At 39.1% G+C, this 288,358-nt stretch overlaps 2 protein-coding genes across 2 annotated transcripts; both read left to right on the forward strand.

Annotated features, from left to right (window-relative positions):
- The first annotated feature begins 37,089 nt into the window (after positions 1–37,089).
- LOC149212613 (uncharacterized) lies at positions 37,090–162,931 on the forward strand. Its single transcript, XM_089388751.1, has 5 exons — positions 37,090–37,264; positions 37,868–38,081; positions 143,519–146,342; positions 162,427–162,576; positions 162,875–162,931. The coding sequence occupies exons 1-5, from the start codon at positions 37,090–37,092 to the stop codon at positions 162,929–162,931; spliced, it is 3,420 nt and encodes a 1,139-aa protein (XP_089244877.1).
- LOC149212614 (filament-like plant protein 4) lies at positions 162,850–167,050 on the forward strand. The gene is made up of 3 exons (XM_089391883.1): positions 162,850–165,377; positions 165,620–165,683; positions 165,887–167,050. The coding sequence occupies exons 1-3, from the start codon at positions 162,994–162,996 to the stop codon at positions 166,541–166,543; spliced, it is 3,105 nt and encodes a 1,034-aa protein (XP_089248009.1). The 5' UTR covers positions 162,850–162,993; the 3' UTR covers positions 166,544–167,050.
- The last annotated feature ends 121,308 nt before the right edge of the window (positions 167,051–288,358 follow it).

The following is a 288,358-nucleotide window of genomic DNA, read 5'->3' on the forward strand; positions in this document are numbered from 1 at the left end:
ATGCAATAGCCTTTGAGCAACTAGATCACTATCATGTTGACCACTTCTATTTGGCCATCTGTTTGTGGATGAAAAGGTGTGCTCTTCTTTAGTCTGGTGTCCATCAATTCCCACAAACTCGACCATAATTTCCCAACAAATCAGGAGTCTCGACCAGATATAATGGAAGTGGGTAATCCAAAATGAACCCATACAAGCTGAAAGAACGACTTTGCAGTTTGTTTAGCTGTAATATGTTTGTTACAAGGTATTAAGATACACATTTTGCTGAACCTATCCACAACAACATATAAATAGTCATTACCTTTTCTAGATTTAGGCAGTCCTCCAACAAACGCCATGGAAACACTTTCCCAAGGATGAGAAGGAATTGGTAATGGAGTGTACAAGCCTAGTTTTCTATTTCCGAGCTTGCTTTTAGCACACATGATACATTATCTTACATATCTAGAAACGGTTTCATTCATTTTTGGCCAATAACAAAATCTTTGCAGCTATGCTACTGTTTTACTTACCCTAAAGTGACCTGATATTAAAGAAGTGTGTGCTTCTCGAATTATCTTTACTCTTTCAGTTTGTGGAATGCATAACTTTCCAAAATGATACAAGAGTTGGTCCTTGACATGATAATCCAATTCTTCTACTTGTTTTCCATGACTTAAAGTTGCATATACATCTTTAAAATCTATATCTTGAGCATACTGTTCAATGTAGCTTTCATGCAATACTGAATTATGCTTAAGTATAGTAGATGCATTTATGATTGGTCTGGACAATATATCTACAACTTTATTGTGTATGCCCTTTTTATATCTGATGACAAGATGAAACTGTTGTAGAAAACCCATCCACCTATAGTGTCTTGATTGTTGCAACTTAGTTTGTGAGTGCAAATATTGAAGTGGTTGATGATCAGTATGTATAACTGTCTCTTTTCCCATTAGATTCTTTATCATATGTGGGATAATTAACTACTGCAGAATTAAATGTCTCAGAATGATAACATATGGGTTTACCGTGTTGCATCAACACTACTCCAATGGCATAGTCACTGGCATCCGTTTCAATCTCAAATGGTCTTTGAAGATCGAGGTGTCAAAGGATTTCTATTGTTTACCTCCCCACTAAAACACCTTGTTTAATCTTGTTAAAGCATGTAAGGGAGCTGCAATCAAGGAAAAGATAGAAATAAACTTTCTCGAATATTGTGCTACTCCTAGGAAGATTCTAACTTCGGTAGTAGATTTGGGTTTAGGCCAATTTACAATGACTGCAACCTTAGAGGGATCTATCTTCAATTCACCACCCCCTACAATATGACCCAAATAATTCAAATATGTTTTGCCAAATTCACATTTTGAGAGCTTAACATAAATATTTTCTCTTTTCAAAACATCTAGAGTCTACTTTACATGCTTCAAATGTTCTTCCCATGTTTTACTAAATATAAGAATGTCATCTAAATATACAATGACACAATCATCAATAAAAGGTCTGAGTACATCATTCATTACCCTCATGAAAGTAGCAGGAGCATTACTTAAGCCAAAAGGCATAACAAACCACTCATACAATCCCTGCTTTGTTTTGAAAGCAGTCTTCCATGCATCTTGCTCTACAACTCTAACCTGATGATAACCACTATGCAAGTCCAACTTGGAAAAATAAACAGCTTCTTTCAACTAATCTAATAGATCATCGATGCAAGGAAGGGGATAACGATTTTTTATCGTTATCTTATTCAGTGCTCGTAATCAATGCACATTCTCCATGAGCCATATTTATTTCTCACCAAGACAATTGGAGACCCACATGGCAATGTGCTAGGTCTTATGAACCCTTTCTCGAGCAGCTCCTGTACTCGCTTCTTGATTTCTGCATTCTCTAAAGCGGACAACCTGTACATGCCAATGTTAGGAAATGGAGCATCTTGCTGCAAATTAATATCATGTACTATTTCCTTTTTAGGTGGTAGACCTTTAGGTTCTTGAAATAGTATATCATATTCTGAAACAACTTTTTCTAAATCAGCTTGTTTTTTAGCATTACAACCCTCAAATAAATTGGTTTTATTAGGTTTCTTTTCCTTTACAACCATCATTAAAAAAAAATGCATGAATTTACGATTCTTTTCATCTACCCTAAGTTTATGAGAGTATAAATATTATTGAGTTTATGAGCTCTTACAAAATATTTGATTCCATATTTAACGAGTTGATACATGTTCTCAACTCTATATAAAATGGCTTTACTATCATACAAGCAAGGATTTCCTGAAACAATTCAACATATATCCAAAGGAACTATATCTAACTCAACCTCATCTACAAATGTTGACCCAAAAGAAAACTTAAGTTTACATTGTCTAGTCACTTGTAGCTTTGCTTCATCACATAACCAACCTAATGGATATGGTTTCTTGTGAGGTGTGGTTAGTAATCACAACTTCTTTACAATTGCTTCAGAAATTAAATTTACTTGTGAGCCATTATCAAACAATGTATCAATCTTTTGATGCTTGGAAATAACTAGAATATGAAAAAACTCATGTCTTCTCCTCTAATTTTCTTCATTATCAGTAGATTGTGTAGAATTACTAGTAGATGCTTCAGAATTTTTACCTTCTAAACCTATGGCTGCGGTTGTTGTTTCATCCCTTGAGTCTAACCCCAAATATTTTTGAATAGCTGCCGCAGTCTTTTTTTCCATCGTACTTCTTGGGTTTTAGCTCCAGATGCAGAATTTAGCAGTTTTCATCATCATGCCCATCCTTCTTACAGTGAGTGCATGAAGATTTGGTCTCTTATACAGTATTTTTCCTCCTCACTTTCCATTTCTGTTTTCTGTTTTCCTTATTCTTGCTTGCAGTGGGTTTTGATGATCCCCCAACTTCCGGGTTCACATTCTTACCTCTAGCCTCTAGATGTGTACCCTGAACAGATACCCCATCTATGCTAGTGGGATTAAACAGAGAATGGTGTGCTTTAAATAGCTGTGTAGACCACCTATATACTTCAGTAGAGTTTCAGGTGAGTCTAAAGAAATTCCTAGAATCAAAGCTCTTTTCCTAAATTCTTGGGTGTAGCCTTGAACACTTTTCCCTTTTAATTGGCGAAGAGTTTTCGTGGCTTGCTGCATATAGGCTAGTGGATATAATTGTTTTTTAATTGCAAAAACAAATTCACTCTAGACAGAAAGAATTTTACCATGCTTCTTCATGTCAGCTTGTGTCATACCTTCCCACCATACCAAGGTAGTGCCTCCAAGGCGTAGGCTGGCTAGCTGAATCTTACTTTTGTCTGAATCAATGCTCTACACTCTGCAATAAATATCAATCTATCTAATCCAATTATCTATCTTCTCTGCATTCAACTCTCCATCATATAGCGGCAAATCAAATTTAACATCTAATTTAATCAAAGATGTCCTCTTTTTATTTTTAGGGCTATTAGGAGGTGTGGGAAGTTTTCCTTCTTTCCCTTTGCCTTTAGAGTGGTCATGGAGGAGAGATTCTTCTACTCCTTTATCTTGCTTAGAGTTTGACGAATATTTATCTCTACCTTTATTAAATTCTCTGCACATTTCTTCTACCATGGATTTCATGGTCATAAAACTATCCATGAACTGGGAGTTTGATTCCAAGGGACTTTCTTTTGACATTTTCCTCTTAGGATAGACTCTTCCAATTTCTGGGTTAGCTTCAACCAACTCTCCTTCTCCTAATTTAAGCTTTGATCTAGTTAGCATTCAACAACAAAATCCAGCAGAAGCTTGTCTAACCTTAGTAACCTAGAGCTTTGATACCACTTGATCTGAAATTGATCCAAGACAAATAATTTAAGGTATTACAGACTTATGTGCATGGATGTGCCTATGTTACTTTATGCAACCGATCAATAAGATTTCTAAATACACAGACACTGAAGGAGTTAGAGAAAACATAACAGGCAAACATATATATACAATAAGTTTAATAAGGAGTTCACCCAACACTCTTGGGCTATGTCTCCTGGTCCAGCCTTCAGTGGTGGCCTATCTATTATGTTTTCAAAGCAGAGCTTTTACAACAGTGAGCTCAATTTGAGTTTCACTCAATAGATATAAATCAGCAAGACTGTACTTGGATTCCCCAAGTCTCTAGAGTACACAGACTCTCCTTACTGAATCTCGACCTCTACCGGTCATAGTAGTATGAGCCTAATCTGAGACTCATACACAACAGGCATGTACAGAGGAGTTCGCTTGAACCTCTCAAGCCTTCTCTAGAGTACACAAACTCTCTGACTCTCTTTGGCTCTATCTCGATGCTACCTTTGCTTCTACAGGTGAACTCAACTTCTTCTCTCTGTTCTCTGCTCTTAGCTTTTGTAACTTGCTTTTCTCACTGCTTGCTTTGTCTCTGTTAGTTCATGGCTTTAAAGCCAGTATGATTTTTGACTATTCATTTCCACTTCCAGCTTCCTAGTTCTCTTGCCTCTGTCTGTTTGAATTCCTCTGTTCTGCGTCATCATCACTGTGTAATGCCTCACAGGGAGGTGGCCACCTATTTCGTAATTAACTGAGTGTCAGTTCTCTTGGAAATGTTTGAACGATCGTTATTTTCGTTTGCTTCTAGATTTCCCATAAAACACAAATCTTTGCCAACTCATCGTCCATGCCGGACTTCAAACCTTATACAACTCAGCCTGTTTACCCCGTTGAATCCAGTCATCCATTGGGTCGCATTTCCGTCATTGATCTGGGGCCTCCAGGTCCTACGGTCTTCGTTCATATTAGGCATGTAAGTAGCATGACGTTTACCCATCCGATGTGAGTGGTTTTCTCTCTTCCGCCGAACGCGTGGCACCCAGTGTGTGGCATCGGGCGGGACTTGGTTGAAACCGCTTACCGCTCGAAGCCCTTCCAACCCTGCCTCTCACGGAATCAATGTGATATTCGTATGTTTTATAACTTCCAGGGTCTGGGTCGCTCATGGATTTTCATTCTTTGAGGGGTTTTTCCGGCGATATGCGATTAGCGACTTGTCGCTAATCGCATATCAAAAACTACCCCCGTTTCTCAAAAAGACTCCGCGTTTTTCCAATTCGTGACAGTGTGCATTACCATGGGCCAACAGTTTGCGCGCTTGACCGAGGGTCCTCGTTGCTCCGAGCTGTTCACAAATTACAACTGTTTCGAGGATATTTTTGATAAGCTCAATCTTTATAAGACTTTGAAACTTTGGCATGAATTTTACAGAGTTATGAAAACTTAGAGAGTGTTTTAGGATACAATTCGGATCAAATTACCTGCCCCAGCATTAAGTCAGACAATTGTCCAATGACATTAATGGTAGGGGCATCTCTTTTTCGCCTCCCTGGATGCTTGAAGCACTTCTCATTAATCAACTTGTTGTAACTAGGTACATCCTTGATAGCTTGGAGAAGTGGAATTTTGACACATAGGTTTTTCAATTCTCCTAGAAGTTGAGTCTCTTCTTGGGTAGGTTGGGGTGGTGGATTTACTTTAAGCATGCTTTCCCCTCTTTCTTCTTCAACCTCCCTGGGTGGAGGTAGAGTTTGGTTGTCTGGGAGTACTCTACCAGATCTCAGGTTCATTTCCTAAATCTCCACAACATAAGATATATATGATGTCTCTCCACTGTATACTTATTGTGCCTGTCTATTGTTCGGGTTCAGATTTGGCTGGGCAGGCATCTAGGGTGGTTTAGGTGGAGCAGAGTGTAAAAGTTGTGGTTGGGCAGAACCTGAAGGAAATAAATATGAGACATTTTTTTATTGAGGCCTCCACCCCTAGGGCGGTGCATTCCACTCAGGTTGTGGTGGAGCATATAGTTGAAATGACTGGCTAGCTGGTTGGGAATGATACTGAGGTGCAAAGGACTAAGGAGGAGGTGTAGACCAAGAAGGCTAAGTAGGGGGTTCCCAAGAAGGTATGGATGTGGTCTGGTTGGGGTTTTAATATGCATGGTATGACCCTTTCATGCCCTACTGGTATGGCCTAGGCCCATGAGGTCTCCTTTGGTTTATGTATCAGAGATGCTCAATGACCCCTTCAGCTCTTTGATATACAACTTTGTCTTAGGTCCCTATAATACTAGTGATTACCCCATTACTATTGTCATTGTATCCCTTATTATTATTGTTGTGCCCCTATTGTCCCCATATTGTTATTATTATGCCCTGTATAATCCCACTATTGTTATTTTTGTGCCTTTATATTATTATTGTTTGGTCGGCTTTGGTTATATTGTGACCCCTTAGACTCCTATATATAGAAAGGAGGTTTTGTTATTTGAATCATCAAGGAATCGTTCATTTGTGTAATGTAAAGGAGGTTTCCCACTTGAAGAGGCTGAATTATAAGGCATTTATCTCTCTTTTCTATCTTTTTGTGAGCTGGTTTCATAACATTTGGTATCAGAGCTTTGGATTCTAGCATTTCATTGCTCCAAACAGGTCATCGTGGGCTTTTTGCTACAACATTTTTTCTGCAATGTTTCAGAAGCTACAAAAAATCCATTTGAGAATAAATCTCACTAAACCTCGGGTTTGAATTTCAGATCTTGTCATGCTATATTTTTAGAGATATGATCTAAGGAAGGTAGGGTTTTTGCAAGCTCCAAAATTTCATCTAAAACAGGTCATCGTGGAATTCTCGCTATAACTTTTTTGCTACTAAGTTTCAAAAGATAAAAAAAAAACCATTTGAGACGAAATAGGTCTGAACCTCAGGTCTGAATTTCAGGTCTTGTCTCGCTATAGTTTCGTAGATAAAATCTGAGGAAGTTAGGGTTTTTTGCAGACCCACGAATTACATTCCAAATAGGTGAACTTGGGAAAATCATCATAACTTTCGATATGAGCATCAGATTGAATTTGCGTAAGAAGTTACAGAAAGTGGACGAACTATGGTTTTTTGAGTATTCTTTTTAGGACCTAAGGTTGAAACAGTGACCCGCAGCACGTCATACGAGTTCTCTCTACTGAACCAGTCTATACTCAGGTCATCGTGGGATATTTGGCATAACTCTTCATTGGAATATCCAATCTTGATCAGACTTGCGGGGTTAGAGAGATTACTCAGATGGTTATTGTAGGAAGAAATTTCAGACCTTGGAGATCCAAAATTACAGAGATAAATCATATTCAATATCGAGCTCCTACAAAGTGAAGAAAGGTGTGTAGTTTTTTTTTAAATTTTTGCATAAGCTTGGTTTGAAAAATTAGTTTGAAGGAATTCAAAGGGCATAGTGAAGCATTATTATCGGTAATTGATGCCCCGAAGAAATAAAATGGAAACAACTAGTAAGAAACCTGAAAGATCTAGCATGACTCATGAAGAAGAGGAAGTAATGCAACATGAAATATCAAAATTACGAGACCAAGTGCAACAAATTTCACTTGCACAAAAAAGTAACAGAAGCTAATATGTATGGTTTAAAGAAAGAAGTAGAAGCTAAGATGGATGGTTTAAAGAAAGGTGTAGAAGCTAATATGGATGGTGTGGAAGCTAAGATGGATGGTGTGGAAGCTAAGATGGATGACATGGAAGCTAAGATGGATGGTGTGGAAGCCAGGATGGATGATTTAAAGAAAGGCATAAAAGATTTGAAGACAGATTTGACAAAGTTTCTACAAGAATGCTTACTAATGGTGAAAGGGTAGTAAAGGAAACTCATGATGAGAACAAAATAATTGTTAATCATGATTTCATAGACTCTAACGTTGGATCAAAGAACCACCATGTTTCAAAGATCGATATGAGGAAGTTTGATGGCAAGGATCCCAAAACATGGATACTACAGATGGAGCAATTTTTCAATCTCCATAATGTGCAAAACACACAAAAGGTACGCATTGCAACTTTATATTTGGAACAAAATCAGTTTGTATGGTATCGATGGCTTTTCTCTCATAAACAAATTGTCACTTGGGCTATTTTTACATATGAAATGATAACACATTATGAGGATACAAAAAGAAACACTTTTTTTAGCCAATTGATAAATCTCATACAAAAGGGTTTAATGATGGAGCACATTCAGGACTTCCAAAAATTGAATATAAGGGTAAAATATATTCCAGAGGATCATAGGATTGATGTGTTCATACGAACTTTAAAAGATAACATCCAACATGAGGTTCACCTTTGGGAACCAGATCCATTGGAGAAGGCATTCATGTTGGCAAGAAAAATGGAAAGAAAAATTATGGCAACAAGGAATCCTACCACTCACAATCATAAAGATGGAAGTGTTGCTTCCCCTAGCCATCCACAACCTACAAGGTTGACACCACAAAATTGGAAGAAAAAAGAGCAAAAGGGCTTTGTTACAATTGTGATAGTAAATACACTAAAGGTCGTAAGTGTGTCGAGAAGAGATTATTTTACATAGATTGTGAAGAGGAGGAAGAAAAGGAACAAGAAACGTCAAAAGAAGAGGATATACACTAGGAACAAACCCTAGAAAAAGAAGAAATGAATCCGACCATATCTTGTACTGCATTGGCTGGAATTACCACTCCTCAAACTATCAAGATAGAAGGGCATATCAAGAAGAAAAAGGTAATAGTGTTGATTGATTCGGTAAGTACCCATAATTTTATTCATCGTAAGATAGCCAAGGAATTGAATTTCTTCCTATATCCAACACCAGAGTGTCAAGTAATGGTTGTAAGTGGAGGAACCATAAATTGCTCAAGAAAGTGCCATAATATCAAGATATCCATGGGAGAATATGTATTTAATAGCCCAATTCTTTCCATTCCAATGGGTGGTGCTGATGTTGTACTAGGAGTCCAATGGCTACAATCCTTGGGTACAATAGATTTTAATTTTCAAGAACTTTTCCTAAAATTCTCTTCAGAAGGAAAGGAATTTGAACTAAGGGGTATCGCAGGGAAACCAAGAAAGATAATTAGCTCTAACGGAATGACATAGCTTCTAAAGAAAGAACAAGGAGGCATAATTGCACAATTATGTTCACTAGAGGTTCCCACATCGAAATCATCCATTTCTCCAGATCTCCAAAAAGTCTTGGACAATCATTCCAAGGTATTTTAGACTCCCAAAGGTCTCCCACCTATTCCTAATCATGATCATGCTATTAATTTCATTCCAGGAAGTGTTCCTCCAAACATCAGGCCTTATAGATATCCCTATGTCCAAAAGAGTGAAATTGAACATATGGTTGTAGAAATGCTATAGGTTGGTATAATTCAACCTAGTCAAAGTTCTTTCTCTGATCCAGTAGTATTGGTTCACAATAAGGATGAATCATGGTGCATGTGTCCAGATTATAGGGAGCTCAACAAGCTCACTATTAAAGATAAATTTCCCATTCCTCTCATTGATGAGTTATTGGATGAATTGCATTGATCAATTTACTTCACCAAGTTGGATCTTCATTCAGGATATCATCAAATCATAATGACGACTGAAGAGATTCCAAAAACAACATTTAGAACTCATGAGGGTCATTATGAATTTTTGGTCATGCCTTTTGGCCTTACTAATGCACCTTCTACATTTCAAGGTTTGATGGATTCCATTTTCAAACCCTTCCTTAGAAAATTTGTGTTAGTACTTTTTGATTATATACTAATCTACAACAAGTCTTGGAAGGATCATGTCCAACTTGTTGACATGGTGCTCAAACTATTGGAGGAGAAACAAGTATATGCAAAAATATCCAAATGTTTCTTTGGAGCACAAGAGGCAGAATATCTAGGTCATATTGCATCTCATGAAGCATCTACGAGGATTTCTCGGGTTGACAGGATATTATCGCAAGTTTGTTAAGAATTATGGGAGAATAGCATCACCTATAACAACATTATTGAAGAAAGATGCACTTTCATGGACTCCAGAAGCAATAAAGGCCTTTGAACATCTTAAAGAGGTAATGTGCCAAGCACTAGTCTTAGCCACATCGGACTTCACAAAAAACTTTATTGTGGAATGTGATGCCTCAGAAAATGGAGTTGGCGCTATTTTAATGCAAGAAGAAAGACCCATTGCTTTCAAAAGCCATCCCATCAAAGAAAAGTATTTACACAAAGCTATTTATGAGAAGGAAATGTTAGCAATACTACATGCACTTAAGAAATGGCCACCCTACCTAATGGGAAGCCATTTCAAGGTAAAAACAGATCATGATAGTCTTAAATACTTTTTAGAACAAAGATTATCTTCAGAAGAGAAGCAAAAATGGGTCACAAATATGTTGGGTTATGACTTTGAAATAATCTACAAAAAAGGGAAGAAAAATGTTGTGGTAGATGCACTCTCAAGAAAGGATGAGGATGTGGAAGCATTTCTTTGCACCATTTCTATGATCCAACCAAATTGGATAAATTAAACAAGGGATGAATGGAAGAATGATGAGGAAGTGTGGGAACTCATTTAAAAGATACAAAAAGATCCCAATACGTCTGATACATTTAGCTAGAAAAATGATTCATTATGGTACAAGGATCAGTTATACCTCTGTAACAATTCCCAAATCAAACAAAATATTCTTAGGGAATTGTACACCTCTCCATTAAGAGGGCACTCGAGATTTCTAGAAACCTACCACAGGGTTAAGAAAGATTTTTTGGGGATGGCATTAAATCAGATATTCAAATGTTTGTGCGGAATGTTTGGTTTGCCAACAAAATAAAGTTGAAACAATTAAGACCTGAGGACTATTATAACCTTTATCCATTCCAAGCCAACATTGGGAGAAGGTTTCAATGGATTTTATGACAGGTTTACCCAAGTCCGAAGGAAAGAGTGTTATCATGGTGGTAGTTGATAGACTTAACAAGTATGCACACTTTTGTGCATTATCTCATCCATTTAAAGTGAGTACAATTTCTACTGCATTTATGGAAACAATTCAAAATCTTCATGGAAACCCAAAGATTATTGTAAGCGACAGAGATTCCATTTTCATTGGAATTTTTTGGATAGAATTATTTTCTTCTCTTGGTACTCAATTAGCTCATAGCTCATCTTATCATCCTCAATATCATGGGAAAACTGAGAATCATAGTAAACAAATGTTTGGAAGGATATCTTCATTACACAATGGTTGTCTCTAGCTGAATGGTGCTATAACACTTCCTTCCATACTGCAACAAAAATGAATCCATTTATGGCACTTTATGGATATCATCCACCATCCATCACATCATATTTAAGAGAAAATTCTAAGGTTAAAGTAGTGGAAGATCACATTAAGCATCAGCAACAAGTTCTCCATCTCTTAAAAGATAAACTCACCTTGGTGCATAATAGAATGAAACAACAGAAAGATCAACATCACAGTGAAAGAAGTTTTGATGTAGGCGATTGGATATTCCTACGGCTACAACCATATAAACAAATTTCCCTCAAGCAAGCTAAGAAGGATAATAAATTATCACCAAATAATTATGGTTTGTACAAGGTGTCACAAAAGATAGGTATTATGGCATACAAATTGGAGCTTCCTGCAGCTTCCCGAGTGCACCCAGTTTTCCATGTTTCATGCTTAAAGAAGGTTATAGGTGACAAGCTTCCAATTCAAATAATATTGCTATAACTTGATGAGGAAGGAAAAATCATATTGGAACCTGAAGCAGTCAAAGAAACAAGAACTCGAGACCTACGAAATCGCTCAATTTCAAAGTATCTCATCAAATGGAAGAACTTAGCCGTTGAAGATTCCACATGGGAGGATGAGAATTTTATACATAAGCATCCAGAACTACTCAAGCATTGAGGAAAACACTTTTTTGAAGGAGAGGGGCATGTTAGGTCCCTATAATACTAGTGATTCCCCCATTACTCTTGTTGTTATATCTCTTGTTGTTATTTTTGTGCACCTATTGTCCCCATATTGTTATTATTGTTAGAAAATTATATATCACAGAGCAATGAAACACATAAAATATTGCAGAAATATAAACATAGAAAACGCATAAAAGAAGAGAGACACAGATATACATGGTTCACCCAGTTTGGGATACATCCACGAAGAAACAGCCAGTCCTTATTTTTATATTATCCAGCAAACTGAAGAGATACAACCTATAGTAGATCCGTTGTAACTCCCCCTTCACTCTCAATCTCCTCTCTCTTCCTCACTCAGAATATAGATCTACATAGAGGCAATACAATTCCCTCATATATAGCAAGGGGTTGCCTTCTAGGGAAAAAAAACCCTAAATTAAACATAACTTCTACTGTCAGATCTCTACTTAATGAACGACCCAGATTGACTATGAAATTACAACATTTTACAAGACAATTTTACGTTTATTCTTAGTCGCGCCCCCCTGGACCCCCCTTGCAGCAAATATTTTACGGGCGGCGTTGCTACCCCATTACGAAGTGGAGTCCAATGTGGTGATACCTTCGAATACAAAAGATAATCAGGCTCCACACCCAACAATTATTGTGCCCCATAAAATCCCACTATTGTTATTTTTGTGCCTTTATATTATTATTGTTATGCCGGATTCGGTTATATTGTGACCCCTTAGACTCCTATATATATAAAGGATGTTTTGTCATTTGAAACATCCAAGAATTGTTCATTTGTGTAATGTAAAAGAGGTTTCCCCCTTGAAGAGGTTGAATTCTAAGGTATTTATCTCTCTTTTCTATCTTTCTGTGAGCTGGCTTCATAACACTTTGAGTCCAGGTAAAGAGGGGCACTTATCTGTGGAGTGGTTTTCTTCATAGACTAAGAAAATTTCAATAGAATTCAATGGACATTCATTCCTAGGATGTCTCTTGGTGCATCTAGGACAAAAAATGGCCAAGGCTCTCTTTGCTTCCTCCAGCTTTCTCTTAATGTGCATAGTGTCCATCAGCAGGGAAAGGGTTTGCAACATCTCAGTTTTGAAATCATCCAACATATTTCCAATTTCATCCTTGATGGATGAATTGGAAGAGGATGGACTAACCATAGGTTGACTACCCCAACCCTTTTTTCTGGCTACCCTAGAATGGTTTCTAAAGACAATCTTGATATCCTAATAAGGTAATTGGTAAATATCCCCTCTTATTAACAAGTGTAGGGTATCCAGAAGGTCTTCCCTTACTCCTTTAAGAAATACCATCTTTAGTGACTCAGGGTTAAGTGTGCACCTGGCCCTTTTATAGCTAAGGTGTAATATTTCTTCGTAATCTTCTAGGGATTCATCATTGCCTAAGGTCATATTAAAAATTTCCTCTTTAGTGTCTTTACACCTACAATAGTCTCGATACTTGTTGTTGAAGGCTTGTTGCATCTGAGCCCAAGTTTTAATTCTATCTCCAGGTAAACCTATGAACCAACGCAAAGCTTCATCCTTGATAGTGGATGGAAATAGTTTCAACTTCTGCTCATCATTTGTATAGTCATATGTTTGGCATATGAAAATACACTCAAATAATAAAGTGTCTGGGTATTCTGTGGTCATGCCATGGAAATGAGGAAGGGCAAGATGGCTTATATTTTTCATCTTAGTATCCCCATTTGTCTCCCTAATGGGGTAGGCACCCTCAACTCTTTCTCTATTTTCCCTGTCATTTCTATTTTAGGCCATAGGTTCAGTAGGAATGGGTTCTCCTTATTCTTATTCCCCTGTAGGTTCTTCAAATATGTTTGGTTGCTCACCTAAGGGTTCCTCCAATTCACAGCCACTGAAGAAGAGGGAAGGTTGGTTGTTGGAAGCAGTGGGGGTATTTGGAAAAAAATTCCCTAAGTTATCCCTATTCCTACGAGGCATGAAAAGAAATGTTCTTGTTTGGTTTTGTGATTTTTTCAAACTTTGAAAGTGATTGCAGAATTGAAATTTCAGACTGAATGAAAACTATTGACTAAATGAAAAGATTAACTACTTGATTGAAATCTAACTTGCAGAATGGAAAGGAAAGAAAAGAATGCTGAATGAAAAGGAAGAAAACTAAATTACTTTTGCAGAAATGAAACTAAGAGAAAAATATTAGAAACAAGAAATAGAAGAAAGAAAGCAATAATCACATAGTACTCAGACACCTGCTCGGAAACAAGTATTGCAACAAGAATGTTGCAACTCCTGGAGCTACCAACTTTACTTCATCAACGCAGGGCTCGTACAAATTTGGAGGTGACAGTGTTGTATACACAAGTACAAGTGATGGTTCTGCCTTTTGCCACTATTCACTTGGCAAGAGACCACTAGGGTTTTCAATCCAGTCTTCTATGGATTCAGAAGAATCTTTATTGCTGATGAAAGAAAGAGATATCTACTCTAGGAGAAATCTTATCTACTGCAAATAAGGAAAATGATGGAAATCCTATGCTAAAAGCACACCCTTCTCTAACTAACTGTTGAGAAACTATGCTTTACAAAAATGCCAAACCAACATGTATGAAATGCTATTGTCTAAAGCATGGAAGTTCAAGGCATCAAATATCACTATTGTGCATGTAATGGGCATAAATAAATATGTTTTGTTCTTTTTATTCTTTTTCTAGAAAGTCAAGTGTAAACCCTAATCTCTTTTGGTGATGTGGTAGGTGGTTTAGCGATGATGGTGGATGGTTGGGAGGTTTAGGAGATGATTGGAAGGTTTGGAAGACCCTTGGGTGACCTGGCGTGGCTTCCTAGAGGTTTTCCCTCAATTCGACCTCAAAACAAGGCACTATAGGAAAACCTACAGGATGTACTAGAAACCTATAGGGTTCCCTGTATTTCTACACAATACATCCGAGAGAAAAACGATGGTTGCTAGAGGTGATGGAAGGCTTAGGGAAGGTGGTGGATGGGTGGAATGGAGTGAGAAAATGCCTAGGATCACTCAGAACTCAATACCAAGGTTAGGAGATGGTTGGATTCACTCAACATGCCTAAAGGAATTTCTATGTAAAATGATGAGATTGGTGAAGATCTTGGTGTTGGAAATAATACTTGGGGGGGGGGGGGGGGGGGGGGGGGGGGTGAATCAATATTTTTTTTTTCTCAGTAAAAAGACTAATCTATTAAATATGTACAGAGTTCAAAATTACATCAGGTGAAACCAGTATGCTCTTGCCCTCGCAGGGGCACCAGACAGAGACCAAGACTGAGACTGACAGAAACCAAGACAGAGTCCAACACTGCAAGCCCGCGCAGGGGCAGTAATCTGAAATACCAAGGCTGGCCATAGACGTAGGCCCACGCAGGGGCATTAGACAAAAAGGTGCCTACCAATTCCTCCCGCGCAGGGGAAACAACTCTTGCCCACATCAATAACACAAAATACATAACAGCAATAACAACCCAGAAGACGCCAACTGGACACATAACAAAACAGAAAACGATAACTGAACCTTGAGCGACCTGGTGAAGCTTGAGCGCTGGCGCCGTCATTCGTCTGGTTGCTCTTCCACAATTGGGCACCACCCATAGTAATCCCGCTCAGCTTCAGTTGGAGAGGTCGCTGCCTCTTCCCCAATTTCCGCCTTTGGAGCAATCTGGGTATGCTTGGCTTTTTCCGGGACCTTTGCTTCCTGCTCCATCTCAGCTGTCGGAGCCTGCTCTGCTTCCTCTGGGTTGTCTTGCATCCTTTGCTCCTGAGCATCCATGGGGTCGTCATCATCTGGAGGATTCTCAATAAACAGAATAGAAACATGCGCGCTGATTCTTGGGTTATTCGTTGAGCTGGTGAAATTGAAGATGGTGGAACCAAAAGCTGGCAAGGAGGCCGAGCCTGAAGCCCCTGCATCCATGAATTGACCGGAGTGTAGGGGGGTGGCTCCAAAGGAGCTGGCAAGATTGCAGTGGCAACAATGACCAGCACTGTCCCCTTCAGGTCTGCGCGAGCCCCCTCCTCTGGATGAGCCTCGACGGCTGAGCATACGCTGTCGAGGTCTCACCATTGTGGGATGAGAATTCCAGCAAACTACCAGATGAACCAGACTATCAGCAGCCTGAGCCAACCGCGCGATGGACCCGTCCGTCTGAGAAGGGACCGCAACAACAACAGAGAGGCTAACCGACTGCATAACAACCAACATTCCCTGCTCAATCCCTGTTTTATTCTTAGCTTCCTCACCTACCCTGCTCGGGATCCCATCCGCCATTACTGCTGCCTTACGCTGGGTCGAATACACTCTCCGGGCATTAACTGTCCCAGGTCCCCTCGTCTTAAATCTTTCATGTCCTTTCCAGCTGCTCGCTTGGGGTGCCACGTGATGGCTGAGGGGCGGCATGTGTCCAGCCCCCGACTCCCGTCCCATCTCCCTAATCACCCACATCCGGGGGAGTTGCCTCCTTTTGGACCAGTCGAGAACATTCTTGGGCTTCCTCATGCGGTAATATAGCATTCAGCTGTCCTGTGATGAGAGAGTGATTACTTCCCACTCCAACATTGGCCATGAAGTCCGCTATCTTGTTGCCCTCCCGCCTTGTGTGTGTGAAGGTGATAGCTCTGTTGCTGTGAAGCTTCTGTTCTATTGCCTCCAGTCGTGCTTCTAACCTCCAGCTGGTGGCTATTTTTTTAGCCTGAGATCCATTTAGGATTTTTTTGGCCATATTGATAAGGATTTGGGAGTCTCCTTCAACCTCCAGAGGGTGGAGGTTGAGCTCCCCAGCAAGTTGGAGACCCTGCCATAGCCCTTCCAATTCCGCTGAGTTGTTGGTGTCCCAGCCAATGTTTCCATAGTAGAGTGTCATGGGAGCCCCTTCATGATTCCTAATTATTCCACCAAAGCCGGCTAACCCAGGATTCCCCTTTGAGGCTCCATCAAAGTTGAGTTTGAATGTGTGCTTTGGCGGAGGCTTCCATTCGACTTGTTTTTCAGTGCTGGCTGCAGGGGGATTCTGCTGGTGCATGCTTTTGGTGCAGCTGATCTGCCAATTGTCCATGATAGTTTTCTCATTGGCTAGGGAAGGCCAATCCTCCTCCTTCCAGGGTCTTAGCATCACAGTTTCTTGAATATTTTCGCAAAGCATATGCCAAATGTTGTCCATCGAAGAGCGTTGGTTTTTGAAGATGTGCTTATTTCGCTCCTTACATATACTCCATAGGATTAGCCCGGGAATCAATCGCCAAAGATGATTGAGGATGTTGCTCTTGTACGGGTCCTTTTGCCACTGTCGTATGGAATTCGTAATTTCATTTTCAAGTCTGCATCTTCTTTGACATCGAAAGTTTGCCTTCTCCCATAGCTGGTTGGCTAGGGGGCAAGAGTCCAACAAATGTTGGAGCATTTCCTCATGGGCATAGCAGTTGAAACAGATGGAGGGACCATGGAAATTTCTTCTTTGGAGCTTGTCCCAATTTAGGATTCTCTGATGCCCTACCAACCAGAGAAAGTGATAGATTTTGGGCCAGCAGCCAGAGTTCCATATTTGGCCCCAAATCGGATCCTGAGGAGCAGAGTCATCGCAAATTATCCTGTATGCTTCTGACATAGTGAACGTTCCTTTTGGTAGATAACCCCACCTTAGGATATCTTCCCTTTCATCACACTTGATTTTTCTTTTGTTGAGCTCCGGTTCCAAAGCTATGGAAGTCTAGCGATTTTCATTTGTGAGGATTTGGTTACCTGGTTTCCAGATTCGATAGCCTTTCTCCACTTCCTGGGTCCAATATTGCCTGGTTTTGACTTGCTGTGTTTCCTCCTCCATATCGTTTAGAGGCTGGTTCAGAACATTGCTGAGGGTAGGCATTTGATTCCATGCGTCTGTCCAGAATCTAGTAGTATTGCCATTTCTTATTTCCCAGAAACTATGCTACTGGATCATCTTATAGTGTTCCTTGGCAGCATTCCAAATTAACGATCCTTTGTTACTGGGCTCCAATCTGATCAGCTCTTCCTGGGGTCGCTGATTGGCATACTTTGTTGTCCATAAAGTAACCCATGGCTTGCCTGCATTGGTGAGCCATTGCCACCAGATCTTGGCTCCCATGATGGCATTGTTGTGCTCCGGATCTCTTAGACCAATTCCTCCTTTTTCCTTCGGTTTGCATACTGTGCTCCATTTTACCAGAGCCCATTTGCGATTGGTTGCATTGCTTCCCCAAAGGAAATCTCTCTGAATTTTCCTTAGTCTTTTTAGGACCCATTTTGGCGCTGCCAGGATGGAGAAAAGGTACAGCGGCATTGCTTGAAGAATGGCTTTAATAAGTACCGCCCGGCTGACTAGGTTCAAAGTTCTGTGAGTCCATTGATTGAGACGAGATTCAAGTTTTTCAATTAAATTGCGCCAAGAGGAGTGATTGATGGCTGAGGCAGTGAGGGGAGCACCAAGATACTTAGAGGGGAGGGTGGCCATGGGGAATCCCAGAATGCGGACTATGGCCGACTTGACTACCGGGGGGGTGTTGAAGAAGAAGATCTGCGATTTGGAGCAGTTGATGCTGGTTCCTGAGGCTTCGGTAAAATCATTTAGCACTGCTTTAAATATGGAGGCTTCTTGAACAGATGGGTACCCGAACAGCATCGTGTCATCAACAAATTGCTGATGGGAAGTAGCTGGCAGGTGGTGAATGGAGATACCCTTAAGCTGGTGCGTGTGGAGGGCATTCTTAATGTGACGTCCCAAGCCCTCAGCCATCAAAACAAAGAGGAAGGGGGAGAGGGGGTCACCTTGCCTGATACCCCGGGAGGGGGAGAAAGGGCGAGAGGGGATCCCATTTACTAGGATGGAGAAGCTAGTGGAGGAGATAAGGCTCATGACCCATCGAATCCAAGTGGGGCTGAATCCAAAAGCAGATAACATTTGCTGAATATAATTCCAACTGAGTTTGTCAAAAGCCTTGGAAAGATCAAGTTTAAGGAGCATACCTGCCTGCTTTGAATGCTTGAGAGTGTGGGTGATCTCATGCGTGTGGATGATTCCGTCCAAAATCTGTCTTCCTTCCACATAACCTGATTGTTCCGGGGAGATGAGCATGGGCAGGAGGGGCTTTAGCCTGTTTGCAATGACTTTAGAGATGACTTTGTATATAACATTGCATAGTGCTATTGGCCGGAATTTGTCCGGTTTGAGCGCGTCCTCTTCTTTTGGAATCAGGGCTATGAAGGTGGTGTTGAGCGAGGGAAGCAGCCAATGAGAAACTCTCGACTCCTCCACCACCTCCCAGACTTCCGGCTTTATTAAATCCCAGAACTTGTGAAAGAAAGTAGTGGTAAATCCATCCGGGCCGGGAGCTTTTCCATCTTTAAGCTGAGTCATTGCATTGTCCACTTCCTGCATTTGAATAGGGCTAAGGAGGAGTTCATTATGCTCTGCTGTGATTAATTTTGGTATATTGCGGGTGATTCTTTCAATTGTCGGATGTCTGTTGATGTTAGATTCTTGGTGGACCTGCTTAAAGTGGTCGAGGAGTACCTTCTCAATTTCCTCATGTTGCTCCACCTTTTCTCCTCCTGATTTTTGAATGTAAGGGATATTGTTGCCTATTCTGCGCTGCACTATTGTTCTGTGGAAGAATTTGGTATTTCTTTCTCCCTCTTTTAGCCATATGATTCTTGATTTCTGTTTCCAGTATATCTCCTCCTGCTTTCTTCTTTCTTCAAGCTGATTGTGGATGCTCTGCTCCTGTTCGAGGGTTCTCTCTGTGTGTCCGCATGTACTTATTTCTCTTTGCAGTTCCTCCAAGGTTTTTTGAAGATCATTTTGCGCCTTGAATATGTTTCCAAAGGTCTCTCTGTTCCATCTCTTGAGGCAGAGCTTTAGATGTTTGAGTTTCTGTTGAAACTGAAACATCTTGGATCCTTCTGGAGGGCTGAAGGATGTCCATGTGGAGTTAACGAAGTCTCTGAGAGAGGGATGAGTGAACCAAAACTCCTCAAAGCGAAAAGGTCTTCGAGTGTTATTGCCTGGACGTTGCCATTGAAGGGCTACCGGCCAATGATCAGAGCCAGAGTGTGGTAGAATGGCCGCCGAGAAATCCCCCCCCAAGTGGATCGAGTTATCTGATATGAGAAAGCGATCCAGCTTGGAGGCTATTTGATGTAGGCCTGCTCTGCGATTACTCCACGTAAAAGTGCCATTGCAGAACTGTAAGTCTATCAAGGATGCATTCTGAATAAAGTTTTTGAAGTAGGTGTTTTCCTGTTCCAACTTGTTTCTGCCTCCAATCTTCTCCTCTAATTTTGTGATCATGTTGTAATCCCCTCCAGCTATCCATAGTGGGTGCCTGCGATTGGCGTTAAGGGCTTCTAAGGTATGGAGGAGAGCAATCTTTTCCTTTGCTTCCTGAGGGAAGTATACATTCGAGAGATTCCCATGAATATTTGTGCCAACTATGTGGAAGGTAGCCTGTATTAGATTGTGTGAGGCATGAAAGTCTGACAGAGTGAGTGCTTGAGAGTTCCATGCAATGGCTAATCCTCCTGAAGCACCAGATGCATCTACAACAACTGATTGACATCCTGACCAAGCTTTAGAGAGGATTCTTTCTAGAGTTGTACTATTACATTTTGTTTCTTGGAAAAAACATATTTGTGGCTTTTCCATTTTTACCATATTTTTAAGCATTCTGAGTTTTCCTGGGCCGTTGAGCCCCCTAAGGTTCCATGAAATGAGCTTCATGAGTCACTATTGGTGGAGGGCTTGTAGTACTTCGTAAGCTTAGCATACCTACCGGAGTCTACCAGAATCTTCCCGAGCGCTATTGTTCTTTGGAGGTCTGTTCTTCTTCCCCTTTTTTTGGAATCTTTTGGGGTTTGGCTTAAATCCCAGTGACTTCCTGGCTGGATGCCAAGCTGATTTTGATAATAGGCCCTGGAAATGACCATTTCCAGTTTGTCCAGCTGTAGTTCTGGGATGCTTTCATATGCTTTCCTCTTGCATGCTGCTTCTAGTTCGAGTATGTCTAATCCATGTAGATCTATACTTTCCGGCTCTTCCTCCATTTGTTGCACCTGATTGTCTTCTTCCGTGGGAATATCTGGAGCCTGGACGGGGCCTGAGGATCCATCAACCTCCATTTCATTATCTTTGTCCCGCTGCTTCTCTTTGCTCTCCAAGTTGTGGGCTGGGGGATCTTTAGAGGGAGGGGTTTTGGATGGAGGGGCCTCGGGAGGTGGCTGTGAAGAGGAAGAGGGGTGGTCAGCACTTGGAGGAGAGGAAGTGGTATGCTCGTCCGAGATATGAGCCAGGATTCCAAAGCTGTTCCTGACTGCATGGTCAGAGGCCGTATTCTGTTTGGGTTTCTTCCCTGTGGGTGGTTTTTTATGCGCTCGCTTGCGGGTGGGGGCTTTGGTGAAGCCATCATTGGACTGAGAATCAGAGGGGGAGGGGGCTTTAGCTTGAGCATTCAGGGGGAAATCTCTAAATAGATGCCCTATGGCATGGCATTTACGGCAGCGAAACGGAACATGTTCATAGTCTAAAGGCTGGATCCACTCATAGTCACGGTGAGAGAGACTTACCGATTCCGGCAGGGCTTTGTCTAGGCGCATGAAGACGCATATGCGGGCGTAGGATGTATATCTTCGTAGTTTCGTTTCTTCAGCAGTCCTTATGTATTCCCCCAAACCATTTCCAATGTTTTTCAGAATGTCCTCATCCCAGTATTCATCTGGTAATGAGTAAAGTCTTATCCAGACTGGTGCCCATGTGAGATCCTCCTGATCCGGGTTGAATCTGGGAGCCCAATCCCGCAAGTATAGGCCGACTGAGTTGAAGAAATAAGGACCCTCAACCAGGATTCTGTATTTGTCTTCCAGACAAAAAAAGATTGCTGTGAAGAATCCTTTTGGGCCTAACTGCAGAGTCACATCTCCCTTAGGTTTCCATTTCGCTGCAATCCAACTGTAGAGGGCTTTTTTCGTCGGCCAAAACCCTATGAACTTCCCAATGAGTGCATGATCCATCATGCATTGGATTCTTGCTTCTATTTTTTCCCCAGAAGTTCGATTCTGGGTCGATTTGTAGCTATTGGTTTGCAGGTGGTTGAAGAGACCCTCTGGGTACCCTCTGTTTGGGTTGGCTTCACATTCTCTCCATTTACCTTAGCTTCCAGATTTTCTTTTCCTTTGCGCTCATTCTGGCACAGGATTTCTTGATTGATGACGTTCTCATGGATCGATCCAAACCGTATTGTTCTCTCGTTGTGGTGCTGTACTTCGTGTACGCTGGGGGAGGTTGCCGAGCCCCCCCCTGGGGGTCGCCCATGTGCCCTGCGCCCTCTTACACCTCTGTTTTGAAAAGCCTGCTCGGATAGTCAGGTCCTTGTTGGTTGTCTGCGCAGATCAGTCTGCGCCATCTGAGCACGATGCAGAACCCTAGCCGTGATCTCCAGAGCTCCCGTCGCCCTCTTTCCTTAATTCTCAGAGGGGGTGAATCAATATTTACAAATCAATAACTTTTTCATTTACATAATCAGATTTATATACACTACTTTAGTGAAGGGAACTCGCGTGTGCACATAATTGTTCTTAAGGCAACCAGCACATATCCAGTGAACTTATGATTCAATTAATTCATCATATGTTGATATTTAATCAATAATTTATTAAACATTAAACAATAACCATGTGCAGTAATAACAGAATAAACCATCACACATAAGCAACACACATGAACACCAATATTTAATGTTGAAACCCAATGTGGGTGAAAACCACATTCTGTTGTTGTCTCTGTCTTCTTTTAATAATAAGAAAATATGTTTACAATCTTGTACTGGTGCAGAATCATACTAGTACGAAGGCACCCACTTGTAGAAGGCTACAACCTTCTCTCATTCTCCAGCTTCTACTGGAAGGGAGTTACCACCCCCTAATTCTTGTACTAGCCGATATGTTTACTAGTACGTAGGCTCCAACCTACAGAAGGCTACAACCTTCACTCATTCTCCAGCTGCTACTGGAAGGGAGCTCCAACCCCATGATCAAATCACCAACCACTACTGGGAGGAAGCTTCAACTTCCTCATTGAAGGCTCCAACCCTCAGCATCCTCCAAGGACCATGTTTCATAAATTTTCAGACTGGACACTCCTAGTACACAACACTACAATATGAAGGCCACGTTTCATCAAATTTTCACACTGGATCCATTAGAAACATTGAACCTCAAAATAAATCACCATAGCAATATAACCATCAAATACATCTGCGTCAACTAATCACTGAAACCCAATCATCAATCTCTGATATAATTTAAACAATCAAACATTGAAACAATGAAACACTGAAACCTCTGAACCTCTGACACAAATGAATCAAAAAATCACTGAACCTATGACACAATTGAATCAAATAATCATTGAACCTATGACACAACCGAATCAACCGTTCATTTAAACTTAATCAAATTCAACCAATCAACTGGAACAGATAGATCACTATAACTAGTACACAGATCTGAACCTAGAACACTGCATCAAAAACCAGAACCAACTATAACCTCAAAAATCATGTGTTAGAATGTATACGCTCCTTCAATGAAGCCAACCTGCGTTTATATGCAACTTCCTTTAGCCCAACCTGTGTATTCCTCTAAAGATACTGAATCATAAAACCTATGAACCACAAACTATACCAATTAGTGAAATTATGAAGATCTACTGTCAACTTGCAAAGTTATAAAAGGATAACAACAATGATCACCCTTCTTAATCAATCAATCAATCAATCAGACACAAACTCTTTATGCATTCTGTTTTACTTTCAAATCTAAGAAGACTTCATTAACAGATAATAGTGAAACAGTAGCACTGATCTGATAGATCAGTCATCCCTAAACATCAAGCTTTTATTTTTCATACGCTACTTGGAAGAGACGAACCAACATGTATACACACCTTCACCAAATCGAACCAACATATAGATCTGAAAATACTTACTTATAACTTGACTACAATTCCAAACTTTAGACATATCCATATCATCACTTATAAATTTTAAAACGTGCATTACGAATCATATCTAGCCTATCCATTATCAAATCTCATAATGATAAGTCATTATGATCCTGATCCATCATTAGATCTCATCCATCATCAAACACTTAGGTGCATACTTAGTTCAGATCAAGAAAAGCATCACAAAAACATAACATGCATATTTTCTTTTGATCCAACACTTCATAAGATATTCATTATTTGCGCAATTAGCCCTTTGATCTTCTCCTCCTTGTATATTTAGATCCTTTGCCAATACCTTGGACCAAAACCACTTAGGACCAATACCTTGGACCAAATACCTAGGGTCAAATACTTTGGACCAAAATACCTTGGACCAAATACCTCAGACCAAAACCTTGGTTTTCCATCATGCACATGATTTTCCTCCTATGGGAGTGTGTGTATATGTATACGCTCTTTTTGTTCCGTGGACCAGCGTGTATACATTGTTTTTAATAAGTGGACCTACGTATACTTCTTAAACATCTTTACGTCATCCTTTTCCTTTACCTTCCTTATTCTGATCAATAGACCTTAGTTCCATCTTCCTGTTCTTCTGTACCAATGCCCTATTACCTTTGAATAGACTTGTTGTTGGCTGATAAAAGGTGTCTTTTAAAACTCCTAATTATCCCACATTAATCATCAACTCGAGCAAGTCCTTTTATTCCAAGAGTGTACACAACATGTGCATGCTATGAATCTAGAGAACAATGTTTCTTAAAATGAAGTATAAACCTTTGATACAAGAGTAAACGGATGCATTTATAAAACTCAAATTGAAATTATTAAAGGAAATATGACATCTAAGCTTCAAGACTCAATCCTCTACTGAAATTGTAATCAAATCTCACACAAGCAATTCAATTAACAATAGCATCAGCCGAGAGCATAGTAGCAATAACCAATCTCTTCTTAGCTGATTCAATCTAAATCACACTCAATCTCTACGAAGCAATCCAAATGGAAATGATGTCAATATGAGAGTTCAATAGCGATAACCAAACTCTTACAGCTGATTAAATCAATATGATTCACTATCTAAATAATTTAATCTGGAATAAGCGTAAATTGAATCAGATAACAGTGTTGTAAAATATGTAAAGAAAATGTACTGCTTCAATATAGGAAAGCGGTAAATAGTGAATAATATAAACTCACAGAAAATGGGAAAATTATCAAACCAATCAAACTTGCGAGAATCAGAAATATATAACACAAGGAAGCAGTTTAATCCACCAGAGGTCGGGCCCTTAGCCACCAGCGAACACTGCTGAGCTACTTCAAAGAATATGAATGAACAACAATGTCAATTATATATTAATTATTGAACTTAAGTAGCATTACAATACGGTCGTGTTCTCCAACAACACAAGTCTATAAATTAAAATTTCAATTTGAAATAACAGAGATCAATCCCTTTTCCTCCTACAATCCTTTGCTTTTATAGTCAGAAAGAGGTAAAAGATAAATGCGATCCCTTAGGATCTCCCGATCCTGAGGGATTCGCAACTGGATGCTATCTTCTGACACCCTTCATATTTGGCATTGATCCTCTTAATTCATCCTCCAACCTGACCGCAACCAATATGATCCATTCTTCCTTTGTTGGTTTATGTTGTTCTGTCACTAGGGAACAACAACTGTTCCTTTCATCATTTTTCTACATAAAGAGGAGTAAAAGTTAGTTACGATGGCTGAATCTTAACTGAGGGTAGTTCATCTGTTTCTTATCATAATCCATCAATATGTTAGCATATCAAGATATGAAAGAGATAAGAAAATAGGAAAAAGGTGATGGAATTACGAGTAAATACACCCATTTCATAACTCAACGTACTCCCCTGCTTACCCTGTTTCATGTCCTCATGAAAAGTAAGTAGTTCTTATGTAGTGTAGTTAAAGAGTAGGCTAGAGAGGGAGCGTCAAACATTGGTCTAAAACCATGATGTTGAGCAAGGAGCACAAAGGCGGGCCCTTACTTTCCTTCAGGAAATTCATAGAAAGCCCAATAACCTTCAGGGGAATACTAGATAATACGGCTCCAAAACTGACATCCTAACCAATAAGGTCCTTCTCTCAAAATAAGATTGCTATAAGTGACCAAACAAGCCGCAACTACCTTAAAATTTCTGTAATTAAATGGTTCCCTATTTCGCACACTACTAGTGGAGATCGTCCACCTGAGCTTATATGCAGCCAGATATCTATCTTGAATGGAGAGGAAATATGATACTCCTTTCTATACAATCTCCTTATGAATGGGCCCTAAAGTTTTAATCACCCCTTCTCATGTCATGAGACTCGTATGGTTGGCAAACATTTGTAAGGGGTGCTTAGGTTCACTTCTTACCCAAAGATCCAATCCATGTTCCTATCTTTGAAATGCATTATAAGCTTTAAACCATTTGAGTTGGTTAACTACAAATGAAATAAAGGCCTAGAATTAAACATCTCCTACAAAAGGGTTAGGGTTCTTTTCCACCTCGTTCTCTAATATAAAATTGTGTAGGTAAAACTCACAAAGAAGCCTTTGGACCTTTACACCGTGTTGCTTGCAACAATTTATAAAATCTTCAATTGGTCTTAATTCAATTGGCTTATCAGCACTCACGGATTTAATTTTCAACAACAGGTACCATTCTAACAAAAACAAGGCATAATTGGTGGTAGGAGACCTACATTCCAGGACATCCGTATACAGTGAGCAGATGATATTTGGATGACTTATGACTATGTCTAGTTTGAGCTTGATCTTCTCCATTTTTATTTCTTCCTTTCTACATTTGTCGAAAGTCTCGCTCTCTGTTGTATTAATTTACCGAAGCTATTTCTGCAGCTCTTGACATTTATGCAGGGAAACGGTTTCTTGTTCAAGTTGTTCCAACGCGAGCCGAGCTTGTGCCAATTCTTCCTGAAGATTCAGTATAATGGGGTCATGGTGTGTCACGATGTCTTTGGCTTGTATACCCGTCTAAGTGCTTATGCTATGAAAAAGAATATCTTCTGTCCGTATTTCTTTATTGCGGGAGGTCCAAACCTCCATCTAGGTTCCCATGTTATAAGAGGGTATATCTTTTGTCTCTACTTCTTTGTTGTTGGAGGTCAAAACCTCCGTCTGAGTAGCTACATCTACTAAATTTGCATGTTGTTCCTCTTGAGTGATGACTATTTGAGTAGGTATGGGCTCAGTTTGAGTTCTTGTAGCCCTATCTTCATATAATTCTATTTGCATAACCTCATTTACTACCTCAGGGGTATTGTTCGAAACCTTTCCCATTGTGATTTCTTTTATTTTTCTTCGGAGCCTCTTGACCGTCTTGCAAAGCTTCTGGTGTTCTTTTCTTAGCTTCTTCAATTTGGCTCTATACCTTTTCGGAGGAGTAACTGGTCTGCTGATAGTCTCGTTAATAGCTTCTGTCTCTAAAGAGCCTGGTTGTTCACCCTAGATTTGTTCCAATAAGACCATGTCTCCAGATTGATTATCAGATTCCCAAATAATCTCTGTCTTTGCTTCCTCTTCTTGGACTATGTTTTCTGTGTTTAGACCTTCATGGTTGTATTCCACTGGGAGTGTGTCACCAGATTAGTTCTCTAATTCCTGAATGGCCTTTGTATCTATTTCTCCTTCGCAACTTGTATCTTTTGAGGGAGATAGAATTCTGGTATAGCCAGAATTACCATGAGATTGGGTTTCTCCTAAGTTAAGATTGAGAAGTCTTTTGGGCTGCATGTAGACATTCATGTTGGCCAGGAATTGGGCCATCCTTGTCTCAAAATCGTGCAACATATCATCTTGAGAACTCATATTTGGTCTTGGGGGAGGTCCCAATTCATTTCTTCATTCATCGTCAGAATGCCCTGCTCCTTCCTCAGGTTCTGTTTCAGGGTTATCTTGTCCTCCTAACTCTAGTTGCAAGTCTTGTTCATTTACTGGGCTGGATAATTCTATGGGTTGACTAGCACTACCTTGAGGATTTTCAGACACTCCCTGTTTTGACTTCAACCTTGTGGATTGTCTGTGTTTGTGAGGTATGCTTCCTGAAAGGGCTATCCTCTTTCTTTTTGGGACAGGGTTACGTGCTGGCAGGTCTTCACCTCTTTCGAGGGCCAATATTAGATCATCCCAGGTTGATTGTTGTTGGGCAAGGTTATGACTAACTATTAACCTGATCAGACAATGGTGGCTAACTACTGTTTCTGTGTGTTGAGATCGTCTTATCCTCTCGGCAGTGTCATTTAGTAATGAATTCAACAGTGCAGGAAAATTAACAGAGCATTTTTGTTTTAAAATTGCTAGAAGTTTAAGTTGTCGCGGTCTTACCCCGTCTTTATTCCCATCGCAGTTAATATAGTTTTGGAAAATTTGTGCCAATTCTCCCCATGGCTCTCTAAGAGAAGATGGCTGAATGCCTTTTCCCTTCTTGATTAGCTCTTGTCCTTCATCCCTAAAAGCCTCCATAGCATCATGCAGCTTTAATCACTTGCCAGCCCATACTAGTCCTTCTTCCAGCAACCCAGACATTCTGCTACCACAACATCTGTTACAGTGATTTGTTTACCTCTTACCAAGGGTTGTCCTTTCTGTAGATGTCGTAAAAATTTGATGGCGATTTCCTCATTGGGTGGTTGAAATCTTGTAAAATATGCTATCCATCCTACGCGAGCTAGAATTTCCATGGCTTCATCAAAGACAGCCAGTGTTAAAGGTTCTCAGTGCATTATTCTTCCTCCCATGATGTTTGAATTCTACAAATGATTATGGTAGTGGGGAAAGCACAACAATGAACAGAGCCGAGAGATGGAACAACAAATGGTTATAATGGTTCTATCAAGGGATACTTTATAAACATAAATACCGTTATCGAGGACTGTTATAATGCCACACGCTCTGTGATCATGGGATGTCGTATTGTTCTACAAAATAAAATGTAAAGATGACAGTTCATGCATAAGTATACTGGAGGTCCTCGCCCCCTCTCAAAATGGTAGGTCACCTACGACTGAATGAATGAAAGGATAATGCGTTGGCGGCGAAATACAGGGGTGATGGATTATGTAATGAAAGTGGCAAGGTACGTATATTAATGAAAGGATCATAAAGGATATTGGAGTAATGAAAAAATGCATGTAACGAGAATTATCAATAAGCAATAAGATGTCGTGAGGTGATGCGATAAAGAAAAAGGACAACATATAGAGGAAATAATACTTTACCACCGTTATTCCACTTAAAACTATTGTGATTGATTTTAAAAGATTAACTCATGCATAAAGGTTCAAGGTAAGTTAGGTACAAAATCTCTCCATAGAAAAGATAGAACCATAAGAAGAGGGCATTATAATAATTATTGATGTAGAAAATAAAACTTCAATACCATAAGCGGAGCTTCTGTTACCTGCAGGAATCCATAGCCTCGAAAGAGTTGCTTTCTAACCCTTGGGAACCATGGTCCTCTATGTATAAATGGGGAAGTGGATTATGATATCCATAGTAGAGACCAATGTGTTAGCATGTAACTAGATGAACACATTGCCATTCACTGGGAAGTAGCGAAAGTGGTCAGGCCAGCTCGTGATGAGACCTCCTATTCCAAGGACTTTGTTTCTTGATGCATCCATTGGATCATATCCTTGGTGTAGTGGCCATAGTGGGAATGCCACTTCACTGCTTCCTTATGATCATGCTAAGTTGGCTCGTGATGAGACCCCCTATCCTCCATTTATGGAAAACAATCATAAAATTGTTAGTGAATATATATATATATATATATATATATATATATATATATATATATATATATATATATATATATATATATATATATATATATTTATTATTATTATTATTATTATTTATTTTTTTATTTTTTTAAACAGTCCCCATTTTATATATAGAGGGTGGCTCAGTACTCCTTAAGAGTAGGGATGGCAAAAGAATTTTGAACATATCAATAGAAAAAAATATACCCATAATCTTATTAATAATGAACAGAGAGAGTTATACGGGACAGGGGAGAACCAACATGGTACAGATAATCAATCAGTTTGATTTATAGTGGAAATGATATAGATAATTGTGTCCTTTCTTTTTCGATCATCACAAAGAAATCTTGTTAAAGTTGATAATTTTCAAGATATTTTCCTGTTCCATTAGACTCCATACTTGTTGTCCTTAAATATGTATTGTACTTTTATGCCATAAATAGGATCATAAAGAGTGAACTGGGATGGTCTAGGGATGATCATGCAAGGGGGAGAAAGGGTGTTCTAAAAAATACTTACAAGGCATTGTTCCTCGAAGGGATCAACAAAATAAAACGCACAAAAAAAGTTATGTTCCCTATAGGGAACAACATCTATTCCCTGTAGAGAACAACAAAGAAAAACATGCAAAAAAAGTGTTGTTCCTTATAGGGAACAAGAATTTTTTTCTGTAGGGAACAACAAAGAAAAAATACATGCAAAAAGTGTTGTTCCCTTTAGGGAACAACAACTATTCTCTGTAGGGAACAACAAAGGAAAATACACACGAAATTTGTTGTTCCCTATAGGGAACAACAAAGAAAATACACACGAAAATTGGGAACAGTAGTTGTTCCCTGTAGGGAACAATAGTTGTTCCCTATAGGGAACAATAGTTGTTCCCTGTAGGGAACAACAGCTGTTCCCCGTAGGGAACAATAGTTGTTCCCTGTAGGGAACAACAGCTGTTCCCCGTAGGGAACAACAAAGAAAAATGCATGCGAAAAGTGTTGTTCCCTATAGGGAGCAATAGCTATTCCCTGTAGGGAACAACTATTGTTCCCTGTAGGGAACAACAAAGAAAAATACACACGAAAAGTGCTATTCCCTATAGGGAATAGCAGCTGTTCCCTGCAGGGAAAAGCAAAGAAAAATGCACACGAAAAGTGTTGTTCCCTAGAGGGAACAACAACTGTTCCCTGTATGGAAGAACAAAGGAAAATAGGAAAAAAAACCAATAAACAATCATCTCTACTATTCTAAGCAAATCCAATCAAAATAGAAAGAAAACAGAAAAGCAATTTTATGTACAAGTTTCAAAGAATAAATTATTCACTGAACAGGTGTTGTCAAAGAGTTGCCCTCTTCAGCGAAAATGTGTGTCCTAGAATCTTCACGTATCTGCTAGCAAAAGGATTCCCTTGTAATCGGTTTGTGGTAGAGGCATACTCGATGTCCATTTGCTTTAAAAGAGTAGCCAGACCCATCAATGGTGGCTAATGTAAGGGTGCCATTATCGTGCACCTCTTGTATCTTGTAGGGACCTAACCATCTAGTCTGGAGTTTGCCTGGGAAATCTTGGAACCTAGAATCGTACAGAAGTGCCCAGTCACCTTCATGGAATATCTTTTTCTTGATGAGGGCATCATGCCATTTTTCTCTTTGTTGTTGAATCAGTGTAGTATGTTGAAGAGTTGATAGCTGGATTTCATCCAATTCATTGATTTGATGTTGTTTGTTAACCCATGCTTCATTCAAATCCATCCCTGCTTCTTGGGCTATTCTCAATGTATGAATTTCAAAATGTATGGAGAAGATAGGTTCTTTGCCAAACACTAGCTGATATGGGGAGTATCCTATGGTATTCCTCCTGTTAGAGTCGGTCTGGTCAGCCCTCCGTCAGAGATCAAAGCTCTTTTTGCATTTCAATTTTAGGTGTCCCGCTTCATTCACTCAGTTGCATTTCGCTAGGGACATGTCATGATCTGACGGAGAAAGTCATGCTGCTCATTTTCCCTCATGCCTAGCCTCTGCTGGTTCAGGTCTTGGTCCAAAATCAATCAAATTCATGATAGTCAAGGTCTGGTCCTGTTACAGGACAAAGTCATTTTTATGGTTTGGATCTAGAAATTCATCAGTTTGGTCCCTGAAAAACATGTCCAGAAACAAGCCACGCAGGCCAGAGGTAGATCTTATACACCTACAGTGCAGAAAGCTTCATCATCACCGCAAGAGACATCGACTCTTCTTCAAAACTCTGTTTTGAAGAAAAGTCAAACAAGGTCAACTATGACAAAATTTTCCAAAAATCGACAATTGACATTTTCAGATGCAGTCAAGGATTTCAAACCCAGATGCTCCGTCATACAGTTCTTGTAAAGATGTTCCAAAGATTTCGTCATTTGAGCCAAAATTTCAAGGAAAAAAGTGAAAATCAGTGTGTTTAAAGGTCAATAAAAAAGTGCGAAACAAAAACATTATAAAGTGGGTTTTCATAGAAGAAAAACTCAAACCAGTTTCTCTCAAGCCTATAAATACATATTGTGGCCCAAAGCAAAGCCATTGTGCCATTGAAGGCTTGGGAAGACATTGCAGAAGGTGGGAAAGTGAGATTGGTGAGCGTTTGAGTGAGTTGGGAGGCGATTTGGTAAGCGCTGCGCATACACCAGGTTGCACGGAGCACACATAGCGTGCGACGCACTGGCAGCCAACCCACAGTGTAAAATCACCACAGGCACAGCGCATACAAGGTGCACGGTGCACTGGGAAGAGTGCGCGGCACACACAGTCCAGAAAACATAAAAACATTGCAAACCGCTTCAAATCTTGGGGAAGGATAGCAGAACAAGAGGTAGGCTTTATGACACCTCTTCTCCATCAATTTGGTCTATGTTTAGCTATTTGTGAAGAGGTTGAATGATATCCAAGGCGCATTGGCCATCCATGAAAACAATCACCAAGGAAAACAATGAATGTGGTTGCAAGTTTGCAATGATGCCACCAAGGTTTTGTTTCCTCTCCCCCTTGTCCCCTCACTCCTCGTCATAGTCACCTCTATTCCACCTTGTCTTCCAAAGAGAACCACCCTAAAACCACCCTAAACCCTCTTCCCTGTTTCTCAAGCAAATTTGGGTGACTTCGACAGTGCGCGGCGCACACACATGGTGGCGCGACGCACTCATTGTGCGCGGCGCACTAGGAGCCGTTTCGCAGTTTAAATTTTCCACTGGCACGACACACTCATAGCGCACGGCGCACAGACCTACAAGACCGAAAATGTAACAATTTGCCTCAAATTGTGTGAATGCCTATCAAACATAAGAGGTAGACCAGACTACCTTCACTCTTGGCATAAATCTTGAGAAGAATACCATGATTTGGAGGCTGTGAACCGAATGCAATTTTTTTTTTTGAAAATAAACAAAGGGAGACACAAAGAAAATCAAGAAAATAGGGTTTTGCTATAGTAGCTAGTGTTGCCAAAGTATCTTTCTACCACACCCCTATCATCTAATTCCCCTGTAGCATTTCCCCTAATCATCACCCTAACATCACCATAATCATATTCCTTTCTCCCCCTGCATTCCTATGGCTCAGAAATCAAACCCTACCCCATCAACCCTATACCCAAAATACTCCTAAATTCCTGATAAATTTCTCCTCTAAATCCCTATCCCTATTTCATCATTCCCCTCCTGATACTCCCTATTTTATTTTCCCCTTGGTGACATATTTGAAGGGTATCTATCAGTTTAGTGGATTCAGAAGGCAGCAAAGAAATTCAGGGTGCAAACAGCAGTAATGGCATCAAAAATTTCATCAGATTATGAGGGGGAAACTCACAGTGATACAGCTTCACTAGAACAGGCTCCCCGGAGACCTAGGAGTGGCAGACATGTCAGGGATGAACCAAATGCACTCACTGAGTTGTAGGCATGCCCTCTCGCTATGTCTTGTTTCCATCACTTGGCATGTTTCGAATTTTGTCAGAGGGTGGAAAATGTCAGAATTCATCATGAGTTGGCCCGTCTTTTTTCTCTTCACCTACATGGAGGACAGTCTATCTTGGCAGGGGTCACTTTCACATTGACACCCGAAACAATATCAGTGGCAACATGCATACCGAATGTTGGAGAACAGTGGCACAAGAAGATGAAGGTGGAGAGGGAAATTTATGAGCCTTACATTAAGGCCAGTTGTTTGAGTCAGCTCACTAGAGTTTTCCCATTCAGATTTCTGAGAGATGATTATGCTCCGCTCATGAGATTGATCATGAAATACTTCAGTTGTGAGGGGAGGTTTTCTCGCCTTTATGCATATCACATTAGGTTGCTCATGCACTTTACCAGGGTACGTATGATGAACTTCCCATTTTTCATTTGCGGGAACATAGAAAGGATGAGAAAGTTCATGCAGCACAAGACACCTCGGTAGTAGCTCAGTAGCGTATATCACTTTGCTCTTATCCAGATTTTGGTGGACCATCAGCTGGGATTGCAGGGCATTTCTTGGGAGGACTTCATCTCCCGTGACTTCTTTAGTGCCCCACAGGTAGTATCAGAGGCAAAACATGAGACAGGTGGTCCTTCTCATCAGCATGAGCACCATGGGACCACTGTGGTGCCATTTTCCATCACATACCAGAGAGGCTATCCGAAAGGCACCAGGCCTTTGTTTGCAGCAACAAAGCGAGTGTTATCTCCACCCAGGGTGGAAGGGGCCTCGCTTCGTACATCGGCAATACAGGTACGGGACAAGGGAAAGAAGCCCAAGCGTGAGGAGGGGCCTTCAGGTGCGCCACCAGGTGAATGAAAGACCGAACTCATTCTCCTTCATGATGATGATGATACAGATACACGTCCACAAAATGCACAACTGAAAGAGATCTTCCAGGAGCAAGAGACAGAGATTCAATCCTTGACACTCAAGTTGGAGATGGCCAAATGGAACATCAGGTATTTAGAGTAGAGGAACAAATAGCTGGAAGACCAGCATGTGATCATGGAGCTGCAGAACATCCGTGAGGATCGCCTAACTGCCCAGCAGAGGAGGATTGAATTCACTTCATTAGAGCAACAGGTTATGGATGATCAGGAGTTTGTTCTCGAGAGAGTCAACATGCACCTAGACAACATGTTGAACAAGGCCGACGAAGACAACACACTGCTGCCACACATGGCTCGTCATTACAGGGCACAGAACTTGAGTTTGAGAGCTCGAATAACGAGTTTGAAGGAGAAATTGAGGAAAGCCACAAAAAAGGCAAAAAGGGCAAAAGAGAAAGATAGGCTCAGAATATTGGCTGAGGCTTCCTTGGCTCAGCAAGGCACCCCATAGAGAACTTCCAGCCCAAATCTCAAAACATTTGGGCAAATTTTCGTCACAGGAAAATTTTTGGGCAAAAAACAGGGATTTTCTCCCTGGGTGCGCGGCGCTAAAATTATAGAACTCAGATCGAGGAAAGGCTTGCATTTTTGGATTCATCATCGAAAAATACGTCTACTGGTGTTCGGGCTAGAAATTTTGATAAGTTTTGGGTCTCCTAAAGGTCAAAAAACACCCAAAAATGGCCCCTTTGCCACTTTTTGGACACATAGAAAGCAGTCTTGGGAGAATGAATATTTGGAGGGGAAAATGAGCTTCAAATTTAGAAATTTCAGTGGGTTAGAAAGTAGATAGGACACGATTTCCAACAAGCCCACTTGGGCACATTTTGGACACCTGCAAGTGCCCAAAAACAGACCCCAAAGTTGCACGACGCACAGAGAAAAGCGCACAACGCGCAGAAAATTTTTTGCCCAATTTGCTCCCGTTTCACGAAATTTCGGGTCGCGACTTCTCCAAGTGGGCCCGGTCATCGACTCTTTGCTTTTTTGGCACCAAAGGCGGCTTTTGAAGAGTTTCCTCCCCAGTTGGGAATCTATCCAAGTGGCAAAGAATGCAAAGGGTCACCACACGCCAAATGTCATGCTTGAGAACGCTGCACTTGTAGCTGATGGTTGGCTCTCCATTTCCATTTCGAAATGATTTTAGTAACTTCCCAACCCCTTGGCATTCCACCTCTTCTCCACACATTCTATATAATGTAATAATTTTATTTGCAAATGGTTGGCTGGCTTGTAACTTCTGGGAGACTGTGGGAAAGAAACTTTGTTTCTGCATTGTATATTTTTACAGAGAATTAATGAAAGGCAACGGCTCTGTTTCATGAGATTCCTGTGGTTGTGAGTGTAGCAAGTGTGTCTCTTACGTTTCATATGTATCTTGTTATGTTCCATATTTCATTTCATATTCATTTCTGGTGAAATTTTTTGAATGAGATTAGGTAGAATTAAATTTTATTGCTCTACCTGTGGGAAAATTTCATGTACAATGTTCATTCTTCTGTTGAAAAGGATTCATGTTGTCCATGCCCTTTTCACCTTCTTAATCAATCTCTCCATTCCGCCATATCTTAAAACTAAAATTGCTATGCTTTCCGCCTACCTTGCCTCACGAAATAATCTGTGCCTTTATGTTAAGTTCTCAGTTCATTGACGTCCAGTGGTCCCATAACATCCCAGAAACACAGTCATTCATAAAAATCCCTCCTTATGTTCATTTTCACTTACTAGCCTAAGATAAATTATTCGTTGGAAAGTCATCTCGGTCCTTTTCGTTCATCTATTTACCGAGTGTGACTCGAAGAGAGCCCTCTCCTATTCTGGTAGGGCTAGCTACCAGACTGAGCGTGGTTTGTGGTTACCCTGAATTTTGCCTTCTTTCAGCCTGAGGCAGATTTAGGTGCTAACATAGTGGTGACTCCACTGGGGAGCATCAAGTTGAAAATCAAATCCCCTTGTTTCATAATAATTCTAGGCTCCTGGATGATGGGCTTAGGATTGGAAAGGCTGAGTAAGTTGGGTGTGTCTCGTAATTCTTCTCAATAGCACGCTGGCTTCGAGACGATATACCATAGCGAATCCGGATCCGGATCCTCCTCACATTTATGAAAATCCCAATTTGATCCCAAAAATCCTTCATCAAGAAAGCACCTTCACTCCCGTATTCAAATCCCCTTCATGTCCCGACATTTTTGAATACCTTGAAGAGTTTGAGTTTGACGAATGATTTGAGATATCTTTGTTTGAATCTAAATTCTAAAGGGTTGTTGATTACACCATCCCCGACCCTAAAATTCTTGTAGACCTTGAGACAGAAAGAGATAATAGATTAATTGATAATTACATTGCCACACAGCCCCAAACTCCAAGTGCAAGCCCCTTGCAGACTGGGCACACTCCTCCAAACACCTCCAAGGCCAAATCCACCCAGAATGATGGTTGCCCATTTCGCTCCTCTTGTTCTCCCCCAAGTCCTAGATGACATGCCAAATGATTATCAAAGTAAGATTCTGTTTTTTGATGGCACTCCTAACGGTGTTACAGCTCAACAACATGTAGACAAAATGGCATACTTCTATGAACTTCATGAGATCGATGCGGAGAACGTGGCAATGCGGCTCTTGGTACAAACATTTGTAGGTGATGTGAGGAAATGGTTCAGAGGTTTGACAGCTGCAAGTATCACCAACTTAGCTGAGCTACAAATACAATTCTTGAACAGGTGGGAAGTGAAAAAGAATCCCCTTCAAATTCTGGCCGAGTATGATCAAATCAAAAGGAATGCAGGTGAGTCGGTCCAAGAAAACTGTGTTAGATTTAATGCAGTCTACGACGACATCCCAGATCATCTAAAGTCACATATGGGACTAGCAATGATGAAGTTTCTGGATGGTTTTGATGCTGACATGGTGTACCAATTGAGAGAGAGAGAACCGACTACAATGGAAGATATGCAGAAAATTGCAGTCAACGTTGAGGCTAACCTGCTGTTCAAAAGAGCAAGGGCGAAAGCAGAGAAGAAAACCACGGTGAAAGAAGAATCTTCTTCAATGGATTAGCTGCTCAAAAAGGTGGAGCAGATGCTTGAAAGAGTGAAAATTGACAAGCCTGAGCCACAAGTTAGGAATCCTAACTTTCGTGGCTAGCAGCAGCAACCATAATATAGGATAAGACAAAGAGATCAGCGAAACCAAGAGCAGGCAGCGCAGCAGCCCATACAGACACCCTTGCAGCAGAATTTTGTACATGGACTGGAATCAAATGAGGAAGGGAACATAATAGGTGAAGAGAACCATCTTTTTACTCCAAATGAGCTGCCCACTTACATTACCGAAGAAGAAGAATGTGCAGTGAATTCAGCTGCACACCAAGACACTGATTTTATTCTAGCTAGTGACACTGTTTTGGAGGAGGAATCAGATGAGTACCAAAGAGGCTATATGAATGCTCTATCCGCCCAACAGCAACGATATTCACTGAGGAATAGAGATGTGCCGATCAAAACAATTCAGAAAAAGAAGGATGGTGAGACATCAAAGAATGATTCAACAGTTGCACAAAGGAAAGGGAAGGAGACGGTTGATCCGGAGAGCAGCAAATCAAAGTCAGCAGAACAATCACAGCAGCAAGCTACATCAAAAGAAAAGGAAAAGAAAGAGACTCCAGTCAAAGAGGTAGAAAGGACACCCACTTTTAGCTTAGAGAATGAGATTTCTAAGTTAAAAATATCCATCCCTTTGACTGAAATCATGAAAAACAGCAGCTATAGAGGACAGATTTCCAAAATGTTGAACTTGGACCCAACGTCCGACATGGTAAATGTGGAAGATGATCAGCCTAAAATTATTTTTGGGCCAGCAACAAATGGTGAGTCTCCCGAGAGAGAGGTTCCACCCTTCTACATCAGTTTATGATTACATGACTTTGTGCTACACAACGCCATGTTTGATTCGGGAGCCTCTCACAATCTCATGCCCAAGTCTATCATGTATAAGCTTGGTCTGGACATCACCCAGCAATATCACGATCTCTATTCATTCGACTCCAGCAGAGTAAGGTGCATAGGGCTTATCAAAGACTTAGTTGTGAGTTTGGATCAGCTTCCTATGAAAAATGTCCTGATGGATGTAGTGGTAGCAGACATTCCTCCAAGGTTTGGCATGCTTCTTTCCAAGTCTTGGGTGGCGAAATTAAAGGGGAAACTACAGCTGGATTTCTCCTATGCGACAATCCCAGTGTTAAATGAGGAAACTATATCGGGAACAAAAGATGAAATACATGATCACAAGCAAGGAGAAACCAATCAATCATCCTGTAAAATATGTACATACAGATTTAGAGTCTTTTGTTTTGTTTTCATATAGTTTAAATGAAATAGATAGTCAGATAGTAGAAGCAGATGACATTCCATAGATAACAGAAAATTTTAGAGAGATTTTGAAAAAAGAAAGACAAGAAAAGCAACAAAAGATTGGGCAATCAGTTGAGAACAATGGACAACAAACAAACAATGGGAAGCAAAAGGATTTTCAGCACTTGCAAGAAGAAGAAGAAGGCTTATGGACCATGGATTTTGATGGAGTGGTAGGGAATGATGGAGCTAGTATTGGTATTTGGGTACGCGGTCCTTTCTCCGCCCCAAACAAAGTACCTAGCAGCGTGAGAGTTTGCTCCTACAAGCTAGCCTTCGAATGTTCCAATAATGAGGCTGAATATGAAGCTCTGATTGTTGACCTGAAAATTCTTAGAAAGCTAAATGCAAAGAGGATTTCAATATATGGCGACTCCTAGTTAGTAATAAAACAGGTTAGAGGTGAATATCAAGAAAAACATCCTAGGATGTGGGCCTATCGAAATGCAGTTTTGGACATCTTGAAGCTGTTTTCCGAATACACTTTGACATGTGTGCCAAGAATCCGAAATAGTATTGCTGATGCTCTTTCCAAGGCAGCGAGCAGCTTGAAGATCCCCATGAACTCCAGCAACAAATTTGAAATCCATGTCAAGCACCGTCCAACCATTTCTGACAATCAACGACATTGGCAAGTATTCCAAGATGATGAAGAGATTAAGGACTTTCTGTTCAACCAAGGCAAGTTCAAAAAAACCTTAATCGATGTGGAAAACGATGAGAACAAAGGGGATGGTACAGAAGAGGTGCAGATCAATCAAATGGACATATTACAGCTGAAGAATAACATCATTCCTAAAGGCTTGATACCCCTTTAAGAACTTTTCGATCAGGATGATGTTGCCCGCAAGCCAACTTTGCAGCCCACGGAGAAAGGTGTAGAAGAAGTCAACATTGGTACAGTCGCAAATCCAAAATTGGTGAAATTGTCCAAAGCATTACCGCCAAAAATCAAGGACAAATATATCAGTTTTATGGCTTCATTTGTAGATGTATTTGCTTGGGATTATTCTGATTTGAAGACCTATGATACAAATATCATTCATCACACCATACCTATCAAGCCGAATCAAAAACCATTTAGACAAAAGCTGAGAAGGATCAATCCAAAGTTGTTGCCATCCATTGAAAAAGAGGTAAATAGGTTGTGTTAACACCCAGGTTGTTCCCTTTGACTCTAAGGGAATACGGCCGGGGTAACCACTAACCAATCTTTGGATTACAGTGCCTAGCCACACTGTAATCAGAGAGGGCTCTCTCTTTATAATTTGTCTTTGTTCTGTGGAGATTTTAGGCTAGCTATGAAATGAGGGTGCTTAGTTTTATACTTTGGTTGAAGGATATCTTTCTATACTTGAAGTGTGTAATCTGCAGATGAGTTTATTTCATTGGGCAATGGAGTCTGTGGCTACAAGTGTTTAGAAATCTTGAGGTGATTTACTGAAATTACAGGGCCATTTAAATACTTCATATAACAAAGTTAGATTATGATGGTGATATGTGAACAACCAGTGAAAAGCATTCAAGAATTTTCCACTGAGCTGGGGTGTGGGAAAGAGATAGATGCCTCAGGAGCAAACTTGAATTCCTGAAAATATTTATCACAGTGAAAGATATAGCTTGAAAGTGTAGCAATTAAGAATTACACCTTATTTACTCTATCTGGAAGAAAACATTTATAACAGCTTAGATTGAGTTCAGGGTAATCTATGATTAAATCCTGGAACTATTCTTTTACTTTGCCATTAAGTGTAAAACTCACAACATGAAAGAAAATGAAAGACTAGAAAACATTTAACGCAGAGGTTTAAAGAAGACTTATTGTGCTATGAAACATGCAGGAATCCTGTAACATTCAGCTAGCCACCATAGTGCATCAAAGAACACAGAGCTTTGGAAATTCCATCCACCTTTTGTATTATTTCTCTGAGAGTTGTACAGCAACAGAAATATAGAAATGAAATCAACAACAACCCCTTGCAAAACATGCGAAGGGGACTTTATAGAAATGTTTATACAAAATATCTCAGGCATTGAGTCATCTGAGAGAGAAATATCTCCATTACTTCGTACAGAAAAGTAGAAAAGAAGTTATTACAACTTTGAATGCAAAATAACTGCTCTTTAAGTCTGTCAGAGGATATTTTGACCTTTGGAGGTCACTGAGTCGGTTGGAACGCTTTGCTTTAATGCTGGAAAATGTGCCTTTACGTTTGCTGCGCTGTATCTTCTCGGCCTTGCCACCTGTGACTGTGCTTGCTGCTGTGGTGACCGAATAGCCCTGCTGAGTTGGCTCAGCCTTTCATCTTTCCTTTGTATGCTGATCTACCAAAATTTTCCCTGTGTATGATCACTTATAAATTTGCAAAAACTTGACATTTACAGGTTCTGGCTTGATAATATTAGCTGTGTCAATTTATTCCAGACTTCTTGTGTGGGCAATTGGTGCTTCACAATTGCCTCTATGGTTTCATCTGCTTCTGTATATTTATAGAAATTTGGAGGCACATCAAACAGATGATTGATCTCGTTCATGATGAAGAACAAGTTTTCCACCCTATTGTAGAGAGTCTGCCCTGATGCTGGCCCTGATTCTGCTGAAGTGCTGGGCTGTCCTGCAATTTGACTTGCAGCAAAGGCATTGACCCTTTTGGCATAATTTTCATGGGTAAGCAGTCTTCCCACACTGCTTAGTATGTTGGGGAGGCCTCTGTTTTGTAATACCTGAAACCTGTCCATGAACCTGTTGATTTCGGTCTGCATATCTTGGGTTCTCCTTTCTAATGTTCCAACCAGGTTTCTTAATGTCAGGACCCTTTTAACCATTGAGATTGTCTCAGTCCTGTGAGCAATTCCCATGGTGGTCAGTTGAGAGCTTGTCCTGTTATTCAATATGTTGATCATCCTATTGGCAGCATCAGGCATGTTGCCAAGGCTTGCTCTTGCTCTGTGTATCTCCCTGTTTGCCTTTATAATGAGCGCTGACTGCTCATCTATGGTCTCAATGAATTGCCACTGATTAGTAATGGACTGGCCAATATTGGCCCATAGGACTGTCTTGAGCTCTGCTGTCACCTTATCTAGTGTGAGCTCTTTCTCAAGCTCAGTTATTCTCTTTTTGAGAGCTTTTATATCTCTTTCCTTCTCAACCACATTCTGTTTGCTCTTATCATACCTTTCATTTACTTTAGCCAAAGATTCTGTGGCTTGATTAAGCTCTAACATTTGAGCTTCCAGGACTTGAATCTCGTTTTGAAGCTTCTGCATATCCAGACTATGAGTCTGCTCTGTTGTTGGTGCAGTTGTCGATGTAGTTGGTGCTGTTGGTTTTGTTTGTTGAGGAGGAGGAGCAGTAGTTGGAGCAGCTTCCTCAAGGTTGATTACTTCAGGAGGATGATGTGAGGTTTGACCTTCTTCTCTTTGTTTCAAGGCTGCCTGTAATGCTGCCTTTGCAGCCTCCGATTCTCCCAGCTTTTCTTGAGTTTGGATTAGCTGCTTGTACAGAGATATCAACAAGGTTGTGGCCTCTTGATCATGTCTTTGCTGGGCAACATCATCTGTTTGAGGGTGAATTGTGGCTGGGAGTTTGATCTTTCTCCTCAAAGCTACCATGTCTGCATCCCTCAACTTTAATATCTCTTGTATACCCTTGATATCTTTGGGATCATGCCCAATCTCTATGATGATGTCTTCCAAGGACCTAATTCTGTTGTCCTTTGCTTGAGAGGATGCTTTCTCCAACTCAAGCTGAGCAGCTGTGCTTTTAAGGCTATTTTGTAGCCTGTAATTATCCAATGTTTGGTCTGCCAGGGAAGCATATACCATCTCACCTGTTTGCTTATGCAGTTCTATTTTGTCCATTGGGTGGATATCCTTGGCAAAGACCTCCAGGTTGGTCCTCAAGTAGTCAGAGGCAGATTGGGGTTGCACTGCTATTGGCATAAAATGACTCATGATCATTTTGCCTTCCTGCACATCATATGCAGACATGAGTCTTTGTTGATTGGTGGGAGCCATGTTTAATAGATGGTTATACAACTGTATTTTGATGGGCTCATTCCTCCTGTTAATGTCGATGAACTGTTGTTTAATGCTGAGTCCACCTTCCCTTTGCTGATTTGAGGAACTCACTTCTCCCCCCATTGCTCTATCCTGTTCCTGTTGAAAGGAACTTGCTGATGCTTCCCTGCTGGGTGGGACCATACCAAAAGACTGTCCTATTGGCATTTGTTCCTCTGAGAAGGGATTGATTCTCTGTCTTTTCTCCCCATGAGTTGTTGATGTTGTAAGGGGAGTCTCTCTGTCCCTTTTCCTGCTTGTATCCTCCTTTTGTGGAGTTTGGAGGATTGATGCCTCAGCTGAAGTTTCTTGCCTTGGAGGCACAGTTTGTTCAGTGGATCTAGGGGCTTCCACTGTTTGCTCTTGCTGGACAGGCTGCTCATGTCTTTGTTCCTCTTGCTGTTGGTGTTTTGTTTGTTGTTGCACTTCCTGCTGCATCATTTCTTCTTGTTGTTGGACCAGTGTTTCCATTTGCTCTTCAGTCATAGGAGGTGGTTGTTCCATCTGCTTTTCTTTGCCTTTGTTGGATGTATGTGGAGTATTCATGGCAGCTTGCTGATGTGTTGTTGAGGATGAGGCAGCTGCTCCAAGTTGTCTTTGATATGAGAGGGGGACCTGTCCACAAGTTTCCAAGTCAGCTTCTTTTTTAATATTTCTAGCCTCTCTTTCTAGCAGCTCTTCACTAGTAATTTCCTCTTCTAGGGTTCCCTCTTTCCAGCTCAATGCATTGGCATACTGCTCAATCTCAGGCAGCCTCATATGTGAATAGGTACCCAATTTGTATTTTATCCTCCTGAGGGAAACAAAATGATTGGGGTCATAGGGTATCCACTCAAAACTAGTTTGCAGTTTGAGGGCCTCTAGGATACTATTTGCCTCTTTCCATCCCTCCTCTCTTTTGTTATATAGGAAAGGGCCCAGCTGGCTCCTTACCTTCAACTGTGCCTTCTTGTTCTTACTTTGGAAGTGGAGGTAGTCGGCATTCCCAAATTGCCTGAAGTATTCTAGGGAAAAAAGTCTCATAGGGACATACCTTGGCACCCTATAAGGCTTCAACTCACAGCCATATACTCTGAACACTGTGTGGTGTTGGTAAAAGTACCAATTACCATTGCTGTAGGTTTTGGAGAGATGGAGAATTCTCCTCATGTCATCAGTTAACCTTGGAGGAGAAACACCATACAATAATGTCATAGTTGGATGTATGAACAATTCTATGAACTCACAATATGTGTATGGTGATACAGAGGTGCAATGAAAAACAGAGGTCCAAAACACAACTGACCTTGGATTCCCCTGGGCATTAACTTGCTTCAGGGGAATGAGGAAGCTTCCTGGTTGATAAAACAAGAATAGATGGTAAATGTATGAAGTGTATCTGAACAGTCTTTCCCTTTGCAGATTCATTAGCTGGTCATGGATCCTATCTGCAACATATGTGGCATAGTCATAATGTACAACTGGAGGCTTTCCAGGAGAGAATATAGACAGCATTTTCATTATGCTATCATCCACGTCCTCCACTCCCCTGAACCCTAGGACATAGCTGATCAAATCCACTAGAATTTTGCCCAATTCATTTAAGTATGCATATCCAATAGGAGGAGTTCTGATGGCTTCAGAGCCTGGTTGTATGAACAGCTGATTGATTTTGATGATCTGGTCATTTGACAACTTAGTCCCCTTCTTTATCAAGTTCTGCATGTAGAGTGGGGTCAATGGTTTTGCAGTGTGGAAATGCAGCATCTCATTTATGCTCTCTGGGGTGATATGGAACAGAATTGAGCCTGTGGGGCTGAGAACAGCTCTTTGGCATGGATCATAGCACTCCTGGCATCTGTGGATCAATTCTGGCATAGGATTTACCTGGGGGAGGTTGTAGATGGGCAAGTTTGAGTCCCAAATCCCTAGGATATCAGCTCCACTAAGGTGTTGGGCTTTCAACTCATTTAGCAACTGAATATTGTATTTAGAGCCTAATGGAAAATAGTCTAACATCTAATAATCCATATCTCCCAGAGATTTCCATTCTAACTCCCTGTGAGGGGTATTGAGAGGCTTGATGTTCAGTGCAATTGGAGTTTCCATGGTCTATTAAGATTCTGACTTGCAGGTGAACTGGTTGAAATAAGCAGAACAACACAGAGGTAATTCCTTACAATGAAAGTGTGAATTTTAGGGACCAGAGGGTGAGTTGAGCACACAACAATTGAAATACTGTTTAACAGATTGATAAAAACAAATAGCAGGGCCGACCAGAACTTTTCTATGGTGAATTTAGCCAGCAGAGGTTTCTAGCTCACGATTGCGCGAGCTACCTATGAATTCAAGTTGTTTCAGTCCAATGCAGGTTTCGTAAACTGTTTGTTGCCTTGCCAGAGGGAAATAGGCACAGGTTACTGGATACTAGACGGTGAATTCAGTGTTTTAACACTCCCTTAACAGTGTGTTTGCAGAAATTTGGATAGAAACCAGGTGCAGAGAATAATTTCGAGAAATACCTTGCGGATTGCTACTGACAGTTGCAAATGCAGGTACGACGGAGGCACCCGCAGTTTGGAGTCGAACAGTGTAGGTTGGCGTTGGTCGGGTCGTTAAATTCATGCAGGAACAACAACAGTCTCTTTCGGCAAAAGTAGAAAAAACACAAAATTTTGGCCTAAAAATAGATTTTTGGCAATATTGGCGCGTTTTTGGGATGACGTCAGCATGATGTCATCGGGTGGGGTCGGAGTCGGATGACGTCAGCATGACGTCACCGGGTGATGTGGCAGGTCCTGGTTGGTCCATGGATATGCTGAAGTGGCGGACATGTCAGCGAAGGGACGGACGAATGAGGTGATGCGACGGCGGGGTGGCGGCGACGTGGCTCTGACGTGGGCATGACATGGGACCAGCAAAACCGGGCAGTAAGTGAAACAGTGGTAACGGTTTTCTCGGACCGCTTACAATATGGCCCCGGTTTTGTCAGAGGCCGCTCCGAGAGATTGAGAAGGTGACGCGTGGCCGAGGACTGACGTAACCCTTCGTCAGTTTCTCGGGCGCTAACTGTCGGGCGTGGGGACCAACCCGATATGCATAAGGGCCGTCCGATCAGAGGCGCTCGATCGGACGGCTGACGGGTTGATGAAGTGCTCGAGCGATACGGAAGGGGGAAGGATTTTAAAAATGTATTTTTTGGGATGCGCGCTTAGCGGAAGACATTAGGATATGGGTTTTTGTAAGGTTTTTTCAATGTATTTTGACAAATCAAACATATGCGCCGGAACTTTGGATAAGCGGCAAAAGGTGGGTTTTTGGGTTATTTCACAATTTGAAAGGGGTTTATGGGTAGGAGGGGGGTTTTATAAGGTTTTTTCTTTACAAACGAAGGTTTAATGGGTGGAGTAACTTTAAAGAAGGGAGAGGGGTGAGGTTTAGGTTCATCAAAGTGACCAGATGCCAATTTGATCCCTGACAGAGGATTTATTGGCTATAATGCCAAGGGGAGGGATATTTATACAAAATTTGGGGTTTATACACCATGGTGTTAATAATAGTAGGGGAAGGGTGACATAGGGGAATTTACATAGTAGAGTTAGAGTTAATATGGGGGAAAATGTGAATGAGGGGGAAATCACTAAGTTTATTTGAAACTTACTTAGTTTAGGGAGTAGATCAAAATGAAAAGAATTTTAGACAAGAAATGTGGCTTCTAAAAAGATTAAGAACCACCATGAAACCATAATCTCTTCCATGAATCTCAACTGATGAGGGAGTGTTAGTAATGAAATGGAAAAGGGGGAAGAAGGGAGGTTAGACATGTTTCTTGCTTGCTGCAACTTGATGAAGAATAACACCTTCTTAATTCATTGATTTTGCTTTGGTAAACAAAGTTAGCACACATGCAACTTATAAGAAATGACCTTTCTGCAACCCCAACTGCCTACCCATCTATTTTGCCTAGCATTTTTTGTTTCTTCTTGGAGGGTGCACTTAGGCTTGCAGACCCTTACTTGCCTTTTCTTTTCTTTGGCTTTTTCTTTTGTTTTTCTATCTACTTCTACCCTTATTTCTTCCAGGGTCCCAGATTAAGCTGTTGGGAGCCTTTTCTTCTCTACCTGAACTACTTGTCTGCCAAGATTAAACAGTTTGGACAGACTCCTTTCTCTATTCTACAACTGAAAATTTAAAACATGACATGATCCAGTTTAGACTGTTGGACCATCCACCAAAATTTGGGTCCCCATCAAGCTATAAGCACAGATTGTATTCTTATGGAAATATGTGATCTTTGCATCATCAAAGCAGAGCATATTTGGACCTTTTCATTGCCAATCATGAAATATGAAACCTATTGGTATAGGTAGCTAACAGGTTGTACAAGTCAAGTATCATTGTGCCCATCAGATTTTCATATTGGATTTCTAATTTGGTACCCGTAAGAAAGAAGACCGGTGAGATCCGCCTATGCATCGATTTTAGAAATCTAAACAAGGTCTAATTGAAGGACAACTATCCGCTGCCCAAGATGGACCATATACTTCAGTGAGTAGTGGGGGCATCTCATATGTCGCTACTTGATGGTTATTCCGGATATAACCAAATTTCTGTCCATGAAGATGATAGAGATAAGACAGCGTTCACAACTCCATGGGGAACATGTCAATATGCCAAAATGCCATTCAGTTTGAAAAATGCAGGTGCCACATTTCAACGTGCAATGGACTTGGCGTTTGCAAATGAGAAGGATGTTTTTTTGGTGGTGTACTTGGATGACTTGACGGTGTTTTCAAAATCAGATGAAGAGCACATGCATCACCTAAAATTTTTCTTTCAAAAATGCAGGAAATATGGTTTATCGCTGAAACCTAAGAAGATCTTGTTCACCATGGAGGAAGGAAAATTACTTGGGCATATCATTTCAAAAGATGGCATCCACATAGATCCAGCACGTGTCCAAGCAATTCAGCAAATCGATCTGCCTAGGAACAAAAAGGAGATACAATCATTCAATGGTAAGATGAATTTTTTGCGTCGCTTTGTACCCAATCTTGCGGAACACTTGAAAGAAATGACCAACATGCTTAAGAAGGACAGCCAAGTGAAATGGATGGATGAGGCTGTAAAATCTTTCAACTTGGTCAAATTGACCCTTTCTTCAGCTCCAGTTCTAGTCAGCTCGGATTACACTCAAGATTTCATCTTGTTTTCATTCGCCTCTGAACACACTATGGCAGCAGTATTATTGCATAAAAGGGATGATCATGAAAGACCCATTTCATTCTTCAGCAGAGCTATAAGGGATGCAACATTAAAGTACAACATCATTGAGAAGCAAGCTCTAGCATTGGTGAAAGCATTGAAGGATTTCCGGGTATACATTCTACACTCTCACATTCTGGCCTATGTTCCTAATACCGCTATAAAAGATGTTTTGATGCAGACTGATCTGGAAGGGAGAAGAGGCAAATGGATTGCAGCCTTTCTAGAATACGATGTGGAGATAAAGCCTACAAAGCTGGTCAAAGGACAGGGCTTGGCGAAACTAATGTCTGAATCAAACTTGCACGCATTAGACATAAATCTGATCGTTGCCATGTCCGATGAGAATGAGGAAGGAACTTTAGTTCAAGTATCTGAAATATTTGCTTTGTCCCCATGGTATTCTGATATAATATATGTGCTAAAAAATCTATCGCCACCACCCGGCATGGCTAGAAACAAAGCGAGAACACTTAAATTGAAAGCTGCCAAGTTTTGTATTTTGAATTCTGCATTGTATTAGAAAGATCCCGGAGGCATTTTGTTAAACTATCTGGTGGAAGAGGAGGCAAAGTAATCCATGGAAGATTTCCATGGGGGAGAGTGTGGTGGTCATCTTTTTTGGAAATCAACGGCTAAAAAATTTTGAGAGCAGGGTACTACTGGCCTACTTTGTTTGATGATGTGCATAAGATGGTAAAGTGTTGTCATAAGTGTCAAATTTTCGAGGGGAAACAGAAATTACAGCCTTTTCCACTCAAGCCTATCGAAGTGAGTGCTCCTTTTCAGCAGCGGGGGTTGGATTTCATTGGGGAAATTCATCCCACATCTTCCGGACAGCATAGATGGATCCTTACAGCCACGGACTCCTTCAAAAAATGGATTGAGGTAGCACCTACCAGACAAGCAACGGACACGGTAATCATCTCATTTCTCGAAAATAACATCTTGTCTCGCTTTGGTTGTCCAAACAAAATAATCACCGATAATGCAGCAGCTTTCAAATCGAAAAGGATGGTAGAATTTTGTCACAAATATCACATCATTTTGGGTCATTCAACTGCCTATCATCCACAAGGCAATGGATTGGCTGAATCTTCGAATAAATCTTTGGTCAAAATCATCAAGAAGCTGCTGGAAATTAATAAGAAGAGTTGGAACAAGAGGCTGGTTCATGCACTTTGGGTAGATCGAATCAGTCAGAAAAGGTCTATTGGTATGTCACCGTTTGAGCTAGTTTATGGAGTAGACACAGTATTCCCAGCCACCCTTGCTGCCCCGGTGTTTAGACTTCTTCAGGAGGCAGGTAGTGAGGAAGATCCCATGCAGAGAAGGCTGAATCAAATGATCCACTTGCAACAAACAAGAGAGGAAGTTTTCCAAAACATATCCAAGTTGCAGGAGAAGATAAAGAAAATCTATGACAGAAAAGCTAAACCAGACAAATTTCAGTTGGATGATGTGGTGCTGAAGTGGGATGCAAGGAATGAAGAGAAAGAAGCACGGAAAGTTCGAAAATCTGTGGAAGGGTCCTTTCAAAATTGCAGCATATAGCGGCCAAAATGCCTTTCTTCTGAAGGAAATGAACGGGGAAGACTGTCCTGGAGGGCCGATCAATGATCGGCTGCTCAAGCGATATCATTGTTGATATATCAACGCTGCTTCCACTGTCATTGTAAATACCGTCTTTATTTTCAGTTTGGTTTGAGTATGTACAGTCAGTTTTTGAGTTATTCCAATTGTCAAGTTTGAGTCAATTTCTTGGTTACTTCAGTTTTGTAAATAAGTCGGAGTCTTGTGTTGTTTATCAAATGATGACTCCATAGCCCAATGGACCAAGAGGCACTCTCTAGCTCCTCCAGAGATCTGCTGTTCTTGGCACCTCCAAGGAGTTATCATCCCCCATTGGAGCCAATGTTAGAGTCGGTGTCGTTAGCCCTCCGTCAGAGATCAAAGCTCTTTGTGCATTTCAATTTTAGGTGTCCCGCTTCATTCACTCAGTTGCATTTCGCTAGGGACATGTCATGATCTAACAGAGAAAGTCATGCTGCTCATTTTCCCTCATGCCTAGCCTCTGCTAGTTTAGGTCTTGGTCCAAAATCAATCAAATTCAGGATAGTCAAGGTCTGGTCCTGTTACAGGACAGAGTCATTTTTATGGTTTGGATCTAGAAATTCATTAGTTTGGTCCCTGAAAAACATGTCCAAAAACAAGCCACACAGGCCAGAGGTAGATCTTATACACCTACAGTGCAGAAAGCTTCATCATCACCGCAAGAGACATCGAATCTTCTTCAAAACTCTATTTTTAAGTAAAGTCAAACAAGGTCAACCATGACAAAATTTTCCAAAAATCGACAATTGAGATTTTCAGATGCAGTCAAGGATTTCAAAGCCAGATGCTCCGTCATATAGTCCTTGCAAAGATGTGCCAAAGATTTCGTCATTTGAGCCAAAATTTCAAGGAAAAAGTGAAAATCAGTGTGTTTAAAGGTCAATAAAAAAGTGTAAAACAAAAACATTATAAAGTGGGTTTTCATAGAAAAAAAATCAAACCAATTTCTCTCAAGCCTACAAATACATATTGTGGCCCAAAGCAAAGCAATTGTGCCATTGAAGACTTGGGAAAACATTGCAGAAGGTGGGAAAGTGAGATTGGTGAGCGTTTTAGTGATTTGGGAGGTGATTTGGTAAGCGTTGCGCATACACCAGGTCGTGTGGCGCACACACAGCGCGCGGCGCACTGGAAGCCAACCACAGTTTAAAATCACCACAGGCGCGGCGCATACAAGGCGTGCGGCACACTGGGAAGAGCGCGCAGCGCACACAGTCCAAAAAACATAAAAAACATTGCAAACCGCTTCAAATCTAGGGGAAGGCTAGCAGAACAAGAGGTAGGCTTTATGACACCTCTTCTCCATCAATTTGGTCTATGTTTAGCTATTTGTGAAGAGGTTGAATGATATCCAAGGTGCATTGGCCATCCATGAAAACAATCACCAAGAAAAACAATGAATGTGGTTGCAAGTTTGCAATGATGCCACCAAGGTTTTGTTTCCCCTCCCCCTTGTCCCCTCACTCCTCGTCATAGTCACCTCTATTCCACCTTGTCTCCCAAAGAGAACCACCCTAAACCCTCTTCCCTATTTCTCAAGCAAATTTGGGTGACTTTGATAGTGCGCGGTGCACACACATGGTGGCGCGGCGCACTGGGAGCCATTTTGCAGTGTAAATTTTCCACTAGCATGGCGCACAAACCTACAAGACCGAAAATGTAAAAATTTGCCTCAAATTGTATGAATTCCTATCAAACTTTAGAGGTAGACCAAAATACCTTCACTCTTGGCATAAATCTTGAGAAGAATACCATGATTTGGAGGCTGTGAACCGAATGCAAAAAAAAAATTGAAAATAAACAAAGGGAGACACAAAGAAAATCAAGAAAATAGGGTTTTGCTACAGTAGCCAGTGTTGCCAAAGTATCTTTCTACCACACCCCTATCATCTAATTACCCTGTAGCATTTTCCCCTAATCATCACCCTAACATCACCATAATCATATTCCTTTTATCCCCTGCATTCATATGGCTCAGAAATCAAACCCTACCCCATCAACCATATACCCAAAATATTCCTAAATCCCTGATAACTTTCTCCTCTAAATCCCTATCCCTATTTCATCATTCCCCTCCTGATACTCCCTATTTTATTGTCCCCTTGGTGACAGATTTGCAGGGCATCTATCAGTTCAGTGGATTCAGAGGGCAGCGAAGAAATTCAGGGTGCAAACAGCAGTAATGGCATCGGAAATTTCATCAGATTATGAGGGGGAAACTCACAGTGATACAGCTTCAGGAGAATAGGCTCCCCGAAGACCTAGGAGTGGCAGACATGTCAGGCATGAACCAAATACCCTCACTGAGTTGCAGGCATGCCCTCTAGCTATGTCTTGTTTCCAGCACTTGGCATGTTTCGAATTTTGTCAGAGGGTGGCAAATGTCAGAATTCATCATGAGTTGGCCCGTCTTTTTGCTCTTCACCTACATGGATGACAATCTATCTTGGCAGGGGTCACTTTCACATTGACACCCGAAACCATATCAGTGGCAACAAGCATACCGAATGTTGGAGAATAGTGGCACAAGAAGATGAAGGTGGAGAGGGAACTTTATGAGCCTTACATTAAGGCCAGTTGTTTGAGTCAGCTCACTAGAGTTTTCCCATTCAGATTTCTGAGAGATGATTATGCTCCGCTCATGAGATTGATCATGAAATACTTCAATTGTGAGGGGAGGTTTTCTCGCCTTTATGCATATCACATCAGGTTTCTCATGCACTTTACCAGGGTGCGTATGATGAACCTCCCATTTTTCATTTGTGGGAACATAGAAAGGATGAGAAAGTTCATGCAGCACAAGACCCCTCGGCAGCAGCTCAACAGCGTATATCACTTTGCTCTTATCCAGATTTTGGTGGACCATCAGCTAGGATTGCAGGGCATTGCTTGGGAGGACTTCATCTCCCGTGACTTCTTCAGCGCCCCACAGGTAGTATCAGAGGCAAAACATGAGACAGGTGGTCCTTCTCATCAGCATGAGCGCCATGAGACCACTGTGGTGCCATTTTCCATCACATATCAGAGAGGCTATCCGAAAGGCACCAGGCCTTTGTTTGCAGCAGCAAAGCGAGTGTTATCTCCACCCGGGGTGGAAGGGGCCTCACTTCCTACATCGGCAATACAGGTACGGGACAAGGGCAAGAAGCCCAAGCATGAGGAGGGGCCTTCAGGTGCACCACCAGGTGAATGAAAGACCGGACTCATTCTCCTTCGTGATGATGATGATACAGATACACGTCCACAAAATGCACAGCTGAAAGAGATCTTCCAGGAGCAAGAGACAGAGATTCAATCCTTGACACTCAAGTTGGAGATGACCAAATGGAACATCAGGTATTTAGAGTAGAGGAACAAACAGCTGGAAGACCAGCTTGTGATCATGGAGCTGCAGAACATCCGTGAGGATCGCCTAACTGCCCAGCAGAGGAGGATTGAATTCGCTTCATTGGAGCAACATGTTATAGATGATCGTGAGTCTTTTCTCGAGAGAGTCAACATGCACCTGGACAACATGTTGAACAAGGCCGACGAAGACAACACACTGCTGCGACACATGGCTCGTCATTACAGGGCACAGAACTTGAGTTTGAGAGCTCGAATAAGGAGTTTGAAGGAGAAATTTAGGAAAGCCACAAAAAGGGAAAAAAGGGAAAAAGAGAAATATAGACTCAGAATCTTGGCTGAGGCTTCCTTGGCTCAGCAAGGCACCCCATAGAGAACTTCTAGCCCAAATCTTAAAAAATTTGGGCAAATTTTGGTCACAGGAAAATTTTTGGAAGAAAAACAGGGATTTTCTCCCCTAAAATTATAAAACTCAGATCGAGGAAAGGCTTGCATTTTTGGATTCAACATCAAAAAATACGTCTACTGGTGTTCGAGCTAGAAATTTTGATAAGTTTTGGGTCTCCTAAAGGTCAAAAAACACCCAAAAATGGCCCCTCTGCCACTTTTTGGACACACAGAAAGCAGTCTTGGGAGAATGAAGATTTGGAGGGGAAAATGAGCTTCAAATTTAGAAATACCAATGGGGTTAGAAATTAGACAGGCCAAGCTTTCCAGCAAGCCCACTTGGGCACATTTTGGACACCTGAAAGTTCCCCAAAGTAGCACACAGAGAAAAGCGCGCGACGCACAGAGAAAATTTTGCCAAGTTTGCTCCCGTTTCACGAAATTTCAGGTCGCGACTTCTCCAAGTGGGCCCGGTCATCCACTCTTTGGTTTTCTGGCACCAAAGGCGGCTTTTGAAGAGTTTCCTCCCCAGGTGGGCATATATCTAAGTGGCAAAGAATGCAAAGGGTCACCGCACGCCAAATGTCATGCTTGAGAACGTTGCACCTGTAGCTGATGGTTGGCTCTCCATTTCCATTTCAAAATGATTTGAGTAACTTCCCAACCCCTGGGCGTTCCACCTCTTCTCCACACATTCTACATATTGTAAGCATTTTATTTGCGAATGGTTGGCTGGCTTCTAACTTCTGGGAGACTGTGGGAAAGAAACTTTGTTTCTGCATTCTATATTTTTACAGAGAATTAATGAAAGGCAGCGGCTCTGTTTCATGAGATTCCTGTGGTTGTGAGTGTAGAAAGTGTGTCTCTTATGTTTCATATGTATCTTGTTATGTTCCATATTTCATTTCATATTCATTTCTGGTGAAATTTTTCTAATGAGATTAGGTAGAATTCAATTTTATTGCCCTACCTGTGGGAAAATTTCATGTACAGTGTTCATATTTCTGTTGAAAAGGATTCATGTTGTCCATGCCCTTTTCACCTTCTTAATCAATCTATCCATTCCGCCATATCTTAAAACTAAAATTACTATTCTTTCCGCCTACCTTGCCTCACGAAATAATTTGTGCCTTTATGTTAAGTTCTTTGTTCATTGAGGTCCAGTGGTCCCATAACATCCCAGAAACACAGTCATTCACAAAAATCCCTCCTTATGTTCATTTTCACTTACTAGCCTAAGATAAATTGTTCGTTGGAAAGTCATATTGGTCCTTTTCGTTCATCTATTTACTGAGTGTGACTCGGAGAGAGCCCTCTCCTGTTCTGGTAGGGCTAGCTACCACACTGAGCATGGTTTGTGGTTACCCTAAATTTTGCCTTCTTTCGGCCTGAGGCGGATTTAGGTGCTAACACCTCCAAGTCGTGCGATATGCCCATAGGGCTTTTGGCAATTGGGTAGCCCAGTCACATCTATGCGAGGCGACTATCTTTGTTAGAATGGCCTCGATTACTTTGTTGGTACTTTCTACCTGGCCGTTTGCCTGCGGGTGGTATGGAGATGTGATTCTGTGCAAAATGTGATGATTTTTTAGTGTAGCAGCAATCTTATGGCCTACAAATTGTGGCCCTCCATCCGTAATTATTTCTCTGGGCAAGCCATACTGCACGAAAATTTGGAAAAGAAAGTGGATTACTGTGTCCTCTGTTGCCCTTGGTAATGCTTCTGCCTCCACCCATTTAGTCACATATTCCATTGCAACTAGTATATATGTATTTTGATTAGATGATGGGTTTATTGGGCCAATGAAATATAATGCCCAATGTTCAAAAGGTTCGATGACTAACTGTGGATGTAGGGGCATCTCGTCAGACTAGCCAGGGCGGCCCATTCTTTGGCAGCTATCACATGCCTAGAAAAATTTCTTGGCGTCCTTAAAAATGGTGGGCCAATAATAGCCCATCTGTAAGAATTTAGGTCTAGTCCTATGGTCTGCAAAGTGTCCACTGCAAGGTCATTGTGGCAGGCTTTTAGGATATCATAGATTTTTTCTTCCCTGACAAACCTGCGGATATGCATATTGGCTCCCATGTGAAATAGGTATCCTCCGATCTAGGAGAACCGAGTGTTGCGTTGCACTATTAATTTTCTTTCTCTGGGTGTCAAGTGCTTGGGTGATTTTCCCACTGCTACGTAATTCACAACATCTGCTTACCATAGTGTTTTCACAGTCACAACAAATGGGTGCTCATCGGGGAACTGGTCTTCTACTGCCACTACATCGTCTATTCTTGGCACACGTGAGAGGAAGTCTACCACTAGATTTTCCTTTCCTAGTCAATCCTTGATTGTTTCGTCAAATTCCTGTAAAAGGATTAACCATCACGTCACTCTTCCATTCGTAATAGGTTTATTAGCTAAATATTTAATAGCAGAGTGATCAGTATACAAAACCACACTGTATCCTTTCATATAGCGTCTGAATTTGTTAATAGCATAGATTACAGCTAGAAACTCTTTCTTAGTCACGGTGTAATTCAACTCAGCAAGAGTTAATTTTTTGCTGATGTATTATATCACATAGGGTTTCTTGTCTTCCTCTTGGCTGAGAACTGATCCAATGGTTGTATCTGATGCATCGGATGAAATCTGGAATGGTAAATCCCAGTTCGGGCCTCGTAATATTAGGGCTGTTAATACTAGCCATTTTAATTCTTCAAAGGCAATGTCACATTTATCAGTCCATATAAAATCAATATTTCATGTCAAAGCATATAATGGTGCAACAATTTGGGAGAAGCTTTTTATAAATATTTGATAATACCCAGAAAATCCAAAAAACTATGTACGTCAGTTTGAGTGCAGGGGATAGGTAGTAAGAGGATTACCTGAATTTTTGTTGGATCTACCTAAATTCCAGCTGTTGATATGTAATGACCCAGGATCAGGCCTTTGGTCATCATCATGTGGCATTTCTCGTGGCTTAAGAAGAGCCTAGTAGCAATGCATATTTCCAGGACTTTCTCAAGTGTCTGTAATGTCGGCTCGAAGTCATCTCCATATGGTGTAAAATCGTCCATGTACACCTCTAATCCCTCTTTTATCAAGTTTGAAAAAATGTTGAGTATGGCTCTCTGGAATGTGGTAGGTGCATTGCACAATCTGAAAGGTAATACCCTATAAGAAAATCTCTCCCAGGGGCAGGTGAAGGTAGTCTTATCTTGGTCTTCAGGGGAAATTTGGATTTGTTTGTAGCCACTGAAGCTGTCCAGGAAAGAGAAGAATTTTTTACCTGCCAATGTGTCTAGAACCTAATTGATGAACGGAAGGGGAAAATGATCTTTTTGTGTTGCTTTATTAAGCTCTCTTTAATCGACACATATATGCCACTTCCTATTCTTTTTAGGAACCACAACTAATGGAGAAACCCATTTGCATCAGATATAGGATAGGTGAAATTTACATCTAACGGTTTCTGTAGTTTGTGTTTAACAACATCCTTTAGGAGAGGGTTTAATCTTCATTGAGGTTGTCGAATGGGTCTCGCATCTTTCTCAGTGTGGATGTGGTGCATACATAATTTGGGGTCAATCCCTTTCATATTTGGGTAATCCCAAGCGAAAGCCCCTTTATATTTTCTGAGTTGGATAAGCCTCTATTGCTAGTCATCAGTCAAGTTTTTGTTAATGTTTAGGACTTTTCCTGGCTCAATTTCAATGGGTTTGCTGTTATAAATAGTTGTTGTTGGTATTGTTTGGTCATTGATATCTTTTAAAGGATCTTCTTCCATTTCGTTATCCAAGGCTGCTTCAATCATGCAACATTTTAGATTAGATACGGTAGTTGGGTGGTTAATGTAAGTGTTAATAATGTCATCTTCTGTTTGATTCTTAAATTCAAGAGCATATGCTACTATTAGTGGTGGTCGAATATTTTTGGTTAAATATGTTATAGGTTGCTTCCTAATTTTTATTATAGTTAGGCTTGTCTTTGCTGGAGGATATAGAGCTAGGTTCTTCACATTATTTCCTCTTACTATAGTCATACTACTTGTCCAACAGCTTATATAAGCATCTGCGGTAGCTAGCCAAGGTCTTCCTAATATTAGAGGATGTCCATCTAGCCAGTTTCTAGGATTAATAATCAAGAAATTTGTTGGGTATTCCCAAGAATCTACAGACACCATTACATCATGTAATGTCCCTTCTGGTTTTACAACTGATCCGTCAGCAAGTTTGAGCAAGGTTGTGGTTAGATCTAAGGCTGTGATGCCAAGTCTCTGACAGGTTGTTGTTGTAAGAATATTAATGGTTGCCCCTAGATCGACTAACACATTGGGAAAGGAACATCCATTTATTTGTACTGTGACTATAGGGTTTCCTGGGTCCTCATACTTCACCAATATATCTTTGCCTAATAATAAATCAGACAAAGTTCCGATTACGTGGACAGTTGATGTTACTTTTATTTTCCTCATAAGCTTTTTGGTACACAATTCCTTAATGGTTTTTGCATAGATTGGAATGTCCTGAATAGCCTGGAGGAGGGGTATTTTTACACAAAGATTTTTTAATTCTCCCAGGAGATCGAAATTGGGATATTCGATTGGGTGAGGTATAATCAATCTTTCTAGGAATGGTGGAGAAGAGGTAATAGTTTTTTCATGGCTTTTCTGTTTGACTGTATTCTCCCTTTGAGGTGTTTGTTCTACAGGTTGTGGTTCTTCCAATTGTATATTTTTATCATCCTATGAATCGATTATTCTTCTAGACCTCAATTTGAGTTCATTACACTCTTTCAACTCAGTTTCCGAATCTAGACCTTCAATAATTTGTACTAGCTGGACTGGTCTGTTGTTGTGATTTGGGTTGGGCTGGGCTGGGAGCTGTGGTTGTAGATTGGGTTGAGGATTATGCTGCAACGTCTAAGGTGCCGGTAGCGTAGGTTGAGGCAGGGGGATTATTCCTGTTGGCTGGTTCGTATGTCTTTGCCAGCTTGATTGCCAATTTTGGTTTTGTGAAGTGGAGGGGGACCATTGAGATGGATATGGATTGTTCTACCATAATGGTGGAAAATAGGAGGAATTTTGCCAACTATTGTTCGGATTTGACTAATTGGACCAAGGTGGCATAGAAAATGCTTGTGGTGATCAATTAGGAAAAGGTGGCAAGTTCTACATGTAGCTCCTGTGTATTACTGAGAATTATATTGTGGAGGCTAAAAGAATGAATATGGGTCGGTAAGCATACCTGTTTGTCATGCTTTCCATTGGTGACACTAATTTAACAGGTAGACTGGTTCCACTTCCTCATCTACCTCTATGAAGACCGCTTTTAATCCTGGGAGCGACGGGCAATTTTCTATGGCATGTTCTTTAGTGCATATGGTACACAGACCATATATAGTGGGCATTATTTATGACTATGTTTTTTCCTGCTTCGAGGACAAAAAATAACCAGGTTCTGTTCTACTTCAGTCTGCTTCTGCTTGGCTTGCATGATGTCTAATTTTGTTGTCAAGGTTTCCAGGGTATCCGTTTTGAAATCTTCCAACAAGTTTCTAATTTCAGTACGAGTAATGCTTATGCTAGAGATGTCGTTGTCCCTGGTGATCATATCACTTTCAGCAGGTTTCAGTCTTGTACTACCCCTCGAGCACCTGATACACAAATCAATAATGTTAGCATAGTATTATTGATATATATCACCTTTACCCATAATATTTAATGTCTCTATCCACTGGTCTTTCATCCCCTTAATCATCATGGTTTTTAGCACATTATCAAGCAGATTTGTGTAGGGAGACCTTTGGAGGTTATATTGGAAACGCTCCACATACTCTTCCAAAGTTTCACTAGGCCTTGCTACCATTTGGAATATCTCATATTTTAGTTCTCTAGATCTGTAATAATCCTGATATTTTTTAAGGAAAGCAGTTTTCATTTGGTCCCAATCATTTATGGTGCCCCCACCCAGTCCCATAAACCAATGCAGGGCTGCTCCCTTTAAAGTGGAGGGAAACAACTTCAATTTCTGGGGATCAGTGGTGTAATCATAGCCCCGGCATAGGACATTGAATTCAAATAGGAACACATTCGGATCTTCTAAAGGGAGTCCATTAAAGGTGGGAATATTTTGTAGAGGGATAGCTTTCATGGGGGCATTGACAGTTGCGTCAACAATAGGATACTATAATTTAGAGGTCTGGGGTGTTTGTGGATTATTCGCCATTTGATCAAAGATATGCTAGTACCCTTTTGGGATCTCTGGAGCTAGAGATTTGTCCCTAGGATGTCTAGAGAAGGTGAGAATGATCCTAACAACACTTCCTTGATTTCGAACACTAAGTGTCCTCTGCTCAATTACTACCTCAGGGAATCTTGGTTCCTTGAATTCCCCTGTTTCTCCTTCTCCTTCATGGATGTTGCAAGAATTCACTTCTTATGAGGGAATTGGTCATGAATTTTCAATATCTTGAAAACTCTGCTCAGTCCCTTCAGTTTTACTATGGACCTCAGCGTAGGCTACAGATGGTGAGCCTATGGCCCGAAGGGAGACAATAGGTTGTTTGGAAGCAACAGTTCAGGGACCTATTGATGGCTGAGATTCAGCTTTTCTTAAGATGTTGTTGATAAAAGTTGATCGTCCAAGGGTCACCGGTCCCTTATATTTTTCAGGTTTGGGATGTGGAATTGTATTGTTTTCTGGTATTTTCTTCTTAGTCATTCATGCAAAAATTCAAATTTTTATTTCTACCTTAAATTCCTAGCAACTCTGCTAGAAAGAGGGCAGGGGAGTAGGAATTTTACTTGCTTCATACTCAGGTTCTTACCTTCCGTTTTTAATACCCAGTTCTATCTCAACAGACAAACATCAAACACCTACTTCACTTTTCTATAATTGTGTTGAAAAGTGGGTGAAGGAGCAAGCACTTTAATTGCTCATTACGTAGGTTCTTACCTTCCGTTTTCAATGCCCAATTATTTCCCAACAGCAATTATCATATATAAATCACTCTTTGTAAAATGGTGACACTCTCCACGAAAATGGCGCCAAAATGTTGGCTAATAAAAGGTTTCTTTTAAAACTCCTAATTACCCCACATTAATCATCAACAAGGGCAAGTCCTTTTATTCCAAGAGTGTACACAATATGTGCATTCTATGAATCTAGAGAGTAATGTTTCTTAAAATGAAGTATAAACCTTTGATACAAGAGTAAACTGATGCATTTATAAAACGAAAATTGCAATTATTAAAGGAAATATGACATCTAAGCTTCAAGACTCAATCCTCTGCTGAAATCGTAATCAAATCTCACACAAGCAATTCAATTAACAATAGCATCAGCTGAGAGCATAGTAGCAATAACCAATCTCTTCTTAGTTGATTCAATATAAATCACACTCAATCTCTACGAAGCAATCCAAATGGAAATGATGTCAATCTGAGAGTTCAATAGCAATAACCAAACTCTTACAGCTGATTAAATCAATACGATTCACTGTCTAAATAATTTAATCTGTAATAAGTGTAAATTGAATCAAATGATAGTGTTGTAAAACATGTAAAGAAAATGTACTACTTCAATATAGGAAAGCGGTAAATAGTGAATAAGATAAACTCACAGAAAATGGGAAAATTATCAAACCAATCAAACTTGTGAGAATCAAAAATATATAACACAAGGAAGCAGTTTAATCCACTAGAGGCCAGGCCCTTAGCCTCCAATGAACACTGCTGAGCTATTTTAGAGAATACGAATGAACAACAACGTCAATTAGATATTAATTATTGAATTTAAGTAACATTACAATATGGTTGTGTTCTCCAACAACACGAGTCTATAAATTAAAATTACAATTTGAAATAACCAAGATCGATCCCCTTTCCCCCTACAACCCTTTTCTTTTATAGTCAGAAAGAGGTAAAAGATAAATGTGATCCCTTAGGATCTCTAGATCTTGAGGGATTCACAACTAGATGCTATCTTCTAACACCCTTCATATTTGGCGTTGATCCTCCTAATTCGTCCTCCAGCCTGACCGCAACTGATACGCTCCATTCTTCCTTTGTTGGTTTATGTTGTTCCGTCACTAGGGAACAACAATTGTTCCTTTCGTCGTTTTTCTACATAAAGAGGAGTAAAAGTTAGTTACGATGGTTGAATCTTAACTAAGAGTAGTTCATCCATTTCTTATCATAATCCATCAATATGTTAGTGTATCAAGGTATGAAAGAGACAAGAAAAGAGGAAAAAGGTGATGGAATTAAGAGTAAATACATACCCATTTCGTAACTCAACACCTGTTACACTGTAATTTTCCATATTACTTCTGAATGATTCCTTTGAACTGCAATGCATTCTGTCACATCTGATATCTCTCCTATAGATTCATCTAGTTACCGTATACAAGTGAGTTGTTCTTCTACAAGTGGGTTGCCATCAAGTACAACACACTTGTCATAATGTCAACAATCTCTCCATTTGGACTTGATGGCAACCATGTTGGTGTTGATTACTACAAGATGTAGAAACTGTTAGAGATAACAAGAAACACAAAAATACTCTCCCCCTTTGACTTCAAGGGCAAAGGGTGGACCAAGATATTCTCCCCCTTTGATATCAAGGGCAAAGGGCTGACCAAAATGAAGACTTTCATATCTAAACAACTGAATATAAACATTGATCATGCTCCCCCTAGGCACATGCTGAATTCTCTGATTAAACTCCCCCTTTGTACATGTTGTGATGCACTAAACCATCCATGCTCCCCCTGAGCACATGCAGAGTCTGCAAAAATATTTTCCAAAAGAATAACATGACTTTATAACTCAACTATGTGAGTTTGACCTTTCTATCACTAATGACTCATACATACATGAATCTCCCAACCAAGTGGGGATATACCAAATTTGACTCATCCACCCAACCAAGTGGGGATATACCAATTGTTTATACATGACTGAAATATAGCAATTATTACATCATCCTTCCCATGCATAGTGGGGGTACAAATTACATCATAGGACCAAAAAGGAATCATTAAAAGACTATGATAGATAGAGAAATATTATTACATCATGGGTCTTTATATGACCTTTACATCGAATGATATACATGACATTTATAATAGAGACCAAAGATCTGAACAAGACCATGATAGTCATCAGCAACTATCATACACCATGTATGATCTGCACCATAAACATTTGTCAACAACATCCAGACTAGCAACCTGTATATGTCCATCATTAGTTCCCAAGATATGAGAGTGTAATTATCATCAACCTATGACAAAGTATGTTGCATATAGATATCAACTCATCCTCTTAAACTCATCAAGATCAACTTTCTCCGTTTCTTTAGTAGAAAGAGCCTTATCATAACCTTCCATGAATCAACTAAGCATATGTCATATCTCCAATCATTCACATCATATAAAATGTATGTGAAAACACCATAGTCATTATCTATGATTATAACATTGTCAACAAGACTTGCATGATCTTTCCGCAAGAACACTCAATTCATCAACCATGTATCATCACTAGGAAACATCTCACATCTGATAAGCATCAACCACGATAATCAACATATGTGAGTATCAACCTATCGTCATAAGATAAGAAGTCATAATCATTATGTGACTAAGTAAGCCATGTCTCCAAATATCCATGTCTTAAAATAGCTATGTCTTCATGAGACCTACAATAACACCATTCTCTTGGCCAACCAACGATATTTGTCAATATGAAACTTAAGTACTCATCCATGTATCCAATGTAATGTGTATCCATCAACTATGTATCTAACAAACCATGATCTCATGGTCATTTGTCAAGCTTTCTTGATACCATCAACAACAACAATCCTCAACCACGTGAGAGCTAAGAACTATAGGAATCCTACATCATAACTGCACCATATTAATTTTTTGCATCTTTGAAGGCATGATGACACCAACATAAAAGAAATGAGTGGCTGATCATCAAATAATGAAGTTGTGTACACAAGATTTGTATTTCTCCTTTTCATTATGAATATCACCATGTAAGCAACATATATGTACTGTATGCATCATCAAAAAGTCATCCACAATCATCCAAAAATCTGATCTGAATAACTACTATGTAACCCCAAGAAATACAAGTATCATCTGAGATTTCATCATGGGAAATTCATAACCGTAACATAGCATGATGTATCATTTAAAAACTTTAGCCACATAAGCATCATCACCATTGATGAGAATCATTAGGTACCAAATACTTCAAAACATAATGCCAACAATGCATTATTAGAAGCATAGCATATTCTCCCCCTGAACCTGTGCCACTTGTTCACTATCAGATATGATCATTGCATATATCAGTAAGAAATATCAAGCCATCATCATGAATCAGATATACATCAAGTCATAAACAACTTATGAGGATCAAAAGCACTTCTAAATAACATCCACATACTATAGTCATCAATCATCAAGACAGAAAAGATAATTGGTAATTGTCTGAACCATATCAAATCATTTTTCTGAGTCTGTCCCACTGCTTCTTCATCAAACCAACATATACGCAATTGTGCAGCTTCTAACTCGCATATATACATGACTTGTCTTCATGATAACTGCGTATGAGAATTAGGACACTGAAATTTCATACTTTCAGTTCCTTCTGAGTCTGTTATGTCTATATACTGAGCTATGCCACATCTTTCTGTCTGTAATTCCTTCTTCTTCCATACCTTGGAGTGTGATGATGTTTGTTCCTTTTGGTATGTTGGCCAAAATTTTCTCCTGCATTATTTTTCTATATGCCCAAACTTGTTACAATCATAACATATTATATGTTTCATATTCCTTCTAAAGAAATCAATGGCTTTGTGACCAAACATATTGCAAGAAAAACAATATCCCTTAAAATACCTGGAAGTTGATGATCTTTTTGTGTGACATCTATTAGCTTGAACCATTCTACTTCTGCATCTTGTTGCAACATGTCCAAAATTATGACATACAAAAGATTCAACATTATTCATCGAAGGAAAGAACTGATTATCACTTCCATAGTTAGGAGTAAATGATTTTCTTTGAAGTCTTTCTTTCCTTGGTTGTTGATGGGGTTGATCTCTTATCTCCTTGTTGAGCATTTCAATTTTTTTATTAAAGTTCCCTGCCTCATCTTGTGAACTAGATTCACCTTCAACAGTTTCATGAAAACCAAGACCATATTTGATGATAGGAGTCCTTTGACTACTAAGAATATTATCCAAAATCTTAGTACTATCTTGAAATCGTAAAGTTTATCCTTTTCTTCTAATTTACCTTTTAGGATATTTACCTCAACCTGATATTGCTCTTCCTTTTCAAGATATTGCTTCTTCATGATTTCTTTAGATTTTCTTCCTTCTTCCACTTGTTGCCTTAATTCGAGAACACCATTTCCTTGTTATTCAAATGATTGGAGTATTTCTTCATTCTGCTTATTTGGATTTTTGAGATATTTTTTTAGATAAATGACCACAATTTGAAGACCTTCACAATAGCTGGTTCTTTCTATAAGTTCCTTGGTTGTTGTGTCCTTTTCATTCACTTCATTTCTCAATGATGTCACTTCATCTTGCAGCCTTTGACATTGATCTTCCTTTTCCTTGTACTGATTCCTTACTTTGTTTCCTCCCTCCAACTGAGATTTTAATCTGGTAACTTCTTCTTTGTAGGAACATTCCCTTTTATCAATTAGATCTTTTTGATCTCTAATTGTGTCTGTGAGCTTTTTAAATTCTGCCTCTATTTGATTTCTTTCTCTTTCACCCATAAGAGCAAATTCAGTTGTTTCGCTATCACTTTCATTATCTTCAAATGAACAGAGAAATGTATCACTAGAGGACAACAAATTCATACCTGGTAGTTATTTTTCTTGTTCATCTTCATTCTAAGGTGTTTCTAAATTTGAAGAGTTGCTTCCACATAAAGGCCAATCGTCTCTCCCACTATCACAGTTCCTTTGAGTTGTCTTCTTCTTTTGAGGTGCTTTCTTCTTTAGCTTCTTTCCCATCGTTACTACAAATATGCTTCAAGCGATCAAGCTTCTGCCAAAGGACCTTCTCTGATACCAATTTTTGGAAATAATAGTGAGAGCGGGGGCTGAATTAGTATTTACAAATCAATAACCTTTTCATTTCCATAACCAGATTTATATATGCTACTTCAGTGAAGGGAACTCACGTGTGCATGCAACTGTTATTAAGGGAACCAACATATATCCAGTGAACTTATGATTTAGTTAATTCATCATATGTTGATCTTTAATCAGTACTTTATTAAAAATTAAACAGTAACCATGTGCATTAATAATAGAATAAACTATCACACATAAGAAACACACATGAACACCAAGATTTAAGGTGGAAATCTAATGTGGGTGAAAACCACCTGCTGTTGTCATCTCTATCTTCTTTTAATAATAAGAAAATCTGTTTAAAATATTGTACTAGTGCAGACTCATACCAGTATGCAGGCACCCACCTACAGAAGGCTACAACCTTCTCTCGTTCTCCAGCTTCTATTGGAAGGGTGCTATAACCCCCTAATTCTTTTACTAGCCGATATGTTTACTAGTACGTAGGATCCAACATATAGAAGGATACAACCTTCACTCATTCTTCAGCTACTACTGGAAGGAAGCTCCAACACCCTGATGAAATCACCAGCCACTACTGGTAGGAATCTTTGACTTCCTCATTGAAGGCTCCAACCCTCAGCATCCTTTAGGGACAATGTTTCATAAATTTTCAGACTGGATACTCCTGGTACACAACACTACAATATGAAGGCCATGTTTCATCAAATTTTCACATTGGACCCATTAGTAACATTGAAGCTCAAAATAAATCACCACTGCAATATAACCATCAAATACATCTGCATCAACCAATCATTGAAACCCAATCATCAATCTCTGATATAACTGAAACAATCAAACACTGAAACCTCTGAACCTCTAACACAACTGAATCAAACAATCACTGAACCTTTGACACAACTGAATCAACCATTCATTCAAATTTAATCAAATTCAACCAATCAACTGGAACAGATAGATCATTGTAACTAGTACATAGATCTGAACCCAGAACACTGCATCAAAAACCAGAACCAACTATAACCTCAAAAATCATGTGTCAGACTATATACACTCCTTCAATGAAGCCAACCTATGTTTAAACGCAACTTCCTTTAGCCCAACCCGCATATTCCTCTAAAGATACTGAGTCATAAAACCTTTGAACCACAAACTATACCAATCAATGACATTCTAAAGATCTACTATCAACTTACAGAGTTCTAAACATATAACAGCAATGGTCACCCTTCTTACTCAATCAATCAATCAATCAGACACAAACTGTTTATGCATTCAATTTTACTTTCAAATCTAAAAAGACTTCATTGAGAGAGAACAGTAAAACAGTAGCACTGATCTAATAGATCAGTTATCCCTGAACATCAAGATTTTATTTTGCATACGCTAGTTGTAAGAGCTGAATCATCATGTATACACACCTTCACCAAAGCGAACCAATGTATACATCTGCAAATAATTACTTATAACTTCGTTGCAATGCCAAACTTCCGACATACCTAGATAATCACTTATAAAGGACAAAATGTGCATTAGCAATTAGATCTAGCCTATCCATTATCAGATCTCATAATGATAAGTCATTATGATCCTGATCCATCATTAGATCTCATCCATCATCAAACACTTAGGTGCATACTTAGTTTAGATGAAGCAAAGCATAAAAAACCCATAACACACATATTTTCTTTTCATGTAATAGTTCATAAGATATTCATTACTTGTGCATTTAGCCCTTTGATCTTCTCCTACTTATATACTTAGATCCTTTGTCAGTACCTCGGACCAAAGCCACTTAGGACCAATACATTGGACCAAATACATACGGTCAAATACCTTGGAGAAAAATACTTTGCACCAAATACCTCGGACCAAAACCTTGGTTTTTCCAACATGTACGCGTTTTTTCTCCCATGGAAGTGTGTGTATATGTATACACTCTTTTTGTTCTGTGGACCTACATGCATATGATGTTTTTACTAAGTTGACCTGCATATGCTTCTTAAATTTTTTTACATCAACCTTTTCCGTTACCTTCTTTATTCTGATCAGTAAACCTTAGTTCCATCTTCCTGTTCTTGTGTACCAATGCCATGTTACCTCTGGATAGACATGTTACACTGTAATTTGCCATATTACTTCTGAAATGATTCCTTTGAACTTCCATGCGTCCTACCACATCTAATATCTCTCCTGTAGATTCATCTAGTTACATAGATTCATCTATTTACCATATACAAGTGAGTTGTTCTGCTACAAGTGGGTTGCCATCAAGTACAACACATGCATCATAATGCCAACACTTGGTGAAAGCAAGGGATGATTATGAATGGATGAAGTTGGGAGGTGGTTTCCTGATATGAGATCCCTTTAGATTTCTGAAGCACATACTTGCATCAAACATTTATAATTGCCACAAAGTCATGTAAACAAGAAGAATTCTAACAAGCTAGAAAAACATAATTTAATGAACTAGCTGTCTACTTCATGCATAAAGAAAATTGTTGAACAAAATGGAATCATGGATGAGATCTATTGAAAGACTAAAGATGGAAGAGATGTCAGCTAAATCCTACACTTGCAAAAATGATCAAATATTAGTTTAAGTAAAATAAACTCTAAACCTTATGAAGAAATGAAAATTTGTCTTTTTGGGGCTGCTTAAGGGTCTTTTCCTCAAATCATGATCCCTGAGGGAAGAGGTGAGTCAAATATACCCACTGACAACTTTGTGGTGCTCCTTTTATCTCTTCTACCCTGCTACTGAAGTAAAGCACAAATGGAAGCAAACTATTAAACAACTAATCAAATCCACATTACTTGCAATGAAATACTTCTAGTGACAATTTAACCATGAATCTATGAAACTATGCTAAGCATACAGATACGAGAAGAGGAGCCTTTGCTGCAAGGGTTGGGCCCTAACCCAAGATATTCTGCCCTTTGAGACAAATCAGTGCTGGATCAATAAAAAACTCATTTTCACTATCAAAATAGAAAATTACATCAATATCTTCCATAAGTCTGGAGCTCGAATATTACTAGTGTTTTTGCAACAAAAATTGAAATCGTAATGAGGCTCTAAGCCTCTCTACTAATACCACTCAAGTCCTTAACAACTTCCTTAAATCTAGGGAGGCTCGACTCCCAAAGTCGAGACGAACTAACTCTTTGTCTATAACTTGCTCGACTACCTATTGATCTTCATGACTTGTCTGCTTGCACTCCGAGTTGGTGTGATTAATGGAGGAATTTTAGAGTGGGGGAGGAGTAAATGAGGAGCATTTATATCTTACAATTTCTCTCCCTTGTCCCATTCAAGTTTCAAACCTTAGTCTTTCCAAAATTACTTGAATTTCTCTTCCAAAATTGCATTCAATGCATATGAGTCCACTAGGAATAATATATGACTTTAGCTCATCTCATTAAACAAAATATAATCAAAACATGTAATAAGTTGTGAGATGAGTTGATTTGACTAAGCTAGGAGGTGAGTTAAGGCCCATATAATTACCCAATGATGAGGCTCATCAACCACCGTGAAAGAGTGGAAGCTTTTCTTATTTTTCCACAAAGTCTACTAATTCTTCAAGAGTGGAAAGAAAGGCGTCTTCAAGAGTAGAAAATACTATCCTGGTGGGGGTGGTCTTATTCTTCTTTGGGGAATATGGAAGACTAATTACTCTCAGGATCAACCCAACAACTTTTTCAAATTGACGGGTTATAGGGTGGATGGCTTGAACCTGATCATATGGGACTTCACATTCAAGTTTGGGTTGAGAAGAGTCACCATCTTCAAAAGCATGAGTAGTGGAGGTGAAATGAACGTTGTTGTCTTGACCATAAGATGGTATTATGGGGTCGGTGAGTTTATTAGCCATAAAATACTGGTTTCCCTCCTTGTAGCGCCAAAAATGTTAACACTGCTAGACCCACCAACATTCAGGGGATATCTCTGATATGAATTCCCAATTAGACCTCACACTATTTGGTGTAGGAGTCTCATCCGGTATAAAGGCCCAAGTATCAAATCCTTAAATATTTTCCTTAGTTATAGTTATCATCACGAGAGAGGGATGCAATGGTGTCTTCGAAAAGCAATGGTGGTGTGCCTAGTAATTTTTGAGTTTCAATTGTGTCGAGGTTCTACTGCTGATAGGGGAGAAAAGTGAGCCTCTAAGTGAGAGGTAATAGTACCACCCAAGAAGAGACACACATGAACCAGAAATCTTTGTCTAACATCTAGCAGAATAGTCCACAACGAATGCGACGGTTGCTACAACCAAGAAATAGAGAAAGATTTGTCTAATATCCCATGGAATAGTCCACAATGATGGGATAGCAATAAAAACCATTACAAAACATTATAAATAACATAAATACTAAAATAACAAAAATAGTTCAACTATCTTAGCACATGTGAAAGAAAATATGAAATACAAACATCTGCATCATAGCCTTACAAACATTCATAGTCCATGCATGAAGAACGTGTTGGCCATAAGGGCTTCCGTTATTAAGTAAAAATTCCAAGACACATGTTTACAATGTACATCATTAGCCCCAATAAGGGGACATTAGAGCCACTCCTTGCTCCTCAAAGAACTAGTGGATCTCTCCAATGCCTTACAGGAGGAGCCAAGGTGAAAATTCCTTTTCTCATACAATGAGGGAGTATATATAACGAATGGTGACTCTTTGACTACCCTCATGACTTTTTGACTTCTTTGAATTTCCAACTTAAATGATTTTGTACATGAATCCATGTGTCTTCTAGACTTTCACTTTATAATACATTTGAATACAATATACATGGTCCACAATAGTGATGTGGCATATGCCCACTCATGACATGACATGACATGACACTGCTGACATGGACTACTTGATGATGTGGCAATGTCAAGTCATTGTTGCTTCTAAGTGCTAGATGTCTTCTTGAATATGCTTGCTTTTCACCTCTGCATGGCTTGGTGATGAAGAATATTTAATGGTCTTTAGTCTTGGATGGTGTTCGCAAACTTGTGTCCCTTTGCTTTCTCGCGATTTATCAAATTGTGAGTTCAGTTACAAGAGAGTATTTAGGCATGATTCCCTACTTCTTCTCGTTGTCCATCATCTTGCCATGACATGGTAGCATAATTGTTACTACAATTCACTCATGACAAGATGACATCAATCCGAAACACCCTAGTCTAAGATGTGTAGAAAATCATATAGATTCACAAGCTCATGCAATTTACCAGTGCACAGGACAAGAATCTACTTCTACTTTCAACCAACGGAAGCCAATAAATTGATGAAAACAATATGAACAAGAAGAAGACAAATCAATGGCACATAACACAAGATGTATCTGGGGAAAACCACTACTCAAAACCTCGGTATCTGTATTGCATATATAAGAAATATGAGTGAATATACAAAGTGTTGTGGCTAAATCTAGCACCCTGTGACACAATTGTTGCAGGGGAGATAGAAAGCCTCCTAGAGACAACCTCTTGGTTGATTGTAGACAAGTTCCTAGGACATCTTAAATAGACGAGTGCTTAAGAGATTATCTGTGAGGGGTTATAAACACTCAAATTGTCACATAAAAAGGTAATAGGAGGGGCTTGGTTCAATAAGCCTTCACTGAGGTAGATTCAAGCCAAATCATGGATCCAAATGCTGGGGGTATAATGGGGTAATATCAAAGAGAAATGGCTTCTTCTTCTAGTGGCCAACACACAAAAATGAGACAACTTAATACTGAAGTCGTAGTAGTGATGGAGAGGAGGAAAGGAAGGAGGGAAAAATATTTATAGGGTTGTAACAAACATAATCATAAGCAACAATGTTCCAGCAGAAAGTGAAATTTGATGGATAAGGCTGTAAACAACACAAAATCCTAAACCATGGTTTTTCGATGGACTGATAGAAATAGAGGCGTGTGAAAAAAGGTTTCATATAAAACACGACATGGGTATCATTCTCTGCCAAATCTTACATCGATCTGGGCTAATACAAGTCCTACAGGTTAATCAAATACACAAGTAAATCTATAATTTTACAGGTACTGGAATGCTAGTGAATAACACATGTAGGTCTATGATAAGTACATGTACTGTCTTCTATGAGAATATAAGATAAATCCATAGATTTAAGAGGAACCAACTGCATTCATTATACTATTTCAAAGGAGGAAAAACAAAAATGAAATGAGATTACCGAGAGGAACATGCTGCATATTAATCATGCTTGGAATCAACAGTGAAATGCCATTTATCTCAAAGGGTCCAAACAACCAGTCCATACATTCTACACAATATCAGTGAAGCCCCCATTAGTAAACAAATTAGAACCAAATTGGCATCTTAGAGTTCAGACCCAGTGGGTGAGAAATTCCAGCCCTGTTCTTATGAATTTGATCCCCCTATTTATAAGAAGAGGGGGAGAGCTTGAGTTACAATAAAAAATATCTCTCAGCTAGAGCTCGAGCTGTCTGCTAGACTAGCTATCTCAGCCCTTGTAAGTTTCTGCTACCTAAATATTACAATCGGGATCGAATCCCTTCTTGGAAATAGAAAACAACAAAAAGTAAAAAATAAACAAGAGGAAGAATGGAGGAAAGAGTCCTTTGTTGTCCCGATGAAAAATTTAGATCAGGACGTGTCTCTATCACAGTGTGCTTCCCATGCTGCTTGGCTTGTTTACTGTCTATTCTCCTTTAAATTCTTTCGACATCAACTCTAGAGGCATGTTACAGAATAGTTTTCTCATGAATGCACCCACACCCGGTTTGAGTGCACCATCCCCCATGATTTACTGTCAAAGCTGTTATCGGGACCGACTCTGTCATTTCAACCTTAAACATCCTGTTGAACGAAATCGGTGCCCTAAACTGCCCGAGGTTCCATATTACAGTGTAACAAAGAATACTCTCGGTTGCAAGATTTTAACACTACATTAATACAAAAACAGGCGAGTTTCAACTTCCCTTTAGCCCCCATGCTTTCAACCCTTTTCTTTTTATTCATATCACCTAAACATGGGCTGTGACCGAGTGCTTAGCCCTTCGGGTGCTAAGGCTCTCAACTGCTATCTGGGGGGCCTTTTCCTTTATAACTTGAATCACCTTCAATTTCCCCTTACACCGCACTGGTTGATATCCCAGACATGAAATCTTTATGAAATAGACCACAATAACTTATAGTGTCTGAGGGCTTTCTCCTTATAGCAATCACAGCTTGGGAGGAGTATCAATAGAGGAATAAGATTTTACTTAGTGTGATCACCAATTACCGATCTGCGGGATAATGTCATCACTGCCACATGTCACCCTATGAGTGGTTACACGTGTCACCTAGAAATGGCCCCATTTCAACCCTGAAAACGTTGAAATTGAGTGACATATATCATGTGCTAGGTCAGCATTTGTACTACCATGTGTCCTCCGTACTGCCAGAACATTGATGACGTCAACTTCCATGGCATCTCTGAGGACCAATCATATGCCACCACATTGCCCCCTGGAGGAGAGAGAAAAAGGCCTGCCTGACCTTGTTTCCGCATGCGTTTCCCTTGTAAATAAATTTCGACCCTCCTTAGTGATGTAACACTAAATTGTAAGATCGACGGTTTACAATGTTTTAGAGTGGTGACCCCCACAAATTGTCGATAGTCGATAACCCAAAGCTGTCGATCGTTGTACCACCACATGGAGGAGAGAGAAGGGGGAGGCCCAACCTTTGTTTTTTCATGCTTTTCCTTTGTAAACAATTTTTAGGCCTCCTCGGTGATGCAACGCTATATCGAAAATCAATGATAACGCAACATTTTGGAGTGTGTGGGACTACTATGTTGCGGGATGTGATATCGCGAGACTACGACATAGCGATATTGCAAGACTGCAGGATGTGGGATTTCGATTTGCCCCAGGCCTCCGATTGCGATTTTCCTTGCTTCTTTGGTGTTTTCTCTTTGTTTTCTAGCTTTCCCAAGCGTAACTTCAACATGCTCAAATTCTGCTCCAGGAGTCCATTTTTGGACTTCCATATACCGTTGGAAAGATCTTTCTGAGCACTAGGAAATGTAGAAGGTATGATTAAGCTCTGATAGATTATGCGGCTCAAAAGCTAGCATCAAAATTCATTGATATTTGGCACTTGAAGCAAATGATGACTGATAAAGCAGTGAGTGGCAACACAAAGCTTGTTCTCACTAGAGAAATTCTGCATAAGTATGCTCAACTCTCTCAGTTCACAAGCTAGATCTTGGATAATACTTAATGAATTCTGCATCTCTCCAAGCTCCTAATCTCTTGCGTAATTCCTAGGATGAATAGCCCGTATTTAAAGGGAATTCATGCTTCCAAAACTATGGAATTCAAACATAGGATCAATCTATGATGCATGCATGATATTTACACTCTAGTAAATAATACCACTGATAGTACATTGTCCCTGCACTCTAGTCTCAACTGGGTATTTCTATGAACTGACATGCATGAGTTTCTCATGAGGGAATCTTCAATTAACTAGAGTAGCACTAGTGGATGCACTAGTGCACCAACTAACTGTTAGTCCTCTATTAGTTCCTCAAATAGTTTGGAACTAATTTAACTTAACTTAACTCAGTAAACTGAGTGATCTTATTTCCAACTCAATTTAAACTCATATTGGACCCCTAAAACTTAGGGAGAACATATATATGACTTCAGAAAGACTTCCAACTTGAAATTCCTAGGATAAGTAAGTTAATTAAACTTAATTAACTATATACAAGTTTCTATGAGATTAGAATTTGATTTTAATACTCAGTTTAATTCAAGGACAAATTAAGCTGGAATTTCTTGTTTCCATTTCTCAACAAGATGATGCATTCTGATCCATGAACTAAGTCGAGCATGAGTGACAAGATCGGGAGAGGGACTCAGTGACTACGCAGTTTGCAGTTCTAGTAATCAAGGGGAAGAGCTTGAGCTTTAAGACCGTGCAGTGCACAACTTAGGGAGGCTTAAAGGAAAAGACTGCATAGTTTGTGTAGACAGTGGGGTTAGGTTGAGGGAATGGACACTGGGAATCCAACTACACAGTTTTGGATGTCAAGTGAGGCTAAGATTGTGCGCATTGTGTAGTTCCAGTAGCCAGGGGAAGAAATTGAGGCACGAGTATGTGAAGTGCGCAGTTCAAGCCAGGCTGTGGGGACATAACTGCACAATTCTGGGGGTCAAGGTCAAGACTTGGGCACAAGAATTATGCAGTGTAGTGGCCCTGGGGGATAGGGACTATGCATTGTGCAGTATCAAGTAGAAAGGTCAGAGCTTAGAGGGCTAAGACTGCACAGTGCGTAGTTTAGCTGGGGCCCAGTGAAGCTAAGTTTCTCAGTTGGGAAGATTTTCTGAAAATGACTGTGTGGGATAGGTGATGAACTGTGATGAACCTTGACTATGATCACACACTTAGAATAATTTGATGACACGACAACATAGATCATATGAACACATGAACAAATAATTTTCCTCTATGTGACTGCCTTATGACAAGAAACGACAAGTGTGACACTTAAGATAGACTTTAGGAAGGTTGTGGCGACACTTGTGCCACAATACTCAAGGCTTTGTGTATGGGTGCGATAGATGTTTACATAGTTAGAACAAATCATATAAAAAAAAACCTTAGAAACCATCTGAATAGGCTTGCAAACATTGCACAACAAGCAAACATGCCAAAAGATGACAATTAACCCAACATGCAAAAGGGACCAAAGAACTTCAAGAAAGCTCATGAAATGAGCTCTAGTGTTTGCAGCAACAATGTAAAAGACCAAGGAAGGCTCCAACATTAAGTGTAAGCCAAAATTTTGGAGGGTATTGCAACAACTACAACATGTCCCTAAGTGTTTTTTGGTCTCTCAATAGACTTCACTTAGTTTTCTTTTGGTTTTTATAGCCTTTGATGAGAATTTGTTTGGATGTTTCTTTATTCTTGTCAATTAGGTCATTAGCAAACTGATTGCTTGAAAGAATAGTTATTACAGTCGTAATTCTGTATTGTTTCTTTTCTCATTAATTACGCAAACATCTTAGTTTTCATTTTATTTGAAAATTAAGTGGAATTGAAAATAAAAATCTATTTGCATTGCATATAGGGATTTGGTTTTGATTGGAATAGTGAAGTTGAGGAGATCAATTGTTGCATCACTTGTTTGTTTCATTTTTTATTGATTTCTTCTTCCCCTACTTAGTTAGGCCTTTCATTATTAAAATGAAAATGAAAACAATTATTTTTGTCATATTAGTTGCATGATAGGTGTGTTTAGGTGATATCAAGTTTTGAGCCTTGAAATCGAAACATAATTCAACATAAACTCTAAAATTTATTTAATTAACGTAAGGAGGATTTGAAACGTAACAACACACATAGAGTTTTAGGCTAGAAACATGTTCTAGTGCCTTTAAATGTAGGATTTGTTGCTCTTTTCTAGTGTGGCATTCCGAGGGTGGTATCCCATTCCACGTACATAAGTGTATCAGATCGTTGTCCATGAACCTTCGGGTATATCAGATGGTGCTCCAAGAATGATAATTATATGGGGAGACTCTCATTGTAAGATTATGCATTAGAAAACACTACCATGCACTGCTCTTCCACGTGCAATCAAGTATATTTTGGAAGTCCACCATAGGTTGTTGTGCTCACCTTAGGTAACCAAGTCGACTGCCTTGTACATTGTGATACACCAAACACATCATTTAGGGAAATTGCTTGCCCACACATAAATCCTTAGTTCCTTGAGGTGGTATATTGTAATTCATTGTTTCTTGGTAAATCCTTTTTCCTAGTTACCCATTTGTTTTATTTGGTGTATTTAATTTCTAACATCAATTAATTGACCACATAATAACATCCTCCTCATGGATCAACTCCCTAGTAGATCTTAGGTTCACACTAATGGCAATAGTTCCTGAGTCTAATAATCAAGGAGACCCCTCTGATGGGAATCCTAGTCATTTTCCTTCTTTTGGAAATATCTATGACGCTTAAATGGAAACATCATCCCTTCTTGGATTAACCATTTGTTTACCAGTTTGGTTATTTTCGACCCCTATGGTTCCGAATGTCCAAACTGATCCTCAACCAAGTTCTCCTCCACCTGAACAACATCCACCTCAAGATGATCCTAAATTTGACCCTTTTCCTTCTTCACCTATTGTTTCTTCACCCCTTTCTTCCTCCTTGCCTAGGTAAATTCTTGATTCTAGTAACTAGGAAGCTAAGAAGAAGAATAAAGGGAAGAAGAAGAAGAAGAAATAGAATAAGCAGGGGGGCAACCTAGCAAACATTGTTATCAATGAAACCAGTTTGGAGGAACCTTCCAATCAACCCCGCAAAGTTAAACTCCATTGCCAGTTATGTAAGGGTGATCACCTTCTTAGAGATTGTCCTGGTATTCCCAAGGTGTTAGAAGTGTGGTCCACAGGCTCACATTAGTCTTTGTTGTCAGCTTCTATAGATCATGTTGGTGAGAAACCATTGACTAGTAATCATAAGGTTCAAGGAAATAAGGGTAAAGTTAAGTTCCCCTGAAGTTTATGTGAAGGGTATCATCCTATTCAATTTTTTCCTTATATGGATGAAGCCCCAAAAGTGTTGGAAAAACTTACAACTTTTCAGCCTCATCTTGTGGCTAGTTATCAAAATATTTCTCCCAATATTCCACTAGTTGCTGAAGTAAATGATTGAAATTTGACTCCAATCAATCCCACTCTCTCTGAACGTGAATCCCATGAGTCTATTCCCAACCAACCATTGGTTGAGAAAATGGTTCACTAGATTCCACCTTCAGTTGATCGTACATTTTCCATAAAGAGTGAACTTCATACCGCTCAAGTTCTTCTCGTTTCTTCATATTCCAATGAACTAGGGGGAATCCTCTCGTTCCAACGACATAAAGGGAAAATCCTCTCATTCCCACAACATAGGGGGGAAATCCTCCCATTCCCACAGCACAGGGGAGTAGTTCTCCCATTCCCATAACACAAGGGGGCAGTTCTCCTATTCCCATGACACCCCCTCCAAGTAGTATAGTAACTTCCTTTGATTGTAGTTGACTGTCAAGATATCGTATTCCTCCTTACGTGCCCTTCCGGATCATAACACAAGATTATAATGTGCCTATACCAGTCACAGTCATAGATGAAGGCACATATGTTAGTGTTTTATCCTCAACTACTTGGAAAGCTTTCAGTTCTTCGCAGCTTGTGCCTGTTACCCATAATTATTTGGCCTTTAATAGAGGAACTGGTCAACTGTTAGGGATCCTTCCTCAGTTACCTATTAATTTGGGAGGAAAGATTTTCTATATCAATGTGATGGTAGTCCAAGGCCCTTTGGATTTTAATTTACTCCTTGGGCATGATTATGTTTATGTCATGGGAGCTCTTGTCTTTTCACTCTTTCATGTGATGTGTTTCCCGCATGAAGGAAGAATTGTGACCCTTGACCAAATTTCGTTCATTGGTCCTTATTTGACTCGAAATCAACCATCATCCCTAAATGGTCCTTATATGCAAGTGGTATCTCCCCCGCCACAGATTAATTATGTGGCAACTTGTTTCATGCCCATGTCTACTAATGATCTAGTAGGTGATGTAGTGCATCATTTACTGGGGGAATTGGAGTTTGATATTTTCATTGGATCCTTTGATGCCCTCCATAGAGTTTTTCTCCCATATAATGAGAACCTATTGGAAGATGTGGCCTTATGCAGTTCATGATCAAGATCCCTGAGCAAAGTTCCTTTTTTTGGGTCAATCTCATTAAAAAATGAAACAAGGTCCTTGAGGAGAGTTCTTTTTTGTCAAGATCGTTCAAAAATGAAAGAAATTCCCTTGAGCATAGTTATTTTCCTATGTCAATCTCATTAAAAGATGAAACAAATCCCCTTCCAATTCGATTTTTTTATTACATCTTGCAAATTCCCTGTTGAGTCTTCACATAATCTCGTAAATGAACCTTCATTCGATTCACCCATTAGTAAAAAATAGTATAATTAGGTGAATAAAATGAATCTTGGGGGTCATGTACCTTGAATTGAGTCACTATGTTGGGGGCATGCAAACTTATTTCAAGCATAGTTTTTATCTCTTTCAAGCTTGTTTAAACATGGAAATGATTTGAAGCATAGTTTCCCATGTTTCAAGCTTGTGTAAAAATGAAACCATTTTCATCCTATCCTTTGTGATTGCTATTTTTATTAGCCTGTTTATACCAGAAAAATCGTGGTTTTCTCTTTTCATCGTCAACATCTTCTTGGCTGATTATACGCTTTCACTTGGTTGTTTTACCCTTTCTTGAGGAACTTCTACGATGAGTGGTCTTATTAGCCATCGTCTTGGCCTCTATGTGTTTTTATCAGTTCCATCATGACCAGAACCAGTTGCTACCCTTTATACTACTTGTTCCTCTAGGAGGAGTCCTCTTTTAATTCTTTTCAGACTCCCAAAATATGAAAATATTATCGAGCACTTGCCTTTTCAAACTCGTTAAAGTAAATGAAAATACTTCTACTTAGTATAAGTTTAACCCTTTTCCGGACTAAGCTAGACTATCTATGAAAAGGAAATATGTTAGTCGAACATGGATAAGAGGTTCTCCTGAGTATTTTTTCTACATTTTTGAACTCAAGAGACTATCTACGAAAAGGAACCTTTGGAGTTTTCCTTTTTGCCTCTTTTTCAAACTCTCTAAACATGAAAAGGAGCCAAGTTAGACCTTTGCTGGAATCATAAAAACATAAAACAATGATGGACTCATCGAACATGATGAGACCGAACCACTCCTTCTCAGGTTTGTTTAAACATATGTGGAGGAATTCATCCAAAGGATGAACTTACAGATCAAGAATATGTTATCCTCCTCAAGCTTGTTAAAAAATAAAGAGGTACTGACTAGCAATGGTTGGGGAAATTGGGAAAATGGGATATTCTACCTATTATTGTAGTGAGTCAATCTTGAACATGACAATCTTCCACCTCATCTCCATGGCTATTGGGTTAGGAAATATGCTTGTATTTTGGTTCATCAAACCATTTCAGAGCCTCCGTTTTCCGTTTTGGGTCAATGTTGCCAACTCCATTAAGTGTAATCAATGTGTTCAAGACAAGTCATTTAGTTAATATCTTCTATGTTACACTTAATCCTTAATTCCATGTTTGTTGTTCCTAAACCAATTCCTATTGACATGAACTCATTATCCAGGAAGTTAACTTAGAAACTATTATTTCACTACCTTGGAACTTGTATACATCAATGGAAAGTTTCCTTTCTCTCTGCGACAGGTTTTCATCATTGGTCTTCAATCGAGAGATTCTGTGTGGTGTTCGACTTCAACTTATTCATTCGCACCATATAGATTGTATTGTTGTACCTTGAGAGCCATTAAGATTATCGATTTTTTCTTTTGTGTTTGTTAACGACTTATATCATTGGCCAACAATTGGATGGTGTCTTCCATGTTCGACTCTATCTCCTTTATTCACATGGTTAGACTTGTACATTGGATGATCGAGTGAATGAGATAGAAGACCCTAGATCTAGTTCCATCCATCTGGGTTACGATATTAGGATTAATGCAAGATTATAAAGCATGATGGTTGTTATCATACAAACAATCATCTGATCATGTTTCCAGCCTTTTTCATCAGTGGACGTGTCTTCTTGATCATTTTACATGTAATGTTAGCTTATTTGCTGAGCATGGTTGTGCCTCCCTCAACAAATATTTTGTGATGAAATTGTATTGTAATAGATGATGATTTGAATAGTTTTTCTTGATCTGAACCTATCACAAGGTAAAGCGCTTCAATCATTTTTTCCCATTTATGACTTTGAGCTCTATGGGGCAATCTCTTATAGGTCATTTTGTCACATCTGGTCAATAGGCCTACAAATAGGATCAATCAACATCCATGAACACCTTGTCATCGTTCTTACATAAATCCCTAAGCATGACTCTTCCAAATCCTTGAGTTTTTGGGTCTAACTCCCTCATTTAAGTGCTTTTAAGGCCCATTGCACCCTGTCCCTTTAGGGACCTGCTTTCAGTAGAAGGTTTCTCCCTTTTACACCTTCTCTAATCAATAGAAGGTTGTCCCTTGTTTGGGGTGTGCTGATTCTAGAAATTTGGGAAAAATAAAAAGAATTTTAACCTTCCTCTTCAAGAAGATTACAAGAGTTGTTGTAATCATTTACCTTGGATAAGAAATTTGAATCCTATATGATCCTACCTTGGGGATTTCACATCTTATCCCTTGAGCTAATCCTCCCATCAAGAGTATATCTCAAGCCCATATTAGTAAATGGATAATAATTCCTAAACTACCACACTCTCTTATAAATCTACAACCATTTACAACATCGGGGTTTGATTTTAGAAATTAATCATACCCTCATGTTGTTTCTTTGATCCTAAGAGGGTTATCATTTCCATGCATTAGGGTGACCTTGAGGTGTGCATTGTGACAAGGAAGAAAAAGTCAACTTGGGGAGATCTCTATAAGACCAACTTCCACTTTTGGTTGTAAACTCTCTCCCTTTCATATTAATAAAAAGAGTATAACATTTTCCTATATGTGTTATGTTATGTTTACATTCATATATTTCAATGCTATGTTGATCCATTGAATAGAGTGATTGGATAATTCTACATAGATGTCGTAGATCTTTGGCTTGTGTTGTTTATATGTGCGGGTTCTAATTATAGAAATCAGATCTACAGTTTGATCTTACAAGCTAAGAGGAGAGAAGAGCTTGTGACAGATCATGAATAAGCATATTTCCATTCTCTAATTTCTCTAAGGATAACTTTATAGTCTTCGCTTTCTATTGTTCTAGACCAGAATACTAGGTCTAGGGAAGTTACTTCTACCCATAGTCATAGATTTTGTATAACAACTTGCTTAACACATTAAAGCATATAATATTTTCATTTGAAAGATAGTCTAGAAAAAGGATTATGCAAGTGTGTATTGTTCGTAATCATTAAAAATACGTGCAAGAGTTCATGGAGTGTTACAATGTCACAAAACATGTTAAGGACCAAAGACATCTAAACATTCCAAAGACCGAATGGGAACGCATTGTATTTGGGTCTGAGCTAGGAATGGAGGAGTAAACTAAGTTGATCAAAATGAATAAAGAAATATTGGTAGTGAGGGGAATCCAAATATGGATTTGATAGTCAGGGACCACTTGGATGACAAGATGGTAGAGAAGATAGTTTATTTACTAAGGGAATATCAAGATTTGTTCCCCAATACTTCTGCTGAGATAAAAGGCATCACGGGCCATTTTGGGTAGATGTGTATTCCTCTTAAGCTAGATATGAGACTCGGTAAATAGATACCATATAAGTGTTATAGCTCCAAATATCACTCTTGATGTTTGTGATGCTGCACTCATGGCCTAGGGCAACCCCTCCTTCTAGACCTGGTCAAAATATTCAAAAAACAGTGTTTTATTCCCTATACACGACATTTCCCTGAGCTAAACACGTGTATACGCGGGTCTGTGTATACCCAACCCACGTATATGTATAAAAAAACTTTAAAAAATATAAAACTCCTTAATTTTGGGTGGATATCGCGGGTTTTACCTGCTGATCACCTGTTAGTGCCCGTGGCCCAACTATTCCCAACGAATTCCCAACTAAACAACTACCTTAGGAGAAGTATAAAAGGCTTCCATGGGAAGGCCTAAAAGAGGAGAGAATAGAGAGAAAGATCACGCTGTTGAGATCATCCTTGTACCAGGTCAGAGGTCCCTTGTGCTTCCAGCACTTCCCCCATTTGCAGGAAACCCTTGTTTCCTTGTGTGTTGATGTCTATCTACCATTTGAGATATCATGGAGTAAGTCATGGAAGGAATTTGTTAAAGGCTTGAGACTGGACGAATCCGGAGATCGGTTCCGCTTGGAGCCTGCGAAAGGACGAATCAGGTGAAATTATTCCTTTCTATACCTTAGTTATTTATAATAAAAGAAACACTTGTCTTTGTTCCTGATATAAGTCTTCTTCATGTTTATGACATCAACGTTGTGAATCACATGTGAATGGTTGTTTTTAATTACATAACTAACTACCTTTCTATATGCAATGAAGATGATTTATTTATGATGCTTTGTCCATATACTGTTGTACTTTCTGGAATTGGTGGTTTTGCAGGTCAAAGGACTCAAAGGAACTCAAAGAGGGTTTGAACCGTATTTGGATCTTCTCAAACGAAGGACCTAAGGTGCACCCCTTCTTCCTTTAGTTTGTTTTATTAGCATCATGGCTGTGTGGAATGTGTGTTTCTTTGCTTAAATAACCCTCGATCTACTAGGGTACCAGCCCAAGACCCTAGGGGAAGATTTCCCTTAACAGAATTGGTGACTCCACTGGGGACAACATTGTTTTTGTTCCTAGTTTGGGTGTATTCAAGCCAAACAGGGCTCAGTTGTTTATTTGCTTGTTGTCATTAAGTAGTTTGTTCCTGTCGAAACCTGCACTAAAAGTTTGATCAGTTTCTTTAGACTGTTTTTTTTTTTGTTTTCTTGAAGTCTGTTCTATACACTTTTTTCCTTGTTTACAGAGGTGTACATACACATGTTTCCTTAAGTGAACCCGCGTATACGCAGGTTTCCTTAGGCACAGTCGCGTATACACGCATCTGTACATAAGTACAGTCGCGTATATCTTAAATTTTCAAGATTTTTCAAATCTTTTTGTTTCTGAAGGTCTGTCTGCTGGTCTGTTTCAATCCTGAACAATTACTTTTCTGTGTCAATCTTTATTTTTACAGCAAGTGTCTGATTTCAAATTCTCTCTGATTGTGAGAAGTGTTGGTCTTGTTTTTGTTTTTGCAAGCGTCATCGTTTTTGTTTAAGCACGCAAGATTTCTTGTTAGGAATCTTGGCTGCTCTGATCCTTCAGGGTAGGAAGATTGATCTCAATCTTTGTGTTAAATCTTGTTTTGGTGACCTTTTTGTTTGCTTGACAAAACTACCTTTTTGTGACCATCTACTTTTCTTGTTTCTTGAAAGTTGTTGGTTGACACTTTCTTGAAAATTGTCTCTTTGATTTCTTGGTCTTTGTTGCCAAAGCTTTCATTGCTGCTTTTGATTGTTAAGAGCATCTTTAAACACATTTATTTTTGTTGAGTTTTCATCCCTTTTGTGTTGTCAACTTGCAAAAGTGTTTGTTGCCTATTCTTCAATCATAAAGTTTCAGTTTTGTTGAGAGCATTTTTGAAAAGACGTTTTTGTTTCTTTTTTGCTTTTGAAGAAAACTTCTTGAAAAACTTGGTTTTTCTTTCTTGAACTTTGTTTTGATTTTAGTTTCTTTTAGTGAATGAAAGTGCATTGTCTTGTTTGTCTTGAAAATTGATTTTAGTGTAGAGACGAAAATGAGCATTTGCAACTCATATTCCATCTAAACATTTTAAGTGGCAAATTAAAAATTGATAAGCAAGTAACTTTCATTTCTTCTTTTAAAGAGTTTTTTGAGTTTTGCATCAGCATGTATTTGCTGCATTAGAATAAATTTGCATACCCTTTTAGGAATTCATAGTTTTGTTAAATTTTGTGAGTGTGAATTTTGAATTAAAGAAAAGAAAAGAAAATTTTGTTGCTTTCTTTAAAGTTCCTTTGAACCCAAGTAGAAATTTCTTTCATTGAAAAATGAAAACAAGTGCATCTGCATGTAGTTAAATTTTTATTAATTTCTTTTTTCCGTCAAAACACCATAAGTTTCATTTCCACAAAACCCTTGACTTAAAGAACAGCCTATTTTAAAATCAAGCGCTAATTAAAATTCACTAAAACTTTTTTATTATCAAGTCAGATACACCTACAAGTTTTAGGATTTTAGGGCCTTGGATTAGGTGTGTGGAGAGAAAACTCTCCAAGGCCATTTAAATTGTCAAACGTAGGAGTCTGAATAGTGAGTGAAAATCCAATAGCGTTAGGAAGACCAGGAAAGCTCCGGATCTGGGAGTTAAGCACGAGGGTTCTTGAAGACAGGGAAGAGAGATACCCCCTCTCCTACTTGTCGGATTTAACCTCACGACTGTTCCACCTGGATTTTGATACAAGTTGGTAATCATAGTTGCTACTCCTAGGGATCTACATAGGTGGCTGCAGAGGGGAATCCTGTGGCACCTGAGGTTGACGTTGCATCACTCTCAACGGTACTACCAGAGGGCACCCTTGTGAAGCTTGGGGGCTTGCACTGGCACAGGCTATTGTTAGGAGGTCAGCATAACTTCCTCTGTTACCTTCGCTGGTAGGACTGGGCCGTCATTATCCCAGACTATCTTCGGAAGGCCCCTTTATTCCACTTTATTGTATTTTGGTGTCCGGTCCTAATCACCCGGAGCTGAAATACTGGAAATTTGTTTGACTGGCTGACATCTTTAGGGACTTTTTAGAGTGTGCTCTGTGCTCTTAGTTGGCCTAGCTTTCAATTTTTTGAGTCTTTAGCTAGATCTTAATAAAAAATTCAAAGTGGCTCACCGGTCTCCTAGACAGTCTCGAAGACTTCGTGGTCTTTCACCACCAAGTTTAGAGCCTTCTCCTAGAAGGCGCAAAGGTAATACTGTCGATGGGTTTCAACCCGGGGCAGTTGACGCATCGGGGATTGATCTTCCTCATAGAGACATTAGTGTTCAAGATAGGCCTGGGACTTCCGTAGAACAAGACAGGAACACTCCAGTTCTTTCTCGAGTTCTCTTTCAATCGGAAGATAACATCGAGGTAGAAGAATTTTCAGAGTCGTTAGCAGCTCCGAATTCTCCCCTACCTTCTAGTCATCCAGAAGTATTACAATACGTTGGATCTCCGACGCATAGACCGTTGAGTCTAGGTCATACTACGCACTTGCCATCGATGGCTACTACTGGAAGCATGGCTTCTACCACTAGTGCTATGACTATGCAGACTCCAACATCTGTACAAGGGGGAGGAACTATTTCCATCCCCTCTGCATCTATATTTGGGTCTTTTGCCAGCACATCTTTAGTTGGGTCTACCTCCATTCCTTCTACGAGTGGAAATTCCTAAGCCAATGCTTTTAGTACTGGATTCTTCCCTTTTGGCACCCAGTCACAGGGTATTCCATCAGTTCCATTTAGTGCTGCCACATCCATGATGGGTGGGTTGGCTTGATTCCAGGGTTTTCCTTTTGGAAGTGGTCATATACCACATTCCAACCCAACAATAGGATCTATGCCTTTTTCCTCCACAGGACAAAGCAGTAATCCCTTTCAAGGTTGGACTAACCCTGCGGTTAGTGGCATAGGAACTGGGAATCCATTTTTAGGCCAACAAGGGAATAGGCTGTACTCCACGGTTAGCGCATTTCGAAGTATTCCTCCCCTAGCTGCTGCTTGGAATCCTTATCAGGGGTTATCAACTCCTTATAATCCTTTAGGAGGAAGCTTCGCCGGTTATGGAGGTTTTTCAGCCGGAGTTGGTCAAACTCCGAGTTATGCTGGATCACAAGGTCTGCCTTTTGGTTCAGCCGGTTCTGCGGGTTACTTCGGGCAGCCTGGTGCCTTCCAAAATCCAGGCCAATCTTTTCAGGGCTTTGAGAACTCCGCCCAGTCTGGGTGGAATTCCCAAGGTCCTCCTAGGCTTCCTTTTCTGGCAACATTGAACTTGCCAGATCTCACGAAATTAACAAACGATCCAATCAAATACAATCCGGCCTGGCCTCCGGTCCCAACCAAACTCCCTTCGGACATTCCAAAGTTCGAAGGAAAGGGCAGTGAAGACCCGGGCGACCACGTGACCACATTCCATTTGTGGTGCTCATCAAACTCCCTTATCGATGACTCGATTAGGTTGAGACTATTTCAACGCACCTTGACTGGTAATGCGGCCAAGTGGTATATAGAGTTTCCTGGGGGCAGCTTTACATCTTTTGCTGACTTAGCTACTATTTTCTTAAATCATTTCCAGTTGCCTATCCGTTATGATGCCGGAACTGAACTTCTGGCCACCTTTCGTCAGGATAAGGCAACTCACATTTCTGACCATATTCAGGAATGGAGACGGAGAAAAAGGCTCATTAAAGCCGAAATCCCCTCCGGAATACCATCTGCATGGTTTTTGAAATCTTTACAACCTGAGATCTCTAAGGATGTCTCCATGTCTAGATTCTATTCTGAGGAGCAAGCTATTCTTAGGGCCCAGCAATTAGAATTGATTTATTCTCAGTCTAGGATCCTACAAAAAATCTTGCCAGATGCTCCTGGATCCAAGGTTGATCTATCCAAGTCGACGCCAGGTTCCCATGCGGATGCTATCGTTGGATCGATAGACACAAATGCAGTGAACTTGTTGAGTCAATTGCAACAGTTGTCTTTACAAACTGCTTCTAACAACGAGGTCACATCGTCTAACACTTCGTCTTCCCAACCCTCTTCGGTTAATTCCGTCCAATCTACCAACCCCAAAGGAAATCAAAATTCCAATGGGAAGAAGAAAGGACGAGGTAGGAAACAGGGTCAGGATGAAAAGACTGATGCAAATAAATCTGGAAATAATGTTGGTGGTGGTAGAAATGAGTCAAAAAAGAAAGTCAAGTTTCCATGCAAGCTATGCAGTGGAGACCATTTAACTCATCTCTGCCCAAAGACTCAAGAAGCTCAGCGCTTGTTAGGGTAGCAAGGGGCTTCTAGTTCTCAAGCTGTGTTAACCAACCCTTTTCCCCAAGGGTAGCAACTTCTTACTGGCGCGAGTTCAAACCCTGGTACCTCCACAGGGGGCAACCAGGAAGGGGAGAAATCGTCAAATGTTTTCATGATGGGTTCCAATGTCCATGTGGCCACTCGGTCACGTGATTACGGTGAGGCTGAAACTTCCAAGGACAAATCTGTTCTCGGAAATACCGACCTTCATATTGAGCGACTGTCTGTCGAGACTATGCCACGGATGCCGAAAGGTTCCACTAAACGCGCGACTATTAATCCTAATGCTAGGGCCGCCCAAAATTACTCCATTGTTGAGGATCTAGACCAAATTCCATGCACCATGTCTGCTTTAGAGGTTCTCCAGTCGTGTCCAGCTCAACGAAGTGCTTTGCTTTCGGCGATTGGGGCAGTTGATCCAACCAACTCTTTGGTGCTCACTTTCGACATGTTAAATGTCAAAAAGAGACTCCCTCATCATATGGCTTTTCAAATAAAGTCTACATACCAGAAAATTAACATTTTTCGTACCGTCATTGATGAAGGAGCTTCCACTTGCATCATGTCAATGTCATGCTGGAAGGCTATTGGATCACTTTCGGTTGTTCCTTCACCTACCCTCTTGACTGCATTCGATGGTCATTCTCATAAGCCGCATGGGATTATCCCGGCCCTTCCCATATGTGTTGGGGGAAAGGTCATTAACATTGAGGTAGAAGTCGTAGATGCTAACCTAGATTACAATCTCCTCTTAGGAAGGAACTGGGTATATGAAATGGACGTCGTTGTTTCGACTCTGTTTCGTGTCATTTCCTTTCCTCAGGAGGGGAAATTGTTAAGTTTTATCAATTGGACTATTCTCCAGCTGACCCTCGAGCAACTTCAGACTCTACCGTTCCATTAGTGGATAACCCTTGTCTGCCTACTGAGAATCTGGGAGTTGGGATGTATTCGTCATTGATGGGTACCTTTGATCTTCCCTCTCCCATCGCTAGAATCAATGTCATTTCATCATCTAAGGAGTCTCCTCAAGAGGAGTTCTTTCAAACTCATTATTTTTCAGACCCTTGGACCTTGCCTTCACCTACGACCACATTAGCTGAAGGACAAGTTGGTGGAATGGCATTCCCGATGTCTGCAACTGAGCTTAGATATCAATCTACCGTTAACTCTACAGATGACCACTCTACTCCTTTGACTGAGGAGGAGCTAGATGGTTATGTGGCCCTGGCCTGGACCTTTGATTCTACCTCTGCTTTGGATTGCTTAGATACGGTTTTACCTTCGGAAGAAGCAATCCTAGAAGTAATGATGGGTATAGATCGACCTTGGGAAGACTTACACCATCGTTCATATTTTCTTCCTCCATTGCAGGAAGTAGAATCTAAGTTCTCCGAGCTTTCTACTAGTGATGTTTGTACAATGTTGAACCCTTTGGCTCCAACACACTTTCGTGTCGAAGGTAACATTTCGATGATTTCAAAAACGATATCTATAAACATCTCTAGGAACCCTAGTGTGGTTGACAATCTCTTCATCGGAGCTGAGTGTTCCCCTGAGGAAATTCAAATTCATACCGACCTATTCAAAGAATTTCGAGATGTCTTTGCTTGGTCTTATGAAGAAATGCCTAGCATTGATCCATCCATAGTTCAACATGAGATCAAGACATACAAAAATGCCAAGCCAGTTCGGCAAAGGCTTCAACTGGTTAATCCTAGGAAAGCAGCAACCATTAAAGCTGAAGTTGAAAAGCTACTCAAGGCGAGGTTTATATGCCCTATTCCTCTTACCGATTGGGTTTCGAATCCAGTCCTTGTAGATAAAAAGCAAGGAAAAATCCGAGTATGCATCGATTTTAGGGACCTAAATAAGGCTTGTCCCAAAGACAATTACCCCATGCCATTTATTGATCAGATTATTGATGAGTGTGCGGGTAATGAGATTTTCTCCTTCATGGACGGTTTCTCCGATTATAATCAGATCTCTATCCGTCCTGAAGATCAACATAAGACAACTTTTATATGTCCTTGGGGTACCTTTGCATACAGAAAGATGCCTTTTGGTCTCAAAAATGCTGGAGCCACTTTCCAGCGGGCCATGTCATATGCTTTCCACGACATTAAACATATCATCGAGGCATACTTGGACGATCTAGCTGCTCGTTCTCGAAAGAGAATTGATCATCCTAGTCATCTTCGATTAGTTTTTGAGCTATGTCGTTTTTACAAGATCCGGTTGAATCCCAACAAATGCATTTTTGCGGTTACATCTGGTGGGTTACTAGGGTTCATAGTGACAAATGAAGGGATTCGTGTTGACTCCTTCAAGGTTGAGGCAATAGTTCAGTTGCCTCCCCCGTCCACAATTCGACAACTTCAGAGTCTTCAAGGGAAAGCTAATTTCTTAAGAAGGTTTATAGTGAACTATGTCGAGATCACTAAAGGATTCATGCGTTTGCTACGTAAAGGAGTTCCATTTGTATGGGATGACTTTGCACAGCGGTTGTTCGATGCTTTGAAAAAATAATTAGTCTCTGCCCCGCTTTTGAGTCCACCGGATTATGGTAGGGACTTCCTTTTATATCTCGCTGCAGCAGAATCAACCATTGGGATGGTTCTCGTTCAGGAAGACGATGCTCTCACGGAGCATGTAATTTATTATTTGAGCCGAGGCTTGATAGGTCCTGAACTTCACTATTTTCCTGTTGAGAAGTTTGCTTTAGCAGCTGTTCATGCTGTCCAGCGGCTCCATCATTATATCTTGCTACGTAAAACTTTTCTCATAGCGGCGGTCAATCCATTTCAATTTGTCCTCAGTAGGCAAGTGATTGGGGGCAAATATAATCGATGGATAGTCATTTTACAAGAATTTGATCTCGAGTTCTTGTCTGCCAAGTCTAAGAAATCCATGGTTTTCGCCGAGCTTATTTCCGAGCTGCCTTGTGGAGAGGATACTATTTATGAGGAAATTTTTCCCAACGAACATTTATTCCTCATCTCTTCACTCGACCCTTGGTACGGAGATATCATTGTCTATCTCCAGACATCGAAGTTTCCCTCTACTTTTTCTAAGGATGAACGCCGGAAATTACGTCACCTAGCCAAGAATTATGTTATCATTGGTGATACATTGTATCGTCAAGGGGTTGATTCAATCCTTCGACGTTGTTTAACCTTAGAGGAATCAGAGTCAGTGCTCAATGATTGCCACAGTGGATCTTGTGGTGGTCATCTATCAGGGCTTGCTACAGCCCAACGTATCTTGCGTGCCGGATATTTTTGGTCGTCGCTCTTCAAGGATTGTGTTGAAGCGGTCAAACGCTATCACCCGTGTCAAATTCATACTCGGAAGATGCGTGCACATCCAGCTCCTCTCTTCCCCGTTGTCACTGTCGGTCCTTTTACTAAGTTGGGTATTGATTATACAACTTGTAATCCGCCTTCAGCGGCGAGTCAAAAGTATATGATCGTGGTTGTAGACTACTTTACGAAGTGGGCCGAGGCCATGCCTACTTATAAAAACGATAGTGAAACAGCGGCATTGTTCCTTTTTAATCAGATTATCTCAAGATTCGGTATCCCGAGAGAGATTGTCACTAACCATGGCAGTCATTTCCATAATTAACTTATGTCTAAATTGGCTCTTAAACTGGGTTTCCGATAGGAACATCCGTCTCCTTATTATCCCCAGGCCAATGGACAGGTCGAGGCAGTCAACAAAACTCTTAAGACGATCCTGAAAAGAACAATAGATAAAAGGTGATCCAATTGGCATCTTATGTTGTATCTAGCTCTTTGGGCATACCGAACCTCCGTAAAGACTGCTACTGGTTTTACACCTTTTGAGTTAGTCTATGGGATGGAATCTACTTTCTAGTTGAATGTGAAATTCCATCTCTTAAATTAGCTGTTGAGCTCCTTCCCGATACTTCTAGTCTCAAAGAGCACCTCCTTCATTTGGAACATCTCGATGAGTAGCGTCCAGATGCCGCCACAATCAACGAGGCTCATAAGAAAAGGGTTAAAATGCAGTATGATAAATCTGTCTGTCCTCGAGTCTTTTCTGAAGGCGACCTCGTCCTCGTCTACGACCAAGACAAGGATACCTTGGGGGTAGGCAAGTTTAAGCCTATGTGGTACGTTCCTTTCATTATTAAACGAGTTTTAGAAAAAGGGGTGTATGAGTTAATCAATTTTGAAGGAAACAAGTTGGCAGAGCCCCGAAACGAGCTCTACCTTAAGAAGTATTTTGCTTAGTAATTAGGCAATGGCTTCTTTGTACATTTTGTATATTTGTACATATTTCATCGAGAGTTTGTTGATATCGACACTTTTGGTCTGTTGTGGCAGGTGTTGATGGATGACTTGGTCTATTTTGGATTTGCCGATGGTGCTAGTCGACACACTCAGAACCTCGCTTCCGCAGCTTGGGTACTCTATTATCCAACTGGTCAATTGATGGTATCAAGGGGAGTATGCATTGGTCCTGCTTCAAACAATATGGCTGAGTATAATGTCGTCATTAGTTTACTATCCGAGGCAATTTCTCACGGAATCGACTTGTTGGTAGTTTATCTTGATTCTCAATTGATAGTGTCACAATTAAATAACATTTATCGGGTAAGGGATCCATGTTTATATCGCCAGTATTTAAGGGTGAGGTTGTTGCAAATATCATTTACTTATATTAATTATTTGCATATTCCAAGATCTCATAATTGGTTAGCTGATTCTATCAATAATCAAGCATTAGACTCACACATCAATCATTCATCACAATAAAATCAAAAATCAAAAAGTCGAATTGTATATATATATATATATATCTATATATATATATATATATCATAAAGCATCTCGAGTGCACATAAGTTTGTCCAAAAATAATATACAAAATTGGGACTCAAATGCCCATAATCATGTCCGGCATATCTAATGCCCCAGCTCAAGATGAGCGGCTAAGAAGGTAGCTATAGAATTGGTTACACGCCTAAAAGTGTGAACCCAGTCACACAGCATGCCAACCACATGGCGCTGCATATCCTCAGGGAGGTCCTCTACAGCTGCCATCAGTACGCGGTGACTCAGTCTCACTAAGTGTTGTTGAACTGTATGTAGAATTCGCTCTGTATCAATAGTCGCCTCTTCGGCTCCTCGGCCGCGCCGTCCATGTCGCGGGAACCCATCTGGTCGTACCGGCCCAATATCTAGAACATGATCATCATATTAATCATTTGAATCCTATCAAAAACATTTTTTCAAAATTCATTTTTATATTTGAAAAATCACAAAAAAAATCATAAAATCAAAAATCACTTACCTATGTCGCCCCATGCTGCGATCGGTGGTAATACTAGTTCGGGATATCCTCGAAAATCCAACCCAGCATAAGGGTAGTCATCTATGGCGATGATCTGCTGCTCCCAACAGGAGAAGAAGTCATCGTCAAATGCAGTCCGTGGGACGTCCCCACCTCCTAGGCATTTCATTAGGTCAGCCCACCTGCCCATCCGTGGATCGCGTGGGGTGATGATTGAAACTGGCACTCTAGGACGAAGTGTTGGGACTCTCTCAAAGAAGAAAGAGCACAAGATGGTCCCATATCCAAAGTTCTTGGTCTGCCCTCTCTTGATGGAAGCAAGATGGCTTTTCAAGCTAGCCAGTAGAGGAGTACACCAGTCAAATATGGTAGTGAGACAATCTACTATCAGGCTCATGGTTGGTCGTGATGCCTGGTGCAGAGATGCTGATCCATTCACTCTGGCTATGGTGAACAGGATTATCCTCAGTGATAAACTCACCGTATGTTTGATTGGGATCTGACTCCCAACCTTTTCCGGATGTCCCGGGCAGTATATATGAACATAATCCTCGATCGAGAGATTGCTTCGTGTCTTACGCCTGGAATGCACTATCTCTCCCCTCCGAGAAAGGCTTGTGATGAAATAAACGTCTTCCACTTCCATCCTGAGTGGCATCTAGTCAACCATAAATGCATCATCTTCGATACTCCAATAGTGAAGGAGCATCTCGAGCAACCATGTGTTTGCTTTCATATTTGGCAATTTGAAGAATTTTAGAAAACCACATCCCCACAAGGAATCCAAAGCATTTGGATCGTTCATGGCCTCATTATCCACTAAGGTATGCTCTCTTTCTCGCCATGTGACTGGCATCCTGAGGAAAAAATGATTTTCAACCGTTAGTTTTTTTGTTTGAAATGCTCACGGCATATACGCGGGTCCCTTTACACACAGTCGCGTGTAGGGCCCGCGTGTACGCGGGTTTCATATACTCAACCCGCGTATACGCCGCGGAGAAATTTTGGCAAAAAATCCAACGGTAAAACCTAATTTAAAAATTCTAAAACTAGTCACAAATGAATGCAAGTCAAGTATAGAGCTTACCTGGTGATTTTCAAAGGATCTGAACAGTTGAATTTGGCGTATGGAAAGTTTGCTTCTTTTGCTCCAAACTTTTGCTCTCAAACTCAAATGGTGAAAATGGTGAGTCCAAAAATTGTTTTATAGGCTTTGAAAATGCAAAATTTTTTCAAAACTTGATTTTGTTTGGTCTCATGTAACTTTTAACTTGGGAGCTTGGAATGTCGAGAATGGTTTGATTTTCAGGTCATTTTGGATGCTTTTTCGACAGTTTCGAGACGTTTCCATGACTGCTGACCCGTCATGGCAGGTATCGTTTTCTCACTAGCATATAGGTTAGGGGCACCATTTTTCCGCTGCATTATGCATACTAGCCTCCATTTTTCGATACATTTGCCATAGGGTCAATCACATCGTGTTATGGTCAGTAAACCATCTTCACTCGCTGATTTTTTAATCATGACACGATGGTAGAGCCATCCTTTTCATGGGCATCCTAGTTAGCACCTCACTAACATTTGTTGCCCATGCTGCTTCGATTTGAGTAGGCTCATGAGTCCTCTGTAGTTCTGCCATGACTTATGTGATGAAGACTCATTCCTATTTGCTTCTTCGCTTCGTTCTGGCCTTATACCCTAGAGGTTCCTTTGTGTTGAGTTGTACTACTGCATTGCATTTTGACCATCTGCACCTATTGGCCTTGAGCCGACTTCACTTGGACTCGTGTTTAAGCCAACTTTTGACCATGACTACTGCGAAATCAACTTGCATGCCTTAGCCTTCTGTAGCTTGACACACCTTAACCTGTGGAAGGAACACACCTTTGAGTGCCTTTGACCAGTTTTGCCTCCCTGCATTGAGCATAGGAATGTTCCAATCCCAAGAACTAGATCATTTGTTTCACCGACACTCGTTCTTTCCACTGTACTATAACATTATTTTATTCTTTTTCCAGCTTAAAGAAAAGACAAAAAAATTATATATTCAAAAAAGAGCGGGAATGGGACAAGTATTTCCATTTATTGTTAGTAGCTAGAGTCAGTCGTGTCACCCTTGAACAAAGCACTCAAAACAAAGTCTCCTCCATTTGGGTGGGATTTAGTTTGACTTCGGTACGCCTTAACCTTGTTATTGAGTCAGTTCTCCCCCGATTGGTTATCTCTTCCAATCATATGGAGGGTTCGTTTGTGCCTCCTGCACGACGAGCTTATGCAAAGTCATCATATGCTACCACATAGTCACATTGAGTTGTGCTTTTGTTCAAGGGAAGTTAGCCTAAGTCGGCCTCTCTGCGATGTCTCTTGACTCATTTTTTAGTCGGCCATCCCTGGTTTTCAGTGTCTTGTCTATCATCACATCAGTTATATTGGTCCTTTACTCGTGCCAGTTTGAGAAGGTCCCCATTGACTTCTTGCTGGCGGGTCTTGTCCTTATCGACGACGACATCTTGCTCTGAGGGTGGGCCTAGAGCCGCACCTTGGCCCTATTTACATTATTGATAGGTCACCTTGTGCTCAGCATCGATCAGTATCATGGGTCTTTGACTGAGTGGTTTCCCTTGTGTTCAACATCAGCTTACATTATCACACATTGGGATTCGTGCAGTACCTTGGTTTCCATTTGAACCTATTGGTGGATACCTCGCCTCTGTGTCAGCTTTCATTATTGGTTGGTTTAGAGGGTTTCTGTCGTGCACTAGCCACATTTTGTGTATGCCAGAAACGTGCTTCGGTCAGGTTACTATAGCTTTTTTCATCCGATTCCTTCCACATTATTGGCCTATGGGTTACACTCGCGCTAGATTGATGAAGGATGCCTTAATGCCTTCCTTCTAGCGGATCTTTCCCCATCGACTACGACTCATTGCTCTGGGGCAAAGGTCTAGAGTCCATTTGGCAGTACCTTGGGGTTTGCAGTCATTAGTGGCAGATCCTTCACTATCGACAGTGGGAAACCATCATTGTCTCCTGATTGATAGATTCTTACAGGTGTTCGACTCCAGCTCATTTATTCGCACTTGTTAGATTGTACTGGGTACCTTGATGCTCATTATCATTATCGGTGAGTAGTCTCGCGTTTGTTAACGGTATACATCAATGACTGGTATTCAAATGATTTCTCACATGGTCGACTTCAGATCATTTATTCCCATGGTGTATAAATGTACCACGGCGGTTGGTGAAGACCTCAGGTTGCATTAGCATTCATTGGTTCACTTGACAGTTGCTCCTGTTGCTGCTAGTTGATACCACTCCACCTTATATTTTGCAGTCATTCATGGCGACATTATATATGCTGGCACCTGAGTTTGTAGTGTAGTACCATCTTACTCCATCATGTTCATTTGGTACCTTATGGGATCAATGTTTGATATTAGTGATCCGTTGCATCTTTCAGCATCATTGACAGTCTTATATGTGATATTCAGACATGTACTTGTTCGATTATGATCAGATGATCCATTATGTATTTTCCAGTTCTTTGTACTTGTATACTTAGTGGATCCGTTTGTACTTGATATGCGGACATGCTTTACTTTCTCTGAGCATGGGTATGCCTGCCTCAGACAGTGTTTCTTTCTGATCTCCTTTTGTGGCTTAGCAGGCTGAAATCTGGTGAAGTCCTTCTCAGTTTTTGCAGATTTCCTTTCCATGTACTTGCTTAATACATTTTAGCCATCATGTACCCCTTCTGACCTCATATATTAGGGGGCATCTGTTATAGCTCCAAATCTCACTCTTGATGTTTATGATGCTGCACTCATGGCCTAGGGCAACCCCTCCTTCAGACCTGGTCAAAATATTCAAAAACAAGTGTTTTTTTCCTTATACGCCACATTGCCCTGAGCTAAACGTGTGTATACGTGGGTCTGTGTATACCCAACCCGCGCATATGTATAAAAACACTTAAAAATATAAAACTCCTTAATTTCGGGCGAAGATCGCGAGTTTTACCTGCTGATCACCTGTTAGTGCCCGTGGCCCAACTATTCCCAATGAATTCCCAACTAAACAACTACGTTGGGAGAAGTATTAAGGCTTCCATGGGAAGACCTAAAGGAGGAGAGAATAGAGAGAAATATCACGCTGCTAAGATCATCCCTGTACCAGGTCTGAAGTCCCTTGTGCTTCCAACACTTCCCCCATTTGCAGGAAACCCTTGTTTCCTTGTGTGTTGATGTCTATCTACCATTTAAGATATCATGGAGTAAGTCATGGAAGGAATTTGTTAAAGGCTTGAGACTGGACGAATCCGGAGATCAGTTCCGCTTGGAGCCTGTGAAAGGACGAATTAGGTGAAATTATTCTTTTCTGTACTTTAGTTATTTATAATAAAAGAAACACTTGTCTTTGTTCCTGATATAAGTCTTTTTCATGTTTATGACATCAATGTTATGAATCACATGTGAATGTTTGTTTTTAATTACGTAACTAACTACCTTTCTATATGCAATGAAGATGATTTATTTATGATGCTTTGTCCATATACTGTTGTACTTTCTGGAATTGGTGGTTTTGCAGGTCAAAGGACTCAAAGGAACTCAAAGAGGGTCTGAACCCTATTTGGATCTTCTCAAATGAAGGACCTAAGGTGCACCCCTTCTTGCTTTAGTTTGTTTTATTAGCATCATGGTTGTGTGGAATGTGTGTTTCTTTGCTTAAATAACCCCCGATCTGCTAGAGTACCAACCCAAGACCCTAGGGGAAGATTTCCTTTAACAATAAGCATATTATGTTATATAAGAAGAAATTAAATAAGAAACTTGACATATTTATTAAATTTAGGATTAATGAGCTGGTGGATGAGTCAGAATGCATAAGCCCCCTAGTTATTGAGAACAAGAAAAATGGAGAGATCAAAATCTATGTCAACTTAAGAAAACTCAATGATGCCTATATGCATGAGTCATTTCCCATCCAATTTATAGATAAGTCTTGGATACTATTGGGGGGTCAAGAAACCCACTCTTTTATTGATGGGTTCTCATGGTGTCATCATATCCAAATTATTAAAGAAGACTGGAAAAATACTACATTTAAGACATAATGGAGTTGCTTCCAGTACATCGTACTACCATATGGCTTGAAGAAAACACCTGTCATTGCTTTTAGAATTATTTTTGTAGCATTTAAGGAGTTTATTCATAAGTTTCTAGACATCTACCTAGATGAGTGGATAGTGTTCAACATATTCTAGAACCGCATAGAGGTATTGTGATTGATGCTAGGTAGGTGTCGGTAGTTGTATACTACCTTTAATATCAAATGCATTTTTTGTTCCCCGTTTGGTATCTTGTTGGGCCACATTATATGAAATAAAGGATTATTGATGGGCCCCACCAAGATCGCAATTATAGCAGATCTACCACTACCTACTTCAAATTGACAACTATGGGTTATTTTTGGTCATACTCACTACTATTGGAAGTTATTAAAGGGCTATGCTCAAATAAATTCCACCATGGAGTGCCCGATGAAGAAAGAGGTAACTTTTAAATGGATAGAGGAATGTTAGTATTCCCTAGATATATTAAAGGAGAATATGGTTAGTGTACCTATTTGGATCTTACCTAACTAGAGAAATGAGTTTCATGAGCACACAGATGCTTTGTTTCTCGCTCTAGGAGTTGTGTCAGCACAACTAGAGGATGGATATTTCGACCACTTGATTCCATATGCAAGTAGAAAGCTATCCATAGTCGAGAAGAATTACACCACTACTAATCACAAAGGATTTATCATGGTCTATGATTTGTAAAAGTGCCAACATTACCTCTTGGAAAATAAATTTAAATGGTACATGAATCATTTAGTGTTACAATGCCTAGTGGACAAGCCTTTGTTGGGAGGATGCATATGTATATGGTTGTTGTTATTCCAAGAGTTTTATTTTGCAGTGGTTGTCAAATATGGGGGGTTGAATGGAGGCCTGGACCATATATCTAGAATTGGTACAAGAGAAGAGGCTTAGAGTTTTGAATAAAAATTACCATATGCACAATTGTACAATGTTACAATGGCTGACAACTACTTTGCATAGTTTTGTCAATGGAATATAGTGTCACATAGAAGAAATAATTAGTTTTCAATGATGCAAACTATCCACTGATTGTTGGATGGTTATTCAAATTAGGGGTTGAGAGAGGTGTGTACTACAACATGAGAACTCGATGATCCTTACTGAGGTGCATGGAGCAGTCATGGGAGGATACTATGCAAGGCAAGCTACAACAAAAAATAATTTGTGCACATGTCTATAGTCGTTGATGTTACATATAGATGCATAGGAGTTTCACAGGAGCTATGAAATTTATCAGTGGGTCGAAAAACCATCAACGAGGGATGAAATTCCTTTACATCCTCAAATTATGTTAAACATTTTGAAAAATTAGCCATAGAATTTATCGGTCCCATCAACCCACCTACTAAAATATCAGGCGCAAGATATATCATCACTACTATGGATTATTTCACTAGATGGGTTGTAGTAGTGCATGTGAAGGATTGTAGTGCTAAAATTGTCGTGCAATTTCCATTTGAGAATGTTGTCATTGGATTTGGGTGTCTTAGAATCCTAATGAGTGACTATGGGACACATTTTCTAAATAGGACTATTGAAGCATTAACATAGGAATTTAAAAACTACCACTGGAAGAGTATGTCTTAACATCCTTAGCCCAATAGTACAATAGAAGCTTTCAACAAGATTCTAGAGAATGCACTCACTAAGGTATACAATGCAAATGAAGATGATTGGTAACTCTAAAATTGAAATTTTCATAAAACTATAAAGGGATAGACCAAAAATACAATTAAAATATATATATATATATATATATATATATATATATTAAAAAAATATAATATTATTTTATAATTTTAAAAAATAAAAAATAAAATAAAATAAATAAATACTTATGAGAAACATTTTTTGAAGTATGTTGAATCTTAATCATTATAATTCTTGAAGCATAATTAAAATTTCATCTAACTTTCATCATTATAGAAATACCGTCTCTATAGTATTTGATATAATATGAATTATTCTTAATCCATTTTTTCATTTATATAAATTTATTGATTAGCTTTTATTGCTAAATATTTTTAATGTAAATTTTTAGATATGTATGGAAAAAAATGTTAATTGATGTTGAATGATTTTATATTTATATATATATATATATATATATATATATATATATATATATATAAAATTTAGTAAATAAATATTTGTTTTAATAAAAAAGCGATAAATAAATTATTGTGTTTAACACATTTATTTTATGTTATTTCTATAATGTATGGTTGATTAAGATGTAATCAAATTTTTAAATATGTTTTGTATATTACATGGTAATGATTCTATTATTGAATTTGTTTGAGGAAGAAATATATTTTTATGGTTGAAATATTTGACTATAAAGAATAAATTTAAATACAATTTTGTGTGCATGATTTGAGTGTATTTTGTTATTACTTCTCTTAGTATTATTTATTCTTAACAACCACCATCCAAAACATGGTTATGAGTTGATGTAAGAATTGAATATGAAAATGTTATTTCATATAGATCGAAACTTAGGAATTTAGGTTGATAATGCATTTCAATCTTAAAATATGGATCTAGCACAGGTTGTTAATGCTTAGATAGTGGAGGGAGATGAAGGGAGTGCCCTAGATATTTAAATTTGAAAATTTATGGCCCAATGGAGGAAGAGGGAGAGTGCTCTTGTGGATATGTACAATAGCTTGGACATCTTAGAGGCAACATGCAATGTGTTTGAGGTGATGTATCATGGATTGTTATGATTGCAAGGTATTCACACTATAATCGGTCAAGTAGTAGGGAGAAAAATGATTGCAAAATAATGATTGGACATGGTAAGTGCATTCCCATGGACCCCTAAAAGTAATACAAAAAAAAAAAGAGAAGAAATATTAGAAAAAGAGAAGAAAAATTTTGTAATTGAATTGATTTCTTTTTTAAACAAAAGTAAATGGGTCTCGTTTTAATAGGATTGATTTATTTCTTAAACACATGTACATAGGTATATTAGTGTAATGTTTGGTTAGGCATGTGTTATATAAAGTTTACATGTAGATGTAGGTAATTAGGGGATGTCCTAGGTTATCCCAAAAAGTTTAAGAGGAAAATGTTACCTTAACCGTAAGTCTGTAAAGGAATCATTGTGTTTAACTTGTGAAATGTTAAGTTAATATGTTAATGTTGACTCATTAAATAAGTTAGTGTGTTTACATAAGTAATGAGAGGATGTAAGAAGGCAATGTTACTTTAACCTTAACTATGAATCATTGTTTTTACTTTGTGAAATGTTAGGTGAGTATATTAACCTTCACTCTCTAAATAAGTTATTACCTTTACCTAAAGTGTTATGGTTTTATGAACAGTTAAAGGAATCATTACATCAGTAACTTTGTAAATAAGTTATTATACTTACATGAGTTTTATGGTTTTAGACCTTAACACATGGTTTTGTGCTTATAGTTTTGATGTAAAAAATCCTTTAAATAAATTTTAAAAAAAATATATTGTAATATATTTGAAGGGTCATTTTGAAAAGTTAGCCAAATTTAATAAAAGAGATAAAAATTTCATAACATAAAATTTTATATATACACAATTTACCTATATTTTATTATACTTAGCAACTATTTTTCAAATGCTAATACTAATTGAATATATAGATATATAATTAATATTCATGTTAATTATATTAAAAATAATTATTAAATCAGTAGTAGAAAATTTTCTTAGTAATATTTTTGACTGATATTTATATAATCAAATCTACATCTATTGTAAATTTAAAAGTAAATTCTACCTTCATATAGAAATAAAAAAAATCGCGAGAACCCTACTTCCTCATTGAAAATTTCACTTTTCTTTCATTTGCCTTATCCATAAGAAATTCATAAGCATTTTCTTTTTCTTCAGATACTAGGAAACATTTTCCTTTTTCTTTAATCAAACATTATGAAACTATACGAGATGTTTATTGGAAGTCATCAAAGCATTCTATGAAACCCTTTAGAAAATAATCACAAGAAAGAACACGAATCCGATGGAAGCAATTATAGGAAAACCTGAAACAACTATAGCAAAGGAAGCGATTGGTACAAATAACCATCCTGTGTTATAAATAAACTCTAGAATGGGACCTGCTCAATGAGAACTTTCCATATTTGGTCCTTTATCTCCTTCTTAGAAATGGAAAATCCATCTCTGTATTAGAAGAAGAATTGCATGGCTATTGCAAGATCGAAACTGAACTTCTTACAACAAAGCCGCAGAACGTCATGCTTTAAAAATTCCCAATTCAATTCCTTAAAGGAATGTTCAAGGATTCCATTGATATTGTTTAAAGCATCTTCAGTAGTCGATCCAGGATGGTCTTTCACATAACACTCTATACCCGACTCTTTTTTCTCATGTTTCTTCTCGTCGTTCAGAGTGGAAAATGAAAAATAATTTAGAGCAGGTTGGGGAGAAATGTGTCGTATTTTAAAGTTGTAAAGATAATTTATAAAATAAATCTCAATTTCAAGTACAAATACTGGGAAATATCTGGCGTCATCGGTGAGTCTGTCTGTCAATTCCAGTAGATCGTGGATCTGGGATGGAGAGTATATTTACTCTAGAATATCGTCGGGAAGGAGTTTACCCATCAACAGAAGCGGATACAAATTTAGGACACACATCCCTGGGATTGCTTGGTAATCCTTTCACCTGTGTGTAATTTTATCTTCCAAGATCGATATATTTTGATTCTCGACCGACTTATTCACATAGATGCAACAACTTTGGCATCCACATATTTCTGGTTTCCGCGATAATCGAAAGATTTGGTTCAACTCTGGAGAAAGCTGTTCAAGATTGGTAACTATCCGCTTGTTTTTCTAGTTCTTTTTTCCAAAAAAAATTGTAGATGCAATATTTGAATCATGTTTTTGTAGATTTGAATCATCAAAAATTTTTATAACGCCTAAAATTATAAAATTTGATAGTTTTTATTTGGAAGTACAAAAATCCCCATAAAACTTTTTCAAAATATAACTGGAATTTTCATAATTTTCAAGAGAAAAACATAATAGAATACGACATTGTTTTCATTTCATAAAAATTTTGAATGCTAAGTTTGAATTTCATTTTCTAAATCTGCGCGCGCGACTGAGTTTGAATGCCGGAAAATTCCGAAGAATCCATGGTATGTATGAACACATAGGCTTTTTAATATAATTGTACGATAATATTTGCCAGAAATATCAGGGATGTAGAGGTACGGGGTGATTTATTAAAGGATGAACAGCATTGGAAATATTGGTTGTCACCAACCAAGTTTAGTGGATCGGTGATGGATTGAGTTGAGATCACATATTTCAAAAGTGAATTCTTTTTTCTCTATTATGGAGAACAAGTGTCATGGATTGAAATAAAGATGACCATTAATTTTTTTTGGTTAAGTATTGGATTGACATAAAGACGACCCTTAATTTTTTATTCAGTATTTTGATGTGACACTTACTTGTAGAATGAGATTTAAATGTTTTGGTTTCTTTAAATGTTAAAATTTTAATTTAAAAAAAAATTAATTAATTTATTAATATGACTAGTAATTATTTGAAATTTAAAATATAATATTTGTAATAAATATTTTTATTTTTTTAATATGAAAAGTATAGGATTAATAGGAAAAATATAAGAGTAAAAATATTTAGTTATAAATTATTAACAAATTATTTCAAATAATATAGTTTTTTTAAATAATTATTTTTACAATCTATTATATTTATAATAGATAAAGTAGTATTTCTACTCAAATAATTATATTATTAAGTAAATTTATCTTAAGTATTAAATCACTAGCATGTAAATGGATAGTTACAAATTACGGTAAACATACTTTCTCATTAGTGATGTTTCTTTAAATGATTAGGTTAAAACCATATTAACTTCAAAATTTTAATGTTTAATTTTATAAATCATCTTATTTAAGATATTTCATGCTTTAAACTAACAATAGTCACATGGTGGTATGTTATTGTTTTTAGCATAAATGAATATTGTGCATGTAGGGTTTAGTTTGTTTAGTTGGAATGATATGTTTACTTGTTTAACAAAAAACAAAAAAACATCTCATAATACCATAAACAAAGAATACAATAAAGTTGCAAAATATTAACCACATTAAGAAAAACATCCCTATAAATAGTTAACAATACAAACACTAAAAATAGAAAAGAGTGATTGCATATGTCATACAAGATATTATGCATAGTCAAGCTTTTCAAGATCAATTCAATGAGTTTTGAAAAAAATAATCAAAGCTTAAATTCACCAAGAAACATAAATATATTTATTTAACTTTAAAACTAATGTTATGCAAGACACTTATCGTCACCACGATGTTGCGCTGAGATTGAGTTGAGATCTCACCTCATGTTGGTAATAGTTTTTCACTACATACAGTTAGAATTTACTTACGCTGGATTCTTTGTACAATATGTTCCAAAAATCCTAATTACCCCCTGTAAGGAGAATTTTGTAAACAATTATTTTAATGTGTGGCATGTATCGTATGGTTGTTTGGCCAAGGATAGGTGTCAAGTGATAACAATAGATGCATAGAAAATGTGAGTTGTTTTGCAAGAAGCAAAGAAATTGAATTGTGAAATTCTTTTCACTAAAATTGTAATATGTATTTAGGTTAATTTGAGTAAAAGTGTTTATACTAAAATGATTATCTAAATTGCAAGCTAAATCACTTTTTGTATTATAAAAATATTTTTATTTGTAAAGTTTGTTTTAATGGTGATTAGCTGTATTTAGAAAAAATAAAAAATAAAACTCCTCTTCGTAGAAAGATTGGAAATAAAAAGGCCCAATCAAAGTAGATGTTTAAAAAAATTATTGATTTTACAAATTTTCTAATGGTTAATTGTATAATTATTTATTACAAATACATATCATAAAAAAATAATTAAAATTGAAGATGCATGAGAAACAATAATGAAAATTAGAAAAAATATGTACCATGTTAGATATTCAAAATAAAATGAATGAAATATTTATTGAACAAGAAGTCATTCAGTAAGAAGTCTTGCCCCAGTGCAACTCTATTATCTTATTCCAGTTTTTTTCTGGATGCTCTAGAATTGAAGAATTCAAACAAATTTTTTCTCATCGAACAATTGTTTTCACCTGCTCAATAGATGGAATCCATGTACTTATGAGAAAGGACAATGTAGTTTCATTTTTTAATTCCACCCAAAAACTAAGCTATAAATTTATACAAAAATTATTCAATATAGCTAAGCAATTTTGATTTTGATTTAAAAGCTTTAGAAATATGCCAGAAGCAAACAAAATAATGCTTAAGCTTATATTGATAAACAATTTTATGAACCATTTCCATTCTAACAAGCAATTTTCACTGCTGTACACATTTCTCAATAAGAAAAGTACAAATTGTTTTCAATAAAATGAGGCAATTTTTTATTTCAATTAGAAAATTGTAAAATATGCAAAGAGGCAAAATAGTGCTATTGAATAAACCAAAAATATAAAATGATATTTATATTGATAAAAAAAATTTAACCTTTCTTCCATTGTAAATAAGCAAATCCATAATCAATAAGAAAATGACTTCAAATAGACATGATGAACTATTCTTAGAAACCATAAAATAAAATTTGACACAAAATGAATATAAACTATACTAGTTATTATTTCCACCATGAAAATGTTCTACCAATGATCAAGATGAAAGGGAAACTATTAGAAAACATCACCAAAAGTAATTAGAGATAAGAAACATAAAAGAGTGATATCAAAATATAAATTGCCATTAACATTTCTAAGTAATACTATGATTTCACCCAACCACATAGTCGTCTAGTTAACCAAATAGGCCGTGTGAACCATTTGATTTCAGAAAGTAGTATGGAAAATAATACTATGGTTCCAAGTTGCAACACCCAGTAATTCATAAAATAGATAATTGCGGTCCTCATTAGAGTATGAACAATAATACATCGATAACTAGTAAAGACGAGCAAAAGTTGTTTAACACTTACCTTCTCGGATCAGTAGCTCGTTGCAGGGTTGGAATTTCAAAAAAACCAACCCGTCAAATTTGACCTGTTAAAGAATTTCCAACCTGTTTTCATAATTTCAAAGCAGATTTTTGACAATTTTGTAATTTTTTAACGTGTATTGGAAAGACAAATCACCCATCATGAGGAATTTGCCCGTCAAATTCGAACCTTGCTTCCGTGTAACATGCAAAAACCATGTCATCATCATGCATTCTCTCTCCGCCGACAAAACTGTTAAAATACTTTTCTGACCACTCAGAACTCATATGCTAAATAATAATAGCAATAAGAAATAGTTGACTGATAGAAAAAAAGGCAACTTAATACTTTTCTGACAACTAAACAAAGTAGTGATAACATATACATCGAGCATTAATGTTAACTGTAACTGTATACGAGGATTAAACATCATGAATGACAAAGATAAAATAAGAAGAATGCAAGATACAGCACCAATATGTTGACAACAAAGGAACATGTTCAATAGACAACATTTGTTCCATGCTATGAATTCAACGTAAGATAACTAGAGAACACTTTGCACAATTATGAAACAAAAACAAAAAACACAATAATGTAATTAGAGTGCGCATAATCCAGAAAAAAGAAACTAGACTCCTAATACTTACAATTGGAGGTTGCTCAAGTTAGAAACAAACCATTTGGTAGTGGCTTCCACGTTTTTATTAAATTCAGGCTGGCGTTCCTTTAGCAATTTGATGGCAAGATTCTTGTTGTATCGTTAATAAATTCCAGAAAGATATCAGAAACCTATACACAAACATAACACATACCCACAAACTGTCCCTACAAGTTGTTTAGTAAGAATTTCCTACTACAATGAATCCAATATTGCAGAAGAATACAGTAAGATTGTAAATGATTAGCTTAGTTGAAATAAATTGAAAAACTAAATTCCTTACTAAGATTGAATACTAGAAATATGACGTCGCTTCAGATATCTATCAGTTTTCTCAAATTCATCTTCGAGTGAGATTTCTGGTTTCTAATTAAAATTCAGGCTCAAAACAAATATAAATATTAAATAACTTTTCTTGGCTTGCAGAGGGATTTCTACCGTTAAGACCAGAGCACAATCAAATCTTCTATGAATATTGCATATAGATTTGAGTAATATCAAGCCAGAAATTGAGAAAAATAAGCACTCCATGTTGGATTCAGGAATACCCTTATCCATTTGCAAGATTAGAATTCAGGAATACCCTTATCCATTTGCAATTTTGCACCGTTCATAATTGTTGAGATTAGAACTATCAATTTCAACCCCATTGATACAAAGGATTGGAACAGAAATTACATTTTTTTTTATTGCCAATTTTTCATTGAACATAGTTTTAAGTGTCACTCATTGACCTAAAATCGACAAATTTTTTGTTCTTTGTTTCACTTGCTAGTCAAGCTACTCAAAATTGACATATTGTAGCCCATTGATACAAAGGATTGGAACAGCAATTACATCTTTTTTTTATTGCCAATTTTTCATTGAACATAGTTTTAAGTGTCACTCATTGACCTAAAATCGACAAATTTTTTGTTCTTTGTTTCACTTGCTAGTCAAGCTACTCAAAATTGACATATTGTAGAGTATATTTACGGTCCGAGAAAAATAGGCTAACGACAAATTTACTAAAGAAATTGATTAAAAACTAAAAGAAGTGAAGCATGTTTTATGATGATGCAAACATGAACATGAACATAGTGAATGAAATCAAGTTATTCTAAACTAACAACATGAATTTTCTTTCTTTTATCCCAAAATAATAACAATGGTTAGTGTTACAAATGACAGTTGATAACATGGAAAGTAACATCATTTATTTGGTAGATAGTAATTAAGGGATGTTTTAGAAGCTATGAATTATGCTAACTCAATGAAGTGAAGTTATGAAATATATCTTTAATTCACTGTTTTCACTGCCTAGTGAAGGTAATCACGGTTTAGTCAAGGTAATCAGAATAGATAGAGGACACTTACAGATCCTGAAAGTATGCTAGGAACAAATTAACCCAAGCAAGTCATTGAAAACTAGAAAAATATCAAGCATGGTGCATGATGATGGAGTCATTCTCATGAAAACACCAACAAGAACATATTGAACGACATTAAACTAGCGCCAACTACCAGTATGAATTTCAGTATTTTGGCCTAACATGATAACAATGGTTAATGTTTCAAAGAAAAGTTGATGGAATTATAAGTAATATCATTAACCTGGCAGACAATGATTAAGGAATGTTTTATACATCCACTCTTGAAACCTAGCCACACAAGACACCTGGAGATCTATCCCAAGGAGGAGTTAAACTGGTACTCTAACAAATCCAGGAGCATGGAAACCAAAAATAACAGATCTCTGAAATAGAGAAGAGGCATTCGAAAGCATAAGATTCAGGAAGGAGGCTTACCAATGTGCAGGTCCTGGTAGCCGATCATTTTGATAAACTTGGTGATACAATTCCTTGCCTCTAGTGCCAAATAAAAACACTCAGATCTTCTCCTGTCCCAAATTGCACGAAGTTACCAAGAGGGAGACCTTTCTTGGTCTCAATATCCCCTTTTATACTTGATGATTCGATGAACAATCTTAATCGTATTCCTCGCTCACAAACTCTAAATCCAAACTTCAACCCGGACACTACAACATTAACATGAATAAAATATTTTAACATATCATGCCAAAAAGTTTTAGAATACAACGATGTTTCTATTAAAGGCTATAGTAAACCCAATATTTGCAGCTAGAACAAGAAAGAGTCTAAATGGGCTAGTATTTTTGAAAAATAGACGTTTTTTAACTTCTCTTCGTTGCAAGGTTTTTTTGTTCATGCAAACAAGTATAATGGTGGTGAACCTACGTTACATAAAGCACTATAAATGCAAACAAGTATAATGGTGGTGAACCTACGTTACATAAAGCACTATAAATGATAGTAAATAACCACAAAGAAACAATGTCATATTGTCATTTGTTGTTACACCCAAAGTATAGAGCTTGAAATGGCGACTAATATGAGAAAGAAGAATTTAAAAGCCACAACAAAAAAGATTTAAACCATTACGAATCTTATCTATCGTAAGAAATAATCTTACTTATTGCAAGAAAGAATCTGAACAACAGAACAATAAGTTTGAAGTACATATGGTGCTTCAGTTCTTTCTTTTGCAAGTTTCCTTTTATGTCTAGACAAATCATCAACCATGCAAACGAGTAAGGCATTTCTACTCTATTGACAAACCAAGAAATATAAATCATTGCAAGTGAAACTAGAGTGTTACTAAGAGATAATGATAGGTTGTTGGCTATTGTTACAACCAAAGCATAGATCTTGAAGTGACGTGAGAAATTAAAAATAAGCATGCATGTTATCAATGACTCACAGATCATCTCATGACAAACCCTTGAATGACTTTCCTACAATATATCTGCAGTAGTAAATTGTAGATGTTAAATAATCAATACTCAAAATAGCTAAGAGAATATCGATAGAAAAAATGTTATTCTAGAGAGAGTAAAATGCACCATAACATCTAAGTAACAACGATTATATAGGTTTATCAAATATTTATCGTAACAGGTAAAAGTTCAAACGAGCAATTATATTTATCATTCATAACAATGGCATTGTTTTATAAAAATTGAGTAGTTTACTCCAAACACTACGCATATCCTTCATCATCATCTTCCATTAAAAATTGATCATCATATTCCAAAGTTTGAAAACAACTAACATATCCTAGCATTCAAAAAAATGGAAATGCATGCAAAGAAAGGACAAGTGATGTAGAAATTATGCACATTCTCTATCATTCATAACAATGGCATTGTTATATAAAAATTGAGTAGTTTACTCCAAACACTACGCATATCCTTCATCATCATCTTCCATTAAAGATTGATCATCATATTGCAAAGTTTGAAAAGAACTAACATATCCTAGCATTCAAAAGAATGGAAATGCATGCAAAGAAAGGACAAGTGATGTTGTTTTATAAAAATTGAGTAGTTTACTCCAAACACTATGCATATCCTTCATCATCATCTTCCATTAAAGATTGATCATCATATTCCAAAGTTTGAAAACAACTAACATATCCTAGCATTCAAAAGAATGGAAATGCATGCAAAGAAAGGACAAGTGATGTAGAAATTATGCAAATTCTCTATCATTCATGACTCGGAAACAACAGGCAAAAAATTATTAGGTACCATAATCGAAGTAATTAACATGATGAATTTGTTATTCTTGTGAATTGAAATGAATTATAAGAGGAAACAAAAAATTAGAAAAGAGAATTACATCCAAACCTTGTTAATTCATTATATCATAAATTTTCAATTGTATATGTTTGCAATGGGACATCATGTAGCTTAAAAAAGTAAAACGCATGTACAAGAAAGCTCATCAACGAAGGAATACAACATTAACAACACTTGTGTACAGGGAAAATAACTTTTTAGGAGGATTTGATATATAGGAAGAAAACGAGAACACAAATATCTCAATTCTCCTATAGAGGCCTTTTTCAACAACATTTGATTGAACATATACAAAAATTAAGAAATTGACACACATCTAGTTCTCTCTCTTTTTTTAGACAACACAACTTTAGAGCTTGCAGTAAATGAAAATTCAAGTTAATATTGCAACAGAGGAAAACAAAAGATGGGCATATGTATAATATGGTATAATAAGTTTCTTGGAGTTACATTATGTTGTTGTGAAACTAATATATTATGATCTGATTAAAAAAATGATGCCATAGCATGGCAAAGTTGATGTATATGAATTTTCATATTGCATAGTGTGCATATGGTTCTCTGATTTCACTTACAAAAGGAAAAAATGTTTGATTCAAAAGTTCCAAAAAAAAGAGAGCAAGAACTAATTATCAGGGAAAAATGGTCTTTGATTGTAGATATTGCAGCAAACATTAACACTACAGTGAAAAAAATGTTCTTGTATGTTGCAATTATGGTCATGAAGCAAAAATTAAAAGGGAGCTGATAGTTCCCCATAATCCTTGGCAAAATGGTGTAGCCGAGAGAAAAAATAAATCGATTGAAGAATCCTCCACAACCCTACTTCATGACCAAGACCTCCCCTTTTCTTATGGGGCTAAATAATCATGACTGTTGTTTACATTCAAAATACAAGTCCACATCGAGTGATAGATCATATGGCTCCAAAAGAAGCCTTCTCTGGTCAAAAGTTTTAAGTGGAACACTTGAGAATCTTTGGTTGTCCTATTTACATCCATATTAATAAGGATAACAGGAATAAGTTGGACCCCTCAAGGAAGAAGGGAATCCTAGTTGGCTACATTGAAACCTCAAAGGCCTATGGGATCTACATCATAGAGAAAACAAAGATTGAGCTGAGATGAAATGTCACTTTTGATGAAAGTGTTGCATTCAAAAGGTCATATGAAGTTCCTATGGATACTAATGAAGAGGAAGAACCTGTGGCTCCTTAGGAAGAAGTCCCAGAATCTCTTGATAAACCCTTGGAAGCACCTGATGGAACCGTTGAACTTGTGGATCTTATAATGTTGCATAAATTAAAATTAAAGATACCATCTTGGTTGAGAACTACATTGAAGGAAGTTAAAGGACATGTAATAGCCCAAAATAAATATCTAATTAACTTATTAACATGAAACTTAAATTAGAGTGGCCTTTACCTAGCCAAATAAACATGTGATTAATTAACTAAATTCAAACTATGAATAGTGCTTACCTGTGCTTACGTATGGTAAAAGTAGGCTTACCGCAACAAGGTTTTGGGGACGACTCTCCACCCAACTGTAGGCTCAATTGTGCAAGGATTTGCTACAACTGGCCACCCCCGAGCCCTCAATCAACGTACTACTGCCAGTGACTCCTAATTCTTAGAACACCATTCTTCCAAGAGAATGAAAGATAGAATCTTGGAATGATGGAATGCATGAATGCCTCTCATCTTCCTCACCATCTATTAAATAGAACAACATTGGAAGGAGAACCACATGCACACACTTCATGTGTCTACAGGCAACTTTCTTTTGATTTTTGGCTTTCTTGTTTTATTTCTTTAATTTTCTTTTGATTTTTAGCTTTCTTGTTTTATTTCCTTCTTTTTGATAGTTTTCTTGTTTTATTTCTATTTATTCTTATTTAGAGTTTTAGTATGGTTATTACTATTTTTATTTATTTTCTTTGTATATATTTTTAATATCATTTATTATTTAACATTTATGATTTATTATTTTCATTATTTATTATTAAGTGATTTATTTATTAATATTAGTTATTATTTTTGTATTATTTATTATTTTATTATTTATTATTATTTATTATTTTTATTATTTATTATTTATTGTTAAGGGGAGGGATATTACAGGACATGCAACTCCTCATGGCACATTTAGAGAACCAAGAGCCCTAAAAGATACTTTGGGTATGTAGAATTTATGATGAAGCTTCAAATTATGAAGAGCCATCAACCCAATAGGTTTGGAAGAATGCTATTATGGAATAATATCAATCAACCATGAAAAATGATGTAAGGGAAATCATCCGAAGCTCGTAGAAGAAATTTATGGTTGCTCCAAAATGGATCTGCAAAATTAAACATGTCACATATGGAAGCATTGACAAATATAAGGCAAAATTTGTGGCTAGAGGTTTCTCTCAGATAGAGGAACAAGACAATGATGAGACTTTTTCTCCAACTACCAGGTATACAACCATCAGGGTTCTTGTCTCACTTGTAGCTTCTATGGGTTGGAATATTGATCAAATGGACATAAAGATTGCCTTCATTAATTGTGTGATTGAGAAATATGTTTACATAGAACAACCTCAAGGATTTTAGGTTCATGGGAAAGAGTCTCATGTCTACAGGTTGAAGAAAACTTTGTATGGACTAAAGCAAGCTCCTAGGGCTTGGTACTCCTGCATGGATTCCCACTTGTTAAGACTTGGTTTTATGAAGAATCAAGCTGATCTGAATCTTTATGTCAAAGTGGTGAAGAATGAACATGTGATATTACTTCTTTATGTAGATGACTTGAATTTGACAGGTGTGGATCATATCACTCTTAAAATTAAGAGGGATTTGACTGTAGAATTTGATATGAAGGAGTCTATTTTATATCTCTCATTGAGGTCTAATTCATCTTGAACAAATTCTATGACATCAAACTAAGTTCTTTTGTGGCTTGAACGAATTTTGTGGCACATATACAAATTATTTTATGGCTTGAATGAAGTTTGTGGCACACATCTGAGTTCTTCTATGGCTTGATAAAAGTTTGTGGCACATATCCGAGTTCATTTATGGCTTGAACGGAGTTTGTGGCACATATCTGAGTTCTTCTATGACTTGAGAAAAGTTTGTGGCACATATCTAAGTTCATTTGTGGCTTGATCCATGTTCATTGGTGTCTATACCAAAGTTTTGTGGTTTGATCTAGATTGGTGGCATATATATCAAAGACAAGTGGAGACTAGATCAAATTCCTATGGAGCTTGATCAAAGTTTGTAGCATAGATATGAATTTGTGATCTTGTTCTAAGCCTGTGATATTGATTCAAGATTTATATCATTTGTCCAAGGTATGTCAAGAAGGTATGAAACCTATATTTATTTGTGATCTAAATTTCTATCATCATATTATTCCAAGATATATTCTTTGTTTGAAGACAATGCTCAAGAAAAGGTATATTCAATATTGTCTCCTTGTTGTATGATGAGAGGATCAACCTCTCTTTCCTGATCTTTGTTGGTCATTCCTTTTGTTGAGACTTAACACTTGTTGAAGACTTATTGGTTCAATATAGTCCTTGTCTTGATGTATTGTTGAAGAATCAATTCAAATTCTTAAATAACAATGTACTCAGTTTTAAAATTTGCATATTCATGATCTATTTTTGTATAAGAAATTGTGTAACCACAAAAAACACAACTAGATCATTCTTTGGCAGCACCTTCACATGGAAATGATCCCAAACACACAACCTTCATGTAACTTAAATAGTTACATATTCCATGTTAACTAGATAAAAATGTCATGATCATTCAGAAATTTCCCTCACCAAGTTTCTCGCAAGAGAAACCCACCTTGCCTTTGTAGCCATTTTTGAACCTGATGCCACCTTCAGTACCTAACATTTTGCACTACAATGCCCATACACTTTGCTACGAACCCAAACTCTAATAACCTCTATTCTAATGCCACGGGTCTGCTAAATTGAGACTTTATTTTCTTATTTAATCTAGAAAAGTCTAAAAAATAAATTGTTTATTAAATTTCCGAAATATATATATTATTTTGGACAAGAATTAATGATGAAAAATATTTTTTCTTTTGCAAAATAATGTTAAGATGATAATCATGTGATTAACTATTCTTGGGAAATGCATCAAGAACTATTAGGGTGAAACTTGACTCAAACTCACAGGGAAATAATTAGGGAAGTTAGTTGTAGCAAAAAAGGGTTACAAGCAAAAAAAACAAAAGTGTTGCTGGAGAAAGATGCCACAACTCTGAGTGAATACTATGGAAACAAACAGTAATTCCTAGCTAGAAATTCTGATGGGAGAGAAAGACCATGAATTCTAGTTGAAACAAGTAGGAGATAAATATTGGTTTTGAACCTCGTGAATGAGGAGGATGCTGCTCAAGGGTTATGTGGGTGATAAAACATAACACCTCTAATAAAAACTCCCTCAAATTATGTAGCTTGTGAATGAGAGAAAAAGCTTAGGGTTAGTCAGTAACGAGGTTGACTTACAATTGGGTGGACCGTAATAGTTATTTATGCATTCCGAGTGAAGACAAATAAGTATTTTGTTAACTCTTTTGAAGATGAAAGTAATTATTGATGCAGTATTAAAAAAGAAGAGTTGTTCTTTATTAAAAAAGCTAACTAGTTTTGCTAGAAAAATGTTATTACAGGGATCAGAGAAGAAATTTGGTGAGACATTTCAAATTTAAATAAATTTTAGTCTATATTATATAGTGGGAGGAAAGAGATTTAGTGATAATAGAATGACTAAGTAGTATATATGTGAGTTTGCATTTTATGTACTTGTTTTGGTGAAGTTTGGAAGAAACTAAAAGACCTTAGTGTAGATACATCATCACATTATGAATAAATTTGAAAAAAAAAATTAGGTTAGATTTGCAATTGGCACGAGTCTCTAAACTACAATATTCAGACAAGGAAAAAACCCATGACGAGTCTTGTCATGTCCACATCCTAAATGTGATACAATGGTATAAGATTTTCTTTTAACTAAAAAAATGAATATAATAACAAAAAATACTTTCAGTTAAGGAGGTAAATTCCTCTTAGTAGTAAATGTAATGTTGAAAGATGCTACTGTAGGAAAATTAGGTTGTTATTTCCTTCTCTTCTTCATTGATATACTAATGGAAAACAATATTTTTCCTTTAAAGGTTTAAAAGTGTATAACCATAGTAGTGACATTAATTTAAATTGTAGCAAAGAAAAACATTTCATTTATGTAAACCAATTGGTAGACAACATCCTCTTCTAATGTCCATAGAAGGGTTTGAAGGAGGAGAACCAAAATAACAAAAAACTATAAAAATAATATTATTAATAGAACCAAAGAAAATAATAACTAGAAAATTTGAGTAACTCAATTCATATTGCACAAAAATTATCGTATCGGATTATTACCTCGTTATAGGGTTCCATAATATTCATATCAAGCAAGAAAAGAGGTTTTAAAATCTATCTGGTATACTAGGAGAAAAATAAATACAAAATACCAAAACTATAAACTATAAATTATGACATATAATCGTATTCCACGAGACTAAAATATTTGCAGGATGAAAGTTGATGGAGAATATCCTCTGGGCGCGCGCACACACACATAAATACACACTATTAATCGAGGACAATATTTTCCTCAAAAGGAGGATGAATTGAACTTTATCTTAACATACACTACCTATTATTCGTAAAAACCTAAAAAACCCTTGTTCGATAGGAAATAGCTAAACCAAGAGTTCGGAAAGAGAAACCTGAAAGGGAATGAAGATTAGTGCGAGACATGGTTTTTCCAGCGAAATACCAGCGTAAGGGAAACTTGAGAAAAACCCTTTACAATACCAAGGAGTCCCTCACCTGCAAATCTTGATTCTTGTAGAAGTCAAGTAAAAAAATAGGGTAAAATATTCAGGACAAACGTTTAATAGAAGAAGGAAGGCTTATGCCCTCTATTATGAAAACCCAAGTAAAATAAACAAAAATATATGGTAATTTACCTTAAGCGCATTTGGGTACACGACTTGAAGGAAGTTGTAAGTAAACACGAGAAACTAGGAAACCCTTAATTTGATGCTGGAGAAGAATTAAAAGCATTAAAAATCAACCGTATCTTGGAATGGAAAATTTTACGACCAAGTTAGAAAATTTCAAAGAGATGGTGAATTTGATACCTCAATCCTCGCAAGTTAAAACATTGCAAAGAATGTGAGGAAGAAACAAGGTTATTAAGGATTATACCTGTAAAAGACAAGATAAGAAACCAAATCTCAATCCAAAAGTCAAAGAGCGAGTAAGAGACAAACAAGACACCAAAAAAAACAAACTCTAAGTTAGTCCACAGGTCCATTGGACGACATTAATAGGAAAGCTATATGTGAACTTTTGAAGGTCGCTCGAACTCTTACCTTGCAAGAGTAACATACCCTAAATAACATCCTAGATAGTAAGAACGTTCACATGGAACCAGTTACTAGTTGCAAGAACCATAGATACGAAATAATCAAACCAGGGGTTCAAAGCTCTCCATTCGCATAGAGGGAAGACTGAACGAGCCAATTGATGACAGGAGGGACGAGGAGTGTTTACCCAAAACTACCCTAGTTAATTCCTAGTTGTCCATTTTTTTTCCAAAAACAAAGTTTTTAGACGTTGTATCACCTCCTTCAAGGGAGTGAGCCAAATGTTGTGTATGGAAACTCCTATTTCCATCTCTATAGCATTATAAATGCTATCTAACATGTGAGGGGAATAGCCATGGAGTGTCCTCTCCATGCTCACTTTCTCTCTCCACGTGCTGCCATGCTCACCTTTCCACCTCTATAGCATTATAAATGCTATCTAACATGCGAGGGAAATAGCCATGAAGTGCCCTCTCCACGGTCACTTTCTCTCTCCACGTGCTGCTACGTTCACCTTCTCTTTCCACGTGCTGTCACTCAGAAAAGCCGTTGTGTACATATTCAGTGTCCGTAGAAGACAAAGAAGTCATACAAATCATTCAATGGAGAAATGACGTGCATATCTCGAAGATCTCAAAAAATAAACATGTTTGGACATACACTTAAGATGAATGGAGAGCAGACGTCATTCCTCGACCATTGGAGCCGGGTATGCGGCAGTCGGTTGAGGAAATCTTAAAAAATTATTCACATAACTAATGTTAACTATGTAAAAATTAGAAAATTTTGAGTACAGGCCTAAGCTAATGCAAATGAACCGATCCTATATGTCATTGTGAACAATGACATAATAATAATAATAAATTATTTGAATGATGGGAAAACAATATCGTTGCCCTCCAGATTTGTATCATAGATGATGTTTTATCTCTCTCTTCATATATAAACAATTATTTTTAAAATTAATTATTTTTTAAATATATTTTATTGGTTAAAGATTATAAATTTTTGGATTAGATTGTTTTATAACATGATAAACCATTATTTTTTAAAATTAGCTATTTTATTGGCTTAAGATTATAAATTTTTGGATTAGATTTTTTTATAAGATGATAATAAAGATTTAAATATTTAATTAATGACTACAATAGATGGTTAGAAATGTGTGAATTCTTTTTTATGGAAGAAAACTAATTTTAGGAGGTACTTTTCCAAACATATTTCATTTGGAGAGGATTGATTATAAATTTTTGGATTGGGTTTTGTGATAAAATAATAGTAAAATATTTTATTAATGTACACTTACCAATTTATGTTAGAAATAGGTAAAGAAAACCAATTTTAAAGTGTTAAACACTTTCCCTCACACAAACATAGTAGTTCTTGATAAAAATGGCAATTTTTGTATTAAAAGTATAAAACCCACTGGTCAGCTCTACGAAAGAGAGTCTGAACCAGGAGAGTCTGGCTCTGCAGAACGCTCTACATTGTTCATCAACATTACACATTAAATAGAATACATGGTTTTAGGGAAGTTAGAACCGCATCCTAAGAAATAGAAACTAATTCCTATCCTGAGGCTACGTGAACCAACTCTACCTATTCTAGGATATTCTCCATTATCTTCAACACTCCCCCTTAATGAAGAATGGGTTCACATATATGCTTACCATCTCCCTAAACACTTGAAACTTAAATTTTCCAAGAGGCTTAGTGAAAATGTCTGCAACATTATCACATGTATTACAATATTGCAGATGAATTTCTTTAGATTGCACTTTCTCCCTGACAAAATGGAATTGAGTATAAATATGTTTAGTGTTTTTGTGAAACACTGGATTGTTGGCCAGCTTGATTGAACTTTTATTATCACATCTGATTGTTGTTGCGACTGTTTGTTCTTCGCCAACATCCTGGAGAAGTATCTGCAACCAAACTGCCTCACACGTTGCTGCACACATGGCTTGATACTCTGCTTTTGCTGAGGACAAGGAGATTGTGTTCTGCTTCTTACTGCTCCATGTGATCACCACGGATCCAAGACTGAATGCATAACCTGTTATAGATCTACAATCATCTACATTTCTTGCCCAATCTGAATCTGCAAATCCTGCCAATCTAACATCAGAAGAGTCAGTGTAATAAATTCCATAATCTACAGTACCTTGTAGATACCTTAAAACATTATTTGCTGCATTCCAATGGCTTTCAAGTGGCTTAGACATAAATTGACTTAGCACACTAACTGCAGAAGCCAAATCAGGTCTAGTGGTGGTTAAGTAGATTAAACTCCCAACTAGCTGTCTATAAAGTGTTGCATCCGCCACTTTTGAGCCATCCTCACACTGCAATTTGATGTTCTGCTGCAATGGTACCGGTGCAAGCCTACACTGATCCATTCTAAACTATTCTAATAGGCCTTTGACATACTTTGCTTGAGACAGAAATGTTTGACCTGAATCTCTCTAGATCTCGAGACCTAAACAATATTTGAGTTCACCGAGATGCTTCATCTCAAACATCTGTGACATCTGTTGCTTGATTTCACCAATTAGATATATAACATCTCCTGTAATTATCAAATCATCTACATATAACGAAATCAGCACTACATACCCTTGTTCATCTTTCATGGTGTAAATATTAGGGTCATTCTTACTTCTATTGTAGCCAGCTTGTAGAAAAAATGAATCAATTTTCTCATACCATGACCTGGGAGATTGTTTTAGTCCATAGAGTGCTTTCTTCAACCTACATACTAAATGTTCTTTTCCTTTCTGGACAAACCCTTCTGGTTGCTCTAGATAAACCTCTTCTTTTATTTCTCCATTCAAAAATGCAGACTTTACATCTAGTTGGTGCATCATCCAATGTTTCTCAGTAGCTAAAGCTATTAACATTCTGATGGTGTTCAATTTAGCTACAGGGGCGAAGGTTCTTCATAATCTATCCCTTCTTTTTGTGTGTACCCCTTTGCAACCAACCTAGCTTTCAGTTTTTCTATAGTTCCATTTGCATTAATTTTCAGTTTATATAACCATTTGCAACCTATGAATTGTTTTCCTCTAGGAAGTTCTACCAATTCCCAAGTGTTAATTCTGATTATTGAATCATATTTAGGTTCCATGGTTGTTTTCCATTCATTACTTTCATTTGCTTCTTTATAACTAGACGGTTCAACAACATTCATCATACTAGTTATAAATGCATTTTCCCTATATCTTGCAGGCATTTGAGCTTTCCTCCCTGATAAGTGGTGGAGTGGTGGTTTCAAACCTTATTTGATCATCATTTACTTTTTCTTCCTATTGCTGCTATTGTTGTTGCTGTTGCTGCTATTGTTTTTGCTGCTGTTGCTATTGTTGTTGTTGTTCATCCTTTGCCTTTGTTTGTTGTTGACCCTGATTGTTCTCCACTTCTTCTTCCTCAAAGTATGGAATGTCCCATCCATCATATTGCTCATCACGTTCTTCATTATCCTGCTCATGGAATTTAACATCTCTACTAACAAATATCTTGTGAGTAGAGGGACTAAATAATCTGTGTGCTTTATATGACGAACAATACCCTATAAAAGTACATCTGATGGCTTTTGAGTCTAATTTTTTTCTATCTTCCTTTGGTATGTGGGCAAATGCTTTACATCCAAATATCCTTAAGTGTTTTACTGCAAGCTTATATCCATATAAAGCTCCAAAAGGAGTTTTAGACTCAAGACTTCTTGTAGGACTCCTATTTTTCAAATAAACCGCAGTATTCACTACTTCAGCCCAAAAACCATTTGAAAGATTCTTACCTTTAAGCATACTTCTAGCACATTCCACCAGAGTTTTGTTTTTCCTTTCTGTTACTCCATTCTGCTATGGAGTATAGGGTACTGTAAACTGCTGCAAAATTCCATGGTCTTCACAATATCTTATAAGATCATCTTTTATGTATTCTCCCCCTTGATTAGAACGAAGAATTTTTATCTGTTTCCCTGTTTGTCTTTTAATCATATTTTTAAATTTCTTAAAGTATTCGAATGTATGACTCTTCTTACTTAAGAAATACACCCAAGAAAACTTCGTACAGTCATCAATAAACAGTAGGAAATACAATGCACCTCCTAATGATTTTGTCTGCATAGGACCACATAGGTCTGTGTGCACTAACTCCAGTATATCCCTCTATTTCTTTTCTACTCTAACATGGAATTCTTCTCTATGCATTTTTCCTAAAGTACATTCATCACAATCATTATGTACTTGTTTTAGCATAGGAAGATCTCTTACCATTTCTTTCCTTTGTAGTAACAGCAAATCATTGTAGTTGATGTGGCTGAATCTCTAGTGCCAAAGCTCTTATGTAGTCAAGCTCGCTGCTATCAATGCTCAAATTGGTGTAGGTCTCACATCCAACTTGTACAGTCCTCCTGTTCGGATTCCTGTAGCAATTGTCTTCATGTTGTCTAGCAGATCTTTAATGTAGTAGTTAGATTTTAAAAATTCAACTTTCAAATCTTGATCTGTAATCATAGATACAAAAATCAAGTTCTTTGTTATGCCAGGCACATACATTACATTATAAATTTGTTTGATATTACCATCAGGTAGAATGACAAAAACTTTCCCACATCCTTTGATTTGATGACTTTTGTCATCACCTAGGTAAATCTGTGCGCCTTCGTTGATCTCTTTAAAATCCTCCAGCCAGTGCTTGTTCCCTATCATGTGTGTTGACGCTCCTAAATCTACATACCAGATGTCTGCATCAACATTTTCATCACAATCTGCCATGAACAGTCTTAAATTCTGCACCTGATCACTATTCGCGAGATGACCTGCATGTCTCTTTGGCTTCTGCTATTCTTCATGATATTTCTTTTTCCTACACTCTCTGGCAATATGACCCAATTTTCCGCAATAAAAACATTTAGTTTTAGAGTAGTTTTTATTCGGATGCATACCTTGGGTCAGATTTGGCTGTTTCTGTGAACTTGCTCCATTTTTTTGTTGTGGACCTCCTTTCACTTTGTAGAAGTTTTTCCTTGCCATCAAAGCAAGATCAGCACTCTAGGGCTTCAGATTATATCTCCGCTCTTCTTCCTACATCAGTATACCTGTCAGCTCTTCAAAATGCGAGATCTTCTCTCTGGCATTAATCCCAGTGATGAACATCTGATAATCATTAGTGACACCATTCATTGTAATGGTTGCAAGATCTGTATCGTCCATTGTATGACCAATATCTAATAATTTGGTTTTCAGATCCTTGATCCTTGCTACGAATGAAGCAATTGTTTCATTCTCCTCCATCTTCACGGACATAATCTTACTCTTGAGGAACAAAAGACGATTTGAATTCCTGATCTCGTACAATTCCTTCAGAATTCCCCAGATCTCGTTAGCTAACTTACCTTCTCTGATGTGCGATATAATGCAGTCTTTCATTGACATCTTTAACATTGTCCTTGCTCTGCTTTCTCGTTTCTACCAATCTAGGATCGATGTTGATCCAGCCGCGAGCCTCGGCTCATCCCCATTCACAATCATCCAAGCACTCTGTGCTTCTAGCAGAGTCTACATCTTAAACTTCCAATTTGCATAATTGGAACCATCGAGCTTGTTATGCTCGTTCATGCATGCTTCAAAAATATTGTTATTCATCTTGGCGATTTAGGAAAAAAAAATTGACAAGTAAAAGATGTTAAATTTACCCCAGATCTGTGACAAAGACAGATCACTGTTATTTGATCTCGCAACACATGCGCAGATCATCATGGCTTCCTTCTCAGCCTCCAGACAACCTCCTGTTGTCAGCTACAACCTTGTTATTGGCTTCTCCACGCAGCTTCTCTAACAGCTACAACCTTGTTCTTGGCTTCCTCACACAACCACAACCTTGTTATTGGCTTTCCTTGATCGTCGCAGAAGTCCTTGTCTGTTCTACGACGTCGTCACAGAGGTACACATCTTTCATGTGACGAACTACGACGAGAAATTTGTGCGAAGTGCTAGCTACACACCTTTCCAACAACAATTTCGGAATCATCGCAGTTATCTGCCTCAGAATTACGATGATCTCAGTTCAAAGAACCACCCATTTGCCAGCGTACAGCTTCCTCAGCCCTGACACTCTGATACCATGATAAAAATGGAAATGTTTGTATTAAAAGTATAAAACCCACTGGTCATCTCTACAAAAGAGAATCTGAACCAAGAGAGTTTGGCTCTGCAGAACGCTCTACATTGTTCATCAACATTACACATTAAATATAATACATAGTTTTAGGGAAGTTAGAACAGCATCCTAAGAAATAGAAACTAATTCCTATCCTGAGGCTATAAGAACCAACTCTACCTATTCTAGGATATTCTCCATTATCTTCAACAGTTCTATAAAAATTAAATGAATTAATAAAAAAAAAAACCATATTAAAATTCAACGAGTTTAAAACTATCTTAGAAAATAAACATCGTAAAATTTGAAAAATCAACATTTTAATTAACATCTTTTTTTAATAAAAAGTATACTTAATTTACTTTTTATTTTGGTACACATTACTTGTCGTTAGGTCTACACGAACCTTTTTTTGGTAGACAAGATATCATAGATGACCATTGATCAGGGATCAGTATTTTAGCTAACAAATGAAAGTTTTCAGAATTTCTTTAGACCTGAATGACCACATAGAGTTCGTCACTAGGATTCCAACACCATGAACGGTTTAAAAAAACGACGACGTATGGAAAAGTTAGAGCTTCTGAAAATTTGGTTTAAAAAAAAAAAGTCAAAGTCAAAGTTTGAATAGGGTTCACTGGATGCCCAGTCAGCATGTAGAGAATATTCCCTAGTTTTAGCGAGTGACACTATGACAAGTGTCATCTTCAAATTAGTCAATTTGGCTCAGAGAAGGTGAAATTGCCTAGTTGGCTCCAAGGTGGAATTTGATTTTTTTTATTTAATTATATATTATTACATATATTTTATATATATAATTTTTATGTTATATTATATAATTTTTAAATTATATATTATAATATAATTAATATATATATGTATATATATTATATTTTAAATATTATTCAACTCCACATTGCACATTGGTTAAATTTGAATGGCATATAAATCCAAAGTCAATGTATATATTTCAAATGGCGTTGGCATATAATATGTATATTATATGTTAAAAAATGTGATGGGAAAAGGTGGGTTTTGAACCCGTGACTTCCCCCTCATAACTCTTATGCACAACCGTTAAGCCAAGAAACATGCATTTGAAAGGAGGGCCGCAACATCATATTTAAATGTGTACAACAATTCGTCGGCGGGAGAGGAGGGACCCAGCCCCGTGGGGCCAACCCCCTCTCCATGCGACCATAAGAGTGTGACCAAGGGCCAACGCTACCATTAAGTGGGATTAGCACCATAAAAAGGATTAACATTAATTAAGCAGCAGTTTAACTAGAGTTTAGTCTGGCGGTAGTTTCAGCGGCGCCTCCAACTATGGCAGAATTCTTATTTTTGGAAATTCAACTCGCAGTTCTTCCGAAATTGGTGGAGGAAATGTAGGAAAATTTGGTTTTGTCATAACTGAGGCAATTCTCAGCCAAATTTCAAAAATGAATAGTCATGTTTGGCTAATTGGCATGCTAGGAACTCATTGGAGCAGGTTGCAAAGGCAGAAGAGGTCATCTACAAATGTTTTTGGTCACTTGAAGGTTTTTGAAGCCTAGGGCCACCAGGTGTTGGAGGCCATTCCAAGAGCAGATGGTAACCAAATTGAGTAAAAAGATAGTCATTTATGATAGATTTGAATGTTTTTAACTCATTGGAATAGGTTCCAATAAAATTGGATGCATGTAACAACAATTTGAGTACTATTGAAGCTAATACAAAGGCCCACACTATGAAGTTGGACCAAGGAGATGTAGCCTAGGAGGGGTGAAATCCTTCAACAAAAATGTGTGTATTGAGCTTTGTTATTTCTGCTTGTTGTGTTTTTATATGTTGTTTTTCAACCTTTTAAATTCATGCTTTTAAGTTTATGCAAAACACTAAATTTCACCAAGTTAGATGAATTGACAATCACATGCTCATGGATAAACTCTTTATGGATAAGCAAACCAAAGCAAAGAAATTTTATATATGGAAATGATACTAGTGCAACATTAACTAGCAATCAATTTCAGATCAAGAGTATCAGAGCACAAGGTTGCTTGCTTGATTTTCTTGAAGGGTTTAATAGTTGCAATTGTTGTTATAATTACAAGGTTAAAGTTGCAAAGAGGAGAAGGTAAGTCATTGATAGCTAGTCCTGAGATTAGGACAAGAAGGAAGAAGGTTGAGAAAGCATCATCCTCTCCCAAAGGACCACTCAAGGAATCACCTGAATCACCTCAAGTTCCATCTCCATTAGTTGAGATAGAAGAGGCACAATTTGCACAAGAGGCTGAAGTGATTGAAGAGGTATAATCAATACGAATTTCTGAGCCTGAATCCATAGCCATTATGTCTGGAGAAAGAGAGCATGTAGGTCCCTCTTAAGAAGAGGAAGAATCCAAGAAATCTTTCTATACTTTGACTGACATGGTTAAAGTCCTCTATGAAGAGAGGAACACTAGAATGGTTGGAGAGAGTTCTAAACCTCCACATGGAGAAGGAACCTCAAAGGACAAAAAAGATGAGAAGAAGGATTCCAAAGGGAATGGTGGAAAGCGACCTCCATCTCCACCATCCTCATCATCTTCCTCATCATCTTCACCATCTCACACAACATCATCTTCCACTACCACCACTGCCCATACTCATTCCAAAACCCCAAAAGGAAAAACTCCATTACTAAAATTGGACATAAAATTCGAACTTCCCATGTACAATGGAGAAGTGAATGCAGAAAAATTTGACAATTGGATTCGACAGTTGGAGGTATATTGCAGAATTCAAAACCTTCAAGAAGACAACATAAAGGTCCAGTTGGCTTCACTAAAGTGGTCACACAAGGGCTATGAAACCGGATTTGTCCCCCAGGCCCTACGTCTCTCGAATCCGGCGAATCAGACACGATTCAGGTGGATTTGTGTTCGAAAATTGGGACACGTCGTGTCCGATCAGGACACGTTCGAATCCGGAACTTGTCCCGATTTTCGGACACGAATCCGGAAATCAGGAACCCGGGCAACGTTATAAAGGCGTATTTCCCCATTCTATTTTCACATTCAGTTGTTTAGTTTGTTGTGGGTTTGCTGTGGGTGTTTGGGAGCAAGGAGAAAAGGGTGTGGGAGCATTTTCAAGGAGATTCAAGGATGATGACTATGAGGATCGATGAGTCATGAGTCATGAGCTACCTACTGCCTTGAGGCTTGTATACTTGTAGTTGTTTTGTATTTGTTATTTCTATTTGCCATTGGCATTGCACTACCTATGTAACACATTTTGATTTTGATGACTTAATGAGCAAACTACAATATCTTTATCTTACTATCTTGTCTTTCTCCTATTGGATCATTGATGAATTGAATATGTATTATGATTTATCATTTATGACACAATCGTATTTGTATGCATAATGTTACTTTGTAAAACTTACATCTAGATGAAGATCTATGTTTGAAATATATATATATATATAACGTATCTGAACGGGGGGTCAACATGTCCGTATCCAACACTCGAATCCCTGTATCGTCGAATCCCGAATCCCCGTGTCAGGTGACTTAGCACAAGGGTGTTATAGCCTATTGAATTTTGATCTATTATAAATCTATATTAATGATGAGGGCGAGAGTTCTTTGAACAGTGCTAGCTTTTTATTTTTGAACTGATCATTGTTTTTGGAGGAATGGTGACTACGTTTGACATTCTCTCTTTTCATGCCCTTTCTTCCTTAGGACAATGATATTTCTTTGTGATAAGTCACTAGTTCGAGATAATTTGAAAGAAGTGGTGATGTTTCTCAGTCATTTTTTCGTTGCAAATAACAAGTCACATTCAATGCATCCTTCAACTAGTTTTCCTTAATAATGATCTTGTTCTTCTTCCATGTCCTCCAATGCCAATAGTAACAACAAAATAGTGTTCCACATGCTTGAATTGGAATTTATCCTAGGGAGTCCACTATTAGAACAAATGGTCACATTTTCTTTCTTTTGCAAGGCTGGATGATCTCCAACTTTGGTCTACAATCCCCCTTAAGCATAAATTGTCCCTTAATATCTTAAAATTGCTAAAATCTCTAACAACCTATAAGTTTTCTAGAGCACGCTTGAGAGAGATAGAAGAGATAATTGTCATTCAAATAACCCAATTTCATATTGCATATGAACACATATTTATAGTACAATATTTCTTTTGTAAGAATATACCTACCAATAAAAATAACTAATCATAGATTAGGCAAATCCTAATTGTCTGTCTTATCTTAGAAGTTAAACCTACTATCCTTGGTAGAGTAGTGTGCCCAACTAAAATGGTCATAATATACTTCAACGAATTTTGCACATGGTCATGTTTGAAGCAATGACATGGATATGGAAAAGGCCTATACGTATGTTTTTGGATCCATCCTTGTTAAGTTATGGTATGTTCTATGCTTATAACAGTTTACTTCTTTTTCTTATTATATTCCATAGATTAGAAATCACATGTACATAAAGTAAAGTGCAGATAGAACATTAAATGATCGACAAAAAACAAGCCAAGACAAGAGACACAAGATGTGGCACCTAGCCAGGGACAAAACCCACAATGTGTGGGGAAACCCTTTGATCAAATATTTTTTTATCTTCAATAATTCAGCAAAGAGAAATAGTACAATAAATCTGATTTATATCAGCAGTAGCAAACCCTAGATCAGCAACATCAGCATTAGCAGCTTCATCATCAAAGTAGGGCAAATGATATCTCTCAAACCGACCATCGGATCGGCTTGATTCCACCACCAAAAGTTGCGGCTTCCAGAGGAGGTTCAGACAAACCTACAGCGCAGTTTAGATGAGGAGATCTTTTGGTACACGCAGGTCAAACTTCACTTCTGTAGTTGCAGCTTCAGTTTCAACAGCTTCCTTCAAACTAAGGTAGTCGATATCTTGCGAACCATCCGTCGGATTGACTTGATTCCACCACCAAAAGTTGCGGCTTTCAAGGGAGGTTCAGATGAACCTACAATGTAGTTCAGATGAGGAAATCTTCTGGTCCATGCAGGTCAAACTTCACTTCTGCAGTTGCAGCAGCTTCCTTCAAACTAGGGCAGTTGATATCTTGCAAACCGTCCGTCGGGTTGACTTGATTCCACCACCAAAAGTTGTGGCTTTCAGAGGAGGTTCAGATGAACCTACAACGTAGTTCATATGAGGAGATCTTCTAGTCCATGAAGGTCAAACTTTACTTCTACAGTTGCAGCTTCTGTTTCAGCAGCTTCCGGCTTCACGTGTGAGAGAGAGACCCTTTTCTGCGCAATAGAGAAGAGACTCTTTTCTGTGTAGTAGAGAGAGAGGTGATGAGATTATTGAGTCCAAATGAGGAAAATTCCTCCTGTATTTATACACAATTTTGGTCTTTGAATCATTGTTTTAAGATCTGGCTAGCTCGGAACCAACTTGGCCAAGTTGGTCCGAGCGGGAAAACAAAAATTTCAACGCGGCAGAAAATTCAATTCAGTCGGCCGAGTTATGACTAAGCTGGCTGAGTCATAGCATGACTCGGCCGAGTCAGTCATAACTTGGCCGACTCGGCTGGATCCGTAACTACTCAGCCGGGTAACTGACAGTGGCCAGTGAACCATAAAAACACGCCTTTTATTTATTTATTTTTTTAATTTTTATAAGTGTGGGGGACTCCAAAGGGGTTTATGAATTAGTTTGCTAGTTTTTGGGATCCATTCCCCTCTCCCAAACCCTAGTATTTGATCATATTTCCCTACTAAGGCTATGCTATTCATGGTAATCTTAAATTCTTAAAGTAAAAGTGACATTCTCCTTAATCTTCATTTTCATCCTTTTACTTAAATTGTTAACATTACCATGAAATGATTCAGGATGTTTGAGAGTGGTTCCGGCCTCATTGGATTTCATATGGAGAAAGTAGAATTTTAGATTTCGTTCAAAATCCAGCAGACTTATCGGTTTTTTAGGATTTCACGATTGGGGGATTGCAATGTTTCCATTGAATTTTGTCATGTATTAGGGTATGGAACTCGTATTTATTCAAGAGCACCAATCCATCTATGTACCTTGATGTTAGTGACATTGGTTGTCGAACTCCTCCGGGATTCGCTCCCAAACTAGGAGCTTCCGAAAATGTCGCTCCCGCTCCCGCTCCCAAATAACACTGAGCCAGATGATGTTGGTAACTCTAGCAGTAGCCAGTAGTACTGGTCACAGACTTTTGTTGTAGAGGAAATTTCTAGCCTCCTTGGCTATGTGTTTTTGTTTTGATCCCTATATCATCATCGTGTATGTATTGGACAGTGCACTGGGTGCCATTTTAATGTAATGGATATATTCATGAGACTACTTTGATCATATGTTGTCTTCTATCTATATTCTAATGCTGTGTGTTTGGAAACATGAATTAAAATCTTTAAAATTATTTGTTTTTATAAAAAATAAATATTTAATGTATTTTTTATAACGATCGAGTCGATACTGAGTTGGAGTTGGAGTCGGAATCGACCCTCGGCTGAGTCGGAGTCCCAGTCAGAGTTTTAAAACATTGGTTTGAATAGATGTGACTGTTGGGCTTCTGAGCCTACATGAGTTGTAGGTCGGCTTGATAATAATTCCATATTCAAAATAAATTCATATCTCCATGAATACTTATCGGAATCGAATGATTTTTATATCAATCCTACACCTCTCGATGAGAGGAATCTAATAAAAATATTATCATCCATGAATAAGATGACCCACATGAAGTTTGGCCCTAATTTCCAATTTTAACACTCCCTCTCAACTAGGGAGAACTTCATCTGCAATCTGTCTGTTAGTCGCTACTATTCATCCATCAAATGCACTACCCTGTATAGCCTGGCCCTTTCCCTGCTCTGCTCTATTTTGCCTGTTCTCCTTTGTCTTGTTCTGCCCTATACTGATCTTATGGCTCTGCTCTGTTATGCTCTGCTTTTGTCTGAATTATGAAGAAGAAGAAATGATCGAGGATGTATCATAATGACTCAAAGTCAGTCTCAGAGTATGTACCACTGGTCCCAGACTAGTCTCAATCAACCCGAAGTCAATGTCATAGTGAGTACAACTCCTACCACTGGTCCCAAACCAGTAACATCCTCCACTGACTCAAAGCCAGTCTCAGAGTGCGTACCACTGGTCCCAGACCAGTCTCAACCAACCCGAAGTCAGTGTCATAGAATGTACCACTCCTACCACTAGTCCCAGACCAATATCATTGATCCCAGATCAATGGAGGTCATCCTAACGTAGGGAGTACAATAGATACAACGATGCATCCATCAGTACTACTATGGTCCCTAACTTCATTTCCTTGCTCATTGATCAGATGAGAGGTACTTCCCATGAGTCCTAGATTGCATGGGTAGGATGCCTCGATAGGAGAACTAATCAATCCTGTCCTCACAGGAGAACACATCAATCCTGCTACAATCGCCATGGAGAACACATCAATCCAGGCCGCCATGGAGAACACATCAATCCAGGTCTCATAGGAGAACACATCAATCGTGCTACAATCGCCATGGAGAACACATCAATCCAGGCCTCACAAGAGAACACATCAATCCTGCTACAATGGCCATGGAGAACACATCAATCCAGGCCTCACTGGAGAACACATCAATCCTACTACAATCACCATGGAGAACACATCAATCCAGGCCTCACAGGAGAACTAATCATCCCGCTACACAGGAGAGAGAATCATCCTATTCCACAAGAGAGTGAATCATCTTGTCCCACAAGAGAGTGAATCATCTTGTTCCAATGCGCACCACCAGGGGAGGGTGAGTCACCCTGTGGTCGTATGTTGCTCCAGTAAGAACCACAAGCCATCAGAGCTCCAAGAGCTCAATGTATGCAACATGCAGGACCCTTGTACAAGGGTTTCTTGACGACTGCAAGTCATTTGGGAAAATCATAGAATATATCTTTCCTTGGGGCTTTGACTAGGTGTATTGACCTGTACATCATCTTAATGCGATGGAGCCTCCTTGCTCATCAACTTACCATATCCCAGATGATGCCTATCTGCTGGAGAAATCGACGAATACAGGATTCCTCAATAATTGAATCCCACCTCTGGTTGTTACAGAGAATCACAGTGGTATGTGTTCAAACAGCTCACTGAAGAGCTTCCCCAACCAGGTAGCTTCATACAAGATCATACTTGTAGATATGTATCTGGTCTCGGCGGTGCTTATGGCAATCGACTTCTGCTTCCTACTCAACCATTATATCGAAGCAGAATCCAAAGAGAAACAACACTAAAAAGTGCTCCAGTGATCCTCCACACTACCTGTCTAATCAGCATTCGAATAATCATGTAGTTTCATATTTATGACAGTGTATCTCAATCCATGAGAGATTGTGTCCTGAAGGCATCTCAGAAGATTCTTGGCACCAATCTAGTGAGGCTCAACCAAATATGATCTCACAATGCTAACTGCAAAACATATGTTCGGACGGAGGTTCACCAAGAACATCAACACGAATGAGTTTTTGAAACTCAAAGGCATTTACCAAATATAGTCCGACATCACTACCATATAAGTTCTGAAAGTTTAGCTCCCCGAGGTAGTCATAGGCTTGCAGTCCACCATACCAAATCTTTTCAGAATCTTCACCACATATTTTCCTTGAGATAGGAAAATTTCCCTTGGCTTCTGCCACACTTCAAGTCTTTGGTTCTTCATTTCAAATTCAGAAGCCAAGTCCCTCTTACATTTGTGAATGAGAGGGTATGCACCTGTTAGAAAGAGGTCATCCACATACAACACCAGTATGAGAGGCTTGTCATCTTCAACCTTAAAGTAAAGGTTAGGATCGGCTTCACTCCTAGTGAATCCCAACTTCATCAAGTAGCTATCGATCCTCTCATACCATGCTCAGGGTGCTTGCTTCAGCCCATAAAGAGCCTTCTTCAACTTGCATACATGAGATTTTCAATCATAAATCTCAAATCCTTCGGGTTTCTCCACATAGACCTCTTCTTTGATCAAACCATGCAAGAATGCGTTCTTGACATCCATTTGGTGTAGGTTCCATCCTTGTGAAGCCACAAGGGCTATGATCAAGCGGATGGTCGTATATCTGGCAACAGGTGCAAATATCACATCATAGTCTATACCTTCCTTCTGGGAGAAACCACGAGCAACAAAACGAGCCTTATACTATTCCATACTTCCATTTGCTGCAACTTTATCTTGTAAAGCCATTTTGAAGTAACAATTGTCTTGTCCTGGGGTTTGGGAACTACTTCCCAAACATCATTCTCCATAATGGTCATAGCATCCTTCCATACTAGATGCTTGACGACATCTGAGAATGATGAAGGCTCATTTTGTATGACTGTGCTCGTATTGGTCACGTATCCCTGATACCTGTTGGGTTTCTTACTTTCGTGGAAGGTTCCTTGGGGTGCAGCATTTCCTTCAGCATCATCAAGTAGCCCCCTAAGCCATGAAGGCCTCTTCCTGGAAGAGGAAGGCTCAGGTGGATAAACAGGATCCATCGGTTCTTCCACATCAAGCATTGTTACATCGACAGCTTCGACAATCGTACAGTGCCACACCATTCTGCTCTAGAGTATGTGGTGTAGTAGTCTCCCTCTTAATGCCAACCTTAGGTATGCCTGAGTGAACCAACTGTAATATATCAGAGGTCTTGGTTAGGCTTGAGGGGAATGGTCCCATTTTGAGCTTTCCTTCGGCACATCTTGGACATGCACCTTCTTCTCTACTCGGAATTCGAGCATCCCTGTCACCATTCCTCTTACACCGAGTAGAGCTTTATAATGAAGGGGGGCAAACCTCCAATGCCAAAGTTCAGACTGAGGAGATGTGTCATAAGACATGACACCTAGCGGACTTCCATCGACCTGATATAATGAATCAACATGAAACCCAAGTGTAAAGGCATCTTTAACATTATTTTTCCATATACGTACCTTTCCATCGCTGAAGGTTACTTTGTAGCCTTTTTCTTCCATTACCGAGATGGACACCAGGTTATTTTTGAGGTTAGGTGCATTTAATACATCCTAGAATTTCTAGCCTTCTTGAATGGTTGTCCTCTTCCTTGATTCCCAACTCTCCTCTTACCTTTGCTATTGAATTTGTCATTCCTTTGATTGCCATCAGAGGGATTTTGATCATCGTCCCGGTGTGAGTCCTTTTTATCAGGGCACTCCTTACATAGTAACATGCTTTATCGCAGATGTTACATCGTCCTTTTCTTCCACCCTTAGGTCCAGTCTTTCCTTTTGATTTAGTCCCAGAATTATTTCTTTTCTTAGCATGAGAAGAAAACGCAGCAGGAGGACCTTTAGGCAAGGGCATTTCTTGCTCTTCTTCCCTTTTTTCTTCTTGAATGCATCTAGCCATTAATTCCTCGAAACCAGGAATTACATTATGGTTCAGAAGAGTAGTCCTGAACACGTACCATTCGGATGGTAATCCTCCAAGAGTCATGAGTGCCATTTCCCTATCAGTAATAGTCTCCCCAATAGATAGGAGATCGTTCTTGATCTCGGTGATTCGTAAGAAGTATGCTTGCATACTCTCATCTTTGCCCTTCTTGATTTCCCTTAGCTTACTTCTAAGAAAAAAAAACTTGATTTGCATCATTAACTTTAAATAAACTCACCAGTCTATTGTAGATTTCCTTGGAGGTGTTCAGGTTGGAGATGTAGGCCACCAAGTGCTTGTCGATAGAGTCCCGGATGATCTTTTGTTTTGACTTCTCTGGTTTTCCATTTGTTCCATGCAGCAACGGATGCATTTGATGGAGGCTCAACAATATTGCCTCTTACATGGTCCAGCACTCCTTGATCTTCTAGGGTTAGATCGATAGACATCTTCCATCCGTGATAGTCAGCTTTCTCACGGAGCTTGTCTTCGGTAGGAAAGAGTGTTGAGGACCCCATAGTTCTTTTAGGATAGCCTTGCCAATCTTCCCTTCGGTGATTGCTCTTGCTCTTGCTCGGGCTTTGTCTTCACCTCAACTCTGATCCCATGTTAAGTCATGGTATGTTCTATGCTTATAACAGTTTAATTATTTTTCTTATTATATTCCACAGATTAGCAATCACATGTACATAAAGTAAAGTTCAGATAGAACATTAAACGATCTACAAAAAACAAGCCAAGACAAGAGACAAAAGATGTGGCGGCTAGCCAGGGACAAACCCCACAATGTGTAGGGAAATACTTTGATCAAATCTTATTTTATCTTCAATAAGTCAACAGAGAGAAATAGTACAATAAATTTGATTTATATCAGCAGTAGCAAACCCTAGATCAGCAGCATCAGCATTAGCGGCTTCATCATCAAACTAGGGCAAACGATATCTCTCAAACTGACCATCGGATCGGCTTGATTCCACCACCAAAAGTTGTGGCTTCTAGAGGAGGTTTAGATGAACCTACAACATATTTTAGATGAGGAGATATTTTGGTCCATGCAGGTCAAACTTCACTTCTGCAGTTGCAACTTCAGTTTCAGCAGCTTCTTTCAAACTAGGGCAGTCGATATCTTGCAAACTGTCCGTCAGATTGACTTGATTCCACCACCAAAATTTGTGGCTTTCAGAGGAGGTTCAGATGAACCTACAACATAGTTTAGATGAGGAGATCTTCTGGTCCACACCGGTCAAACTTCACTTCTGCAGTTTCAGCTTCAGTTTCAACAGCTTCCTTCAAACTAGGGCAGTCGATATCTTGCAAACCGTCCGTCGGATTGACTTGATTTCACCACCAAAAGTTGTGGCTTTCAGAGGAGGTTCAGATGAACCTACAACGTAGTTCATATGAGGAGATCTTCTGGTCCACTCAGGTCAAACTTTACTTCTGCAGTAACAACTTTAGTTTCAGCAACTTTCGGCTTCACATGTGTGAGAGAGAGACCCTTTTCTACGCATTAGAGAAGAGACTCTTTTCTACGCAGTAGAGAGAGAGAGAGATGTGATGAGATGATTGAGTCTAAATGAGGAGAAGTCCTCCTGTATTTATACACAACGTTGGTGTTTGAATAGATGCGACTGTTGGGCTTCTGAGCCTATATGAGTTGTAAGTCGGCTTGATAATAATTCCATAATCAAAATAAATTCATATCTCCATGAATACTTATCGAAATCAGATGATCTTTATATCAATCCTACACCTCTTGACGAGAGGAATCTAATAAAAATATTATCATCCATGAATAAGATGACCCACATGAAGTTTGGCCCTAGTTGCCAATTTTAACAATCCTCCTATGGTTTAGGATCCTTTTCTTAACTTTTTGGGAATCATATTTAGATTTGGATCTAGATGCATTTGGGATTTGTTTATGTTTTGGATCTACCAAATAAGATAAGCTAATTTTATTAATGTCCACAAGTGACCCAAAGAATAAGTCAATGGGACTATAGAAACATGATATTTCAATTATGATATGGGAATGGCAAGAGAAAAAGAAATACAAGTGAAAATTAAAAGTAATGAGTAAGAAAGGGTACACAAAAGGATAAACCCTACAATGGATCCACTTGGGGATTTGTATCTAGCTTGCTAGATATGTCATAGCAAGAGATATTTTTTTTTGTTAATTGTTTTAAACTTAAAGTTCAAAAATAAAGCAATAATTGTGTGAGCGCAAAAATCATGACTTCTACTAATAAAAACGATCCCTGCTCACATTCTAAGGCACACAAATTTGCTAGTTACTAGTAGAGTAGTGGTCACTGATGAGACTTTCATTTTGTATGTGTGGACATTACATTGTTTTTCTTTCATAGTAGAGGTTAAAATTTTATATTGAAATGGTTGCAGCCAAATCGTATAGCTAGGGCTTACAAAATGGGAGGTAGGTCTACAAAACTTACCCCTATGTCTTCCATTACAAATAATCTATTAAAAAAAACTAAAACTATTTGTCTAGTACTATCTGGACATAATTCCACATGTGTATTACTGAATGTATTGGCCTAATAAAAACACAAAATGGCAAAACATAGTCTAAAATTGGGAGTTAAAAACTATAACTAAAAACAACTAGAGTGGGTTGCGCTATTTAGGTCCACTTGCATTCCCAAGTCCTAATGTGCCATTGCCGTTAAGTTTTGTACAATAGTGCACAGTAGAATCTAATCTTCTAACTTTGATAATTACTTCCAATGTAACCTATCAGATTAACTTGTCACATACCACATGTATCATTAAGCAATTATACTTAGAAAATCTTCAACAGTAATACAATAACAGTAGGATCAATAAGAGACAACCAAGCACAATAGAGACAACAAATTTACCCTGGGAAAACCAACTGGGGGAAAAACCCAACAACTTTTCTTTTTAGGAGAATTAATTCTTCAAAATTACAAACAAGAATCTTTCTAGAAATTTGTGCTCAATCCAAATTCAAATTACCAGTCAAATCTGTTCAAAAGCTGATAAAAAAATACTTTAAAAAGGCATGTTAGTCTTCTGGTCAAAGGGGCCAAAATTTGGCCTGTGGTAAGCTGGTCGAAAGGCTCGGTCAGCTCGGTCTTGTAGCCTGTGGTCAACTATGGTCAAAGTGCCCAGAACTGTGGTCAAAATCAGAGATTCCCGCGGTCAAAATAGTCTCCCTTTCATGGTCAAACTTGTCCAAAGATTTGGTCAAGAAACAGCTAGAAGAACTTGGTCAAACAGTGACAAAACAGACTTGGTTGATGCTGGTCAATTGGCAGCTTCTTTACTTGGTCAACCTCAGAAATCCTCCTTAATTTGCATGTGAACAGAAGAATAGATGATGTTATGCTCCAAATTTTTGTCCAAATGAGGTAGTCAACTTGTGTTTTTATATTAGTCAATTTGAGTGACTTTTGAACCAAAAGTCACACCCCTTCAAGGTGGGGCTAACTTGTAACATTTTGTGCAATTTCTTTTTGGCTAACTTAGGAGGCCTCTTGGCATGGGGAAATACCTCCCGATGCTACAAAAAAATCAACAATTGCCACTATGCCTATATTGTTGGTGTTTATCCTAGGTGGAGCTTGAATAGAGGTAATGGAGTGGTTGAGAGAGACTATAGTAGCATGCATGGGATGGCCAATAGGAGAGTCTCCATGTAGGTATGAGGTAGAGACTAGGACGTTGAATTTGTAGAGGTGTCTAAAATACTAGGTGAAAGAGACACCATGAGAGTAGGATGAAGGTTAAGGTGGACCATGATGTGTCCTACCAAACACTATAGTGATGTAATAGTCGAGGCAATCTCCACTAGTTCCCCCCGTGAAGATTGTTATAAAGGCCTGTGACTATTTCTCCCATTCTCTTAGATTGAGTATATGCTCCCTAGTTTCAATAGCACATTGATACCTAGTCTTGTTGTTTTCCTTCAGTCGGCATTCAAACCCATCTTTCCAGCAATTTCTTTGCAGAGTTGAGTAGGTAATGCTTCCATTTGTTTCCACCACTTCCTTCTCACATTGCTTTAGACCTTTCTATGGGTCCTTCATATCACAAAAGATAGAAGAAGGATTGTGACAACGACAATGTGCAATGGTTGCACATGCACGAGGATGAAAGTTGCCCAAAACTAGAGTGCACTGAGATGGATGAGTTTCTAGGTTCTTCTCTTGCAAGTAAACAATACCATTTGCCTTTGACATGACCTATATTAAACTTTCTATCTATCAATTCATGACACGTAGGATTTGTATCTGCCTTTGTACCTTTCATTTTTGTGCTTGAGGGGGAGGGGTAGATAGAATATGAGGTGGGGTGATTCTAAGTGTTTTATTTCCTTCACCATCCACATGCTAGGGCACATGTTAGATTGATGGTCTCCCTCCTTAATGTTGCTCATGGTAGGGAACAATAGTGACTAATGGAATGCCTTGCTCTTTTGTGCTTAGACATGAATAAATTCTATCGTGTAAGATTCCTCCCCAATAGAGATAACTCTTCGGAAAGATTGAGACTAGATGGGGGAGTTTGGTAATATAGGGCTCTTGTGATTATCATGGTAATGCTATTGACTATGGCTTTACAAGCTCCTTTTTCTTTGAGAGTGATAAGGCCCTACATAACAACGAGTGTTTCTGCCTCATTCTTTGTGGTGGTACTAAGTCCCCAAGCATAGGTATTTTCTTCCTTCAAGGTCATAGATGAACTCCTAGCACTTGCCTCCCTTGTATGCATATTGCATTATTGCAATTTTCACATATCATGTATTGAGGCTGATATTAATGGGAACTCTCATTTTGGTTATATTTATGAATGGTTTTGATTCTTGAAACTTGAATTTTCTATGATTTTGGGTCATGTTTTTCTTTTGATATTAAGTACCCCATCCTCTTTCCCATAAGCAAGGGTAAGATACTCGCCATGGCTCATATCCTCATGAACAATTGGTTCACGAAGAGTGAAACATGTCACAAGCAGGATTTGAACCCAGGTGGGGAGAATAATTTTTCTCCTCCCTAATCACACAAGCTAGACCCAATTAATGATTATATAATTTGATGGGGTGTGTGTGTGTGCATATGCATGTATGCTATTTTTTTTTATGTGTAGTTTCCTTGTATTCGGATCCAAACATTTCAAAAATTCTGCAAATTAGGGCCACCCAATCTAAGATTAACAGAGATACTTATTGTCAAGGGTATTATCTACTCATTGCCCCCCCAAACCAAAAGGTTGTTGAATTTGGAGGTTACGAAAGAGTAGATATTATTCTTCATATTACATATTATAAAGAGACAAAGATTACTTTTTATAATGCTTACTACAAAGAGCAGTATTTGGATGGCTATCTGTTTCCATCAATCCTCCACCAAGTTTTTAATATGTGGGGATGTGGGTGTGGGGAAATGCACTTGGGGGACATGTGGAGACATCCACCTGCCCCCCAAATTTTAGGGAGTGTCATGAGGGAGGAGGAGACATCGGGTACCCTATCTCTAAAACAATAGTATAAAAAACTCAAAAGATAGGAAAACACAAAATGATAAATGATACATCTAAAGACTAATTGCCAATTGGAGTTCATCAACAATGAGTCACCGTTGTAAATTCAAATGAGAGAAAGACTCAGGGAAAGTAGAGTTCGGTTATTATTGTATTAGGTTTAGGTTTTTTTATTTTTAAATTTTTTCAAAAAATTGGGGAAACACCTCTCATTCTTCGTGAAACGTTTCTCTTCACATTCACAAATTGGGGGAAGTCGGGAAAGGTTTTGCAGAGCTCCCGGCCATCTTAAGGGCACACCCCCAACCATGGGGAGAACATCCCCATGTGTTCCCTGTGGAAGGTTTCCTTTCAACTAAGGGTTAGAACAATTGAGAAGGTTTAGAATGGGAACATGAGCAATCTTTCTTTTTAACATTTCAAATATTGGTTAGCTCTTTGGACATACAAACCTCACCATCATTCATTAGGAGTTCATCTAAGGGTGCTATCGAATCAGAACAATGTTGATTGTTTTTTTATGAATGGCCTATATGATGAAGTGAAGACTTTCTGACTTCTTGGCCCAAAGATTTGATCTTTACCATGCCAGATTTCAAACTCTTTTGCATACAAGATATTCTAAAACGGTACCAATATGTGTAGCTGCCTAAAGATGCATTCCCTAATGTTCATGGGCGTTTCAATCTATTGACATGTTTCTAACATCATTTTAAGACATACTAGATGATCTTTTGGTTGGCAATGAACAACCTAGCTGTCAAAGTAGACCATCATAAATCTATAAATGAAGTCTTAAAAGGCCTTGAAAAATATGAGAGAAAGGGTAGTGAGGGTATTTTTCAGTCCATAGGACATTTATCGATATGTAAAAAAGGCCCATTCAACTCTGAAAGTGGTCTTATGTTGGCTTTTTATTCCAATTTTTATGTTGGAGTATTTTGAGGATCTGTCAATAAATAAACAACATCCTTGATTAGCTACAGTACTGCTAATCTCATTTGAAGAAAGAGTGGGAAATGGAACAATTCTTATGACCTTATACAAGTTTCTAAAAATTGACAAAGACCCTTAATTTAGTGGGATCTTCCTTTTAGGCTGTACCGAATAGGACTTGCCCATTCAGAGTTATGTACAGTATAAATCACTCTTGGAGCCAGCACCTTTTCCAATTTTATCTTTAATTGTTTCATTGTATTTGTAAGGAAGTCTCTATGGTCTCTTTTTCATGTGCTTGGATCTAGGGGACAATATTAAGCTTCATTTACTACGTTTCTTCTACAAGACCCTTCATGTCCTTGTAGTCTCTAACAAATACACCATGGTATACTGTATTGTATCAACAATTGAACAATTTCAATCTTTTTTTTTCTAACCAATTCTGATTTCCAGATTCAACGACATGAGTTCTTCATCCTTTTTGTTTGTTGATCTCTCACTATGACCTTTGTGTTGCTGGGAGGGTATGCATTGTCTTTTTCTATTGTCTCATGGACATCAGTGGTTTCTCTTTAATGTCAACTCGACTTAAGCTTAAAATAGGTTTGTTTTTTTTGCATGGTGCTTCTGAACAACTCTTTCCAATGTTATGTTCTTTTGTCCTATTGAACATGATTACACTTAACAACATTTGCCTATATAAGACTTTTGTTGATGTGAGTGTTGAGGAAGTCGTTGACATTGTTGTTGTCAATGTTGATGTTGATGAAGATTTTAAATTACGTTCTTTTCCTATAACAAAGTCTTTTCCTTCTTGGCCTCATTTCGTCAACATGCCTTAGCATAGGCTTACCCCAACATTTCCCATAACATATTCTTTTTGCTTGTTGGGTTGGAGAACATGGTGGCAGTGGACTTGAGGGAACTGAAGAACCAAAGCTTTTGTTTGAATGATTAATTTGGCCAAGGATGGAGCGACATTTCCCCTTTTCGATCTCAAGGCTATGATAACAAGGGCAGAATTACTTATCACTATTATTGCATTAATGGTTCTCTCAGCTAGAATCCTTGATAGACCGCTAAGGCTTCAGCTTCGTTGCTGGTAACAGTTCCAGTGCCCCATGCAAATTGAGCACCATTTTGTCCATTGTGTGCATAGATAAGCCCCCTGCACACACCACCTCAACAAACATAATGTTAAAAAGGAAGTGGGCCCCATTTATTTAATACTCGGAAGATAATTAAAGGCTCCAAATCCAGATTCTTTTCTTGACTTAAGGGAAAATGAAGGATTCTAGAGAAAAAAATTGGCTTAGATTAATAATGTGGAACAAACATAAAAAATATGTGAACAATTGGAAAGATAATTGGAGAAACTTCGAATATAAAATTAAAGCAATTTGCCGAGACATGCAAGCTATGAAACAACAGGAGGGGACTCACAAACAAAGTCGATTGGTTAAAAAAAGAGGTCATGAATTGTTAGATGACAAAAACAACAAAAAAGACACTCATGGAGAAAAATTATAAAATTCTTAAGCTTCAAATACATATTCAAATTTTACTATCAAAAGTCAAGAATTTAAAACAGGGAAAGAAGGAATTGAAGCAAGAAACCAATGCAATGTTTGAAGATAAAGATTCAATGGTTGATGAAAGTACATCCTCAAACGATATAATGATCCAGTTACACTAGGATCAACAATTAGAATATTTCAATCATGATTAGTTTGAGGAATATTAAAGGAAATATAAGATCCTTTAGAACACATGCTCAATGCTTAGGTCGAAATTAGGTCATAGGATTTATAACAAAAAGTCTAACATTTGAAAACTAAGCCACATCAACATCTTCATTGATGGTAAATTTTGGAATCTCATGCTTCTCAATATTCAATCTAACAACACCACAACTAGAACCAAAGTTGTCTTGAGTAATTTCTTATTGAGACAATTTTTCTAAGAAATAAGTATGTCTCACCTATCGCACTTAAGCGAAGAATTGGGTCATTGGTACCTTGCTAGTGCCATTAAAATAATTTCTGTGGAGGCTACATCATCTATCAATAGCCACATCCAACAAACCCCGTGTGGGTAAGGAGCATGCTTGCGGGGATTTGAACTCGGGTCATTGTCACAATGACTACTCCAAGTTTTTGCTAGATCATGATATGATGAACCTAAATTCTAATTGAGACTTGCCAACGATAGCCAATATTGGTTTTTGATGAATATCTTTCTTAGAACATTAGGTCACTGTCACAATGACTGCTCCAAGTTGATGTTAGAAAATAACACAACTAACCTAAATTCTTATCGAGACTTGCCAGTGGTCAATATTGAGTTTTGATGGATATCTTTCTGAGAACATTGATATAAAAATGTTATTTCATGGTGATCTTTCCTTATGTTCTCCTCTTATGCTTTGAAGATGAAGCATCTCAAGATGTGAGGGCTTGTAGTGTAGCTAATTAATTATTTCCAATAGTGATTGTGGATTGTGCATTGTTGAGAATTATAGCCTGGACATGAACTTCCGCATAGGTTCAATGCGAATGTGTGAGAACTAATTCGAGATATTTTAGAAAAGTAATTCTATCTTCGAAAAATAATTCTATTTTGTAATTCACTTCAATAGAAAAGTGAAAGTCTTATATTTCACTGTTAACTCTAACAAAAGGTATGATTATGATATGACCCCAAGGGTGGCATATATGGGTTTAAATGTATATATGATATGACCCTAAGGGGCGCATATATGAGGTTAAGTGTACATGTAATGTGTAAATTTATATGTAATAGGGTTGGCCTAATAATAAAGGGGCCACATGAGCAATGTGTGAATAGGTGTATATAGAACAACAACATGGGTGAGACTCTTTGCAAATCGATTCCAAACACCAAAATTCCAGAGGCCGGAGTTGGTGATGGGACTTGCTTTTTTATTGCTTGTATCTTCCTACACTACTGGCGTATGGGTGACACCTCCAGATCATTTAGTAATATTGAGGACATGTGATTTGGATGTATGAATGGATTGGGGTGTTTAGAAGAGTTTCTCCTGTTCTTTAAGGAGTTATTGTGTAACTTATCTCTCTTATCTATTTTGGAGTTGTGCTCCACACTCACATTGTACTTGGCGTGTACTTTTGGTTTATTATGATATCTTCAATATTTGGTTTATAACAGTGTACCTCATGCATGCATGACTTAGACTAGGAATAAACTCAAAGATAGATTGAGGGTTTGGTCTCAGCAAAAAGTATAGAGACATGTCAAGGTGGAAGTTTTCACTTACAGTTGAATAGCTGAGTGATCGAGAGAGAGCGAGAACAAGGATTCAGGCAGAGATGAATTTGGCAGCAGGCAGCAGTCCGTATAGGTGCTACAAAGTTTTGTACAACCATACAAAACAATTATATATAGTCATACGGAAATGCTTGTACAGTAGTACAGACTGTCTAATAGGTTGTACAACAATTTTCGCTGTATCTGCTTTTTTCCAGCAGGTTGTACTTTCTCAAGCAGGTCGTACAAGTTCAGTTCAGGGTGATTTTTGGTATCCATGCAGGCTGTATAGCAATTTTATGTTGTTTCCAGTTTTTCCAATAGGCTGTAATTTCTTAAGTAGGCTGTACAAGCTCAGTTTACTTTAGGGTGATTCATGGCATCCATGCAGTGCTGTTCTTTTCTAGCAGTTTGTGGAAGTTTCCTTGTAAGTTTTTCAAAAGAATGAAAAGCTTATTTGACGGAGTAATTACCCACGTATGTGTGAAATTGATTTTTTGCTTCCATTATCTATTTTCCAACTATTGTGTGATTGATGCTATGGTCTGAAATTTATTCCGGCATTATTTAAATTCAACAATTAGGATATCTTTGGCCGAAATTATTAGAACAGCACAAGCTTTCCCAAGATTTGTGGATGAAGAAGATGCAGAGCTACTCTTTCGGGAAGTGGAAAAGGAGGAAGTTGAGCGTGTTATAAAGGCAATGCCTAAGGATAAAAGCCCGGGTCCGGATGGCTGGACCATAGAACTTTTCATCCATTTTTTCGATATTATTGGTGATGAGCTTACTGAGGTGGTGGAGGAATCCAGGAAAAAAGGTGAAATTTACAGTCCTTTTAATGCCACTTTTATAGCACTTATTCCAAAAAATGAGAACCCTGCCTCCTTCGAAGACTTCAGGCCTATTTCTCTTTGCAACACAATCTATAAGATAATTGCGAAGATCATTGCAGTACGCCTGAAGCCTTTTCTATCTGAATGTATCTCAAGTGAGCAGTTTGGGTTTCTGGATGGACGGCAAATTCACGAAGCAATTGGAGTAGCACAGGAAACCATCCACAGTATCAGACAAGCAAAGAAGAAAGGGGCAGTTTTAAAAATTGATCTTTCAAAGGCCTATGATAGGATTGACTGGTCATTCCTAAGATTATTACTGACTCACCTGGGTTTCAAATTGGAGTTCATAAACTGGATCATGGGATGTATTTCAAATGTCAATTTTGCGGTGCTGATTAATGGGGCGGCTTCCCCTTTCTTCAAAAGCCAGCGAGGATTGAGACAAGGGTGTCCGCTCTCCCCCCTCCTCTTTCTACTGGCAGCAGAGGGGCTGAGCAGGCTGATCCTAAAGGCAAAACAGTCAGGCTTGTTTACAGGTTTGGAGGTTGCTGTAAATCTGTTTATTACACATCTACTTTTTGTTGACGATATTTTGCTATTTTTAAATGGGAATCTAACTGAAGTAAAAGTTCTTAAAGATATCATTGATCTCTTTCTGAAAGCCACAGGACTTCAAGTAAATCACAGAAAATCTCATTTCATTATGGAGGGTTTTACTAGACAAGAGGTCAATGCAATTACATCCATCATGCCTTTTGAAACCTGTCAGATGGATATGCCCTTCAAATACTTGGGGTTTTGGCTAAAACCATCCTCTTACCGAAAACAAGATTGGTATTGGCTAGTGGCAAAGATTGAACAGAGGATTTCGCACTGGAGCTACAAATGGCTTTCAAGAGCTGGCAGACTGACTTTGGTCAATTCAGTCCTTCAAGCCATCCCTGTTTTTTGGGCAGCACTGACCTGGATTCCCAAAGGGATTATACACAAAATCAGGCAGATCTGTAGCAGATTCTTATGGTCAGGATCCAAGGAAAGTGCTGTGCTCCCATGGGTTGCTTGGGATAAGATCGCTAGACCGAAGGAATGGGGAGGTTGGGGAGTAAAACAGCTAGGGGATTTCTGTCAATCCTTGGCGGCAAAATCAGGCTGGCGAATAGTAGTGGCAGATAATCTCTGGACCAGGGTTGTTAAAAGGAAATATATTGATCCAACCCCTTTGGAAGACTGGATAAGAAGTCCAAACAAAAAAGGGAGAAATTGCTCGGTTATATGGAAGGCAACCTTGGACGCCTTTAAAATTATTGAACAAGGACTAGCTTGGCAAGTGGGGAATGGTGAAAGTGTGCGCATAGGTAAGGATCCATGGGTGGGGTGCAACGAACATTATGCCCTCTCTCCTGGTTTGCTTGAACAACTTGACTCAAAAGGTATTCAACAGCTTAATCAGATTGCAAACCCGTTATTGTCTTCCATCTGGGGGCAGGGTTGGAAGTCAGCTGAAGATTTGGAGTTGGACATTCGCTGGAGAGATGAATGGAATGTATTCATACAAGAACTAAAGCGTTCAAATGTCAGACTAAAGGACTCTACTGATTCTCTGGTTTGGGCTCATGCAGAAACAGGTCGCTACTCCCCAAAGGCTGGATACGATTTTTTGATGAGCAGAAAGGGATGGGAACCTCCGGTTTGGTGGGCAAAGCCCCTCTTCAAATTAAAGTGCCCCAAAAAAGCCAGAATTTTTCTCTGGTGTGCGCTTAAAAATAAAATCCCCACATGGGACATCCTCCAAGCTCGTTTCCAGTTGGGGCCAAGCAGATGTCCTCTCTGTAAAGAAGCTTCTGAAACTATCTCTCACCTTTTCGTAAGCTGCCCTTTCTCCATGACAGTTTGGGAGGAAATTTTCAAACTTCAGAAGTTCTCAGGGAAGTGGGAAGGGGCTACTTTATCGGCTGCATGGGAATACTGGTGGTCTCACTACCCAGAAAAAAATTTGAGAAACCTCCCACCTATTGTATGCTGGGGTATTTGGATTTCCAGGAATGGATGCATTTTCAATGGGAAGATCACTCCTGCACCCGTCATTGCCTTACAAGCCTCAGCTATCTTTGCTAGTATACCGGAACCTGAGGGCACTACTTCTGTAAACCGGCGGGCGGATTTTGTCATCAGAGAGGGCATCCCTTATGCTTTTTTTGACGGAGCTGCCCAAAACAATGTCACGGGAGCTGGAATCATTATTCACCTCACTCCTTCTCATTCCTTAAAAGCCTCTGTTGGACTTGGGTCGGGTACAAACAACTTTGCCGAATTATCGGCCTTAAAACTGCTCCTCTGTTGGCTTATTCATAGAAACATCCTCACTGTTCAGATTTTCGGAGACTCGGCAAATGTGATTCACTGGGTCAATGAGAAATTTATTTGCAGGAACTATATTCTGTTACCTCTGTTGGAAGAAGTGAAAAGTTTAAGGACTCATTTTAATAGTTTTTCCATTGCTCACATTTTCAGGGAAAATAATGAAGAAGCCGACCGGTATTCTAAAACAGGTCTGCAGCAAGCTTTGGGAGTTTGGAGGATAACAGAGCAATCACAGGACCAGATCCGTGTGTCGGATCTCCCTCCTTTTCACTAGTCTTTTTTTGTCTATTTCTTCTTTCGGTTTTTTTGTCGTTTCTGATATGCATGCCACTGTGGCAGGAGAGACTGTGTTCTACAAACACTCATATATGTTTTGAATATATGTTTATTTTCTTGTTGTAATGGGCTGTTTTCCTGTAAAAAAGGAGGCCCAGGAACATATGGTGATAGTATTTGAACTCATACATTTTTGATAGGGCCTTTTTAGGCTGGTAATATTTAGAGAACAAAAAAGTCTTTTTTGATCAAAAAAGACTTGGATAACATGAAAACTCAGAAGAGAGGAAACTCTATGTGGATCGTGAATCCTCTGCAGAATGCTCACGCATTCTTTTTTGTAGCTTTTTTATATCAATCAATAGAAAAGCGCGGTATTTTTTCCTCGGAAAAAAACAATTACTTGTTTAGTCAAGATCATAAGGACTTTAGTCACCTAGGGTTGGAACTTTTCACATGCATGACCCTTTATTTTCTTCCTTTGACTATTAAAGTGATCAAATTATGTACTCAGATGGTTTTTCTATACAAAAATTGTGGGGCATAGATGCAATTACCACAAGCACCAGCAAAGCCAAAAAGTTGGGTTGGTTAATTACCAAAAAAATGCCCATAAGTCTTGTTTCAACCAAATCTATCACCCCTAACATATGAAAGTCCCAAGCACAAGGTGTTAGTTTTGTATGGAAGGCAACTCACTGTCACCGTAGGAGGACTTCCTCACTCTTTAGGTTGGTTCCTTTCCGACACAAGGAGGATATCCCTAAGGTAAACTAAGTCCAAACGGTGTGATGTTAATAATAATTAGTGAGTTTTGATTGGACCAAATGACATTTTTGGAATATCGTTGAAGTGATTCTCAAATTGAGTTACCAAGGATGGTTCCAACATAGGTTTCAAGTCTTGTTATGATATGCGAATTTGGGTTGCTTGACTTGTGCCAAATCTAAATTTTGGAGATGTCTTAGTGAATGAGTGTTTCAGATTATGGGTGAAAGTTAAGGAGTTAAGCAAGTAAATGATATAAACATGAAGTGATTGCTTCAAAACTTTGATTCTGCAAATAAAATGCATGAATGAGAAATGATGCAAAATGCAAATGTTTTTAACGATAAACATGAAATAGAAATTCCAGAATTAAATGCCTAACACTCGAGGCTGAAAAATGTTTCTAAGATGCAACTTTCAAAGCTTGAGCAATTCTGGAAATTTGATTTTCTAAAATGATTTAATCATTGGAAACAACAATTAAATTAAATCAGAAATAAATTGAGTGTCCATAATACTGAGTTTAGAATTTTGTTTTATTATGAAGTGAAAATGTGACTTTCTAGGCAAAAATTAAAATACAAGTGTTGAAACTAAATTTCTAAATGTCGAAAACAACTAAAACTGTTGGAAATGCAATCTGAGATTTAGGGTTAGAATTTCTAGCACACAAAAGTATGAGGGTAACGCAATCTGAGATTTAGGGTTAGAATTTCTAGCACACAAAAGTATGAGGGTAACTTATTTTATGGTCTAAGATTGAGGTCCCAGATCAAATAAGCTAGCTGGAAATCAAAATTTCTAAGCTAAGTGTTGGAATGCACAAAACTTGAAACATAAAACTAAAAGAGCACTTTTTAGCAATCTATATCTATAGTCTAGCCCAGCTTCAAATTAAAAATTGCAAATTCCTAGATTAAGCTATTGCTGAAAACAATAAATTATCTAATGTGCACAACAAATAGGAAGTAGATGTTTTATATAAAAGAGAATTTGTAAAATTTCCAGCAAGGTAACAAATCGAAATTTTAGAAAACAAGTGGATGAGAGAGCATGAAATTAGAGCCTACTTATCTATGGGCTAATGGGGTCACTTTTATCATAAGAAGGGCCAAACCTAGTCTATAATCAATGATCTAGGGGCTGCCCTAAACATGCTACAGAGACCCTGTATGGCTGAAAAGTTAAAGTTAGTACTATACAAGGAAATAATCCAAAATGTTACCAATTTCTAGATTAAACCAAGTAACTTTGTTTGTCAAAATATTGCTTACCTAGGCACTACTTTTTTATGTAACTAGACAAAATTAAACAAGAAGGATGAGAAAGAGTCACACCTAATTACTCACCACCATTGAAGTGAGATTTTTGCTTGATAACCTTGGTTTAATCCTTTAACTTGCATGTATAAGCTCCAATCACCAACAAATATTCACAAATAAAAAGCTTGACACACATGAAGAAGAAAAATACTCCAAAATGAGGCTCCAACAAGAAGAGAGATGTTATTTCTCACTAGACAACATCTATTACAAATGAGGAGAGTTTTAGGTTCAACCACCTTAAATAATATAATAATATCTTGGTGATCACTATTAACTTTCCTCTCAACCTAGCACCCGACACTTTATTAACCTAACAGATTACAAATCTACTAAATAAAGGCACGATTAAGTTCTTAACATTCAATGGAAGCAAAAATATAACAACCAATCTCATAAAATGACAGAAATAGATTATGCCCAATCAAATTAGTTCATCATTAACAATGATTTAGCACCTACTTGGGCTCCTGTCTTGGGATAATTGCCCAAATGAAGAAATTACATGTACAACAGCTAGATTTGATCCAACTGATTGAGCCCTCCTTGGTTGATATGGATCTCCTTGTTGTCCTCTTCCTCAGATCCAACACATGAGTGAAACTCCTTCTTCACCTTGTCACTGAGAGGCCCCTCTCTCAATCTTGTGTTACTATAGTATGTCTTTCCCATCTCCCTATCCTTGCTTTTATACCTTTACATTGAGCTAAATCCCTAACCCTACTCTCCAAAGTGATTGACGGTCAAGGTTAAATCTTGCTTCACTTGAGATCAACGGATGAGAGTAAAACATATTCATTAAAGTAATTCCTAAATTTATTTTAGCTCAATGAGCAAGCATAATAAAATGTGTTTTTTCCTAAGTTAGACTTAGGTTAAGTTACATTAGCAACTTGCTCACACTTGAGCAAGTGTTCTAAGGAGATTGTAGGCAACTTCTGGGTGCTTAGACACATAGGCTTGTGCAAAAGTACCTGCTCAAGCTACAAACATGAACAATCCCTAGTGAGGGAGGTACTTTCACCACACGGAACTAGCTTTGATCTTGGACCTGCATCTGCTGCCATGGCTGCTCCCTCTGAACTGGAAGACTTTCCTACCATCATCCCGAAAGACCTACTCCCTGTGAACTTGTTCTTAGAAGCCTCCTACTCCTAAACATCTTGTTAGGTACCAAGAGACTTTTTTGATAGATTGGGAGGAATTTGTTGATTGCTCCTCCCCTCCTGAGCCTGAAGGATGACTCCCTATGAGCTACTCAACCTTCAGAGCTGCTTGCTCCTTATTCTTTGTCATGACTTTGCTTGCTATTGTTGCTCAAATATGATGGCTCTTTAACCTATACATGTTTTTCTCTCTAACTCCAATGGCGTGGCCACTATTAAAGCTAGATTGCTTGGGTCTGATCAATGCTTGTTCTTCCTTGAATGCTACACCAAATCCCTTCTTCTTAATCATCCAGACTAAGAGAAAAATCCACTTGAGTTCTAGCATCCATATCACGTTTGTGCTCCTATGCTAAGTCCTTCTAACACTAGTGTGGGTCTATCTCGGTCGTTTGAGATACCCATGAACCTGATGCCAATGCCTTGACTAATACAGTCTCCCTCTCTCATTCTGAGGTTTGACCTCCACCAATATTGCTGGAAAATCTCTGTGGTATTATCCTTTGTACCTACTGGTGGCTACTACTAGCTCAATCGACCACTACTAGCTCATGCTAGGCATCGCAAATCCTTGCCCAATGACTTTACACAATGATTTTGCCGACGATCCCTTGTTGGCCACTGCATCCTACAATTACTTGACCATGCCCAACACGACATTATGCTTGCAATACGATCCTCTATGTTGTCTCCTTGTAGCACTTTTAGCATAGTTCTCTGCATCCATCCCTAGCTTCTTTGGCCAGGCTACTACGATTTGCTGCCACTTTGCCCTAGTGCTAAGTATCTCTGACCTTACTACGCACAAAGACACTTTCTCTGTATCAACAACACTCCACCTGCAACTAGGTCCCACTACGCAAAACCTTGTCTCGACTTCACTTCGCGGACTGATGTCTTTTGTAGCTGCGTCTCTAATCGATCTCTAGTTCGGCTACATTGCCAACAACTGGTTATCGCATCTAGGTCTGACTCCTTTTGGCCCCAAGCTATTTGTCGACTCTTTGCATGTTGTTTTAACCTGTGACACACCTTTGACATGTAGCACTTGACCGACCTCTTCCTTTCGACACCCAACACTACACTGCCTGACCTTCGCTTCATTGATCATGCCTCACTCACACAACTACCTTGTTACAGCGGTTCTTTGGCCGATAGTTTATTGTTGCGACGAAATTTCCATGCTTGTGGCTCCTTGCACAATGGTTGTGCGACACTCTCTCCCCGCTCACGTTGCACTACTGGCCATCTCCACCATGACCTTGTTGCGTTTTTCTTGTCACTTTTTCATGAGTTGCTAGTCGCCCTCCATGAATTGTCCTGGTTGGTAACTCCTCATGTGCCTCTACTTGACAAGTTGCGTCACCTATTTGTGTTTTCCATGGTTCTTGATATCAACTAGCAGCCTCCTTGACGCTACAAATCACGTTGTCTAAACTCTCCCTTGTTGGATTTGCCCGCATTCGTTGTCTGCTAGACTCCTTACACAACCACCCCTTGCTATTGCAATCGATTAATGCTACACTCAGTTTGCTCTCGTCGTGCTGTGGTTTGGTTTGACGACTTGGGGATTGGTTGGCGGTTGGCTTGTTGGCCACCAGAACCGCCAACCTCCCCTCCCCGTCCTCTCCCCCACCCCTTTTTTTTGAGAAGCTTTCACTTAACCCAAAAATTAATCTCTGCCCCCCTCCCCTTTTTTTCTTTCGCTGACTATGTTGTACATTGTACGGCCTGTGATCTTGGTCCCCTTTTAAAAAATTCGTCTTTGTATGATCATGGCCAAACCTGGCCTAACGATTCTATACAAACCTGGCTTCTGGTGCTTCGAAGATCAATTTTCAAAGATCTGGTTTTGATACCATGTTAATTTTCCTCTCAACCTAGCACCTGGCACTTTATTGACCTAACAGATTACGAATCTATTGAATGAAGGGATGTCTAAGTTCTTAACATTCAACAAAAGAAATAATATAACAACCAATCTCATAAAATGCGACAAATAGTTTTTTCCCAATCAAATCAATACGTCATTAACAATGATTTAGAACCTACTTTGGCTTTTGTCCTGGTATAATGGCCTAGTTGAGGAAATTACATGTACGACAACTGGATTTGATCCAGTTGGTCAAACCCTCCTTGGCTAATTTGGATCTCCTTGCTGTCCCTTTCCTTGGACTCGATACACACGAGTGAAAGTCCTTCACCATGTCACTGAGAGGTCCCTTTCTCAGTGTTGTGTTGTTGTAGTGTGTCTTTCCCATCTCCCTAGCCTTGCTTTTATAACTTTACATTCAGCTAAATCCCGAACCCTAATCTCCAAAGTGATTGACAATCGAGATTAAATCTTGCCTCACTTGAGATCAACAGTTGAGATTAAAGCATATTCATTAAAGTAATTTACCTTACTTTTCCTAATTTCCCTTTAGCTCAATGAGTGAACATAATAATATGTGCCTTTTCCTAAGTTAGACTTAGGGTAAACTACATTAGCAACGTGCTCACACTTGAGCAAGTGTTCTAAGGAGACTATGGGTGAATTTTGCATGCCTAGACGCATAGGCTTGTGTAAAAGTACCTTTCCAAGCTACAAACATCAACAATCACATTTAATGAGTCAAACATTTTAAAATAATATTACAAATTCTTGAATTAGTTATTAGATGATATTATAACCCTCTAATGTAAGAGTAAAAAACACTAGGGCATAGGCCTAGGAGAGAGATTCTCCAAATAATGGTAAAATGATGCTCAAGATAAGCATGCACTTGGAATTGGTGCCAAGAAGTCATAACTACCTAAATAGAAATAGTGGTCCTCAACAACTGCACCCTCCAAGAAAGGTCAAAAACCTTATGTTAAATTTGGCAACTAGGGCCAGACTCCACCTTGGAGTCTGGACAACTCATATGATGCAGCTGATATTTTTATTGGATTCCTCTCTTTGAGAGGTGTAGGATTGATCTAAAGATCATCTCATTCTGACATGTACAAATGGAATTATGAATTTATTTTGTTTATGGACAAATTGTCAAGGTCAGCCAGCAAACTAATGTAGGCTCAAAAGCCCAATAGTCACGTCTATTCATCCTCAACATTTGCATATAAATAGAAGGTGCCTTTGCCTCATTTGGATATCACTCAACTTCTCACACATCTCTCTCTCCTCCTATGATTGGGTACGGATTTCAGGACAACCTCTCTCCACATGTGCGAAGAAGAAGAAGATTGTTTTTTGCGTTGAACGAATTTCAGGGACAGTTTGACCAAGCTTTGACCATCATCATTGACTTTGTTTGACTGTGGATTTGTGGGATTCTTTCTATTTGGGCAGGATGCATTTTTGGGCACAAAAATCGAAGCAATCCATACTGTTTGACCAATGTTGATTGCAGAAGGGTTTGATGACAGCGTAGACTTGCGTTGACCAAGTTTGATGGAGTATTTTCGAACTGTTTTGGGCTGATTTGATTTGTTGTTGGAGGTTGAGTTGACTAAGTTTGACTGCGTTGTTTTGGAGGTCAAAATCTGCTCTGTTGACCATCGTTGACTTTCTGGTTAGGGCTTTCTGTGGTTGCTGTTTGATTGGATAGAATTCACTTTGATTGGGCAAGTGATTATTGCATATTGTACTCTCTCTCTTTGCTGAACTTTTGAAGAATAATAAGAAGAATTGATCAAAGGGTTTCCCCACATTGGGGTTTGTCCCTAGATATCTTGTGTCCTCTTGTCTTGGCTTGTCTTCTACTAGTTTATTTATGTTCTATCTGCATTTATTGTCATGTTAATGTGATTGTTTATCTGGAAATTGATATTGGGGTAATAAGAAAATTGAAGTAAATTGCTCTTATGTATAGAACATACCATTGTTATCTAAAATTAACATGGTATCAGAGCTGAGGTGAAGACAAAGCCCAAGCAAGAGTGCAAAGAGAAATCACTAAGAAGAGTAATCACTGATATTTGTTGGACAAGAATCAATGGCCTCCACATCCTACTTCAAATTTGATGACAAGCTTCATGATAAGTGTGATTATCATGCATGGAAGATGTCTCTTGATTTGACTTTAGAAAAGCAAGATGTTATGGACTATGTGCAGGAAAGATTTATGAACCTCCTTCTAATGCACCGACTGTTGTTAAGACAAAGTACAAGAAGGGTGAAGTCATCAGGGATTCTATTCATAAGCATTTAGTTGCTTACATCTCTGATTTGAACACTTCAAAGGAGATATATGACAGGTTGGTTGGCATGTTCAAAGCTAGCAATGCATACCAAGTTCTCTTTCTCAAAAACAAGCTGAAGGATATGAAGAAGGGAAGAGGTGAAGACATTCAATCCTACTTCATGAGGATTACTAAGATAAAAAATGATCTTCTTTCGATTGGAGAAGTTATTGTTGATAAGAAGCTCACTCTCATTGCCCTTGGAGGACTCCCTCGTGAATGGTACGTGTTTAACACTACGATTCTTAACGAAAGAATTCCATGTTTTGAAGAATCGCTGACTAGATGTTCTCAAGAAGAAACAAGGATGATGGAACTAGATATGCCTTCAAATAGGAATGATCCTACTGCATTCTCTGCTCATGCTTAAAAGAACAATGCAGGTTCAAAGAAGCAATGTCAAGGAAGGCCAGGTTTTAAAAATGGAAGGAAGGAAAGATGCTTCATTTGCAACAAGTTTGGCCACTATGCTAGGGAGTGTCCTAATAGAAGGGATACACCTCATGATGATGATAACCACAACAACAACAATTTCAGGGGCAACAACAATCAAAGGAATGGCAGATTCAACAACAGAGGAAAAAGGAATGCTCCCGCTCCTCATCAAGGAAATGGTTGCCCTCCCAAGAGATCAAGAAACACCAGGTATGATGAATCTAATGTTGTTGATAACAAGCAAAAAGAATTTTATCTTATATCCTCCCTCTCTACTGCCTCTCCTTCGGAGACCTTGGGAAATTGGTTGATTGATAGTGGTGCCTCAAGGCACTTCACTGGGTATAAGGAAGCTCTTTCAAATCTGATTGAAAAGGATTCAAATTTGGAAATTATCTTTGGAGACAATGCCACTTATCCCATGAAGGGAGTTGGGAATATTACTCTTCAATTGAATCAAGGTAACACCATTCATCTACAAGAAGTACTATATGTACCCAATCTAAAGAAGAACCCGGTATCTATCTTGGCGATGGAGGACATAGGATTCAAGATAGCATTCATCGATTGAAACGTATGTGTGTGGAATAAAAAATTCAAAGATGCATTTACACTTGGATTTAGGGTTGATGGGCTATATGAAGTTGGAGGAAGTCCATTGGGAGCTATGTCTTGCGACACATCACTTCAATCCGAATTATGGCACCGGAGGTTTGCCTATCTACATTATAAGGCTCTACCCAATGTGAGGAAGATGGTGACAGGCATGCCGGAATTTAAAGTAGAACATGAAGGTGTTTGTTAGCGGTGTGCCAAAGGAAAGCATACAAGGGGACCATTCCCCTCAAGTGATAGCAAAACTACCGACATATTGCAATTGGTTCATTCTGATCTATTTGGTATGATGCCCGTGAACTCTTTGGGAGGATATTTATATTATGCCATCTTTATGGATGATTTCTCTTGCAAGACTTGGATATATTTCTTGAAGAAGAAGGATGAAGTATTCTCATGGTTCCGTTCTTTCAAAGCCTTGGTAAAAAATCAAACAGGGAAGAAGATCAAAATATTGAGGACCGATAATGGAACCGAATATGAATCAAATGAGTTCAATAACTATTGTAGAGAAGTTGGCATTAAGAGGGAGACTACTACTGGATATACTCCCAAGAAAAATGGTGTTGCTGAAAGGAAGAACCGTTCTATCGTAGAAGCCACTCGTGCCATGCTTCATGATCAAAGCCTTCCGAAGTTCTTATGGGTTGAAGCTGCAAACACTGCCGTGTATGTTCAAAATAGATGCCCTCATCAAGCGTTGGACTCCAAAACTCCCGAAGAAGTTTTCACCAGTAAGAAACCTGATGTTTCTCAATTTAGAATTTTTGGTAGCCCTGTATATTTTCATGTGCCGAAAGAAAAGAGAAGCAAATTGAATGCTTCTGGGAAGAAAGGAACATTTGTGGGCTACAGTGAAACTTCTAAGGCATATAGAATCTATGTGCTTAGTCAAAGAGAAGTGGAGATAAGTCATGATGTCACCTTTGATGAGGATGTTGCCCTTGGGAAGATTAGTAACCTTCCTATTCCAAGGAAGGACAAAGAAGCAGATTCAGGAAAGCAGGGAGAACCGTAGGATGAGCTGATGCCTGATGCTGAAGGACCAATGGATCCCATTGATCCACCTCCTCATGAGCCCTCCTCAAAAAGGAGATCCTCATGGCTTAGGCAAACTCTCGAAGATGCCGAGAGACATGTTGCACCTAGGGGGACATTTCATGAAAGTAAGAAGCTGAATAGGTACCAAGGGTACTTAACTGCAATGAGCAACATTGTTCAATCTGAGCCTTGCACATTCGAAGAAGCTGTAAAGCACAAAGTTTGGAAGGATGCTATGAACGAAGAGTATGAGTCGATTATGAAGAATGATGTTTGGGAACTTTTGAAGAATAATAAGAAGAATTGATCAAAGGGTTTCCCCATATTGGGGATTGTCCCTGGCTGGCGACATATCTTGTGTCCTCTTGTCTTGGATTGTCCCTGCCTGGTGCCATATCTTGTATCCTCTTTATGTTCTATTTGCATTTACTGTCATGTTAATGTGATTGCTTATCTGGAAATTGATATTGGGCTAATAAGAATATTGAAGTAAATTGCTCTTAAGCATAGAACATACCATAGTTATCTAAAATTAACACCTTACCACAATGAAATGTCTCTAAATAAAAAGTAGTTAGCCAAGGGAGGCGTACCACTCTCAAATCGCAAGTGACTAGGTACATGGGATAGAATAATAATATCCATGTGATGACTACTCTATCCAAATCTAGAAATGTGTGAAGAATCTCCTTAAAATAGTAAGTGCGTTCAAGTACCAAGTCAAATATCCTCTTCAAGGCTAAACCAAGAGGTGAAAAAACCAATTCAATGCTAAGAGCTGACTATCTAGTGGAGCAGACAACCTGAAATAGAATACATAGAAGATATGAAAATAAAAAATGATTTAATAAGTTGGAAGTGGACATGAAAGGGAGGGTTCATGCATAGCTATCCCTCAAGGGATGTGTGTACACAACAAACTCCTCATTTTGTGTGCAAAAGGAAGTAAATGGCTCATCCAAGTGGCACGTGTGAGCATGAACAAGGCTGTCATAACCACAACGAACTTATGAGGGAAACCACTTTTGTCAAAAGTTATTTTTTCAAGTGAATTGCTTCAACATGTGTGCCAAAGAGGAGCACTACCCTAAAGTTTTGTTCCTTGTGCACACCAAGTTATATTCTCTTGTTTTTTTCTTTTTTTAATATTGAAACTTAGGGATTAAGACCTTGACTAAGGTTTATAACCTACCAATAAAATAGACCAATAAGGTAGCACTTTAGCCTTAGGATTGTGTCTAATTAATTGACAGTAAAAGTATTCCAAATCACTCTAGCATGTTTACACTTGGAAAAATGAGTTTTATTGAAATATGCCAAATGAGAGTTAAGTTATGAAGGAAAACTATATGAAAATGGCGGAATATGGTTCATGTGTCCTCTATGAGTGGGTGAATGATGGAATATGATTGTGATATGAAAATTGTCTAGGCAAAATGGAAATGTGATGATAGAATGGGTGGTACCTAGGCTAAATGATGGATGGGTGATGAATGATAACATGCATCTAAGGTTTAAACACACCACTAGGAAGTACACTGCCAAACTAGAGGACACCACAACTAGGAAAGGCTTGAACCCACCATGAAACAACCATGAGAAAATAATTAGTCACACATCTAGACTCCTGCACTCTATGCTCAACATGGTTTTGCAATTGCAGTAATATTTCTATTGGTTAATTAGTTAGTTCTTCTTTCTGTTTTTAGTACGCTAGTGATAGGAGTTGCTTTCATACTCCCAGTGTGTATTTACGCAGGCTTCTTTTCCATTGACCAACTATGTGACCATTAGTTGGAATTTTATAGAATTATCTTATCTTATTTTTATTAAGAAATCGATTGTGAGTGAAAATTGCCCTAATGAAGTTGCACTAAGATCAAAAGTCTAGTGAAGGTGTCCAAAAGGCATTTGTAGAGAGACATTATATTAATAAATCATATTGTTGGCATTACATGTGGATGGTTAAACTAACAGATATGCCAATGATATATTTACCAATATCTAGTGTTCGCTGAACATGATCCAGTTGGCCATCCAGGGCTGTCCAGAAAACGGTTTTGATATTAACAATTTTCAGGTCATGATTTTCTGGTGCATTTTTGGGAGCAGTTACAACTTACACCCAAAGACTGGCAACCTGACTCACTATGCTAATTTTGTTTCCAGCTAGCCAAAGCAGAGAATCAAGTGAAAAGTTATGTTCTGTTCAAGTATCCATTTTTTTTTCTTGGTAGAGCCAAAATGGAGAATCGAGTGAAAAGTTATAATCCAGGCAAGGCTCCCCCTTTTTCCAGACAGCTCAGATTTGTCTAGCTCAGTGTTTTTGCTCAGCCATAATCATGTGAGGCTTAGGGTTATTGCATTTTGATTTTTTTGCTTCTAGGTTTTATCGGCATCATTATAAAATTAGCTTCAACCTCTTGTTATAGGCTTTTTGCAATTGAGTGTAGCTGTCACATGTCTTCTCAGAGATAAGCTACCACCAGTCTGGCCATTTTGCATTGCTATGTATACTGCAATGTTTTTCACTATTTGATTCATTAATAGAAGTTGGTTTTCAATGTAATACTCTTCTTTCAATACTTAATTGGTATTCTCTTTGCAGTATTGCATGTTCTACTCTCCTCCTTCGCTCCCTTAAAGATTTTTGGGGGACCATCCTTTCCTGGCGCTCACCTACCCCAGTCGACCTTGATCCTGCCTCAATGTTCTCTCACACCTCCCAACTGTATGACATTCCTGGGCAGCCTCTGATTCAGGTTACTTCCCCCCCACCTCCTGCCACCTTTTCTTTGACAAAGATATCAGAGAGGCAATATGGACAATGAATAGCAGCAGGGCAGCAGACGAAGAAGGTTTCTAGGCAGAATTCTTCAAGCATGGACTTCGCCCCCTAGTAGGATATCTGGTGGACCTCTTCAACCAGGTGGTTCGAGATGGATTTCCGGATGGTTGGTCACACCACATTATCTACCCGATCCACAAGTCAGGGCCTACTTCCGACCCCAACAACTACAGGACAATCATGGTTGGGCACACATTCTCCAAGCTATATGCTACAGCACTCCGCAAGACACTCTCCCATTTCCTTGAGCAGAGACAACTCAGGGCCAAGGGCCAAGCAAGATTCTGCCCGGACCACCAGACAATCGACCACATCCTTACTCTTCGTGCGGTGATCGAGGAGGCTAGGCATCGATCCTCTAAAGTGTATTGCTGCTTTGTAGACTTCCAGAAGGGCTTTGACTCAGTCCCAAGGGAAGATATTTTCTAGAGGCTAAGAGAGGTTGGCATTTCTTCGACTCTCTTGACAGCTATCATGCGCCTCTATGAGGCCATCCTTGGCCGTCTCCACACAGTCGAAGGAATGACGGATTTCATCCGAAGCACCATTGGATTCAAGCAAGGATGCCCCCTTTCTCCTACTTTATTCGGGATCTATATCAATGAGCTTAAGTCCTTCCTCAGGGAACATATCCAGGATACAGATGGGTGTCTTCTTCACTAGGTCCTGATTTCCATCCTCCTCTTTGCAGATGATATTGCCCTTATTGCCTCCTCCCAAGAAGGCCTTCAAAGACAGTTGGATGTTCTCGCAGCTTTTTGTGACTGGAGGCATCTAACTGTGAACTTGGGTAAAACCAAAGTGATTGTCTTCAATGGATTCAAGAAAACCTCGGACTTCCACTTCCTATTTAAAGGAGAAGAGATCGAGATTGTTCTCTCAGGGCCTCACTTCAGCCTGCGGCCAACCCTTCAGCTCCGGATCAACAAATTGTATGGCTCCCTAGCCCTTCTGGAGAGGCAGTGTTTCCAGCACCTTTTCCAGGACATCTTGTCCAAAATGAGCATCACAGACACTTTGATTTGCCCCACAGTGCTTTATGGCTCAAAGATTTGGGGTCCCTCTCTCCTAGAGTCAGATTGGGCCTCAGCGGAGCGGGTCCAGGCCCTCCTTTTGCGCCGTTTCATTAGGTGCAAGCAGATAGTTCCTCAGCACATCATTCTAGCAGAGTTCGGGGCTCAACCTTTCCACCTAGAGGTGATATTCAGGTTAGTGTCGCTCCTGCACAGGCTCCGAGGCCTGGCAGACACGAGGAAGGGTTGTGACAGATACCCATATTTAGCATATTGCTCCTCGGAGAACATCGCCCGTATGCAGACAGGTCGATCCAAATGTTGGTACACTGGTGTGACAGAGCTTCTGGAGGCTTCAGGAATCCAGATTGACCATCTCCCTTATTTTCGGTACTCTCTGAATGCTCCAGGCCACCTCCTCCCCAATCAGCAAGAGCTGAATAAAATCATTAAGGAGGATATTTATAGACGATACATTTAGATTACATGGACCAATCCTCCCAATGGGTTGCGTCCAAAAATGGCCTTCTATGTGGAGCATTGCCTGGAAATCAGGGATGGACTCATCATCAAACCCCAGTACACGTTCCAACATTGGATGCATGCCCTTAGAATCCCCCTCCTGCAGTTCAGAGTTGGGTCTCATAGACTCCAGGTGGAGACAGATCACCGCATCGATAGGGCAAATAGGATTTGCCAACTCTGTCACTTACAGGAGATAGAGACAGAGACACACTTCATCTTCAGATGCCCTGCTTACTACGAGATTCGAGGTTGTTTCCATTGTCTCTTCAAGTCTTCTCATACTTTGACCAACTTCCTCAGATATGTTGATCCGAGATGCCTTGGACTTTATCTCTAGGAGGCCTTCAGATTTCGGGCCCGTTTTCTTCAGCCCCCCACCAGATCGGACACCACGCAGAAGATCACAGACTTCTTTAGGGTGCTACCTTCAGTGCGGGGCACCAAAAGAACCATTTACCGACCCACAGACACTGAGACTAGATCAGTGCGGTCCCGGGGGGGCTGACCCACCAAACTGCACTAGCACTCCAGGATTGGATCCACCCCTAGGAGGTGCCCTAGAACCTCCAGGCGATAGCAGCGATAGCCTAGTATGCCCACAAGACAGCAGACTTTGACATGCTTCTCTCATTTTTTTTTTTCTCGACCTCGGATGTTAGGAGTAGGATTTGGATAGGAGACCCCTGCCTTTTCTTCTCCTTCTTCTTCTTCTCCTTCTCTGCTCCATCGCAGTGCTTTGTTTCGAGGCCAAGAGCTTCTAGCTTCTACATTTACATTTACTTAGATTGTAGATGTATTTTCTGCTTTTTAAAAAGAAATGTTAAAGGGGACCGTTTGGTCCACCGGCTTGGCATGATGTAATCATTGTAACCGACAGTCCCGTTGACCTCTTATGGTCATTTGTTGGACATTAATAAAATTATCTTATCTTATCTTATTTCATTCTCAAGCCAATCTGGATTAGAATGAGACTTAAAGTGAATGCTAATATCATAACTTCATCATATCTAGTATTCATTTCAAGAACACTTCTGAAAAACATTAACAGCTCCTGATTGTTCTCAGTGTATGCTCTGTAAAAGAAAAATAGCAGGAACCCATTATAAAACTTATTACCATAATTTTTGTGCTGGAACTTCTAACCTGAGCATGTAGCATGAACTTAGCCCACACAGAGTTTAGGCAGAATATGAAATGCATCATCAATAACCCAATCAGAGCATATATGAAACTGGTAACAGCAGGGTGGATGGAGAAAGAAAATGACACAGATGATATTGATGTCTACAGGTGATCCAGTGTCTTCAAAATTAAAATAGCCGATGTCACCCTGACAGGTAGTACTTAAGAATATGACATATCATATCTTATGAGGCAAGCTGTTAATATTTAATTATAATTTCTCATCTTATCAAAACTCACACAAATAATTATTTTTTCATCTTATCAAAAGATTCATGGATTATGTGTCAACATATTCATACCTGTATATCCATATGCTGGACAAAAACAAAGGGGAAAAATGTTGCAAACGTTGGCCTAAACCATTTTGATTTTGTTAGCTGAATTTGCTTTATGCTTCTGGGGAGTGCACTTCTGCAGGACTTATGACAGATTCACTTCCTAGTCTCATTGACCTATCCCTTGGTCATTCCTTGGACATCAATAAAATTATCTTATCTTATCTATGATCTCTTGAATGTGAAAGGCCAGCAGTGTACAGGTCAAAACATTCAGAAGGAAAACAATTGATTTGGCATCTATATATATTATAGATATGCCATTTCCTAGCTGCATTGTTTACAAAATTTGGAAAAAGTTGCCATTCAACTTTTAAGTGATGGCCATGGTTCTGGAAAGGGGCCTCTAGCAGGTTCCATATTTGAGAAAGTGCCAAATCATTAACTTCCTAATAAAGTCACCGATCATACTAATACTTTTACTTCTGAATATACTTGACATTAATTCTTATGATAAGTGTGTTTGATGCATCTTATTTAATTTGTTCAAACTTTGAAGTTTGACTACCTTTACTGAATTCTTTTACTTGGTTGAGCAGGGCATCTCCAAGGCACAGGATGCCTCCAGGGCTCTTATGGAATATGCTCATATGTATGAGGAGGCAATGACAAAGTTGCAAGAATCAGAGGATAAAGTAAAGAGTTTGAATGAAAAGCTTTCTGCAGCTCTCTCAGAGAACTCATGTCAGGTAGCATTTATTTAAGTGTTATTTGTTCCATTTAAACATCAAGATTTGTGGTTCAAAAGTTTGATATGATTTTCTCTTGAAAATTGACCCATACTAGATTGCATTTTCAACTTATCAGCCTGTTAACAATCACTGCTCTTAGACTCACTTGAATTTTCTTTTCCTTTGGGGATGCATATGTTAGTATACAGCCTTATTTACTACTAGTTCTGTAAGAGATTTCTAGGTTATTAACCTGCTCTTTACCTATTATTTGTGGTCATGCTTGGAAATTGATTGAACAGTGTTTCCTGGGCAGGTTGGGAGCAGACAGGGGCTGAAGCACGGGCTTCAAAACAACAGGCTGAGTCTCTGAAGCAGCAAAAAGTTGTACTTGAAGACAGAGTAGCCCATTTGGATGGTGCTCTCAAAGAGTGCATGAGACAACTTCGGCATGTAAGAGAGGAGCAAGAGCACAAACTTCATGAAACTATTGTCAACAAAACTAGAGAATGGGAGAAAATCAGATTTGAATTTGAGGCCAAAATAGTGGCTTTAGAACAACAGCTTCTTCAGGCAGGAGCAGAGAATACTGCAATATCCAGATCATTACAGGAACGTACAAAAACTGTGGGAGAATTAAATGAAGCTAGAGCTCAAGCCCAGGCTGAGGTTAAAGTGCTCCAAGTAAATATTGAATCATATGAACATGATATGTCATCCTTGAAATATGAACTTCATGTTCTCAGCAAGGAACTTGAGATTCGCAATGAGGAAAAAAATATTAGTATGAAAAGTGCAGATGCAGCTAATAAGCAGCATTTAGAAGCTGTTAAAAAGATTGCAAAGTTAGAAGCAGAGTGTCAAAGACTTCGGAGTCTAGTTCGGAAAAAATTGCCAGGACCTGCTGCATTGGCTCAAATGAAGATGGAAGTTGAGACCCTAGGGAAAGAAATGGGAGAAGGCCGGAGAAGGAGGTCACCTGCCAAAGGCCGTGGTTCATTTGTTTCTCATTCGTTTGATTCTGGATATGATTCTCAAGATCAAGGTCAAAAAGAATCTGAATATCTAACAGAACGCCTATTGGCCATGGAGGAAGAAACAAAAATGCTAAAAGAGGCCTTGGCAAAGCGAAATGGCGAGCTTCAAGCTTCAAGAACATTGTGTGCTAGAACAGCAAGTAAACTCTCAAGTCTCGAGAAACAACTGGAAGTTTTAAATAATGATCAGAAACAGAGAAAACCTGCCCTTGAGCTGCACATTGAAGGACCGAGGAGTCAAACTGCAAGTAACCCACCTAGCTTAACCTCGATGTCTGAAGATGGGAATGATGATGAGGTAAGCTGTGCAGAGTCATGGGCCTCAGCTCTGATTTCAGAGCTATCTCAAATTAAGAAGGAAAAGGATTTAGGAAGAAGTGACAAGACTCTGGAGTCAGAAAAAGTGGATTTGATGGATGACTTTGCAGAGATGGAGAGGTTGGCCTCTCTCCCTTCACCGAAAATGGATCAGACAACTGGAAAATTGGACGTCTCAAGTGAGAAAATCATTGTAGGAGGTGAAGATAAGACCTCTTTGGAAGAGACTATTGCAAAAAGGGATTCAGAACTTCAGTCTGCCAATCAACTATGTTCAGATCTATCCAAAAAGCTAGCTTCTGTGGAAGAGGAGCTGACTGCCTTGCAATCTAAAAATGATGCCAATGAGAATGCTTTAGCTAGTCTTCAGGCAAGGCTAGATACCATCTTTGAGGTGCATGTTGAGGGTGGTGACGCACATAAAGTGATGGAAGTTGTTAAGCGTGCTATGACACAGGCAGGTGGCGTTCTCACTGGCTCTGACTCTTGTACTAAGCAGCTGCTAAAAAATCCTTTGCCCTCTCACGATCTTGATAATCAAGATGCTTCTCAGTTTACCAAAAGATCGATAGAAGAAGAGGAAGATATATCTCTCTCCGATGCTAAATTTCAAATTGATGTTGCTGATCCTAAGCTGGAAAGTCTTGTTTCTGGAGTTGTTACTCTTCTAGAATATATGGTAAAAAAAGCTCAAAGTTCCCAGAAGCTCCCAGCCTCAAAAGTGCTTGATTTCAATACCAGTGTTGAGGCATTTACAAAATCTCTAAATCAACTTTTGCATGGCAAAGTGGAGATCATACAGCTTATTACGGAGATATCTTCTTTATTGACCCATCTTTCTGAAATTTGTGCTCCTGCTTTTGGGGAATATGAAGCTCAGGATGAAGCAAATGGAGATTCCAGTATAATACCTGACATTGATAAATCTATTTATTTCGAAAATGGGGATCTCAAACCTAGCCAACTGGAACAAAATATAACTTCTAGTGCACCTTCTTTATTATTGTATAATAGTGTTCCCAATGCGGATGGTGAGCTTAGTGTCATTCAAGCGGAAAAAACTGCTTTAGAGTCTGAGGTGAAGGCTGGATTGGCTAGACATGCAATTCTAGAAGAGGAGCTTACACAGGTGAAGACTGAGAAAGATAACTTAATAAATGAATTGATGGCATCCAAAGAGGAGCTAAAACAAACGAAAGATAAACTTGCTGAAATGGAGGAGATGCTGGCAAAGATACGAGAACAACTAACCTCTACTCAGGAGTCAAACCTTCTTGCAGAAAATCAGTTGGAAGCCATGACTTCGGTCAAAGCAGAGTTGGAGTCACAGTTGAAGGCAACAGAAATTGAGAGGAACCATTTGTGTGAAACGGTGAAGGCTTTGGAGTCAGAACTTCAAGAGGAGCACAAACATTATGATGATGCCGAAGCAAAGTTCCAGGATCTGCAGGAACAGCTGCAAAGGTTAGTGCAAATGCTGCAACCATGGCTATGCATGGTACTCTGGTTATCATTTGATCTGAAATACAATCTTGATTGTGTCAATCAATTGAACTTGTCGGGCTATTCAACTATTTGTCTCGTGAAAAAAGAAACTATGTAGTAGTTTGAAAGCGGAAACTATGTCTAATAAAGCTTAAGCAGTGTGGTTTGAGTGTCAAACCTTGAGGTTAATTTTACAATTATATTCTGTTATTGGAATGCAGGAAGGATGAAGAGTTGGCGTGTTCCCATTCCTCGGTTCCAGATAATGATTTAAAGACAAGACAGGTATTAACATTTTATGAGTTGTCTAACTCTGTGAATCTTCCAATTTCAGCGTGGATTAATAGCTGCATTTCAACTGTGCTAGAGTTTTTTTTCATATACTAACCTTTTATTGTAATAGAGGATGCTATTTTCTTCGCTGATGCTTTAAAAGTTTGTCTTAAAAATAAGGGTCAATATTGCTCATGAATAGTTTATTTTTGCAGCAAAGGGAGATAGCTGCCGCTGCAGAGAAGATTGCCGAGTGCCAACAAACAATACTTATTCTAGGGAGACAGTTGAAAGCACTGTCTTCTCCGAAGGGCTCCATGGATTGGTCATATGATATAGAAAATGGACAATCAAGCTCAGGTGCTTCTCCTTTTGTAGGGCAAGAATCATTTTCCCAAAACAGCAAGCATTCCGGGCATCATGTATTGGATGCTTCTGATTGCTTGTGTCAGAGCAGTGAAGGTAATGGAAGATTTGAACAGTGTCCTGCCTCCAACAGCCAATGTGCCCCAGGGGCATCTGAACCTGATATGTCAGGCACTGGAAATCACAGACAGAAATCTAACCAATTATCTGGCAGGACTGTTCCCGATTCATATCAAAATAATGAACCTTTCTCACCCGTGCATGCAGATTATAGTGAAGGCCACTTGACAATACCTAGCTCTTCTGATACGGAAGCAAGTCCACCAACCGAGTATCCTGTAAAGCCCACACATCAAAGAAATAGGATTCCTCGCTCCTTAGCAGGGAATGCTCTATCTAAGTCATTAAATACAGGTGAGGGAAAATCATCATCTTCCTCATCTGAAAAGCATGGGAGTGGGTTTAGTAGGTTCTTCTCCAGGACAAAGAGCAGTAGTAGCCAATAGACCAAGAAGCAAGGGCAAGTGTGTAGTGAGTATTGATTGGTAAACTGCATATGAGCTTTTCTATTCTTTTCTATTCTGGGTTTGGAATATGGCCTTAGAATACTTAAAAGCCACTATATACAAGACAATGAGTTCTAAATGATGTCAATATTTCTATACCCAGATGGTCTCGATCTCAAGCACAGCACATTTGTAGATTCCAAGGGGTGACCTCGTTTGTTTGTTTGCCGATTTTTTGTGCTGAATTGGTATTAGACATACCCCAGCTATGCTGGAATTTGTAAATGTTGAATTGTGGTGGCATAGCACACTGGTCATCATAATTCATTACTTTGCTGGAATTTGTAAATGTTGAGTTGTGGTGGCATAGCACACTGGTCATCATAATTCATTACTTTGCTGGAATTTGTAAATGTCGAGTTGTGGTGGCATAGCACACTAGCCATCATAATTCATTACTTTGTATCAGTTGAAATTCATCAGATTAAAGATAACCAAGTTAATAGATCTCTTGAGGATGTAGAATTCAATGATACTGACTGGAAAGTTTACATATTCCATACTGACGTGCATTACTTCTTGATACCTTCCATGGTAACTCTGTTTCTTTGGAGCAATGTGATAAAGATCTGCCTTTTTGTTTTGAGCTGGTAACGGTCAGAGCTCAAACATATCTCCATGCTTTATTAGGCATCCATGTTCTCGCTGTGGCTTGGGAGGTACACTCCAGTTTCAGAAAAAGAAAATAGCCCAATTCCATGCACGCATATACATGAATTTTATGACATTAGGAGGATCCCAGTTAGTGGTATTTACATCCCTCTGGGTTCCAACCAGGAATGAAAAATTTTGGTTAACCATTCATCTAATCGAGAATGGAAACGCATTACGGATGAAACAACAGACAGTTGTAGAAACAGACAAACATGCAGCAAGTTTTAGCTATTATAAGAAAGCAGGCTAACTCATGCTGAGGATTTTTTCACTTAGTTCACACAGCCATTTGTTAATAACTTCCATAAAACATATGAATCTAACCAATTACATCCTCATTAAATAATAAGCCGCTGGTTTTGAATAAAGTGCCTCTAGTATATAATGTTTGAACCATCTTGGAGTCATATAGAGCTTGTAATCTGTGAAGTTTGGCAAGAAGATGAAAATGATTTCGCTTGATTGCACAAGAAACAAAACTGCATCTGAAAATGAGAAAGTTCATTAGATTTAAATTAATGTAATTTATCTACTAGCTTGTAGAAATTGCTCTTAACAATTTTTATGCTCGTAAAATACATAATTCGAGAGTAGAATGTATTTCCCTGGTTTTATGAATCTTTCAAAATACTCTGTGGTCTAAATTGTGAACGTGTCAAAGTTGGTTATGGACACAGATTGTAGCAGAAGTATGACATTTGTTTACCAGCAATTGTGACCTTTCTTTCCGTCTGGTCAGAGCTTTATTCCCCAAGCAGCATGGGCTTGGTGTTGTTAGTTAGGCATGCATGGAATATGATGCAAACATTTTGAAGAGAAAGGAAGGTGAAAAACAGAAGCAGATTGATGATATGTATCGCTAGAAAAATAAGACTTAAAAGCATTCTTTTAATTGTTTTTGGTCTAATCTGAAGAATGTTATTTTTTAGGGCTATATTGTTCTTTGCTATAGATAATTGCAATTTTAAACTTTTTCAACATTTTAATATTACATTCACCCCATAACATCATATCATCATTAGCAATTATGTAGAGAGAAAAATAACATCAACAATGCAACAGAACAATTAGGAACAATAGAAGAAAAGCATACAGAATAGAGACACTAGGATTTAGGTCAGAGACTAGGGCAGAACCCCACAAGGGTGGAAATCCAACCAGATTCTTTTTCTGAGATATTCATCAAAAGTTTAGCTGGGATACAAAGTACAATAAGTAACATCCAATACATTAGGCCTCTTGGGCCAATCCATAATCATACTAGATCCTCTTGAGATGATAGCTGACAAGTATACAAAGGCCTTCATATTGCTGTCATAAGTAGCATGTGTATCCGTGGCCATAGTCATAAGAGCATAACACTCAACTGTCATTGACATCTGACATGCACACAAATTACTGTTACCACTGCCATCAAGAGTACTTTAGAGCTATTGTTATCACTGTCATCTAGATTATTGTTGTTACTGTCATATTAAGGTCACCATTATAGTCATACATCAAAATCATTGTTATGCAACAGAGTCATTGTCATGTAGATCTCATATCAAAGGCACTATCATGAGGATCATTGTCACAGTCATACACAAAATCACTGTTATGCAACAAGGTCACTGTCATGTAGATCTCTATATCACATATCAAAGGCGTCGTCATGAAGATCACAATCATACATAATTAGGTCATTGTCATAGAACAAAGTCACTGTCATGTTAAGACCACTGTTATATCAAAGATCATTGCCATACAAAGGTCACTGCTATGCCAAGTTCACTGCCATATCAAAGGTTATACATCATTAGGTCAACCATATTGTCATCACAAGTATCATTGCCAACATATAATATAACCAAAGCAAGCCACAAAGAATGAGTGTGAGCAATAAAGAAACTATTGCGAGTCACAGGGAATGCTATACAATTTTGTCCACAGAGAATACCATATGATCTTGTTATGAAGCCACAAACATATGCTATACAATCTTGTCCACAAAGAATACCATATGATCTTGTCCACATAGAATACCATACAGACTTATGCCATACAATCTTTGTCCACAAAGAATGCCATATGAATCTCAGAGATACAATGCGAATCTCAAAGAGATGCGAGGCACTGTGAATGGTGCAAGCTACAAATATACTACACGAGCCACAGAGAAACTGATGCGAGCCACTGTGGAGACAATGCGAGCTAATGTGAGATAAAGCGAGCCATTGGAGTATAGTGCATTGTCCAGAAATAACAATGCGAGCCACAAAAGATTACCAACCACTGGGTATTGCGAGTCACAGAGATACTATTGCGAGCCATAGAGAAAAACGAGCCACAAGAATTAGTGTGAGCTGCCTCAAAACCATATGAAATCTTCCACATAAATACGAGTTCAATTGTTCCAAATGGAGGAAGATTGATGCCTATTTATAGTTGTTGCCACCTATGAAGGGTCACGTCCCTTGGGCAAGCCGACATGAGATGTTGAGAGGCTGACTTGAACTTGTGCCACAATAAATTCAAATAAATCATTGTTTGCCACATAATAACTTGACTTGAGATCTTTGATGGATTGTCTAGAAGATTTCTTGCCCAAATAAATTTGTCACCTCAAAGAGGAGTGCGAAAACCACATTAAAATTAATATTTTCCTTTAACCAATTTGAATTCTTCCTTGGGGCAAGTTGGGTTTATATGGAGAAATTCGTCCCATATATGCCCCAATTTTCAACACTCCCTCTCAGTTAGGGAGGAATTTCCATCTGCATCATAAGTCTCATCTCGTGTCATAAAAGAAGAATAATCCACAACCGACGGTAGGGGAGATCGATTCACTACAAGGGTAAATATTCTCCAAACCCTACTGGTCTCCAGGTCAAGTTCCATGACCTTCATCTCAGCTAAACAATGATGTCTCAATCTAAATAAGAAGAATCATCTTAAGGGAGATCGATTTACCACTAAGGTAAAGATCTTCCAACCCTATATCAAAGATAATAGGGGAGACCAAACTCATAAAAAATGATAAGGATCTTCCAACTTGTTGTACTATGAAACAACCCCCCCATTTATGTATAGCAATAGCTAATGTTAGACATATAAATGGGGACCATTTTTAAATTTTTTAGTCTTTAGAAAATAAATCCTAACTCTAAGAAATTGCCTTGAAAAAACTCTTAGAATGACCCAAGTTTAGGATCCCCATTGAAAATCACATTTTTTCATGTGATGATCATAAACGCCTTAAAGAAATTGTGATATGCGATCAAACCTCTTGCTGCGACATACTGATCAAAACCCCTTAAGAAGTCGCAATCACATTTCGCAATAGTCGCAAGTAAATATGACCTGCCACAATGTCATCCGCCAATGATTTGCAAAATGCGATATTGCGATATCCGCAATCGCATTTCGCATTATGAATAGGTAATGCTATATAACATTGTTTTAAAAAATATGATGCGCGAATCAAGCAGCAAGCATGGGAAGTAATTGTGTTTTAAATATAATAATGAACGGTTTGACAAGGTAATTAATATTTAGCGGACTGAGGAAAGGTAATGATTTTGCAAGTTATGGTTAGTTAATGCTGAGTATCTCATTTGAAATCCTCCCACGATTCAAAGTCTTTTCACAAAGCTTTCAGCCTTAATCGCCCAATATTATCTGCATTGATATATCTCGTCCATTTCAGGCAAGCTACAAAAGATATGTCATTGCGGAAGGGGATGCAGAAACAAAAAAAGTTGAGCATTGCAGAGTCCGAGCTTACAGAAATGTCTCCTATATTCTCTGATACAGTCTACAGTGCTGACGGGGGTGCAACAACTTGGGAGGTCATATACAATAGGCTTGAGGACGAGCGTCCCAAGATTACTGTCACAAGAGCAACAACTGATTCAATAAGACCTTCAGAACTCCAATTCAAGGATGCTACCTGTTCTTTCCTTCATAGGATAGGAGCGAGAGCAAAAATCCTCCCATACACTGATATGATTAGGTGGGTGGTGGAAAACCTCACCATTGAAGATAGGCAATTTAGGAATTCGAGAATGGAACTCATGGGGTCATTCAGAGTAGAGGGCCTGAAGCAAATGTACCATATACCTGACCCTCAGGATATATATGATAAGACATACATGGCCAACTTTGCAAAGAAGAATGAAGAACCCCTCAAGATGATTCATGGCTAGAGAGTACTCGAGAACAAGTTCAAATTTGATAAATCGGGTATGTATCCTATAGCCTCTTTGGCGAACCCCTACAACTATGCAGCTGCTATGTTATGTAGGCTATATGGGTTACCTAATAATGCTAAGTTTTCCATAGAATGGATTCCTTTGATTGATGCCTGTGTTAATTCCCACATCATGAATTGGGCCACCATCCTATCTGATAACCTAGCCACCATCATCACCGAATATCGATAGAAGAGATCCTCCTCTCCAGAGAACCTTCCTCCATTCTATTTTAGTGCCTACATTATGGACGCCATTTGTTTCTGCACTAAATTTCCAATCATGGGTTGGAAATGGACCTTGCAGGACCCCTACCCTATCCATCTCAACCATAAGCAAATTTGGGAATCCCATTATGTACCCCATTTCTATAAAATATGTCATGCTGTTATTTTTCCACTGCATCAATTAATTTTCAATAAGAAAGCCCCCATGTTTTCCCAAGAAGCCGCTATAGACCTTTTGGCTGTCGGCAAATATTTTGTTGAAGAATGGTTCACCTATATTAGGGTTTTGGTAGCACAACAGACCCACATGTCCTCCCTTTGTATGTTTATGATAAATTGTTAGCAAGAGAAATAGCCCACTAGACCGTGGGAAAAGGCTTGACCAAAGTTCTCAAAGAAAGAAAGAAGTTATTATGGCCATCTTTTCCTATCAGGTGCGGTTCTTTTTCTTTAGCAAATTTTAATCATGCGATAAAGGAGTCAGTAAGCCTGGAAGGTCTCAGGCTCCATACTTTGCCCAAAAGGCAATTTGATCTAGACAAGATAGCATATAACATCACCACTTCAGTAAAAATCAAGCCTTATAACCATGAGGCTAATAATTTTGAAGACTTTTTACAGTCGGCTCAATCCTTCGAACAATCATTCAAATGGGCGAGGAAAAATCTGAGTCCTGAATATTTTGAGAGCTTTCAGGAGTTCAGAAACAAAAGGCTCGAGGTAATCCCACTGCATTTGTTGAAAATCGAGGACAAGCCTACTCCCAATGTGACTGTCAATAGTGAGGCACCTAATTCTCGCATAGAGTCTCATGTAGATACAGGGAAAGCACTGAACACAGAGAAGGCCCAAGACATCGAGACTACTGCAAAATCCAACAGGAAATTAGCTGAAAAGCAAGGTATGAGTACCCCACCCAAAGATATTGTTTCGAAGATCAAAAGCAACAGTCTGGAGCAGGAGTAAGATCAATTCAATAAGAAACTAAAAGACACTCCTAAGACAACAGATGCCTAGGAAACTATGGAGTATCAAACTCCTCTGCATGTTCAGAAGAATACAGACTCTGAACTGATGGATGAGCAAGCGACGATGTCTCAACAAACTGAAATCATCCCCACTTTTCCCACATCAGAAATTGTCTCGAAGGTGACTGAAATCCCTCCTCTTGACGTGTTCTACAGCTCGCTACACAAGGTTGTAGTAAGAGACAGAGGAAAAGGAGAAGGATTGAAACACCTGAACTCCCACCCGGGAATGAGAAAATGGACATAGTTTGGAAGGACGTCCCTTCCAACCCAGTTGAAAACTCGACGATATTGTCACAGTTTACATGAGCATACGCAATTGCTACCATGGACAAAGCTACTGAAATATCTCTTTTGTTAAAATAAAAAGAAGAAAAGATTGCACAACTCGAGCAACAACTCAAAACAGAGAGGGGAAGTGTGAACATGCAGGCCACTGAGCAGCTGGCCCAATTGTAACAAAGCTTGCTAAAAATAAGCCACGAAGCAGACATATCGGCTAAAAATATGCAACTCCATGACTTGCAGCAAGCCATAGAAAGATATAAGAATGTTCCTACTGTCAAGGAATTCATCAAAGAGGCGCCAGAGCTTAATTCTCTCTTATTGAAGCAGTCAGAACAATTTTTCCAAAAGATGTCACATATCTCTCCTTATCTGATCACTAGTGACCAACTAATGGATAAAGCGATTGACCAGAGGACTGATTTTACTGATCTGAACACAATAATCTCAAAGTTCATCGAATGGAAAGAAACATAAGAGGGGAGAAAAGCCAATCTGCCTGAGATTGAGGAGACACACCAGGTCATTCTTTTCACAGATTGGGACGCAAGGATCAAACAAGCCGAACTAGCAGTGGCAAGTGCGACTGGGGTGTCAAAGAATATAGTAAAGGCAGTAAACCATACTTTGTTTGCCACCAACTTGGTAAAAGAAGGAAACCTGAAAGAGCTGCCCGATTTGAATGACTTGCATAAAAGATGGAAGGAAAGAGTAGAAACTCAAAGGGAAGCAATCACAAAATTGGCAAAGACTGATTGGGAGTCGTATTGGCAATACCTCGTCAAGCCACACAGTCAAATCATGACCCTTAACTGCTCGCTCCATTCAACTCAATGGATGTTGCCACTTCTCACAGATGCAATTTTCACAGGACAAGTCATAACACATTTTGGGGCACCTCCTCAAGTCAAACTAATGGCCGATATATGCGATTTGAAGGAAAAGCTGGCAGACAACAGATCAACATCATAGCCTCTACTCATCAAGCCACTATTTATTTTTAGATTTAGTTAACTAGTTAGGAGGAATGTTGTTTGAAACCTCCTCAAATTTCTATATAATCTATTTTTGAACACTAGTTAGAATACTATTTATACCCTTCTCATGCATTTAGAGAAGGGTCCATAATTTTATCAAAAACATTTGCAAAGAATGCACTATTGTAAGTTTGTGAATGCTTTGGTGAAATTATGGAACATGATCGTTTCTTTAAATATCAGACTACCTTCCTTTGTTCATGCACTTTTGTATACTTGGAAGATAATTTGATCTGAAGAAAGGAGTTGATATATGTCATTAGTCAAATGAGCAGAACTTCACATATATGGTACTTCTATCTTATATGATTGGCCCTGTTTTTGTTTAATTAGTGACAACACTTTATTTTCATGAATTGTATATGAGATATGTTTTTTCTGTTAAAGCATTAATTGCACTATTGTATGATGCCTAGCTGAGATTATTTATTTTCATATATATATATATATATATATATATATATATATATGATATAGTTTATACATTTCTTTGACTAACTATTTAGTCAAAGAAATTATCTTTACACGTTATCATCTATGTTTTATGCGTGATTGATCTTTATAATCACATGTCAAGTAGATATCTTTGTAGATCACATATTATACAGAAATACCTGGGTTTATATTAGATTAAGTTAGCTAGAGATTTGCATGATAGAATAGGTCATTCGAGTTATCATTATTCTATTGAAATCACTCGTAAACCACCCAGTCTCATTTTAAAACCCATACTAGGAAACTGGTCCCATTATCCCCAGTCGGATCCACCACTTTAAATGGAAAAGGAGTTGTCTTAAGGTCCAGACCGGGTGGTTATCCCCCATGTTGGAGCAACATAAATCAGAGGCTTCAACATTTTGGCGCTAGAAGGAGGGCCCCCACTATGCATGGCATATAAATCGAAAGATCAATCGAAAAACATTCGTAAGAGTCAAAACCCATCCACCACTTCTACATTTTCTAGATCTCGTTCAGAATCTTCGGATCAGAAATCTGAAGTTGTAGAAACATCTCCCTCATCTCCTGAAGTAGTAAGATGACCACCTTCTCCATATTACACTCTCGAGTCTCCCAAAGTCCATTCTTTGATACAAAAATTGGAACAGATATCCATTTCTGCCGAGAAACCAGAGGGGCTCGAAGCTTCTGAAGAAAATGTTACTTCCTTATTATGAGAAACTGGTGTATTAACTAGATTTCAAAGTGAAAAGCTTGGAGTAACTCCTTTTGATTTTCCCATCCCTCCACGACGCAAGAAAGTTATTACATCAAGATCTGAATCAGATACTAGCAAGATCACATCACCCTTCCATCCATTCACTTCTCCATCCATTTCTACTCAATCCGCTGCTTCCCAACTATCCACTTATCTAACTAGTACTACTACTGGTAGTACTAGCCCAGTAGTAAGTTCTTCACCATCTATAGCTACTTCTGGACTGACCTTCCCATCTTTTCAGTCTCCAACTCAAACTATGGCCAATCAACCGGCTCAATCTTGGACAAATCTTGGTGCTGTTCTGGTTGCTAATCCAAATGCTCTCCCAACAAACCCAGAAAAATGGTTACCTAAGTACAATCCTGATGATGGTCTTCTAGCTGAAGAACATCTAAATAAATTTATGTTAGCCATGAATCTTAATAGAGTTACACATGAAGATGTTGTGATTAGACTGTTTCCTTATACTTTCCTAGGATCTGCTGTGTTAGCCTCCTATTGCAATAGGTGTTCATATTTCATGATTGGCAGTGGAAGTGCCAAAAATGTTCATCTTTTCCACGCTGCAAAAGTTCCATTTTTGAAGGATTTCACAATAAAGAATTGTGATCCATTTCATGTTTTCAAGTGTTATATCTATTCAGATCACAAATATGAGGCAATTTTTAATTTGGGCAGCTCAAGCGAGGCATGTCTAACTTCCCCTTCTTCCTCTTTCCCAATCATTCACTAACTTCCCCTAAAGAGGTCAAGATCTGCTTGACATCTCTTAATTTCATCATTTTTCATATTATTTGCCTAAGTAAAGGTCTACTTTGCTTAGGAGTACTCTTATTCACTCTATGAGTCATTATTCCCCTTTAATAGCCTAAGATCTCTAAACTTAGCGCTTTCTTGTCACAATCCATATTAATTTCTAACTCTACTATGTAAATCCCTATCTATTTTCCCTTCCCCTTACTAAAATATGCTAAATAGCTCCTCTATGTATATATCCCCTCCCCTGGTTGAAAAATAACCATAAGTATGCTTGGGAATTGCTAAGTTTGCCCGAAACTTGGCAAGAACCCTCTTTTTCCTCCTTAACCTCTTCCAAATGCATTTGGACTCCTTCCTATGCATAAATTCCCTCCTCCGATCTATAAAACCCTCCATTAGCCATGTTTTAACCTTTTCAAGGCTCAAAACCCTTCTCAAAACACATAAACTCCCTTCAAAGTGCCTTTGGACTCCTTCCAAGGCATGAAATTCCTCTTTTTTTGGTTATCGGACCCCTTCCGAAGCATTTGAATCCCTCCAAATACCATAAAAATCCACCTCTGATGTCATATGTCCTTCCTCCGATCGGAGAGGCTTCCCCCGATCGCAATAACCCTTGGCCGAATAAAAAAACATGCTTCCAATCAATGTTCCCCCCCTCCGACCCGATATCGCTATCGGAGGTGGCAATGACAGAGTTGGCCCTTTTATGCATGCTCCGATATCACTCCGCTGATGCGATTTTGGCGATCGGTGTATCGCAATCATATGTGCTCATATAACATGCCCCTTCCCCTTTTCGCCGATGCGATATCGCTATCGCAACCGAAGCGATATCGCTATCGGGAGCCCTCCATATCGCATTTTCCCTTTTTACCGCATATTTCATGTTTTACCGCAAACCTTAAGTTTTATCGCAAAACTTAGGTTTACCGCAATTCTCCATTATATAATAAAACACATGCATTTATCACTAAAAACCCGCATTTCCATATATCGCATGCCTTATCGCTGCCGTCCGATCGCATCCCCACATCAATGGCTCAGATCATTTTGGCGATCGCATATGTATAAACCCCATGTCCCCGCCGATAGCGAAGTGCCGAGTTAATCTCAGCCGCCCATTAGGGCCCGCAGATCAACGGCCCATATTTAATCGCATCATTCCCATATATGGCTCCGACTGGCTGGAGCCGAAAAGTTATAAACAACAGTTTAAAGGGATTTCGGGTCTGCTGGGTTCATCGCTCATTGGAGGTATTACAGTTTGGGTTCCGCCGATCGCCGATTTAGCGCCAGCCGTTGGATCTGCCTTCGCGCGATCCAACGGCCTGGATTTAATCTATGCTACAGTACTCATTTTGCGCCCAATTTTCATGAAAATTCACGTTTAAAGGGAATTTTGCCTGTTATAAAGGAAAAAAGGCTATTTTTCATATTATTCATATCTATACCGCACGCGCCTCTTCGTAAAGGGAACAGGGTCATTCTTCAATAAATTTTGATCGCTCCAAGCCCAGATTAGCTCCAAAATGCAGAATTTCAGCCTCAGTATGCCTTCAGCATCCGTTCTTCCGCCAGTTTTGCAGTTTTTCATCATGTTTAGATATATTTTGATCGGCCAAGCACCGAAGCACCTCCAAAGCCCACAGAAGGCCACGAAAAGCACAACAGCAGTCAAATCTCGCTATAAAGTGGCAGACAAGGGCGATTTTGCAATTGAAGAGTATCAGAGTAGCGGCAAAGTGTATCAAGCACAAATATCAGCGGAAATCTTTGTTTCCAAAGCAGGTGGCATTAAAATAAATCGCTCAAAGTCAAAGAGCCAGCTCTAAGGCTTTAAAGGCTCATCAAGCACAGTTATGGGCATTTAAGCCACATGAGAGTAGCGCTTCAGGCCCAAGGCACAGTTATTGCAGAAATGGCCAGCGCATGGCTCAAAGGACCCATATTAACTCAGTTTTGGTGCTGCTGCCTCCAGCGCAGCTCATATAGATATTTTTAGCATTTATTTCAGCAGATGGTTAGGTTAAGACACTTATTTCATGAGATCTGTCTCAGATCTGTTGTTTGTAGATATTTTCTCTATATATACCGCCCTCAGTGATGTAGAAAGGGTTGGTTGGTTGAGTTGCATTACTCTAGACTTGTGTTGTATTTTTGTGAACTTCTATAATCAAAGATCGCTGAAGAGCTTGTTGATGGACTTTCTGTTGGATGTTTTAATGGCTGAAGAGTGACTACAGGATTCTAGAGCTCCCACGTGGCTCAATAAGTCTTCCTTGTCTCTGTTTTACAATTTATATATGTTATACCATCTATATGTCATGATCCAAGTTGCAGAAAGAAATATTAGCTTAGAATTTGCCTAGCAACACTCTATGCTCAGTTTCTGTGATTTCTATATGTTTTCTTCTAATTTAGGCATAAATATGAATACCTCATGGCTCATATTTGCTCTATTTCATCCATGTATGACTGTTATTTAGGAATCCTTGACTGCTCCTAGATAAATTTCATTCACCTTTCCCTCTGTTAGTTAGATGAAAGATTCTTAGTTGCCTTTCATTTCTGACTTCCATTTCACCCTTATTTCAGCTTGAATGTTGTTCTATGTGTAGCTATCCTGCTCTGTATTCCTCTTGTGACCAAGAAAACGCACCAGCATCCCTAAACCATGACTCCATGCCCAATGGTTCGAATTTCTCACACTATGCATCCCAACTCTGTTTGAAAGCATCATCCATCCCACCAAAATTAAAAAAAAACCCAAGTACATCATAACTAGCCTAAAATCACCATTAAACAAAGCTAAATCATAAAGAGAGATCCCTCTCTGATTGCAAGTAGGCTAGGACTTGCAGTCCAAAGATTGGTTTGTGGTTACCTCGGCCGTATCCCTTAAGGAGCCAAGGGACAACCTGAGTGATAACATGCTGGGTCTTGGTATTTTTCCCTTCCAACAGGTTCAATAAGAGATTGGGATACTTTTCAAGAAGTATTTCTTGCAAAATTTGGTGATGACAGGACCATTGCATCCTTAATCAATGACCTTTCTAACTTAAAAGCAAATTCAGATGAAAGGATCAAAGAATTCAACTCCAGATTTAACAAGTTATTAAACAAAATCCCAGCTGCCTCAAAACCTGCAGTAGATGCACAAATAGAATGGTACATATCCTCTCTTTCTTCTAATATTGAAATTTTTGTAGATAGAGCCAATAAGGCTACCCTTGTAGAAAACATGAAAGAAGCCCTATTTGTAGAAAGAAGGATTATTTCTTTAGAAAAGAGATCACAGACAGACAAAAGGAAATCAAAGAAAGTAACATTTAAGGATGATTCCAAAAAGAAAACTTCAAAGGACCCTTTTGATCTTGAAGGCCTTCAGAAAGTATTAAAAACCATGTCCAATGAAATGGTCGAAATCAAGAAATAGGTTGTAGAATCCTCTGCTCCCAAGAAACCTTTTTACTAATTTAAATGAAACCGTTCTTCTACATCACAACCACCGAATATTATTTCAAATGATGAATCTGATCCAGAGACAGAAGAAGACTCACCAGCCGAAGAGGAAGCCAGAATGGAAGAAGAGATTGAATTAAATGGAATGTGGGATTTAATTCTCCCAACTGAAGAAGAAGCACAAGCTATGCCAGTAACTACAAGAAGTAAAAACTCTCCTGATATGTCTATCACAAATCAGAAACAAAAAACTGCTACTCCTGTAAAGGAGAAAACAGTAAGTAAGAAGTCTAAGACTAGTCAAACTGACCCTATTCCACTAGATCCTCCAAATGCTTCCAAAACATTGGTAATCTCAGATACAGTGGAATACAACATAGTCGAAGATATGAAAAAGATGAGAGCAAACATTTCTTTGCACGAACTCACTAAACTCAAGCAACAACAGAAAATTCTATTAAGAGAATTAAAGGCAGTTCCTGTATCCCCTCTACCATTTGCTGTAGTTACTCAAGTTTCTTACGATATGGGAAAACCTCCCTCATCTTCAAACAAAGTAAATCCGACAGATTTAGTCCTGATAGGTGATAGGTCTATCTCTCATACTCCTCCATTTCTTCTTACTTATGATATTTTCAACATAAATGTCCATAATTGCCTTGTTGATTCAGGCGCCTCTTCAAATATTATGCCAAGAACCGTGTGCACCAAATTGAATATTACACCTCAAAAATCTGCAGTACACATAGTTCAATTGGATAGGACAAAAGTAGAGGTATTTGGAGAAATAACATGAGTTTCAATTAGGCTTTCCTCTAATCCAAAAGTTTCACAAATAATCGATATTCTAGTGGTTGATATCCCTGAATTTTATGGTTTAATTCTAAGTAGGGATTGGTCTGAAAAGTTGCACAGATACTTCGCAACTGATTGGTCTCACATGTGGCTGCCACACAACGGTAAACGAAATCAAATTAGAGTAGACTGAGAAAAGTTAATGAAATACACAGCCACTGATCTTGAGGGAAGCAATGAACCTGTTGCCTTCACCAATAATATCATTGTTAATTACTCAGCTGAGTCATTTTTAGGATCTTTTAATGCTCAAAGGTCCCCTTTCCCGAATGATGCTGTAGTGTCTCAAATAGAGATTTTTTCACAAAAAGATGCTTCAAAGTGTGTTAATGTAGCAGATAAAATTGTAGATAATTCATTATTTTGGACTCTTTATTTTGATGGTTCCAAATATAAAGATGGTGTAGGTGCAGGATGTATTTTAATCAACCCGCAAGGAGAAAAAACCATTTTAGCATGCAAACTTGAATTTCAATGCACCAACAATACCACAAAATATGAAGCATTGATTCAAGGGTTGTATAAAGCCATTGGCCTTAATGTCAAATATTTGCAAGTATATGGGGATTCTGAAATAATTGTTAAACATGCAAGAAATACAATTCATTGTGTGTCTGGGCACCTTAAACATTATCAATCCCTTGCCCATAATATTACTTCTCATTTCACTACTTTTAACATTTCTTCAATTCCCAGATTGCAAAATGCAAGCACTGATTTACTTGCTAATGTGGCATCCAAGCTTATACCTTCTGAAGAATTTAGTCCAGACAGATTTTCAATAGAGTTAGTTTTTAGGCCATCCATTCCTGATAATGTGACAAATTGGAGAGTGTTTAATAATGATGCGGATATAATTGATTTCCTTACATTAGAAGGGTCTTATGATACCATAGATGAACATGGGCATGATCTACAAATCAACCATAAACAGGATCAAAGCCTAATTCTGAAGTCTATAGTTAAGATGGAAGATCTCTATGATTTAAATGATAGATTCAAGAAAACCACCAACTCCAAAACTCAGAGTTCCACTCTAAGATTTGAAGTGGTAAACCTAGGGTCAATTGAAAAACCTCAAAATGTCAACCTAGGTCTTGGTTTATCATCTGAAGAAAGGATATCATTCATTAAGTTGTTAAAAATGTATAAAGGTGTCTTTGCTTGGGATTATGCAGATCTCAAGACCTATGATACCTCTGTAATTCAACATACCATACCAATGACTTCGAATGAAAAGCCAGTACAACAGAAGCTTAGGAAAATTCAACCAAGCCTTGAAAGTCAAATCAAATCTAAATTGAACAAGCTCCTCAAAGCCAAAATAATCTTTCCTGTTAGACACTCCAAATGGGTATCAAATATGTTCCCTGTAAGGAAAAAGAACGGTGATATTAGGATTTGTATTGATTTTAGAAATCTAAATAGAGCTTGTAAAAATGATAACTTTCATCTGCCTACTATGGAACAAATATTGCAATCAGTGGCAGGTTCCGAATTAATGTCTTTTCTAGATGGATTTTTAGGATACAATCAAATTCTTGTACATCCAGATAACAGATTAAAGAAAACATTCAGGACCAAGTGGGTAACATACACTTATAAGAAGATGCCTTTGGGACCCATAAACGCAAGTGCTACATTTCATCGTGCTATGGATATTGCTTTGAAAGGTCTGATTAATAAATCAGTTGTTATTTACTTAAATGACATTGTTATCACTCAGGTTGTCCCTAAAGCTCCTTAAAGGGATACGACCGAGGTAACCACAAACCAATCTTTGGACTGTAGGTCCTAGCCTACCTGCAGTCAGAGAGGGCTCTCTCTTTATGATTTAGCTTTGTTGAAGGTGGTATTAGGCTAGCTAATGAGTTCAAGGGGGTTTTGTTTATGTTTGGTGGGAAGCAGGATGCTTTCAAGTAGAGAGGCAATGCATAGTGTGATAAGTTCAAACCATTGGGCATGGAGTTATGGAGTGAGACTCCTGGTGCGTTTTCTTTGTCACAAGAGGAATGAGGAGCAAGGTAGCTGCTCATGAAACAATATTCAAGCTAAAAAGAGATGGATTGGAGGCTAAGGAATGAGAGGCAACAAAGAGTCTCTCAATCAGGTTAGCAGAGGGGAGATGAATGAACTCTATCTAGGAGCAGCTAAGAATTCTTAGACAACAGTCATTCATATGTGAAATAGGTCCAACATGAGCCTGAAAGGAATTCATATTTATACCTAAATCAAGAAGAAAACATTAAGAAGCCACAGAAACTGAGCATAGAGTGCAGTCAAGCAAATTCTAAGCCAATCTTTTGTTCTGTGACTTAAGCATGTATGAAATTGAGATAACAGAGGTGAGAGACATATATTGATCCATATAGCAGCACATGAATTCCATCATCCACTCTTCAACCATTAACAACACATCAAACAGTCCATCCTCCAAGCTTTTAGCAGTCTTTGATTAAAGAAATTATAGTAGATACAGAGCGAGTCTCTAGACAAGTCATACAACCAACCAACCCTTAAAACAGTGCAGAGGGTGGTATATAAAGAAAATAGCTACAAAATTCCCTTGAATAGCCGTCAAGGGGAAAAAATATCTCTGAAAACAGATCAAAAGAGATCTTGTGCAGTTAATGTCATTGATCCTAATCTATGCTGGAAATAAATGCATAAAACATATTAAAACAGCTGAGCTGGGCAGCTGGCATCAAAAATGGACTGAAAGAGCGCCTTGAGCCATGCGCTGTCCTCTGTGTGATAACTGCGCATGGGCTGAGCAGTGCTGCCCAAAGGTGGCTTCATACATTGCCTTTGCAATAAATCAGCTTTAAAATCCCTTCTCTGTGTCTTCAAGTAGTCCTCCTGCCTTAAATGGCCATAATTGCAAGTTGGCGAGCCATTACAGCTCCATGATGTCTTGCTGAAACTGCTGGGGCCTTTTTGCTTTCATCTGCTTTGAAAATCTGGACTGATATACTTTGCCGCTTCCTCTGATCTTCTCTGACATTGAATCGGGCCTTATCTTTCTCTCTCTGGTACTCTTTAAACTGTCAAATCGCCCCATTCTACTCTTTTAATGCAAAATAACTGCTGTAAGTGCTTTTCGTGTCCTTTGGGAGGCAATCGGTGCTTGGCCGGTCAAAAAACTGCCTTTAATCTCATAAATCGCTACAAAATGATGTAAAGGGGGCTTCAATAGATCGCCGAGGCAAAATCATGAATTTGGATGTGTTCTAGCAATGAGCGTTCTCAGAAATTGCTGAGGAAAACATCTCTTCTTTTGTATCCGTGGTGGGTGCGGGCTTCATACATACAACCTGTAAAAAATGGCCTTTCCTTGAAATAGGCAAAAATGCCTTAAAACTATAAAATTATTTGAAAAACGGCCCTTTTATCATAACACAGAAATGTGTTAAAAAACATGAATTTTTAAACAAAAATCGGCGCCTCCGCACCACTGTGCAAAATATTAAGTCCTGGCCGCCCAGATCTCATCGCAATATCGACGTCGGGGTGGACCATTGGTCCCAAATCATAGTGCCTTCGAAATGCTACGGACCCAAAATCCCTTTACAGGCCCCTTTATTTTAATTCGGGTCCGGCCCAGGGCTTTCGACAATGCACCATAGAGTTAACACATTTTATCGCCCGACCTCCGACAACAATATCGCGTCGGAGGGAGGGCACCTGCCTTTGGAGAAATGCCAAATATGTTTGTTACACGCCACTTCCCCCTCCCGATAGCGAAATCGCATCGGAGGGGGAACAAATAGAGCCTTTTCTCATCGGAGCATGCATTTTATTAAAATGCAAAGGTGAATGAATTCAGAGGGGTGATGAAAGTGCTTTGAATGGATTTCTAGGGCATCGGAAGGGGTCTGATGGCCCGAAAAGGAGGAATTTTCAATTTTTTGAAGGTTTTTACATGGTTTGGGTATTCTTATGCCTTGGAAGGAGTCCAAAGGCACTTAGGAGGAAAGTAATGTGGTTTTGAGAGGGGTTTAGTGGCCCAAAGGGTTTTCATGCCTTCTAAAGGCAAACCAAGGTCAAAGGGGTGATTTTTCAAACAGGTGAAGGAGAATTATGCAAAGGAATGAGTCCTTATGCACTTGGAAGATAGTTAGGGGGGTGATGAAGGGTTCTATGCATCGGAAAGGGTCCAAAATGCATGAGGAGGTGGTTTGAGGGGAGAAATGAGGATTCTTGCTGAGTTTTAGATAAACTTAGCAATTTCCAGGGATGTATATGGTTATTTTTCAACCAGGGGGAGGGATAAATATATAGGGGAGTTATGTACATAGTTTTAGTAGGGGAAGGGGAAATAGACAGGGAGCTACATAGTAAAGTTAATAGTTAATATGACAATGATGAGAAAAAGCGCTAAGTATGATGTCTTAGGCTATTAATGGGGAAAATGACTCATAGAAGTAGTATGGACATTCCTTGAGTGAAGCAGATCTTCACCAAGGTAAATGATATGGAGAATGATGAGACTAAGAGGTAACAAGCAGATCTTGACCTATTTTAGGGAAGTTAGTGAGTGATTTGGGGGAGAGGAAGAAGGGGGAAGTTAGACATGAATTTCTTGAAGTCCTCTAACTGAAAAACCACCTTCAACTTGTGATATGATGGATATAACACTTGACAATATGAAATGGATCACAAGCCATGATTCTGCAACCACAAAGCTACCTACCCGACCTACTCACCTAGCATTTTCTCTTCTTTTTGGTTTGGGTGCACTTGAACTAGCATACCCAGCTTTTCACTCTTTTCTTCTGGTTGTGCTCCTATCTACTTCTACACTTATTTCAGCCAGGGGCTCAGATTAAGCTGTTGAGCACCCTTGTTTCTCTACCTAACTATAAATCTGCCAAGATTAAGCTGTTTGGACAGATATTTATTCTCTACATTCTACAACAGGAAATTGAAACATGGGAAGGCCAAGATTAAGCTGTTTGGCCCACCATATACTTGAAAACTGATCAAAATGGATTACTCATCAAAACTGGAACAAAGCAGTGGCGTTAAAACTAGCACACCTTCATGGATACTTCTCTGGTCATCTGTAGCAAATATGGAGCATTGCAGCATGCATAGTACGACATATTTGGCATGTAAAAATGTCGATCATGAAAGATGATTAACCTGCTGCAGCAGGAGGCTAACAGACATCACAATCTATTCTAAGGATAGAATCAATCATTTAAATGACCTGAAGCATATTTTTGAAATATGCAAGAAATATGCCATTTCCTTAAATCCAAAAAAACCTTATTTTTCTTTACCAGAAGGCAAACTCCTTGGATTTATAGTGTCCAAGAAAGGGATTTACATTGATCCTGATAGAGTCCAAGAGATTGAAAAAATTCCTCTCCCACATAACAAAAATACCATGCAATCGTTCCTAGGCCAGATTAATTTTGTAAAAAGATTTGTTCCAGATTTTTCACAGATTGTCCTACCCCTTCAAGCAATGATAAGAAAAAACACAGTCTTCAAGTGGGGTAAAGATGAAAGAGAATCATTTGAGTTGATTAAAAAATCCATTATCAATGCTCCTTCTTTAACAACCCCTGACTTTCTCAAACCTTTTGTGTTGTATACTTTTTCATCCGATACATCATATGCAACGATTTTAACACAACTGAATGAACAAAATATCAAGGCACCCATCTCTTTTTTCAGTTCTAACTTGCAAGGTGCCGAGTTAAATTATTCAGCTGTTGAGAAACAGGCTTTTGCTGTTTTTAAAACCTTGAAACATTTCAGACCTTTTCTTCTTAAAACCCATACAAAAATAGTAGTACCTTACCCTACAATAAGGCAATTATTGATTCAAAGAGAAGTAGGGGAGAAAAGAGCCAATTGGGTTACTGCACTTCAAGAGTACGATGTAGAAATCCAGCCAGCTAAAATTGTTAGGGGCCAAGGTTTTGCAGGATGTTGATTGGAGCTTCTCACCTATCAGCAGAAGAAGGCCAAGGTAATGAAATACATATATAAGAGGTAAGCCTCAATGATGCACAATCACAATATGCTAATTTGAAGTTTTATTTGAAGAATGGATATGCCCCTATGCATCTCAATTACAAAACAAAGTGTGATTTAAGGTTGAAATCAAATCAGTATGAATTAATCAATGATGTATTGTTTAGAAAAAAAAATAATTCGGTATTGTTAAGATGCCTAGAAAAACCTGAAGCTGAAAAGGCCATGCAGGAATTACATGATGGACCAGATTGGTGGGCTCCAGTATTGTAGCAATAATGCTACAACTCCTGGAACTCCCTTCTTTAATTTTATCAACCCGGTAGTTCGTAACAAACTTGGAAGCGACGGTGCTGTATGCACAAGTACTAGCTCTTGCCGTAGCTGTCACTTGGTCAACTGGCACAAGTCCACTAGGAGCTTAAGCCAACTTCTATGAGCTCTTAGAAGAAGCTTTTTAATTGATGGATGAAAGCTAACTCGAAGGAAGCTAATCTAATTGCAAAAAGAAACTGAAAGCCAAAAAGAAACGCAAACCCTAGCAAACCCTAATTCTACCAGCTAGTCCTACTGACGCAAAGGAGAGCATGCAAACTATTGAAAGATATTCCATTACTTCTATGAAGGTAAAATTCATGTGTCTAAGTTATCACTATCTGAAGAAAACATCTTTTTGTATTTTTGATTAAGTTGTTGGATTTATCATGCATGTGCTTTTAAGTGGCTTTTCACTGTGCAGGGGTGGATCAAGGAGGAGAAATGCTTGGAAAAGGTTGGGATGGTACAGAGAGGGCATAAGGGGTCCCTAACACCCTTCCAGAGAGTTTCACAGAGTTTGGCTATCAAGAAACCTCATTCGTGAGCTTCTACAGGAAGTCTGCAGGGGTTCTGCAGGATGTTTAGGATTTCTACAGGATGTTCTGTAATTTTTCTACAGGATGTTTCGAAATGGGATTTTGGAGCATGGATGGAGGGATAAAGATGGAGGAATGAGTATGGAGGTGAAATAGGGGTGTGAAGAGGTCCAGGACTTGGGGAATGGAGTTGAGGAGAAGGTGTAGATGGTGAGATTTGTTCAAGGAGGGATGAGATGATGTTGCACAAGAATATGAGAATCATGGCAAAGTAAGAGAATGAGGTAAATGTAAGGTAAGGGTTCTGAGTGAAGGATGAAACAGGTAGGTTGGATGGGGTACGTGCAGGTAAGGAAGGGTAATAGGTACTCTGCAAGTGGTATTTCAAACTGAATACACAAACACTTATAAAACCTATGACCTAGTTACTTTACTCTATTCTGACCTAAGTAACAACAAAAGGAAATGAACAACAGTTTATTCGAAATGAAATGCATGAACTAACTTATGCCACTAAGAAATCATTAACTGAAGCATTTAAATACTACTAATATCAGCATCTACAAAAGAGGATTCCAACACTAAGAATTGCATGGCAAAGCAAAACAACGTTTTTGTTGGTAGCAAAGTCACATTGGTCCCAGATCATGATTCCACTGAGGGGGAGGTGAGATCCAAGGTGTTTGGTAGCCTTTTTCTTGTTATTATCCTACCAATCTATTCTAACCATGAGAAGCTACTTTAACCATCAAAAGAAATCTAAATAACAAAGCAAGATTTAAATACAAATAACAGATTTTATTCTAAGAATGCAGCAAACACATAAAGATAAACAAAGGAGGTACTGGGCGCTTGAGATGGGCCCAACCCCAAGAGCTACAGCCTCCCAAGAGAGATTTAGAGCTGGTGCAAAGCTAGATTCATCTTTATTGATTAAGAAATGATGATTTACATCAAAACTGTCCACAAGGAGAGCTTGAGAATGAGCTGAAAGCAAAGATAATCTATTGCCTAAAAATCGAACTACAAAATGACTACAACAAGGCTATGAAATGAATAACTACCAGCTACAAAATGACTAACCACTAGCTAACCAAAATGAGGCCCTAAGCCTTCTTATTTATACAAATTGAGGGCCTCAACAGTCCTCCCAAAATTTAGGGACTCGGCTGCCCAAAACTTGTAGTTAACAACAGTCCTACTTGACTTGCTTGGCTGCCCTTGTGCTAATTGATTTGGTGGCCTTTGAACTCCGAGCTGATGGTGGAGAATTCAAGGTAAGGGCCCATAAATGAAGGGGACACCTTCCTACAAATCCTCTCCCTTGTTCTCCCACGAATTTGGCTGCCAAGTTCTCATTAAGACCTTCAATTTTGTCTCCAAATTGACCAAAAAGGCTACACAAAGCACCCATTAGACTTGTTGGCATAATGACTAACCAAATTCACTCTATTAGCATAAATATAATCAAAAGCATGCAATAAACTAATGAGAATGGTGTATTAAGTCAAATTAGGAGGTTGAATGAGCCCAAATAATTATCCATTTTTGGGGCTCATCATCACCCCCCTACTGGAAGTGTTGCTCATCCTCTGAGCAACCAATCTCTCTCCTCATCTTTGATGGCCCTAGTGGCCTCCTTGTCATGCCAAGCTTCTGAAGTGATTTCCTCTTCTCTTTCATGAAACCATGCTTTTCTCTTTGCTTCTTCCCATTACTTGCCCCTTTTCCTAAAGAATTCTCAGCTTTGGTATGATTGTGCAAGTATATTCAATCTGATGGCGGCAATGGTGGTGAAAGGATATGAAACCAGTGGAGTATGGAAGAAAAGAGTGGTTGCATGCCTCCTCAACAGACTTCAAGCTTCCAATCCCTCTCCATAATTGATTCTGGCCTGCCCAAAGGCTTCTACAGGATGTTTCTGTTAAAAATACAGAACTTCCTGTAGAAAGTCCTATAGCTTCCTGTAGAACTGTCTCAGCTTCCTGTAGAACTATATTTGAGTCCATCATCTTGATTTTCTCTCTCTAGGTGAAGGTTTTTAGCTTCCTCATTCATAGATGATGGATCTCTTTGAAGGAGACTCTTCCTTTTGTTTAGCTGTGGTGTCCTCAATTGTAATTGGCTCCTTTGACTGTGGCTAGGGTCTGCCAGCTTTTATCCACATGCTCCTTCTTGCCTTAAAGTACATGGAAGGCTCCCTCTTTTGCTTCCCTTTTTTCTTTGGAGATGTGCTTAGGGCATCTAGCACTGCTACCGCCTCCCTGGCCAAAATCTCAGGCGATTTCTCCCTTTGCTGCTCCGTTTCCAGACTTCCTGTAGAAAGTCCTGTGTCAACTGTTTTCTGGCTTCCTGTAGAAAGTGTCTTCACTATTTTGGTCTGCGTGGCTGGGGGTGTCTTCCCTTTTAATTTTGGTGTGGTTGCCTTGGTTTTGTCTTCACTTGTTTGGAATTTTTCAGTCCTCTCTGCCCTGCTTTGCAATTGTTTCTTCCGGGGTGTTTGTGTCTTTATCTCACCTGCAGCTTTGGCCTCAACAGCTTGTCCTGTTTCTTGCTTTTCCTGTGGCTTCTCCTGTGATTTTTCCTATGATGGTCTTCCCTGGGCTTTCTTACCCTTAGCTTTCTTCCCCTCTATTTTCCTCTCTGCCTCGATGTGCTCCGGGTCCTTGCTGCTGGATGAGGTGAACTCTTCGGCCAGAGTCTGGATGTCATCACCCTTGGACATATTGTGGAAAACCTCCCAAGAAATAGGGACAGTATAAGTATGGAGAGCATCTTCTACAAGGAGCTTGATAAGCCCATGATGGGCCAGCTGGTCTGGTGTTTCCTCCTTCAGTTTCGTGCTACACTTAACCAATGACTATATGAGGAAGTATGTAATGCTCAATTTTTGTTTTGAGGGCAAATCCATCGTGTGCCTGAGCTCTGTTAACAAGCGGAAGTGATAACCATACACAATGCTTAATCGCCCTTCACAGGTAATATCTTTCACAATTTGAAGGCCGAATTCACCCCAAAATGGTTGTAGGCTAGCTCTCTGGACCCCATTTTTATCCTCTGAATACTGCTCTTCTGGTAGGAAGAATTCCTTTTTGGCTTTTTTTTTTGGCCCAACTTCCTTTCCTCCTTATCCCAGGGCATCTCCAATGGCAATCCAGTGATCCGGCTAATGAGTTCACAGGTAAATAGTCCTACCACCTCAGGAGTTTCTCTCAACTTCTTGGAGTTTGAGGGTTCCTTTCTGATAAACCCTCCAGGCATGGTGAAAACACCCTATTTTTGGCTTGATCTCTGGTTAAGGTGGAAATTCGGATGTGATTTTTCTTCTTGGTTTTTATGACAGAGTTTCATCACTGTGTATATCTCTCCTCTCACCACTTCTCGGGTTATAATACTGCTGTTGCCCCAAAACTCGACTGATCAACAAGAATTAAGCTCTCACAGACATAGTGCAGAGCTAATTTTTACACCAACCATGTAACAGTTGCAAAACAGAGATTGGATATGTGCACAGGTGAGTGTTACAATGGTTTATCGCTTCCAACAGAGGAATTTAGTAATAGGAACTATGGAAGAGAATTTGACACAGAACCAATTGAAACATTCCGTGTAACACACAGGAAAACTGCTATTCTGGATTCACAGGAAGACTTGTTCCATATTTTCTTATTCAAAAACAGCTTTAATTCGACACCTTTCAGATGTATCATGCATGGAAGAGTGTTTTTTCCAATCCTACCTCTCTCAGAACTCCAAATTCGATGAAGAAAAGTCCGGGCTTCTCTCGTCCAGAATGTTGTGCCATACTTCCTGTAGAAGACCCCACCCGTTTCCTGTAGAATGTTATTCTGCCTTTGAGTGAGCCTGATACACTAGAGAAATTCGAACCAGGCTGCAAGGCTCAGTGGAGGGCGATAGGTTAACCGATTGTGGGAGCAGAGGACACATACTTCGGCTAAGAATGTTGCAAGTGCAAATTAATCAGCGGATGGTGACAGCCAGCCGAGCCTGTTTTTCAATTACAGCGTGATTCGTGGTGAGGAAGTAAGTGGCCAGGCATACGTGGCCACATGCAGACTGTAGTGCTATCATGAACTGCATGTTCTCTTCTGGATCAGTTGCACTAGAGTTCAAACGGCCAACACTTCCTGTTTTTTTTAATTTTCACGTGAGTCACCTGTCCACATGTACTGCGTGACTGCCGGCTGAGTGCTAGAGAAGACAATCGGCTTAAACTTGCTAATTCGTGGCTTAATCCCACCATTCCATTAATTCATACCGTTTTTAAATTAAATTTGTGCAATAGAAGAACGAGTTTCAGTCACATACCTCGAAGTCGAATGGTTGCCGTGAGTTGTTGTGGGCTGTCATTGCTGCATGCATTTGATTTTATGGTTGCATGATGGCTTGGTTACTGATTCATGGCTGGTTTCCTTGTGCAGGTGTCCTCTGGCCAGATGCATGCAACAAGAGTTCATTTCCACGTTCAGATCTGCACCCTCAAGCTGCTGCCATTGAATTTTCATAGGACCAGAACTTGTTTTCGCCATTTCTCCCAAACGGTGAACCAGATTGATCTGAAAATTTCTGAGCATGTTCCTATCATCATGATGCACCTCCCATAGCAAAATCGTGATCAATGGATGCATAGATTTCGCGAAAATTAGAAAATGGCTGAAGATTTCAGAGATCAATTTCTCGGAAACCGTGCATCGGAATTGGCTGAAACTTCTTGGGTAGGTTATGATCACTCATATGCATATCCCCATGAAATAGGTTTTGAAACGGATGCACGGATATGGAGAAAATGCAAAAATGGCTGATGGTGATGGAGGCTGATTTCTTGGAAACCGTGCACCGGAATTGGCTGAAACTGCTCAGGCGTGTTGCCATCACCCTTGTGCAATTCCCCATAAAACGGTTTTTCAAATGGATGCATGGTTTTCAAGTTAGGGCAAAAACAAATTCTGTTCTAGGTATTTTTGCTTCAAGGCATTTTGCAAATTTTTGCATGGAAAGAAAAACTGAGCTTAGGCTGTGATGCAGGTATGGAGATGATGGAGGAGGAGTTTGAATATTGCAGGAGGACTTCTGAACCCTTGAGGAAGCTACCAAGTTCGCCAAACCACCTTTTTGAAATCCATTTCTAGCTTCCTATAGAAATACAGAACTTCCTGTAGAAGGCACAAAAACTCCTTTGTCTTTGTTTTGAGTGATCCTCCTGACCTGCAATGTCATTGCTGCAACCTGAAATAATTCAAGGGGAATTAGATTTCTTTTTCTTTTTCTCTTTTCTTTTTTGAAAAACAACTAGGGCGCCTCATAGAGGTTTTCACCCTAATTGCCTGCCCTTGGCGCCTCCAAGGGAGGTTTTCACCGAGAGATCTTATTCTCTTTTCTCTTTTTTTTCAACCCATTGACCACCTCATGGAGGTTTTCAATCAATGAGCCAATCTAAGGCGCCTCCAAGGAGGTTTTCACCTTAGATTTTTCCTCTTATTTCCATTTTTTCCATTTCTTTACTTTTTTCCTTTTTTTTTCTTTTTTTTTTCTACCCTACCCTACTTGAAAAACAAAATCATTTTCAAGTATAAGAATACTTCCAATGGAGCCATGTGCACATCGAGATTAGAGAAAAAATGATGTGAAGGCTCGAAATGCATGCTTGGACAACTATCCGGACTTTAGAGACCAAATGATCTGACTTTGAAGGGATCAAACATAGCTGAGGAAGAGAGTACTGCTGCAACTTAGTGACTGTCTGGAACCATGTCTCAATATAGCTTTGATATCCTTGGTCCTTTTGCTGATCTGGATCATTCTTCATGTCACCTTCTATCATGACCTTCTCATCTTCCTCTTTTTGCTGATCTTTCTCTTGAGTACATGGAGGATTTGATGGTAACCATGAAGGAACTCTCTCGATCTCTGATTCTGATCTCTTCTCTTCATCAAGTGCAGCCCATGGTTCTTTGATCTCCTCTTTGGAATCTTCTTTTTCCTTTGGTCCTTCAATGTTGTCAATATAATCTCTGTTTTGCAACACTCTTCCTGAGCTTTGGTGAACATCATTGAGCTCAAGAGGAGTCATTTGCACATGTTGTGCCTCAGCTTTGCAATTGGGTTGAGCTACTCCATTGTATGGCTTTGGAAATGGTACGGGTAGTTGAGTGGAGGTGTGAAATTGAGATGGAGATGGATGGCATTGTGGTTGGGTAGGCATTTGGGGTTGCCTTGGTGGAGGAGGAGGCGATGGTTGTGGATGAGCAGGTGGTGGAGGAAAATAAGCGGGAGGAGTGTTGTATTGGGGCCTCCACTCCTGATGAGGTGCATTCCACTGAGGCTGTGGCTGAGCATAAGAGTGAAATGAATGAGCAACTGGTTGGGCATAATATGGATCTGTGAAGGAACAAGGAGGAGGTGTGAACCAGGAAGGATGAGTAGGGGGACCCCAAGAAGGCATGAAAGTGGCTTGATAAGGGTCATAATAGGTCTCGGATGTCCCTTGCAGTTCCTGCTGGTAAGATCTAGGTCCATGCAGCCTCCTTTGGTTCATATAATGGAGTGGTTCAGTGGCTCCTTTGGCCCTTTGATATGCAACTTTAAGTCCAGGCAAGGAAGGGCACTGATTTGTAAGATGGTATTCTTCACAGATGAAACACACTTCTAGGGAGTGCATTGGACATTCGTTCCTAGGATGCTTTCTAGTGCACCTAGGACAAAAGATGACCAAAGCGCTCTTGGCTTCCTCTTGCTTCTTTTGGATCCACAGGGCATCCAATTGCATGGCAAGAAACTGCCTCATATCACCCTTGAAATCTTCTATCTGATCTTCAAATTCGTCTTTGGACAAGGGACTGCTCCCAACATTTCTTCTTGTAGCCATTTGCTCCAAAGGAATGGTTTCTTCTTCTTCTCCCCTTGAGGTTCTTCAAATATGTCTTGCTGTCCACCTAAGGGTTCTTTAATCACAGCCATCAAAGAAGAGAGAGAAGGTTGGCTGTGTGAAGCAGTGGGGGCGTTGTGCAATCATTTTTCTAACTTATCTCTACTCCTACAAGGCATGAAATGAAATCTTTTTGGTTGATTTTTGCTTTTTTCTACTTCTACTTGCAAAACTGAAATAGATTGAACTGCAACTAACTATCTTGCTGAAATGAGAATGCGGAATTGAAATGAAAGCAGGAAAGGACTAATCTATTTTGCTCAAATGAAATTACAAGAATGAAATGCTAATCTACTCTTGCAGAATTGAAATGCTAATCTACGCTTGCAGAAATGAAATTGCGGAATTGAAATGCTAATCTATGAAAGCGGGAAATGCTAATCTACTTTTGCATAAATGAAATTGCATAATGGAAATGAAATAAACTATGTAGCAGAAGATTGTAGTGGAAAATAGAAGAAAAGCAGCAATCACCAATACTCTGACGCTTCCCCGGCAATGGCGCCAAAAAGATGGTGGGCTCCAGTATTGTAGCAATAATGCTACAACTCCTGGAACTCCCTTCTTTAATTTTATCAACCCGGTAGTTTGTAACAAACTTGGAAGCGACGGTGCTGTATGCACAAGTACTAGCTCTTGCCGCAACTGTCACTTGGTCAACTGGCACAAGTCCACTAGGAGCTTAAGCCAACTTCTATGAGCTCTTAGAAGAAGCTTTTTAATTGATGGATGAAAGCTAACTCGAAGGAAGCTAATCTAATTGCAAAAAGAAACTGAAAGCCAAAAAGAAACGCAAACCCTAGCAAACCCTAATTCTACCAGCTAGTCCTACTGACGCAAAGGAGAGAATGCAAACTACTGAAAGAGATGCCATTACTTCTATGAAGGTAAAATGCATGTGTCTAAGTTATCACTATTTGAAGAAAACATCTTTTTGTATTTTTGATTAAGTTGTTGGATTTATCATGCATGTGCTTTTAACTAGCTTTTCACTGTGCAGGGGTGGATCAAGGAGGAGAAATGCTTGGAAAAGGTTGGGATGGTACAGAGAGGGCCTAAGGGGTCCCTAACACCCTTCCAGAGAGTTTCACAGATATTGGCTATCAAGAAACCTCATTTGTGAGCTTCTGCAGGAAGTCTGCAGGGGTTCTACAGGATGTTTAGGATTTCTACAGGATGTTCTGTAATTTTTCTACAGGATGTTTCGAAATGGGATTTTGGAGCATGGATGGAGGGATAAAGATGGAAGAATGAGTATGGAGGTGAAATAGGGGTGTGAAGAGGTCCAGGACTTGGGGAATGGAGTTGAGGAGAAGGTGTAGATGGTGAGATTTGTTCAAGGAGGGATGAGATGATGTTGCACAAGAAGATGAGAATCATGGCAAAGTAAGAGAATGAGGTAAATGTAAGGTAAGGGTTCTGAGTGAAGGATGAAACAGGTAGGTTGGATGGGGTATGTGCAGGTAAGGAACGGTAATAGGTACTCTGCAAGTGGTATTTCAAACTGAATACACAAACACTTATAAAACCTATGACCTAGTTACTTTACTCTATTCTGACCTAAGTAACAACAAAAGGAAATGAACAACAGTTTATTCGAAATGAAATGCATGAACTAACTTATGCCACTAAGAAATCATCAACTGAAGCATTTAAATACTACTAATATCAGCATCTACAAAAGAGGATTCCAACACTAAGAATTGCATGGCAAAGCAAAACAGCGTTTTTGTTGGCAGCAAAGTCACATTGGTCCCAGATCATGATTCCACTGAGGGGGAGGTGAGATCCAAGGTGTTTGGTAGCCTTTTTCTTGTTATTATCCTAACAATCTATTCTAACCATGAGAAGCTACTTTAACCATCAAAAGAAATCTAAATAATAAAGCAAGATTTAAATACAAATAACAGATTTTATTCTAAGAATGCAACAAACACATAAAGATAAACAAAGGAGGTACTGGGCGCTTGAGATGGGCCCAACCCCAAGAGCTACAACCTCCCAAGAGTGATTTAGAGCTGGTGCAAAGCTGGATTCATCTTTATTGATTAAGAAATGAAGATTTACATCAAAAATGTCCACAAGGAGAGCTTGAGAATGAGCTGAAAGCAAAGCTAATCTATTGCCTAAAAATCGAACTACAAAATGACTACAATAAGGCTATGAAATGACTAACTACCAGCTACAAAATGACTAACCACTAGCTAACCAAAATGAGGCCCTAAGCCTTCTTATTTATACAAATTGAGGACCCCAACAGTCCTCCTAAAATTCAGGGACTCGGCTGCCCAAAACTTGTAGTTAACAGCAGTCCTACTTGACTTGCTTGGCTGCCCTTGTGCTAATTGATTTGGTGGCCTTTGAACTCCGAGCCGATGGTGGAGAATTCGAGGTAAGGGCCCATAAATGAAGGGGACACCTTCCTACAAATCCTCTCCCTTGTTCTCCCACGAATTTGGCTGCCAAGTGTTCATTAAGACCTTCAATTTTGTCTCCAAATTGACCAAAAAGGCTACACAAAGCACCCATTAGACTTGTTGGCATAATGACTAACCAAATTCACTCTATTAGCATAAATATAATCAAAAACATGCAATAAACTAATGAGAATGGTGGATTAAGTCAAATTAGGAGGTTGAATGAGCCCAAATAATTATCCATTTTTGGGGCTCATCACAGATGGAGGATATTTTGGAGGAAATACCACAGCTCACAAAATCCTCCATGTAGGTTATTATTGGCCAACATTATTCAAGGATGCATATGCAAGAAAATGTAAAACCTTTCAAACTACAGCTAGAAGAGAAAAGAAGCCATCATTCCCTTTGCAACTAGTGAACATCCAACAACCATTCGAACAATGGGGATTAGATATAATTGGTGAGATTTTTCCTAACTCTTCCAAGAAGAACAAATACATCCTTACAGCTACAGATTATTTTACAAAATGGGTGAAAGCTATCTCCCTAAAGATAGCTAATACAAAAAGCATTACAAACTTCATTGATCAATACATAATTTCCACACAACTTTAATGTTTGACAATGCATCTTATTTCTCTGGAAATACAATGGTAGAATTTGCTTTGAAGAGAGGTTTTAAATTAAAGTATTCAACCAACTATTATCCACAAGGTAATGGACTAGCAGAATCGACAAACGAAAACCTCATCAGAATCATCAAAAGAACTATTGACCAAAAGCATAGGAATTGGCACAAAGCATTGACATTTGCTCTTTGGGCAGACAGAATTACACAGAAGGCCTCCATTGGTTCTTCTCATTTTTATTTAGTTTATGGAAAAGAAGTGGTTCTCCCCACAAACATAGAAATTTCGTCTCTCGCCCTAATGCAATTCATCAATGAAAACCCTTCCTCCTCTCTGCAAGCAAGACAATTCCAGATTCTTAAACTCGAGGAAGAACGAGAAAAGGCTAAAGAAACCCACTTCCATCATCAACAATTAGTCAAAGCCTATTTTGATACAACCTCTGCCAGTCATAAAACTTTTGAAATAGGCGATTTGGTTTTGAAATGGGACAAAGCACATGAGGAAAAAGGTAAACTTACCAAATTCCAAAGACTATGGCTTGGCCCTTTCCAAGTAATTGACAAAATTGGTCAATCAACATTTATTTTACAAGACTTATCAGGAAGGACAAATTCCTTGCCTATTAATGGGAAAATTCTCAAGAAATACTTTTCCCAGAAGATAACCTCTTCTAATTTTGTATCATATTCCCTTTAAAATTCTTAGGAAAATAAAGGTTAAGTAGTATTTACTTTTGGTTTTTCAAAATAAAATCTTTGATAATATTTTTGATTTTTCGCTTCTATAAGTAGGAGAAGTTAAAGAAATAATTAGGACATTTGAGTATTAGAGTGAGCCTTATTTCTTTGGAAAAACTTGATCTTGCTGAAATATTTATTCTATGAACAAACTCTGTTAGGTCCCTATACTACTAGTGTAACCCCTTATTGTTATTAGTACAAGCACCCTATTATATTGTTGTGTCAATGTAGTTCCCATATTGTTATTATTGTGCCCCATAGAAGCCCACTATTGTTATTATTGTGCCCTTACATTATTATTGTTATGTCGGCTCTGATTACATTATGACCCCTTAGACTCCTATATATAGAAAGGAGGTCTTGTCATTTGTATCATCCAAGAATTGTTCATTTGTGTAATGTAAAGGAGGTTTCCCCCTCAAAGAGGCTGAATTCTAAGGTGTTTATCTTTCTTTTCTATCTTTTTGTGAGTTGGTTTCATAAAAAACTCTTACCTTTACAAAGTATAGATGTGTTGTTATCAGTCAAGAAAAGAATCTTTAACCTAGTAAGGACTTTCTGTAGATCAGTATCTTAAAACTCTATCATTATCATCCAAAACTCTTAAATGAGCCAATGATTCACCCCATCTGATAAAATTTTCCTTTTTAGAGTGTAATTCTAAAATATAAAATACTTAGAAGATAATAAGTCTCATTATAAGCTTGTTTACCATGATCATAGGGAAATAATTAAACTGATATTACCAAAACTGTATACCAAAACAGGGTAATAGCCAATGATCTAATCAATCAAAGGACAAGGGGTCTCATCAAGAGCTAGCTTGTTCATTTTAGTTACAACTAGTTAGTGGCATTGTCATTATTAGGTTACCAAGCATAGACAATGTCTTTTAAGAAACAAAAAAGAAAAAAAAGACAAGGTCCAAATGAGATTGGAAGCAAGTGAATATCATTTTGAATTTTGAAGATTACTTCAGATGGGAGAATGAATCATTGTTGGTTAAAATATAACCCTGTCGAGGCTATGAACGCCTGCTAGCAGTAGAGGCTCTATCTGTGATAAATGAGTAAAAAACAAAAAACCAAAAAACTAATCTGTAGAAAGACACCTGCTATATCTCTTTAAAATCTTAATATTGACTGGTGAAGGAATTTGTATTTTTATCACTATAAAGGGTAAAGTAGTTGAATAAATAGACTGGGTAAAGTATTATGATTCTAGAGAAATGTTGTTTACTTTATAACTCATGTAATTATTATTCCTATAAATATTCTTACTTTGAAAGTTCTAGAAATTTCAGAAAACCAATCAGAGATAATTGGTTCTCCCAAGTGAATCGCCAATTGTTGTACTATGAAACAACCCCCCCATTTATGTATAGTAATAGCTAATGTTAGACATATAAATGGGGACCCTTTTTAAATTTTTTAGTCTTTAGAAAATAAATCCTAACTCTAAGAAATTGCCTTGAAAAAACTCTTAGAATGACCCAAGTTTAGGATCCCCATCGCAAATCGCAAATCACATTTTTTCATGTGATGATCATAAACACCTTAAAGAAATTGTGACATGTGATCAAACCTCTCACTGTGACATACCGATCAAAACCCCTTAAGAAGTCGCAATCGCATTTTGAAATAGTCGCAAGTAAATAATACCTGCCACAATGTCATCTGCCAATGATTTGCGAAATGCGATATTGCGATATCCGCAATCGCATTTTGCATTATGAACATGTAACACTATATAACATTGTTTTAAAAAATGCGATGCGCGAATCAAGCAGCAAGCGTGGAAAGTAACTGTGTTTTAAATATAATAATGAATGGTTTGACATGGTAATTAATATTTAGTGGCCCGAGGAAAGGTAATGATTTTGCAAGTTATGGCTAGTTAATGCTGAGTATATCATTTGAAATCCTCCCATGATTCAAAGTCTTTTCACAAAGATTTCAACCTTAATCGCCAAATATTGTCTGTGCTGATAAATCTCGTCCATTTCAGGCAAGATACAAAATATATGTCATTGCGGAAGGTGATGCAAAAACAGAAAAAGCTGAGCATTGCAGAGTCCGAGCTTATAGAAATGTCTCCTATATTCTCTAATATGGTCTACAACACTAACGAGGGTGCAACAACTTAGGAGGTCATATACAATAGGCTTGAGGACGAGCGTCCCAAGATTACTATCAAAAGAGAAAAAACTGACACAATAAGACCTTCGGGACTCCAATTCAAGGATGTTGCTTGTTCTTTCCTTCATAGGATAGGAGCGACAGCAAAAATCCTCCCATACACTGATATGATTAGGTGGGTGGTGGAAAATCTCACCATTTAAGATAGGAAATTTAGGAATTCAAGAATGGAACTCATGGGGTCATTCAGAGTAGAGGACCTAAAGCAAATGTACCATATACCTGATCGTCATGATATATATGATAAGACATACGTGGCCAACTTTGCAAAGAAGAATGAAGAACCCCTCAAGATGATTTAGGGCTGGATAGTACTGGAGAACAAGTTCAAATTTGATAAATCGAGTACATATCCTATAGCCTCTTTGGCAAACCCCTACAACTATGCAGCTGCTATGTTATATAGGCTATACGGGTTACCTAATAATGCTAAGTTTTCCATAGAATGAATTCCTTTGATTGATGCTTGTGTTAATTCCCACATCATGAATTGGGCCACCATCCTATCTGATAACCTAGCACCCATCATCATTGAATATTGACAAAAGAGATCCTCCTCTCTAGAGAACCTTCCTCCATTCTATTTTAGTGCCTACATTATGGATGCCATCTGTTTCTGCACTAAATTTCCAATTATGGGTTGGAAATGGACCTTGCAGGACCCCTACCCTATCCATCTCAACCATAAGCAAATTTGGGAATCCCATTATGTACCCCGTTTCTATAAAATATGTCATGTTGTTATTTTTCCACTGCATCAATTAATTTTCAAGAAGAAAGCTCCCAAGTTTTCCCAAGAAGCCGCTACAAACCTTCTGGTTGTTGGAAAATATTTTGTTGAAGAATGGTTTACCTACATTAGGGTTTTTGGTAGCACAACAGACCCACATGTCCTCCCTTTGTACATTTCTGATAAATTGTTAGCAAGAGAAATTAGCCCACCAGACCGCGGGAAAAGGCTTGACCAAAGTTCTCTAAGAAAGCAAGAAGTATTATGGCCATCTTTTCCTATCAGGTGCAGTTCTTTTTCTTTAGCAAATTTTAATCATGTGATAAAGGAATCAGTAAGCCTGGAAGGTCTTAGGCTCCATATGTTTCCCAAAAGGAAATTTGATCTAGACAAGATAGCATATAACATCACCACTTCAGTAAAGATCAAGCCTTACAAACATAAGGCTAACAATTTTGAAGACCTTTTACAGTCGGCTCAATCCTTCGAAGAATCATTCGAATGGGCGAGGAAAAATCTGAGTCCTGGAGATTTTGAGAGCTTTCAGGAGTTCAAAAATAAAAGGCTCGACGTAATCCCACTGCATTTGTTGAAAATTGAGGATAAGCCTACTCCCAGTGTGACTGTCAACATTGAGGCACCTAATTCTCGCATAGAGTCTCATGCAGATATAGGGAAAGCACTGAACACAGAGAAGGCCCAAGACATCGAGACTACTGTAGAATCCAACAGGAAATCAGCCGAAAAGCAAGGTATGAGTACCCCACCCAAAGATATTGTTTCAGAGATAAAAAGCAACAGTCTAGAGTAGGAGTGGGATCAATTCAATAAGAAACTACAAGACACTCCCAAGACAACAGATTCCTAGGAAACTACGGAGTATCAAACTCCTCTGCATGTTCAGAAGAATACAGACTGTGAAACGATGGATGAGCAAGCGATGATGTCTCAACAGACTGAAATCATCCCCGCTTTGTCCACATCAGAAATTGTCTTGAAGGTGATTGAAATCCCTCCTCTTGTTGTGTTCTACAGCCCACTACACAAGGTTGCAGTAAGGAGATAGAGGAAAAGGAGAAGGATTGAAACACCTGAACTCCCACCTCGGAATGAGCAAATGGACATAGTTTGGAAGGATGTCCCTTCTAACCCAGTTGAAAACTTGACGATATTGTCACAGTTTACAGGAGCATACACAACTGCTACCATGGACAAAGCTATCGAAATATCTCTTTTGTTAAAAGAAAAAGAAGAAAATATTACACAACTCAAGCAACAACTCAAAACAGAGAGAGCAAGTGTGAACAGGCAGACCGTTGAGCAGCTGGCCCAATTGCAACAAAGCATGGAGGTGCTGAAAATAAGCCACGAAGTAGACATATTGACCAAAAATATGCAACTCCAAGACTTGCAGAAAGCCATGGAAATATATAAGGATGTTCCTACTGTTGAGGAATTCATCAAAGAGGCGCTAGAGCTTAATTCTCTCTTATTGAAGCAATAGGAACAATTTTTCCAAAAGATGTCACATATCGCTCCTTATCTGATCACTAGTGACCAACTAAGGGATAAAGTGATTGACCAGAGAACTGAGTTCACTGATCTGAACACAAGAATTTCAAAGTTGATCGAATGGCAAGAAACAGAAGAGAGGAGGAAAGCCAATTTTCCTGAGATTGAGGAGACACACAAGGACATTCTTTTCACTTACTGGGACACAAGGATCAAACAAGCCGAACTAGCAGTGGCAAGTTTGGCTGGAGTTTCAAATAATATTGTAAAGGCGGTAAACCATACTTTGTTTGCCACCAACTTGGTAAAAGAAGGCAACCCGAAAGAAATTCTCGATTTGAATGACTTGCATAACAGATGGAAGGAAAGAGAAGAAACTCAAAGGGAAGCAATCGCAAAATTGGCAAAGATTGATTGGGAGTTGTATTGGAAATACCTCGCCAAGCCACACAATCAAATCATGACCCTTAACTTCTTGCTCCATTCAACTCAATGAATGCTGCCACCTCTCACACATGCAATTTTTGCACGACAGGTCAGAACACATTTTGGGGCACCTCCTCAAGTCAAACTGATGGCCGATATATGCGATTTGAAGGAAAAGCTGCCAAACAACAGATCATCATCATAGCCTCTGCTCATCAAGCCACTATTTAATTTTAGAGTTAGTTAACTAGTTAGGAGGAAGGTTGTTTGAAACCTCCTCAAATTTTTGTATAATCTATTTTTGTACATTAGTTAGAATAGTAGTTATACCCTTCTCATGCATTAAGAGAAGGGTCCATAATTTTATCAAAAACATTTGCAAATAATGCGCTATTGTAAGTTTGTGAATGCTTTGGTGAAATTATGGAACATGATCGTTTCTTTTAAATATCAGACTACTTTCCTTTGTTGATGCACTTTTGTATACTTGGAAGATAATTTGATCTGAAGAAAGGAGTTGATCTATGTCATTAGTCAAATGAGCAGAACTTCACATATATGGTACTTCTATCTTATATGATTAGCCCTGTTTCTGTTTAATTAGTGACAACACTTTATTTTCATGAATTGTATATGAGATATGTTTTTTTATGTTAAAGCATTAATTGCACTATTGTATGATGCCTAGCTGAGATTATATATATATATATATATATATATATATATATATATATATATATATATATATATATCATCATCATCATCATCATATATGCGATATAGTTTATACATTTCTTTGACTAACTATTTAGTCAAAGAAATTATCTTTACACGTTATCATCTTTGTTTTATGCGTGATTGATCTTTATTATCACATGTCAAGCAAATATCTTTGTAGATCACATATTATACAGAAATACCCGAGTTTATATTAGATTAAGTTAGCTAGAGATTTGCATGATAGAATAGGTCATTCGAGTTGTCATTATTCTATCGAAATCACTCGTAAACCACCCACTCTCATTTTAAAACCCATAGTGGGAAACTGGTCCCATTATCCCTAGTCGGAGCCACCAATTTAAACGGAAAAGGAATTGTCTTAAGTTCTGGACTGGGTGGTTATCCCCCATGTTGGAGCAGTAGAAATCCGAGGCTTCAACACAACCCTATGTCCAACCGGTTGATTGAAATCGATCAGATAATAGCGAAGATAAATTTACCACTAGGGTAAAGATCTTCCGACCCTATAAGAAAAATAAAAGGTACCCCAAAAGAACCCCATATTTGAAGAAACAACAATCTCCCCAAAATAATTTTGAATGCTATAATTACAAAAAACTAGGCCTCTGAGCTCCTCAATTCCCATAGAAGAAAGCTAAACCAAAATTGGCAGCATTGTTTTCCAAAGAAATTGAACTAGAATGGTGGGGTTTAAACTATTGTTCTCCCACAGATCATCCTGATGGGAACACAATTTTTCTGTATCCCTATGAATTCTTAGAAGGAACTGATAATACTTTTAATTCTTCCTTTGATGAATTTAGTGACCTTGAGCCACCAAATTTGGAGGGTGATAGTGAACATGAATATTTCCCCAAGCAAGAATTTGATTTTTGTATGTTCATTGCACAACACTAGAAGTTAAAGAAGTCATCTCGAAGTCTCGAAAAGCTTCCTCTCTCCGAGCTTGAGTCATTCTTATTTAGGGGAAGTGATAAGTTTGCACATGCATATGCATATATGTGTGAGAACCTAAAGTTGCAGCTTCCATAGTAGTCTAGAGTATGTTTTCTTCTGCATCGAGTCTATAATTTTCTAAGTATTATTGAAGGAATGGAGTTATTGCTTATATGCTGAACGAAGATCTGCCAAATTTCAAGTCTTGGGAGTTAAGTTGGTATCAAGCCACACTTTGTCAAAGGTCTTCCAACTTTTGTAATCAAGTAAACACATTATTGCTATTATGAAATATTTCAGTTTCTTGTCCTATGTATAATTTCGAAGGAATTTCTCTATGATTGAATGTCTGGTAGAATAGCAGAGTTTATTTTTGGATGTGAGGTGATGTTGTTTTAGTCTGTTTATGCTGAAGTTAGGTGCTTTTAAGGCCTTGAGGCCTTTCCCTATTTAGGCTTTTGGCTCTCTAAAACTCTATTAAAATATATCTCTACCAGTATGGATCCTTCTTTGGACCAAATAAATTATTTAGAAATTACTTTGGATAGTTCTAGCATGACTTCGGTTTCAAAAAGATAAGATCCTAGTCTATCTACAGTCACTTCACACAGGAGTCTAATATCTATAGATGAAAAAAATTCCACAGAACATTGGGGGCTACCACCTATTAATCCAAGTCAAGTTTATAAGCTGAAGTGGTGGCATTATATTTCTCATTCCTTCATTAAGATACATTCAATAGATATTCCTTTTTCTCCCTCAAATGATCTAGTTAATATAAACATTCTAGATCGTGATATCATAGATTGGGAAAAGAAACAAGGTTTCTTATATGCTCATATTGGAGCCATCAAATTTGGTTTAGGTCCTCTTGTCTGACCATACTTGCTAGTCTCCTCTTTATGCTATGTAATTGATACCAGACATAATAACTTTTCAAGTGCACTATTAGGATGGTTTTCTACACTTCTCAATGACGAAACAACCTTTGTTACTATCTTTCCTAAGTCCTCAGTAGTTTTAGTGACCTATACATCTATGATTTGTTGAAAGCCTATATTTTTCTTGTTGGATTTGAAATGTTTGTAAATTCTTGTATAATCCAGTTAAAATCAATGGTTATTGTTCGGTTTGGAAATATGTCCAAACCACCTCTCGACTACACAACATGGTAGAAAAAGACAAATCTAGACAAGTCCAACCTTTGAGTTTCAATTGGAATGGCATCCAATACCCAACAACCTGGGAAGAAAAGTCCTCAAACTTAAAAACCCAAATGCATATTCACATTAATAAGCCTCGAAAGCCAATACCCTTGTCTACAATAACCATAACCCAATCTTTAAAAATCCCCAAGTGATGCCCCCCAATGAATCAAATGATGCATTCTTGTACATACAAAAGAAATCCTACTAGTTCTGCAGGAGAACCTCAAAAAGGGACTCACAACACTTGTCCTGCTTGCCAAGAAAAACTTAACAATCTCCAAGGAAGAATATCTATAACAACTTCCTCTCCTCCTTCATTCCAGTTGGCCATGCTATCTTTTCCAAGAGAAGTCTTAGGTCAAATAAAAAAATTCCCTAGTGGAAGAGAGTCATATTTATTGGGAAGAAACCTTCCAACTGTACCTTTTAGACAATTTGCTGATGATTTGAAATGGAAAAGAGAATGTCTTCCAGTAAGACCTTCATCTTTAGGAGAGTCGGTGTCAAATGAATGAAAGCTATTAAATTTCTCAAATATATAATCTTCACTGACAGGAAAAAATATAGATGATTTTCCCAAGAACTAATTGCAAATCAAACAAGATGCAAAATCTCAGAAGAAAGAAATAAAATATATGATAGAAAAAATTGACGTACTGTCCCATGTCCTTACAGACACCACAATTTTAAGAACATCTCTGCAAAAAGTTGCAGTCAAGCTAGATTTTGTAGACTCTTCGATAGAAAAAATAAATGAAGTAAAAATGGAAGTAAGAAGGCTAGAGAGGAACACTTACATTTCTCATAAGGATATCCTCTGAGATGAGACAAAGAGTAGAAAACACAAGAAAACCAACTCCATAGGAGCAATTTAGGTCCAAAATAACATATTTGAATGGGATTTTGGAACCATAGAAGATATCCTGGCAAGGATAGAAAAATAAATGTTTGTCATGAAAAATTGGCCACATCCTTTACAACCACAAGTTAAAGAAAAATGTCTGAAGGAAATGTCCATAAAAATGAGCCAGAATTTTATACAATAATGCCAACGAAATCCTCTTCGTGACCTAAATATTTCTCTTCTTTAGGAATTGATATGACCAATAGAATTATATCATCCATGCCTGGACATATGGTCATCAATTTTGGCTGTCAGAATATAGAATAAATAAGGTTTTCCATCCAATTGTTAATAAATTGGGTCACTGCTAAAAAGGCAGAAGATGCATCAATCACCCCAAGATATATGGCTACATAATTGGTAAACAATTTTACAGAGCGTGTAGCTGATTGGTGGTGTTGGTTTCCACACAGGACTAAGGATAAAATGAGGAATGATCCCAAGGCAGATGAAGTAATACTACAAGCATTGATTGCACAATTTCATGGCCTTGAGATAGATATAGATCATGACCATCTTGCATCCTTATACATGACTCAAAGGCTTTGTAATCTTGCTTATCATGATCAATATTTTTGTTATATGCAGAAGTTAATAATAGGATATGGGAAATGAATGATCTTGCATATATAAAATACTATATCAAAATATTTCTAGGGGCACTTCTAGATGCAACAGAACAATAGTTTAAAGACAAAGACATTACCCTAGAAGGCATGTCCATAGCAATGGCAGATCGCTATATCAGAATAGTAATCCAAGAACATTGTTTGGTCAAAAGAGTGAACAAATATTTCAATAGATTTGAAAACATGTTTACCTCATATTTGTGCAAAAATGTAGGGAATATGCTAGAATGGGGATGTAGTGCTTATAATCGTGGCCCACCAAACTACAAAAAATGTTTGTCACTGCAAGAAGGACAAATACTATACTTATAGATCTAGATTTCTCCCTGATAGTTCTAAAAGGAAGTATAAGAAAAATAAAAGGTATCCCAAAAGAATCCCATATTTGAAGAATTATGTATCCTATAATTGCAAAAAACTAGGCCATTGGGCTCATCAATGCCTGTTGGGCATGGAATCCCCCCCCCGAAGCATGTTTTGGGGCTCAAAGCCCATGTTTTGACCAAATGATGTTGTAAAGCACTGTGAATTAGGGGCGCGAAAGTATGTTAGAGTCATAGGGTTGTCCGCCCTAATCTTGTAATATAATGTCAGCCTACCCATGGTCCGCGGACCATGGGATTGTATAAATAGAGCGAGGCTCTAAGTTGTAAAGAGACATCGAAGAAAACATGAGATAGCGAAGTAGAAGCATAGAGCAAGAGTCTAAGTGTGTCTTGGGTCGTAGAGTAGGAAAAGGCTCTGCAGCTAAGTGCGCAGAGGCCTAGTCGAGTCCGTAGCTGAGTGTGCGGACCCTTGCAGCTGAGTGCGCGGATCCTTGTAGTTGAGTGCATAGGGCGGAGTTGAGTTTGTAACCGAAGGAAGATAATAATAAAGAGAAGTTTTATCTTAATTCCGTGTATCTGTTCTTGAGTTATTATCTGTTTAATGTGAATTGCAATTATACTGTTTATTTACTATGCGCAATTGTATGAATGAATTATATTGCTAAGTATACTTTACACATACAATAAGCTAAGTTAATCAACTAATCATGGAATACTAGTAATACATCAGGTAATAACAACGTTCGGCCCCCGAGTAGGGTTACACAAAGGTAGCATCTCGGGCTGCGAGGTACGTGTAAGTGTGCGTAACGACGTGCGCACAGGGTTGAACCGCATACCACTTGAACTCATCAGACATCTCCAGGGTGCGAAAACCTGGTTCTATCACGCTCCCATACTACTTTGGGTGAGACCTCAGTCCGCGCTCTGCGGACTGTTTCTAAAAGGGCCAGTAGTACCATGATTTGTTTGGCTAAATCACCTTCGAACCTGGGTTAGGCCTGAACAAGCCAACAAATGGTTCCGTTGCCAGGACCGGGATCTGCATAAGAGATGTCTGATGTCGTGTCACTAGAATCTGACAAAGAAATAAATTTAAGGGTGGTTGGACAGAAAGATTAACGAATTCGCGACACAGGAAAATAGGAATCCGTGAGTAGCGAAGGAACAATGGTTAGAGCACTATGTGTATACTGAAATCCATGAAATTTTCTTTGCATCCTTCCCCTCTGAGTTGTACGAGTGGATCACGAAGTTAGCAGACAGTCAGGGAAGGTGTAGGATTGACAAACCAATTGTGTGGACTCCAGAGTTAGTGCGCAAACTAGAAGTGTCGAAAGATAAGATTGCACGTGCTGTGGACCATTGGCTGGATCGGATTATAGGAGGGTTTATCACTGAGTTCACGGTAGATACATTAGTTAGCTACAGTGAGGTGGAACGATGCTTCCTCAAAGGACCGCGAGGTAAGTACATTAAATCTTTGAACACTTGGATTAAAATGCTACTATGTGAAAAGTAGGTTATGCGAATAAATTAATGTTTGGAGCTACGTGAAGTAGGAGGATCTATAGAAACGAAGGTAGTGCAGAGATAGAAAATAGCCCCTTGATTTCACCTCCGCGAGAAAGCGAGGAAGAGCTTGCAAAAGTTTCACCAAGAAGTGTGATCAGTCTGATAAGGCAGTGAATTCCGCACATACCAGCCCCACCCACACCTCCACCAGTTTCACCATCTTCACCCCGATCTCCGCCCACACCACCTCCGCCACCACAACAATTCCATATGGTGAGTGCAATAAGTTTGCCGGTATTCAAAGGAGTAGGGAACAAAGATCCGGACCAATTTTGGTTCATGGTAAAGGCTGTATGGGAAGCGCAAGGAGTCACGGATGACAACATAAAGAAGGAAACATTGGTAAGCATGTTGCAGGATCACACAATGACATGATACATTAAGCACTTTAATGACAATCCAAATGCAAGGATCGCAGATATCCAAGTTGCGCTGAATAGGGAATTTAGCAGGCCAAAAATGGAGACACAGTCGATTATTAGGTTTAAGGAAATCACGATGATTCTAGGTGAGACCCCCTGGGAGCTGGATCAGAGACTGAAGGGTATGATTCGCGAAGCCAACATGACCTTGACGGATTGGAAACACCACGCATGGTTTGTAGCATCACTAATGCCACATTTAAAGATGACGTTGTCACAATAGAAGTTATCCACCCAGGCTGAAGCTTTAGAGATTGCACGAGACCCCAATACAAGATCCTGGCTTGGGAGTCCAACAAATCCAAGCGCAACTGAAAAATTTGTGTCTGGAAATGCAGAGTTTGAAACAGGAGAGGACAACTCGCCCAAAGGTGCGCGAGGAGGTATGGTGCATAAAGTGCAAGGGACAGGGACATGACAAGGACCATTGTCCAGTCTTCGCGAATTACTTGGTGGGAGGAGGGCCAATGCCATTGAGACCAGAGGAACAAGAAGGACCGAGCGTAGCGCCTACATTATGGTGCACAATTTGTCAGATAGGAGGAAAACATGCTACAAATAATTGTCATCTATTACAAAAGTATATGCAGATGTCCCAACAATTGTTCTATAATTTTTGCAGGTTGGTAGGCCATGATGAGTGCACCTATAGAAGTTATGAATTGATGATGGATCAGACTCCTACCTACAGAGTTCAGACCGAAATGCGAACCCTTGATCAAAATGCAGGGATGGCACGCACTGGATTTTAGGGGTGCGGACGAGGTCGAGGTGGAATGGGACCAGGAAGGGGTCGCAGACAGTTGATTTGTTACAATTGTGGAGGGCCAGGGCATTATGCCCGCGATTGTACAAATCTGATGAGAGAATCATGTTTATATTGTACCCAATTTGGTCATGAGACGGAGGAATGCCCTACACTAATAGCGAGGTTGTGCGATAAAGGAATACTACAGCCTCCTCCAACTCAGAACCTACAAATGATGAGATCTGAGCCGCGCGAAGAGGACCCGAATGTAAACATCGTGCTCCGAAGCAGTATCACGACAGGAGATGACAAGGGCAAGTAGCTAGAAGAGAGTGCTTGGGTTCACAAGGCTCCCACAAAGGAACCTGAATTTGATTTGGAGCGCACGAAGGAGACATTCATGGAAGCTAAGAAGAGCTTCATAGAGGCCTCCACTTCAGGTAGTAAAGACAAAATGGAACCAGAGATGGACCCCTCAATGCTTACTACCTTTCTGGAGACATGCATGAAGCTGCTGTGCGATAGTAAGGCTGTGAAGGGACTACAAGAACTTATCACTAGGTGTGCTGGGTCAGGAGAACCACGTGTAGTCTAGAAGCTCAGGAAGCACATAACGCGAACATGAAAGGAGATGAGATTGACTGTGAAAATCGGGGAATATGAAATGGATCAAGTGATTCTAGATTTAGGATCGGACGCGAACATACTGCCAAAACAGACATGGGAGCGCATGGGCAGACCCGCGTTGCAATGGTCTCCTATTCAATTGCGAATGGTGAACCAACAAAAGATCCTACCAATGGGAAGATTGCAGGGAGTAACGGTAGATATCGAAGGTGTGAGCACGCTTGCAGATTTTGAAGTGATAAAGATTGTTGATGATAGCAATCCCTATCCCATGCTACTGGGAATAGATTGGGCCACTGATATGAACAGAATGATAAATCTGAAGAAGCACAAAATGATTTTCAAGAAAAAGTCACCGCGTGTAGTGGTACCTTTAGACCCTACGGAAGGATCGCGCTACATGGAGAAAGTGAGTGATGGTGAGAGCGACGACGATCTAGACTGTATCTACAAGATAACTGTGTGAGAGCAGGATTGGGTGAATCCAACAACGGATGGCAGGATTTCATGGGAGCACGAAAGATCTTGCACCTTAGATTTAGATGAGGAAATAGAGCGATGGCAGAACCGGTTACACGAGGTAACCACGCTCAATTGCAACATGATGGTAAGATCACTGTGCTGTGTGACAACAGAGGTAAGGGATCTGCCTATATATGACGGGTTGACAACAGTAGATGAATTCCTGAACAAATTTGAAAGAGAGGTGCGAGAACAGCAGTGTTTTGACGCTCTGAAATGGGCACTGTGTGCTACGCCCGCAAGATGGAGGGGTACGCATCAAATAAGTTTGGAGAACTAGCACTACTACAAAAGAATGATGCTTATACAGTTTGGAAAACCTCAGCTATAGATGGAATGCGGGTATGATGGATGAAACAACTTGCACGCCCACCTCTCCAGATGGGTATAGGCGTATGGTACATGTTAAAATTGGAAACCAGGGAAAAAATTCATGTGGGTCATCTTATTCATGGCTAATAATATTTTTATTAGATTCCTCTCGTCGAGAGGTGTAGGATTGATATAAAGATCATCCAATTCCGATAAGTATTCATGGAGATATGAATTTATTTTGATTATGGAATTATTATCAAGCCGACCTACAACTCATGTAGGCTCAGAAGCCCAACAGTCGCATCTATTCACCCACCAACGTTGTGTATAAACATAAGAGGACTTTTCCTCATTTGGACTCACTCAAATCATCACATCTCTCTCTCTCTCTACTGCGCAGATATGAGTCTCTTCTCTACTGCGCTGAAATGGGTCTCTCTCTCACACTCATGTGAAGCCGGAAGCTGTTGAAATTGAAGCTGCAACTGCAGAAGTAAATATTGACTTGCGTGGCCTACAAGATCTCCTCTTTGGAAATGCGATATAGGTTCATCTGAACCTCCTCTGAAAGCCACAACTTTTGGTGGCGGAATGAAGTCAATTCGATGAACAGTTTGTAAGATATCGACTGCCCTAGTTTGAAGCCGGAAACTGCTGAAACTGAAGCTGCAACTACAGAAGTAAAGATTGACTTTCGTGGCCTAGAATATCTCTTCTTTGGAACCGCGCTGTAGGTTCATCTGAACCTCCTCTGAAAGCCGCAACTTTTGGTGGTGGAATGAAGTCAATCCAACGAACGGTTTGCAAGATATCGTCTGCCCTAGTTTGATAATGAAGCTAGTAATGCTGATGCTATTGATCTAGGGTTTGCTACTGCTGATATGAATCAGATTTATTGTACTATTTCTCTTTGCTGAATTATTGAAGATAAAATAAGATTTGATCAAAGGGTTTCCCCACACATTGTGGGGTTTGTCCCTGGCTAGCCGCCACATCTTGTGTCTCTTGTCTTGGATTGTTTTCTGTCGATCGTTTAATGTTCTATATGCACTTTACTTTATGTACATGTGATTGCTAATAAGTGGAATATAATAAGAAAAAGAAGTAAACTGTTATAAGCATAGAACATGCCATAACTTAACATGGTATTAGAGCTGAGGTGAAGACAAAGCCCGAGCAAGAGCAAGAGCAATCATTGAAGAGAAGATTGGCAAGGCTATCCTAAAAGAACTATGGGGTCCTCAACACTCTTTCCTGCCGAAGACAAGCTCCGTGAGAAAGCTGACTATCATGGATGGAAGATGTCTATCGATCTAACCCTTGAAGATGACGGAGTGCTGGACCATGTAAGAACCAATATTGTTGAGCCTTCATCAAATGCATCTGCTGCTACCTGGAACAGATGGAAAAATGGAGAAGTCAAAACAACGAAGATCATCCGGGACTCTATCGACAAGCGCTTGGTGGACTACATCTCTGATCTAGACACCTCCAAGGAAATCTATGATAGACTGGTGAGTTTATTTAAAGTTAATGATGCAAATCAAGTTTTGTTTCTTAGAAATAAGTTGAGGGAAATCAAGAAGGGTGAAGATGAAAGTATGCAAGCATACTTCTTAAGAATCACCGATGTTGTGGGGAAAAATGCCTATGCAGGACGATCCTATCCACCTAAGGTGTGACAGTGCCTTAGCAACATACAGAGATAGCTATCCTAGTATTCTTCCTTTATGAATTAAGAATGAAGAGAGATGGATGGACTAACCGGTGTCTTCCGTTTGTCCCTCGATCCGGTTTCTCTTCTCTTTGGGAGTTCACGGCTACTTGTCTTCTCGCTCGCCCAGCTTCAACAGGTCTCTGCAAGATTATAAGAGAAGAACACTACACAAAGACATAGATTCATAATCATAACTAGTTCAGGATTAGAAGTAAACTAAACATACTAATGCAATCATACATCAAAGATACATCAGTATATAGGAGAAACCAAGATAGCTTTATTGATGAATAACAAGGTTCAGGAAGAGATACAACCCAAAGGGCTCCAATCCAGCATCTCCTTCCCAGCAAAATGGAATTCCTATCTTCACCTCCCTTCAAAGCATTAAGCACCCAATGATTCCAGTCTCAAACCAACAACAATTCTTTGCAATAACAAAATTCCAGCCTCTAGATCTCATGGAGTAGAGATCCATATATAGATGTTTGGAGAGAGGATGAGTCAGCTTGAGATCTGACTAGTGTCCTCTCCCTCTATCAGTTCTTGATTCCACTTGGAGGTTCTTGCTTCCACTTGGAGATTTGGAACCTCTTACTCATCATAGTCGAATTCCCTGAGGCAAGTGTCATTTTGGAAGCTTCCTGGGTTTTGACACCTTGAGAAATGAGCTTGCCACATGTCCACTCTCTCTCAGCGCAGGTAGCCAGTGTTGGCTTTGACATTCAGTGCAGGTAGCTAGTTTTGGCTTTGACATTCAGCGCAGACAGTCAGTGGAGCCATTGACATGATCCTGAATTGACTTGTTTTTGAGCAGTTTCTAGTGGAGAACTTCTGTGAATTGCTGTGGTTTGTTAGCCTTGTTCCTCTAGGGGTAGGAACAACATGTTTAGGGACTTTGGATCCCTTAGATTATGGACATTTCATGCTCAATGTTGTAAGGCACAAAAATGTCTATAACAGTTTCCCCCTAAAGTATGAGGCCGTTTATCGGGTGAAATGCTTTATCTAGGAGGGTCCGAAGTTCATCCAATGCTGGGAGGAGACCTGTAATAAGATACAATACAATACATTATTTTTCATACTGCTTTCATGATCTAGCTGAGGCGGGCATTCCCATGCTCAGCTTTATAAATTTATTTTTCTGTACATAGAACAGACAATCGTCTGATGGTAGACGGATAATTTTGATGAAATTATCATCCTTTGAGTAGGATGATCATCTGCTGCAATGATGTACATGTCAATGCCTTTATTTTTCCTGAATATATATCGCAGCCCGGATGGATGAAACTAGATCCGGGGTCTTCAAACTTGTTCGATCTTCACTCTAAGTACAAGTCGATCCATGTGAGAAATGTTCTGAAGTCGAACATGGAAAGACATCGCTTGATTACTGGTCAATGAGGTAAACCGTTAACAAGCGCGAGAGGAATCACCGATAATGATAATGATCCTCAAGGTACTGCAGTACAATTCACGTGGTGTGAATAAAGGACTTGGCGTCGAACACCACGCAAAATATTTCGGTCGAAGGTCATTGATGTATACCTGTCTCCGGAAGTGAGAAACTTGCCATTGAGGCATGCAAGTTTCAAAGTACTGAAGGGGTTGTTCCTAGATCAACTTCTTGGATAATGAGCTGATGTCGACAAGATGCGATTCGTCAAAGGAGGGCCTTAATGAATCCCACATCAGTGACATGGAACGGAGCTAATGATTTTGATGGAGGTGAAAACGATCTGTGACATATGATTCAGGGTGGCGGTCATGAAAGGATGAAGGATAATGTATGGCAGTGGATGGGACACGGTTGACTTTTCTGAACGACTTCTCTTGAACATATGGCGACACTGATGCGATGTATCAGTAGCATTACCCCAAATATGGATGGTATGGCGATACCATGGTGATGTGACCGGTGAATGAAACAACCCAACCCGATTGTGGTACGGAAGAAAAGTGTCATGTTCAAGAGCGACTTGCTACCATCAAAGTTTTCTTTAGTTTCTCCCAATGTTTCCCAAGTCATTGATGACCAGTACCTCTTTATTTTTGTCAAGCTTGAGGAGGATAACATATGCTTATTCTATAACCTGCCCTTCGGGCAAGCCCATCGCTCTGTTTTAACGAGCCTAGCGATAGTGAAACTCGTTCTCGTCTAAAGACAAGTTTGTCGCTATTTAGTGATTTTAACGAGTCTAACGACAAAGATAACTCGGTCCTTTTCATTTTTAGAGAGTCTGAAAAGGTACATAAAGTTAACTCCAAAATTCCTTTTTCGTCATCTTATCCCTTAAGTCCGAAAAAGTATAAAACAATACAGAAGGGATGAGTTTTCGATAGTTTTAACGAGCCGAACAAAACAAGCGCTCGATCTTTTTGTGCAATAATCCCTCAGGTCCAAAAAGATTAAAATCTAGAGGAGGGATAGCACTTCCTGTCGCTTTAACGAGCTGGAAGGCCAAAACTCGGCAATCTTTTCATATTTTACGAGTCAGTTGAAAAGAGCTTAAAGAAGACTCGTCTTTTGAGGAACGAGTGATAAACAGGGTTAGCAGCTGATTCCAGGTACAGGTTGGAATTTTCCAATCACGACAGTGTCACAAGGATGGCTAGGTGAAATCACTCTTCGCAGCTGTTCCTCAAAATGGGTAAACAATCATATGGAGGTGAACGATCGGCCAAATGAAAAGTGGAGGTGACGGTGCAAACACGACCAAGGCTTTAATGGATGATAAGGTTGCCTTCATAGTGGTTATTTACCGGGTAGTGGTTCATTTTTTATTTTAAAATGAGCTTAAATGCTGGTGGAAACACTTGCTCATTGCTTATGTTTATTTTTTAACGAGCATGAAGCCCGCATTAAAACTGCTCGGATCTTGCGTTTATTTTTTAACAAGCATGAACTTTGTGCTAAAACTGCTCGATCTTATGTTTATTTTTTAACGAGAATGAACTATGCGCTAAAACTGCTCGGATCTTGCATTTATTTTTTAACGAGCATGAACTGTGTGCTAAAACTGCTCGTATCTGTAGCTTGCATGCCCCCAGCATAATAACGCAAATCGAGGTGCATGCCTATTGGTCACTATTTAAGCATAGTAACGCTTAAGGTACAACCCATTGCGAGGTTGCGCCAGTGGAATTCCATCATAATCCATTAACTCGTAGGCTCCTTTTGCTAACACTCATTTAACAATATAGGGGCCCATCCATAAAGAATTAAATTTACCTGCTCCCAGTTTATCGGATTCTTGGTCGTAAAGCAAGACCAAGTCACCTTCTGAGAAGACACAGGGTTTGACATTTTTGTCGAACTGCGCCTTGACTCGTTTCTTATGGGCTTCGTTAGCCAAAGCGGCGTCACGACGGGTTTCATCCAATTGGATTAATTCCAAGAAACGGGCCTCTTCTTCTGAAGTTCCGGGGAGGAGGTCGATTGCGAGTTTAAGAGATGAAATTTCGCAGTGGACTGGTAAGCCTGCTTCCAGGCCATACACCAGTTGGAAAGGTGTGAACCCGGTCACATTTCTTACTGATGTTCGGTAAGCCCACAAGGCTGAGTACAGGATTAGGTGCCACCTTCTTTTGTGAACTCCGATCATCCTTTGCAACATACGCTTCAGGACCTTGTTGATTGCTTCAACTTGTCCATTGGCTTGCGGATAATACGGGGTAGAGCTGTCGTGAGATAGCCCTAGCTCGGCAGCTAATTCAACCATCATGTGATTGCGAAAATGCAATCCATGATCTGTAACTATAGCCTGTGGTACGCCGAACCTGGCGACTACATGATTGAAAAAGAAAAGGGTAGCTGTTTCACCAGTGTTATCTAATGTAGGCATCCCCTCGGCCCATTTGGTAAAATAGTCAACGACGACTATAATATACCCATGACCCCCGGTCGAGGTGGGGTTACATTGCATGAAATCGATGCCCCATTTGGCGAAAGGCCCAACAACAACTATTGGCTGTAAAGGTGCAGGTGGTCTTCTGGTTTTGCTATCAAAAATTTGACAAGCATGGCAACTTCTGACTGCGGTTATGCAATCTTTGAACATGGTTGGCCAGAAGTATCCTGCTCGTAAGATTTTTTGTGCTCTTGCATATCCAGATTGATGCCCCCCACATGCGCCTGAATGACACTCATTCAGGGCTTTTTCGGCCTCCTCAAGGGTGAGGCACCTTCTCAGAACTGTATCGTTACCACGACGGTAAAGTGTATCACCGACGATCATGTAGTCTTTTTCTTGGTATCGTATACGTTTTTGTTCAGAGTGAGAGGTGTTAGGCCTGAACTTTTGGGTTTGGAGATAGATTATTATATCTCCATACCACTCATTGCTTGTAGATATCAGAAACAAATTCTCGTCCACGATTGATTCTTCGGATGTTTCATTGTTGGACGACGATGGGAGATCGCACAATAATTCTGCGAAAACTAGAGCTTTCTTTGATTTGGATTTTAAAAATTCCAGATCAAAATCTTGAAGGATTGCTATCCATTTTGAATATTTGCCCCCCAGCAACTGTCGCGACAATATATAAGTCATGGGGTTGCAATCTGATAAAATGGTAGTTTTCCGAAAGAGGACATAATGTCGAAATCTTTGAATCGCTTGAACAGCTGCAAGCGCTAGTTTTTCAACATAAGAATATTTGCTTTCTGTATCATTTAAGTTCTTACTTAAATAATATATAGGATGTTCAATTCCATCGACTTCTTGAACTAAAACCATCGCTATGGTCGTATCCGCTGCAGCCAGATACAGGTTAAAATCTCTTTGATAGTCTGGGGCATACATTAATGATGCTTTTACTAGAGAATCTTTTAGAGCATCAAAAGAGGCTTGCGCCACCTGATCCCAGACAAAAGGTACATCCTTTTTCAAAAGACGAGTATAACCTTTAGCAAGTTCTGCGTAATTTGGAATGAACCTCCTCAGAAAGTTTGCTTTCCCTTGGAGTTTCTGAATCTGAAGCAAATTTGAAGGTGGAGGCAAATTAATGATTGCCCGGACCTTGCAAGGGTCAAGACGAATCCCATCCTTAGAGACTACAAAGCCAAGTAAACGACCAGAACTGACGCAAAACACACATTTTTGTGGATTGAGTCTTATCTTGTAGTGTCGGCAATGTAGAAATATCGCTCTTAAATGCTGCGGATGATCAGTCCGCTTTCGCGAATGAGCCGGAAGGTCGTCGAGATATGGTTGAACGATGTTCTTGATGTCATGGAAGGCATAATTCATTGCCCTCTGAAACGTCGCCCTTGCGTTCTTTAAACCAAAGGGTAATTTTCGATAAGCGAATGTGCCCCATGGACAAATAAATGCAGTCTTTGACTGGTCCTGTGGGCGGATATTTATTTGATTATACTCGGAAAATCCATCCATGAATGAAAAGATTTCACATCCGGCGCATTCATCAATTATCTGGTCGATGAAGGGTGTAGGGTAGTTGTCTTTCGGACAAGCTTGGTTTACATCCCTATAATCGACACACACTCTAATCGTCCCTTGTTTCTTCATAATAGGGACAATATTCGATACCCAATCGGTTAGAGGAACCGGGTAGATGAAACCAGCATCGAGAAGCTTTTCAACTTCTGCTTTAATGGCAGCGGCTTTCTTGGGGTGCACTTGCCGAAGCCGTTGTCTTACTGGTTTGACATCAGGATACATCTTAATTTCATGTTCAACGATACTCGAGTCAATGCCTGGCATTTCATCATATGACCAAGCAAAGACATCTCTGAACTCGCGAAAAAGAGCGTTATATATTTCCAGTTATGAAGGAGAACAACCTTTGTCGACATAAATATTCTCTATAACATTTGTTTTAGTCGAGATATTTATGGCTATAGTCTCTTCAATATTGGATAAGTTTCGCTCGGAATCCACCGTATTTACAGTATTTGATAGGAATTCAAAAACTGAAGGGTGATAAAGGTCATGTTGAGTATCTTCTTCATAATCTGGAAGAAGGGAACGATGGTGGAAATCATTCCATGGTGCCCCCTCAATCAACATTGATTGTAGGATTCCTTCGTCAGTCCCATGTACTTTCGACCAAGGATCTAATGGGGTACCATATTCTCTAGACCTATCCACCCAAACGCTTGATGAGCGTTGATTTGGGTTCACCTCCCATGCCTGAAACATTGATTGCTACAATATTTCTATGGGGCTTGGGGGCAAAACCATTGCATGATCCATGTCTTCATCTTCTGAGATCTTCATGGAAGATATCATGTTGCAGGCTGCTACCAACGCTATTTCTCCTATATAGATTGGAGGTGGAATTGCGAAAGTTCCCATTAATGTGGGGTCTTTCAGTAGGCCTACTCCGATATCTTGAAGCGAATGGTTGCTTCCATGGATCATGGGAATGCTTCCTGCAACTTGTGAACCATTAGGAAGGAAGTTTTGTTGGTCGACGATCGCAATCCCTCCTTGAAAAGGGAATGCGATCTTCCTAAAGTAAGTCGACACAACAGCTGCCATGGCATATATCCATGGTCTTCCCAGTAGGATGTTGCAGTCAAGATTCCCATCGATGACTTCAACATCTATTTCTACTGTTTTTCCCCCTAGTTCAACCTTCAAGTTATTTAGGATAGAGTACAGGGTATATGTCCTACCGTCGAATGCTTTCAATGTCGTCGAGGATCGCGACAAGGTCGGAGACCCTAAAGTTTTCCAGCAATTCATCGACATGATACATGTAGATTCCCCCTCATCAATAATTGTTCGGTGAACAGTTTTGTTGAGGGTTTTCACTTGAATAAGGAAAGCTAGTTGAGCTGGTAACTGAGGATCGTATCCTTTGTGGTCGAAGGATACAAGATTGGAATCCTTAGGATCAACCCCACCAATAGCCGATAACAAAGCTTGCCTTTGGGATGGACAATTTTGTAGTACTTCAAGAGTCGACATAGAGGATGGCGATTGGGCCAAATCTTCCACTATGTTATAATGCTGCGCCGCTCTGGCGCGAGGATTAAATGTCGACTTGTGTACTACTCCCTTTGGCGGTTTTATTGTTAATTCAGGAATGATGGGTGGTACAAATTCTGTCGAAGTTGTTGTCGAACTACTTGGTTGATCTTTACCTTTGTCGTTCGACAGTTGTAGATTCCCATAATCTTTGTTCCTTGTCGAGATTAAAGCATCATTTTGTTGCTTGGAGATCGACAACATTAGCACTTGTGACGGGGAAGCATTTCCACTATCAACCAGATTTTGACCTGGATTGGGAAACGGATCAGTTAACACAGCTGAGGTTTGCGAACTTTTGAAGAACCTTTTAAGCTCAGCTCTGTATGGACAATCTTGTGTCCAATGATCTTCATCACATATAAAACATGGATTTTTTGGTTTCCCTTTCCTAGGAGGGTTTGAAGAAGTTTTTCCAGGAGATGACTCACCTTGTTTCTTCTTATTCCCTTTGTTTTGTTTCTTCTTGCTTCCTGGTTGATTGGTTTCTTTGCCTTTATCTGTTGATACGGCATTTACTTCCGAAGCAAGAATTTCTTCTTTTGCATTTTGATCTGAAGTCTTACGGGCTTTCTTAGACGAAGCCTTTGTCGATTTCGCGTTTGCTGTGCCAATCACACCATCGCCGGCATGAGAGTCACTATTTGATTTAGGAGGAGGAGGAATTGAGAATTCCGGTCTAGGGGTGTCAGGTATTTTGTCGTAGAGCGTGCCAGACTGAGTGTAGACTAAGTCTAGATACTGTGCACGAGCAATTACTTGTTCCTCTGTTACGACTCCCCCCTTGGCCACATCTTCCGTTATGGCAGGAAGTAACGACTTGATAAATCATTCAGCTAATAGCTGATCGGGAACGTATGTTTTCACCATCCTACGACGACGACGCCACTCATGTATATGATCGGATATATGGGTGGCCGTTGTCTGCTTGAAGTTGGTTAAGATTTTCGTTCCCATTTCGTACCTTATCGGTAATTGAAAATGGGTTAAGAAAGTCGTGGCTAAGGATCTGAAATTGTCGAACGAGGCTCTAGGTAATTCAATATACCATTTAGCCACTGGACACATTAACGTCCTCTGAAAAAGGCGAAGCCTTATCGAATCATCGTTCAGGGTGTTTGATGAACACCACAGATGAAATGTCATCACGTGATTCGATGGGTCTTCACCTGGATTTCCATTAAATTTAGGAATGTCCGATGGAAGTTTGTGAGGAATCACTGGCCACCAAGGGGCGTAAGCAATTGGATCGTTTTTTAACCGGTGTAAATCGGGTAACTCTAAAGTTGCCACGAATGTTAACTGTTGATTCAGGTTAGGTGAAGCATACCCAGGGTACGATGGAATTGCTTGAGCAGTAGGCCTTTGCATACCAACATAATGTAATTGATGTTGGTATGACTGATACGGTTGGTGGACTTGACCACTGTAAAGCGGTTGGTTTTGACCGTTTTGAATATACGGTTGTCCACTGTTCGCAAATATCTGCTGCTCAGAACTTTGGTACACTTGCTGGAATTGTGGTTGTTGGTATTGCACCAGCCACGGTTGTGAAGCCATGTTCTGCTGCGCTATACTAACCGAAAGACCAAGATGGGGGGTAATTGTACCCGTTTGGACCTGTGTCGCCACACCAGTTGGCAATTGTGGTTGTGTCACAGGGTCAAGGGGCTATTGCATTACAACCTGAGAAATCTGAGGTTGACATACAACAGGCATCGTTTGAACTTGTGACACTGTTACAATAGCTGGTGTTGTTGGGATGTTAGACATAGGTACACATTGTTGCATAGAATACACAACTCTTGGCTGTTGGGGTAGCATAGGTACCCAACCACTTGTCGTAACTCTAGTATAACCTTAATACTGTTGAGAACTCCCGTATGGATATCCTCCCGGAGGGGGTAATGAAAGGGCATACTGCCCCCCATACGGTAGCGATCCGGAACTCAAGGGGATTGGCTGCCCTTGGGGACTAGATGGCCCAAATTGACCTCCATAGGGATCAATTTGTCGAGTCTCAACATAAGAGTTGCCGGATATTACTCCGAGGAACAAACTGGAACGGACCACACTGTCGAAATAGTCCCTGGGTGGACTCCTTCTAGTGGTTGCGAGCCAGTTGGGACAGATGGTATGCCGGAAAACATTGTCGGAATGACGGCAAGGAGTTCTGTTGTCGCTGTGTCATTTGACACAGTCCTAGATGTCGACGGTTGTTCAGACATTTTTAGTCTATCCAATAGATTTCCTAGCAATTCTACAGGAACTTCCACTGGTGATAGACTAACTTCTGATGTAGAAGGAAATAGAGTGACCCCTACTCCAAAATCGGTTGGAGTACTTGCTTGCGGATCTTCTACAATTTCTTCTATCGCAATCAAACCAGGTGGAAGAGGAATACCGTCAGGTCCGTAAAATATTTCTGGTGCCGAAGAAGGGGTTGATTCGACAGCGACAGTTGTTTGGGGAGAAAGACTCTCTGAACCGGTCACAGATGGAACTGGCTCAGTAACGCAAGTATTTTCTACCAGACTAGGATCAGTGTCACTGTCCCTCTGTGGCTGTTGAACTTCTTCAATAGAGGCAGGGTTTCCAGAAATGTTTGGAGTAACCAGAATCTCAGATGTTGTTGGAACACTTGTTCTAACTTTGATAGGAGATTTCGAACCGGTTAAACGAGTTCGCTTTGTCCGTACTGTTTTCAATTCCGGAGACAAAGACGGTTGACTCGTAAGCCTCCGCGAACGACGGGGTTTCAATTTACTTTCTTCCACGATTGCGGATTACTCGATCAACTAAAATATAAAAAGGGGAAAAAATGTTTCCGAATTGAATGAATTTTTAGACGCTTTAGACACAACGTGCTTTTTCACTTTTAAAGAGTCGAGAAAAAGCTAAAGATGACTCTAGTCTCCTTCGATGTTTTAACGAGCCCGAAGTGACAAATGCTCGGATGGAATTTTTCTGTTATAGAGTCTGAAAAAGGCCAAAAGAAACTGCTCTGGAGTTCTAGACAGAGGGTGTGCCAAACCTTTCGCAAAACCGCAGAATACTTTTTAGGGTACGGGCGGTCGATCTTCCTGAATGCTGTGTTCAGTGCATTGCGATCAGTAGGGCGGCCGACACGGCTTCCTAAGGATAAAGGTTATATTCCTATAGGGGTCTCCCAATATATACACGACGGTACGTGGGAGCACAATCCGTACTGGCACTATCGTCCCTCAGGAGGAATCACCCACCTTCAACGAGATCGAAAGTCACCAGGCTTTACGACGCCGGAACACGTCTCTAGCCTAGACCTCTATGTTGTGCGTTATGTTGCAAAGCGTTGTTAAGTTCATTCAGTTTATTTTAAGTTGATCTTTTTAGAAGTTTGCCTTTCTGGATCACCACGAGATGTATGATACAATTCCTAAATGCAGTCTAAGATGATAAGCAAGCTTTATATCTTTTCAACTTTGAAAATCCTAGCTACTAAGGGAAAAGAAAGACACCATATTTTCTCAAAGAGCAATCAGCACACTTTAATGCACTTTTCCTAAATCAAGCATGCAAACTTATCGAAATGCAAATGCACAATGCAGGTGTTTGTTTTCCGCTTTCTTAGTATTGATGCCTACAAAGAAAGCTTTTTGTACAACTTTGAATTTGCTTTTAAATGACAAGTACAAACAAGTTTACTTTTTCGAAATCAGAAAGGGTAGAAGAGATTACAACACTTTACGACTTTCGAAATGAACACTTGTTTCGACACTTAAAAGAGACAAACTCAAACCAATAAGCAAAAGCAAATGTATAACCAACTGTAAACAACCAATGAACTCTCTCCTAAGATCACAATCAACAGATCTGAATCAAGGGCTACAGGATGATTATTTCACTCATGCAAAGGAAAACTGTAAATGACGCCACAAACAAATAAAAACACTCACAACCTTTTTGTACAAAAGGAGGCAAAATTTAAGCAAAGAAAAGGAGTTATCAGACTGGTACCTATGCTGGTTACAGGCTGCAAAAATCAGAGATCAAAACAGGGCAACAGAGAGCAGAGAACCCCAGCTGCACAAGGCAAAACTGGATCAGCGCAACCTCAACACTGGGGTTTTGACATTCAGCGCAGGTGGCCTTCTGGGACCTACGTTGAAATGCAAAATCCCTTCACAGGGTTCGCGCTGAACGAGAAATGAGAGTTTCTCACTGGGTTTTGGGTCACAGATTGCTAATTAATCAACGGTTTCAGGCCAAATAAAAGTAACAAGCAAGGTACAATCAAAGGGATGCTTTGAGGGGGTACTAAGTTCTATCACAAAGGATCATCAAATCATTTGTGAGTCCATTGTTCAGATCATAGACAAATCCAATGATTGGATCAAAGCAGCAACTGTCTACTTTGCATCTGAGAATAGCAGAAGCAATTCGATTGTTGATGTTGAGTCTATGAAACAAACAATGATAGAGACACAAATAAAATGACTAAACAGATCTCCCCAGTGGAGTCACCAATTTGTTGTGGGGAAAAATGCCTATGCAGGACGATCCTATCCACCTAAGGTGTGACAGTGCCTTAGCAACAAACAGAGATAGCTATCCTAGTATTCTTCCTTTATGAATTAAGAATGAAGAGAGATGGATGGACTAACCGGTGTCTTCCGTTTGTCCCTCGATCCGGTTTCTCTTCTCTTTGGAAGTTCACAGCTACTTGTCTTCTCGCTCGCCCAGCTTCAACAGGTCTCTGCAAGATTATAAGAGAAGAACACTACACAAAGACATAGATTCATAATCATAACTAGTTCAAGATTAGAAGTAAACTAAACATACTAATGCAATCATACATCAAAGATACATCAGTATATAGGAGAAACAAAGATAGCTTTATTGATGAATAACAAGGTTCAGGAAGCGATACAACCCAAAGGGCTCTAATCCAGCATCTCCTTCCCAGCAAAATGGAATTCCTATCTTCACCTCCCTTCAAAGCATTAAGCACCCAATGATTCCAGTCTCAAACCAACAACAATTCTTTGCAATAACAAAATTCCAGCCTCTAGATCTCATGGAGGAGAGATCCATATATATATGTTTGGAGAGAGGATGAGTTAGCTTGAGATCTGACTAGTGTCCTCTCCCTCTGTCAGTTCTTGATTCCACTTGGAGGTTCTTGCTTCCACTTGGAGATTTGGAACCTCTTACTCATCATAGTCGAATTCCCTGAGGCAAGTGTCATTTTGGAAGCTTCCTGGGTTTTGACACCTTGAGAAATGAGCTTGCCACATGTCCACTCTCGCTCAGCGCAGGTAGCTAGTGTTGGCTTTGACATTCAGCACAGGTAGCCAGTGTTGGCTTTGACATTCAGCGCAGACAGTCAGTGGAGCCATTGACATGATCCTGAATTGACTTGTTTTTGAGCAGTTTCTGGTGGAGAACTTCTGTGAATTGCTGTGGTTTGTTAGCCTTGTTCCTCTAGGGGTAGGAACAACATGTTTAGGGACTTTGGATCCCTGATATTATGGACATTTCATGCTCAATGCTGTAAGGCACAAAAATGTCTATAACAACCGAGATCAAGAACGATCTCCTATCTATTGGGGAAACCATTACTGACAGAGAAATGGCACTCACAACTCTCGGAGGATTACCATCTGAATGGTATGTGTTCAGGACTACTCTTCTGAACAATAATGTAATTCCTAGTTTCGAGGAATTAATGGCTAGATGCATTCAAGAACAAACAAGGGTAGAAGAGCAGGAAATGCCCTTGCCTAAAGGTCCTCCTGCTACTTTTTCTTCTCATGCTAAGAAAAGAAATAATTCTGGGTCTAAATCGAAAAGAAAGGCTGGATTTAAGGGTGGAAGAAAAGGACAATGTTTCATTTACAATAAAGCAGGTCACTATGCAAGGGAATGCCCTGATAGAAAGGACTCTCACCGTGACGATGATCAAAATCCCTCTCATGGTAATCGAAGGAATGGAAAATTCAACAACAAAGGAAAAAGGAATGCGGGAAATCAAGGAAGAGGGCAACCATTCAAGAAGGGTAGAAATTCCAGGTATGAATCTAACACTGTTGACGATAAGCAGGCTGAATATTATCTACCAGCTGCTCTATCTACCTCCGCTCCTTCAGACTCAATGGGAATTTGGCTCATTGATAGTGGTGCCTCAAGACACTTCACTGGTTACAAAGAAGTACTCTATAATCTGGTAGAGAAAGAAACTAACCTGGAAATTGTCCTTGGAGATGACATGAAATACCCAGTGAAAGGTGTAGGTAATGTTTCTCTTAAACTGAATCAAGGTAATACGATTCACTTACAAGATGTATTATATGTACCTGATCTCAAAAAGAACCTGGTATCCATCTCGGCAATGGAAGACAAAGGCTATAAGGTAACCTTCAGCGATGGTAAGGTACGCATATGGAAAAGTAATGTTAAAGATGCTTTCACTCTTGGGTTTCGAGTTGATTCTTTATATCAAGTCGGTGGAAGTCCGCTAGGTGTCATGTCTTGTGACACAACGCTTCAGTCCGAACTTTGGCATCAGAGGTTTTCCCACCTTCATTACAAAGCTCTACCCGATGTAAGACAGATGGTAACAGGGATGCCTGAATTCCAAGTAGAGAAAGAAGGTGTATGTCCGGGATGTGCCGAAGGAAAGCTCAAAAGGGGACCATTCCCTTCAAGTCAAAGCAAGACCTTCGATATATTACAACTAGTTCACTCAGACATATCAGGTATGATGCTTGTGAACTCCTTGGGAGGATACTCATATTATCTCACTTTTACAGATGACCATTCTCGAAAGACCTGGATATACTTCTTGAAAAAGAAGGATGAAGTGTTCCCTTGGTTCCGACACTTCAAAGCCCTAATCGAGAATCAAACCGAAAAGAAGATCAAGATCTTACGAGCTAACAATGGGACTGAATATGAATCTAATGAGTTCCATGATTTTTGTAAAGAGGCTGGCATCAAGAGGGAGACCACTACACCATATACTCCTGAACAAAATGGTGTGGCAGAAAGGAAGAACCGCACAATTATGGAAGCTGTCCGGGCCATGCTACATGATCAAAGTCTTCCAAAGTTTCTATGGGCTGAAGCTGCAAACACTGCCGTATATGTACAAAATCGATGCCCTCATAAAGCATTAGGTTCCAAGAATCCTGAAGAAAAATTCACCGGTAAGAAACCTCATGTTTCTCATCTTAAAATTTTTGGAAGCCCTGTATACTTTCATGTGCCGAAAGAGAAAAGAAATAAATTGGGAGCATCTGGAAAGAAGGGAATTTTCGTGGGCTATGGTGAAAATACTAAAGGCTATAGAATCTATGTAGCCGGCCAAAGGGAAGTCATAATTAGTCATGATGTCACCTTTGACAAAGATATGGCTCTCAGCAAGGTGATCAATCTTCCGACTTTGAGGAGCTCTCAAGAAGCCGACACGAGGGAACCAAAAGAAAAGGATGATGAATCAATGCCTGATGTAGAAGAACCCATGGATCCGATTGATCCTCCTCCATATGAGTCTTCCTCTTCTAGGAAGAGGACTTCATGGCTTGAGGGGTTACTTGATGATGCTGAAGGACATGTTGCACCCCGAGGAACCTTTCGTGACAGTAAGAAACCTAATAGGTATCAAGGATACCTGACCATCATGAGCACGATCATACAAAATGAGCCTTCGTCATTCTCAGATGCCGTCAAGCATCAATTATGGAAGGATGCTATGACCGAAGAATATGAGTCTATCATAAAGAATGATGTTTGGGAAGTAGTTCCCAAACCCCAAGACAAGACTGTTGTTACTTCCAAATGGCTTTACAAGATAAAGCATGCAGCAGATGGAAGTACGGAAAAGTGTAAGGCTCGTTTTGTTGCTCGAGGTTTCTCCCAAAAGGAAGGTATAGACTATGATGAGATATTTGCACCTGTTGCCAGATATACGACCATCCGCTCGATCATAGCCCTTGCTGCTTCACAAGGATGGAACCTACATCAGATGGATGTCAAGACTGCATTCTTGCATGGCTCGATCAAAGAAGAGGTCTACGTGGAGCAACCCGAAGGATTTGAGATTTATGATAAAAAATCTCATGTATGCAGGTTGAAGAAAGCTCTCTATGGGCTGAAGCAAGCACCCCGAGCATGGTATGAGAGGATCGATAGCTACTTGATGAAGCTGGGATTCACTAGGAGTGAAGCCGATCCTAACCTTTACTTTAAGGTTGAAGATGACAAGCCTCTCATACTGGTGTTGTATGTGGATGACCTCTTTCTAACAGGTGCAGACCCTCTCATTCACAAATGTAAGAGGGAGTTGGCCTCTGAATTTGAAATGAAAGACCTAGGACTGATGCACTACTTCCTAGGACTTGAAGTGTGGCAAAAGCCAGGAGAAATTTTCCTATCTCAAGGAAAATATGTGGTGAAGATATTAGAAAGATTCGGAATGGTGGACTGCAAGCCTATAACTACCCTGATGGAGCTTGACTTCAAGAAGTTAAGTGGTAGTGCTGCTGGACCTGTTTTACGAAATGCTACCGAGTATCGGCAACTCGTCGGAGCATTAATGTTCTTAGTGAACTCCCGTCCAGATATATGCTTTGCAGTCAACACATGGAGCCAACATATGGTTGAACCCCACCACATACACTGGATTGGTGCCAAGAATCTGCTGAGATATCTTCGTGGCACTATCACTTATGGGTTAAGATACATTGCCAGAGATGTGAGACTATTTGGATACACAGATGCTGATTGGGCAGGCAATGTGGAGGACCGTAAGAGCACTTCCGGGTGTTGTTTCTCCTTGGGATCTTGTTCGATATCCTGGATGAGCAGGAAACAAAAGTCGGTGGCTTTGAGCACCGCCGAAGCAGAGTATATTGCTGCTAGCATGGCTTCTTGTGAGGCATTTTGGTTGCGAAAACTCTTCAGTGAGTTGTTTGGATTCACATTGGATACCACTGTGATCCTTTGTGACAACCAAAGTGGGATTCGTTTGTCAGAGAATCCCGTATTCCATGATCGCTCCAAGCATATTGATATCATATACCATTATATTCGAGATATGGTGCAACGGGGAGCTATAAGGCTCCATCATATCGGTACAGATGAACAGGTCGCCGACATTCTGACAAAACCCCTTGGGAAAGTAAAATTTCTGACTTTCCGTGAACAACTTGGAGTTGTTCAAAGACCCTTCAATGAGGGTCATGTATGATGCATTGAGCTCTGAGAGCTCTAGGGGGGTGCGGGGTGCTTCTTGGAGCAGCATATGACCACAGGATTATTCACTATCCCCTGGTGGTATACATGTACACCCCGTGGCGACATTGTAGCAAGATTGATGTGTTCTCCTGTGAGGCCTGGATTGATGTGTTCTCCATGGCAGCCTGGATTGATGTGTTCTCCATGGCAATTGTAGCAGGATTGATGTGTTCTCCTGTGAGGCCTGGATTGATGTGTTCTCCATGGCAATTGTAGCAGGATTGATGTGTTCTCCTGTGAGGCTTGGATTGATGTGTTCTCCATGGAAATTGTAGCAGGATTGATGTGTTCTCCTGTGAGGACAGGATTGATTAGTTATCCTGTCGAGGCATCCTACCCATGCAGTCTGGGACTCATGGGAAGTACCTCTCATATGATCAATGAGCAGGGAAATGAAGTTAGGGACCATAGTAGTACCGATGGACGCATCGTTGTATCTACCGTACTCCCTACGCTAGGATGACCTCCATTGATCTGGGATCAATGATACTGGTCTGGGACCAGTGGTAGGAGTTGTACCATACTATGACGCTGACTTTGGGTCGGTTGAGACTGATCTGGGACCAGTGGTACATACTCTGAGACTGACTTTGAGTCAGTGGAGGATGATATTGGTCTGGGACCATTGGAGTTGTAATCACTATGACGCTGACTTTGGGTTGGTTGAGACTGGTCTGGGACCAGTGGTACATACTCTGAGACTGACTTTGAATCAGTATGATACATCCTCGATCATTTCTTCTTCTTCATAATTCAGACAAAAGCAGAGCAGAACAGAACAATGCAAGAGCAGAGCAGAACAGAGCAAAACAGTACAGATCAGTGCAGGGCAGAACAAGACAAAGCAGAACAGGCAAAATAGAGCAGAGCAGGGCAAGGGTCAGGCTGTACAGGGAAATGCATTTGATGGATGAATAGTAATGACCGATAGACAGATTGTAGATGAAGTTCTCCATGGTTGAGAGGGAGTGTTAAAATTGGCAACCAGGGCAAAAATTCATGTGGGTCATCTTATTCATGGCTAATAATATTTTTATTAGATTCCTCTCATCGAGAGGTGTAGGATTGATATAAAGATCATCCAATTCCGATAATTATTCATGGAGATATGAATTTATTTTGATTATGGAATTATTATCAAGCCGACCTACAACTCATGTAGGCTCAGAAGCCCAACAGTCGCATCTATTCACCCACCAACGTTGTGTATAAATATAAGAGGACTTTTCCTCATTTGGACTCACTCAACTCATCACATCTCTCTCTCTCTACTGCACAAATATGAGTCTCTTCTCTACTGCGCTGAAATGGGTCTCTCTCTCTCACTCATGTGAAGCCGGAAGCTGTTGAAATTGACGCTGCAACTGCAGAAGTAAAGATTGACTTGCGTGGCCTACAATATCTCCTCTTTGGAACTATGCTATAGGTTCATCTGAACCTCCTCTGAAATCCGCAACTTTTGGTGGCGGAATGAAGTCAATCCGATGAACGGTTTGTAAGATATCGACTGCCCTAGTTTGAAGCCGGAAACTGCTGAAACTGAAGCTGCAACTGCAGAAGTAAAGATTGACTTGCGTGGCCTAGAAGATATCCTCTTTGGAACTGCACTGTAGGTTCATCTGAACCTCCTCTGAAAGCCGCAACTTTTGGTGGTGGAATGAAGTCAATCCAACGAACGGTTTGCAAGATATCGTCTGCCCTAGTTTGATAATGAAGCCAGTAATGCTGATGCTATTGATCTAGGGTTTGCTACTGCTGATATGAATCAGATTTATTGTACTATTTCTATCTACTGAATTATTGAAGATAAAAGAAGATTTGATCAAAGGGTTTCCCCACACATTGTGGGGTTTGTCCCTGGCTAGCCGCCACATCTTGTGTCTCTTGTCTTGGCTTGTTTTCTGTCGATCGTTTAATGTTCTATCTGCACTTTACTTTATGTACATGTGATTGCTAATCAATGGAATATAATAAGAAAAAGAAGTAAACTGTTATAAGCATAGAACATACCATAACTTAACAGTACACAACCTACATGAACGCACACCGTCCTCATGATAGGAAACAAGAACAACAAGAAAGAGCGGGAAAAATGAGGGCATGAACGATGAAGTGTGATAAGACCAAGTGCACCAAATATCATACTCGGGGAAGCCTTTGACAATGTGTGTGAAGTGCTCAACACGGTCCACCATGTGAGATGCATTGACTGGGACATGCATGTACCAGCGGTTCTATGGGCCTATAGGACCATGTGTAAAACCCTGACCGCGAGAGCACTTCCGAAGCTGAAGTATGAAGCAGGGGCTGTAATCCCTGTGGAGCATGAAAAGCCAAGTCCGCGCGTAACAACACCCATAGATATGACAGTCCGTGAAGCCCGGAACGAAGAAATCACACAACTGCAAGAAACAGAACATATAGGACTTGAGGAAGAAATCTGATGGGGAAAATTTAGACTCTGCGAACTTGAAAAAGACCGGGTATGGATAAGAGAGAAAAGTGCTTTGATGGATGTGAAGGTCAAGAAGCTAGAAGATGAAATAAAGGAAGCATTTCTCGTCGAAAAACCGAGGATGGTAAGGCAAGGTGCGTACGATCATACTGACAAGTTGGAGGACTATTGCCATGAACTGGTTAGTTTTCTACCTTGGCTTGGACCACATATCTCCAAACGTAGTGACTAGGGTAGCACGTTGCAAGTAGTAATGTGTGCAGTGCCAATCACAATAATGGAAGGTGGGGATTCTCCGCGAATCATGGTGGAGGACGGGATGGAGCCCCACATAGGTGGTGCGACCACTTGACTATCCACAGGAAGAACAGTCTTAGTGCTCCAAGTAGTTGAAAGGAAGCGCGAGACTATAAACTATTTTGCCCAGAAGCTATGCAATATTGGGAATGCGCGCAGAAGCAAAGTGTCATAGGGTCTGCAACCGCACATGGAGGGCTGCGCTGCTGTGCGGGTTGGCTGGGAAGTGACCGTTGAGGTCACTATTCATGATGAGATGTGCGACTTGAGGCCAAATGGAGTGTGCAGCGGGCATTTAAGATGCGATTTATGGGAAAGATTTGGGAAAATCTACTGCCAATATCTGACAGAATTGGAGAAGGCTGCAACACAGTAGAAAAAAGATGATGCCAAGCTACGCATCACACAATTGGCTGAGAAAAGACGGAAGGAAACTACAGTGGCTAAGGTAAGGGCAGTGTAAGAAGTGGCATAGAAAGCCACCGAGCATAAGAAAGCTGTAAAAGTAGCAGCAGCAGCACAGGCAGCAGAGGTAGCAACCACAAAGGCAGACGAGGACCAAGCAACTTCCTCGGAAGGGCAGGAGGCAGAGGGAACAAAAATAGCAGGAGGAAGTGTGGACCGAGGGACCGCGTCAACACAATTGAAGTGCCCACACATCACAGAGTGAGCAGGACCAAGGAAGAAGGTCAAGGCCTTGAAATTGGCCATTGAACCGATCACCTTAACCGAAGGTGATCTCCATGACATTGGCGAGACGGTCTGCGATGTCACAAATGAATCACTCTAGGACTTTATGTAGGAGCACCAGACTGTGTTGGAGGCCCTCAAGGCGCAGCTGTAGGAGTTACAGGTGTGACCCCCTCAGGTGGGTACCCTTTCGACCCACCTCGTAGCAGGATCCTCGGCAGCAGAATAGATGCTGCGTGCACGGATGGAAAACACGATCGTGTTGCCGGAAGGGGCCTTAGTGACAACGTATGAGGTCGATAGATTTGTGGTTAACATGATGAAAGGCCTTGGCCTTAATTTGGCTGCCCTTCCGTGAGAGATGTTGTGTTTGCTACAGGATGGGATAACGACAAAGCTACGCACTAGGGATAGCCACGTGCTCCAAGTTCTCAGTGAATAGAAGATAAACATGGAACAACTCATCTTGTAGTGTGATGAATTGGTGTCGCAACATCAACAGCTGGTGCAAGTGGTAGGCGACGCTTGCCGAAGTGTCCCAGAGCTAGTCATCCCAGAAGATCTACCAACGGAGGTGTGGATCCATAGGTTAGTAGCAAGAGTCCGCGAGGCCAGGGAAGAAATGGAAAAGTTTCAGTTGGAGTTGAATCTTCAGATCACTGAGCCACGATTGAAGGTGTAGCCTTCCACTCCCCTAGAAGTTAGAGAACAATGTGCTAGTGCTATCGCAGCAGGATTGGAAGAAATTGGGGTTGTAGTGCAAGATTGTACCGGCATGTTGGAACAAGCACTTGAGGTCCTCACGACTTTGCAGGAGGACCCCAACATCTAGCGCCTGGAGACAGAGGCACGATAGCTCTAGCAACAATATGATAGTGTATGAGGAACTATGCAGACAGTAGTCCTCACCCAGAGGCTTGTGAGGATGCAGTAAGCCAAGGCACTGAAGGAGTAGGTGGACGTGGCGTGACATAAGGAGGCAGTTCTCAAAGCGTGCGTTCAACCATGGATTGATGAGGCCTTCACAATCACGATGAATATCAAAGGAAAACTCGTGCACCTACAAGGGATGCATGCATAGACGCCGGGAATCATGCTAGACACAGAGGTCTCAGAAGAGTGGATGTAGCAGGTTCAATAAGCAGCAACTTAGTGTGTTACAGACATCAGTACCATTCGAGAACAGTTGGAGGGACTAAGCGCCAAGATCACTGTGCCGATAGAGTGACTTGAGGGTGAGTCACAATGTTTGTGTTGGGGGCCTGTTGGGCATGGAGTCCCCCCCTGAAGCATGTTTTGGGGCTCAAAGCCCATGTTTTGACAGAATGGTGTTGTAAATCTCCACGAATTATGGGCGCAGAAGTATGTTAGAGTCATGCGGTTGTCCTCCCTAATCTTGTAATATAATGTCGACCTACCCATGGTCTACAGACCATGGGATTGTATAAATAGAGCGAGGCTCTAAGTTGTAAAGAGACATTGAAGAAAACATGAGATAGTGAAGTAGAAGCATAGAGCAAGAGTCTAAGTGTGTCTTGGGTCGTAGAGTAGGAAAAGGCTTTGCAGCTGAGTGCGCAGAGGCCTAGTTGAGTCCACAGCTGAGTGTGCGGACCCCTGCAACTAAGTGCGTAGGGTGGAGTCGAGTCTGTAACCAAAGGAAGATAATAATAAAGAGAAGTTTTATCTTAATTTCGTGTATCTGTTCTTGGGTTATTATCTGTTGGATATGAATTGCAATTATACTGTTTATTTACTACGCGCACTTGTATGAATGAATTATATTGCTAAGTATACTTTACACATACAAATAAGCTAAGTTAATCAACTAACCATGGAATACTAGTAAGACATCGAGTAATAATAGCGTTCGGCCCCCGAGTAGGGTTGCATGAAGGTAGCATCTCGGGCTGCGAGGTACGGGTAAGTGCGCGTAGTGACGTATGCACAGGGTCGAACTGTGGACCACTTGAACTCATCAGACATCTCCAGGGTGTGGAAACCTAGTTCTAGCACCCTCCCATACTACTTCAGGTGAGATCTTAGTCCGTGCTCCGCGGACTGTTGCCGAAAGGGCAAGTAGTACCGGGATTTGTTTGGCTAAATCACCTCTAAACTTGGGTCAGGCCCCAACAAGCCAACAACGTCCATAGAAGAAATCTAAACCAAAATTGGTAGCATTGTCTGCCAAAGAAATTAAACCAAAATGGTGGGATTTAAACTATTTTTTTCCCACAAACCATCTTGATGGGAACATAATTTTTTTGGATCCCTTTGAATTCTTAGAAGAAACTAATAATACTTTTGATTCTTTTGATGAATTTAGTGACCTTGAGCCACCAAATTGGGAGAGTGATTGTGAACATGAATATTTCCCCAAGAAAGAATTTGATTTTTGTATGTTCAATGCACAACACCAGAAAGATCTTGAATCAAGGATCAAAGAGATTGATCAAGTATTGAAAGAAATGCCTACAAGGAAATATGTAGAGAGAGAAAAATTGTGCATAGAAAAAGATGAATTATCAAGGAAATTAACATCTCCCTATCCCCCTCAAAGTAAAAAGAAGTCGCATAAAGGGGCTAGCAGTAAATATGCCCCTATAGATCTATATAACCATAACACAAACCATGAAGATAGACAAAACTTTAGAAAAGATAGAGAGAAATTTCTAAGCAAATCGAAGAACAACAAAGGTGCAAGGCCAGGAGGTAACTCCTCAAATGTGATTATATTATTCATTTAGGCTGTTCATTATTATATACATGAGGGACTGACTTTTGAGTTTCATCTCCTGATGACTCTCCATTTTCTCCATTATTTATTTACATTATTTACAGTTGTTCACGCAATCCCTATGATTAGGTGTCAACATTCCCCCCCTAATCTGAAGGGATGTTGGTGAGTCCAAGCATCATTCTGAATCTTTTAAGATTTTCTCTTCCAAGCACTTTTGTGAATATGTCTGCAATCTGCTCATTAGTGGAACAATGGCGAAGATGGATTGTTTTTGCTTCAACATGATGTCGAATCAGATGATATTTTGTATTGATGTGCTTCGTTATATCATGGAACTTTGGTTTCTTGGCAAACTTTACTACCGAGGTATTGTCAATCATGAGTGGAGTCAAATGTACTTGTTTTACCTGCAAATATTCCATAATTTTCCTGAGCCACACAATTTCCTTTGTTTCCTCAGCTACTGCCACATATTCTGCCTCTATTTTGGAATCCGATGGAGCTGATTGTTTGTGTGATCTCTAGGAGACAACTCTTGATCCAAGGCTCATAGCATAACCAAAAGTAGATACCCTATTTTCTTTGTCTCCATCGAAGTCTGAATCAGAGTATCCAATCAAGCTGAAGTCGCCCACCGGTGCATACTTGAGTCCAAAGTCTTGAGTTCCCTTCAAGTACTTGAGAACTCTTTTTGTAGCAGACCAATGTCCCTCACAAGGCTTTTGCATAAACCTGGAAAAGATTCCAAAAGCAAACAAAATGTTTGGTCTGGTAGTAGTCAGGTAGTTGAGACTTCCTACAAGCTGTCTATACTTTGTTGCATCCTCAAATTCTTTTCCTTCAATGGATGCGAGCTTTAAGTTCTACTCCATTGGAGTAGTCAGAGGATTGCATTCAGCCATGCCAAACCTGTTCAACATATCTCCAATGTACTTCTTTTGAGAAAGGAATATGGACTTCGGATGTTGAGTTACTTCAATACCAAGATAGTAATGAACATAGCCCAAATCAGTGATTTCAAAACCTTTCCTCAATTCCTTCTTTATGGATGCAATGTAGCTCTCATTGTTCCCTATCATCAAAAGATCATCTACATATACCACAAGATATACAACTATTTTGCCAACTTTCTTGACAACATAATGTTTCAAATTGAGTTTCAGAAGATGCTTAGTTAATTTTTCATACCAGGCTCACGGTGCTTGTTTGAGGCCATACAAGGATTTCACAAGTTTGCATACTTTATGTTCATGTCCTTTCACAACAAATCCTTCAGGATGGGACATAAAAATATTCTCTTTTAGATCTCCATTCAAGAAAGCAGTTTTTACATCCATTTGGTGGACTTTCCAACCATTCTGAGCTGCTAGCGTAAAGAGTGTTCAGATGGTAGCCCATTTTTCCGTGGGGGAAAAAGCCTCCTCATAATCAACCCCTTCCTTTTTTGCAAAACCTTTTGCCACAAGCCTAGCTTTGTGCTTGTCAAGTGAGCCATCAAATTTATACTTGTTCTTGTAGACCCACTTGCAACCAATTGGTTTGGTTCCCAATGGAGGATCAACCAGATTCCAAGTGCCATTATTTATCAAGGCATCATATTCCTTTTGCGTTGCTTCTTTCAATTCATCATGAGAAGAAACTTCTTTGAAGGAACTTGGTTCAAAATCTGTAGACAAATTCAATTCACAATCATAAGAAACATCCATATCAATAGGTGAATTAGAGTCATCTACATCACCTCCATTTTTCTAGGTTGAATTTCTAGTTCCTGTCTTTCCAACCTCATTAGGATGAACACTTTCAAGTGTCTTTGTCAGCCACTTTAGGGGACCTTTTTGAGATGTTCCAGGCTGCTCAGTTGATTGATTTGGGATAGAATCAAGATTGAGTCTCCCAATTGTGTCAATCACATCACTCAAAGTATCATCCGTTGTTGGAGTTTCATGTGGGGAGAGAGTGCTTTAGAAGAAGATTCCACATGTTGATCTAGTATAGGAACCCCCCCTTCAAGATGTGGAATCTGATTATCAAATTCTTGAAATGATTTTTCATTTGTGAATCTATCCAAGCAATCAAGTTGCCACTCAACAACATTGTCAGTTTTGGATGATTCAAGAAAGATTACATCTCTAGATACAACAAACTTCTTATTGACTTCATCATAGAGACGATATGCTTTGGAGGTGTTTAAATACCCCAAGAAGATACACTTACAACTTCTTGCACCAAGTTTGTTTCTATGTACCTTTGGTATCAAGGCATAACATGTGGAACCAAAGACTCTGAGATGATTTACCGAAGGAATGTGTCCATACAACATTTCATAAGGAGTTTTGTTTCTAATAGCATTAGATGGACATCTATTCTTTACATATACAACACATAGAACTACATCAGCCCAAAACTTCAATTTTACATTTTTGAAAAACATCATGGAGCACATCATATTTAAGATTGTCTCATTCATTCTTGCATCTACTCCATTCCATTGGGGATTATAAGGCACAATTGTTTGATGTTTGATCCCATGATGGCGAAGATAGATTTCAAATTCATTTGAAGTGCATTCTTTTCCATTATCAGTGTGAATAGAGCCAATATGAGATTGTTCATCATTTCAATCCATGTATGAAAGTTCTTGAATGTTTGAAAAGCATCAGATTTGTTCTTCAATAAATAAACCCAACACATTTTGGTGTAGTCATCAATAAATGTCATCATATATTTATTTCCATTTGTAGAAGGAATAGGCATTGGACCACATCAATTTGAATGAATGACTTCAAGTTTTCTATCTGCTCTGGAATGTGAATCATAAAAAGACTATTTTCTATGCTTTCCTAGAATGCAAGCATCACATTGCTTAAGTTTCCTAGGAATTGTAGGCAAACGAGTAACACCATTTTTCTTCAACAAGCGGAGACTGTCATAGTTCAAGTGTCCAAATATAACATGCCATAATAAACTTGATGGAAATGTACCTTCATCGTAATGAGAATTGTATGAGAAATTTTGTGCACGAGGAGAGGTACCCTGCAGCTTGAGAAGCCTTTCTTCTTCTATCCCTGTCATGACAAGTGAGTGGTCTGATGCTTTTCTTACCTCAACCTTGCCATCAAACATGTGAATGGAGTGTCCTTGCTAGCAGATGTGGACCAAGGACAACAAGTTTCTCCTCAGCTATGGGAGATATAAAACATGATGCAGAAGAAAGTCTGGAAGACTAGGAAATTTAAACCTAATTGTGCTAAGCCATGATGGCTTGAGTTTTGATTTGTTTTCAAAGTACACTGCTCCATTAACATTGTTATTAAATTCTTCAAAAAATTCTCTTCTAAAATTCATGTGGCAAGTTTCCAATCATTTTTCCAAGAAGCAAGTGAAGCATTAAATAAATCTTCACTTACTCCAATATTACAGTGTGCCACAACATAGTGAGCGGATTCAGGTGCTTTACCTTTCTCTTTTTCATTAGTTTTACCTTTGGGTTGGTTTCTTTCCTGCTCAATTCTATCCCAAGGAAAATTGCATGTGGATGCATCATGTGATCAATCTCTTTTGCAACACATGCAATGCAAATCTGACTTTTCTCCTTGAGAGTGTATGCCCCCCTGCCTCTGAAATTTCTTCTTCTTCTTCCTCTTCGACCACCTCTTCCTCTAGAAGAATCTTGAGAAAGATTCTTCTCTCTATGTGCAAGACACACAACCTCTTCAGAAGACTGAGGAGCTATCTTCTTCCCAAAATCTTTCTCTCTTTCAGCAAATTTTTTCACAAGGGAGTCAAAGGTAATATCTTTGAGGTTTCCATTTGCTTGCAATGACTCAAGATAATTTGAGTAAGTGGGATAAAGTGCCTTGAGAAAATCTATCAGAGGAATGTCCAGTTCAACATTAGTGACTTTGATATCATTCATAATAGATTTTACTTTTGATGCAAGAGCAAGAGGATCATCATTTTGTAATTCAAGGCTGAACAATTTAATCATGAGTTGAACAACTTCAAGTGTAGAGTGTGAGTCATAGAGTTCCTTCAATTTTTGTAAGGCTTCGAAAGCATTTGAAAATGGTGAAATATGGCGACTCACCTCTTCATTTATTGATGCTGCAATCAATGCATAAGCCTTACTGTTCTTATTTTCCAAAATGGTGAATTCCTTGTCTGAGGTAGGTTGTTCTGGTTCTTTGTCTCCATCTCCAACACACACTCCTTTCCACGGTTCATTAAAAATGAGAGTGTGTTTAATTTTCCTTGACCATTCTGGATAGTTCTCTTTCCCGGTGAGAATTACTCCAACAATAGATATTAGTGAATGTATTCCCCAAAAAAATATCTGCTTTTGATTTCCAAAACAAACACAACCTTTCTGGATATCTTTTGCTTAGGTGGAAAAGAATTCACTAAATTAATACTTTTAATGTAGAATATATTCCTCCACTCACAAATATATTATATGTTGGTTTCAACATATAAACCATATAATATATATCTGAAAAAATACTGTCCAAAATTCTCGTTCTATTATCACCATTCAAAAATCTCAATGAATTTTAATACTACCACCATTTTCAAATGAGTTGAATGTGCTTCACACCATGTACATTCACCATACCTCGAACTTTTGTCTCCAAAACTGTAGAAACAAATTTGCAACCAGTTTGAAAAATACCCCAATAGTCTTCAATGCTGTGACAACCAGAGCTATGGGAGTGGAGCTGAGGAACATGGATTTATATGCATACTTTCAAAATATTCATATTGAAATATCATCATATACAACGTTTTGATATAAGACCAACGTATGCAACGTTTGATATTAGACCAGCAACACAATCATTCAATGCATATAAATAATTCGTACTAGCACTATGCAGCATTTTCCAGCAGTCTCCAAATATTGATATAATGGAGGGTCATTTGGTATTCTACCAAAATCAGAGCCTACTCAGTCTAGCACTACGCTCCAGGGAATAATAGACTCAAATTCAACTACAGTCCCAGTGTTGGCCATAACACCACGCTTCCAGTTGCGCCACCCTTCTAGCACATAGTACACAACACTTCCTGGCATCACACGACCATTCCACGCAACAACTAGATCCAATAGTCATAGTAGATAAAGCAATGCCTTAATGCAGTAAATCGACGCACTCCCACTGCATTTAGACTAGTGAATTCAATAATGCACAAAATCTTGCAGGGATAAGATAGAGAAATCACCAGCACATGTGTACAAGATGCAGAGAAGGTGACAATTCTGCAAAAATAGGCAGAACATGAGGGAGTTACAAATGGAGGAAAACTAAAATTAGAACTGGCTTTGATACCATGTCAGGCCAGGAGGTAACTCCTCAAATGAGATTATATTATTCATTTAGGATGTTCATTATTATATACATGAGGGAATCATTGTTGAGTTTCATCTCCCGATGACTCTCCATTTTTTCTATTATTTATTTACATTATTTACAATTGTTGATCCAATCCATATGATTAGGTGTCAACAAAAGCATTATGAAAAAGGAAACCAAATCTATCAAAGAATTGAAACAAGAGCTCAAATAAATAAGAGATGAAAACAAAACAAGTCATCAGGTGGTTAACTATCAAGGATATTTGAATATTCCCTGCACATATCATCAAGTTACAAAAATAAACCTTCAAGGAAGGGAAAATGGAGGTATCCGAAAAGAGTCTGAAAAGCATAATGATTCAGAACCAGATCATCTAGAAGAACATCATCATCCAAGGCTTGCTTTATTATCCTTGATAGGATCTAAGTTCTACACCAAATTATTGTCTTTCCCACAAGAAGTAAAGTCATATGAGATTGATTTCTTAGTAGATTCTGGGTGTCAGCTAAACATGATGAGGAGAAAGGTAATCCCATAATACTATTGGGAACATCCCACCATCATAGGAATAATAGTGGATGAAAAAAGTGTAGAAATCCAAGGCCAAACCAAAGACTTCCCATTAAAGGTAAGCAATCATCAGCTTAAGATTTCCTTTCATTGTGTAAATCAAATGGCTGATGACTGTATTCTAGGATCAAAATTTCTTGAATTAACAGATCCTGTTACTATAAACAAAAAGGAAAGAATGTTTGAATTTCATATTGATGGGATGAATGTAAAAGTTCCTCTGCTTTTAGAAGGTACGAGTCGCAGTAGGGAAAAATAACACCCTATGGAAATAGAAATTCAGGTTACATCAAGAAGCTTGAACAAAATGGAAAGATGCATATTATATGCCCAGACTCATGCATAAATTTTAAACCCAATTACTGAAAAGATTATGAGAAATTGTACTTCAGAAACCCATAATTATTTATGGCATAGGGAAAAATACTTTGTGTCTCTCCCTTACAACCCTGTGGTCAATGTTCATCCACAAAGGGCTTCAACAACATTAATGAGTCCATTAGAAACAAGGACTTGCTAGGAAGAGATAAATGACTTGTTGAAAAAGGGACTCATAGAACCTTCTAAGAGTGCATGGGCATGCAGAGGATTCTACATCATCAAACACTCTGAGTAGAAGAGAGGAAATACGAGGTTAGTAGTAAACTACAAACCTCTGAACAAAGCTCTACAAGGTATCAGGTATCCTATTCCTATAAAAAACTCTTTGCTACAAAGATAAAAGGAAAGACAATCTTTAGTAAATTTGATTTGAAGTTTGGTTTTTACCAGATTGGTATAATCCTAGAAGACAAACAAGACTACATTTGTAGTTCCTCATGGACACTACCAATGGAAGTTTATTCCTTTTGGATTAAAGAATGCACCTAGTGAATTTCAGAAAAGAATGGAAGATATTTGGATCATAATTTACATTGATGATTTGTTAATTTTCTCCAAGAATTTGTAGGAACATCTAAAACACTTGCATATATTCCATGATATAGTATTCAAGCATGGGTTAGTCTTGTCAAAAACAAAAATGGAGATAGGAAAAACATAGATCGAGTTCCTTGGTCTCAGAATTATCGCCAAAGGGCAGATTATTCTACAAGACCACATCCTAATGACTTTCAATATGTTTCCAGATGTCCTAATGGAAAAAACCTAGCTCCAAAGATTCCTGGGTAGCCTAAAATATTTTAGGCCATTTTATAAAGGATAAGCAAAAGAAATACTAATACTCCAACATAGGCTAAGGAAGAATCCCCTGCCCGGTCTCTAGCAATGACCAATGCAGTCAAGAGAGTAAAAGAAAAGGGAAAAAAGTTTCCACCATTATCCTTACCTACAAAAAAGGGAAATATATTATTGAAAGAGATGCCTCTAATAACACCTGGGCAATATTTTTTCTCAAAGAAATTGATGGAAAATAATTAGTGTGTTCTTATGCCTTCAAATCCTTCCATGGAGTAGAACTAAACTACCCATCAAGCCATAAAGAAAAGTTAGCTGTAAAGAAAACAATTCACCATTTTAGGTTGTATTTAAAGCCTGTCGATTTTCTCATAAGATCACATTTGAAAGTCTTTCCAGGGATGTTAAAATATGATAACTTGATCATAGAAAGTCACTCCAGGATACAAAAGTGGGCTCTTTTGTTAGATAATTTTGATTTCAACATTGAGCATAAACCTAGAAGGTTAAATTGCTTGGCTGATATGTTAAATAGAGAAGCAAATTGTGCAGATCTAGATATGCTATTAAGGGGCCACATGGACAAAGGAAAAAGATCAATAGAAAGGATTGAGACATTTAGTAGTAGTAGAAAAAATCACCAAAGAAGAAAATTTATAGAGAGTCCAGTTGATCTGCAAAGAAAACCTTAGAGTTGTACAATAGAGAAAGAGTAGAAAGCCAACTTTGTATGAGCCTAATAATGAAATTAAAACATCACCTCTCCAAATTTAAATATTCGAGAAATGGGAACAACAAATAGAAGCATGACTTAATTCAACAAAAGCAGAAGCAAGGATCAACAAAGATGTGATATATATGCATATTGACTGTGATAATTATGGATTATGTTACTGTGACATTAGTTCAGGACCAGTATCATGAGAACATTACTCTCTATTACTAACATTGGGAAGACAAAATAGAGAAATAGTCATATGTGCAGACACCAAAAATTTGGTCAGGAGGCCATGGTCTGGATGGACAGAGGCTCTGATTGAAAAAAATATGCCAAGGGTAAATTGGAACTGCAAAGGCACACAATTGATTCTGAACATCCAAGATGAACCAATAAGGGCTGCATAGTTTGATTTATGGCTCAAATTTAAATTAATGTTCCTGAGCTGTGAGCTATCTCTGATAAACCCTCTAGAGATAGTAGTAATTGATAAGGAACTAAAAAATCAACAAAATGAGGTGATTGGTACTTCACGATAAGAAATATCTTACAAATTCAAGGCCAAAACATCATACCAAGGGGAGTACCTATTGACAAAAGATCATCCACTCATGGAAGGAACAATCATGGGAAGATTCCTTGATGATTATCTTTTCCCTATTCCAGATTACATGGATACTGAAGATCCATATTGGTCAGATGATAGTATGACCTGAGAGGAGTGCCACAATATAGAAAACCGGGAGCTGTAAAACCAATCAATAGAAAGCATGGGGGACCCTTAATCCATGATGAATATATTGCAACTTTCTCTTTAGTCACTTTGTGGGTGGCGAATCACTCCACTATGTATTGTATAAGTACTATGGCCTGTCGGCCATGAGAATATTGCAACTTTCTCTTTAGTTGCTTTGTGGGTGGAAAATCACTCCACTGTGTACTGTATAAGTACTCTAGCCTGTCGGCCATGAGAACATTGTAGCTTTCTCTTTAGTCGCTTCGTGGGTAGTGAATCACTCCACTGTGTACTGTATAAGTACTTTGGCCTGTCGGCCATGAGAATATTTCAAATTTCTATTTAGTCACTTTGTGGGTGGCGTATCACTCCAATGTGTAAAAAATTTAGCCTGTCATCCATGAGTACATTTTAACTCTAGTTTAAGTCATTTCTTAAGCCCATTAGTTTATCAATTTATCTTTAAGGACATATTCCTTTTGAGAAATAGTCCAAAATAATCCTTGAAATTCAGAGGACTTCTCCGACTTCAGGTGAGGATTGACCCACATTTCAAGGAATTTACAGATATGATATTTAAGGATGATCTATGAGTACCCAAGAAATAAAGTCATATCCTCAAAGAGATTCCCCTTGCTCTCTCCAAACTCTATAAATAAGGAGTTCTATCATTCAGGGCATAGAGTCGAGTTTGAGTCTCCAAAATCTCCCTCTCTCTGAGCTTGATTCATTCTTTTTTAGGGGAAGTGATAAGCCTATGCATGCATATGCAACTATGCATGATAACCTAAAGTGGATATGATACCAACTTGACTCCCAAGACTTGAACTTTGACATATATTCGTTCAACATATAAGAAATAACTCCATTCCTTCAATAATACTTAGAAAATTACAGACTCGATGCAGAAGAAAACATACTGTAGACTACTATGGAAGCTACCATTTTATGTTCTCACACATATCTGCATATGTGTGCATAGGGTTATCACTTCTCCAAAATTATCAAAATGATAAGGATCTTCCAACCCTATGTAACCCAACTCAATCCTCAATGATTAAGTGGTTTGAACACCATGCATCCCGAACTTAGGGAGATCAATTTACCAGACACATCTACCATAGGTAAAGATCCTCCAACCTAAGTCTCCTCATTCACTGACTATATGAGTGGAAATCCCAACACACCTGACTTATGGGTAGGATACATGTTGTGGTATGTACTCCATCAAGTCCCAAAATTGAATAGGGGAGACCAAACTTATAAAAAATTATAAGGATCTTCCAACCCTGTAGTTCTAAGGAGTACCCCACACCTTAGTAGCTCCCAGAGCTTAGTGTTCATGATTATCCAGGATCCCATCCCGGAAGGGGTACTTTCTCCACAACTCTAGGATTCTCTCAAAAGAACATGAACTTCCCTTTTGACACAGGCTTGATGAGAATGTCAACAACCCGCTCATTTGTTGAAGCCTCACTGCTTCAATTCCACAACTAATAATTGTTGAAGCCTCATTGCTCCCTCTGTGCTAGTGCCTCATTGTTCCCTTTTTGGACTATATCCCAGATATAGAGCTATCTAATCTCAATGTTATTTGAATTTTCATGGAATAGAAGGTTCTCTGAAAGTCAGATCCCACTCTGATTGTCACAATATATCATAGTTGTGTCTAGCACATGCTCAACCAACTCTCCAAAGATATTTTTCAACCACACTTCCTTGGAGATAGCCATACTAGAAACAATGTACTTTTCCTTTGCTGTACTTAAAGAAACAAAACTCTACTTCCTGCTCATCCAGGAAACCATGGAAAAACCCAAGCCAAAGCAACACCTAGATGTGATTTTCCTGTCAACAACATTTTCAGCCTTAGTCAACATCGGTGTATCCATGAAGTACGACAATGTATCTTAGTTCATGATTAACATTTTAAGCCTTAGTCAACATCGATGTATCCATGAAGTACGAAAATGTATCTCAATTCATGATTAACAGTTTCATGTAGATATATCAACATATGTTTAGCAACAACCCAATGAGCATGTCCAGGATCTATCTAGCTCAGAGTACATGAATGCAAGGAAGATCCATTTGACTTCCAGATCATCATAGGATCCATCAAATTTGAATTTGAAGAGGAGCCTCTCTCAACTACTTCAATGATATTTATCATGCCAAAATCTCTGACAACATACTTCCCTTAATAAGAAAGTCCTCATCATCTCTTTGCTACACTTCTTATCTCAAGTAGTTGATCATCGGGGCTTAGAGGTCAACTTCCTTTGGCATTGAACACAAATATGATCTAATCCTATCAGAAATAAATTATTAGCATAAAAACAAATATCAACGACATACCTTCAATCATGAAGAGAGGTTAGGGTCCGCATCAGATTTCCATCATTCCAAGTATTCCAAGTACAGGGAGTTGCTTGAGCCCATATGGGGTTTTGTTTGATATGTAACCATAAGTCTCATCTCATGTGCCTCAAAGCTCTGAGGTAGCTCTAATTATACTGCATCATGGAGGAAGTATATTTCACATGCATTTGATAATAGTACATTTGTAAATAGGTGCTAGGATCTTATCACAATCCTCTCCCTCTTAGAGCATCTTTCTTGTCACTGTTGGAATTAATATCATGGAAGCATATGGAACTGCTACATTTTTGTCATCTTAGAATGGTCCTTGAATGAAGGACACATTTCTTTTAGCATCTCATAAAAATGTTGAATTCAATCTAACAACATACTTCCCTTAGCAAGGAAGTCCTCATCATCTCTTTGTTTCCCTTCTTATCTAAAGTAGTTGATCATAAGGGCTCATAGGTCAACTTCCTTTGGCATTGAACACATAGATGATCTAATCCTATCATAAATAAACTTTTAGCATTAAAAAAAACATCAACAACATACCTTCAATCATGAAGAGAGGTTGGGGTCCACATCAGATGTCCATCATTCCAAGTATTCCAAGTCTAGGGACTTTCTTTGATCAATAATCATGAGTCTCATCTCATGTGCCTCAAATCTCTAAGGTATCTCCAAGTATACTACATCATGGAGGAAGCCAATTTTACATACATCTAATAAATTTAGTACATTTGGCAACAGGTGTTAGGATCTTATCATAGTCCTCTCCCTCAAAGCACCTTTCTTGTCACTATTGGACTTACTATCGTGGAAGCATCTGTCACTTCTACATATTTATCATCTTAGAATGGTTCTTGCATGAAGGAAATATTGCTCTCAACATCTCATTAGGATGTTGTATTCAATATGACAATCTACTCCCTATAAATATGAAGTCTCTTCAGTCATAATCATTAGCGTGGAAAAATGCGATCCTTCCTCTGAGGTCTAGGATTTTGTCCATCACCACTCTAATCAAAGGATGGTTCTACATCCTCCTTAATCCCAATATTGAAGAATTCATACTTACATCCATACAATGTTCCTGTTGACCCTAGAACAAGAGAAAGAACAATAATAACAAAGTAAACATAATGGAAGTGTACCTGCCGATGAGGCAGGACTGGATTTCTTCTCTAGATACAAGAGCGACTTCTTCATTTTCCTGCACCAACTCCCTCTTGGAGTAAATTCTTCCGGCACTACTCTACATCTTGATGATTCTCAAGATGGATCACATCCTCATCCAAGAAGTTAGTGGAAGAAGCATTCAAATACTCATGCAGGAAGAATAAACAATAGTCTAAAATGCTAAATCTAAACAAGAGCAGAAATAACATAGGTCTTGAAAATACTTATCTTTAATGAGGATTGTAGGAAGCTATCAACTCCCTCTTGATCTTGCCTCCTTGAGTCACCGCTATCCATAAACCATATGTCAATGTAGTCTTTAGAGGAAATGCATCCTATTCAGCACCACCTGTATTCTCATTCCAAATCCTTCCAAGCCTAGCTATCAATGTACAAGATGATCACTACATCTATATCATACCATCTCCTATTGGGAGACTAGCCCATCTAGGGTTACACTTAATTTGTCACAGGAACTTGAACAACTCAATAAATTCTCATTGATCATAATCACACTAGGGTTCCAATACTGCAAAACCCATGCACTTACCATATCCATAAACCTCATAGGGTTTCTCTCAAACCCTAACCTTTATTGCAAGAACATATAGGCTTTCTAGGGTTTCCTTCAAACCCTATCATTCTTTTAGGTCTCTGCCATATTCATCCCTTTCACTCTGATTTCTCATGAAAACCATCATAGGTGTCTACAAGGGGTTGATCTCAATGACTTTTATTCAACCCAACTTTGGTACCATGTTAATTTTTAGGGCTATATTGTTCTCTGGTGTATATAACTACAATTTTAAAAATTTTCTACATTTTCATATTGCTTTCAACCCATAACATCATATCATCATTATCAATTATGTAGAGAGAACAAAAACATCAACATATGACAAAACAATTAGGAACAATAAAAGAAAATCATACAAAATGTAACACCAAGATTTAAGTCAGAGACCAGGGAAAAACCCTGCAAGGGGGAAAACCAAACCATATTCTTCTTTTTAGATATTCATCAAATGTTCAACTGAGATACAAAGTACAATAAGTAACATCCAATACATTAGGCTTCCTAGGCCAATCTAGAATCATACTAGATCCTCCTGAGATGACAACTATCAAGTATACATAGGTCTTCATATTACTGCTACAAGTAGCACATGTATATGTCACCACAGTCATAAGATCATAGCGCTTCACTGTCACTGGCATCTTCCATGCACACAAATTACTGTTACCAGTATGATCAAGAGTACAATAGACTGTGAGTTACTTCCATATCAAGGTCACCATTATAGTCATACATCAAAATCACTATTATGTAACAGTCACTGTCATGTAGATCTCATATCAAAGGTACTGTCATGAGGATCACTGTCATAGTCACACATCAAAATCACTGTTATGTAACGGGGTGACCATCATGCATATCACTATATCACATATCAAAGGCGCTATCATGAAGGTCACAATCATACATAATTAGGTCATTGTCATAGAACAAAGTCACTGCCATGTCAAGGCCATTGTTATATCAAGTATTATTTCCATACGAAGGTCACTATTATGCCAAGTTCACTATCATATCAAAGGTTATATATCATTAGGTTAGTCGTACTATCATCACAAGTACCATTTCCAACATATAATATAACTAAACTGAGCCACAAAGAATGAGTGCTAACATAAAGAAACTACTGCCATACGATCTTTTCCATAGGGAATACCATACTATATTTTCCACAGAGAATAGCATATGATCTTGTCCACATAGAATACCATACAGACATATGCCATACAATCTTTTCCACAAAGAATTCCATATGAATCTCAAATATACAATGCGTGCCATAGAAATATAATGCGAATCTTAGAGAGATGCGAGCCACTGTGAATGGTACGAGCTACAAATATACTACACGATCCATAAAGAAACTAATGCAAGCCACTGTGAGATAATGTGAGACACTATGGAGACAATGCGAGCTACTGTGAGGTAATGCGAGCCACTGTGGAGACAATGCGAGCTACTATGAGATAATGCAAGCCATTGGAGTATAGTGCGTTGTTCAAAAATAACAATGCAAGTCACAATAGTAGTAGACGGGCTACAAAAGATTACAAGCCACATAAGGTTACAAGTCACTGAGTATTGCGAGTCATAGAGATTATATTGCAAGCCATAGAGAAAAACAAGCCACAAAGAATTAGTGCGAGTTGCCTCAGAACCATCCGAAGTCTTCCACAAAAGTGGGAATTCAATTGTGCCAAATGGAGGAAGATTGACACCTATTTATAGTTGTTTCCACCTATGAAGGGTCACATCCCTTGGGCAAGCCGACATGAGATGTTGAGAGGCCAACTTGAAATTGTGCCAAATGGAGGAAGACTGACGCCTATTTATAGTTGTTTCCACCTATGAAGGGTCACATCCCTTGGGCAAGCTGACATGAGATGTTGAGAGGCCAACTTGAAATTGTGCCATAATAAATTGAAATAAATCATTATTTTCCACATTATAACTTGACTTGAGATATTTTATGGATCGTCTAGAAGATTTCTTGCCCAAATAAATTTGTCACCTTAAAGAGGAGTGCCAAGACCACATTAAAAATAATATTTCCCTTTAATTAATTTGAATTCTTCCTTGGGGAAAGTTGGGTTCCTATGGCGAAATTTCCCCCATAGCTTCCCCAATTTTCAGCAAAGAAGAAAAATTGAAGCCTATAAATTTGACTTAGATGGTTTTTATGGTGCAAAATGCATCAACTCAATGTTGTTGTGCAACAATTATAGTGACATGATTTTGAAGAATTTAAGGCATAACCAAATATTACAAAGGTAGCTAGTATGGTTATACTGTCAACCTCGTTCTTTTTTTTTTATTTGATTTAAAATTTGGGTATGATTGCGTTGAGAGGTGCTCTACACTATAGCACGAGGGAAGATGTTATAGTGAGTCATTAGAACAAAACATTAAATTTAAAAATATAATGTTGGTTCAATTAAAAAAGTAATAAAAGTATAAAGTAATAAAATTAATAATAAAAACAATAAGTTGGCTCAATTCAATTTGTTATCTTGAAATATTTATTTTAATTAATGAAATTAATGATTTTTTCATAAAAATATTCATAATATACATCACATTAAAATAAGTTTAAATAATAACGATTCATATTTGTAACTATAATATTATAGAGCTCCATGCTTAAATTTAGTTAAAGACCTAATACTTATTATAAATTCATATATATATATATATATATATATATATATATATATATATATATATAAATATATATATATATATATAATGCCATACATATTTATGTATCTATTTATATTATGAAGGCTTTAATAGAATTAGAAATAAAAACATTTCTATATATAGATATGTGAAATATAAAATATAAATGATAGTTGTAAATTATAAACCTATCTTACCACCTAAATTAAAATAATGATAATTCATATTCATAAATGTCATATTTCATAAATTGTATTTAAATTTAATTTACACACACATATATATTAGAAATAAAAATATTTCTATCTATAGAGATTATATTAGTCCAAATCCATTGGGATGTATAAATAAAGATGCATAATTAATGTAACAACACAATGTAGGATAAAATTTACTATCAATGATGATTTTATTGATAAAGTAGAATTGGATGTAGTTCCATTTAATGTATGTGAAGTTGTGTTTGGGAGTCGCTACATGTATATGTGGTATGCAATCTTCATGCATAGAACCAAACAATACTACCTCATAAACAATTGGAAATCATTCATCATCAACGTGCATAAGGCTTGAAAGTCCAATATTTCACTAGAAAGTGTGAACCAAGTTAAGAAATTGGTCAATTCTAACAAGAAATATGTTTGATTGTTTTTAAGAGAAAATCAACCTAGTGAGGAGTCAATAAGGGAAAAGGCATCCAGAAGAGGTGTACTAAATAACATAAATAACAACTAGAAGGGTTGCTACATTCATACAAGTGAGTATTCCAAGAGCCTAAAGGAATATTACCTAAGAGAGAAGTGGAGCATGAGATCCAATTGTTGTTAGTGTTGGATAAGGTTGTCATTGCTGTCAATGTAATGTCCTTGTTACAATACAAACCTTGTATCCCTAAAATAACTACATGATGCCCTAGCTTTGCAAAATTTTGAAATCCCTAAAAATACTTAATAAAACCCTAGCATGATGTCTATTCCCTAAATATCCTAATCCTAGTTCTTTCCTAAACTCCAACTCTATCAAACCCTTATTCTTATCATATGCAACCCTAAAATTCCTTCAAAAATTTCTAAGGCAATATCCTATTTTCAAAATCCTTTCCATCATAAAAACCCTTAATCTTTATGAGTTCTTTAAGTTTTTTTACTAAGCTCCCAATTACCTACGAAAATTTACTTAATCATCTACTCGTTGATTGCAAAAATGTAACATAATTAATTAATGTGACAAAAGTATAACAATCGACTTCAACTCCTATAAGTGACAGTTGTTGGGGTGTTTGATTGCCTCGATTGGAGGGGCACATGCAATGTATGGGAAGGTGGATCTATCTCCTAAAACACTAATCAACATCACTATTCAGGTTGAGAAGCTGGTGCTCGAAACTTCCTTTGATGCACATGGGAGTTGAAACATAGGGAAGGTTGATTCATCTTGCAGAAAGGGTGGAGTTAATAGGAAACATAAAGCATTCAAGGCAGTGGAAGGGACTTAGATTGTGAACCTGGGTTTAGAAACATACTAGGACAACATCGAACGAATGAAAGAGAGGGCACTGGTAGGGAGGTGGCAATTTACCAAGATGAATGGGGAACATATTAAGGCATGAGTAGATTCGACCTAGATGAAAATCTTGAAATATAGACCTAAGGTCAACGTATTGTTTAATGGATGGACCTGTTTCCATTTCCTTAGCGAAGCAGACATCGAACTGATTGTGGCAAGCCCATGGGTTCACGGTAGGGGGTTTTTGATTCTTCAAAGATGGCAAGCTGGGTTTAATCCCTTCAAGGAAATTTTGCGCAAAAAGATTATTTGGGTCAAGCTCCCAGGATTGCTGCTCAAATTATGGAATAAGCATGCTATTGCAACCATAGCTAACTCCATTGGAAAGTTCTACTTTTGGGACGAAGCCAATTTAGATCAATTAGATAAGAGGATGGCTTAGGTACTGGTGGAGGTGGAGTTTCATGGAGGCTTAGTGGCAGAATTTGAACTTTGTTGGGGACCTTATTCTTTCTGACTCGACATTGATTATTAGTGTTTTCCATTTAGATGTCTTATCTGCCATGCTACAGGTCATTTACTTGGAAACTTTCTCAAAGGGGTGTGCGGGTTTGGTAGCAGGCCATGTCAAGCAGAAGATGGTGCTCATACAATGGATTCGCCGTTGGAGAAACATTGTGCCCAAAATCCTGTTGATTCCCCCTATGGAGGCACTCCAGAAATAGGTATGTCAATGGAAAATAAACTCCAGAACATTAATTATGTGTTAAATGTGCCAAATTCAGGGGAGATTGAAACATATTTTACTTCTTGTGGGAATCCTATTAAAGCCATAGACTATGTGGAATTAAATGTTGACAATAATTAAAAATATTCTCCATCGACTTTACTGTGTGACTCTGGTTTGTGGGGAAGTAATCCATTGGTCGGGGAGGGGAATTGGGAGGTGTGTGACAAGCCTATGGGTATAGATGGGCACCCCAAAAGGAAAAGACCCATTCATGGGAAATGTACTATCAACTCTGTCACCTGATAAATAATTGATAGACATTTCACAATCAGAGTTGGTTGCAATGGATCCCCTTACAATTAAGAAATAATTCTTTGATTTTGTTGATGCCATTACTCCTTCAACTGTCCATCGGAAAGTCACCACTAAGAAGAAGAAAACCACGAAATACAAAAAAATTTCTTCCCTTTCGCAATCGTCGTTGGGCCTTCAAAAGCAATTTCTGGAGGAATCAGACTCTCAGTGTCCAAAGGATCCACAAGACAATGTTGGGGATTTCATGAGTTTGTTGGGCACTAGCTCTCGGGCCCTTAGAGGGGGGATGCCCATTTTTCAGGGTCACTCATGAACCTCATCTCCTTAAACATTAGGGGCTTAGGAGATGCCCATAAAACTCGCTCTCTTAAATATCTTATTATGAGCCATCGTTCAACGGTGGTTTTGTTACAAGAGGCTATGGTCTCGAAAGAAACATCATGGGAGTCATTGCTTAAAATGTGTCTAGATTGGTTTGTATGTGCTTCTAGTGCGCCCAGACTGTCTGGTGGCTTGGCTGTCCTTTGGAACCTGAGGGAAATTAAACTTGAGGCTTATCTTTCATGTGCATGCATTATTTTATATGGTTATGTGAAGGGTAACCACTCTCAGATTTGGATAATCAACTCATATGCACCATAAATAGGTTGGAAAATATACTGGGATCTCATTGAAAATTGTGGCTTTCTGGCCCTAAAATCTTTGATTGTGGCCGAGGATATGAACTTCACTCTCGGGTCTGATGAAGTATGGGGTGACAAAGCTGTGAATGATCCACTTGAATCATATTTCAGGGGGCTCATAGATTCTAACAATCTGTGTGACATTCCACCTTGCCCCTTGGCTCCAACTTGGTGCAATGGTTGCTATGGGTCTGCGAGCATCTCTAAACGCCTTGACCGTTTCTTGGTTAATTCACAATTGGTGGAGAGCATGTCTGGGATTCGATCGACTATTTTACCCATCTACATTTCTGACCACTAGCCTATCTTATTGTCATGGGAAGGGATGACAAACCAAAAAGCGTATCCATTTAAATTTCATCATGCGTGGTTGAAGGATAAATCATTCGAGGAACTGGTTCATAAATGTTGGACTAATCATAGGAACTCTAAGGAACAGAGGGCTTTGGCTGGAATATGACAAAAATTGAGGTCATTAAAGCTAGCTGTACATGCTTGGGTAAGTGAAAAAAAGAGGGAGCTCAGGAAGGAGCTAAAGGTCATTGAAGACACACATATCAGGCTATCGGATCCGAATGACTCTCAATATTTTTCCGAGTCGTATAAGAGGAAATTCATTGAATTGGAGAGTCGGAAAAATCATATTCTTCATATGAGAGAAGAATAATGGTGATTAAATATAAGGGTCACATGGGTGACAGCCGGTGATAAAAACACCAAGTTCTTTCATAGGCGCCCCACATGCAGAAGAAAAAAATGGCATTTGGGGACTGTGGGATGAGGAAAATAAGTACATCTCTTCCCAACCAGAATTGGAACAAGCGGCTATCAATTATTTTAGGACACAATTTCAAGAGAGGAATCACTTATTCACGGATCAAAGGGTCTTCTTAAATTAGATTCCGAATATGTTCACAGATGCTGATAACCAATCCGTAGGGAGACCGATTTCAATGGAGGAAATTGAAAGAGTTATGAATTCTAGTGCCAAGGACAAGAGCGCCAGTCTTGATGGATGGGGCATTGAACTCTTTATACATTTTAAGGAATTGATGGGGCACGACATACTGGCGGCTACAGAGGAATCCAGGACTAAAGGATTCATTCACGGGGCAATCAATGCCACACTCTAATTCTAAAAAAGGAGCATCCTATAGCTTTTGCAGAATTTAGGTCCATTTCCCTTTGTAATGCTATTTATAAGCCACCATCTAAAATCATTACAAACATAATGAAATCTTCTTTATCCAAACACATTTCTCCAAAACAATTTGGATTTTTGGATTAGTGATTGATATAGGACGCGGTTGCAATCACTCAAGAATGACTTCATTCTATCAAGGCCCAAAAATTAAATTCCAGCATTATGAAGATCGATCTCAATAAGGCCTATGATTGCATAGATTGGGAGTTCCTGCGATTAACGCTATATAAGATTGGCATCAGTCACCAGAATATAAGATGGATCATGGCATGTGTTGTGAGTAAAAATTTCACTATCATCATCAATGGCCTACCCACCACCTTCTTCAAATCATCAAGGGGGCTCCGACAGGGATGTGCCTTGTCTCCATTACTGTTCATAATTGTTATGGGCAGATTGAGTTGGAAGTTCACGAAAGCAAGAAATAGGGGTTTTATTAAAGGGATCAATGTTACAAAGGACATATATATTACCCACACGATGTTTGTGGATGATCTGCTGTTGGGTGGAGAGAATAACAAAGAAGGATGGAGTCAGATTTATGAAATTCTAAATGCATTTGAAAAGGCTACAATTTTATTTATGAACAAAGGTAAATCAGTCCTCATCACAAATTCACAGGTTGCAACATTTATTGTGGAGATTTGTCATATGTTTTAAATTGCAAAGATTTAGATAGATGAGGGGTTCCATTACCACAGAAACCTAATAAATACGTAAATAAATATTGGGAGTGGTTGTTAAGAAAATTTGAGAAGAAACTTTTATTTTGGAAAAATAACTGGCTTTCCCTGGGGGGCAGACTCACCCTTATCAAACCTTTCCTTCATAACTTGTCAGTCTACTAGATGCATTTGTGTTTACTGCCAAAGGAAATAATTCTTAAGATCAACAAAATTTCGACTAGATTTTTATGGTCATGTAAAAGCACAGGAAGGAAATACCATCTGGTTCGTTTGTCTTCCATTGCTCGACCCATTCAGAGTGGCGGATGGGGTATTCTGGGCATAAAACACTTTAATATTTCATTGGTAACAAAATATTGTTGGCGGGCATTATATGGTACAGGTATTTGGAAAAATATCATGAAAAAGATATACATATATCATTGTAATTCCACACATTGGATTAGAGATGGGGCTAATGTACAAAAAGGTGTGTCATTCACTTGACATAGTATGATGAAAACTAAATAGTGGCTCTTTGCTGGAATAAGATGGAAGATTGGCAATGGTTGTCAGATTCAGGTCGGTTTGGATGCTATCAAGGGTATGGATGGTTACCATTCACTTTCTTCCCCACTGATTTATCATTTATCTCAAATGGGTATTACCCATTTCTGGCAGGTGGCAGTAGAACTAAACAACACCTTGGGTATACGCACGTGGCAGAGTGTGGTTTCTATGGGATTGTCAGGGAGTTGGGGTATAGAATGGAAAGATTACATCCAATGTTTAAATCAAACTGGAGCCTTTCTGTTCGAAGTAGAGGATACTTTTTTTTGAGTGGGCACACTTAAAAAGGGTCATATTGCTATCAAGGATATATATTCTAGATTTCTTGTAGATACATTTGATGAAAGGTTCCAACAAATATGGTATTGGGACATACCCATGAACCTAAAATGTTTCAATTGGCTCGTCCTCCACAACAGAGTGCTCACTTGGGACATATTAATACATAGAGGACAACATGGACCATGCATTTGTTCCCTATGTTGGACAACCATGGAGGACTCTCTTTATATTTGGGATGGAGTAATGTCACTACTCAACATCAAAGGTAGGTGGTGCCAGGGATGGCTTTTTGGTTCAACACACATAAAAAACACTCCATGTTACCATTTTATATATTCTGGGGGATCTGGAGATGCATAAACAAAAATCTCTTTCAACATCAAGAACCAGACATGAGGACACCTATTATTAAGACTGCTACATACTGTGGGGAGATTGGACCAATTATTAGAAAAGTCCATAGAGGTAATCCCAAATATATTGATATTTGGAGTGAACCGCCAGTGGGTTTCTTTGATGGGGTGTGCTTACAAACGAAATGTGGATGCGGGGCATATATTGTATTGGAACTTGGTAAGTTTTATCACTTTTGGTGGGAAGCATGAAATGGTATAAACAATTGAGCAGAAATCATAGCATTATGGGGGACGCTACTATGTGAAAAATGGTTGGGTATTGAGACCATAAAGATATTTGGGGACTCAAAATGTGTCATTGAATGGGTACAGGGATACACTCAATTCAATCCTATCAACCTTTCTGCACGGATGAGGCATATCCAGAATTTGGAGAAGAACCTTCGACAAATTACATATAGGCATGTGTACCGGGAACGTAATGGGGTTGCAGACATGTTATCAAAAATGGGCATTGCAGCAGAAACATGTTTGATTTACTTTCATGCTTTCCAGTAGGGTGTAGCAATAAATGAAGGAACTATTGTGATCCTATAACAAAGCAATTCTGTATAAATGGAGGACAAAGACACTTCAGAAATAGGGTTTTCTAACAAATTTTCAAAGTAGAATCATAGGGGATAATGGGGATATGATATGTAAGTAGGATTTTTCACTAAATTTTTATTAAGTAAATTGACAAACAAGTAACATAAATGTTTTTTTGGGTGAAGGATGTATATCAGAAACAAGCTAATGTAATCACTTTTTTTAATCAAAGATGATGATTTTTTCGACCAAAACAAGCTGGCTTCGTCGTCTCACTTCTTGAAAGAGTATAAATATAAGATAACTAACTTGGTTTTGGAACACAGATCTCAGACAAGGAATATACAGATAAGTGAGGTTCACATATCGTGAACCAAGATACAATCTGATCCGCGATTTGTTTGAAACTCAAAAATTCTAATCTTTGAAGCTTGGAACTCGAACCTGGAGAAGAAGATTTCGATTCGGACTTGTACAAAGCTCCTCTTTTGCGGACTTGTGGATATTTTTGCAAAAAATGGTTGCAGACATTGTGTGAACGAATTACGGATTTGTGGAAGCTTCCTTATGGACCTGCGACAAGAAACTACTCCTGCTGATCCATGACAAGAAGGATCTCTTGCGGACTTGTGATAATAGATCTGTGAGACTACAATAAAATACTTTGTTGTCCTGTGGTGTGAGCTTGGGACCAGTTGAAGACTATAGTAGAAAATTTCATATAGTGACTCAAGGAAACTCTTTAAAATCATTGTGACAAACTTACAGTGACATAATTCTAAAGGCATCCATTGCAAACCTAAGGGAACCTGTTGAATGTAAGGAAGAACTATATTTTGGACTTGTTGAAATTTTTTGAAGACTTTTTGGACGTGAGACCTGTTACACAAACCTTTTGGAAGTGAGGAAAACCTACAGTCATCCAGTGAAAGGATACAATTTTTGGAGACCTATCCTTGAATATTTATGATTCGCTGATCCTCGAAGACAACTAGGTTTTGTAATATTTGAAAATTTTGACATAGGGTTGGAGTCCTAAATTTTCTGTTATTTGGGATTGGTGTCCCTAGGGTTGGAGCCCTAAAATTTATTTTTGGTTTTTGGATTGGTGTCTTTACTGTTGGATCCCTAAAATAATTTTTACAAGTTGGAGCTTGTTATCATTGTAATAGAGGATTGGTGTCCTTAACAATTTAATTAAAATATTTTCTTTTGGCTAAAAAAATTGAAAAATATTAAATGACATTAATAACAATTGAAAGAAATAATGATTCACCTCTCTCAGTATTTCCAACAGTTAGACTCTTCACTACCAAATATTGGGCTATACAAATAGTCTATTCTAGATGCAAGTGAAGTGAAGAATCAATTACAATTGTTGTAGATCAAGGTGTGATTTAACCAATTACCTCACCTTGTGGATCATCCATTATAGTTGTGCCAGATAAAGATGGGACTTGGTGAATGTGTATTTATTACAAAGTTTTAAACAAAATTATACTCAAGAATAAGTACCCCCTTCTCAAGATTGATAGTCTGTTAGATCAATTGTAGCAAGCAAAATATTTCACCAAGCTTGATTAAAAATCGGGTTCGAGTTAAAGAAGAATACATTTGGATTATTACTTTCAAAACAAAACAATGTTTGTCTGATTGGTTATTAATGCCATTTGGTCTATGCAATCCACCAACTACATTAATGAGATTAATGAATGATGTATTGTTTCCTTATCTAGATTCATTTTGTTTATTTATTTGGATGGTATACAAATTTATAGTGCTACCTAGGAGGAGCACATGTCCCACTTAATGCAGGTGTTATCGAATTTGAAGAAGCACTGACTGGTAGTAAATATCAAGAAATGTGAGTTTGAAAAACAATCTTTGGTGTATTTAGGCTATGTGATTGGTCGAGGGGAGTCTAAGATAGATCCTATAAAGATGGATGCCATCATGAAGCAACCATTGCCTACAAATGTTTATAATGTTTGGAGTTTTGTTGGAGCAACACAATAACTGAGGAAATTCATAGCTTCATTTTCAATGGTAGTTGCACCACTCCATGCTATAACAATGACTAGCAAGAGTTTCCAGTAGGGGAAGGTCCAAACTTGCAATGACCATTAAAATTGGACAACATTTGGGTTGGTATGCTATGGGAGCAGTGTTGATGTAGGAAGGAAGGCTTGTATGCTACTGTTCTAAAATATTTCATGGGGTGGTTCTCAACTACCCCACCTATGACAAGGAGCTCTATGCTCTAGTGCAAGCTACTAGAACGTGGAAACACTCTGATGGGTAAGGAGACCATCATCACATAAATCACAATCTATTACAGTACCTACAAGCCCAGAGTAAGCTAAAATAAACTAAAAATGACAAGTGGATGGTTTTTTATAGCAGTTTCATTTAGTCATCAAGTATAAGAAGGGTGGTACAAAAAAGTTGATTGACATGCTTTTAAGGCCACCCACATCTAGAATTGTAGCTTTGGGAACTATGATGCACATGAAGCCTTTCACCCATGATGCATACAAAGATGCATATATAGAAGATGAGGACTTCAACGAGGTGCAATTATAGAGCCAAAGTGATGTTTACAATGGGGATAATACAATTGACTGATCATCTCTAGAATGGGTTACTCTATAAGATGGACAAGCTTTGTGGTCCTAAAGGTGAGCAACTGCAACTAATTAGAGAGGATCATACCTCCAAGGTTGAAAGGCATTTTAGTGTAGTAAAGACAGTGGTAAACTTATATAGGTATGTGTATTGGCCCAAAATGTAAGAAGATATTGCTAGGTTCGCCAGAGGATGTATGCTTTGTTGTACAAAAAATCCTAGTAATATGAAATAGGGTCTATACCATCCCTTACATGTAGCCACTCATCCTTGGAAAAACATTTCCATGGACTTTGTGGGAGGTTTACCAACACTAGGAAGGGGCATGACTACCTATTCATGGCAGTTGATAAGTTCAGTAAGATGTGAGTTCTCATGCCTTGTAAAAAGACCATCGAAGGGAAAAAAATAACAAACTTGTTTTTGAATAGGTTTGGGTGGACTTTGGGATACCAAGGAGCATAATTTTAGACAAGGACACCAAATTTATTAGTGCATTTTTGACTACATTATGGGAGAAAATAGGCACGAAGTTGAACTTGTCTACAATAATCCATCCACAAATAGATGGGTAAATAGAAGTAGTTAATAGGAAGCTGGTGCATCTTTTGAGGGGTTACAATCAGATGCATCCAAATAATTAGGATGAAAATATGGTATATATACAACACTCTTATAATAGAGAAATCCACACTTCTATCAGTATGCTCCCATTTGAAACTTGGTTTAGATATTTTCGACCTTCACCTTTTCATGTTGCATATGGGTATCAAGGAGGAGTTACAGAGGATATCACAAAGGAGGCTTTAATAGAAAAAAAATGTTGAGAAAAGGTAGATCGATTTGTAAGTACATGAGACATTGAAGAAGTAATAGGAAAAGTAAAAGGTTGGGCATGATCAACACATAACATAGAAGTCATTTAAAGTGGGAATGAGAGTATGGTTATAGTTGAACAAGGAGGCTACAAAGTCCTGATAAAAAACTTAAGGATTTGAAATATTGTCCATTCAAGATTCTATAAAGGTGAGAGATAATTCCAATAGACTTAGTCTACCCTCATACTTGTTCATTTACTCAATAGTGAATTTGGAATATCTCAAACTCTATGAGCCTTCTATGTTGGGTCAAGAAGATGAGTAGGTTTTACCTTCCATAGAGGTCTTAGCTCTAGATGCCTAAGTAAAGTTGACAAAGGACATATTTGTGCAGAAAAGGTCCATAGCTACAAGACAATGGTGACATGACCTTTGACAAATTGGGTTGAAAGAACAACTTCCACATACTAAAGCAAATTGTACTCCAAGGAGAAGGAAGAGAAAAATTTTCTTCACCTCACATAGTAAAGCTTTTGGGGATGAAAATCCTCACAAAATGCGGAGGTATGATCCAGATCAATATATAATTTTCCATCCATATTAATGCTTTCAGAGTGGAAAAAAAATAATTAGCTTACATGATTAGTTTTATCAGTGGGACATAGTTTGAAGAATTGAGGGTCTCAAACATTATATGGCCATTTTGAGGCCTTAATTGATGTATTTTTTGGGTAAAAATTACTCGCATGTGCCGAACCCCATGACGCTATTCTACACTTAGAGAACTTTCCAACAATTCAAGAAATATTTTAATCAAAGTTCATATGTAAATTTTATACTAGCAAAAAGTTTACTTATTGTGATTAACCACCATAATTTGAGAGGATGCCACATTAGCCCTTGTTGCTCATGGAAACGAGGATAGCCACATGAATACTATGAAGAAGACTATAGAAGGGTCAAAGTTGTAACTCTAGTTGAGACTTGAAGGAGTCAAACTTGACTCCTAGTTGGCTAAAGGGGCATGTTATAATAGCGCCACTAGGAGGAAAAGGGGTTCCATTCATTTTCGATTCTATATTGTTCCACATAGAGTAGGAAAACTTGGGAGTGAGAGAGAGAGAGGGAACATGATAGAGGGAATTTAGTTTCTATATCATCATATCATGACACATTTCTCAAGTAACTCCACAAATAGTGCCTTATCCTTTGTACGTACATCATTTCTATTCTAGAGAAAGTCATGAGAGTAGAGTACCCTCACCTTCCAACAAAATTTTATCCCATAAGGGTTTCCCATTGCATATATTATGTTCATTGTAGTTGATGTGTGATTGCATTTTATTTTTCTATATTTTTCCACCTTTTTACCTTTTACGTGCATAATCATAAAATGGTTGTTAATAAATATGGAATCCAAGGAAATTAACCCTTATTGTCTAGAATACAGTCTATTTTTATCAAGTCTATTATGATGAACTTACTGGAATATCCATTTCAGTTTATAGGTCACTAAAGAAGTCCTTTTATGGTCTAAAGAAATCCCCATGATGTGGTAGCATAATTTCAATACATACATCCAAGGATTAGGATTTGTGAGAATCCATCTAGATCATTGTGTATGTCTCAAGTCGAAAGACAAGTGTTTCATAAATGTAGTGTTGTATGTTGATGACATGTTACTAGTAAAAAACAATATGAATGCAATCAAGGAAGTGAAGATGCAGCGATCCTCCAAATTCAACATGAATAATCTAGATGTTGCACATTTCATTCTTGAAATGGAAATCAATAGAGACCACACATTTAGAAAACTCTGGGTGAAACAAAGGATGTATATTGAAACAATTTTAAAGCATTTCAACATACAATATTATAAATTGGTAAAATCTACCAATTCCTATTGATGTGAGAATAACTATTTATAGGTGACACATGGGAAGAAAAAGAGGACATGGCTTGTGTTCCATATTCATGTGTTGTAGGTAATCTGATGCATGCAATGGTTTTCACTTGACCGAATATTTCTCTTGCAATGGTAGTATTGAGCAGACACATGGAAACACTTGGAAAAGAGTATATGTATACTATAAAAAGAGTATTAAGGTATTTGCATGGCATGAATGATCATGTGATCTACTACCCATTGGAAATATTGAGAGGGGGGTGAATTAGTATTTCGACAATGATGTTATTAATTTTTACTAGTTTTAACCATTTCTCCATTCATCATCAAATCATGAAAGAGAAACACAAAACAGCAAAGAAGCACCATGAAAAACATATACATGTGACACAAATATTTTAGGTGGAAATCCTTCTAGGAGAAAAACCTCTGAATGTTTGTATTTTTTTTTCTTAATTCAAGTTTCTTTTACAATGTATTGGCACCAACCAATTTGCACACACTAACTTGTAAGGAACCAACCTCAAACATCAGAGAGGACCCACTCACCTCAGACACTGACCTGATGGAAGCATCCACTTCTTACAAAATTCTTAGACACCGATCTGTTGGAGGCACCAACCCCCAAGTTGTTCTTAGGCACCCACCTGAAATAAACCACTACTCCCTCCCTAATAAACCACCACTTGCCTTGAAGGCACCAAAATTTAAATCACTAGTGGACCTTTTTTCATCAATTTTTACAATGGATCCACCTCTTCTCATACTCAACATACAAAAATAAAACCATATAAACTTTTATACTCAATAATATAACTTTGTCATTCTGCAACACTAACACAAATTCATCAACACCAATACAAAATTTCTCTGCTCACAAAACAACTCAATAAAACATGCTTACTGCTCAACAAAATATTCAATGTCAAACCCTAGAATCATACTTTGACTCACAAAGGCTCATAAAACCATACCCTAGCAAACCACCAACTTAGATATACATGGCATCTTCAAATCAACAAGAAATGTATCTATCACCCCGTAATCTCAGGTAATACATAATCTTCAACCTCATTGTCAACAAGCGAAATCCTGATTATCCATTATGAGCTTAGTGGGAAGATTACAAGTTTGGAAAAAACTTAAGAAGGTCATACATTTGCAACAAAAAATAACAATGATTTAACTCAATAGAAACAACACATCATTAGTAACTGAGCAATGTACCCTTGTAACCAAATAGAGAGCTTCAACAATTAACACATGTCGTTAACACTTATTCTTCAAAAATGCAATGTGGAATGTCAAGCAACAACCCAGTCAACCTCTAAGACAACTCCAAACTTTATATCATCAACAATGTCCCTATAAATTCTAAAGCGTAGTAAGGTACTAGTCACTGTAACACCATCTTCATAAACTGGCCTCATAAGACTAATCCACAAAAGTTCGATCCTCTGTAGCTTGTACAAAGATAATGCTACACATCAGATTAATTTAGCATACCATTGCATATGATTGATTAACTTGACATCGCCTCAGGTCACTTTTTTAAATAGTCGTAAGTACCCAAATCAGATGCCTAAAATGTGCGAGGTCAATTTTAGCACTCTACACAATAATTGGCTTCAAATCAACTTCAGATCACTAATACATGATTAGTCAGTTTAAGATCAACTTTTCACATCAGATCAATTTGATTGTAGTGACCAAGAAAGGGAATGAAATTATACCCAATCACTCACCAGATTAGAAAAGTGCTAGATTCCATTAATAGATGGTGGCCGTTCCTCATTACTCTCACTTGGCATTCTGTCATTAGGAATTTTCTACCTAGGCTAAATCGATCCTTGATCACATATGCTCTTCATATAGATTCAACATACGAATTTGTAACTTTATTCCTTAATCCATTCCATGACTCCAATATTGATTTGATCCATCGAATACTTTCACCATTGATTCACTGAGATCATGACACACTAGTTGTTTTGATCACATATGTAGTTCTATAAATATCAACCACAAACAGTTGTATAGGGCGTACTTGACATATTTTCATCTTGAAAAAACATTTGATCACTACAACAACACTTGTGCTCTCATTTTCCCCAGAACACAATCTAGAACTAAGGAAAATACCAGATGCACCATTTTGATCAATGCATGTGTTCTTCACACAAGATCATAGATTTTGATCAATACAACAACTCTTGTACACATGATCCATCCTCAAACTACACGACTAAGTGATCACCATAATATTGATTCTATTCATTAGAACCATGCTACCAATAAAATCGATTTGATAATAGATCCAGATCTTTCTGGAGTGCTTAAGAAAAAATACAGATAAATGTCATTCGATTGCATGCAAATAAAAAAATACAAAAGTATATAAAAATAGACACAAAATTGCTTCAAATATCCTTTATTACTTCAAATCTTCCTTATACAAACTTTCCAGACCCTGCGCATATAGCTGCAGGGGCCCACGCACTCAACTGTGGACTTACCAAGGTCTCCCTGCACTCAACTGCAGGAGCCTTCCTCTTCGCCAAAACACAGAAAGATCGCATAGAATCAGAACATATCAAAATCCCATTATGTTCATTAGGTTATATCCTTAGACTCGCTAAGACACCCTTTTGTATACATTTTTCTATTACAATACCATGGTCCATAAACCATGGGCAGATCTCAAAACAATACCAAAATATAAGGGGTTTTGACCTTCCTAAAACCCCTTGACTCCTATTGACCTGCGTGTTGCATGCTCTGCTCCTCAAAATGTGGAGACTTTACAATATTTTATCAAAATTTGACCCAAGGGACCCCGTCCCAATAGGGAGTTTGCAAGGGGGTGCCTAGGGTCAAATTGGTCATCAATTATCATCCCAATCATCATAGTGAGAAGTAAGTGGCCTTGTTAGCACTCCAGGAAACTCTCTTAGGTTGTAGCTCAAAGATGCCTGGTAACATATAATCTTCAATATTGTTCTAGGAACTATTGGAATGGACGATGGTTTGGTTCAAGCCAGATAACCACTTCAACTCTGTTTTCACTCCAGACATGCACGAATACCCTCAGCCTACAAGGCTTTAGACCACTGATGCTCAATAGTTTGCAGATTAAGTGAATAAATGAAGAATACTAACCACACCAGTAGATACATACATAACATATGATGGCCAGCTGCAACCAGTAAATGAAGCTTGCAAATCTAATCTATCTAAGTGGTGATAAGATGATAGTTATCTAGCGTTAGATATAGAAGAAACATAGATGACCTATTCAATAGCAAATCCAATTCACCAATGTAGAGATAAGATGACAGTTATCTAGCATTAGACATAAGAGAAAGCATGAATAAAATCCAGGTGAAAGTCTAGAACAGAAGGGAAATGGACATTGAACATGTAACAACAAAAGAAGCTTGTATTACTGAAAATGAAGATGAGACGTTGTAAGGAAAAAAGTATCTACAGTCTCCAGAAGTTGAACCGAACCCTGATTACATATTGCTTTCGGCTATTTATAGTTTATTTTTACAATGATCCTTAGTTGTTTAGGGCTGGAGATGTCTTAATCGACCACCCAATCACGAAAACATTAATCAATTCTGGTACTGTGTTGTCCTGTGAGGCGGTTGGCTTGATTATGGCAGTGGAGCTACATGACTGTTTAATTTTGTTTGCTGGATCGTGCTGTGTCCTTCTTCCTTCGGCCATGCTTTTTTCTAATTCGGTTCAATGGTCTGACTGTCATCAGATTGACAGAGTTAACCACCTTCTTCTTTAGATAATAGACAGGGAGTGGGGTATGAGGTGCATGGGTAGACGGATGTGCCAAATTGGACGGTCAGAGAAGTGACAGAGAGGTGGAGGATGGTCGGGAGCGGGCGTGAATGAGGGCCGTCGGACCGAGGGGAATGTACGGTGGAGATCGTGCGCAGGAGGCTCGAGGTCGTGGTGGGAGAGGAACATGTCCGGGCCATTAGATCTCTAGTGAGCAGATCGGGCGGAGGAGATGCACGGGTGATAACACCCGGGGGTGGTTTGGATCGGGCGGTAATGGTTTCTATCGGAAGGGCATCGGGTGGTAAGTGGTAAATGGCAGAGTCTGCCCAATTCCATTCATCGGATGCCACGTCACAGCGAAAGAGAGAGAAAAACCACCCTCATCGGGCTGGTACTCTCCTCGCTAGTTGCCCGTGTGATATGAGCAATAGCCGTCAGATCTGGCGGGGGTGATCTGATGGCTGGGAATGATCGGGCAGGTTTCATTGATTGGGTGAGACATGGGCCATTGGATTGGCGGGGGAAAATCAATGGTGGAGGGACATGATGGTACAAGATGTCCTCGGGAAATGTGTGAAGGGCACGTATGGGCGGGAAAGTAAGGTTTTCAGGGTTTTTGGGTTAATTCGCTTAGCACTTAGGGTGAAAAGGGGATTTCGTCGGGATGTGAGGGTTGGGTTAGGAAATGGGCGGAATGAAAGGTAAGTGGAAGAGTGAGGAAGGTGGGGTAAAGGCCCGTGTGGGGCCCTCTTCCCGACAGCAAAATAATCCCTGTCCTTCCTTTAGCCTTCAAAATGTCAGCGCTGCACCTCAGGGCTAACACTGGCTCCCTCTGGGGATGAAAGCCTCCCTGTGAGGTTTCAAGAACTGCAAACCACTGTCTTTCCAGTAAACAACAAGATTAAACCTATTACAAAGTGTTCCATTGGGCATGGAGTCTAACTAGTATGAAATAAAATTGAAAAACATATTTACAATACCAAGGCTCTAAAGCCTTAAACGGAATAAAGTTTCAAAAACTGCCCATTGACTGGGCTATCAAAAACACCTTCCCCCTCTAAATTTTGCAAGGTGAAAGTATTGTTCTTCTGATCTCGAGCAATGATAAACGGTCCTGTTCATAAGGCATCAAATTTACCATGGTTTCCCTTCTTTTCCTTCAATGCATCCCATTTGAGAACCCAGTCACCAACCTGAAAACTGTCCATCTTTGCCTTTCTACCAAAGACCTCCTTGATCTTCTTTTGATGCACTATTGACTTCTCAATCAGTTGATCCCTAATCTGGTGAACTTCGACCAGGTCACTCATCCTCCTTGCCATGTCATCCCCTTCATCTAGCTCCTCTTGCATGAACTTGGCCACAGGGAGGGTCAATGGATAGGAAAAACAACTTCAGTACCATACACCAGCTTGAATGGAGAGTTTCCTATGGACTTCTTAGTGGTAACTCTATCAGCCCACAATGCAAACTTCATCTTGGAATCCCAGTTCCGTTTATTGTCTTCCAACAGTTTTTTGATTATGCTTACCGAGATTTTATTGGATGATTCTGCTAAGCCATTGCCTTGAGGATAATATGAGGTAGAATGCACTAATTAATACCCATTGATTCACACATGCCCACCAATTCCTTCTCTCTAAAAGCTGCTGTATTATCAATAACTAGTTTGGTTGGGCATCCAAATCTAGTGAAGATATTCTCGGTTAAGAACTTCATGACAACCTGGTGATTATACTTCTTAGTGGGTATGGCTTAAATCCATTTGGTAAAATAGTTAGTGGCTACTAAGATCCACCAATTCTGGCCACTGGAATGTGGATTAATTTCCCCTATGAAATCTAAACCCCACTGCTGGAAGGGACCATGGGTGTGTATTGGCTTTAGGGGCAAAGATTTCAGTTGTTGTCTTCCTGCAAACCTTTGGCATTTGTCACAAGACTTCACAAATGAAAACACATCAGAGAATAGAGTAGGCCAACAATACCCAACCCTTAGGATCTTGTGGGTTGTGGTTTTCCAATGATGATGCCCTCCACAAATGCTAGAATGAAGCTGGTGCATCACTTCCACAGATTGTTCTTTGTCCAAACATCTCAAGAGGATTCCAGATGGGTCCCTCCAATAAAGCAGGTTCTTATTAATACAGAACTTGGATGATCTGAGCTTAATGGTCCTGGCTTGACTTGAGCTAAGCCTTGGAGGGACTTCTAGCTTCAACAAGAACTGAGCTATACTGGAATACCACTCACAAGTAGCCAAATTCTCAGCCAATGACTGGTTCTGCCCCTGTTCCTCTGTTTCTTCCTTTGCCTGTTCAACACCTGAATCTGCACCTATGCAATTTATGTCCAGTAGTCTGCAATTTTCCTTAGCCATAAGCTGAGCCAGCCCCTGGCCTTTGACAAGCTTGGTGGGCTTCACTTCTATGCTGAACTCTATGAGTTTTGCAATCCACTTGGCCCTTCTTCCATCAACATTTGGCTGTGTTAGGACATCCTTTACTGAAGCTGAAGGTACATAGGCAACAACTTTTGAGTGCAGGATGTAGATTCAGAATGCTTTTAAAGACTTTATGAGGGCATATTCCTATTTTTCAATGAGGTCATACCTTAATTCAACATCCCTCAAAGTTTTGCTGAAAAAGGCCACTGGGTGTTCTATACCTTCATCATTTTTCTGCAACAAGACTGCTGCAAGTGTATCATAAGAAGCAAAAGAGACAATATAAAGCTCCTTGGTGTAGTCTGAGCTGACTAAGGTGGGAGCCTCCATGATAGCTCTTTTGATGGCTTCGAAATATATTCTTGCAGCCTCTATCCATTTCATCTCTGACCCCTTCTTTAGCATGGAGGTGATGTGCTTCACTAGTTTTGCAAAATTCGGAATAAACCTCCTCACAAAGTTAATCTTACCCAGAAAATATTGAATGTCCTTTTTTGACCTTGGGATGGACAATGTCTATATTGCTTGAACCCTTTTTGGATCAATCTTGACACCTGCAACAGAAACAATATTTCCTAAAAGTTTGTCTTCTTCCAGAGAAAACTGTGATTTCTTGGGATTTACTGAGATTGTCACGCAGAAAGAGTCGTTAGTGCGGACACAACCGACCTTCCTAGAAAGCCTAAGACTCTCTAATGACAAACAAGACAAATAAGAGCAATCCTTCTCTAAATATGCTTTTACAATATGAGAAATCAAGTGTTTAGATCCTACCTGTAATCCAACGCTGTTATAGTAGTCCAGCTTCGTTGATCCGGATGAGCTCCTCCTTCCCTTCGAAACCTGCATTCACCAACAATCAAACGATTAAATAGCACCTGAATATCACATAAAATAAAACATATTTAACATGTAGACCAAGGAGTACATGAAACAACTCATTAATAACAAATTGTTGAGAAGAATGGACTAATTTGTATTAAAAGGTAACAACAGGAACCATTACAACCTGAGCCTTGGTGTTGTGCAAGCTCCTCCCAGGGTCCACAAGAGTTCTCCCTTACTCTGATCAGCTCACCCACCTCCCAATGGAAACAAGTAAAGATGGCAATCTCTCCTCACAAGCTTCTACAAGGAAGTCCTAATTCCAGTAGCATCTACCCTTAGGAATGTTCAGCTTTCAACCTCCCCTCCCTTTGGCCCAATGCCTGTATTTATAGTGCTCTAGAGGAAGTTATTCAGGTCCACCATCAATGGGATAAGTCCCTCTTTGGATGGGATAGCTCCCCTATTGATGGGATAAGTTCCTCTTTGGTAGGGATACATGAACCATCTGGAGGCGCTTGATACACGTCAAACATACTTCTAGAAGACTCTAGAAATGACCACAAGTAACTTTTTTGGAGTGAAACTTGCGCCTATTGACCTTTACAGGAGTACGCACCCACCCCTTTACATACAGAGCATACAAGTACGTAGGTATTGTGAACTTGGATTGCGTACCCGCAGGTAAGGCTAAGAGAAACTGCGTACCATAGATAATTGACTTTAAATGACTTTTCTCTCTTTCTTGAAGTTTGACATGGAGAGCAGAGGCATGAGACTTGCCAAGGAGGATAGTATGACAGTGGATGGAGCCATACTAACTGCAAATAGTCATGGTGACATTTTTTAGTGTAACAGAGATTCCAAACCTTCTGCACTTAAGGAACACCTTCCTTAGATGTTGTAAATGATCCCTATGGTTGCTGGAGAAAACTGTTATATCATCAAGGTAAATCAGGATAAACTTGTCCTTCTCTCCCACAAAGGCTATGTCCATGGCCCTCTGAGAAGTAGCCCCAACATTCATCAGTCCAAAAGGCATCTTGGAGTACATGAAAGTGCCCCAAGGAGCAGTGAAGGCAGTCTTCTCTTGATCCTCTAGGTGTACAACAACCTGATTGTATCCTGAGAAACCATCTAAGAAAGACATGACTCTATCCCCTAAAGCTCTTTGCAACAAATGTTCCATCATGGGTAGGGGGTAGTTGTCTTTCTTAGAGCACTTGTTTAGATTTATGAAGTCAACACAAAGCCTGATTTCTCCATTTTTCTTCCTTACTACCACCAAGTTAGCTATCCATTTTGAATACCTTAGGGGGACTATGATCTTGGCAGCCAACAGTTTCTTAATTTCTTTTTCAATCAAAGGTAGTAGTAGAGGGCTGATAGGTCTCAGCTTTTGCTTAAAAGGGATGGTGTCTTTCTCCAGTGGAATCCTATGCTAGATGATGTTCTTGTCATAAGTTTTAAGGTCACTGTACTCCCAGGCAAAGACATCAGCAAATTGCTTCATCAGGTTACTATATTCAGAACTTTGGGTAGCTGACAAGTGAGTGGACAGATTTATGTACTTTGGGTGATCTGGATTCCCTATATTATGTCTATGGACTGCAGATTCATTCTATTTCTGGGCAGGCTTATAAGGTACATCATTATGATCAAACAACCTCTCTAGAGGTACCAGCCCTTTGGGTATATGGTTACTAGGCAGTTGTACAATGCTGTCTTGACCAATTTTGTTTCTCAGCTGGGACTGATGGCATTCTTCCATGGTTTCATTATCTTGATCAATTTTCATTTCAGAGAACTCATCAATGACTTGTAGAAACCTATTGACTTCATCATCATCTTCAAAGACTTTCCAATACTTGACATTGTCAGGTAATGATGGTCTGTATTTCACTTGAACTTCATAAGTCAATCTAGGAGGCAAAGGAGGGACAAACATACTAGCAGACACAACAAGGGAATCAACAAGCTGGTTTTTTGCCCTAGGGATGTATGAAATACTAAAGCTATTGAAAGAATCCTTGAGCCTCCATACCTTATCTCTATATGCTTTCAGCCTGGGATGCCTTGCCTGGAATGTCTTATTCACCTGTTGAATAATAAGGTCTGCATCTCCAAACACATTAAGATGTTTGATGCCCATTTCTTTAGCAGCGTTCAATCTTAGGATCAAAGCCTCATATTCTGCTATATTATTTGTGACCTGAAAAGTTAGTTTGAAAGATAAATGAATGCATTCTTGTGAGGGGGATACCAGAACTACACCTGCTCCTACAGCTTCCCTAGAGCAAGCTCCATCAAAGAACATGTCCCAAATTTGTGGGCCTTCTTCCTCTGTGATCTGACAAACTAGTTTGCTGAGTTGCATGGAGGCCAACTGGGATTCTTCAATTTGGAGAATACAATCTCCAAAATCAGTGTCAATAGCATAGATGGGGTGATTAGTGGGATTCTTCTCATCACTGATGATATAAGCTAACTGAGCTTCCCTGTATAATCTCCTACTTTCACCTCCAAAAACTGGGACAATAGCATAGGACAGATCATTTTGTAACGTTCCTCCAAACCTTTTGATCCATCCTCTGGAAAGAAGCATGCCAAACTTTAGGGGCACATCTGCTACCACAATATCCATCATCATGCTCTTCATAGGTAGTTGAGATAGGGTGATGGCTAGATCTTTGATTAACCCCAAACATTTCACCTTTCTAGAATCAAAAGAAAACAAATCATGATAAGGCCTAGTGATGTCAAGGCCCAACTCATCCATGACAGCCTTGGGCATTAGATTATGGCTGGCACCTGTGTCCAGCAGACAGTTGTGAAGGATTTTGTCATGAATAGTCAAGGAGAAATAGAATGATGGAGAATTGTCATCAGAAGGTTCAGTCATTGGGCTAAGCACAATTGCAGGTTTGTCATCTTGTAAGTTCACATAGTCATTTGATGCTTGTGTGGACTTAAGCTCAAGGGCCTCAAGGATGGGTCTCTTAAAGGCTTCATTTTTCACCAGTTCAACCAGAGGTATAGATATTTTCAGCTTCTGGATTTCTGATTCAAAACTGAAGGGAGAAGGGGACCTGTCAGGGCCTCTTACCTCTTGAGCTGGAGCTTTGAGAAGGATGGGATTAGCTGCTGGTCATTTTTGCTTGTTAGCTTGTTGTATTGCAGGGACAACAGCTCTTTGAACAAGAGTTTCCTTGTCATTGTTCATATTCAACCTTAGATTATATCTTTGCTGATCTTCAGTTTGCAGAACAGCCCCACCATCCCACTCTTGGCTGGTCTGGTCCCTGAGTAATGACTCTTCATAGTTAGCCAAGGTCAAAAAGGAGGCATTGCCTTTGTCTTCCATGCAATGGATCTCATCATCTTCTGCAAACTTCTCCTCTTGCATGACTACATTCTGAAAAGGGGTCTTCACCCTTTGGTCTTCATTGGCATCTTTGCTCCTTTTCATGATCTACATCTGCTCATTTGCTCTTCTATATGGATTCGTATTTCTAGGAGAAAAGGTATTAGGAATTCTTCCTTTCACTAGGTGCTGCTCCACTTTTAATTTGGACATTTCAAAGGCTAGTGACTCTATCATCTTGGTCATCTTCTCTATCTTGGGGTCTAAAGATGAGGAAGATTCACCCCTCTACCTCCTTCGGTCAACATGTCCCTTGAGTTTCTCTGTAGCCATGATGTTGGATTCTACCTCCAAGGCTGCATCCTACATTTAAGCCAAAGAAGCACATCTTCTCTCCCTCAATAGTAGACATAAGTCAGAATCGAAGGCATTGGCATAGGTGAGTTTAGCAGAGGTAGGGGTAGCTTTCACCTCGGCTGGTATCTTGCTGTACATGCAATTAAACCTTTTATTGAAATTAGAAAGTGACCCTCCATTTTCCCTTTTCAGGTTCCCAAACTCAGTATGATAGTAGAGCAGATCTTTCTTATCCCCCCAATGCTTTAGGAAAACATTATCTAAGGCCTCAATATTTGTTATAGATCTAGGGGTCAATTCTCTGAACCATTTTCTAGCCTCTCCATCTAGGCTCTAGACAAATACTCTCATCCACACATCATCTTCACTAATATCTAGATTATCAGCATAGCTATAAAAGGACTCAAGATGTTCTTCAGCTGTAACTCCCTCAGTCCCAGTGAACTTAGGCATGTATTTATGATATTCTCCAGTAGGCATTGCATTCAAAGGAGTGGGGAGTACTAGAGGCCCATACCTAGCAGCTATGATTCTTTCCATTTTGGTGAGTGCTTGTGGACCTGCCATGGCTGTGGTGGACAGAAGAGTGCTGGCAGTCTGAAAGATGGAGAGCTGGGGAGTGACTGACAGGACTAAAAGAGTATGGGGAATAGGAGGTGAGGTTTCCTTTGGGCTTAAAGCAAAAGGAGAACCTAAAGAATAAGGAGCTTTATGAACCTCTGAAAGTTTTTCTTCTCTGCTAGTGTTAGAGGCTATACTCTCAACATGTATTTGTTCTATTACAGGCCTTTCTTGTAGAGGTATAGAAGATTGTTCAGGTTCACTTGATCCTGATGCTCCTTTTTGTGATACCTTTCTTTCTTTGATGATCTTTTCAGGGTCAGGTACTGGGTCAGCTGGTGACTTCTGAGGATTTCTCTGAGTATGCCTCACAAACTGAGCTAGAACTAAGATGTGGAGTTTCCAAGAGGTTCGACCTCTAGTAGAGTCGCCAGATATATGATTACAACCAAAAATGTATCCAGACTTTGTCTATCATCAAGGCTGGATCTGTGTTGTCTCCCAGGGAAGCTGTGCTTCAATATCCTCTTCCCGGCAGTGGCGCTAGTTATGTTAGTAATCCAGGAAACTCTCCTGGGTTGTAGCTCGGAGATGCCTGGTAACATATAATCTTCAATATTGTTCTAGAAACTTTTGGAATGGATGATGGTTTGGTTCAAGCCACATAACCACTTCTACTCTGTTTTCACTCCAGACATGCATGAACACCCTCAGCCTACAAGGCTTTAGACCACTAATTCTCAATAGTTTGCAGATTAAGTGAATAAATGAAGAATACTAACCACACCAACAGATGCATACATAACATATGATGGCCAGCTACAGCCAGTAAATGAAGCTTGCAAATCTAATCTATCTAAGCAGAGATAAGATGACAGTTATCTAGCGTTAGATATAGAAGAAACATAGATGACCTATTCAATAGCAAATCCAATTCACCAATGCAGAGATAAGATGTTAGTTATCTAGCATTAGACATAGGAGAAAGCATGAATAAACCTATCTAGGTGCAAGTCTAGAACAGAGGGGAAATGGACATTGAACATGTAACAGCAAAAGAAGCTTGTATTACTGAAAATGAAGATGAGACACTGTAAGGAATAGAGTATCTACAGTCTCCAGAAGTTGAACCGAACCTTGATTACATCTTGCTTTCGGCTATTTATAGTTTACTTTTACAATGATCCTTAGCCATTTAGGGTTGGAGATGTCTTAATCGACCACCCACTGTCATTAACTGTCTGATTGCGTTCCAGGATGCAATTTCCCTTTCATCACGAAAACATTAATCAATTCTGGTACTGTGTTGTCCTGTGAGGTGGTTGGCTTGATTATGGCAGTGGAGCTCCATGACTATTTAATTCTGTTTGCTGGATCGTGCTGTGTCCTTCTTCCTTCGGCCATGATTTTTGCTAATTCGGTTCAATGGTCTGACTGTCATCAGACTGACAAAGTTGACCACCTTCTTCTTTGGATAACAGACAGGGAGTGGGGTATGAGGTGCATGGGTAGACGGACGTGCCAAATCGGATGGTCAGAGAAGTGACAGAGAGGTGGAGGACGATCGGGAGTGGTCGTGAATGAGGGCCGTCGGATTGAGGGGAATGTACGGTGGAGATCATGCGCAGGAGGCTCGAGGTCATGGTGGGAGTGGAACATGTTCGGGCCATTAGATCTCTAGTGAGTAGATCAGACCATTATCAGGCAGATGAGATGCACAGGTGATAACACCCGGGGTTGGTTTGGATCAGGCGGTAATGGTTTCTATCGGAAGGGCATCGGCAGTAAGTGGTCAATGGTAGAGTCCGCCCAATTCCATTTAGTGAATGCCACGTCGCGGTGGAAGAGAGAGAAAAACCACGCTAATTGGGTGGGTACTCTCCTTGCTAGTTGCCCGTGCGATATAATCAATAGCCATCAGATCTAGCGGGGGTGATCTGACAGCTGGGAATGATCGGGCAGGTTTCATTTGATTGGGTGAGATGTGGGCCGTTGGATCGGCAGGGGAAAATCAATGGTGGAGGGACATGGTGGTACAAGATATCCTTCGAAAATGTGCAAAGGGCGCGTATGGGCCTAAAAGTAAGGTTTTCGGGGTTTTTGGGTTAATTCGCTTAGGGCTTAGGGTGAAAATGGGATTTCGTCGAGATGTGAGGGTCGGGTTAGGAAACAGGCGGAATGAAAGGTAAGTGGAAGAGTGAGGAAGGTGGGGTAATGGCCCGTGTGGGGCTCTCTTCCGGACAACAAAACAACCCCTGTCCTTCCTTTAGCCTTCAAAATGTCAGCGCTGCACCTCAGGGCTAACATGCCCATCTCTCCTCTATTCATGCTTTGATAACTAAAAAAACTTTGCAATCTTCTAGTAATTACAATGAGCTTGAGAATTAAACAGAGCTTGGGGAAAATATAAGGAAATTGTGTGGCTATAAGAGAGGGCATAAATTATAGTCATCTACTAAAATGTTTAAGATCTCATCCACCCTGAAACCCATATTGAAGCTATCCTACAAAACCTACTGCATTTAGCTAAAATCAGAGAAGAGAAATGGGAGGAGGATTCAATAGAATAGAACCCATAGATACATCAAGGATTCACCTTCATCCCCCTATGGTAAATATCCTTAGGAGGAATCACTAGTTAGGCTTCTTTGAGTTTCTCAAGGGATACGATGATGATATAGCCTATGAATTTTCCATGGCACTAAGCCCTCAAGCAAGAATAAGTGCTACCACTATGGTGAGAGGGTTGTCCATTAAAATCAACCCTGATGTGATCAACAGAGTAACCACACTTCCTCTAGGGATACAATGGAGAAGAGAAGACAAGGCTAACAACACTTTTTCTAAGAAAAATTTCTTCCTAAATGATGAAAAGCCAATTGAAGACAAAAATGGGGTCAGAAGGGAGAGCCTTCCCTATCCCTAGGATGAGGTGGGCTACCACATCCTTAAGTACATTTCTTGTGAAGGGAGACTAAGTGTAGTCTATGGCTACCAATTAAGACTCCTCCATGAGTTGAGATTAAGAGACAAAATACCCATAAACCAAAGGCTCAATGTGCCTTATTTCCTTTTACAATCCATCATGGACATGAGTCAGAAGGTGAAAGATGGGAAACACCAACAGTTAGCACACCATGGTCTCATTAAGTTACTAATGGAAGATGCCTTGAGCCAATTGAGAATTCATGTTCTCTCGTCCACATTTAGAGACATGGACAGAGAGGCCTCCCTTGAAACCCAAGTCCTTGAACATGGTGGGACCCCAACCTCTAGTGCTGAAGAGGAAGAAGAAGCAACATAAGAAGAAGAAGTAGAAGAGGAAGAGGAGGTAGAGACACACAAAATAGAGAGAGAAGAAGAAGAAGAAAAAGAAGAAAAGAAAGGAGAAGAGAGGCAGAAGGAAGAAACCAGCCTTGAGAAACATACTGAAGAAGAGGAGAAATCTCCTAGATTGTCTCCTAAACCAACTAAAAAGGAGGCAACTGCTACCTTGAGCACAACCATCAAGTCTAAGAGGAAAAGGCAAAGGTAGACTCCCCTCTATTTTAAAACAAGAAGAAGCACCAGGATCAAGTAGGGGAAGGCACAAACACCTACAAAACTACCATCTTAATTGAAGAATCACCAAACCAGCAGGAGGAGCTAGGTTCCTTGGAAATGAAGGTTGAGGAAATCACATCACCACAAGCAACCCCAAAGGCTACCATCACCGATGTCAAGAAGCATGTCACCAGGTCAACATCATCCAAGAAAACCAAGGCACCTATGACGCTCCAATAGAAAGGAAAAGGTTTGCTACAGGATCCCTAAATAGTGCTACAAGAAACATTGTCAGTGCTACAAGAAACACTGTCAGTGCTACAAGAAAGACAAAAAGAGATACATGAAGGAAAACAGGGCCAAAAAGAAGGCAAGGACCCCACAGGTATAGGAGGGGGCAGCTGTTTGGTCAATTCATTGTCCTTGAATTGGCAATCATAAATTGTCAACCAGGGTGCGTAGATTGATGAAGTACGGGTGCACAATATGCTTAGAAGTTATTTATTAGGTCGTTATGTATTTGTTAGGATATAAACTCAAGATGGGGTGATGTTTGTTAATTGTATTAGTGTTTTAATTCTTATGGATGTTGATTAAGCTTCCTAGGACTTAATCTCTATCCAACTAGTTTGTAGATGATGTGAGGGTGATTTTACTTATGTTAGATTGTTGGGATTTTTAATTTTAAATATATTTGTTGCAGCTTCTAATTCTATAATTACAAAAAGAAACCTATTCTATCAACTAGGAAGGAATACTGTTGAACTCAATTGTTTTAGGAGAGGTCCTCTCGCTTATACAATTTCTGCTCAAACAAAGTAATCCAAGCAACATCTATAGATTGAACACACTTCAATTACGTTGGATAATAAGCAAAGGAAATAACTGTGCAGTACCAGGTATAAAGCAAATTAGATAATAGTCCAAGCTAGGTATAAAGCAAATTAAAGTTCTTATGCAGATAACAATTCGAGATCATTATACAACATTATCACACAAAACAGAGCAATTGAATAATTAGAGGAAATCAGACTGCATTTGATTAAAACCTGCCACTGTTTGTAGGGGTTCTCCACATAGCAGTTCAGAGCTTCAAATCAATACAACGCTTGCACACAAAAACTAGTTTCATTCACACGAAATTCACAAACTATTGATAAACATATCATTCGGTGTGCCCCCAAGTAATAGTGCAGCCATTAGCTTTATAGCAGGTTTCTTGGCATAATTGTATGAAGATTTTAAGCCTAATATCTCTTAATCCTATCTAAACTTATAAGGCATAACAATAAATACGACACTCTCTTAATCTCTTAATTTGATTTGTTGTTATAGTATATTATTGTGCCTAACAATTATATGCAAAAAGATCCAAATGTTTCTTTGGAGTACAAGAGGTGGAATATCTGGGTCATATTGTATTTTCATTAGGTATTAGGGTATGTTTTCATTAGGTCTTAGGGTTTCATTTCCAAGGTCAAGAGCCTGATTTTAAAATGTAAATAAAGGTCAGCAAGGGTATGAGGATGATGAATAAGTCAAGCATGATGGCTTGTAGGTCATAGCCACTGAATAATTATCTTTTAACCTAATGTAATTTTCACCTCAAAAACATGTTTTTGAGGTGAAAACAAAATATTTTGAGTTTATTTGTATTTATTATGTAATTTTCAGTCACTATATGTAATAAATGATCCCAGTTGCACCAGAGCATCTCTCCTTGTTGCAAGACAAAGAAACACTACAAAATCAATTCAAGTTGAGCATTTATCCACTTGCAAAGACACAAAGAAGAAAAGGCATTAAAACAAAGTTTTTAAGAAGGACAAGAAACATTAGAAAGTGGGGTTTTCAAGTGAAAAATTAGAATCTACTCCTATTTAAGCCCTCAAATTTCATTTTCATATTCATCATTCTCATTTGGTAAGCAAAGAGTCAAAAAGTGACAAAAAGAGGCAAGCTTGAGCGAGTTTTGGGCGAATAAGAGTTGGCATTGCACTTCTGGAGGGTAGCGCTGCGCGTTGGCGGAGCGACGTTGCACGTCTGAGGTAGGCAAGGTTGGCGCTGCTCATTGAGACTCTGACACTATGCGTTGAGGCCAGTGCTGCGCGCCTAGCAAAATTTCGTAGTGTTATTTTACACTGGCACTGCGCTTTTAGGGTGGCGCTGCGCGTCTGTGCACCAGCACTGCGTGTTGTGCAGGAGGGCTAGAAAAGCCTCAAATCTTCAAGAAACCTCCAAATTTGTCCTCTCTCACCTGCATACAAGTAAGTGGTCCTCCATACTACATTGTTTGGTTTGCAATTTAACTTCTAAGCTAAATTTTCCATTGGCAAATTTGTGCCTAAAAACCCTAAACCCTAAAAATCTCCCTAATGATACCTAAACCCTAAAACCCTCATTGTTCATCCTATCACCTATCCCTATAGCTCTAAACTCTATCCCCTTATTCCCTATCCCTTTATCCCTATCCCTATTCCATAAAATCCCTATCCCTTTTGATCCCTCTTCCCAAAGGGAAATTTCTCAAACAAGACAAGCCCTCCCTCTCATTTCCTACTCCCTCATTCATTTTTAGCCCATAAGCTCATATCCCATCCCCTCACTCCTAAAACACTTTCACTCATTCCATTCATACAACCTCAACCCTGAAAACATGGACAAAGAGGACTGAGACTATGAGGAGGAAGAAAACACAGGCAGTGACACTTCAACAGATAGAGCTAGGGAGCAGAGAAAACCACACAAGGGAGGCAGGATTATCAGAGAAGAGCCATCAAACCTTAGGGAATTGCAGACCTCTCAGCTGGCTGTCACATGTTTCATATATATTGGCTACTATGAGTTCTGTGAGTAGGTAGAGAGAGTTCAACACCACCCTGAGCTCACTAGACTTTTTGTAGCTCATCTTCAGGACAATAGGGTGACTCTTTCTGGGGTAACCTTCATAGTTTCACCTTCCATCATTTCAGATGCCACCAGGATTCTGAATGTAGGGGAGAAGTGGTACAAGGCCCAGGACCTGGATGAACACTACTATGAGCCCTATATCAAACCCCAACACATAAAGAGGTGAAGATACTTTTGTTGAAAAGTGTGCAACAAGAAATGCTTGTTGAGAATACAACAAGATGATGGAGCTTAGTGAAAAGAGTCGCCTTCACTAAGTGGGCCCGCAGGCTATTTTTGGCGCAAGTCTATTTTTAGACTATGTCTATTTTTAGACATATGGATCATGTCTATGTTTATGGATGATTGATCAAGTTGGGAAAAATAGATGGACTTCTATTTTTGATCAAAATGTGAATGATCACAGTGTGAGTGATCAAAGTCTATTTTTAGACTGGCTGTCAAAAATAGAAAAGTCAAATATTATTGTCTCATAATAATATTTGGACTATAAACTTGATCTTATTCTCTTGGAGCACTTCAGAATGAGCTACGGATGTGGTACATGCAGATCCCACAAGGAAATACGTGGTTACCTATGGGATGACTAATATTTGCATGCAGGACTTCAGTTAGAACTCAAGTGAGTTGAGTTTAGTGGACTGGAGGTGCAGTTGATGGAGTTGTGTTCAGTTTAGCTTTGTTAAACTGGTTGTATTTAGTCTAACTGATCAATAGACTAGAGATGAGTTGGGCGAATTAGTTATTAATTAATTTTCACAAGTTATTAACTCATAATACAACTAATGAATACATCAGTTAACTCAGTTGCATGTCAGTGCATGTTCAGTTCAACAGGGACAAGTGGTAGAGAATCAGATTGCTATCAGTTGTGACTATAGTTGTGCATCAGATCTTGCACAATCAAGGGATTGAGTATGCCAATGAGTTTGCTCACGTATTTGGCCCACATTTTAGCCTTTTCTCACGTCCACAAAGAGTGAGTGACTATTTTGCAGGTGAAAAACGAGTTTGGGAAGCTATTCTCATCAGTTCTTGAGCAGGTATTGAGCAGTGGAGGCAGGCAAGCAGTGGAAGAGATTTGGAGATCAGATCTGAGCTGTATTGTGTGTAACAGAGGCAAAGACACTTGTGAGAAGTATTATGCTTTGTATTGTTACATGATTCAATCAATATAATATACAGATAGTGTGGGGTTTTTAGCGAGATGCTTTCCCCGGGATACATACTGTGTTTATGAGTTTGATTGATGCTTCTATGTGCGCCTGTGAATGTTTCTGCTTCTGTAAATTGATGATCAACGTAGAGGAGATTATGTATTATACATGTTCCGCTTATAATTGTATGATCAGGATAATCTCCGTGAATATGTGTTAAATTATTCAAAATTTCTACATGGTATCAGAGCTAGATGATTTATAGAAAAAGTTTCTACATGGTATCGGAGCAGCTTGATTTGTAGAAGAGATTTTTACAGGATATCAAGCGAGGATTGATCATCAGATCTACTATTCAGGAAGTGTTTACATTCTATTTCTTCAGGCAGAGTCTGTAATCGGGCCAGGTAGCCTCTGGATTCATCCTTCTTTTGGAAGGTGAGATATCCAGTGAATACCGAGATAGTCGATCTCTGTACAAGAAATATTGTGTTCTCATAAGTTCTAGATCAGAAGCGGTTGAGTTTTGAGCTGGTGGAATTCGAATTTAATTCCAAAGCAAGAGATAAAACTCAGAAACATTCAGTGTGAGAATGGAGACAGTATGCCCCAGTATCTCACGAAGTTCACCCAATGCCGGGATGAGCTGGGAAGTGTGGGGGTGACTGTCGGATGAGGATGGTGAGTCTAGCACTCCTTGAACTTCCTAAGGGTTGGCATAGCTACCAGGACTCGGTGAATGGAAGGGAGAAACTGCCAAATTGGGAACGACTATGGTCGGATTTGATGCAGGAGGAGATTAGACGGAGCACCAGAGACAGTTCTTCATCTATGCAGGATGAGGAGAACTGTGCCTTAGCGAGTAAGGCGAAGAAGGGGAAGGGGAAGGTTTCTCTTTCCGAATCCAGTTCTTCCAGTGATGGGAAGAAGGTTGACAAGTCGAAGGTGAGATGCTTTCGTTGTCATGAGATTGGTTCACAGGTCAGGAACATGTATGCTCTTGAGGTTCAAGATGCATGCAAAGCCTTGAGCAGTGAGGCAACTGATGGAGACTTGGTGGTTGAGAGGGAGCGTATATTACCTCTCAACATGCAGAGCCAGAAGAAGTCTCAGACGACTGTGGAGGAGCCACGATTTGTGCAGCAACTTCAGGAGGTTGTGGAGGAGCCACAACAGGGGAAGCTGAGAGGAGATAGAGTAGAGACATCTACTCATCCAGAGACCTCCAGTAGGGGGAAACTTCAAGCCGGGTGGGCTGAGGGATCGCATGCAGCCATACCTCCAGGTAGGAGGTGGGGTGATGTGGATTGATTGTCCCAAGGAGGAGGGGCAGGATCCTTGAGGTACCCAACCTCTTGGATGAGACCTTGCTACGGGAGCCCCGATGTGTAGTAGCAGGAACTGACTGATTGGGTAGAGACAGATGCGGATGGAGCAGCAGAGAGAGCGACAGTGCAGGGAATCCCAAGACAACGCATAGCTAGCAGGCTGTAGCAATGCGAGAGGCACAAGTGTTTTGCACAGTGCTAGGTGGCACAGAGAGGTGTGCAATGGTGCGAGATGCATGGAGATGTTGGAGTAGCGCAGATGTCAGAGAGGGAGCACTTGTCAGCAGCAGGTAGAGCTTCAGCATCAAAGGGTGTTTCTATCCCAACAGGGAGGTCAGTTGGGAGGTGCAGTGCGGATGCAATGCTGGGAGATAGAACTAGCAGCAGCACGGATGCAATCAGAGATCAAAGTGACAGAGGCTAGAGTAGTCAGATACTGAAGAGCACAGAGATGCAGAGTTTCAGTCGACAGAGGCAATAGCAGTCAGAGACTTTGATGACAGAGCAAGTGGACCAGCGAGATGTGTTGCATGGAGAACATTCCAGAGTTACAGGATCGGGTTTGAGAGGAAGCCTTTCTTGTTGAGAGGGAGTGTTGAAAAGTGTGCAACAAGAAATGCTTGTTGAGAATACAACAAGATGATGGAGCTTAGTGAAAAGAGTCGCCTTCACTAAGTGGGCCCGCAGGCTATTTTTGGCGCAAGTCTATTTTTAGACTATGTCTATTTTTAGACATATGGATCATGTCTATGTTTATGGATGATTGATCAAGTTGGGAAAAATAGATGGAATTCTATTTTTGATCAAAATGTGAATGATCACAGTGTGAGTGATCAAAGTCTATTTTTAGACTGGCTGTCAAAAATAGAAAAGTCAAATATTATTGTCTCATAATAATATTTGGACTATAAACTTGATCTTATTCTCTTGGAGCACTTCAGAATGAGCTACGGATGTGGTACATGCAGATCCCACAAGGAAATACGTGGTTACCTATGGGATGACTAATATTTGCATGCAGGACTTCAGTTAGAACTCAAGTGAGTTGAGTTTAGTGGACTGGAGGTGCAGTTGATGGAGTTGTGTTCAGTTTAGCTTTGTTAAACTGGTTGTATTTAGTCTAACTGATCAATAGACTAGAGATGAGTTGGGTGAATTAGTTATTAATTAATTCACAAGTTATTAACTCATAATACAACTAATGAATACATCAATTAACTCAGTTGCATGTCAGTGCATGTTCAGTTCAACAGGGACAAGTGGTAGAGAATCAGATTGCTATCAGTTGTGACTATAGTTGTGCATCAGATCTTGCACAATCAAGGGATTGAGTATGCCAATGAGTTTGCTCACGTATTTGGCCCACATTTTAGCCTTTTCTCACGTCCACAAAGAGTGAGTGACTATTTTGCAGGTGAAAAACGAGTTTGGGAAGCTATTCTCATCAGTTCTTGAGCAGGTATTGAGCAGTGGAGGCAGGCAAGCAGTGGAAGAGATTTGGAGATCAGATCTGAGCTGTATTGTGTGTAACAGAGGTGGAGATACTTGTGAGAAGTATTATGCTTTGTATTGTTACATGATTCAATCAATATAATATACAGATAGTGTGGGGTTTTTAGCGAGATGCTTTCCCCGGGATACATACTGTGTTTATGAGTTTGATTGATGCTTCTATGTGCGCCTGTGAATGTTTCTGCTTCTGTAAATTGATGATCAACGTAGAGGAGATTATATATTATACATGTTCCGCTTATAATTGTATGATCAGGATAATCTCTGTGAATATGTGTTAAATTATTCAAAATTTCTACAACTTTTTCCTTTCAGATTTCTTTAAGACAAGTGTGTCCCCATGATGAAAATCATCATGAAGTATTTCACTTGTGAGGGAAAATTCTCTAGGTTGTACACTTATCACATCAGGCTCCTCATGCATTTTACCAGGGTGAGGATGTTAAACCTCCCTTACTTCTTGTTCAGGAATATTAAGAAGATGGCTCATTTTGTTCAGAAGAAGCCATACCCTCAGCAGATGAGCAGTCTTTATCATTACTCCCTGATCAATATCATTGTGCTTCATCATCTCAGTCTCCTCAACATCTCTTGGGAGACCTTTATTTCTCATGACATCTTCAGGGGTCCACAAATTCCTCCACCAGTGTCTCAAGAAGTAGGGGGACCTTCTAGCAGTGCACAAGTGAAAATAGATGAGGAGGCCAAGTAGACTAGAACTACTGAGGTGCCCGTTTACATGACATATTAGAGGGGCACAAGGAGATTATTTGTAGCCGATAGGCAAGTGTTTTCTCCATGGGATGTGGAAGGGACCTTGCCTTCTTCATTGGCCCATAGGAAAATACTAGCTCCACAGGATGTGGAAGGGACTTTGCCTTCTTCATCAACATAACAGGTATAGGTGCAACAATTGCACAAAGGGAAGGAAAAGTTGCTGGAGGAGAGTTGTGATGATGAGGAGGAAAGGGACTTTGACTTGACTGAGCATGATGAGATGGAGCAACATTATACTCATCATGGAGTGGAAATCATTGACTTAGAGGCTCAGGATGAAGACATCATAAAAGACATCATCATACAAGAAAAGGAGGCTCAAGTACAAGCTTTTGTAGACAATTTGGAGAGGGCCAAATATGTCATCACATATTTGGAGCAAGAAAACAAGCAGTTGAGTGACAAACAAGTCGTCATGGAGCTGGAAATTCTCAAGACAAAATGACAAAGTAGCAAAGAGGCACAAGTCACTTTGACTCCTATTGAGAAGGAGACTGAAGATTATAGAGAGTCTTGGCTTGAGAGAGTCAACTTACACCTTGAGAAGCAACTACAAAAGGCCAATAGAGACAATCAGATGATCAGACACATGGCCTACCACTACAGGACCCAAAACAAGATTTGAAACATGAGGGTAAGGGAGATGAAAGCTAGGCTTAGGCGGGCTTTGAAAGGAAAAAAGGAGGAGGATATGCTTATGATTCTTGTTGAAGCTTCCTTGGCTCATTAGGACACTTGATGATGGTGCTTCTCACCAATTTTGAGCAAGTTTGGAAGATTTTTTGTCACTTGCAAATTTTGGAATTTTACACACAGGAAAACTTCCTAGGGGCACCCAATGAAGAAATGGTTTGCAGTTTTGGATTTAGAGTGATGAGAACATGCACCCTAGCGATTTTCAAAGTTTTTGGGGTAGAATTGGTCCAACAAAAGGTCAAAAAACACCTTAAAAATGACCTTTCTGCCACTTTTTGGACACATAGAAGCAGTCTTAGGAGAATCAAGTTTTGAGGGGTCAAATGAGCTTCAAATGCATAAATTATAGATGTTTTGGAAAGTAGACTTGAAGATATTTCCAATGAGCTATCATGAGCTCAATTTGGATTCCGAGAAGGCTTCTAAAAAGGACCTGAAAGTGGCGCTGCGCGTTGGGCCAGTGGCGCTGCACGTAGGGCATATTTTGCTTAGGATGGCTATTTTTCCAATTTTTGACTGTGTTCTTGGTTTCTCTCTCATGGAGGATGATTCACCATTGTAAATGATGACTTGGCATGTAACTATGATAGATAAATAGTAATATAGGGTAGATTCATTGCTTTAGAAGTCAGTTTGAGCTCAAATGAATTAGTTTTTTACTTTTATATGTAGGTTGTTGAGATGCCTATATTCCTATTTCTTGTTCAGTATTAGTTAGATTAGCTCCTCATCTTAGGGATTTGACCCCTGAGGATGGGAGGAGGTTGAATTCATGTCTATATCTTCTTCTTCTTTCTCATTGTAAAGGGTTGGACTCAGCTGGATGCTCAGACCTTGATTGTACACCTTTTGTAAGCAGTTTAGTAGGAGATTAATAAGAATTGCAACTATTTTTATGGGATCCATGTGGTATGGAGTTTTAGTACAGTTTCTTCTTCTATGATAATATGTTAATGTGTTTTATGTATTCCGTTAATCATTTCATTGCTTCTAGTTGAATGTTTTGAAGTTGATAGGTAGAATTCATTACATCAGTGCTCTGCCTTCGGAAACCATTCACCATTTCATGTTTTCTGCAGTCTAGGAAGGATCCATGGTTTTCACATGCTCTTCTTAGCTTCTCACTAGTCTAAAACATCTCACCCCATCAAGCCATTGAGTGCTAAAGCCTATGCTTACCTTGCCCCATTGAACACCCTGCAATTCTAACCTAGTTCCCTAGAACTAATTTGTCCAGCTCCCCCTGATCTGGAAAAAATATTTCAAAATACAATCAAAACTTCATGCTACTATACCTAGCCTAAAATCCTTTACCTGATCCAATCATCTTGGATGAGATCCTTATAGAGAGAGCCCTCTCCCGGCCTAGTAGGGTTAGCTACTTGGCTAAGCGTGGTTTTTGGTTACCTTGGCATTGCCTTCCTTCAGCCTGAGGTTCAATCCAGGTGATAACACATGGTACGACTTAGGAAGTTCGAAACCCTTTGGAAGGGCCCATACATAATCAAACATTTCCTTGGAAATGGGGTATACATACTGTCATAT

The sequence above is a fragment of the Pinus tabuliformis genome, chromosome 1_1, assembly GCF_031772625.1.
Source record: "Pinus tabuliformis cultivar Carrire ecotype Pingquan chromosome 1_1, CPIR1, whole genome shotgun sequence".
NCBI lineage: Eukaryota > Viridiplantae > Streptophyta > Pinopsida > Pinales > Pinaceae > Pinus > Pinus tabuliformis.

Bases quoted from the DNA above. Each gene is read 5' to 3' on its own strand.
- LOC149212614 (XM_089391883.1), top strand. From the start codon at position 162,994: ATGAGACAACTTCGGCATGTAAGAGAGGAGCAAGAGCACAAACTTCAT. The intron at 165,378-165,619 runs GTTAGTGCAAAT...ATTGGAATGCAG, and splicing joins CTGCAGGAACAGCTGCAAAG to GAAGGATGAAGAGTTGGCGT. The intron at 165,684-165,886 runs GTATTAACATTT...TTATTTTTGCAG, and splicing joins ATGATTTAAAGACAAGACAG to CAAAGGGAGATAGCTGCCGC.
- LOC149212613 (XM_089388751.1), top strand. From the start codon at position 37,090: ATGCGGCTCTTGGTACAAACATTTGTAGGTGATGTGAGGAAATGGTTC. The intron at 37,265-37,867 runs GTGAGTCGGTCC...ATTTTATTCTAG, and splicing joins TCAAATCAAAAGGAATGCAG to CTAGTGACACTGTTTTGGAG. The intron at 38,082-143,518 runs GTCAGCAGAACA...TTCAACAATTAG, and splicing joins CCGGAGAGCAGCAAATCAAA to GATATCTTTGGCCGAAATTA.